Below are 288358 nucleotides of genomic sequence, written 5' to 3'. Positions count from 1 at the left end.
AGTGTCTTGGTCACTGTTCTATGGCTATGAAGAGACACCATGATGAAGACAACTCTTTTTTATAACTTCCATTTTTATTTATTCTTTCTGTCTTTCATATCATGCATCCCCATCTTATTCATTTCCCCGTCCTTCCGTATCTGCCCTCTGCCCTTGCAACCCAACCCCCAAAATAAAATAAAATTTAAGAGAAAAAAAAAGGAAAAGGAAAATGTCAGTGTGAAAGCTGTAGGGTGGCACAGTGTAGTATAATGCCACACAGTATATCTTTCGTCCATGTATCTTTACTTGCAAGTGTTCATTGCAAAGAGTCATTGGCCTGGTGCAAGACCTCTGATTTCTTCTACACTATCGATGCTGGGGCCCTCACTGGGATTCCTCTTGGGTATCCTGTTGTTGTCCTGTGCCCTGAAGATCCTGCAACTTTAGATCTGCAGGGTAAGCCCATCCACCTCCTCCAGCAGCTCATAGATGAGGTGGATGTTGGGGCGGGGCAACTCATAACCCTTATTCTGGGCCTGGGCAGAACTGGTCAGCCCACCAGCTCTCCCTCATCCTCACTACCAGCATGAGCTCTCCAGCATTGCCATAGCTAGTTTGCCCTTGCAGCAAAGAGCAAGAGACAGGGTCAGTTCTCCTGTTTCCATGTCCTCAGGGTCAACGCTCCCACACCTGGGTTGTCAAGGCCAGTTCTACTCTGTTGCCCAGATGAAATACAGGGCCACTCTCTAGAGAGCTGCAGCTGGGGAGGGACAGGGACAGTTCTTCTATTCTTAGGACCTCATGACCAGCTCTCCCACCGATCTCAGGCAGAAAAGGGTGGGGGAGGAAGAGGAGGAGGGTATCTCTCTCCTACCCATACCACCATATGACAGATGAGGGGTGGGACAGGATCTCCCACGGACCAGTTCACTTGCACCCCTGCCAACAGGGTCAGCTTGGCTGTGCTGCCCAGGAGAAATGTAGGGCCTGCTTTCCGGAGTGCTACAGCTGGTAAAAGGAGAGTCAGCCCCCTTGACCACCACAGGTGGCAGGTACAAGCAGGGAGGGCATCTTTCCCTTTCCCTCACCACCACATGGCAGACAAGGGGTGCTGTGACCAGCTATCCCACTCTCAACCTTCAGGGTTATCTTTTCATGACCTCTGCCAATAGAGTCAGCTCTGCTGTGCTACCCAGGTCAGGAACAGGCCCTGCTCTTTCCCGAGTGTTGCAGCTGGTAAAGGGGAGGGTCAGTTTCTTTGTCAGTGGGAAGCAGTAGGGGAAAGGAGGCAGATCTTTCCCTAGTCCCCACCACCGCACTGCAAATGAAGGAGGCAGTAGCAGGTTTGCCCACCTCACACCCTAATATCGGGCTCACCTACTCCACTGTCCACAGGGTCAGCTCTACTGTGCTGACCATGTTAGGTGCCGGGTCCATTCTCCAGAGTGCTGCAGTTGGTGATGGGTTGGGTCAGGTCCCTCAGCTGCTGCAGGTGAAGAGAGGCAGAAAGGCATCTTTCCCACACCACATGGTAGGCACAACCTGTTCTCCCATGGACCAGCTCGCCTGTGCCCCTCCAAACAGGGTCAGCTCTATTGTGTTGCCCAGATGAGGTATAGGACCTCCTTTCTGAGAGCTTTAGCCTATGAGGAGCAGGACCAGATCTTCCTAGTGTTGTGGGGGCGGGACCAACTCTGTACAGTTCTTTCATCTTTGCCTTCTGTGGTATGAGGAGCCACTGACATCAAAACAGACTGGAGTTGCTTTAAGACCTTGAACCCAGACCTGGGCCCATGTGTGGCCCAGGCTCAGACATCACCATGACCCTGGGTGGTAATCACACCAATCCAAGTCAGCCGGCTCCTCACTGCTTCCACCTCCTCAGAGATGCCTCTATCCATAGGCCATGGACCATTCTGTCTCTCTCTCTCTCTCTCTTCTCTCTCTCTCTCTCTCTCTCTCTCTCTCTCTCTCTCTCTCTCTCTCTCTCTCTCCCATACTACACCATATATAGTAGTGCCTATCTACCTGCATTGCATGAGGGCCTCTGTCTGCCCAGTCTGTCATGGCGTTGAGCAGTTCCCTGCTACCAAGAATTATAATGGTACCAGACACCAGAGCAGTAGGCATCTGGGTAAACTTCTACCTGCTCCAAGTCTAGTGACCTAGGGCGAAGCTTGTCTGCTCTCCAGGAGTCTGCCAGGGCAACTCTTATAAACGAATGCATTTAATTGGGAGCTTGCTTACAGTTTCAGAGGTTAGTCCATTTTCATCACAGCAGAAAGCATAGTGGGACACATGGCACTGATGGAGTAGCTGAGAGAGACATCTGATCTTCAGAGAGAGAGAGAGAGAGAGAGTACAGCATGGGCTTATGGGTCATTGTAATCCTTTCTAATAGTCCCACTCCCTGGTAACTAAGTATTCAAATATATGGTTTATGGGATTCATTCTTAACCACTTCCACATCAAAATAACAAAATGGGGGAATCTCTTCTACACACCTCAGATGCTATCTGATGACATTCTTTACTCTTGGTTTGTGGGAGCTAGTGGTTTGCTAAGTTAGTAGATTCCAAAAGGTTTTTTATCTGTTGGTAATGACATATTAGGTTCAACACAAGGAATGGCTAACCCAAGATAAGGTCTAACTGGGCTCTGGACCTGCACCATTCCAACCTTCCAATGCTCTAACCAATCTGCGAGTCTCGGAAAACACAGCTTCTTTCCACGAATTTTTATTCTCATGCTTTGTTTTTCATTTTGCAGTGATGGTACTTGAACCAAGGACTTTGCACGTGTGCAGTAAGTTCTGAGCTATACCCCAGACCCTGTGTTCTATAATAAATGTCATTACGTGATGAGTTATCCTCCTAGCACCACCATGTAATAAGGTCTTCTAAGCCAGTTCTTCTTAGTTAAGTACATTCATAGTTAGAAGGCCTCTTTGCATACAAAATACAGATTTTGGTCATGCACTTCTCATGACACAGCAGCTGAAATAGTGTCCCCACCCTGGAAACACCATCCTGTTCGCTCTAAACCGTGCATCTCTGTTTCCTCCTGGTCCTTCTCCACCCACAAGATTCATAAACACACTTTTCCAAGACTCTCCAGCAAAGTCTCTTCGTGCTAAAGTGAGAAAGGTAAGAGACGAAAGGGCCATGGTGTCACAGAGTCAAGAAGAATCTGCCGTCACCCTGCAGGTAAGGAGTAACAGGCAAAATTTCAAAAACAGCATATGGATGAGTTGGATGTTCGTGACTTCATGATTTTTCTCGAAGGCTATCTTTGGAAATGACAAGCGGGTTCCACTGCCAGGAGAGGATGTGCTTGCCAAAATTGAAACAAAATAAGATAAAAGTATTTCAGCACCTATCTCTCCCTGCGAGAGGTACTACGCATAACGTCCCCCCAAAACCTGCAATCACTCCAGAAAACAAATGAGCAGAGCTTCCCCCTGTATTCATCCCAGAAAGCTTATCACACAACTCCTGGTGCCTGCTATTCCTCTCTTAGAGGGACATTTTCTGTTTTTAAGGAGTTGGAGGGCTGGCTCAGTGGGTAAAGTGGTTGCCTTGTATGTGTGAGAATGCGACAGTTTAAACTCAGCCCAGGAAGTAGTACATACGACATTTTCTGTTTTTAAGGAGTTGGAGGGCTGGCTCAGTGGGTAAAGTGGTTGCCTTGTATGTGTGAGAATGTGACAGTTTAAACTCAGCCCAGGAAGTAGTACATACTTTTTGTAAGAAGAGTGGAGTCCCTTGTTCCGGCCGCCCGACTAGCTTATACCCGAAATAATCACACAGAAATTGTATTAATTAAATCACTGCCTGGTCCATTATGTCTAGCCTCTTATTGACTAAATCTCACATCCTGATTTAACTCATTTGTGTTAATCTGTATATTAACACATGGCAGTGACCTACTGGGAAAGATTCAGCATGTCTGACTCTGGTGGCTCCATGGTGGCTCTCCGTCTCACTCTGCTTTCTTTCTCTCAGAATTCAGTTCTGTCTCCCCACCTACCTAAGTGCTGCCCTATCAAAAGGCCAAGGCAGTTTCTTTATTCAACCAATGAAAGCAACACATAGACAGAAGAACCTCCTACACCACACACTTTCAGCACAGCCATGGTAAGACATGAAGCAGACAAGACAGCACCTGGAGGTCCTGCTTGGTGGAGTTCTAGGCCAGTAACAGACCTGCCTTGAACAAGTGATGCAAGGTTCCTAAGATAAAATACGAGAGACTGTCGTCTGATCTCACAAGTAGGCACACATTTTCACATGCACCTGCATACATGTATGCTCAACACATACACACACACACACACACTGAAGCGACACCTGTACTCACTTGCATACCCACACACAGATTCACACATATAAACACAACTAAAAGTAAATCTTTAAGGTATGTGCTATTTTATCACAAATATAACTTTTGCACAAATCAACAGAAATTAAGGAAAAGGGTAAATTACATCAGAAAGCAGGTCAAACTTACCCATGCTCATAGGCACAGTCTGCCAGTGTGTTGATGAAATCCATGATTGATTGGCCTAGTCAAACTCAAATCATACACTGGCTCTTTAATTTTGTTCTATCTTCACATAAAAATTTCTTGTGTGTGTATATATTCAGTGTATACACATACACACATTTTTTTAGAAAGGGTTTTATGTAGCCCAGGCTGACCTCCAATTCACTACGCAGCTAAGGGTGAACTTGAATTTCTTTCCCGATTTCCTGAGAGTTGATTTTGTAGATACAGAAACCCCCAGCCCATCTATTTTATTCATAACTCTGTGTACCTATCAGTCATTTCTGTAGTTCTACTCTATGAATTGTATCCTTAGATATGACCTAGCTGGAACCTTCTATAATCCATGATATTTTCTATGTAGGATATTGTAGAATATAATATATTGAGGCCAATAAAAGAGTTTGAGCTAATTAGATAAAAGCTGTCACTTTCTTTCAACTCAAAAAGAATTCATAATACCCACATCAAAGATTTCCATTCAGTATGAAAGAATAATTATAATTATCGAACCATAAAATGTTTTCATTATGTATTTATTTTTTCATTACATGTATTTATTTACTCATGAGAGGTCATATGCATGCCACAGTGTGTGTGTGTGCGTGTGCATTTGTGTGTCTGTGTGTGCTTGTGTGTAACTTTAGACAGATATATCATTCTTCTACTATGTGAATCCTGGGATTGAACTCTTAGCAGCCCATGTCTTTATCTACTGAGCCATCTTGCCAACCATCACAAAAGAACAGGATCTAAATTCATAAGAATTTTTTCTAATTTTTATTAGCATATAGTAGTTACACTTAGTAATCAGCTTCATTGCCATCTGTGTATATGATGTGCTATGATTGTGTTCACCCTGTTACCCTCTTTTGTATCTCTTTCACTTCTGTTGAGGCCCTCCTTCCCAAAAAAATCCCCTTCTACAGTCATGATGTGTGTGTGTGCGTGCGCACACACACACACACACACACACACACACACACGTGCTGGGAGAGTGACCCAGTGACTTCCTTCCAACCTCAAACTTTCTTGCTTTATACTTTAAAAAATTGCTCCCAAGATTTAAGGTAACTTAGATTTGGGAATCACTCTTTCTTTAGAATAGTCACAAAAGGTGTTTTTAAAATCATTACTATGAATTTTCAAGGACAAATAAGTGGGTAAAAAAAATTTGGTAGATTGAGAGGTCCTAACCTTGCCTAAGGATCTGAAGACAGTTAATGGCTATTGGGAAAAGAGGAAACATTTTCTTAGTGGTCTAGCCTCTAGTAAGATGTCCACACATCTGCCAATGACCTCTTATCCATGGCCCTGTAAGCAACCATAATGAAACTCATGGGTTATGAAAAAAAAAAATGAAAGTAGATGGGAACTAATTAGGAAGGAGAAGTAGTTCAGCAGAAATGAGATGGGATGAAAGAGGTTAACAAGGGGTTAAAAGATCAAAATACACTATATAGATGCATGAAAATATCATCATGAAGTCGATTGTTATATAGAATTAATGTGTGCTAATAATAAACTTTAAAATGATCAAGAAAATTGCTTGCAGGATTTAGAAGTAGATCTACATCCAATTCCAAAAGATGTTCCCTGGTCTTTTCATTTGGAAGTAGTATTTCTCTTAATCCCCAGATCCAAAAACAAAATGAAAAAGAACCCAGCTTGGCTTTGCAAGGCTGGCTGGGAGTAGATGGTGCCCTGAGCAAACAAGGAAGTTGTTTAAACGTGGGAACCACAAGAGATTAAAGTGATAATGGTAACAGTTAATTACTTTTGACCTGTTTACAGCTCAGTTTGAGGTGCACTAGAAGTTATCACAAAATATATAGATAATTAATGAAAAAATAAGGAAGGAGAAATGATTTTCATTAGTCAAAGTTCAAAGCACACTTTATGTGTGTTGTTGCATGAATAAAATAATGAATGAATGATATTTTTATCTTTCAAGTTCATTGAAAAATGTACTTTCCCACAGTTAGAAACCAGCTAATTAGCTCAATTTTTCTTTAGTCAATCAAAAAAAAAAGGACAAAACTGCCAATGGTTATGTGATTCCAGAGAAGGGACAGGTGGCTCAGATAGGGCAGGTGCACATCACTCCAGGAGACTGGTGGGTACCTCAAGGAGAAGTGGACACAGGCTCTGGTTCCCAGCAGAGATGGGTCTCACCTCAGTTCTGCCACTGGCTGATTGCAAGGTCGTTAAACTTCTAGTTGGGGTTACATTCTTTTGATATCCTGATATGCACTTGCAGTGTGGCTGTAACTCCCAACCCCAGGATACTGAGATCAGAATGAGTAAAGTAATAGATTAATAAGATAATAAATTATTGGGGCAGGAGAGCTTGCTCAGCAGTTAAAAATGTTTGCTGCTGTTGCAGAGGACCATAATTTGGCTACCAACATGCATATTGCATAGCCCCCAACAACCTGTAACTTCAGCTCCATTGCCTTTGACACATGTCTTTCAAGTGTACCTGTACATACATGGTTCATATGCATATACTCAGACACACATAAGTACACATAGAAATAAATAAATAAATAATATTTTAAAAGAAATGTCTAAAAGGTAAGATGATGAACTGGCATGCTATGAATTAAATATTTCAATTGATCATTTCACAGTGGGAATTATGAATATAAAACTACAGGCATTTATTCATCACACTTCAGTGCATTCTGCATAAGAAGCTCCCTTATTTCTTACAACAGTTAATTAGGACAAATGAATGTAAGCGCACCCAAGAAAGCTCTTTCTCTGTCTTTCTCGAGTGTGTGTGCACACGCGCATGTGTGCATATGCTATGTCCATAAAGAGACCAGAAGTCACTATTGGTGTTCTTCTCCATTATCCTCTATCTTAGTTTTTGAGAAAGTGTCTCTCATTAAATCTAATCTCACTAATTTCTGTAGACTGACTGTCTGGAGAGTCCCAGAGATCTGTCAGTCTCTATCTCTCTGGGCCTGGGATTACAGACATGAAGCCCCATATTGTATTTTGTGTTGGTGCTGGAATCTGAGCTTATGTCTTCATACTTGTACTGACAGGACTTTACAGACTTGGAAATATCAATTTTTAAAGGTATCCCTAAGATTTCTTCTATACTGTCTCCTAAGTTTGTGATCAACTTCCCCCCGCTCAACTTCTCAACTCCAGAATTAAAACAGTCTACTCCTATCTTCTAAAATCACCCCATCTCTGTGCAGTACCTGTCTCTCTTGTATTATAGCCTACTTGTGTTGGGTTGTTTGTTTGATGGAGGGTCTCAGGTTATCCTGGAACTTGCTACATAGTCCAGACATCCTTAAATGCCTCATCCTCTTGTCTGGGGAAGGTACATTTTATTTGCAGACCGTCAGTACTGTTTGACTCAATAAGAAGCTGGCCATGAAAGTAGGGCTGCCCTTTTCCATTTCAAATTCAAACATGTTTGTCTCAAAGTGATGTGATGCACAATGCCCCTTGTCTTTGCAAACACAGGGCAAACTACTCTAAATAGAGGTTACTACTGTTAATTCCCTGATATATAAATACACACAGTGGGAAAGAGGAGCCAGAATGTCAGCCACGTGAAGTTCAGCTATAGAGAACTCAGTTGGGAACTCCACTTAAAGCATCAGATTTCCCCGCTGGGTATTTTTTTTTTTTGTGGCATTTTAGTTGAAGATGTGTTACGTTTGTTTATGCTGTGGAATATTTGTTTAATGATGCAAAGGCGTGCTGCATTCTTTTATGTTATGTTTGTTTAATTCTGTGAAGCTGTGATACTTTGCCTGCCTAAAACACTTGACTAGTCTAATAAAGAGCTGAACAACCAATAGCTAGACAGGGAAAAAATAGGTGGGCTTTGCATGCAGAAAGGATAAACAGGAGGAGAAGAAAGAAGTGAGGAGATTGAGAAAAGGAGGAAAGATGACACAAGAGGCCAGCATCCGGCCACACAGACAGACATGGAGTAGGTAGAAAAGAAAAGATAAACAGAAATAGACAAAGGTAAAATCCCAGAGGCAAAAGGTAGATGAAATAATTTAAGGAAAGGTGGCTAGAAATAAGTCAAGCTAAGATCAGGCATTCGTAAGTAAGAATAAGTCTCTGTGTATTTATTTGGGAACTGGGGGATGAGCCCCCAAAGAGCAAAGAGTGAAGAATAAAAAATAACCAACTACAGGTTTCTACTGAAGGTTTTGAGTGTCCCATTTAGTAATCTTCTGCTATGTCTATTGCTTAAGATTTGTTTTTCTCCTTTAGCTTTAATACATTCATTCTTTCAAAGCTAAAAGCTTGCTATCATAGATTCTTCTCTAAACCACACTTCACACTCTGTCTCCCAGATGCTATGATAACTCACATGTGTCACCACACAAAGCTGTTTATTTAAATTTATCATTTACCCATTGCTCCATAATGCAATCTTTATGGGAGACACAGTTGTCATTAAATTCTTTGTAACCTGAATCATTAATGTTAGAAGGATAGAAAATCCACTCCAAAGAACCAAAGAGCACTGTGGAAGGAAGGCAGATGATATTTGGAACGTATCTCTAAGTTTTAAAGAAAGTATCACAACCCTTATTTCCCTGGCTACAAGGTAGTGGCCAATCTTGGGTAATGTAAAAGAATGAACATTATTTCTTATAGTTCAGGAGACCGACAAGGCAGAGGTGCAGCTACTCAAGCTGGCATTTGTCTTCTTGCTGCATTATTCCACAATAGAAGACAGAGTAGCAACATGTTCGGTGCAGGTCCAGGGGTCAAGGAAAAGAGGAAGTGAAGTCATCCTTTTTCCGGAAACCTAAACCCAGTCCTGTGATAAAGGCAGAAGGGCGTCAATTTGTTTACAAGGGCAGAGGCCTGGTGACCTAACCAACTTCTTAAAGTCAACATGATTGTTTCTGTGTCAAGTTCCCAACAAAGGACTCTTTGCAAGACATAGAAGCAAAGCACCTTAAACAGGAAAGTCCTCTCTAAAAGTAATAATAACCTCTAACGAGGTCCTATCACACCAGTAATTAGCTAAGTGCACTGAGAATTCCTCCTGGTCCTAATTTACTGAGTATAGGAAATAAAGAGCTTGGGTTGGGTAGACCACTAGATCTTGAGACACTTCCCACCCAGCACACATGTTTTACCGCTCCCAATACTGTCCTGCCATACTAGCCTCAAACTCCAAAGAGTGCCTGCCTCGGACCTTCTAGGTGCCAGATTAAAGAAATGTGCCATCCTGCCCAGGCTTAGCTGTCTTCTCTTGCTGTCAAAGGGACTCCACAGGGCAGGTAAGAAGGAAGGGATGACAGACATCTACAGCCCACAGAAGGTGGGGAGGAACAATATGGTTACCAAACAGGGGAACATGTTGGTCCCCTCTGGAATTTTTCAGAAAAGCTCAGGGTGTGCACATTGTCTTCCACAGAAAGAACGTCTCCGAGTGCCAGAATCCTTGTATTAATCTACTTATCATTTGAACTTCTGGACTTAGCTCTGCTGCTATTTCTTAGACCTTTGCTATAGCCATAGCATCTTGCACCTTTGCAAGCTGAATCCTACGCTCTGCTATCTCTTCTTGTGTTAAGTAGCAAACGAATGTTAAATTATAGCCCCCCCAGCCTAGATTTCAGTTCTTCGGTGTCTCTCGTGTATTTTATGATCAACATTTTCATTAAGTGTTCTCAAACAACTTCATTAACTCTCCCTCTCACCTTCCAGAATCTTCTCATCGCCTTCTTTTACCAAACTCATTTTCATATCTGTGCCCTGGACTCTGAAATTGGAACCAAATGTGTTTCATTTGTTTCTTACTAAAATGCATGCATTTCCCCATGGCTTTTGTCACCTCTTAATATGGGCTCATTTCTTTCCTTCATCACCTTCCTCTTCCTATATGCACCTTCCTCCACTTTAATTTGTCTCCCATGGAGCTCACTGATTAGCTGATGAGGCTCCGGGTTCCACTGCTGGGTGTAACTTATTCATTCCACAGCTGCCTGGCAGGGAATTACTCTCGCGATCAGAGCAGTTGTGCACTCAACGAGCCACAGACAGTGGAAGACTCTGGCAGGCAGTCAACAGCTCATGCCTGCTGTCAAATTAATGTGGCTTGAACAAGTGCTGAAAGCCAAGTATTGCCTCTCCTGGTGGTGGTATTCTAATACAGATGTAATACGCTGTGTCCAGGTCTTTCTAATTTTACCTGAAGGACATTTGCGAAGCTCACCAGAGAATTTCTGAACACTAACTAAAGTTTTTCTCAGACAACTCTCCAATCATTTCTCAACCTCTAAAACTCCAAGATCAGTTTCTATTATTAATCTTTTTAATTAATGTAATTTGAATTTATTATTTGAGAATTTCATATATGTTTGCAATATTTTTTTTCATATCCACCCCTCATCCTGCCTCTGACTCGTCCCATATCTCCCCAAGTCCTTCTCACAAGTTAATGCCCCTCTTTTTAATTTTATAACCCACTCGGTCTAATTGGTACTGCCTGCACATACACAGAGGTGAAACCATTCACCAGAACATGGTCAACCTGCTAAGGACTGCGTGTCTAAGGAAAATGCAATCTCCCTCTCACGACAGCCATCACTTTCCGTATCTCCTGGGCTACGAGTAGCCCTCGGTTCTCCCCACTCCGTATTGGTGTGTCAATTGGCTTGATCTTGTGCAGGTCGTAAACAGTTAGTCACAGCTGCTCTGAGTTCATGGATACAGCTGTCCTGCGTGTCCAGAAGATACTGTTTCATCCCAGTTCTCTCTGACCTTGGCTTTCACAATCTTTCTTCCCCCTTGCCCAAGATGTTCCCCGAGTCTTGAAGGGAGACTGTGGTATAGGCCTCCCATTCATGGCCTAGAACTACGCAGACACTTTCTCTGTACTTTGACCAGTTGGGAGGAAGTTGGCATACAAAGGTTTTATCATGACATTTTGATACATACATGCCACAGTACTTCAATCTTACCCCTCTACCTCTCTTGTGACCTTGTATTGCTGGTCCCCCTTCCCTCCCCTCCAAATAGTTCTGCTTTCTGCCTCCTTCATGCTATATGTATTCCACTATGCAAAACAGAGCCAGAAGTCATGGGATGAAGAAACTGACAGAGACTGAAAAAAGTCTCCTTGCCTAAGTGTCGTTTGTCAAAAAGGGAAGGTGAAGCCCACCTGCTTACTGAGCCACAGAAGCCTTTGGAAACAGCAGCTTGGGTTCTGTGGAGATAGCTCAGTAGGTAAAGTCCTTGCTTCACGACCATGGGGATCTGAGTTTGAGCCCCAGAACCCATGCACTAATAACCAGACACAGGAATGTTCTAAGCTTAGCACCAGGACATAGAGATAGGAGAGTCCCTGCGGTCTTCTGGCCAGACACCCTAGAAAAAATGGTGAGTTTCAGGTCACCGAGAGATTTTATCTCAATAAACAAAAGCAAAAAAAGACAGACAGTCCTGAGAAATGATTCTATACACTCTACACACAAGAACACAAACAAGTGTGCATACACCACAGACACGCACACACACACAATGAGGAGCCTAGCCAGGGAGCTCTTGCTTTTGCTTCTGATTCTAATTCACACTCAATGCCCTCCTCATCTCAAAATTACTATGTTCACATTTTTTCAAAGTTTATAACATTAATATTTTCCTGGGAGACTATAATTTAATCTCTTATTCTATGTATTTAGGATATGGATAAAGCTCATAAATAAGCCAAATAAATCAACACTTCCATTATTACAACTTTGCAATTTTGTGTCATAGCAGTTTATTGGTTTAAGGAGATTTTCCTAAGTGTGTATTTCTTTTCTCATTTCTTTGGCCTCCTCTGGGACACAGTTAACTACCATCGTTCTAGTAGCTAATGTCATTCTTTCACAATATTAGCTCTCCGTTTTTCCCCGAAGCAGGAACTAAAGTGTGCGTTTTTACCCAGGACATGGAAGAGAAAAACTCTGCATTCGTACGTGCCCAAATGTCTTGGGTATTTGCTTTTCATCTCATTTGAGAACTTTCCTAGCAATAAAATTCTGGGAGCTAATGTTTTCTTAGGCCTTAAAATATTGGGATATTGCATTCTGATATTCAATCTATTATCAAACTGATTCTTAATCCTGTGTCATTTTGTTTTCTCTTTGTACTTCACTTTTTGAAATTACAAATAGTGAAACTTTATATAATTGCTTGATTAGAATTAAAATCAAGTTAAATTCATTTTCTCTTTTCACTTAACTATTTATTTTTTAAAAAAATTATCATCAGTAAATAAGCTGCAGTCCAAGACTATAACATCATAAGCATATCCTGCTTTTCAATAGCATTTTATCATTGCTGACCTGAACCTGAGGCAATTTTCATATTTGAAGGAACTACAAAGTAACAATTTTTATTCTAAATGGTCCATTTAGTCTGTTAAAACTTGTTTGTAAACATCTTTTACTTCTCTGTTTATCTCACACACAAGTTCATACGCATCCATATGCATGTTATATAAAAATACGCATTTTTCTCAATTTAATTATTTTCACTTAACATGGCCGTGTGACCTCTGATTTCAGCCAAGGAGAATTCATTTTGGATTTATTTTTCCATGGACAGCAGTGATAAACATGACAAAATAAACCAGCATTCCCATAGGCAGAAACTGTAGGGCGTCTGACCTACCTAAAGCAAGAATACCACAGAGACCCATTTTTCCCCCACTTTTTCCTGAATGCCCCTCTACACAGGGTTTTGGACAACTACAGTCCAATTAGAGCTGCAGTCCACACCTTAAAGGTAGGAGGGAAGTTTGGGACTGGTAGAGTCACACAAAGTTGTAGAGTAAAATAATTTAGAGAGAAAGAGAACTCAATGACCCCATTCTTCTCAGACTGTACAAACTCTGTGACTCCTTGTCCATGTTGAGAATGTAGGTTCTCATGGAGGCCAGAGGCAATAGAGTTACCAGTAGTTGTGAACCAGCAGAAGTCAGTGCTGGGAAACAAATTTAGGTCCTCTGCAAGAGCCCTGTGTGCCCTTACCTGCTGACCCATATTTCTAGCTCTAGTGGCATGCCTTTGTAATCCTACCACTGGGGGGAGGGGTGCAAAACAGGAGGATCCTTAGTGCTTAGACGTCAGTCAGCCTGGCCAGTGTCAGGTTCCAGGTCAATGAGAAACCCTATCTTGAAAACAATATAAATAGCTTCTGAAAGATAAGGCGTTCCTCTGGCCCCCCCCCCCACACACACACACACACACACACACACGGGGGGGGGGAGGACCTGGATATACTGATACACAAAGAACAGGCATAGGCAGGTGGTTTAGTAAAAGAGCTATTTCATTTCTTCCCAGAGTTTTGTTTTCATCTTACTCTGTGCCTCGTATAAGGGTGTTCTTTGCTAAGGAACCATATGGGCATAAGAAGTATTTCCCATTACAGAACATATATATATATATATAATATATATATATTCGTTGGTTATATGTATATATGTATGTATGTATATGTATATGTGTGTATATATATATATATATATATATTCATTGGTAAGTTAGTAAACTGGCTCTTAAAAAAAGAATAAAACTTCCTCATACCATTTGCCAATTCCTGTGTCATAGACGTCACAACCACATCCTGCTTGAGCTCATTTGTGTGATTGCTAACCATGGATTTGGGGAGAGACAGAATCCGTCCTTTCTCACCACATTATATGAGCCAGGTTGGCACAGTAGGTGGGGTTCATCCACCAAACTGACTACCATGTCTATGAGAGAATTTCTAGAATAGGTTAATTGAGTCAAGAGGCCTGTCCTTAAACGTGGATGGTACCATCCCATAGGCTGGGGTCCCAGACTGAATGAAAAAGAGAAAGTGAGCTGAGTACCAGCATCCATCTCTACTTCTTGATAGTGTATGTGATGTGAGCAGCTGCCTCATGCTCCTTCTGCCGTGTCTTCGCTGCCTCGATGGACTGTCCCTTCAAGCCATGAGCCAAAACAAGCTCGGCCTGTCAGGTATTTTGTCATGGCAAGAGGAAAAGTAATAATTGCTCTTGAGCAGCCTTGCAAGGCTCCGACAGCTCTGTCTTACTGTTCTCTTTGACCTGTCATGAATTTGCAATGATTTCAGGAAGCTTCGGTTTCTGTCAGTGCCAACTAGTGCAGGTCCCGGAGTTTCTGCTTTCCAGAGGTAAACCCCACATTAAATGGCCATGAATATTGCTGCATCATGTTTAGTCTCACTCCTTAGTAATATAAACGCACTCTTTTCTATTGTTGGGTCTGATTTTTCCATCCTCAGGACTGTAGTCCCTGCTCATTATTTCCACTTGCCTAACACTTCTCTGTGCATGTCTGAATTGTTGAGCTACAGAGATGTTTTTATTTATAGCACCAAAATGGGTACACAACTGTTTGTTTTAGTGAAGTGATTGCAGCAGAATGCTGGAAGTCAGCGGAAAGAAAATGGAAACGTTGCAAGATTCAGAGACTTCTGGCAACAGCTTCATAAGAGAAAGCAAGCATCCTGGCAGCTGCTGGCTCAGCTCCCATTCCAGGGTGGGATTGTCCCCCCTCTGCAAGAATAGTGGTAAATGTTGATGGCACAGATTCTGGCAATCTTAGTTCTTAGAAAGTTTCATAACCTTTGAAGGTTTGCTGAATAGAAAGGCAACCTGAAGCCTCACAGTGGTTGCCTGGCTTTGGAAAAGAAATCCACATAATCTCCTCAGTGGAAGCCACAGCAAGAAGGGAGCTATTGCCTGGATTCCTACTTTTCTGGGGCTGATCTCTGGTGTCAAGGACATTCCTCTGCTCTGTTTCAGGAGGTCACTGTAGACAAATCAAACATGACTAAGGAGGATGCCTGACTTAAACCCTCTGGTATCCTATAAGAAGCTGGTATAAGGATATCCTCACAAATCTGGAGATCTTCATCTCCTCCTGTCTTTGACCAGAGTATGATGAAAAAATAACATGAAAAACATGGATTTCATCAAGACTAAAGACAACTACCCATATGGTTCTGTCCACTGCCATCAGCCCCTCCACTCATAGAACATCGTAGTTCCAATGTTATCCACCATACTTCTCTGGGGTGAGAAGTGGGACGGTACCCTAGCTCCAGCTGTTGCTGTACCCCTGGCATGGATAGTCTCAGAACATTCAGAAAGAAACTATCCAGAGCCTGACATACTCCATTATTCCCTGCTCCTGCTAGCATTTCTTCAGGAGACCAGAAGAGAGAACCCCAACTCAAAAGAGAAATATACACAAGGTGTTCTCTATTTATGATTTTGCTGTCTAAACTACATTTCCCTGTAACACTAGAATGTCCCTATTCTTGCATAACTCACAGAGAGAGCAGGTCGCTCTATGTCCAACATATTATGAACATATCCAAACTCACTAGTCATAGCTAGAAAAGCTACTGGTAGAAAAAACATAGTGTCCAGGCATAAATAGAGCCAATATCATACTATAAATCAGTACTTCAAGATGTTTTATTAAGAGAAATTCACCTAAAAAGACTAATCGATACAATTGGTAAGTGTCTACATCACCAGATGTATAAAGCTCAATATAGACACAAGGTAATAGAAAGCTTCCTCAAGATCCCAGCTCTCTCCTTACAGATTCTAAAGTAATTGAAAGGGATGGGAAGCCTGATGAAGATGATGGACTAGTGGCACTCACCAACATCTAACACCACCTACAGGAGAAACTGGAGCAACTGAAGGGCAGCCACCCCTTGAGCTGTGTCACTCTGGAAGGACTCTGGAGTTTAAGGTTTACTCTTAGCTAAGTGGGCCTTTAAAAGAAGGGGAGAAGAAGAGAAAGGGGAGGAGAAAGAAAAGGAGAGGGAGATGGAGAAGAGGAGGAGTAGGAAGGAGGTAAAAGAGGATGAGAAAAGTGATTTGGAGAGAAAAAAGAGAGGAAAAGACTACTACAAGCCATGAGGCCATAGTAGCTTGGCAAAGGCAGGATCTGAGTGGGAGTGGGAAGAGGAAAGGTCCAGAAAACTCATGCTAAACGTATAGTTGCAGAGAGAAGAAAAAAGAAAAGCCAGGAAATTTAGAGACCAGATGCAAGGAGAGAAACGGAGCTTCAGCAGGTGAAACTCACGGAAGTAGCATGGCAGAAGGCATGGACAGAGACACTCAGAAGCCACGCAAACTGGTCTCAGAACCAAGCAGATTTTCAGTCTAACCAGACTAACCAGAGAGGCATGCTGGCATCTACACTGACTGCCGATGTCCTCACTGTGTGCTGGTGTCCTCACTGCGCACTCACCAGGATTGGACTTTTCTTCTCCACTCTCCTTTCCCATCCACCTTCACTTCCCTGCTTCTTCACCATCTTTCTCTGTTTTTAAGTTTCCCTTTGTCTGTCTTAGGTTTTGCTTGTTTCTCTATAGTTTGTAGCAGCAGGCCGCTTGTTCATCCCAGCTGCCCTGAACCAAAATAAGCACACAGAAACTATATTAATTAAAATATTGCTTGGCCCATTAGCTCTAGCTTCCTATTGGATAACTCTTACACCTTAATCTAACCCATTTCTAGTAATCTGTGTATTACCACGAGGTCGTGGCCTACCTGCAAAGTTTCAGCATGTCTATCTCAGAAGGTGGCTCCATTGCATCTCCCCGACTCTGCCCTTCTTTCTCTTAGCATTCAGTTCTGTCTTCCCTGTCTACCTAAGTTCTGCCCTATCAACAGGCCAAGGCAGTTTATCTATTCATTAATGGTAATCACAGCACACAGAGGGGACTCCCACATCAGTAGTTGGATCTTTTCTATCTTTCTTATATTCCCCTCCCCTCTTGTGTTCATTTACCCCCTCCCTGCTTTTCTCTTCATCCAGTACTATTCCCTCACATCACGTTTCTGTTTTCCCATCCCTGTCTGCAGCAGTCACCACCTTCTTAGTGTGTGCCTTCCCTTGCACTGTTATTGAAGCCATTGGCATTCACAAGTTTTTTCTGTACAAAATAGAAAAGAAGTTTCAGCTAAACAATTGTCATTAATATCATTTGATGCTGTGATTTGTTTAGTTACGGGATTAGCAAATCAGTATCTCTATCAGTATTAGTTAAATATAAAGGTCTTGTATAATTAGAATTAGCTAGCTATCAATATCACAATATCCTAAATTACTGAATGACTCACATAGTCATCTACACTTTTAAAGCAGTTACAACATTAAGTTATTTGGAGAATGGATATATACATATATAGATAGATTGAAAAATATAAAATATATATGAATCCAATACAGAAAAATCAGGCAAAGGTATCCTGTTGTAAGAAAGATGTTGGAGAAGGAGGAGGCAGTAGAAGAGGAGGAGGTGAGGAAGGAAAAAGGGGAGGAAGGGCAGGAAAAGGAGAGGGGAGAAGAGGATGGGGAATATGAACAAATAAAAACATATGGAAGGAATGGGGTGGAATCAGAGAAGGAAATACACACAGAAACTTATTCCAGTAAGACACCGTTATCCCCAGAGGAAAAGGATAAAATTCTGAGACTTGTTAAAGCTATGTAGAAGGGGACCTGGCTTAGCTTTATTCATGCCCATGCTTCGTACATCATGGCTGTTATATTTCAAAATACCTTTAGTCTGAAAAGCTAAATGAAGCTGTGTTATGAAGGAAAAATATATGCTAACAAATTTCAGGAGTAATAGCTTCTCTACAGATGGGCACATTTCAGTTAGGGCTCTCTGTGTGGCTGTGTTTTCACAGTGACAATCTGCAGCTCAGCTAATGGCATAAACTGCAGAGGTGTCCATGGGTTTGCTAGTCATTCCTCTTCTCAAACCTTAGGAGAAGCTCTTGGGTCAGCGCACCTGCCAGAACAGGCAAGTGCTTCTGTGTCCCCATGGTCCCTCTCCCATTGGGCATGGCTTAGTGCTTATCTCTTTCTCCAGAGGGGAAGAATAGATCAATAGATACTTTGGTAGATGGAGACAAACGACTTCAATGCTTAAAAAGCAAATGGCTCGTACCAAAAATCCTTGCTGTTCTCGCTTAGCTGTCATTCTTCTGCCCCCAGAATTCATCTGTGTCATTCAGCACCGAGTTTCTGATAGTTTAGAGAAGATGAATCATGTGTCCCTTGGCTCCCACTGTTTAATAGAAACACTATAGACAAATCCATTCTGTGTCTACTGTGATCCATCATGGGGACACAGCGGTCACCACTCCAAAATCTTTCCTATGTGACTTCTTATTCATAAAAGAGATACCTATCACTAAAGTGTTAGATAATCCAAACAAGACCCCAAACACAAACAGCAGGCAGTATGTGGTAGTGTTCTGAAGAATGCTCAAATACACTGACTGAATAGAACAAGGGAGGCAGAAAGATTAGAGGGGTTTGATTCGGGAAACTGTAGTGACTGAGATGCAAGATTTCAAGACCCTCAGAGCAGGACTCTAATCAAAATGATGAATGTGTGATCAACAGCAACAATTCTCTTCTTATTTGTGTTATAATTGTTTACAGAAAATACCTCTGGGGCAGTCTTCAAATTAATGTATCATTGTAGCTTTCCAGGTAAATGCTAAAAATAATTTCAGCTCTGGACTGAGGTAGGGGGGGGTTCTGTCACTGAAACACTTTCTTTCAAGTGTGAGGGTACCCCTTTAATCCCACCACTCATGAGGCAGAGGCAAGTGAGTCTCTGTGAGTTCAAGCCCAGGCTGGTCTACGGAGTGTGATTCCATTTTCATCCTTAGAATCCATTTAGGTAACCTACATGGATCCTTAGAATCCATGTAGGTAGCCATGTAGGCTACCATGAGGTAGCCTGTGCTTGTGATCCCAGCACTGGAGAGGCAGATGTCAAGCAGAAACCTGGAGCTCAATGGCCATGAGCCTAAACACTTGGCAAAATTCCAGGCCACTGAGAGATCTGGTGTCTTAGTTATGGTTTCTATTGCTGTGAAGAGACACCATGACCACAGCAACTCTGACAGAGGAAAACACTGAATTGGCATGACTTACAGTTTCAGAGGTTTGGTCCATTATCATCATGGCAGGACATGGTGGCATGCATGCAGACATGGTACTGGAAAAGGAACTGAGAGTTCTACATGTTGATCCACAGGCAACTGGAATTGAACTGTCTGACACACTGAATGCGGCTTGAGCAAAGGAGACATCAAAGCCTACCCCCACAGTGACATACTTCTTCCACCAAGCCCACACCTACTCCAACAAAGCCATACCTCCTAATAGTGGTTTTCATAAAAAGTTGAGGACAACTGAATGTTTACCTTATCTTTTCCCCAATGTACATACATGCATGGTCATACACACACACACACACCCCACAATTGGATCTCTGCTATGCTATAGGTCCTCCATCTTGGTTCATGCAGACAGATGGGATGGGAATGTCTATAGTACTCAGAATATGGCTTCATCAGCATTCCTTATTCCACTTGGATTCTTTTCCTGGAGACTTTCAGTCTCTTGAACTTTGAAACTCTGGGATGATTCAGAGGTAGTGTTGCAATGATTCTCCTGATGACTATAGACCAGCTCATGCACTTTTGTTTGTTTTTTTTTTCATTCTGTTACATCATGTGCCATTTTATTTCCCATTATAAACACTAAAACTCCAGACTTCTTCTACTCCTGGGAAAAACCCTTCAGCTTTCCCACATGAACATCTCATACCCATTCCTCTTTCTTTCTCACCATGGGTCTCCAAAACATGAATGGAGATGCTTCTTATAGAAGCCCAGAAACTTTAGGGTTGATCCTGTAATAGGGAAAGAAAGTGGTTAGAAGAACAAATGGTGGTTATGTGTGTTTCTGGTATGTCTGGGATACCTGAAAAAAATCAAAGGCTTTGACTAAATCAGTGGTTTGTAAATGCCAATCTTTGAAACCCTGGCACTTATTAGAGAGCCTTACAGCTGTCTCTTTAATCAATACACAGCATAGTGGTTATGAAGACAGGGCCTCCCCTCCTCTCTTACTTCCAGGCTATCCCTTAAGCCAGAAAAGTTTTGTTTCATCTACCTAATTGTGATAATTAGCTTTATCTGTCAACTTGGCACAACCTACAATCACCTGGACAGAGTTTCATGAAGGATTGGGGTGGCCCTTGGACATGTCTGTGGAGGATTGCTTTGATTACAAATATTAGTTTATGTGGGAAGACCCACCCCACTGTGATTGCCACCATCCCTAGGCAGGGGCCTAGATGTGTAAGAGTAAATTCTAGAGCTTAGCCCAAGCAAGCATCTGGGTGGTAATGAATGCATTTGTTTCTCTTTGCTCTTAGTGTTGATTGGTTTGTGACTAGCTGGTTCAAGTTTCTACCACCTTAATATTCCTCCTATGACTGAATGTAACCTAGACCCATGAACTAAAATTAACCCTTTCTTCCATAAGTTGCTGTTGCCAGGACATTTTATCACAGCAACAGAAATGGAACTAGGGCAAAAATATAACTAAATTTGGTCAAGGGAATGGAGTGTATCTCTCTTAGCTCAACTTGTTTAATAAATGAACTAGACTTATAGACTTCCTAAAGTAATTAATTTCTATGTATAGTTGAACTTTCCTTTAAACCATCAGCTCACAAATAATGATGCAGAGACTTACTACTTAGCTTTGACTTGTCCCACTAGCTCTTATAACTTAAATTAACCCAGTTTTATTAATCTACTTTCTACCATGTGGCATTAATTCTCTTTCATCTTGCACCTCCTGTTTCCTCTCCATGTCTCCTGGAATCTCCTGAGCACCTCAATTCCTTTTCTTCCTTTCCATCCCCAGAAATCCCACCTATACTTCTTGCCTAGCTGTTGATCATTCAGCTTTTTATTACACCAATCACAGCAATACACAGTGTACCAGTATCTCACAAAATCCATGTACTCCAAATAGCTATTTGTCCCTAAAATAATTTAGACAGCATAAAGTCCTTGAATCTAAAGGATATTTGAGCTTGTAAGACACCTCCAGACTCCTGGGAAAGTTCCAGAGAGTGAAGCCTTTACAACTCTAATGCTTTCTCTGGATCCATAATGCCAAAATAATTTGAACGGAAATTTTCATTCTTAATTTGAAATACTTTTAAATAGAGAATTGAGGGTTTGTTGCTGTTGTTTGTTTGCTTGTTTTATTGTATTTATTTATTTCTATTTGGTTTGAGGTTTTGTGCTTGTATGTGTTCGTGCTTACATACAGTTGTACATGTTTGTGAGCATATATGCACAGGTGAGGGCATGTCCACATGTGCATGTGGAAGTCAGAAGTCAACACTATGTATCTTGTTTAGTCACTCTTCATCTTTGCTTTTTGGGGGGAACAGATATCTCACTGAGCCTAAAGCTTGTCAATATGGCTAGGCTAGCTGTCTATCAGGCTCCAGGAATTGCATTTCAGAGATTGTAGGACTATACTACCATGTCCGCAAGTTATGTGGGCATAGAAATTGTTCCTTACACTTTCATAGCAAGCCCTTTATCAACTAAGCCATTTCCAGCCTCGTGTGTATGTGAGTGTGTGCATGTGTGTGTGTGTGTGTGTGTGTGTGTGTGTGTGTGTGTGTGTTTAAGGTCTGTGTGTAGCTCAAGTTAAAATAGCACACTAACCAGAAGCCAAACATCAATGTGGGTGGTGTTAGCCCTAAGAAGACATGGCATCTAATACAACAAATGAAGCCACAAGAACATAGTTAGAACCTTGCACATTTGATGGCTTTGATCTGTTTTAACATGACTCTTCACTAGATACCTGTGTTCTATGAGCCCACATGAAGATGAAAATGATCCCAGGGAAGCCTCCAGCAGAACTGCATAAGTTCAAGCACAAGCATCCTGGTTTTCACAGACACTGCAAAGAGAAGAAGGCTTCCTCTCTATGATCCTTCTGTCGGCCTTCTACCATGGATGCCAGAAGTTGATTCTTGTACATTTACACTAAGAATCACTTTGTAGACTACAACATGGAAAATCCTTTGGATAACTCCTAATAAAGGTAGTGTACCACATATTTAGACTAAAATATCAGATATTTTAATTTATTGCTATCTCTGTGCCCCTAGAGAGAGCCAAAGAACACTAAGGAAAGATCTCGAAATGAATGCCAGAGGATAACACAAATTACAGCTTCTGAGCATCAGGAGACAAAAGTGTAAGGAAGTTAATTTTCATATGGTACCAATCTGATTTGTATGGATATCTGGTTTATCTCCCATTGGAAAGAACAGCTCTCTGGCTTTGTGGCATCAAAGTTGACATGCCCCATGTACTGGGTAATGAAGGAAGATGAGACAATTTGGGGTGGTTCTAAACTGCTGCCTCAAGGCCATTTACTTTTTCTGCTTTTAAAGCTATAGCTCCTTTGCAGAATGCAGAAAACAAGACATATTTATCTGGGCATCTTAAGATCTTTTCAAGTTCTCCTCCCCTTCCACCTTCCCTTCTCCCATCAACCCCCATGCTCCCAATTTTTTCAGGAGATCTTGTCTATTTCCCCTTTCCAGGAGGCTCTATATGTGTTGTTCTTAGGGTTCTCCTTGTTATTTAGCTTCTGTAGGGTTAGGGACTATATGCTCATTATCCTTTGTTCTATAGCTAGTATCCACTTATGACTGAGTTCATACCATGTTCATCTTTCTGGGTCTGGGTTACCTGACTCAGGATGTTTTTCTTCCTCTAGTTCCATCCATTTGCATACAAATTTAAGATATCATTGTGTTTTACTGTTGAGTAGTATTCCATTGTGTAAATGCACCACATTTTCTTTATTCATTCTTTGGTTGAGGAGCATTGTCAAGATGGGGGAAGGACAGAGACACAAAAAAGGAAAGAGATATTTTGATTAAGGGATCCATTATGGGGCTAGCAAGAAACCTGGCACTAGAGAAATTTCCAGGAATCCACAAGGATGATGCTAGCTAAGACCTTAAGCAATAAAAAAGAGGGTGTCTGAACTGGCCTTGCCCTGTATTCAGATTGGTGACAATCTTAAATGTCACCATAGAATCTTTATCTAACAATTGATGAAGACAGGAGAAAGACCCATGCTGAAGCACTGGCCTGAACTCCCAAAGTCCAGTTGAAGAGTGGAAGAAATAAGAATAAAGACCATGATGTGGACACCCACTATAACAGTCTACCTGAGCTAATGGGAGGTCACCAACTCCATCCAGACAAGGAAGGAACCAGCATAGAACCAAGTTAAACCCTTTGAATGTGGGTGACAGTTGTATGACTGTGGCAGACGGCAGGGCCACTGGAAGTGGTACCATGATTTATCCCTACTGTTTGTACTGGCTTTTTGAAACCCATTCTCTTTGGTTGGATACATTGCTCAGCCTGGATATAGTGGGGAAAGCCTTGGTTCTTCCTTGGAATAATGTGCCTTGCCCTTGCTTGGGAATGGATGAGGGGTGGGGTGGGAAGGTTAGATAGAAGAAATAGGAAGAGGGGAGGGAGTGGGAACTGAGATTGGAATGTAAAATGAGAAAAGATCTGCTAACATGGGGCGATTTTCAATTCTCACTTTGAACACAACCTTTTTTCTGTCCTTCCTAATTTCTAATAGAGATCATTTCAGAACAGCGTGAGAAGGATAGTAGCTGAGAAATGGGGGCTAGGGATAGTGAGAGGCTTGCTACACCGTATGAAGACCTGAATTTGAACACACACACACACACACACACACACACACACACTGTGAGGATAGTGCTGACTGCTTATAATCCAAGTGCCAGAGAGGCAGACAGGTGGATGCCTGAGGCTCTCTGGACATCCAGTCCAGCTGAATCAATGCATTCCAAGCCAATTTGAGACTCCAGCTCAATAAAAGTAAGGTGGATGGTGCACCCAAGTTTGACCTCTGACCTCCACACACAGTACACATCGGTGCACACAATATGTGTATACACACACACACACACACACACACACACATTCATACACAACCTCCAAGGAATATCTAAGATGAAAATTCTAGAAAACACCTTTGCTGGGCTCAGATCTGACATGACTTCATGTGTTCAGAAGTTAGAAACTCAAGAGGAGACAAGAGCTGAACATAGTCTCGTTTTCATTTTCTTTGATTCTATCTAAAGCCTCTGAAGTTACATGCTGTGTGTGAGAGTCCTCTTCCATGATCGGGCTTTTAACCCAAGGAATTATACATTTTATCAACTGATTTGTGAACTGTGACCCTCCCTGAATCCTTGACTTAGTTACGAGTAATTACTTTGAAGCAGTGCAGAATGGACTTCATTCAGAAAGCAGCCCTTTGCCTCCCAGTTAGCTTCTAGCAGAAGGCACGTTAAGCGACCGTGCCTGGAAAAGGCCAAGACCACAATTTAAGCTCCTGTCACTTCTTCATAGAAGCTCAAAGCAGAGCTTATAATGGCTTGCATTTGAGACTCTGTCTGCATGTTATGGGTCTGCAAGTTAATTTAGACTGCAGGCCGTGGGCAGAGAACACTGTCCAATCCCTTGATGAAACTATAGTCGCTTCATGTTAAAAAAACAAACAAACAAACAAAAGAACCTTTTGCAATGGTTGGAGAGATGGCTTGTGGGTTAAGAGTGCAAACTGCTGAAGCAAAGGACCCCAGTTTGATCCCTGACACCCACATCAGGGTGCTCACAAGCTCCAGGAGAATCCAGTGCCTCTGGCTTTTGTGAACGCACATGCATGCACACAACTAAGACAAAAATAAATATTAAAAATAAATGTTCTGCATAAAAGGGACACCTCCTGATATTTGGGTGCTCACTGCCAAAAGCCTACATCCTCCTCGATCAATTGTATAAACAGTATCCCATAATCGACTGACCCCTACTGAATGTCTAAACTCTGTGTTGTTTAAAATGCATGTGCTTTGAGGTAACCAAGTGAGAATAGAACCCACGGCTGTTAATACTATTTGTCAACGTGGTAAGGTCAGAAACCACTTAGGAGACAAACCTTTGCTTGTGTCTGTGAGAAAGCTTCCACGTTGCATTAACAGAGGTGGATAACCACACCGTAAACATGGGCAACACCATCCCATGGGCTGGAGTCCTGGACTGAATAAAAAGGAGAAAGTGAGCTCAGTACGGGCATTCATCTCTGTTCCCTGACTGCAGATGAAACTCGATCCTTTGCCCCATGCCCCTGCCCCCATGCCTTCCTCACCACGATGGACTGTATCCCTTCAAACTGTTAGCCAAAATAAACCCTTTCTTCAATAAATTAGATCTGTTGGGTGTTTTGTTTCAGCAGCAAGCTGGTAACTAATTCAGCGACATATTCAAATCAATTCTGATAACACAAAGGGGCACAGTGTCTCATCTAAGTTCCGACTTTTTCCCTTGCTCTGTTCAGCCATTTTCAGCAGGTGGTTTTCATTTTTCTCATCAAAAGTTGGCTGTTTCACAGAACTTAATTTCAAGGGAGTCGGGGAGCTATTTTTAACTTGGTACATTGCTTTTACCAAACAATGTTGGAGTTTTCTTAGTAAGTAAGAATAAAGAATCAATATCAGACTGACTGCAGAATTTGCCCTACACCCAAGCTGGAGCAACACATTCGAGGTGGATAAAAATGGGTCTTACAAACCATAGCCAAGACCTCTGCAGACTTTTGAATTCAAGAGAAGAGTGCCTGAAGAGGTTTGATAAGCCCTTTTATTGGGTATTTTAGGATGTATAGAACCATAATGATGTTCAATTTATTTTCTCAATATCTTAATAAGGTTGTTATTGCCTTACTAGTTCTGTATAGCAAACATCTGTGGGACGAAACAGTCCATCCAGATTGTATGTCAGCACATTTTCTGGGACTTGAAGGATGGTGTAGCTTGGCTTACTCAGTTGTGACTCAGTGCCAAAACATCCATGGCCATACATTCATTGTCTTTCTGGAACCAACAGATTAGCCAATGCTGAAGAGACAGAAATGCAAAGGCCATGGCTGTCCAACCATGGATCCTGAATCCCCAGCTTCTACTATTGTCACATCTACTACAATCTATTAATTAAATCAATACCCTTGGATAAGCCCCAACTCACCCTATTTCCTTAAGACATTTTTGGAGAAAAGTATCTCCAAAGATATCTTTCAAACCATGTAGATACTGAAAGAAAGCTGTAACAAATTAAGGCAACATTAAATCTACCAAGAGATTATCCAAGATGGTGTCTGATCATAGCACTCATTTCCCATAAAAGTGGGGTGGAGGAAAGTCACAGTGTTATATATTCTGTAACAGAAACTCATAAAATAACAAAACTCATAATTTCTAGACAAAAACATCTTTTATAAGATATGATGGTATTTTCACTTACTGCAAGAAAAGCTTCTATTCACAGAGGGCTGCTTTTAGTTTTTCTTCATGGTAGCTGAATGTAAGCCGGGGCTTAATCCTCGGTATCATTCAGCAAGATAACCACCCATTTTATTGTTTTGGGAACAAGGTCTCTCTCTCACTTTTGCCTGGAACTTACCAGTTGGTTAAGCTGGCTGGCCATGAGCCTCGACTTCTCCAGTGCTTGGACTCCAATCCTCACTATCCTTGATCTTTTTTATATGGATGATGACAATGGAAGCTAGGGCCTTGCTTTACTCCGTCAAACATTTTGCTGACAGCCCAGAGTGGGCTAATTTTAATGATGCCTATGAGAAAGGAAAAACATTTTATGTTTCAAAGGCATCTAATCAAAGTTTTGGTTATTCTGTGACACTTTAGTGAAAGCACAATTTACATATTTATTGCTTTGTTTATTTAAAATATATAAATTGTGAATGTGTAAGACACACACACACACACAGACTCTAGGGTCAGATGACAACTTGTAAGACTTGTTTTCTGCCTTCCTGCTATGTTGGTCGCAGGAATCAAACTCATGTCACCAAGCCTGGTGGTAAATGCCTTTACCCACTGAGCCATCTTACTGTCTTTATTGTGTATATACTTTAGAGCTAAGCGTGCAGATTATTCTTTACTTGTTACACAGAATATTAATGCTAGAAGTGTTCTGTGAGAGCACTGACTACAAAATCCAAGAAAGTCTTGAAATTACTTTTTACCACAGAATAGGCCCTTCTACAGTTCCAGTGAACTGCTGGGCATGTGGGCAGACAGCACCTCATTCCCCAGCCCTTCAGATATTGTCCAAATTCAAGTAGTTCTTTCACCTCTTGCCTTAGAAACTATAGAAACTATAGAAACCTAGAAAAATTTCAGCCAGCTCTACTACAAAAGTAAACCAATAGAGGCAGAGAGATGGCTAGGCACTTGAAGGCACATTCTGCTCTTGCAGAGGACCTGTGTTCAGTTCCCTCATTAAGCAGCTCACAACTTCCTCTAACTCCAACTCAAGGGGATCTACTGCCCTCTTCTGGCTTCTGCAGGCACTACACTCACATATACAAACATAAACATAAGACAATCAAATCTTTAAATAAAATTCACTTGCTAAGGACTTCAAAACAATCATAAACTAGAAAGTTCATGGCAGAAGAAGTTGCCTAGCTCAATTATTCCACCCATGAGCCATGGAAACAAGGTGCTTATTGAAGGCTCTAAGAGAGAGCTCTTCATGCCTCTCCCTAGCTTCTCACAGCCCTGGCCATCTGTGCCATTCCCTGCCTATCTGGATCATGCCAAGCAATGTTTCTGTACTCATCTTCCTGGTTTCCTAAATCTGTCTCTCCGTATCTGTCCTCTTCTTATAAAGACTCTGTTTGAATTGAGCTCTCAGTTTAATCCAAGTTGATCTCATCCCAGCTAATTTACATCTTCAAAGATTATTTCAGATGGAATCTGAAAAGACGCCTCAGAAGTAAAGTCTTTACTAGGACCTGAGTTCAATTCCTAGAATCCACATAAGGAATACCAGGTGTGAAATGGTGCACTAGTAATGCCAGAGCTGAGAAGGCATGACAGGTTGATCATGGGCTCACTGGCCAGACAACCCAACCTACTGGTGAGCTCTAAGCAGTAGGAGGCCCTATATCAAAAGTCAAGCTGAAGAAACCCTGAGGAATAACACCCAGAACTGACCTTTAGTCGAGAGAGAGAGTGAGAGAAAGACAGACAGATAGAGAGAGAGAGAGAGAGAGAGAGAGAGAGAGAGAGAGAGAGAGAAAGAGAGACAGACAGAGAGAGAAATAGAGAGAGAGAGAATAGAGAGAATTGTTTTAAAATATATTCAGTTCTTGGGGCTTTAAGTATATGTTACTTTTGGGGGGGGAGGATAATCACCCCATCTTAGCCTACTAAGAACATTGATTCAAATATCTGGAGAAGAATTCCCTGCCTCTATTATGCTCTTTTCTGTTGCAACTAATTTTTTCCCTGCATTTATTGTGTAGGGGTGAGGTTGTCACAAGCATTCCACAGCATGCATGTAACTGTCAGTGGACAACATATAGGAGATCAATTCTCTCCTTCCACCATGTGGTTCTCATGCATAGGACTAGGGTCATCAGATTTAGCAGCTGAGTCATCTTGCTGGCCTCTCCGTTATCCTTCTCTTCTTTAGCCTAACACCTTGAGTACAGATATGCCTATGATGTTTTGTTCCGAGGTCTTCACCTTCTAAGTCAGCCGTTGTTTTTTTTTCCCAAAGTCCTCCTCAAACTGTTGATAATACAAATCAGAAATATTATTACATATTTTAAGCATCACATCCCCCAAACCAAACTTTATAAAAAGAATTATTTGTGTGCTTCCATATCTAGGAAACAGAATCAGGTTTTGTCTAACTCATAATTTAGTCCAGTGAGCAAATGCCTTGCCCCTTTGATCTTGTACCTAGTGATCCAAGATGGGAAAGATATGACATTGGAAATCATCCCCTCTGTCCTGGTGCTGACTTTTATACTCCACTGGGTGCTTTTTAGATTGTATTTTACTACCTGTGTCAAAGACCAATACTGGTCAAGACTTATTACCCACCAATGAGCTGTAAAGAGACTGTTGAAAAGGGCATCAGAGGCTCCTGGAAATATGGATCATGCTCTACTAGGGCAAAATGCCCCTGGCCCAGACTTTATTAGCATCCGAGTTTCATGACTGCCCTTTCAGCTCTGCTGCGGAGCCTCCCAAAGCAGCCCAAGCTTTCAAGTGTCAAGGATTGCAGAAGGATGACAGTATTGAGAGCATCCTCATCCCATCTTCAGACACCAGAAAAAGAACCAAATCTCTATTCACTCCACCTTGTGATTTTTTGCTGGCTCCCACGGGATTTCTTCCTTCTATTGTTTGTTCCTCCATCTTTCCTTTCCTTTTACCTATCTTTAATTTCAATTTGTCTCTATAAGAGAACCAATTATTTCTATTAAATTGATCTATTTTGTGTGTAGATGCATGTGTGCATGTGTTAATGTGTGCATATGCCACTGCACTAGCTTTGGACAGTCATTTTCCATTCACCATGTGGGTCCCAGCAATCAAACTCAAATCCTCGGGGTTGGTGGCAAGCACTGTAATTTATGGAAATGACTTGCTCTGCTCTTTTTGAAGCAGAGTGTCATGTAACCCAAGCTGCCTTCCAACTCACTCTTTACTTAGTTGAAGATAATATTGACCAAGGAAGACTTTTAGCTTTGCCTTCACATTCCAAGTGCTGGGATCACAGGTGTCCACAACCGTGTTTGGTTTAAGCAGTGCTGTGGATCAATTCCAGAGTTTTCTGCATGGTAGAAAAAACTCTATCAACTGGTTGCATTGATCCAAAGAAGACAAGATGCTACATCCTAGTTCAGAATCTGACAGCAGATAAAAATAAAATAAATGCCAAGAAGTACATGGGTGCTTGATGCCTAGACATGTTCATGTAGCATCTGCATTCAGAGTGAACTTATTACTTATCAAGTGAAAATGACTTTGGTCAACCTAAGGATCTCTCTAAGCCTTGAACATTTCACCTAGCTAATAAAAATAATAGACCTATGTGCTTCCTAAGGTTGTTGTAAGATGTTAATGAGAAAATCCCTTCAAAGTAAATGGCTAGGTGCATGGCAGACTGTAAGTATTGGTTAGTTTTATTTCAATGGTATTAAGAGAAATGAAATGTCCTAGTGATTGTGAATTTGACACACTCTAGAATCACCTGAAAAGAGGGTCTTAGTTGAGCAATTGTCTTTCTAATGATGGTGTATGCTATAATCATGACCATGGGAGATTTCCTTGACTGTTAACTGGAGTAAGAGGGTCTCTGGCTGTATAAAAAAGCTAACTAACAACAGCTACTGGAAGAAGATTCTATGATGCCAATTAGGGTAGTCACCAATCTGGTTACAGGAGAAGGCTGGTTCAGGCACCCTCTCCACTATTGCTAGATGTCTTAGCTGGGGTTTTCCTTGTGGATTCCTGAGAATTTCCCTGGCACCAGGGTTTTTCCTAACCCCATTATGACCCTTTCTATCAAGATGTCTCTTTCATTGCTATCCCTGTCTGTCCCTGTCCCAATTCGACCATCCTGTTCCCTCATGTTCTCATCCCTCATCCTCTCTCCTGTTCCACTCCCCACTCCCAGTTTACCCAGGAGATCTTATCTATTTCCTCTTCCTAGGGAGATCCATGCATGTCCCTCTTAGGATCCTTTTTGTTACCTAGCTTCTTTAGGGCTGTGGTTTGTAGTTTGGTTATCCTTTGCTTTATATCTAATATCCACTTATGAGTGAGTACATACCATGTTTATCTTTCTGGTTCTGGGTTACCTCACTCAGGATAATTTTTTCTAGTTTCATTCATTTGCCTGCAAATTTCATGATGTCAGTTTTTTTTCTGCTGAATAACACTCCATTGGGTAAGTGTACGACATTTTCTTTATCCATTCTTCAGTTGAGGGAAATCTAGGTTTCTAGGTTCTGGCTATTATAAATAATGCTCCTATGAACATAGTTAAGGAAGCACATGGAGACATCCACAGCAAGGTACTGGGTCAAGTTCCTGGAATTCAATGAAAGAGAGCGAGGTGGAATTATACGAATAGGAGGGTGGGGACAAAATCATGAAGGAGAAACTCACAGAGAGCCAGCTGACCTGAGTTAGTGAAAGCACAGAGACTCTGAACTGTCAACTGTGGAGCCTGCATGGGAATGAACTAGGCCCTCTGAATTTGGGTGACAGTTTTATGGCTTGGGCAGTGGGACCAGGATTTATCCCAAGTGCATGAACTTACTTTTTGGAGCGCATTCCCCATTGTAGGATTCCTTGCTCAGCCTTGATAGAGTGGAGAGGGACTTAGTCCTGCCTCAGCTGGATATGACAGGCTTTGTTGATTTTCCATGGAATGCTTTAGCCTCTCTGAGTAGTAGATGCTAGGGTAGGGGGTACATGGGGTAAGAAGGAGGAGGGGAGGGAGGGGAAACTGTGGCTGGTATGCAAAATGAATAATAAAAATGAACAAAAGAAAAATACAAGCAATATTCTCAGTGATACTCTGTATGTATATAGATGTTTACTTTGAACTTTATGAAGGTGGATTATCAGATGTCTACTTATATGAAAAGTTAGTCTCATAGATGATAAAGGAGTGCATATTGACTACACACATTTTTATACTCCAAACAATTAAGTACATTTTTTAACCCTACGGGTCCAAAAATGCAACTCAAGATTAAAATCTACTTCACTTATTTCAATGATTAATATGAATATTTTTAATAGACTGTGAATTCCTTTTTACAGGCCATACATTCAACTCATCACAAACACCCCATCATTCTCTATTGTCTGAGATCTTTATGGTATCTGCAAGTATTCACATATTATTCCAATGCCTATAATGACACCACAAATCATTATCCAAAGTAGAGCACATCAAAAAGCTATGCAGTACAACACAGTGACAGAAAGGCATGTGGGGCACGTTTTCAAACTGGAAATGTGTTCACATGGTTAAATGGTCTGTCTTACCGTCCAATCCCACCTCTTTGAATGCCGGTGATACTTATCTACACATGGGTATGCAATTTATGTATCATCTTATGTGTCTGTTTCATGTTTGTTTCTAATTGAAAACTTGGGTATACTTCAATGAAGTCTGACTTATTGTCTCTCAAAAATAAAAATAAACTAGCTAAGCACAAGCCAAAGCACCATTGTTCAGTAGTTTCTGCTTCTGTTGCTGCTTGAGTCCTATTCTGATTTCTCTCAGTGATGAACTGTGACCTGGAAGTATATGCCAAATGACCTCTTTCATCCCCCCAGATTGCTTTTGGTCATTGTGCTTGACACGTTTCCTATGAGGCTACATTAACCTCAAGCTGGAATCTCTACACAAATGCTTAGGAAGGTCAATAGTACAAGGTAGAGAACACACTTGAATATAAGATCAGTTCTCTCTCTCTCTCTCTCTCTCTCTCTCTCTCTCTCTCTCCCCCTCCCTCTCCCTCTCCCTCTCTCAGAAAGGATCTTGCTATTTAGTCTCGACCACCATCAAACATGTGATCTTCTTGCCTCAATCTCCTTAGTAATGGTATAATTCCATTACTAGGTAAGTGCCTCCATACTCACCTAGGTCAGATTATTTTTTGGTACTATATTTAAACTCCAGTAGAGAAAAGAATATTTTCAATGAATGGTGCTAAGCAGTTACATATACATAAGTGGAAATGAAACAATCAACATAGAACTAATTTTTGAGCCAGTGGGTAAAGATATTTCACCAAGCCTGATGAGCAGAGTTTGATCCCTGGAATCTGCATGGTAGAAAGAGAGATCTGATTTCCCCAAGCTCTTCTCTGACCTCCAAACTTGAACTGTAGTGTGTGCAGCTCCACATACCTAAACCTTCACATGCTTGAAAAAGAGATGAAATAAAAAACATTTTCAAAAATCAACAGATTCCACATTACATGTACAAACCTAACTTAATAGGCATGTTAGCTCTACACAGAAGAGCCAAAATGGTAAATGACAAAACCAAGTCACAGGGGAAAAAATGTCTATGACCTTGAATTGACCGAAAATCCTGCAGACAAAAAGACATCAAAGAAACTGAATTTTACCACAGTGGTACCTTTGTCCCTTCGGAGAACACTGTCACACACAAAAAAAGTGAACTACAAACCACAAATGGGAGTGCTCATAAACCATACATCTGATAAAGGACTTGTGTCCAGCATGTATTTTCAGCTCAATAATAAGATAAACACATTGATTTTTAAAATAATGAGCACATTATTTGAAGGCTTTGCCAAAGATATGTCACAGCAAATATTTGCATGAAAAGGAGACACATGGCAGAGATAATTAAAGGAAGACTTATCAAAACATCAAGAAGATAGCATCACATTGCCACTAGAGTCTAAATTTCAGAAGACTGACAGTACAGAGAGTGGAATGTGTGTTCTTTCAATTTTTGGACAGAATGCACAACCAAAATAACTTAACGTTCTGAGGCTATAGCTCAGTTGATAAAATTCTTGCTTATATGCATGAAGTCCTGGGTTCTCTCTCCACAACAGCATAAAATGGGCATGATGACACACACCTGAGGCAGGAGGAGCAGGATCTTAAAGCTGTCAACTACATAGCAATTTGATGCTAGCCTGTGCTATATGAGATCCTATGATGGTTAGTTTTAATTGTCAATTTGACACAATCTAGAATAACTTAGAGAGTGTGACTGAGGGGCATACCTGTGGGTATGTCCATCGAAAATTACCTTAATTAATTGAGATGAAAAGACCAGTTTACTGTGGCTGGCATCAATTCCAACAAGTCTAGAAAGAGGTCTAAACATGAGTCAGCATGCATGATTCATTTCTCCCTTCTCTTGACTGTGGATGTGATGAACTGCTTCAGTTTCCTGCCTTGAATTTCCCAGACTGTAACATGGAACTGTAAGCCCAAGAATCCTTTTCCTCCTTCAAGCTGCTTTTGTCAGGGCATTTCCCTACAGCAACAGAAATGAAGCTAGCACAGACTGTATCTCAGAAGGGATGAGCAAACAAGAATTACTAAAGAAAAGAACAGAGAGACAGGACTTTCTCACAGATTCAGAGTGTTCATCCTGGAAAGCTCGCTCCCTCACTTTATGCCTGAGGTGACAATGAACATCACAGCAACACCAGCATGTGATAGAGGAGACTCTTCAACTTGTGGTGCACAAGAAGCAGAGAGAAGGGAAGAGTTAGCTTTGTGGAAAGGCATAGTCCCAGGGAGAAGCTTCCATCAGCTAGCCCCAACCTCCTAAAGTTTCCAGAACTTTTCTAAATACCACCCTCCTGGGAGCCAGATGTTCAACACTTGTGCCTGTGGTGGAGATTTCATATTCAAACCATCATAACAAGAATATGCAGTGACTTTCAACTATACTATGTCACTGTTAGAATGTCAAATGGTGCAATCACTCTGGAAGAGAATTTGGCAGTTTCTTACTAAGTTAAATGTACATCTGTCATGTATCCTAGTATTACATTACTAAATATTTACCCACAAGAAATAAAATTCTATCCATAGACGAATGTAAATGTTGTTTTGCTTATCCTCACTCAAATCAGTAAACAAATGTCGTCAGTTTATGAACAGATAAAAATTTGCAATTATCCATAAAATGGATTCTTACTTCTTGTTATGGTTAGCTTGAATTGTCAATTTGGCAACGTAGAATAACCTGGAAAGAGCCTTGGTGAGAAGCTGTCTACAGTTGGTTAACCTGGGTCATATTCTCTTTTGTTTTATTTATGTGTACTTGTCTGTGTGAGTGTATGTAACATGTGCATGGATGCCCTGGGAGGCCAGAAGAGGGCATCAGATGCTTGGAGCTGAAGTTATAGGAAGTTGTGAGCCACGAGACATGGGTGCTGGGAAGTGAACTCAGGTACTCTGCAAGAGCTTCAGTCACTCAAAAAAATAATGACACCTTGAACCTTGGGGCAAATGAATGGATCTAAAAAAGATCATATTGAGTGAGGTAACCCAGAAAGACAAATGTCATATGTACTCACTCATAAGTGGCTTTTAGACAGAACACACACAAAAAAATCTCCTGAGTAAACTGGAAGCATGTGGACCATGGAAGAGCATGGTAGAGGGTAGAAGGGGAGGGAAAGAAGAGGGAGAGAAGTGGAGAAATATATATAGCTCAATAAGAACAATTTTAAAAATATACAAAAAATAAAACACTTTTCCCACTATACTATGACAATTTGTTTTAAAAAGGGTAATCAAACCCATATAGTAGATTATTAACTGTATAGACATAAATTGGCCTTAGTTGTTAGGAAAAGTTCTAAAACTAACAGAAATTAGCAAAATGAATATAATGTGTATAGAGCTCTCTTTTTGCCCTATAAAGTACTTAGTGTGTTTTAAGTTAACAATGAAATATGGAGGAGACAACAGAGGTGAGACAAAAAAAAAAGAAAGTTCTGCTTAGTTTCAGGATACATCCTTTGCCGATGAATATCAGGGGCTACATTTGAGGAGACAACACTGACTTTGAAGATCCACCATGCCAAATGGCTGTGTAAGCCCTGCAAGAAGGAACACATGAAGATGAAGTTCACTGAGATGTTTGAATGATGTAAGCACCCTCTGGGAACAAGGCTGTGTGGACCTTGCATGTCTGCTGTTTCCGTGGAAAAGTGCTTTGTCGATTTTATCACCATTTTCCCTCTCCTAAGAAGCTTGAAACCTGTTATTTGCTGGCCTATAACAGGGACCCACATGATGGAGTACTTACTTTACGGGAAAAATTGGAGTAATTCTTTTTGGCTGCTGAGAGTACGTACCAAACTCTCTGAGTGGGTGGTTGAAGTGTAAATATCAAAGAGACTCTAAACCTGGTCTGTCCATTTCATCTGTATGAACCAGGAACCTCATACTTTGTTTTTCCAGGTTTTGTCAGTGTGCATTCATTGCATGCATTGTTGGGTTTTGTTGAGACTTTGTCAACATGTTCTTTTAGCATGTTCACACTCTCTCACTTGCTCTTCCTTTAGACTCATCCCTCCTCTAATCTCTCTTTCATCTTCATCTATACATATAAACAAATAGTTAATATATCTACAAAGTAATATGGAAATATCAATTTAATACAAATGTGACATTTGTCTATCTTTATCTAGATTCCTTCAGTTATCATGATGATCTCAGTTACATACTTTTTGAAGTAAAACACATGACTTGATTCTTCTTTATGATTAAATGAAACTTTATGACTAAATTGTGGAAATTCTGTCCCATAAGCCAATGGTAAATGGGCATAGTCTTCTCTGGGTATATGACTAGAAAAGAACTGAGGACAAGGCTTGTGTTTTCTCTCTCTCTCTCTCTCTCTCTCTCTCTCTCTCTCTCTCTCTCTCCCACTTTGGAAAGCTGAGTAAACTGGCAGAGCTATGCCTTAGAGTTCCCTTTGGCCCTTGAGAAACGAGGTTACCGTGCAGTGGCCGTAAGCTGGTTCTCCAGGTAGGTGGGTAGAGCAGCTGTGGTGTGACCTGAACTCTCACTTCTATCTTGTAATCACTGTGCATGGATTTGATTTAATAAAAGGTAAAACAGTCTTCGGCATTCCCACTATAGTAAATGACACATTGTCTTTGTCCATTCAACTACTGAGTGACTCGTAAGCTGATTTCCATAGCTTAGCTGTTAGTCAAAGTCACAGTAATAAATGTGGGCATGTAGGTATCTTTGTGGAATGTTGATTTAGAGAATGAATCAAATATTTTAATGAACAGTTAAATTTCTGAAATGTTTAGAGACAAATATCACCCAGGTCTAAGAATAGGCAAGAACATTCTGGAAATTATTTCAATAGTTCAGTAAATAATACTGAGAACTAGGAAGTGAGATTGCATGAAAATAAAAAGCATAAGTACATCAGAGGAAATAAGTATGGAGATAGTCTAGAGAATTGGAAAAATATTTATTCACTATATACCTGATACAGAGTTAATATAGAAATATATAAAATATTCAAAGAACTAGACAACAAAAATAAACAACTCAGTAGATAAATGAGCTAATGAAATTAATAGACAGTTCTTAAAAAACGGCATGCAGATGAACAATAAACATTGAAAAAAATCTTAAACATCTTTCATCATCATAAAATGCAGCTTAAAACTACATTAATATTCTGTCCCGTGTTAGTTAGAATGGATATCATCAAGAAAACAAGGATCAGCAAATCCTCATATGTAGGAGAGTGCTTCAATTACTGTTCTATTGCTGTGAAGAGACACCAAGGAAATTATAAAAGAAAGCACTTAATTGAGGACTTCCATATAGTTTCAGAGGGTTAGTCAGTGATTATCATGGTAGGAAGAATGGTAGCAGGCAGGCAGGCATGAGACCTTATATCCTGACCCACTTATATCCTGACCCACAGAGAAGCAAGCAAGAGAGAAAATGAGACATAGACTAGGCTTCTGAAACCACAAAGCCTAAATCCAGTGACACACCTCCTCCAAGGTCACACCTCCTAATCCTTTCCAAACAGTTTCCCTAACTACAAACCAAGAATTCAAGCTTATGAGTCTGTGGAGCCAGTCTCATTTAAAGCATCAAAGAGCAGGACCTTTATATACTGCTGATGGGGACATAACTTGGTCCAGCCACTAATGAAGAAAATATGGAGATGTCTATAGAACCTAAAAGTATAATTACCACAGCATTTAGCTGTCCCACTTCTGGGCATATGCCTGAAGTTCATCTGAATTATTCAGTAGTTGAAAAGTAAATCAAGAAAATGGAAAATTCTATGAACTCATATAATATTTGGTGACATAATTATGAGTCTTGTATAAATGGAAAATTGATTGATAGTGATGGGTTATGCATGTCTATATAAATACTTATAACTTATTCTCTTTTGAAAAGGCTATCATATATCCAAAGAGAGTTCATCCTTAAGTTAAATTCAATATAAAAATTAGCTCAATATAAAAATAAAGACCTCCAATAGTCCACCAAAAATTATGTATGTGTCCCCACAAAATTCTTTAATGAGAACTAACATTAGGAATAATAAGTGTTCAAAAGAAACAATAAAGTTGCATAACCAAAGACTCATAAATATAGCCTTTAATAGGTAAACCCAAATTGAGCAAAGGTTAAAGCTTGCAAAATGCCCTTTTAGCCAAACTCATAGCAAATTAAAGATCAAAGAAATAAAAAATGGGAATAAGTAGATGTTTCAGTCGATAAAAGCTTGCCTTGCAGACACAATGACTGGCCTGAGAGGTTTGACCCCAGAATCCAGGTTAAAAAAATATCCAGGCATGATGGTGTGTTCTTGCAATCCTAGTACTAGAGAGGCAGATAAAAAGAATCCTTGTGACTTACTGGTCAGGCAGCCTAGCCTACTTGGAGAGTTCCAGGCCAACAAGAGATTCTTTATCAATGGATAGAAGATAGACAACACCTAAGAAAGGGCAACCAAGGTTGTCTCTGACCTCCTTGTGTGCATATGGAATGAGAACCAGAGAGCACAGGATTCCAGGAGTGAGAGGGTGTGCAGACAGATGTGCGTGGGAGGGGAATGACGATCTGCCCATGATACTGAGACATGCCACTGAAGAAGAGTGGGAGGGATGGAGTAAGCATGGTGCCACCTGAAACAAGGCTTAGAGACTCGGATAACAGGGAAGCAGAGCTGCAAGTTAGGTGGGTCAGATTAGAGCTAGCTTAGATTAGCCTCCACCATGGAAGGGACTGGGGGAGAACTCTACAGGATGATGGATCAGGGGATCTCTGTATCATGATCCTGTAGGAACTCAGAGAAAAGAATGGGATGAAGAGAAAGATTGGCTACCAACTGAATTATTCTTCATCACAGGAGCAGACATCAAGCTATGAGGACCTGAGGTGAGTCTCTCAGGGGACTTGAACCTACCAACAAGAAATAAGGCACTCCTCTGAGGGACAAGAAACCTTGTCTAACTAGGTCCTAATCAGGTTTAAGCCCTGGTTCCATTTTTTGCCTTTACCATACCATCATGGAGACAGGCTGGCCAAGATCTTAAAGGTTCACAATAGTTCCAGGTGGGGTTTGAGCAATATGGATAAAGCCATGAGTCAGAGTTTGGTGGGGATGCTCTGTCTGAACCTTTCTCCTGCAGGGGTGCTCTCTGCAGGAGTGGTCAGAGTCTAATCAGTAGGGGCTGACAACATGTCACAGTTACATCAAGGTCATAGTGGCTTCTTCTGTGTCCCACAGGATCGTTCTGGGAGAAGGCCCAGTTGAGGCACATATGGGTCACAGACAAATCCAGGCCTCAGCAGCTAAATATTTCTTGAATGAAGATGCTGCCTGGCATTTGTGAGTGAAGTACACATTGCAGACCAGGGTATGCGCCTCTCCTGCAGCTCAGCTCACAATTCTTCCAGGGTACACAGCTTGAGTACTGATTGTGGCTGACCCTGCAGTGCCAGTCCCAGGTGTCCAACCTCATCTCCCAAAACATCCAGGCTAATTGCTGCTCCTCTTCCTTGTGCTGCTGCATCTGGTGGCTGCAGTACTCCAGGACCAAGTGCCCTTTGCCCATGATAAAGATGGTGATCTCACCTAGTAGCTCAACACCCAGATCAGACACCTCCTGGTCCAGAGGCTTAATGGCTGTGTCCCAGAAGCCTGTGATGCATATCTTGGTGATGGAGAAGGGTCATCTTTCTATCTGTTGTTTCATTGGTTAAATAAAGAGACTGCCTTGGCCCTTTAATAGGACATAAAATTGGGGAGGCGGAGTAAACAGAACAGAATGCTGTGAGAAAGAAGCTGAGTCAAGGAGTCGCCATGATTCTCCTACCAGACACAGACGCAGGTTAAGATCTTCCCTAGTAAGACACCTTGTGGTGTTACAGGAATATTAGAAATGGGTTAGATCGATATGTAAGAGCTAGCCAATAAGAGGCTGGAACTAATGGGCCAGGCAGTGTTTACAAGAATACAGTTTCCGTGTTATTATTTCGGGGCATAAGCTAGCCATGTGGGCGGCCAGGTGCAGAGGACGTAGCCCCGCCGCTCCTATTACAACATCTTGGTCTACATCTCCACCCAGTGGTACAGGTGGGCAGGTGACAGACAGACATAGAAGAACTCACTGTAGGGATACGTGGCCTCCTTGATGCAGTTGACCAGCTGCTTGCTGACCTACTAGGTGCCCAGGTAGAACAGCTTCACTTTGGGTAAAGCACGTGCTGCCATCTTGGTGATTGTACCAGGCACGTGCAACATTGCTGACTTCTGTGGGAGTTTTGATCTAATGCTAGCAGATGCTATAGACAAGATTGAGCTCCTCGTTCTCAGTAGTTTCTGACAAAGGAATGAAAATCTCGCAGGTCCAGAGAAGGGAAAGTAAGGTGAGCATCCAAACTGCCTAGGCTCCCACAAAGCCAATATGTGCAGTAGGATCAAAAACCCATTGCCATTGTTCTTGGGTTCTCAGTAGTCCTCACTGACCGCTATGTTCAGAGAGTCAGGTTTTATCCCAGGCTTTTTCAGACTCAGGCCAGCTGGCCTTGGTGAGTTCCCGATAGAACATCTCCATTGTCTCAGTGTGTGGGTGCACCCCTCGCGGTCCTGAGTTCCTTGTTCGTGCTCTCTTTCCTTCTGCTCCTGATTTGGACCTTGAGATTTCTGTCCGGTGCTCCAATGTGGGTCTCTGTCTCTGTCACCTTTCATCGCCTGATGAAGGTTAATATTTAGGAGGATGCCTATGTGTCTTTCTTTAAGTTCTCCTTCTTATTTAGCTTCTCTAGGATCTTTAATTATAGGCTCAATGTCCTTTATTTATGGCTAGAAACCAAATATGAGTGAGTACATCCCATGTTTCTCTTGGGTGGTCCTTGGACTTCTCATAGGGCAGGGAACCCTGATTGCTCTTTGAGCTGACGAGGGAGGGGGACTTGATTGGGGGAGGGGGATGGAAATGGGAGGCGGCGGCGGGGAAGAGACAGAAATCTTTAAGAAAGAAAGAAAGAAAGAAAGAAAGAAAGAAAGAAAGAAAGAAAGAAAGAAAGAAAGAAAGAAAGAAAGAAAAAACAAAGAAGCGCAAGGTGATGAAGGAATCCTGGTCCATACAACCCTACAAATTGTAAGAAGCAGCATTTTCATCATTGGGAACTAAAAGCCAAAATGAACACCAAATGCAGAAAAATAGCACCTGCCAAACTTCTTGTGTTGGTTACTTTTCTCCTCGTGATAAAATGCCTTTAAAAAAAGCAACTTAAAAGATAGGGATTTAGGGTATCTCACAGTTCAAGGGGATACAGTCCATCATGGCAGGAAAGCATGGTGACAGGAGTGTGCAGCATCTGTTCAACCGCATCTGAAGTCTTGGTGTCCAGAGTAAACAGGAAGTGGTGCGAGACTCTAAAATCTCAAGGCCCACCTCCAGTGATCCACTTTCTACAGCAAGACTCCATCTCCTAAAGGTCCCAAACATTCCCACTAGCTGGGAGATCAAGTATCCAAGGCATGAGCTTTAATCTTACCTTTCTGATTCAAATTGCAACAGCACTACAGCAGGCCACACACATAGAATGGCATGCAGATGCAGGGTCACCTTTGGCTGTTTGCATTAATTTTGCTAATACTTCATGAGTGTGACCAAATAACCTGAGTTATATATCCAATTTTAAAATTTTTAGCACTGAAGAAAAGATGAATAATTACCTCTCTAATTTGATTATTAAAAATAATCATAGTTATTTGCATAAAAACAGGTGAGATCCTTCCCCAGAGTAATTTGTCTCTCTAAATGACCTGTAAACAAATTACAGTTTCTCCTAAAATCCATCAGGACAATGCTAATCTAAAATTACATCAGAACCTGACACATATGGACAAACATCATCTTTTTCATATTATTCCCAAACAATTTGCCTTTGAAACACCTGAGTATGAACTATTAAATTATTATACTCTTTTGCTTATAAATAATAAAAAAAACAAAGGACAGTGTGCATGACTGACTTCTTCCTCAATGTGTGGGTGGAGACAAGCAGAAGTAAGCACTGATAAATTCATCAACTCTCTTATGTGGTATAAACGTAAGGGATCCTCCAGTATCAGCCTCGGCAGTGCTAGGATCACAGACACATTCCCCTGCATCTTGTTATGGAAGTGTGGGTTTTTGGAATCAAGACAAGGCCCACATTCTTGTACAGCCACCATATCTGCTTGTTATGTAGGCCACACAGCTCAAACTCAGGTCCATTTGCTTGAATGATAAGCATGTAACCAAGTGAACCATCTCTTGGGGTCATTCTACTTCTCTTTCTATATAGTGACTTTCTCTGCTCCTCTGAGAACATACTGGAATACAGATCCACAGTTCATAGATGTTTATCAAGCGCTGTTCAAAGTAACTCCTTTAACAATAGACCAAAACCTTTCAGCTATTTTGCCAAGTTTGATCATCCATCGGAGTCATTCTTAGCTTCAACTGTCAATTTGACATAACCTGGAGTCGTCAGAGGGAGAGCCTGTCTCAAAATAAGGTGGATGACTTTCTTCAGGAAAGACCCACTCAAGGTTGTCACTGGCTCTCACACGAAATCACACATTTGTGTTTGCACACTCTAACACTCTTGTTATCTACACGTACATGAATATTATGTACGCTCATATATTTAAAACAGGAACAGAACACTACATCACCATGTGAGTATCTTTCACCCTAAAAAAATTGTTTACTTTGTTGCATTTCATTATTAATTGGTGAATGTCCTATCTTGCTTTTAATTTCTTAAAGTTTTAAATATGTGCAAATATGGTGCTGAAAATGGGGTTCTATACTTAGACTATATTTTTGACCGAGACACAAGGAAACAGAATTTCTGGCCTAGCTTATATAAATCATTTGTACTCTACATATCACAAATTAGACTATAGAATCTGTCGTAAGACATACTTCCAGCCAGCATAGTGTAACAACTTTACTCATTTTGGTTATTTTAGGGATGAGAAATGATGCAGATGGGCTCCGAAGTCCAGTGTTAAGGTTGCCATCCCTTTATGGACAGTTCAGGGTGACTTTCAGAATGTACCAAAAGAGTTGCTTTCAGTATTATAGATAAACATACAGCACATGGATCAGAGGCACAGTCAGAGTTTCAAACAAGTTCTTTGTGAATTTTAACCAAAGAGCATTTCTCATGCAAGCGTCTTTTGCTTCCTCCCACAAGCCCTTCTTGACAACACAACAAACGATAATCTGAAATCAAACACAACACTACCTGCAGGACTCAACTCCAGCAGATGGAGCAGGGTGTAAATAGCTTCAGTTGCCAGTTACAATAAACTCAAAGTACACAAAGGGCCAAAACTAAGTGAAGGGTGCTTGGAGTTTGAAAGAGAAACAGAAAAGCACAAGGTATAAAAATTACTAAAGTTCCTATCAGCATGGAGCCACATTCCCTCAAAGGCTGGCTGGGAAGTCATAGATGTGGCTGGTGCCCAATGCAACATGAGCAGGAAGAATAAGGTTTGGGGTTAAGGCATTTCCACTCAGTCTACAAAGAACAGAAGAGAAAGATGCCAATTTCTGATCCGTGTTGGGATGGTGAGGGTACAACAGCTGCTTTTGCTATCTGAAAATGAGGCATCCTGGATATGTGGGATTGCTCTAGGCCTAATGACTTGGGAGATGGTAAAATGAAGTCAATCAAATGGCATTTCAGTAACAACCCTTACCATGAATTTTAGGTTCTGTTTCAGTATCAAACTGAACAACCTAGAAAATACTTAGCAGTTTGTTTTGTGTGTGTGTATGGAGTCTTTTGTCCTCAACGTGATTTGAATTTGTTCCAACACCATCTGGATAGAGTATTAAATTTGTTCTCTTTGATCATATGTAACAAAGAACCTTGCTTTACAGCCTATGGTATTTATAGCACTCTTCCTTGGGGAACTGGTCATAATTTCTGAGAACTATGGCCAGCTCCAACTCTGCAGCAACATCCTGGTGTTTTGTTTTGTAGTTGGTATCACCCTAGGGTAACTTTGATCATGTTATTGAGTTTTGTAGACTAGGAACTGAAGAGATGGCTCGGTTGATAAAATGCTTGCTATACAAACATCTAGACCTGAGTTCAATCATCATAATCCATGGAAAAGTGCCAGGCATGGTGGCACTTGCTTATATACACCGCACAGGGGAAGCAGGGACAGACATATCCCTGGTACTCACTGCTCAGCCTACCTAACTGAACAGTGAAGATCGGGACAATGAGAACTCCTGTCTCTTAAAAACAAAGCGGGTAGCTCCCGAAGACTAGTTGATCTTTTATACACATGGGCACACACATGCACACATACCCACAAATGTGTAACAGACACAAACACATGCAGTATACATAGATTGAGAGTCCTGTGGAAACAAAAACACAATAACAAGCAACAACCTCCAAAGCTGTTTGAAGCGTTTGCCATTGCCCTAGAGTCTAGTAGGCTTGGCTCTGTGCCTGCCAGGACAATCTGGTACAAATGTATGGGAGCACTATATATCCTGAGCTTAAGTAACTGAAAGAGCAATAGCACTTAAGGACTAAAGCGATAATGGGTAAGATAACACGTTTTCTTGCAGAAGACTAGAGTAGGTACCAGTACCCATCACAGAGGGGATGTTACATCATAATGTAATATATTAATGTAGCATCATTATGTTAGCTCAGAAATGCCTGTAACTTCAGCTCCAGAGGATCCAATGACTTCTTCTGGTCTTCCTGGGCACCTGCATACACATGGAAACACAAACATACACACTGAAAGTAAAAAAGAAAGAAAGAAAAAGAAAGAAAGAAAGAAAGAAAGAAGGAAGGAAGGAAGGAAGGAAGGAAGGAAAGGAAGGAAGGAAGGAAGGAAGGAAGGAAGGAAGGAAGGAAGGAAGGAAGGAAGGAAGGAAGAAAGAAAGGAAGAAAAGAGAAAGAGGACGGACAAAGAAAGTTTGGAATATATATGCACTAGAGTACTACTCAGCAGTAAAAAACAATGACATCTTGAATTTTTCAAGCAAATGGATAGAAATATAAAACACTATCCTGAGTGAGGTAACCCAGACCCAAAAAGATGAATATGGTATGTACTCACTCATAACTGAATTCTAGCCATTAATAAAGGTCATTGAGCCTATAATTCACGATCCTAGAGAAGCTAAATAAGAAGGTGAACCCGAATAAAAACATAGTTATCCTCCTGGATAATGGAAGTAGACATGATTGTCAGGCAAATATTGGAAGCACGCGGGTGGGGGTGGGGTGGGGGTAAGGAGAGATGGGGAGAGAAAAGTGAGAAGGGGAGGATGGGGAGAGCTTGGGAGAATGGGATGGTTGGGATGGAGGAAGGGTGGATATGGGAGCAGGGAAGTATATATCTTAATTAAGGGAGCCATTTTAGGGTTGGCAAAAGACTTGTCTCTAGAGGGGCTCACAGGTGTCCAGGGAGATGTTTCCAGATAGTACCTTGGGGAACTGAGGAGAGGGAACCTGAAATGAACCTATCCTATAGCCATACTGATGAATATCTTGCATATCACCTTAGAACCTTCATCTGGCGAAGGATCGAGATAGAGACAGAGACCCAAATAGGAGCACAGGACTGAGCTCTTAAGATCCAAATGAGGAGCAGAAGGAGGGAGAACATGAGCAAGGAAGTCAGGACCACGAGGGGTGCACCCACCCACTGTGACAGTGGAACTGATCTATTGGGAGCTCACCAAGGCCAGCGGGACTGGGACTCAATAAGCATGGGATGAAACCGGACTCTTTGAACATGGCGGACAATGAGGGCTGATGAGAAGCCAAGGACAATGGCACTAGGTTTCGATCATAATACATGAACTGGCTTTGTGGGAGCCTAGCCTGTTTGGATGCTCACCTTCCTGGACATGGATAGAAGTGGGAGGACCTTGGACTTCCCGCAGGGCAGGGAATCTGGACTGCTCTTCATTCTCAAGAGGGAATGGAGTGGGGGGGTAATGGGAAATGGGGAGGAGGTGGAAATTTTTTTCAACAACTAAAAAAAAATAAAAATGTAAAAAAAAAACTTGAAATGGATATTATAACACACATTTTCCTGGCAGCCAGGTGTTAGGAAGATAGAAACAATACACTGTGATTTGCCAAGCCTGAGATCATATTTATTATTTCCTGATAAACAGAAATTAGCCCCTGCCTACCTTTAATCTTCATTACTGCCTATGTGACTTTAAAATTTTGACTGTACGGACGCATGTGTCACTTTCAGAAACTGTCACATACGTGTACATTGACCATTGAGCATATTTCCATGCTTACACACACACTCCTTACCCTTACCTCCTAGTTTCCTTCTGCTACTGTGATAAACATCATGGCAAGAGACAAATTAGGGGAGGAAAAGATTTCTTTGGCTTACACTTCCAGGTCCTAGTCCATCATTGAAGGAATTCAGAGCAGGAACTCAAGCAGAGACCATGGAGGAACATGGCTTATTAAGTTACTTTTTGACTCGCTCAGCTAGCTTTCTTATACAGATCAGGCTCCATTGCCTAGGGATGGAGATGCCTATGGGTACTTCTGTGCTGAGAATCAAGATAGCCCTTCACAGACATGGCCACAGATGGGTGTGATCTGGACAATTCTTCAGCTGAAGCTCCTACAGATTACTGCTTTAGGCTGTGCCATGTTGGCAGCTAAAGCTAATAAGGATGCCTTCCTTTTTCATTCCTCCTACCCTTATCAGTCCCCTTTCTTCCTTAGACAGTTTCATGGTCACTTCCATATTTTATATACATATATAATTTTATATATCTACATAAGATCTATGAGCAACATGAGAGAAAGCAGACAGCATGTCTCAGACTGGTTTAGTTTACTTATGATTGTTTTCAGTTGTATGACTTTTCTTTAATTTGAAAGAATTTTTGACAAAATGCCATAAAAGAAAACAAATAAGAACATATCTTAGTCTACTGGTTATTCGAGTCTAATGATTTTAACTAAAAGTCATCAATTTTTGATTTTTTTTAAAGCTTTTGTGTTGAAATATGTATAACATGAAATTTACTATTATTATATATAGTGGTTTGAAACAAAATGGCCCCAGAAGGACTGGCACTATTAGGAGATGTGGTACTTGTCTGAGTAGGTGTGGTACTGTTGGAGGAAGTGTGTCACTGTGGAGGCAGACTTTAAGGTCTCATATATGCACAAGCCACCCACAGTGACACAATTCACTTCCTGTTGCCAGCATATCAAGATGTAAAACTTTCAGCTCCAGCACCCTCTCTACCTGCATGCTACTCTGGTTCACCATGATGATAATGGACTAAACCTCTGAAATTGTAAGCCATCCAATGAAATTCTTTCCTTTGTAAAAGTTGCCATGGTCATAGTGTCTCTTCATAGCAATAGAAACTCTAAGACAGAAGTTGTTACCAGGGACTGAGGCATTGCTGTGAGGAGCCCGAGCACATTTTTGTTTAGAGGAATTTGGAATTTGGTACTTGAGTTACTAAAGCAGTACAATGCTTTAAGCACAGTATAATGGGTCATACTAGTATAATCCTGGAAGACAGTGGTACTAAGAGTGATTTGAACTGCGGGGGCCTGCCTCGAGAGATTTCAGAGGAGACAAATTTGGGTATGCTGCCTAGAAATTGTTCTTGGGTTATTTTGGTTAATCATGTGACTGTTTCTTGCCCTTGTCCAAAAAGTTTTCCTGAGACTAAAGTGAAGAGTTTTGTACTAATTTCTTTGGCAAAGGAAATCTCAAAATAACCGAGTATAGACTCTGATGTGTGGTTACTAGTGTTAACTCTAAGGAAGATATATACTGCGAAAAAAGGCAAGCTGAGCAAGGAGAATGTCTGAGGAGAAAAGGAGGACCAGAAAGTGGAATGGCTATAGCCTGTGTTCAAGGAGATAAACAGATAAAGAAATGGAATAAAAAAGTGGTCACCTCAAGGCTACATCCCACCCAGCTAAATTTCCAATTTATGAAAAGGGATTAAATAAAAGCTTAGAGCCTGGTAGTGGTGCATGCCTTTAATCCCAGGGGAGGGAAAGGCTGCTAGATCTCTGAATTTGAGGCCAGATCTACAGAGCAAGTTTCAGGACTGGCAAGCTTAAGGCAGTGAAAGCAACTATTGAAAACAGAAAGCTGGTAAAGCTACAATTGAAAAAAGGGACCATGATCCAACCCCAGAAAGCAGCAGAACTTGGTGACTTCAACCACATGGTTCTGGTTTAATAGTTAGGGACAAAAGAAATGAGTTATGGAATTTTCGTACATGACAAAGGAAAGTTGCTGAGGCCAGGTATGTGTCACCAGTGTCCCTGGATGAAGGCCTAGAGAAGATATTGCATGAAGCTCTGAAGCTGAGACCTGGATTGCCTTGGAAACCCCAAAATATTGAAGATGCCAGAGCCATGGGACACCTACTGAAGAAAGCTGTTAACAGGGATTGGAACAAGCCCAAGTGTGTTTCAGTCACTGAAAAGCTGAAAGGAATTGGAGATCTGAAGAGTACTTTGACATCAGACAAGGAAATGCAGAGTTTATAGTGTGCCCAACGGGTTTTCAGTCTTGCTTTGGTCCAGTATTTCCTCACTATGCTCCCTTCCCTGGGTTTTGGAACAGTAATGTATATCTTATGCCATTGTATGTTGATAGAATGTGATCTGCTTTTTTATTTTGATGTTACAGGGAATTACAGTTAAGAGATTGTGCGAATCTCAGAAGAAATTTTGAACTTTGGACTTTTAAATAAGTTTGAAATTGCAATGAACTATGGGGACTTTTGAAGCTGGACAGAATACATTTTTGCTTTACAATATGGCTACGAGCCTTTGAGGGACAGGGTATGGAATAGCATGCTTTGAAATAAGGTGATCCTTGAAGGCAGTTGTACTACTAGGAGGTGTGACCTTATTGGAATAGGCATTGTCTTGTTGGAGCAAGTGTGTCACTGTGGAGGTGGCCTTTTGGGGTTTCATGTTCAAGACATTTCCAATGATACAGTTTACTTCCTGTTGCCTGCAATATCAAGACACCATATCTCTCAGCTCCAACACCATATCTGCCTGCATACCACCATGTCCCACCATAATGGTAATAGACTAAATCTCTGAAACTCTAAGCCACCCAAAGAAATTACTTTCTTTGTAAGAGTTGTGTGGTCATTGTGTCTTTTCACAAATATAGAAACCCTAACAAAAACATCTTTACTCAAACCTAAGTCACTTAGGAAAACAAGGAATCTCAACTGAAGGACTCTCTCTATTAGACTGGCCCACGTGCATGTGCGTGTGCAGCACTTTTTGATATAGGAGAGCCCATGCCACCATGAAGAGTGTTATCCCTGGGCTGGTAGGTCTGGGATGTATAAGAAAGATAGCTGAAAAAGACAGGGGCAGCGAATCAATGAACAGTGTGCCTCTATGTCTGCTTGTTATGTGAGTGACACAGCTCAAACTGAGTAATTGTCTATGTAAGGAGACAGTCCCTGGTATTTCATACTTTTCTATCTTCAGGAATGAATCTCCTTGGATAGGCATCTATTTATTTATATATTTGAGACAATGTCTTATTATGTAGTCCAGACTCCCCTGAAACCCACGCTGTAACACAAGCTGGCATTGAACCTACAGTGACCCTACTGCCTCAGAAGGATCCAAATGCTGGGGTTACAGGCATAAACAATCATTGTCTTCTGAAATACTTCATAAGTTAATGATAATTATTTCTTTTTACCGATATTTTGGGTATGTATGGGCGTATTTGGTAGCCATATTAAATAATGTCACATTCACTACCTTTTAGTTAAATTTGAAATTGAAACAAGTAGTCCTGGGCATTCTAACTGGAGGTGGGATAGCTATCATACCAGTCCCATGTCCTTATTAAATGCCTCCATTTTCACAAAGGACTGGCAGTCCTAATGCATCTCAGCTGACTAGGAAAACACAACATGTTATTGTTAATTGGTATGAAATTGTTTAATGACCAAATGAACCTACTACAATGTTCCCCACATGCATTTCTGTCCAGTGGGTCCAGTGAGGTCAAGACTTTGGCTCTATGATAAGCTCCCAGACATAAACTTGATTCTTCACAACACTGAGCATTAAGACTAGAGAGTCCATGTGATATAAGACTGGCTTTGGGGGAACTTTGGTTCTGGTGTTTTTATTAATGTTTTACTAATAATGGTGTTTTTGCAAATATTTTAGTGTGTGTGGCACTGCTAACATATGTGTTCAGAAATAGCCTGCTGGCCTCAGTTAGTGTTGCTTGTATGTTCATGTTTTCAGAGCTGACTACTTATTTTTGTTTTTTAAAGACTTTATTGTATTATTCTGAACTTTGTCTGGATGGGGGGGAGTCGGCATGTAGGTTTGAACATGTCAGTGGCCATGGCCCTTGTAGGTTAGAAGCATCAGATCTCCTGGAGCTGGAGTTACAGTCTGTTCTTGGCTGCCTGGTGTGGTAGCTAACTGATGAACTCAAATATTCTCTTAGAGTAGTGTGTACCCTGAAAAGCCAAGACGTCTCTCCAGTTCATGTTTTGAGACTTTTTAGCCTGGTCACACTTCTGTTCTTACTCTCTACTTCCTGAGTGTCAATGGAATGAAAAGTGATCAGTTTATTTCCTGACCATCAGGCCTGCTACAACTCCCCATCACCATGGACTGTACCCTCTGGCTCTGTCAATTTTTATTAATGAAACATTTCTTCTCTAAGTTGTTTTTTCTGTCAGAGCATTCTATCAAAGCAAGAGCAGACTAACGAACACACTTTTTTAAAAAAAAATAAGAAAAAGATCTCCATTCTGTGGATAGGGTCAATGTCTCAAAAAAGTTATGATTGTAGTTTCTGGTATCTCAGTTCTTGCCCTAGGCTGTGGTTATAGCTGTGTCTAAGGTACCTGTGTTTTCTCTGCCTTCATTACTTGTTATTACAATTGTCTTCCCAATGACTCCGTCCCAGTCTCCCCATATAAATAGTTTAAAAGATTCTATATTTCTTAATAAGCTTCCTTGGTGTAAGACATAGCTTTGACAAGACCTCCTGACCCTGGGTTTCCTATCTTCTTTATTTTATGCTGATACTTTCTCAGGAACATGTCACTGAAGAACAGTCTGTTGATCAAGGTCAGTATGGTTTTCTTTTCTTTTTTTTTTTTTTTTTTTTTTTTGGTTTTTCGAGACAGGGTTTCTCCGTAGCTTTGGAGCCTGTCCTGGAACTCCCTTGGTAGACCAGGCTGGCCTCGAACTCACAGAGATTCGCTTGTCTCTGCCTCCCAAGTGCTGGGATTACAGGAGTGCGCCACCACCGCCCGGCTCGGTCAGTAGGTTAATCCCATAACAATTGCTCCACTATTATTCCAGTGGATGTATCTTGTCAGATCAATCATTATTGTAGCTCCAAGAGCTCAGAGATGCCTGGCCTTGATGATAGGACTTCTCCTCCAATAGTGAGGAGGAGAACTTATAAAAGTTGGTCAGTGTGGATGAAGATTCCAGATGAGCATGGGATTGATTTTCCGTATTCTGTGATTCAATTATATGGTGTCTTTAGCAATATGGTCTTCCAGTAAGTTTCTGAAAGGTAACCAAGAGTATTAGTGATAGCCTGTAATGCACGGGAATCTATAGCAACCCACAAGCTAACAATTCAAAAAGAGGTAACCAATTCCTAGTACTGGAAAGTTTCTTCTGGATAGCATGTGGTATCTAGTTACGAGTAAAGAAAGGAGTAATGGGAGAGATAACTACTACTAAAATCCTCTTGAAAAAACCATATGGAAGCCTATGCCCTAGAAACTTCCTAAAATGTACACACTACTTTAAGATTCTTTGTGAGAAAATAACTGAAGTACAAAGAATTGAACACGGAACAAAACACAATTAAGAAAACATCTACATACTTCAAATCCCAGGACTCAGAAGTCCTGGAGAGCTAGGTAATTTGTTTTTCTGACATGCCCCTGTATGCTAATGCTAACTTTCTTCTTAAAGCAAGGAAATATGATTTAGTGTGTTTGTTTTTATAATTGCCTTTTTTCATTTAACCATATATTTTAATCATCTAGCCATAGTAATGAGTATATTTCCAGAATGTTATTCTCAGTGAGTATAAGACACTGGTTTAAATGGAGCGTGCCTAACTCATTTGACCTGTCTCTTATTCTTGGGTGTATTCTTTGAATCACTTTCTGAGTTTTAATTGTTATTTTGTACTTTTTTTTGGTTTTTTTTTTTTAAATTTATTTATTTATTAAGGATTTCTGCCTCCTCCCCGCAACCGCCTCCCATTTCCCTACCCCTCCCCCAATCAAGTCACCCTCCCTCATCTGCTCAAAGAGCAATCAGGGTTCCCTGACCTGTGGGAAGCCCAAGGACCGCCCACCTCTATCCAGGTCTAGTAAGGTGAGCATCCAAACTGCCTAGGCTCCCCCAAAGGCAGTAAGTGCAGTAGGATAAAAAACCCACTGCGATTGTTCTTGAGTTCTCAGTATTCCTCATTGTCCGCTATGTTCAGCTTGTCCGGATTTATCCCATGCTTTTTCAGACCTGGGCCAGCTGGCCTTGGTGAGTTCCTGATAGAACATCCCTTAAATTGTATCATATCCAACAACACGTAGATCTGCGTTTGGTTTGATTTGATTTTTAACTGCTAACATTTCAAAACATCTTATAAGAGCGGAGGAGGTGGCTCAATGGCTAATATGTCATACAAACATGAGGACTTGATTTCAATCCTTAAAACCTACATAAAGGTCAGGTCACAGCACAAGCCTATAATATGCGTGTTAAGAGGACAAAGCCCAAAGGATCTCAGGGGTCACTATCCACGTATTCTAGCCAAATGCATGAGCTTGGGATTCATGAGAGACACTGCCTCAAACAGTAGAGTGAGGTTTAAGAGTTGGCTTCTTTACTGATGGAGTGCTTCTTGTGCAAGCTTGAGAACATGAATTCAGATCCTCAGGCCCATGCAAGAGTCAGGCACAGTAGCACACAGCTGTAACACCAGTGCTGGGAGGCAGGGGCAAGTGGAACTCTCTAGCAGCTAGTCTAGCTGAATTGGGAAATCCTGGAGTCAGTGAAAGACTTTATTTCAACAAGAAGAGTAGAGAGAAAGAGAGAAAGATATTCAAGGTTGACCTCTTGTTTCCACATGCATGTGCTCATTCTAGCATACCTACACACATGTATGTACACACATGCCACACACACACAACACACATACACACATACACATGCACATTCCTCCTGTAATTATTCACTAAGCAAATAAAAAGAACATATATTACCTTTACGTTCTAAGTAACTTATGTCTCTTACCCTTAACAAGTGCCTTTGCCAAGAAAGAATGTGTTACTTTAATTATGTCAAAATTATCAGTTTTTATTTTATGAGTTATAATTTTGATGGTTTTATCTCAGAACTCCTTCCCTAACCTAAGTTCACAATGATTTTTCTCTTATGTTTTATTCAAACGGTTTTACAGTTTTATACTTTCATTTATACTTATAATCCATTTTGAATTAATTTTGCACAGGTCTGAATTATAGCCTTAGGGCTTTTTCTCTATATCTGCTTCCCTAGTTGTTCCAATATAATTTCCTGGGAAGGGAAAAAAGAAAAACACCTTTCTCCCTTGAATTTCCTTTAAACCTTTGTCAAAAATCAATGTGACCCTATTTCTAAGTGTCTATTTCTGCACTTTCTATTCAGTTCATTTTTGTTTCTGTCCAGTCTTTCTACCCCACTTCCCTGTCTTGAGTCCTGCAGTTATATAACAGTAGAAAGCCCCCCACCCAAGTCTTAGACTCAAGGATATGTGTCTTTTAACTTTATTTCTTCTCAACATCACTTTAATTATCAATGGATCTTTCTCTTTTCATATGAATTTTTAAAATATCTTACTAATATCAGGAACAATTATAATGGGTTTTAACTGAAATAGCATTGAATCAGTTTGTGAGAACTTGCATCTCAAACATATTGTATTTTTCACTATATATACACAGTATTTTTCTTCTTATTTATATCTTCATTGATAATCCCCTGTCTTTTATACTTTTCAGCATAGGTATGTCTCAGATATTATTAGATTTTTACCCAAGGATTTCATTTTATTTTGTGCTTTTTTCTACTTTTGAGTCACAGGTATATGTTTTAGCTATAGCCTTACTGAATGTATCTGTGGAGCAGGTGAGGGAGCTGAAACTTGGGAATGGTTCCCTATTCAATCGAGAGAGAGAAGAAAGCCAGGGACAGACTAGAAAGAATCAGAGATTCAGAGAAGATTCTTAGAGAATTAGGGACACTGAGAAGAAAAGAATGAGAATAGAAAAAAGAAGAGATAGATTAGATAGATAGATAGATAGATAGATAGATAGATAGATAGATAGATAGATGATAGATAGATGATAGATAGATAGATAGATAGATAGATAGATAGATGATAGATAGATAGATACATACATACATACATATATATATACATACATATGCGTATAAACACATACCTATATATACACATAATATATACACATATACATATGTGCATACATATATGCATACTTATATAAATACATACGTAATAATACATAGATATGTACACACATACATACATATATATATACATACATGCATACACATATACATAAACACATGCATACATATATAAACATGTACATACATACAATATGCCCCACTCTGGGAGCCTGTCTTCAGAGTCATACAGTTTGGGATTTGCTGTGTAGAGCACTAGTTGGTGTGGGAGAATTGTCTGTAATCTGTCAATCATGTTATTAATAAACACTGATTGGCCAGGCAGGAAGTATAGGCAGGAAAACCAGACAGGAAGTAAAAATGATGTAATGAGAACAGGAGAATTCTGGGAAGGAGGAAGTTGATTCCTCCCACTCCTGCCCAGACCACCAAAGCAGCAGTATGTGATCTGCCCCACTGAAAAAAGGTACTGAGCCACATGGCTAACACAGAACAGAAAAATGGGTTAATCTAATCAAGATGTAGAAGTTAGCCAGTGAGAGGCTAGAGCTAATGGGCCAATCAGCTTATAATTTATGGAGACCTATGTGTGATTTTCTTTGGGGCTAAACAGCTGTGGGGTACTGGGCAGGACAAAAACCCCAACAACAAACAAGCAGGGCCTGGCGTCCATGTTACAACTAGTAGCTAAAACTTCATTTTTTTTCACATTTTTTATAGTAACTTTAAATTTTGCTTTACACTTGCCTCCTCCAAAATTCTTGGTTATATTTGGGATACTAAAATTTTAGGGACAAAATCCCAATTCAAGAGTTTCAGGAGGAGCTGGAGAGTGGTAAAGGACTCAGTAGTAAAGAGCATTTACTGTTCTTGCAAAGTTCCCTAGTTTGGTTCTCAACATACCCAGTGAATGGTTCACAATACCTGGGACTCAAACTCTAAGGAATTCAAAGCCCTCTTCTGTTTTTTACAGGCATGTGCATGCACATACGAATGCACGCATGCATGTGCACACACACACAACTAAATATTTTAAAAAGAAAGAATTTCAAAGGACTAGGCTCAGGCATCTGTCAACCAGAGACCAAACAGTAGTAAAGGGCAGAAAAGGAGAACAGGGTGACCATCAGGTTGGCCACATGAAGAAAATATAAAAAGGCTCAGTGACTCCAGCCCTGTCTTTTAGGGACTGACAGGAATTTTGATATTTTGTAAATAGCAGAGCAAAGACAAGGCATGGGGTATGTAGCTGGTATGGCAAACTGCTGTGATTAGGCTTTAGTCTGGGAAGCCATGTGTCACTTAATCCACTGGATAACTGGTGTGATTACTGATCCTACCAAGAAAAAATATTACTCTTGGGATCCAAAGAAATGGAAGAAGAGAGTATTCAAGACCTTCGTGGATATCTTGGTGGTAATGTGTCTGCCTTGCAAGCATAAGGAACTGAAGTCAATCCCCAACCTTAGATTAAAAAGCCAGGCATGAAAGCAAGTGTTTGTGATCTCAGTGCTGTGGAGGTGTAGATAGTCAGGTCCCTAGGCCTTGCTGGTTAACCCGATTAGCCTTCTTGGCAATGTTCCAAGACTATAAGTGACCCTATCTCCAAAAACAGTGGATGGCCTCTGAAGAATGAAAACTGAGATTGACCTCTGGACTCCAAATATACATAAACACATATATGCACCCCCACCACATACCCAAATGCATACATGCCCAAAATAAAGTAGCTCAGAGAAAAAATAATTTAAAATGTACAATCACTTCAGAGAGAGACATGGATGGGGTTAGGGTAGTGATGAGTCTTCACTGTGAAGTCAGGGCTGATGCATAGAGCAACAGCATGTCCTTCACTGACGTTCTTCTACCCCAAGTCCTTTGCTCTAAACGTGGCACAATTGGAGCTGAGTTCTTCCCTTAATAGTTACTCATCATGGCATGTAAGACTCTACATAGAGCACTTGAGAGGCAAAAGAAGGCTTGTGACTTATCTAGGTTTAACTGACAACTTGACATGGCCTCGTGTCACCTGAACGATGAGTCTCAGTTAAGGGACAACCAAGATCAGACTGTGGTTGTGTTTGTAGGAGACTGCCTTCAAATTGGTGTTACAAATTGGTATGAGATAGCTCAATCTACCATTCCCTGGAAGGGCAAACCTGAACTATATTAAAAGATACTTAAATGTGAGCCAGAAAGTCAGAATGTAGCATTCTTTCATGGTTTCTGATCAAGTTAATTCTTGAATTCCCTACTTCCCAAATAATAGATTGAGACCTGGAAGTGGAAGCCAACTAATTTCTTCCCTCCCCAATGTTGCTTTTAGATCAGAGGGTTTTATCATAGCCACAGATATCAAATTGGACCAGGAAAGAAACTGAATATTTAATGAACTGGGCAGGGTAGGCTGTAGCAAAGTCATAGTTTAAAAACGGAGACCTTGCTATGCCAAGTAATGACTTTCAGTCAAGGCATGTCCTAGAGGAAGAAACAAGAGGCCTGGGTAGGAAGTTCCCTGCAGATGGTTTGGGTACTGGGCATTAACTAAGTGTTACAGGGATACCTCACTATTATAGTATTTGGCATGTCACTACCATGGTGAGCCCAGGAACTACACAGTTTATAGCAGTTACAGAAGACAAGATATGAAGCAGTAAGCTCAGGGATAAACCAGAGTGTAAGTATTTTACAAGGCCTGGGAGACCTCCATGGTAGAACCCTACTCAGGTTTTTATTATTTCAAGATTTTATTCTATTATTGAGCATACAAATACATTTGCACATGTATGCAGGTACTTGATTGTGGAAGCCAGAACAGGGTGTCAGATCCCCTGGGTCTGAAGTTACAGGTACGTGTGAGTTGCCCTACATGGGTTGGTCCTGTCAAGTCCTCTGTAAGAACAGCAAACACTCTTAAATGCTGAGCCATTGCTGGGTAGTGATGGTGCACACCTTTAATCCCAGTACTCTGGAGGCAGAGGCAGGTGGATCTCTATGAGTTTGAGGCTAATATGGTAGACAAAGTGAGTTTCAAGACAACCAGAACTGTTACACAAAGAAACCCTATCTCAAAAAACAAAAACAAAAGCTGCTGAGTTATCATTCCAGGACCAACTCAGGGATTTTTTAAATTAAGATAAATAAATGCTTGTGAGCAGCAGCCACTGTTGTGGAGAAGACATTGACTGCTTCCTTCCCCAGAAGGTTGATTTCTTGTCTTTCTTCCTAAGAATGCATTCAGTTTGGAATGATTGCCACTTCTCGCCTGCTCTTTGGGTAAACTGAGGACTGCTAGTTCTAACTTACCATAACCTAACTGTACTCTTCATGACATGCTGCCACTTCTTAAATATGGCTTCACAGTAATAGTATGAAATCAATCCAGCTAGGAAGAAGGGGTCTCTGTATTCCATCTCCCACCAGCAGCAGCTGCACCTGGGCTGGCATGAATGCACTGTCTCACATGCCATTCATCCGGTGCAGAGTTCAGCTGGTCCTCACACCCTGTCCCATCTCAGCAAAGCCAACAACTCTTTCCTCCTTCATCTCTAGAATGTAAAACTGTCCCCCTTCCTACCCGTTCTGTTTTTAATCTGCCTATGTTTAATCCTCCAATTTCCTTTCCTTTTCTTTCTTTTCTCTAGTGTATAGCTTGCCTTACCATGAGTGCATTTGTTATTTACACCATTGAATTTCTGCCTATGGTCAGTTCTGTTAACAGTTCAGATTTCTTTCTCAATAAACCATCTTCTAATTACAGAGTCCTTTTAATTAGAACTTCCTTAATCACCCTGGTAAGTGATTATGTCTTCTCTACTTACTCTTCTGAGTCCTCCCTTTCTATTTTTATACAAATCTCTCCAGCTTTTCCCGTTAGTTCATCCTTCAGTGCCTGCTCCGGGTCCAGGGTGTAGACCCTGGCAACCTCAATCCTGCCTCTCTTCCAGACATGTGGGACACTATTATCACTATTACAGCTCAGTTTTCTGGTTCATTTTTATAAATTACCAGTGCATAAGCCCTCAGATTCCCGAAAGTTCCATATTGAGAGACTTCCGTGAATGGGAAGATGGCTCCATGGGTAGATCACTTTCCTTGAATGTGTGAGAGCCCAATTGTGGATCACTGGAACCTACACAAAGCCAAGCACAGTAGCACATACCGGTAATCCAGTGTTCTTACAGGAAGATGGGAGGCAGGGAAAGGGAGTCTCTGGAAGTTTGTGATCTCACTCGCCTTACCAAAGCAGTGACAGAGACAAGACTCTGTCTGAAACGAAGTGCAATGCTGCCACTGACACATAAGGTTGTCCTCTGCCCTTCACCACATGTACCACCCCCCCCCGCACCATGCACAATACACACACACATGTGTACATATGTATATGTGTATCTCCATAGACATGTGACATTCATAACTCTTTACTGGCTTGTGTCGCCCTATTGAACATAGCCCTTCTTCCTGCTGCCCTGCAGTCTGCTTTCTTCTCTTCCCGTTTCTTAGGAAGCAGCAAACATCTGTTCCATTTGGTGCCGTAGGCACTGGCACTGCAGGGTGACTTTCTCCAGCTGTCAACATGCCCTGGCTGAGCTCATTCTGTCTCTTCTGCTTGTGCCTTTGAACATCCTGGGTGAACTGCTCTGTGTTATTGCAGAGTGATGAAGACTCCTCCACTCTGTCCCATGTTTAGGTAAGGACACACCATTGAAATGTTGCTTTGAATGTCACACTAGCCAGCTAAGAATTACATAACAAAACCACAAAATAGATGACTTCAACATTGAATACTTTTTTAAAAAATTGTTTTTGTCTGTTTGTATCCTGGCTTCCTTTTTTCTTTCTGTGAAGAACACCCTGACCAAAAGTAACTTGAAGAAGAAGGGGTTTCTTTCATCTTATGGTTAATCATGAAAGGAAGCCAGGGCAGAAACCCAAGGCAGGAGCTGAGACAGAGAACATGAATGATCACTGCTTATTGTCTTGCTTCCCATGGCTTCTTTGGTCTGCTTTCTTGTATAACCCAATATTACCAGCCCAGGAGGGGTACCACCAAAGTAGTATGGGTCCTCCCATATCAAACAAGAAAATCCCCACTTCCCTCAGACTTGCCTATGGGCTAATTGGATGGAGATATTTTCTCAGGTGGGATTCCCTCTTCCAAGTTGACCCTAGCTTGCATCAAGCTTGCAAAAACATAACCAGCATGATTTATGTCTGTGAGCGTGTGTTCACATGAGAGCAGATACCCAAAGAGGCCAGAAGAAGGTGTCAGATCCCCTGTAATAGTCGTACTTAGTTTTAAGTCACTTGCTGGAATCCAATCTCCAGTCTTCTGTAAGGGCATCTAGTGTTCTTAACTGCTGAGACATCTCTCCATCCTCAATAGCAGATATTGTAGCCTCACAGATGTGAAATGAAAATATTGGTCAAAACATGAACATCTTTGATTCTTTCTGAAGCTTCTTTTTGTGCCAACAGCTGCCTTCTTTCTCTGTGCTGTGGATTTTTCTCTGAATGTGTGAATCTGGAACACTCCAGTTGCTTTCTTAGGAAAATACCGCACTCCACCACACTGCTTAGATTACTGTTCACTATAAATTCCTCCTTTTTAATTGCTCTACCTTTATTAAATCCATATGTCCAAACAGTTACTGACTAAAATTCCAAGACATAAAGCACTGTGAGTTCTCTCTCTCTCTCTCTCTCTCTCTCTCTCTCTCTCTCTCTCTCTCTCTCTCTCTTCCTCTCTTCCCTCTTTCCTTCGCTTTCTCTCTCTTCTTATCTCTTTCCCATTCTTACTTTCTCCCCTTATCTTCCCCATTATCTCTCATCTTTTTGTCTCTCTTCCACTTTCTCTCTCTTCATCTTTTTATGACTTTCTGCTGCTCCTCTCTTCCTGTTTTTCTCTCATCAATTTCTCTTCCCTTTAGTCTCTTTCCTTGTCTTCCTCCCTTACCTCTCTGCATGTGTCATCTCTCTTCTTGTTTATTTTTCTTCTTTCTCTTTTTTCTCTCTTCTTTCTTTCCTTTTCTCTCAGTTATAGTTTCTCATTTATTCTCCCTCTCTTCACATCATTTTTCTCTTTCTGTCTATTCTTCTATTTTTTTCTCCCTTTCACTTTATTCCTTCTGTCTCTTTCTCTCTCTCCTCTATCCATTTCTCTCTGGCATAAACACCAATTCTTAAGTCATGTATCTAGTAATTTTCCCACACATTACTAAGAATTCCCCCACACTGCTGAAATATGATCCTGGATTACTTCTGTTATTGTCACGGCTTTGTTTGGCCAGAGAGTTCCCAATAGATTGAGACTAATAGTGTACATAGAGCCCCATAAGCTCATCATACATTACCAGGAACACCAGAACCTTCCATGAGCATGGCACATGCATTTCAAGTGAATCATTGTTGATCTTTCTCAGGGTCTTTGCTTAATGGGGTTCTGAGGACTGTGATATCTACAGCCAAATTTCATGAGGGCATCGTCCTGGGACTGACGTTAGCTGTGTGACTTTGGTAACCCACATCACCACCCTTAGGCCTCTAAAGTTCCCTGATAGCAACAGAGAACCATGCTTTCTTGACTTCTTTGCCCCTTGGTTTCCATCTGTCTGTCATATCAAGCTCTAATTCTGAAGTGAGAGAGAGCATAAATGTTTCACGATGATCAGTTTAAAGATGGTGCACTAGATTATACAGTTAATAAATCACTCTACAGAATGAATACAACATGAAGGCTTATCCAGCTACACTGCTATTAACCAGCCAAGTATTCTTGAGTAAGAAAGGTATCACTCCACTGAACAGATCTTAAATTTCTAGGGGATCTTAAAAGCCAGTCAGTGGTCTTGCTTACACCCACCACTTTCAATGGACTAGTTAAAGAAATAAAGCATGATGAAGCCTGCAGGGATGATGTCTAGTTTCCATGGTGCCATGCCTGCCAGGTCTTAATGACAGGATGGAGAAGAAAGGCTGGGATGTTAAGTGGACTGATCAATGTGGGCAGTGTGGACTACCAACAGTATCATTCTCTTATACATAAGAAAATGTTCAAAGCTACTCTGATACATGCTTTTATTCTCAAAAGTCAAGTAAAGATTATCCACATCACAGTTACAGTGGCTGAAATAGGGCTGTTTATTCCCTGAGAATCTGGAGTCTTGGGTTTTACCCAAGTGTTCATAGATTTAACACCCCAGACTTTCAACAACAGAAACAAATTTTTACAAAAGAAAGCTCACTGGGTGGTTGGTTTCTATTCTCCTTGGTGTGGGTCTTGCCAGAATTTTGCTCCAGAGTTTGAACTCCTGGCTAGAATGATCAAACAGAAAGAGAAACATGGGGAAATACACTGCCAGGCTTCTCCCCAAGCGTGTCAGAAAGTTGGTATAAAAACCTACCCAAGTGTTAAATTTTGTTACTATGAAAGAACAAACAAAAAATCAAATTTGGAAAAAGCAAATGAATTTCGATGGTGCAAAAATTAGTGCTGCCTTAATTGAAAATTCTTCTAATCAGTGGAAAGAAAAACAAGAAGGAGCTTTTATGATGGTGAAGAAATAAACTGGAAAGAAAAGAATCTGGAAAATAGCATCAGAGGGTCTCTTTTCCAGAAGTTGAGGTTGCTTGTGGAAAAATCAGATGCACAGGATCTTGGTCCAACAGCCACCAGACTCAGCACCATTGGGTGAAGCAAAGTCTGCATACATTTTCTGAGAAAAGGCAAAGCAGCATGGCTGGAACTTTAGAGGCCACAGATGGTTCTTTCCTGTCCCTTTGTGGTTGTCAAGCTTCAGAAAACCACAAACAACGGTCTTAGCTCAGGGCCACATAGAAATATTTTCCAAGCCAAATCCAATTTGTACAGGGACTAGTTTGTTCTCTCTCTTTCTCATGTGTGTGTATTTATGTAAATGTGTATGCATGTTCAAGTGTGTGCACTTGTGTGTTGGATTATGCATGCATGGGTGTGTATACTCATATGCATGTGTGTGTAGAGGCAAAAGGACAACCTTGCTGTCATTCCTCAAATATATGCATGTTGCATTTAGAGAAAGTGTGTTTCAGTTGCCAGAAGCTTGTCAATGGGGCTAGGCTAGGGGGATAGCAAGCCTCAGGTATCCGCTTGTCTCTGGGATCAACATGTCTGATTTTTATCTTAATATGGATTCTGGGGATGGAACTTGGGTCTTTGTATATACATTATGGTCACTTTACTACTTGAGTCCTCTCCAAGCCCCATTACCATGTCTTAAGGCTTGAGCACGGTCTCACTGAAGGACAGAGTAACAGCCTGCAAGCCTACAGGCAGGCAAGGAAATCTGTGAGAATATCAGTCCTGGGAATCTTTTTTATTAATTTATGTGTGTTTGTAGACATACAAGTATGCATGCAAGGGTGTGGGCCAGAAGAGGATGTTGGCTCCCCTCCAGCTGGCATTACAGGCAGTTATGAGCCACCATACATGGGTTCTGGGAACTAAACTGAGGTCCTCCAGAAAGCAGGAAATGTTCATCAGCCATCTCTCCAACCCCATCCTGGAAGCTTGTTGCATTGCAGTCTTGCATCTGGGTTTCTCAATCTCTTTTCCATGCTGCCTGCATCCTAAATAACCACTCTTTCTGTTGCATTCAAATCTCGGTGACAGACAATGTGATCTGCCTGTCAATCTCTCGGCACTTTCGAGCAGCTGATGACAGTGATGTTATTATTTACTGTCACTTGTTAGACTTACAACTTCAGCACTTAAGAAGCTGTTTATAGCATCCTAAGTACTTTAACTGATGGCAAGGGCAGATCCACAGGATACAGGGAATTTTACTGTCACTTTCATGGCTTACAGTTAAGACAATTGGAGGGAAGGAGCCCTGTTCTTGTTTGGTTTCCATGAAACAGAGGTGCACTCACTTTTCAGAATTGTGGGGAACAAAAACAAAGACTTAATATATTTAGAGAGGGCTGAAAGATGTCTCAGCGGAAAAGAACGCTTGCTGTGCCGACACAAGAATGAGTTCAAATCCCCATCACCCATATGAAAATTAGTTATGCATGGTTAAGAGCATCCATCTGTAATCCCAGCACTCTGAGAGGTAGATACAGAAGGATTATTGGGGTTTACTGGTCATCAACTGGGATCCAGGCACAGTGAGAGATTTTGTCTGAAGAGAATATGCTAAAGAGCAATGGAACAGGATTTGGATGCCCTGCTGTGGCCTCCACACATGAATATATCAAACATACACACATACACACACGCACACAAACACATGCACTTGCACACACATGCACATGCACACACACACAGAAACCACAAATCAATCACCCTATAAATATGGTCTATAAAGCACACACCCATACTCACCCACATGCTTCAGTTATTTTCTTCTTGGAGTCCAGCCCCCTTGTCACTCTTCATAGTGTCTGGCTGGTACCCACTGGTCCTTCCTGGCATGCCAGCACAGCTCAGTTTCTCAACTCAGTGCTATTAAAGGACTAGGCTGCATGTTCTGTGGTGGAGGTTGATCAGTGCACATAGTCAGCAGCATCTATGGACACTATCCACCTGACTTCAGTAGTATCTTTTCAGCAGTGACAAGAAATAGTGTCTGGCTGTCATACTTCTCCTGGGGAAGTGGAACTGTCTGTGATCAATACAGTGAGCTCAGCTCTCCAGGAGTCCCTTTTCCTCAGTACTCTGGCACCCAAGAAGGGATGCCTAGCCTCAGCTGACTTCCCTGCCCAAGGAGGACTATCAGGAAAGAGAACCCAGCTCAAGCCATTTATATTTTGAGAATAGAAAATTCAAACTGACTTAATGATTTTATTTCTAGGATTCTTCCCCCGTGGAAGATCATTTGGGTTGCAGGACAGAATCTTAAAGAGGCTTGCACGGAAACAGAGACTATCAGTTTGTAAAAGAGAATAAACCTCTAAGAAATAGGCAAGATGCCCACAGCACCCCACATGCTATCCCAGCTCCAGCAATCACTTTTCTGGCTGTTGTGACAACATTCTTAAGAAAGCAAATTCAAGAAGAAAGAAATTAGTTTTGTCTGACAGGTCAAAGGTACAGTGTATTATAACAGGAAAGACATAGAATAAGGCAGTTGGCCCTGATTTGCACACACGGGAAGCAGAAAGAGTTGAATGCTGGTGCTTGGCTCCCTTTCTCATTCTTATCCAGTACTGGACCCCAGAACATGGGATGCTGCCACCCACATTGAGGATGAGTATTTCCACTTCAGTTAACCCAACCTAGAAGCTCCCTCATGCATACATCCAAGTTTTGTCTTCTAGATGATTTCATGTCCTGTTAAGTTGACAATCATTACACTCACTGTTTTCACTTCCACGTTCCCTTACCCTGTGCCCCAGAGTCCCCATGCTGAGCCTGTGCTCCTCCTGATGCATCCTCCACACCCCATCCCATTTTGACCCTTGAATTCTACTGTTTAGATTTCTCCTGGTTTCCGATAAAGGCGTCTTAACTGGGACACTCTCAGATGGTTTTGAAGAAGACAGAGACATAATAGCTCTTTTCTGCGCTCTTGAACTTAAAATTGTGTCAGTAAAAACCAATTGAGGAAGAAAAAGAAACACTCTAGCAACTTCAAATAGAGAGTTTAATCCAATAACTGGTTTGCTGAAGTAATGGAAAAATTGAAAACCCATGAAGAAATAAGTCAGGAAATGCTGGTTACTCTGACATTCACTGAGTGATCTCAAACCCCTCCCCATGCCCACTTCTCACCTAAAGCTGTGTACTAGGAGAGGTGTGCATTTCACCCTTTGGCTTGAGATTGACCATTTGAATTGCCAATGGTAAGTGGCTGGACAACAATTAGAAGTCATTGAAGATGAAGTCTCCCCACAGTCAGCTTTTGGTCCCACCTCCCATTTCCCTGGTAATACTAAGAAGGAAAACATCACATTTGTCCTTCCTTGGTACTGCTGGTCCAAAAATTGACTCTATCTCCGACCCTAGAAAAAAACAGCATTCTGATCTGCTCCAAACACTAGAACATTACATATTATTGTCCCCACCCTAAGGAGTTAATCAATTCTAGCCTGTCAGTCAGTTAGCCATGAGTCTCTCCCCTTATTCATTTGAAGATATGGTAAGGCAGTGGGAGGAATAATTATCCTCTTAGTGAGCTAATGTGCTTATAAGTCCTAGAAGGGCATCCATTGGTGTAGCTGCTTATAGACTGTCAATGCTTAATCCTGTCTGCTTTTCTGAATTCTAATTTATGAAGTGCAAATTTTCTTCCTCTAACTGTGTCTTTTTTTTCTTTTTTTCAGATACTATCTGGAACCTGGGTATATTTTCCCTGATGCTCTGAGCTTTCTCACCCTTTCCCTGAAGGACCATTCCCCTTCCACTAAGTAGCTTGCCAACCTCCATTGCAAAAGGCATGTTCTTCTCTCCTCTCCATTTCTCTTCTCCCTGTTGGTAATTTTTCACCTTCCCATTCTGTTTTAACTCTCAAAAATAATAAAATTGTCATCAAGTTTTTTTCTAAGTCTGTTTCTATGCTTTTAATTTCATTTTTTGAGAACATCAAGATTATATACAGTGAAATCTGGCTGCATTTCCTCCTCTTTGCTCTCTCCCACTCCCTCTGTATCTTCCCCACCTTGACTTTCTCCCAATTTCATGTCTTTCTTTTTTTCATAACACACTAAGTCAAATTAGTGCATTTGTGAATGTGTTGGGAGTCAGGAAGGATCACCCACAGAAACATGGAAAACCTACAAGTGGCCATAGCCTCAAAAAAGACTGATGCTTCCTCCCCTAGCAGCTACCCACTGTCAGGAGCTCTTCTGTTGGGGTAGGACCTGGAGACGCCCTCTCCACTTCCGCTGCAATGTTTTCTGGCTTGATCACTACTAGGTCTTATGCAGGTGATCACTGCTCTGAGTCATGATTGCATTAACCATGTCATGTCCAGATTCTCTGACTCTCCTAGTTTCTCTGCCTCTTGTTCCTCGATGATTCTTGGGCCTTGGTGATAATGAGATTAATACACATGTCCCATGATGGCTGAGCACAATTTCTGTTATTATGAATACTTTGACCACTTAAATGTCCCCCCATTGATTGCTGCCCACTATAAAAGAGACTCCTCTGACCAAGGCTGAGAATACCCCAGGTCTATGGTTGGGTGCATAACATGGAACACAGGAGCAAGCCAGTGGGCTACAAAGAGGCCTCTGGGGAATGGGCATGCTAATAGAAGAAGGAATACATTGTAGGTAACATAAAAGTAATGAGGTAAAGTATGGGGATTGAAAGGCCTAAGCAGGGAGGGATATGGGAGTGGGGGAAAAGTCAGGGTCTAAACTCAAAAGAAGAGGGTTTAAAAAGTCTACTGTCTTACAATCCAGCATTAAAACAATTGAAATAATTGTAGGACACATGTGACATGACAACAGAGTGGGGAATACTGGAGGTAAAAGGAGGTAAAAGGATTAAGAAGGGATGGGATAGGAGGACAAGCTACAGAGGGAGTGTGGTGGGTGGGCTAACCAAAACAAAGGCTCTGTGAAAGCTTTATGGAAATCCACAGGCTAAAAAAGCTAGTTTCAAAATACAATCTCAAAAAAAGTGTTAGAACAAAATTAATGCCTTTGATTCCAAAGATTTGAGGCTTGTTCCATCGGAGGGAATTTCATGACTGGTACTACTATACTCCTGGTCAAAAGTCCATGGCTTTGAAGGTCATAAACTCCAAGGCAGAACCTGCTGTTATTTTGCTAGTGGTCATGCTGCCTAAATGCTTTTACTAATGGGGGTGCCACAGTTTCTACAGTAACACTTAGACCATAATATGTGGATAAAAGTAAAAGTTGACCTGTTTTAAGCCTAGGCACTAAAGATTTCATGAAACTTCTACCTTTAGGAATAAGATACAGACTCTCCATTTCACAGGAGGCCCCAGGAAGACTGAACATCAATGACTTTCTTGAACCAACTAGAAACTTGGAGGCTTAAAGGAAAAGTGCTAACCCCAAATCGGCAGACTGAGACATGTGCAGAACACAGCTGAACTGGGTAACTCTGAGCAGAAACCACCAGAACTCATAAACTACAAAGAGCAGTTTGATGGCAACTGAGGAAGTGTTGGAGATTGAAGTGGCCTAGATTTAGAGTAAGACTCTCCTGATATTGGGTGGTTGTGGAATCCCCACACTTCTATACATTCCAGCTTCAAGGGCTCTCTCAAGTTCTCAAGGCAGAGAATCAGAGAAAATATTCCTTGGGAGTAGAGCACTGATTAATAAATGCGTAGAATTTATCCAGAACCTCGTCTATACTAAAAACCAGAAGCTTGCCTACCAAGAGAGAATCTGTCCCCACTTCAGGTCCCTCCAGGGCTCCTCTCTCAGCTAAGGGAGGAAATAGTCTCAGTAGAGGTCATGGAGTACATCAGGAGTCAGGCAGCCTGGGAAAGGAAGAGAAGGAGAGATAGAAAACATAGCTAAACAAACTCTTGTGAAGTTCCCAGCTCTAAAATATAGGACCCTTAAGAGACTGCAACTTAAGAAAAAGGCTACATGATTCTCTTCCTCCTTTAAACCATAGCACAACTCTGACAGGCATCCACACAATAAAGGAAATTATAACTGAAGGATTGCCGAACACAGCTTCTCTCTGAGAACATGCCTTGCTATGGGAATGGCAATGATGCTCTCTGTAAAAGCGTATCTTCTCATTACTCCCCACACATTCTCTCTCTCCTTATGTGCAGCTTTCAACACTTGACGTAGAAATATAGTGTTTATTTAGTCTATGTCCTGTTGTAGATCATCCATCATCAACTCAACAACTCTGATCTGATAAGGATTTTTTTAATTTTATGTTAATTCTTCATAATAATGTATTTCAGTACAACATTTTCATTCATGTATACAATGCATTTGAACCATTTGATCCCGTGTCAGAATCTTTCTGTTGTTGTTCTCTTCCCACTCCTGCTGATCCCCTTCTTTTTCTTAACTAACCTCTTCTATATTTCCATGTCTTTGGATTTTGGTTACCCAGTAAATTTCATTACAGTTTCTTTCATGAGCATGGGTGAGGGTTTGTTTACTGGAACATAGGCAACTTACAAGTGGCTACATTCACTACATGAAAAGTCATTATCTACTTAGATATTCTCATAACAGAGGGGTGGGGCCTCATTTGCCTTTCTCCCAAAGCTATTCTACCTAGAAATACTAAGGTAAAATAGCTGCCTTAAAGGAGCTCTCCCCAAGAACTCTTTAACCTATGCATGGATTTCTATCTGCTTTGTTTGAAGAACTCTGAAAATAATACCTGGCTCAACTATATTGTCGAATGAAGGCAAAAATTTCTTTTTTAAAAATTTATTTATTTATTAAAGTTTTCCACTCCTCCCCTCCTCCTATTTCCCTTCCACTCCCCCTACTCCCCCAACCCCTCCCTCTCTAGTCCTAAGAGAAGTCAGGGTGCCCTGCCTTGTGGGAAGTCCAAGGCCCTCCCCCCTCCATTCAGGTCTAGTAAGGTGTGTATCCAAACAGACTAGGCTCCCAAAAAGCCAGTACATGAAGTACAATCAAAACCCAGTCCCATTATCACTGGCTTCTCAGTCAGCCCTCATTGTCAGCCACATTCAGAGAGTTTGGTTTGATCACATGCTTGTTCAGTCCCAGCCCAGCTGGCCTTGGTGAGCTCCCATTAGATCAGTCCCACAGTCTCCCCTGTAGAGCCAAGTCTCTCGCCAATCCTAAAATGGCTCCCTTAATTAAGATATCTTCTTCCCTGCACCCATATCCACCCTTCCTCCATCTCAACCATCCCATTCCCCCAAGCTCTTTCCAATCCTCCCCTTCTCTCTTCTCTCTCCCCATCTCCCCTTCCCCCCATCCTACCCCACTCCCATGCTCCCAACTTTTGCCCAGCGATCTTATCTACTTCCAATATCCAGGAGGATAAACATATGTTTTTCCTTAGGTTCATCTTCTTATTTAGCTTCTCTAGGATCACGAATTATAGGTTCAATGCCCTTTGTTTATGGCTAGAATCCACTAATGAGTGAGTACTTACCATATTCATCTTTTTGTGTCTGGGTTATCTCACTCAGCATGGTCACAGGAGACCACTTCCTATGTATAACCCCAGCAGCACAGACAATAAGAGCAACAATGAATAAATGGGACCTCCTGAAACTGAGACGCTTCCGTAATGCACAGGACACAGTCACTAAGACAAAAAGGCAACCCACTGACTGGGAGAAAATCTTCACCAACCCCGCATCAGACAAAGTTCTGATCTCCAAAATATATAGAGAACTCAAGAAACTAGACATTAAAATTCTAATTAACCCAATTAAAAAATGGGGCACTGAACTGAACAGAGAATTCTCAACAGAAGAAGTTCAAATGGCCAAAAGTCACTTAAGGTCATGTTCAACCTCCTTAGTGATCAGGGAAATACAAATCAAAACAACTTTGAGATACCATCTTACACCTGTCAGAATGGCTAAAATCAAAAACACCAATGATAGTCTATGCTGGAGAAGATGTGGAGTAAGGGGAACACTTATCCATTGTTGGTGGGAATGCACTTGTGCAACCACTTTGGAAATCAATGTGGTGGTTTTTCAGGAAACTGGGAGTCAAACTACCTCAGGATCCAGCAATTCCACTCTTAAGAATATACCCAAGAGGCACCCAATCATATTACAAAAGCATTTGTTCAACTATGTTCATAGCAGCACTATTTATAATAGCCAGAACCTGGGAACAACCTAGGTGCCCCCCAATGAAAGAATAGATAAAGAAAGTGTGGCCCATCTACACTTTAGAGTTCTACTCAGCAGTAAAAAACAATGACATCTTGAATTTTGCATGCATATGGATGGAAATAGAAGGCAGGGATTTCTAACAATATCTTTGGGCTTCTCCTCATGTCTAAGACACCTGTCCTGACACATACAGTTTTCTGAGAATGTGTCATCCAAAGAACACAATTCTATAAATAAAAGCAAAGGGAACAAAGCTGAGGCATTGCCTGTTGCTGTAATAATAAAATGTTGCTGGAACTTGACCATATTAATTGCATACTTACTGTCTATAGGTACTATTAATAACAAAGTCAATTGAACTGGAAGCCCACCAAATTGGTTAGGAATGCTACTCCTTCCCCCCCCCTTGGTTTTTTGAGACAGGGTTTTTCTGTGAAACATTCCTGGCTGTTTTGGAACTCAATCTGAATACCAGGCTGGCCCCAAACTCATAGAGATCTGCCTGTCTTTGCTTCTTAAGTGCTGGGATTAAAGGTGTGTGCCACCACCACCTGACAGGGATGTATACTACTCTTACAGAGGATTTAGGATTGATTCCCAGCACACATATCAAGTAATTTACAATTGTCCTTCATTCCAACTTTAGGTAGTCTCTTCTGGCCTCTATGGTCACCTATACTCTGGAGTACTCACCTACACATCCACACATACATATACACATAATTAAAGTTAAACTAAATCAGAAAGAAACAGAGAGGGGGCAGGTGAAGGAAGAAATGAAGGAAGGAAGGAAGGAAGGAAGGAAGGAAGGAAGGAAGGAATGAAGGAAGGAAGGAAAGGAGGAAGGAAAGAAGGAAGGAAAGAAGGAAGGAAAGAAAGAAGGAAAGAAAGAAGGAAGGAAGGAAGTTGAGTAGTGGCAAAAGAATTTTGGGTGCCTAAATTCTAAAATGGTTATGATCTTGCCCTTTACAGAAAATAATTCTATCCCTAATATAGATCACAGCATTTGCTCCATTAACTTTTTTTAACACTTTTTTTCGTTAATGATTTATGTCTCTTTACCACAAATGATCAATATAATTGGGAAACTCAAAACCCAACATTCTTTTAAAAAAAGAAAGAAAGAAACAAACAAACAAAAAAAGAAAGAAAGAAAGAGGTAACCACCCCTCCCTCCCTCCCTGCCCCCCTCCAGGTGGAGGAAGGACAACTCAGCCTGGATAGAAGGAATTTTCCCTCTGCCCAACACTGACCAAGGAGACTTTAGTGTTTAATCTGAGTGGAAGTATCAGAACTGATTAATTGAACAATTATAGGAACTTAATGTTGGGCCAGTCCAGGGGAGGGGGTTGGTTTCTGCCCACACCCCTGGGAATCTTTGTTGTAAGGCTGAGAGATAGTACAAGGGTATATTTTGATTCAGCTCGACAATATTCCTCTGACAGAGGGCAAGACACTAAAATTGGGCTGTGTATTTGTAACATTAACCTTTTTTAAGGAACAAACAAAACATAAGATTTTGAGGCTGTCTGCCTTGCTTTCTGTCTGACTTATGGACTTGTTGCTTTAGAAGTTATAGTTCAGAGTTCTATTTCCATATATTAAGCCTGATGGGAAATGGAAATCACTTTTGTAGAGATCCTTTTACTAGATGCAAAAAAGTGAAAAGGTGATGAAGAAGACGAAGAATGGATGATGATTGAGGCCACTGAATGAAGGAGAATGTTCTAGAGGAAGAATGGATGACGATTGAGAACACTGAATGAAAGAGAATGCTCTGTATCTGATTAGATATTTAGCAGTCACCATTTAGATGGAGTAAAAAGTAGAACCAAAATCTAAAATAAAAAGTTTGGGTTTTGTGAAGAGGGATACTTTGGTAATGTGCTTCTACAAAAGCCTGACCACTGGAACTGGTATCACCAGCACCTATGTAAAAAAAAAAAAAAAATCAGGGCACAATGGTTTACATTTGTAATTCCTGGATTGTGGAGACAGAGATGGGAAGATCTCTGAGGCTCACTGGTCAGCTAGTCTAGCTACATCAGTCATCTCTATGTTCAAACAGAGACAATATTTTAAAAAAGTAGATAGAAAAGGGAGTCAGTGTAGTAATAAGGGCGGCGGGGCTGCGTCCCCAGCACCCCGGCTGCCTGATCGGCTAGCTTTACCCGAAATAACAACACACAAACTGTATTCATTCAATCACTGCTTGGCCCATTAGCTCTAGCCCTTACTGGCTAATTCTGATATCCCGATCAACCCATTTCTACTAAACTGTAGCACCGGTCTTACTGGGAAGATTCTAGCCTAAGTCCATCCTGGGTCGGAGCTTCATGCGTGCATCTTCCCTGGAGCGGGGAGCATGGCGTCTCTCTGAGGCATCTGCTCCCGAGAGGAGAGCTGTCGAGTCTGAGCTCACTTCCTCTTCCTCCCAGCGTTCTATTCTGTTTACTCCACCTACCTATGTTCTAACCAATAAAATGGGCCAAGGCAGTTCCTTTATTAGCCAATGACCTTCCTCCATCATTTCCCCTTTTTCTGTTTAAACAAAAAAAAAAGCCTTTAACTTTAACATAGCAAAATTATATATAACGAAACAGTTATCAAGTAAAAGTTATAATAATCTTTATCATAACTAAGGAAAACTATAACTATAACTAACTATTCTTAATTCCATCAAAGACTCCAGAAAGATACAATATTACCTAAGCAAACAAGAAAAAAGCAACTTTTAAAACTTTAGAAACTACAGAGACATCTCGCTGCCTGAACAGTCACCCAAAGTTCCTCTGTACCGTTGGGGCATCCATCTTCAGCCTTCAGGCCCATGGTATCCAACAGACATTTCCATAAAGCAGGAAAATTCAAAGTCAGTTCAGTCACTATCTGTTGTGTCCTGCAGAATGTCTCGCAGACTCTTTCATGAATCAGGAACCCCGAAAGATCATCTCACCTTAGGCAAGTTCAGTAGTCCTCTCTCTGTGGGTTTTCCGTGTCCAGTTTATGCAATAGTCCAGGCAAGAGCAGTTTCTTGCCCAAATGGCTATCAAACTCCATAAAGATCCTCTTCAATGCCCATCTTCTTCCTGAAGTAGATTGGTGCTGCCAGGAGCAGAGTGTCTCATTGTCATGAAAAACCCTAAGTTATTAAAACTTTTAAAATGCTATATTCTATAATTTTTGAACGATATGAAGAATGCCTATCTAAAATATATCTATGCACATCTAGAAAATCTTAACATGACTACAAACTTGACTATTATGATTATCTATTAACTACCTATATACATTACATTTTTAAATGAACTACACAATCACAATACCTTAATAAAGATCAGAAATACATATACATATAACAAAATTGACCTTAAATCTCTATCAATAAAGCAAAATCTATACTAATGCAAATTATTCATATCTCTATCATATCCCCCTTTAAATGTAAAAGAACATTTATAAACAATATTTTGGGAACACGGGCGCAGTTTTTTCTCTCCAAACTGCTTCCTGCTGAATGGGGGGGCGTCGTTAATTAGGTCTTTCATGGTATAACCTGTGTGCTAGTTTCATCTCAGTTGGCAGTTGAGCGAAGCAATTTTCTGAAGATGTTCACAACAACCATTCAGGAGGGCGTGGTCCATCATACCAAATCGGAATAGATGCAATCCACAGGGTCTAGTCCTCTGTGAAAACAAAAGAAGACCCTCTCCAAAGCATCATATCCTTAGACCCAAATTCTAAAATCATACCCTCATGATATCCGTTCTGGTTCTACTTGGCAGCCCATATAATGAAATGTCTCTCTGTACTTAGCTCCTTCACAGTCAAAAATTTAAAGAAAACACAATGTACATAATCCAGACTCTCTGTGAATTTTCCATTTTTACGTGGCTTATTTTTCTTTATTTCTTTTAATCGATTAACTATCTGTACTCTGTCTCTTTAAAGACTTTACCTTTTTTGAACATTAACTTTATTTTCTATATTCTTTTTCTTCTCTCTCCCAAGCCTATGTACATTCATCCAACACTGTGACTCATTTAGTGGTCTGAATCTGTCCTATTGTGAATCTGCAATTTTTTACTATCCAGGAGCACTTTTGATTTGTGCCTTTAAATCACTAGGCGCTTAAGAATCTAAGCTGTGACATTCCTAGGTTAACTTTTTGCTTTTTGAGCATATATCTTTGACCTGGAATAATTCTGTAGACCAGGCTGTCTTTGAACTCTCAGAGATCCACCTGTCTCTGCCTCCCAGGCATTGGGATTAAAGGTGTTTGCTACTACACCTTGAACTCACAGAGATCTGTTTGTCTCTGCCTTCTAGGCACTGGGATTAAAGGTGTGTGCTACCACACCTTGAAGTCACAGAGGTCTATCTCCCTCTGCCTCCCAAGTGTTGGGATTAAAGGTGTGTACTACCACACACAACAACTCTCTTCCTTTTTTTTTTTTTACTTTAAGAGCTTCAACTTTTAGCTTGCATATATTTTTAACACACTTTAAACCATTCAGAAATTTTCTGTCTTTGAATCTCTCTTTACTGTATATCTCTCTTTTTCTGACCACATGAGTCTTTAAATTACTGAGCAATATCAGTAGGACTAAAGGCGTGGCTTTGCCGGCTAGATCCAGTCCATTCCTTAGCTTTCTGCCATTCCAACCTTGTGGCCGCGTTCAGTGCCACAAGTCTACAGTGTTTCAATGTCCCTGCCAGCAAGTGAGCTTCAGCAGCCTGTGCTTGCAAACCGCATGAACCGCCTGCGTAAAAGAGTCAGAGTCTGCCCTGGCAGGACAGCCCAGAAAGCTGGCATTTTAAACGGCGCAGCTTTTTTCCTGCTACGGCTGAACACCGAAAAGCATGTGTTCAGCTTTTCTTCAACACCATTTAAGTGTTTTGTGGCAGGACCTCTTAATGAGCTGCAGGGTTTTCAGCTAAAGCTGAGTCAGAAAGCCTCTCCCAGATCGCTGCTATCAAGAAAACACGCTTTACTCTTTCCCAAGCCTTTTCAGGCTTTCTGTGGATTCAGTTGTCCACACGTATAGGCGCCATTTGTAGTAATATGAAGCGGCAGGGCTGCGTCCCCAACACCCCAGCCACCTGCTCGGCTAGCTTTTGCCCCGAAATAACAACACACAAACTGTATTCATTCAATCACTGCTTGGCCCATTAGCTCTAGCCCTTACTGGCTAATTCTGATATCCCGATCAACCCATTTCTACTAAACTGTAGCACCGGTCTTACTGGGAAGATTCTAGCCTTCCTGGGTCGGAGCTTCATGCGTGCATCTTCCCTGGAGCGGGGAGCATGGCGTCTCTCTGAGGCATCTGCTCCCGAGAGGAGAGCTGTCGAGTCTGAGCTCACTTCCTCTTCCTCCCAGCGTTCTATTCTGTTTACTCCACCTACCTATGTTCTAACCAATAAAATGGGCCAAGGCAGTTCCTTTATTAGCCAATGACCTTCCTCCATCAAGTCAGTAAGATACCTGACATCACAATCAGACATTTACACACATGCACACACATGTGCCTAAGTTCTCACACAGACATAAACACATAAAACTTTAATGTTTCATTTCCACAACCTCAGATGAGTCTTTGCCCTAAGTCAACCATACATCTTTTCACAACCTGTAACAAATTCAGAAGACTGAAGGCACCAGCAAGCAAGTGGGTAGGCAGATTTGACTGGCAAGCACTGCCTTCTAAGAACTTTCACATCATCTCTTTGCATGCTCTCCCTCCTAAGGGTCCCTTATCATCTCTTTATCCACCTTGTTGGTCTAATCTATGATAACAGTAACTTTCAGCCACACAATATTTTCACTGTAGTGCATTAGTCTTGTACCACTAGTAAAAGAGAGCATAAATTACCTTGCCATTTCTGAAATTTAGATAAATTAGATTCTGATTGGTCTGGATCCTTTTTACTTGCATCTCAGCTGTTAATCATAAATAATGCATGTAAGATAAAGTTACAGAAATTAAAATAAAGTCTGAGTTTAAAGTAGACTCCTTTTTGGCTCTCTACCTATAAAATTGTTTCATATCTATCAATTTTTGACTTATGAAAAATACCTTTTAAAGACCAACTTGTGTCTGAAGCAGAACATTCAGAGAATGAATCACAATTTATAAAAACTCAGGGTCAGAAATTGGGGTTCAACCTGAAGATCCAAAAAGCAAAGCAGACAGTTACTGACTCTCACCTTGACTTCAGTCTGAAACGATGATCTTGCCTCCAGGGATCTCAGAATGAGATTGTATGTTAAGAACTATTTTCTCCCATTTTATAATCCTCTCTAGGGCTCAGATTAAAGGCATGCTCCAGCGTGATTAAAGGCATGTACTGCCTAGTTTCTATGACAACTAATGTGGCTATCAGGATTAAAGTCGCACTTCATTATGGCTACTGGGATTAAAGGTGTGTGCTACCATAACATGGTCTGTAAGGCTGACTGTTGGGACTATTTTACTCTCAGATATTCAAGCAGTCTTTATTTATTAAAGTACAATTGAAATGCCATTACAACAGAATAGGCATTTTTCATGAATATGGCACTGAATTTGTAAATGTTGATTAGGACTTTGTTTTCCACCTGCTTGTGAAAATGAATCTATTGCAAATTACATATGTTTTATTCCTTATTATCCTCTGGTGGTTAAATCCTAAAAATAAACATAAAGCCAACTGTAATATGGAAATCTTAGGTGCTACATAAATGAATGTGTGTTGAGTAGGCATATCCTGTCAACGTTTGAGTATTTGTAAGAGCTCATCTTTTCATTTGTTGTGATTCTGACTCTCTGAAGTGTCTATTGTAAGCATAGACACTTCCTTACCTTAGATCAACCAAACAACAATAAGAACACTATTTCCTTAACTACTGACATATGTCATTAGAGAAACAGTCCTGAACTCAGAGTCAGGAAGCCAGTTTAGCTGATCTTCCCTACTTCTAACAGACATCTGACCATCGGCTATCCCTGACCTTTTTAACTGTAATTCACCCATCTGTTAAATGAGGGATCTGAATTAGATAACCCTAGAGGACCTTTTATGATGGCATCTCACAACTATAGAAAAAAAATTTAACTGTTGGAAAAGGGGGCTACTCATTGGTCCCGCCTGCCCAGCCACAAAATAATCACACAGAAACTGTATTATTTGCAATACTGTTTGGCCAATAGTTTAAGCATAAATCTCGCTAATTCTTATCCTAAACTAACCCATCTCTATTAATCTGTGTATCTCCACGTGGCAGTGGCTTACTGAATAATGTTCCCAACATCTGTCTCAGGTGGAGGATCCATGGCTTATCTCTGACTCTGCCCTTCTTTCTCCCAGCATACAGCCTAGCTTTCCTGGCCTAGTTCTGTTCTTCCCTCCCATAGGCTCAAAGCAGTTCTTTATTCATTAACCAATAAAAGCATCACACAGACAGAAGGAACTCGCACATCACTTAACCCATGAATAACTAACCAGAGGTTGGCATTTCCCAGGCTTTATGTTGCCTCAGGACAGAGTTGCCAGGATACTGGCCTTTCTGTCCTCTGAAAAAAAGCACAGCTGAACAGTTTTAATCTTATACTCTGTGGTGTTATCAAGGTGTTCTCACATAGTGGTTCAGAAAGTATCCACACTCTGTAAAATAAATACATGGGGAAAACACACCAGCTGTTTCCAGAACACTCAGGAAATGGAGAGAGGTGAGCAGAAAACAGAGCAATAATTCCTATTTGTTTATAGAATTTCTACCTACGTTACCATTACAGGAAGTTGGGCTGACAACAGATTAAAGGAATTATCTATTTCTTTTCCAACAAATATTTATGTTTGTACTTCTATTCATTCAATACTTTGACGGAATATGTATTAGTCAAGGTTCTCTTAAAAAAAACAGAACCAATAGAATGTATATATTTTATGATTGGGGATTTATTAAATTGACTTACACAATAGGGGCCGAGGAGTCTAGCAACAGCCATCTGTATTAGAGAAGCTGAGAACACACTGTATGCTCCATGTATGAAGCTGATACTCTCAGATGTCCAGCCAGCACTGAAGGTGTGGAGGATTCTAGGAGAGTTTCTGCATTCAGAGTTGGAAAGCTAAGCATCTGGGTCCTGCTGTCAAAGAATGGCAGCAGGAGCAGCAGCAGCAGCACAAGGGTGCACGCATGGGCAGAAATGGAGGGCCATCAGAAAACATACCTTTTTCCCTGGATTGCTTCACATCTGAGCTGCCAGTACTTATTGTCCATTCTGGGGGAAGGTCTTCCCCCTTCAGTAAATCCTACCTGGGAATTCCTAGAAGCCTGTCTCTTGGTTGATTCCAGAGCCAGTTAATTTTGGTGATCAAGATTAGCCCTCCCACAGTGCTGAAGAGATGGCTCAACAGGGAACCAAGAGCACTTGCTGCTCTTCCAGAGGACCCGAGCTTAGTTCCCAGCATACACACAAGGCAGAGAGAGTTACAACTGCCTGTAACCCCAGCTCCAGGGAATCTGAAGCCTTTCTTTTGCCAATTTTGGCATCTATCCATATATGACAGATATTAACACAGATGCACAGGTACATAAGTAAAATTAAAATAGATAGTTTTTTTTAAATAACAATTACAGCATAACATGTGCTGAGCACTCTTCCAGACACTGGAGACAAATAATCTAGGCAAGGTCTCAGTATAAATGGCATTTGCTTGTTAATGTGGGACTGATAATAATCAGGGGACATTGAACAAAAATAATTTGGGTTCAGGAAGTGAACGTAGCATGAAGGATACAAACAAAACACTGAATATGCTTATAGCATGGTGGAGCAGTCAACATAGTGGTTAGGAAAGGGGGTAATCATTGAAAGTCAAGAGGAAGATCGCTCCATGCAAATGTATTAACAAAGCTAGGGCCTGAGGCTGGAGAATGATTAGAATTTCCAGGGAAAAGCAGAGAGGTCATGGTGGCCAAAGTGGACTGATACTGAGGTGTCTGAGGTGAGGTCAGAAAAAGAGCCAGAGATTGATCACATAGGAATTTGCAGATAATAAGTGTCTAGATTTTTCTTAATCTCTGAAGTTACTATTATCTATCAGCCATTCTGTTATCTATTATTCTAGCACCCAGTTTATACCCTTGTGGTTCCTAGAAAAGAAAGTAATATTTGCCTAAAGGACTCCATGTCAACAAAAGACGGATATTTGCACATTCATTTTTCTTTCAACTTGTACCCTTGCAGTTTCTGGTAAAGTAAATAATAAATACCCAAAGGATTCCGTGTACACATATCACACAGATATTTTCACATTTGTGTTTATTTTAGTTCTGCTCAGAATAGCTAAATTATAGGACCAGCCTCCGTGTCCAAAACCAGAAGCACGCATAGATAAAGAATGAGTGTGCACATGGCCCCTCATTGTAACAGGACTGGGCCCAGATAAATAAGGTTGGTGACCCTGGCTTTGGTGCCAAAGAAGGGTGAGAAGTAGGGGTCTTGGGAAAAAAGGAAAAGATTAAGGATATGGGACTTACTAGAGGTGTGGCTAAAGATAAAAATAACAAGGGTAGGGGGAGGATTACAAAAAAGTAGCATCCAGAAAAAACAGAGAACAGGTGAGTAGCCCAGAACTGAGCACAGATCAAACTGGATGTGTAAATAAGGTAATCACAGGGTCATCCAGTAATGGTTGGTTAAATTAGCACCTGATACACCTAAAAGAGCATCTCAATGGGCTGTTGTTAAAACACACTGACACAACTGCTCACTATGCACAGCCTTAATACACAGGGAGGTAATTAGTCTTACTGCAAGTTGATATGTCATATTTTATTGATAATCACAGAAGATCTGCCCTTTCCTAGATGGAGACAAAAGAGGAAAGGATTAGGGGTGGGAGTAAAAGAAATGGGGGAGAGAAACTGGGAGGGGAGGATGGGAGGAAGCTGCAGCCAGGATGTAAAATAATAGAAGTATAAAAAAATATGTTGACCCGTTGATATATCTGGGGAGATATCTTAATTAAGCTAACTGATGGGGGAAGAACCAACCCATAGTGGGTGTTACTATTCCCTAGGCACTGGTCCTGACCTGTGTAGCAATAGAGAACTCCAGCTGAGCATGAACATGCATTCATGAATTCATTGTTCTCTACTTTTGTCTGTGGATATGGTGTGACTCACGGCTTCAAATTCCTGCCTGACTTCCCAGAAGTGATGGGCTGGAACTGGGATTGTGAGCTACATAAGCCCTTCCTTCTTTACAGTTGCTTGTCTCAGGATGTTCTATCACAGCAGCTAGAAATAAAACTAAAAAAGCCAACCTACAGACAATAGGAATCTGATGAAGCAGTAGGGGCTTCTGATGTCAGGAACAATCAGCCTGGACAAATCAAGGTTGGCAGGGTGCTCTTCCATGTTAGTTGCCCTAAGAACAGAAGCAGAAACTGAACAACACGTGATGAGGTAAGAATAGATACGGTTCCCCAGCTAAGACGCATCCTTGAGGACCACGCCCGATACCACAAGGGACCCTCTCCTGCCTTCCTCTGCAGTCTCATCACTTCCACTCTATCCAGCATAGTTAGTTGGAATCCCCACAGCCTGAAATGCCTTCGGTTAGCACCATCGTTCTTTTCAAGGATCAGTCATAATATTGGGATACTAGTATTACTAAATCTAAATTGAATTCTCTCTTCATGTACCTTTAACATGATTATAAGGCATCCATTGGCCAGGACTTGAATTTCCCGTTTAGTCTCCTCAGGAGCTCTGCTTAGCTGTCTTCTGCTAGCTTTTTGCTGGCATACATACCCTCTTGTGTGTTTTGGGCCCCACACCATGAATGCAGTCATTCAAAAGGGACTCCATAGAACCATAAATCTCTGTGATTTATGTATAGGTCTATATGTGCATTTCATTGGCTTCTTAGAGAGGTCTATAACTCCAAGAAAAGTTAGGAAATGGGACTGAGCAGATGACTCAGAGAGTAAGAATACTGGCTATGAAAGTGTGAGGATTGAATTTAGACTCCCAGTAGCCACATAAGAAGTTAGATGTGTCCACATGTACGGTGTTTTTAGGGGTGTGGATAGGTGAATCACTAGGACTTGCTGGCCAGTCAGGGGAGCTGAAAAACAGCAAGCACCAAGTTCAATGAGAGACTCTATCTCAGGGAGTAAGAAAGAGGGTATAGAGTAGTACAACAGGCATCCTCCTCTTACCTCTGCTACGAGCAAGTACACCAGACACACACCAGATACATATCACACACACACACACACACACACACAACACACACACACACCAGAAAGAGTGAGGAAGAAGGAGAGAGCCTTGTGTGTGCCATCCTCTCCCCATTGTTAGGGGCATGCTGCAGTGTTACTCTTTAAGGCCTAGCTGATAACATCTACTCAATAAAGATGTTCAAGTCAAAATCAAGTCATCTTTTCGCCTTGCGTCGTGGTCTCTAATCACAGCACACTTCAGCTTCCCTTGCAAAAAGGTCAGTAATTAGATATCTACCCGTCCTTGTGGATTGACAACTCCTTGAGGAGCAGAAGCCACACATTGTGGGCATCTGTGCAGACTAGCTGCAGCAATACATTACAAAGAGCAAATACACAGGACAAGACATCTATATTGAACTGAGGGAGAGGCTGTTCAATTTATCAGACTGAAGAAACTCTGGAAGGGTCCCAGTCCAGTCTATGGACTTCCGATTTCTTTCTGTCCTTTACCTCTTTCTACCTGAATCACACCGCTTTAACTGTCCTAGTTCCCTTTCGTTTGCTGTGGTAAATACCCCGACTGAAGCAACTTGACCCGGAAAGGTTTATTTGACTAAAACTTCAGTGTCACAGTCTGTCACAGGGGAAGTACTGGCAGGAACCTGAAGATGGGTTTGTTTCCTGTTCCACAAAGGATTACCTACAATGAGGGAACTCACTCACAACCAAGGAAGTACAACAGAAACCATAGAGCAGTGTTCCTTACTGACTCCATCTGGCTAGTGCTTAACCTGCCCAGGAATGTGCCACCCACAGTGGCCTGAATCTTCTTCCATCAACTAACAATCAAGACAATCCCCCATAAAATAATCTGATGTAGGCTACTCCTCTTGTGGTACTCCCTTCTCAGGTGTCTCTAGGCTGTGTCCAGGAGATTGTGAAGCTAACCGTGTCAGCATTTACCATGCCAGAGCAGTCCTGGTTCATATACCCTGTTGCCCCTCTTGGCATTGTTTGTAGCCTGAAGCAGAGTTCTCTACCCAACAGTTGCCTTCAAGTGAAAAGCTCACCTTCTCAGCATCCATTGAACAGGACTATAGAAATGGGTGAAGTTTGCTTTTTTATTTGTGTGTGTGTGTGTGTGTGTGTGTGTGTATGTGTGTGTGTTTGGGGGTGTGTTTGTACATGCATTTAGGTGTCCTCAGATGCCAGAAGACAGCATTGGATGCTCTGAAGACAGCTATCCAGGCTGATTTCTGGGAATCAAACTCAGATCCTCTGGAAAAACAACAAGCACTTTTGTTTTTTAATTGATTTTTATTGATCTCTACACTTTTCTCTGCTGCCTTCCCTGACTCTTCCCATCCCCCTTCAACCTTCCCCAAGGTCCCCATGCTCCCAATTTACTCAGGAGATCTTGTCTTTCTACTTCCTATGTAGATTAGATCTATGTAAGTCTCTCTTTTTAACCACTGAATCACCTAAACAGTCCAGAAATGGATGTTTATGCCACAACCTGAAATGAATACTGGGAACCCGACACCTGAATACACACACACACACACACACACACACACACACACACACACACACACAACGCTTTGTTCTCATTTCCATAATTTTTACAGGCAAAGCAAAATGTTACAGCCATACCTGTTTTCTTCCTTGCTTGCTTTGCTGGTTTTGTATTGCTGCCATCCATGGACCATTTTTTCCTAAAACAGAAGAATCCATATTCAGATGAGAGATGTTCCCTCTGTGTATGGAATAGTTAAAAAGCAATCATATAATGAAATGCATCGTGGGCATAATGTGCCGGTGTTTTCTTATGATGGTGTATTTTGCTGTGATGTTCCTGTGTTGATGTGCCTCTTATATACATTAAAAATGATGTAAGTGACCATTCAGGGCGATCATCTTTCTCCCATAATGATACAGAGAAGTGTTTTCTGTTAGAAAGGGTGCTATCATCTGTGTGCTGAATTTTTAAGTGGACCTTCTATTTCGGTGTGTAATGAAGGGGAGTTGACGGAACCCTTCCTTCGCAGTCCTCTTTCTCCCTTGCAAATTCTCATTTGTTTGGATAACTTGGAGACTCCCAAGTATTTGAGGATCATTTCCACAGCGAGAGGGATCTGATTAGCCACTGCAATTTTTAACAAAGGCCTCCATAAACCACAGACTCATTTCGGACACACTTGAGAGAAAGAGCCTTGATTTTGTACTATACAGAGATGAGTGGTGGAGAAATGAGACTCAGAGAATCTCCTGGAAGATTGTGGCCATCTAGCCAGAAGTATGTGGTACAGGGGCAGAAACATTAGAGATCCTACTTTAATATATATATATATTTCATATATATATATGTAAATATATACATATATATATATGCACAGACACACTCAAGCGCACATGAAAACACACACACACAAACACTCAGAAACTTACTGTAACATCCACATCCTCACTCAGTGGTCCACCCTCACACACTGTCAGACGTAATTCCACGTTCATTTCTTTTCCTTGTCTGCTCCTCTGAGACTGTTTTATGGCCATCACATCTAATCACAAAGCCTGGCTGTGGCCATGAGAATGACTTTCACATTGGGCCACAGTTCACACCATACCACCATTTACAATGAAGCGTGGACATAAAACCCTACTAAAACTCATGAAGATGTATGGTCCCATGAGACCGGCTCTCCTTGGCAGTCTCCCCTGGGCTCCCACCCTCCACCCTTTCCAGCACCTCTCCTCAGAGTTATGGACCTCACGAAACAGCGTCTCACTAGGTACAACAAATTTGATTGACTAAGTGGCATGTGGTGAAATACAGAGTGGCAATTTTTCTGATGGAATGGTTTCACATTCCTATCTTCCATCGTGTAGGGATTTCGTTAGGTTTTATTCACACATGGTAAATGACCAAACAATACTAATTAAAACTGTAAAAGTTGTGTTTGCTTTTCTTATATGCATAATGTATATTACACACTTAAGCTGAGAAGCTGCAAAGAAGAAAGGCTACTCTCGTGTCAGGAATCTTTAAATGTTTGAAATGTCTTACAGACATCAAACAAATTCATTCTTTAGTTAAGGAAAAGGTAAATAATTTAAAAACGTATTTGTTAGGCATCATCTGAAAAATGTCACTGACCAAGACTGTGTTATTCTTCTCTGCTTTTATTTTTCTTGCTGCAATATGAATTAAGTCTAAGGTCCTGAAAATTCTAGGCAAATGCCCTACACTGAGCTGTATGCCAAGCCCCATCTCCCCCTGCACCTATTGATTGATTTTTATTGAACTCTGCTCCCCTCCCTTACTCTCCCCTCCTCTTCTACCTTCTCCCATGGTCCCCATGCTCCCAGTTTACTCAGGAGATCTTGTCTTTTTATACTTCCTATGTAGATTAGATCTGGGTATACCTCTCGTAGGATCCTCTGTTGTCTGGGTTCTCTGGGATTGTGAATTGTAGGCTGGTTTTTTGTTTGTTTGTTTGTTAGATTTTTTTTGTTTATGTCTAAAAGCCACTTATGAATAAGTACATATGGTATTTGCCTTTCTGGGTCTGGGTTACCTCACTCAATATGATGTTTTCTAGATCCACCCTTTTGCCACAAATTTCAAGTTGTTATGGCCATACCACCCTGAACCCACCTGATCTTGTCTGATCTCAGAAGCTAAGCAGAGTTGGGCCTGGTTAGTACTTGGATGGGAGACCCCTGGCACCTTTTTTCACTTTTTGTCTTGAGACATGGTCTTGATAAGTTGCTCAGAATGCCTTGGATGTTCCTTGTGCAGGCATGAATATGATCTTCCTGTTTCAGCCTTCACAGTAGCTAAGAATATACATATATACCACCACATCCATCTACTTTGTTTTCTATTGACTCCATAGTAAATCACACAAATTTAGTGACTTCAACCAGCGTAAACACATTGTCTTCTTTTATAAAATGTGAGAGAGTGTAAATAACTTTGTAAATGATTACTTTGGCAGAGCTTTGTTCCTTCTAGGAGATGTCGAAGATCGCTCATTTGCTCTATCCTGATACTACAGTTTAAGTATAACAATGGCCCACACATGATCATGTTTGTGAATATTTGAGCTCCAGATGGTGTCACTGTTTCAGGCAGTTTTAGAACCTTGAGAGTGTGGCTTAGCTAGCACAAGCGGGTCACCTGGGAAAGCCTTGTAGGTGACATCTACCTCTGCATCTGATCTGATTCCTGACCTACCAACATGTAAATAAATCACACCATAAGCTCCCACTGCTGTTGGAAGATTTTGGTCTAACAAGCCAATGGTATTGGGGTGACTAAACTCTATGGGCATGGTCTTCTCTGAGTACTGATGATATAAGAACTGAGGGTGAAGGTCGAGCCTTCTTTGGGATGGTGAGGAAACCAGCAGATCCAAGGTTTGGAGTTCCCTTCAGCCCTTTGGGAAGGGGTTAAGGTGCAGCAGCGGAGAGCTGATTCCCTGGTGGGATGCTGGAGAGGTGGCCCGATTCCTGCTTCTGTCTTGTAATCGTTGTGCTTGGGTTTGATTTAATAAAAGTCTAAACAGTCCTCAGAGTTCCCACTTTATGCCATATCGACAGAACTGCAGTCAGTGCCGTGTTTTCTTTCCTACCATACACCATGTGTCCTTAAACTGTAAACCAATATTATTTTCCTACAACTAAGTTAATTCTGGAAGGCATTTAGTTACATCGAATAAAAAGCTAACGAATATGCTGCATCCTCACATGACTCTTCTAAAATTTTTCTTCCTGTCTTCCTCACATGATGACCACTTAATTCAGTTAAACCTACTGTGATAATCTGCCATCAATTCCGAATTTCTGGCCTCTTAACTTAATTACATGTGAAAAATGCATTTTACTCAATTTTTGGTAACTAGGGTAACTCACTGGGAAGTTAGGCTTCTGCCTACAATTAGCAATAACCAATAATTGATTTATTTTCTTTCTCTTGTCAAGAAGCTTCGACTCAAATCCGAAAGCAATACAAGGGCCTTAGCAAGTTGTCAGGGCTGCCTAGAATGCACATAGCCTTTGGTTAAATCTCCAGTGTTGCATGAGCAGGGCCTCGTGTACACACCTACAGTTCTAGCTCTTGGGAGGTAAAAACAGGAGGTTCAGAAGTTCAAGGTCATCCTCATCTACATAGGGAGTTTGAGACCAGTCTGTGCTATATGACATCTTGTCTAAAAGAAATAATTATGAAGTTTATATGGATCCAAAGAAATAACATACTGCTGGGTTATGGTCCCTGTATCAAACACATGACAAGGGAAATCAATAAAAGTGAAGCACAGCAGAGCAGTAAGCCTTGCTGCTGGTGCAGGCATGAGTGGGCAGGCTCTTAACAACCCTTTAAAGGAATTCAAAGTACCAATGGGGTGATATTAGGAGACCTCTTGGGCCTAGTTTCATATTTTCATGATTCCTACTGCTGGGTAAATTAAGGTTTTTGTCCCCTGTTGACTTCATTAAGGACTTGTGACAGTCTGTAGACTAGAGCTCAGCACAAGACTATTTGAGGATAAGAAGTGGATCTTTTCTGCCTCTGAAATAGGTGTGTTGAAAACCATGGGTTATAAATGTGTCTTTAATGTTTTTATTATGGATAATTAAAAAATTCATTGAGGCAGCCTATGGGGGAAGAAAAAAGGTAATCTGGCACTTACTATTCAAATTATATTTTATAATCTAAAGATTTTTTTAAATTATTTATATGCATAAATACATGTGTAAATGTATGCATCTGTACATGAGTACAGGTACTTGTGGAGGCTAGAAAAGTGTGTCAAATCCATTAGAACTTTAATTACAGATGTAAGCTGTCCACTGTGGGTTCAGAAAACTGAACTTGAATCCTCTAAAAGAGCAGTAGAACTCTTACCTCTGAGCCATCTCTCCAGCCTCCTATCCAAATTTTGAATAAACTGTAACAGAATGCTGGGAAGAAGACAATGAGGCAGTTGCCATGATTCTTTGACCCGAGATGGATGTAGGCTAGAATCTTTCCCAGTAAGCCACCATCTCGTGGTGCTACACAGATTACTAAATATGGGTTAAAGCAAGATGTGAGAATTAGCCAATAAGACGCTGAAACTAATGGGCAGTGTTTAAATGAATACAGTTTCCGTGTAATTATTTTGGGTAAAACTAGCTGGCAGCCAGGAGCCAGGTAGCAGGCAGCAGCCAACTGCTTCTTCAACATAACAGGAAAATAGTAGCTAATAGCTTTAGCCATGCTTTTCTGAAGGGCAGAGATTTTCAATAGTGATGTTTGCAACACAAACTCTGGTGAAAATACCTTGACAATACGTCTTTGTTCAGATTCACTTCCTCTAAGGACTTACTTCTATGGGTCACCTGCTCTTACCTTGAATGTTTCAGCAGCTATTCATCTTTTTAAGTGTGTTGTTTTTATTTATGTCTATATTTAGGTAGGCACTCTTATCTGCGGGTACCCAGATGGGTCAGAAAAGGGCACTAGATCTCCTGGAGCTGAGGTTATAGGCCGTTGTGAGCTACCCATGGGCACTGAGAACTGAATTCTGGTCCTCTGAAAAAGCAATATGCACTTCTAACCACTGAACTCTCTCTCTTTTAAAGAATGTCTTATTAAAAATAATTTAATGTCAATGTATGATTTAATATGATTATGTGAACATAAAACTATAGATATTACCGATGCCAAACACTGACACAACAGGTTTTATTTATTGTTTTTGTTGAGCTATACATTTTGCTCTGCTCCTCTGCCTTTCTTCTCCCTCCACTTCTACCCTCTCCCAAGGTCCCCATGCTCTCAATTTACTGAGGAAATCTTGTCTTTTTCTACTTCCCATGAAGATTAGATCCATGTATGTCTCTCTTAGGGTCCTCTTTGCTGTCTAGGTTCTCTGGGGTTGTGAATTGTATGCCAGTTTTTCTTTGCTTTATGTCTAAAAGCCACTTAGGAGTGAGTATATATTATCTTTTGGGGTCTGGGTTACCTCACTCAATATGATGTTTACTAGATCCATCCATTTACCTGCAGATTTCAAGATGTCATTTTTTTTTTCCACTGAGTAGTACTCCATTGTGTAAATGTATCACATTTTCCTTATCCAGTCTTTGGTCAAGGGGCATTTAGGTTGTTTCCAGGTTCTGGCTATGATAGATAATGCTGCCATGAACATAGTTGAGCACATGTCCTTGTGGTATGATTGAGCATCCTTTGAGTATATGTCCAAGAGTGGCATTGCTGTATCTTGAGGTAGGCTGTTTCCTAATTTTCTGAGAAATTGTCATACTGATTTCCAAAGTTGCTATAGCAGTTTGCACTCCCATCAGCAATGCAGAAGTGTTCCCCTTGCTCTCCGTCCTCTCCAGCATAAGCTATCATCAGTGTTTTTGATGCTGGCCATTCTGACAGGTGTAAGATGGAATCTTAGAGTCATTTTCATTTGCATTTCCCTGATGGCTACAGATATTGATCATTTTTAAAGGATTTCATTGGGAGATAATTTATCTTTGCACTAATCTCTTAGGATCTTCCTGGACCAATTCAAACAGTTCAGACCACAGGAGAGAAATGCAAGTTTGGGGGCTGGAGAGATGGCTCAGAGGTTAAGAGCATTGCCTGCTCTTCCAAAGGTCCTGAGTTCAATTCCCAGCAAGCACGTGGTGGCTCACAGCCATCTGTAATGAGGTCTGGTGCCCTCTTCTGGCCTGCAGGCATACACACAAACAGAATATTTTTTAAAAAAAGAAATGCAAGTTTTCAGCTAAGAAAGAAATCTAGATAGTCACTTGGAAACCGAATACCAAGAAAGTATTTCTGAGAGTAGATATATGTGAGTGTCCAACCTCACTAGATCTAACGGACTGCCCTTGTTGCAAGCTCTGTGAACCCAGTAAAAGTTTTGAAAGGCTTGCTCGGGTAGGAAAATAGCTTTACCTAGAAGAAACAAAAATTACAGTAAATTTTGTGCTGTGTTCTTTTCAGCATTGTCACATTTTATTCTCTTTATTGCTAAGACAATAATTACAGAGAAAGTTCCCTGCAGGACTGTAAATTAGGGGGCATGCTTTCTCTGAATGGGTTTCTTGTGCTTTAGTCACATGAAGAGGCAATTACTTTTCGTGCACACTTAATTCCACCAGTTAAATGGGGCATATAAAATATGCCTCGCAACTTGTCCTTTACTAATCTTAAGCTTGCTGAAAATTGGGAGTCATCTGCCATTGGTATTCTTAAAAAATAAAGCATGCCTTTCAGTAACTCAACCTTTGCTTAACTCTATAAAAGCAGAACTTTCCGAAGTGCTGGGAAGATGGCAAGTACTGGCTGTACTTGTTCTGATTCTCGGGATCCACATAAAGAGTTAGACTTGGTAACCCCAGTGCTGTGGAAGATGGAGATAGGAGGATTGCTTAAGCTTGCTGGGTTTAGCTCCATGTTCTGTGATAGACTCTGTTTCAAAGGAATAAGGTAGAGTATTATTGAACAGGATATTCAATGCTCTTCTCTGGCCTTCCTGTAAGCACATAGGCACAAATACCTTCACATAGAGACACATATACCCACATGCTTGCCAGTGCTAGGTTACTCTCAGAGGAGACACCCCTAATCTCTAACAGAAACCAAGGAAGAGCTGGATATTGGATGTTAAGTGGTGCTGAGATGCCTTTTACATTGCACTGAAGCATGAAAAGAGGAGTTTTCCCATCTGTAGTGGGGACAGACATAGCAAGCTTGAGTCTTGAGAATGTATCCCTGCTTTAGCCTGGACACCAGCTCAACCACTTACCCATGCTCCGATGGTATGACATCACATAAACTAATATATCTTCAGCCTTTGCCTCTGTATGACAGAAAGATGCATCCAATGCACAGAAAAGTGACTGAAATCTAAAACAGTCTACATGGCACTTTTGTGATGCTCTCAGAGGAAGCCATAATGAAGTTATCATATTCTTCACACAATGAATATTAACATCATCACCTAGTACCCAACTAGCAGCACTCAGCTTTATTAATTAATAGAAAACAAAAAAGACTTTGAAATTTAAATAAATAATTCCAAAGTAAAAAATAAATGAGATGCTATCATAAGGTTATAAGGAAGATACTTGGAGGGTAGAATCTTACCTAGCCTCCCTAACTTTCATGGCACAGTCTCTCAATGGCGACTGCGAAAAAACATCCTTTTTGTGATGTAGGTGGGTCTTCTTTCTATGTGTTGCTTTCATTGGTTAATTAATAAAGAAACTGCTTGACCTGATAGATCAGAACATAGATGGGTGGAGTAGACAGAACAGAATGCTGGGAAAAAGAAGCAGAGTCAGGCAGACACCATGGGGCCAGCCACCAGGTTAGACATGCTGAATCTTTCCTGGTAAGCCACCACCTCGTGGTGCTACACAGATTATTAGAAAAGGGTTAAGCAAGATGTGATAATTAGCCAATAAGAGGCTGAAATTAATGGACCAGGCAGTGTTTAAATGAATACAGTTTCTGTGTAATTATTTTGGGTAAAGCTAGCCGGTGGCCACGAACTGGGTGGCGGGAAGCGGCCTGCAGTTCTTCAACACTTTTGCAAAATGTTTCTTCTTGCTTCATGCCTGAATTTTGTTTGAATCTGTTTACATCATGTTTTGTTTCTTCTCATGATCCCAAGTGTTTTCAGTTGTCTTAACAAGTCATAGTAAAATGGCTCTGAGGTAGCTTTATAGCTTGAATTTGCCCTATGTTCTAACTTGTGGTTGATATGAATATGCTGCCTTTGATTCATAAAGAGATGTCACACTGAGTTACTGATCATTTCCAGGGAAGTCCTAGTCGCTTGTTTCAGGAATATCATCTTGTAGTCAAAGGAACTGTTGGAGTAGGGAGGATCGCTGACCTGGTTTCAATGTAAACTCCATCTTGGAAATTGATCTTAGATAACGGTCAGTTCCTTTTCTCCTTATGGTTCTTGGTTTATACAGATTAGGAGTTGTGGTCAAGGCTCAGGTAGTAAGTAATATGCTTGCTGCGCAAGCTTGAGGACCTGAGTAGAGAGCCACAGCAAGTGTAACAAAGTCAAGCATGGTGGTGCTACTGCCCTAGTGCTGGAAAACAGAGGCAGGGGAATCTCAGAACTGGTCAGCAAGTCTAGTGAATTGGTGAACCCCAAAATCAATGAGAGGCTCTATCTCAAAAAATCTGGAAAACACCCAACATCAACCTCTGACCTCTTCATGCACACACATGCACATAAAAAAGATTCCTGACATGTATGGGTTGGATATGTGAAGAACGTGAAAAGATGCTTTCATTGCTTAAGGGGCCAAGAGATTTTCTGAAGGTATGAAACATAGACGTCTAGAGCAGTCCCCAAAGACAAGGCGCCTTCAACTAATGTTCCATCTCAAGGCTAATTCAAAGACACTTTGGGGTTTAGGAAATGGCTCAATCAGTCAGCTACCTGCCGCACACTTATGAGGACATGAGCTTGATTCACAGCATCCACATAAAAAGTTGCATAAGGTGGGTGTCACACGCTGTGCTCCCAGCGCTGAAAGGGGGAAGAAAGAAATATCCATGATGTTTTCTGGCCACCAAGTCTAGCTGAATCAGTGAGCTCCATGTCCAGTAATACAGTTTTTCTCAAAAAGGTAGAGAGTAATGGAAGGAGACACCAAACTTTGATCTGTGCCTTCTACATGCAGACACAAATACAGAAAGGAGTGGGATGTAGAAATGGCTCAGTGTTTAAGAATTCATGGTGGTCTTTTTTTTTTTTAGCTTTTAATGGTTTATTTTTTTTTTATTGATTGATTTTATTTTTTTTTAATTTATTTATTTATTGAGCAGTGTACAATGCAAATAACAAAGTGTGTGGTAATAAATTAAAAAAAACAGAACTAATAAAGTTTTAAAGCATAAATATGAAAAAAAAAAAGAATTCATGGTGGTGCACACTGTTAATCCCAGCACTCAGGGACAGAAGCAGGCAGATCTCAGTGAGTTCAAGGCCAGCCTGGTCTAAAAGAGCTAGTTCCAGGACAGGTTCCAAGCTACAAAGAAACCCTGTCTCAAGAAGAAGAAAAAAAGATTGTATATTGCTCCTGCAGAGGGACTGAGTACCGAACTTTCAGGATTCACATTAGGCAGTTCATAAGTTTACAATTGTCCATAATTCTAGCTTTTCGGGGAATCGGATGCCTTTTCTGCTAGCTTCTGTGGGCACATTTACAAACATGTGCACATGCACGCACACACGTGTGCACACACACAGAGAGAAAGTTTAAAAGTAAACTAAAAAATTTCAAATGATTAAAGAAGCCAGTGGTTCAGGTACCTTCAACAAGAACTTCAAACTTTTAGCAACATAAAAGTTCTGTTGCTGAAATCATAATCTTTGATAGTTTTTTCATGCAATATAATTTCATTATATTCCTCCCTCTCCCAACTCCATATTCACCCAACTTCCCAACTTCTCCCTATCTCTATCTCTGTATTGATCTATCTATCTATCTATCTATCTATCTATCTATCTATCTATCTATCTATCTATCTATCTATCTATCTATCTATCTATCTATCTATCTCAATCTCCCTCCCTCCTAGTGATATTTTCTGTTTATCGCCGAAACCCTAAGAGACTGAAGAAGAGTTAATTAAGTTTGGTATCAACTTCCAGCATTCTTAACATGCTGATTCTGACTGAGTGTACACTCAAGCAAACACCAAAGAGACCCTGCCCCAAGCTGGATGTGAGCACCAACACTTGAGCTATCTTCTGATCTCCACATACACACACATCACACATACACAAAGACACACACATCACATCACACAGAGACATGCACATATACAGACATCACACACACACCTCTCTTTCAAACACACCTCTCTCTATCACACACACAAACACACACACACACACACCTCTCTTTCAAACACACCTCTCTCTATCACACACACACAAACACACACACACACACACCTCTCTTTCAAACACACCTCTCTCTATCACACACACACAAACACACACACACACACACCTCTCTTTCAAACACACCTCTCTCTATCACACACACACACCTCTCTTTCAAACACACCTCTCTCTATCACACACACACACACACACACACACCTCTCTTTCAAACACACCTCTCTCTATCACACACACACACACACACACACCTCTCTTTCAAACACACCTCTCTCTATCACACACACACACACACACACACACACACTAGTTTATTTTTTAATGTGTTCATGCAACAAAGCTCCAGGCTTCCTAAGGTGTGGAAAAGTACATGTTTTTATAAGGAAATACTGACAGTCAAAAAGACTGGTGAATTCTCTGAAAATGACCAATATTTCCCACTCCCTACAGAACTAGAGAGAACATCTGGCTTATTGGCCCTTCCAGATTCTAGAACATTTCTAATCAGACCTATATTCCAGAGGACCACTCAGAAAGGTCAAGCATGCCTTTCTGGATGCTGACTGACAGGTGAGGATCCTCTATACCCTCACCCCAGGCAACATCTGTCACCATGACTTCCTTTGCTCCCCTCTTCTCAGTCTCCTAATTTGATCCTCACAATTCCCTCACGAAGAATCAAGATAAAATTTGCCCTAAAATCCTGAGGATCTAAGTTTGATCTCCCACAACCCACATTAAAAACACAGTGGCACATGCCTGTAATTAAAGCACTTGGAAGGCAGAAGTAGGAGGACTTACTGCTCAGCTGCTCTAGCTAAAATGCCCAGCTTCAGATTCAGTGAGACCTTTTCCCAAAAACAAAGTGGAAAACCATAGAGGAAGACACCCAACATTTGCATCTATACCTCACATGCAGACACAAACATGTCCATACACATATGAGAGTGGCCAGATACAAGACGATTAATCTGAGAGAGAATCAAGCTCTTAGAAGAAAATCTCTCATGCCTACAGATCAATGCTGGCCTTCTTCCACTGTTTCTGACTTGATTTTCTTCTTTATATTGAAAATACTGTACTTTTTAGCAATGCAATTTTCTAGACTTTCAGAAACATGGAGGATACACATTCTTCCCTCTTTGCATTGGGCATGGACCATACGACCAGTTCTGGGTGGTGGGGTGTAGGAAAAAAAGAGGTTTTTTTTTTCGTTTTTCAGCTGCGAGCCTTCTTCTCTGCTGTTGATATTCCAGGGTGAAGGGTGAGTGGACTCCTGCGTCACCCTGGAAGGAGTTCCTCCAGAGAAGCCCCTCTCTAAGTCTATTGACATTGGAATCCCTGAAAGGGTAGATCGGTGAGTACATTGTTGGGACTTTTAACCTGTGGAATAGAATACCTAGTTGATACTTTTACCCCAAGCAGTGCAAAAGAATTTTTTTTATTTATATAGGTGTGGCAATGGCCCTCTAAGCCTGAGAACCTGTGAAGGAAAGAACCTATTATAAAGATGATTTCAATTACACAGCAGCTTAAGAAATACTAAGTTGGGTCAATCGTATAATCCTTGAAATCCAATCCTTTTCTTATCCTGCCTCCTTTAGCCTCCAAATCCAATCAGCAGTGGAAAGAGTAGTTTCTGATTAGTCTTCTGCACCTGTCTCGACCATGGCTAAGAGGGGCAGATTAGTGCAAGAGGCACCCTGCCCTGGCAGCTGTGAGGTGGCAAAAGGCCCAGGTCTTCCACCAACAATGTCCAGGTCTAAAACCAGGTATTTATCTTCCCATAACAACAAGGAGGCCCCTGTCTTATCAAGGGTTTGAACGACAGTGCATCCCCCTCCCTCATGACACTGTTTAGTCATGAATTGCTAAGTGAAGAGCTCTGACCCTGCCAACCTATAAATATGCAAATGTAGGAGGTGTTGGATTATATTTTGACTTAAAGCTCAGGAAAATTCATACTTAAACCCAGTTTTTGAGGCTTATGCTTCCCTGGTGACAGTGCTTTCTTGTATAATAACAAAGGGTTGGAAGGTGAGCGGGCAGCTGTCCAAGCACACACAGTATGTATTTTCTGTTATTCACAGTCTACCCCACTGCTTTTTGGTGTATGTGTATATATGTATGTGTGTGTGAGTTCATACATGTGCAGGTGTACATACATGTGTGTATACATGACTGGACATCCTCAGGTACTGTTATTCAGGTGCCACTCCCCTGACTCTTCTTTGAGACACACTTCCTCCCTGACCTGGAACTCACCAAGTAGTCTGGGATAGCTCCCCAGTGAGCTCCCCAGGCATCCACCTAACTTTAGTTCCCCTGTGTTGAGACTATACCAAAAATGTTTGCCTGTGTTCTGTGGGTTGAATTAAGGTCCTCCCAGTACCTCACTGGCGGAGCTATCACTTCATCCCTCCTCCTTCTTAATCGCCACTTTTTAACATCAGTCTAATCCTATTTACCTGGTCATTGGAGATATTGGGGTTTGCAATAAGCTTGGAGTTAACTTTAATCCTTCTTAAGGCTGCCAGTGTTTGGGGGCATAGGCTGAGAGCGGCTTCCAAGCAAGACTACAAAGTTGGCAAAGTGCAATGCTGGGAGCTAAGGGTGGAAGTTCACCTTGAAGGCACGCGATTCCGAACCCAGACACCAGCATAAAACAAGATGAAAATCTGAAGCAAAATGACTGGGATAAGTCCCAGGCCATTTACCTAAGACCTGGGGTGAGGCATTCATAAAAACGTAAGTATCTTAAACTTCCCCTCTCATATTTTTTATCTATAAAAACAGAAGAAAACAAAACCATGAAGACAATTTTAACGGGTTTTCGGAGTTTTCCGATGGGCAGAGGGAGGGATAGTGGAAGAGGGGTTTGCCAGAGCAGTGAAAAGTGCTGCATGATGCTGCCATGGTGAGGTCACACCACCTTTCGCTGGCTAAAATCCAAAGTGAGCACACACCGAGTAGGAACTGCAGTGTGAGCTGCGAGCTTCAGGAGGTCGTGACCTATCAGCGGGGCTCATCTGTTGTAACAGGTGAGCCACGCTAGTGGGGATGTTGATCCAGGGGCAGTCTGTGCATGTCAGGGGAGGAGCAGGGGCCACGTTGTAGTAAATGGTAGTTGCAGAGCCCAGGCACAGGCTGTTCTGCTCTCCCAGGTGCTCAGGAATTAATTTCAATCCACAAAACTTGTTCTTATTCTCTACTTTCAGCAAAGTCACACATTGTTTCCAAAGAAAATGCTAAAAACAGGAGCTCTCTCCTCGGGCCCAGGAGCCTGGCTGATGTCAGATCACGACCCTGCTCTGGTCTGACCTGCGCAGGCATCACTGCTTTCACAGAGGCTCTCCCCATCTCCGCTCATCCAGCCAGCTCCTCTCCACACCACCCAAGCCATTATTATCACAACACTGTAAAAGGAAGGAAACCGATATCTCCAGCTACAACAGAAGAGCATTTAAGGGCTGCAGAGATGGCTGGGTCATTAACAAATTCTTTGCACAAATGTGAGCACCAGAGGTCAAATCCCCAGATCTTACATAAAAGCCAGGCTGGCATTCTGACTCATCTGTAGTTCCACACAGTGAGAGGAGGCGAGAGGACTCCAGAGCAAGCTGGCAAGCTAGACTAGCCAAATTAATGAGCTCTGAGTTCAGCTGAGGTGGAGACCTCAATCAACAAAGTGAGGAATTGTCAAGAATGACACTGGATGTCATTCCATGCCTATACACACAGACACACACACACACATGCACACATATACTAATACTTGAACATATATATTCCACACATATGTAAGCATGCATGCTGTACATAAAAATAACAAGAGATAGTGTGAGCTCTGTGCCTAAGATGGCTAGGGCACTAGTCTGGCAAAATAACAAATAACTAAAGAAGAGATTAAGTACAGAGTGAAGGATATTACTCCTCGGAGTGGAGAGAGCTGGCCAGAGAATATCTTGAGATATTCCCCTTTAAAGTTATCAGAGATGGATTTTCAGAGTAGATAAGTAACTGCTTCCACCCCTAAGATGATGCCAGAAGTGAGTAGCATGCCCCTTTGTTAAACAGCATTTGGGATAGATATTTGCTACACTTAGTGTGTGTTAGGGTTGGTTGTCCTGAAACTCCATTTGAGCTACAAAAACGAAGTTCCATAGACTGGGTGTTTTGTGAACGAAATAATTTATCCTCACATTCTGGAGACTGGGATGGAATAATAATCTAATCATTTCCCATTAATATCAGATTTTAGTACTGTCACATTAGGGGGGGATTCAATCTCAACTTACAAATTCTGGAGAGAATAGACTTAAATGGGTTACAGTAGAAATAAATCCTTGCTTTGTGCGATGTCGTTTGGTCTTTATGATTCTATAAGATAATTTCCAGTTTACATCCTATCTGTCCCCTGAGCTCCACATGTTAAAGGTTCAGACTTCACAGTGAGGCTGTTTGATGATGATGAAGTTTTTTAGAAGGTGGGGCCTAATGGGAGGACTAGGACATTGGGAATTTGTCCCTGAAGGGGACATTGGCACCTTTGACACTTCTCATTTCTCTAAAGCTTCTTGACTACTATGAAGTGAACAGGCCTCTTTTCCAACCAACTACCACCAAAGTAGGTTATTACCACAGAACCAAAGCCACACCACGCAAACATGGACTAGAACTTCCAAAACCATGAGCCAAAGTAAACCTTTCTTCCTACGAGCTGATTTTCACATGGTCTGCCATATCAATGGGAAAATTGAATAATACAGTGGTGTGGGAGGTCCTGTCTATGTGTTGCTTTATTGGTTAATGAATAAAGAATCTGCCTTAGGTCTACAAAATGTAGAACTTAGGTAGGCGGGAAAAACTAAACTGAATGCTGGGAGAAAGAAGGCAGGGTCAGAGAGAAGTCATGTAGCTCTGCCAGAGCCAGATGGAACTTTACCCAGTAAGCCACAGTCTCGTGGCAATACACAAATTAATGGAGTTTGTTTAGGATATGAGTTAGCCAGAAATATGCTTAAGCTATTGGCCAAACTGTAGTGCAAATAATATAGTTTCTGTGTGGTTATTTTGGATATGAGCATCTGGGAACAAACAAGCAGCCTTCTTACAACAACACAGTAATAAAACTAATGTCTATTTTATGTAATAATAATAGTGATAATAGTGACTTAAGGGGCAGCAAGATGGTTCAGCAGGTAAAGGCACTTGCCACCAAGCTGATAAATGAGCTCAATACCTCAGAAGCACATAGTTGAAGGAAAGAACCAATTCCTACAAGCCCTCTGGCCGCCATATGTATGACACGGCACACAGCCACACATCCCACATGCAAAATAAGTAAATATAATTCAACAACAAAAAAATTAAAAAGAAAACTTTTTTCAGGTCATATGAAGATATTTTGCCTCAGGTCATCACTTCATAAAAGACAGAAAGAGAAATTAAATCCAGACTGGCTGTCATATGTACCCTGGTCTCTCACCATGGGTCTGTGAGCCTACTGTCTGAAAGGGTGAAAATGTAATCCTTGTTACTTCTAGTTACTAGTTACTTCTAGTGCTTGGTGGCCTTTGAAAACAGTATTGGTTTACACTATAGTTCCTATAGTTAACTGAAATGTTCTTCCTGTCATCAGAATGGCACCTGTCTGCAGCAGAACTCAGAATGGGCCCTAGAAGAAAACTAAGTCTACAGATCTCCTATGTCTCATCTGCTGGCCCATTGCTCCATGTGAGCATTGCCTTAGTTAACTCTCTCTGTGGGCTTTTCTCCTTCCCCAGCAGCAGGAATGATAGCCCCAATATGCCTTTAATCACTTCTGAAGTTATGTAGACACAGCTTCTGCAGCAAATCATCATGGGGCAACACACCAGAACTGTTCTCACACAGAAGAATAGTGCAGACTTCCAAAGGGGGACTAGCTACCTCCTCCTAGTGAGAACCAGGCTCCACTGTTTATATCCAGCCATTTCTTTCACAGGGGTAGAAAAGTACAGTTGAGAGCTAACAACAATTTTGAGGTAGGACTGGTAACAACTTAGCATATTCATCCTTTTGAAAAGGATATTGGGGGTGAAGAGATGATTCCACTGTGTGGAGTACTCACCACTCACACAGAGGACCTGAGCTTGGTTCTTAGAACCTGTGTCAGGTAACTACCAACTGCTTGTAACTCCGGCTGGAAGGCATCTGGCTCCCTCTCTGGCTTCCATAGACACCTGTACCTATAGGTGCTCGTAGACATACACATATACACAAAATTAAAAATAAAAAAATGGATTTTTTTCATAAAGGGTATCAGAAGCAAACATTTCAATATGCAGTAAAAAAAAGGAAAATAACAAAACTCTATTGGCAGCTGGCTGAAAATTCATTGCTCTGCTCTGAGTTGGTTAGAAAACTGGGTAAAGGGGAAAGTTTGTAGAGAAGCCAGGCCTCAGAAAACAATCCTGTGAAGATAACCTTTCAGAGAAAAAAGGGGCTTTTACAGAAAGAGGTATTTTGATATTCCAGAAACACTCAATGGCACATAATTGCCTCTTTTCCGAGCACACTTTTGTGAAGATGAAAGATGGAGAGACACAGGAGAGGAACCACAAAGCAGCCCGTTAGTTCAGATCCCAGGGACTGACATTTATAGACCTAGATGAAGGGCAGAGCTAGAGCTGAGGGCTCTTGCCTTCACAGGATTGAAGGAAAAAGTGGTTTTGGGGTACATTTGTCTGCATATTATACCTAGAAGGCCATTGTTTCCCTTCTATTTTGTCTAAAATGGTGATATAGTTCAACAATATAATTGTACTTGCAAGTATGCTTTAAGTTAAATATAATAAATAATTTGATCCATTCATATTTTACTTCAATTTTTAAACTATCATTGTATATATTTATTGTACATGATATTGTTTCCACACAAAAACATTTTTTATTAATTTATTTATTTGTTAAAGATTTCTGTCTCTTCCCCGCCACAGCTTCCCATTTCCCTCCCTCTCCTCAATCAAGTCCCCCTCCCTCACAAAAACATTTTTATACAAGTATATATTGTACACCGATCATATAGCCTCCATAACCCTCTGTCTTTCTATTTCTAATCCCATCCTCTCTCGTTTATCCCTTTTTGATCCCTTAGACTTTTTCATTTTTACTTTCATGTCATATACACATTCATAATTTTATGTATATAAAGAAATCTAGAGATGGTGATGAGAGGGTCTCTCTATAGTCATTGTTAATAGTGAACTATGGGATACAGAATCAAAGGAGCTGTCATCTCTGACCTGGGCAGGTTCCATCTCATAGATTTGTCACTAGAAGGTTCTACATTGTGCACTATGGCATTGTAAGCTAAAGAAATTGCCTGGAACTCACTAAAGAGATTGCTTTTAATTGGTCCTCATTGTTGATTCTAGATCTTGGTCATAGCTTTCCCTTCTAAGACAATGTTTGAAGCAATAATTTCAAGATGCCCATTTACTGGCTGTGTTCACTTCCATGAGGAAGATACCTATTATAGTCCCCGTTTTCATCCTGATCCCCATTCCATTTTGTTGAACTCCATTTTAAAAGTCCCACAAAGATCCTCTTGACAAAGGATTAGTGTGATTGTTATTTGTGAATGTCAGCTTGACCACATCTGGAATTAACTAAAACCCGAGTGGCTGAGTACAAGTGTGAGGAATTTTTCTTAAGTAAATCCTTTAAAGTCCACCTTTAATCTGAATCTTTTAAGGTAGCAGCCGACATAAATGGCGAGTCTGTTCCTTCACTGGAATTAGAGACTACTTCTTTAGGATTCCAACACATACTGAAGACCAACAGAAACATCGAGTTTTGTGGACTGGACAATTACTGGATTCTTAGACTTTCGGAGGGTAGGCAGCCATTGTTGGACTAGCTGGACCAAAGAAAGTAAGTCACTCACTAGATCCCCGCCAGTTATGCTCCTCTAGAGAAGCCTGACTAATACAGTGTTGTAGGGGCCGCTTATTTGTTTCCCGGCTGCCTGGCAGCGCAGACCTGAAATAACCACACAGAAACTTAATTAATTAAATCACTACTTGGACTATAAGCTCTAACTTCTTATTGACTAGCCCTTACATCTTAATTTAACCCATTTCTATTATTTTGTGTATCACCACAAGGCTGTGGCTTACTGGGTCAAGTTCTGGGGTCTGTCTCCGGTGGGGCTACATGGTTTCTCTCTGACTCGGCCTCCTTTCTCCCAGCATTCAGTTTAGTTTTGTCTGCCCACCCTACCCTATCATAGGCCCAAAACAGCTACTTTATTAACCAATGGTATTCACAGCATACAGAGGGGAATCCCACATCAAGTCAGTTAGGAACTAAATAATACTAGCTGCCTTGTTGACTTGATACAACATAGAAATCACCTAAGAGGAGAATCTTCACTGAGGCATCTTCTAGATCAAACTGGTCTGCACACGTATCTGTGAGGAAAGATCTTGATTGTTAATTGACATGGGAGGGGAAAATCCACTATAAGCAGGACTGTTCCCTATGCAAGTGGTATTGAGATGTAAGAGAAAGCTAGCTAAATGTAAGTCTCCATGCACTATGAAGAAGCATCCTTGTAGTAATATGAGCGTCCCCAACACCCCAGTCGCCTGCCCGGCTAGCTTATGCCCTGAAATAATTACACAGACACTGTATTCATTTAAACACATTTCTACCTAGCCTCTTCTAGGCTAACTCTCGCACCTGGACTAGCCCATTTCTTATCATCTGTATAGCACCGGTCTTACTGGGAAGATTCTAGGTCGGAGCTTCATTGCGTGTGTCTGCCCAGGAGCGGGGCATGGCGTCTCTCTGAGGCGTCTGCTCCCGAGAGGAGAGCTGTTGAGTCTGACCTCACTTCCTCTTCCTCCCAGCGTTCTGTTCTGTTTACTCCACCCACCTAAGGGTGGGCCTATCAAATGGGCCTAGCAGTTTCTTTATTGCTTAGCCAATGAAATCAACAGATTGATATATGACACTCCCACATCACATCCTCCATAGTTTCTGCTCTATTATCTCATCTGTGAGTTAGTTCTTTGGTTAGAGGGAGAGGTGTGTGAAATAACAAGCAGGCCTGCCTTCAAGTTCCTGCTTAATTTTCAGTCCCAGTGTCCTTGCCTGCTGGGCTGTGAGCTGGAAGTATAAGGCAAAGAGATCCTTTCTTTCCTTAGGTTGTTTTGTCTGTCATATTTATCACAGCAACAGAAATGAAGCTAGAACACTAACCAAAAGTAGATTTCATCAAATGAAATATACTCAGAGACAGGATAGAGCATCTAGAGTACTTAGAATCATGATGGCAAGAAGGGTGAATTACAGTTGATAAAATACAGTAATAAGTGTATTAGTGTTAGGGGCACAAAAGAGAAGCAGAGCTAGCAGGACTGGAAAGAACCAAACTGCACTCACAGCAATGACAAGTTGCAAGCATGGGTGCACTATCTTCACTCAAGCTGCATGCAGGGGTGCACTGTCTTCACTGTGGCATGGTAAAACTTGGACCACACAGACACAACCTTCCATTCTGGAGACACTGAAAAGACTTGTGGCTTGTAGGCAGTTATAGTGTAATGGCTAAAGAAATTCCATTTTATGCTAATCATCCATCTTAGTACCTAATAACCATTTGTCTCTCATTCCAGTCTCTGGAAGATCAGTTGTTGGTAATACTGACTCAGTGACCTCCACCCAGAAAATGTACAACCATGACCATCTACTTTCTTATATGACTATTTTGTTTGTTTTTTGTTTGGCTTTATACTATGCTTATGCAGCTATTCAAAGACTATTTTGAGGTCACACTGACAACCTAATCTTGGCATAGCAGATTAGCTCTCAGTTTGTTATGCAGATACTCAAGATCTTCTGGTAGTTATCAGCTTTAAAAATCCTTCCCTCACCATCTTTTGGGCTAAGAGACTGCTCTCCTGCTGGCAGCCTCAATAAATTTAACTAATTATGTTCCAGATTGAGTCTGTGACTTTTTCCTGGGTTGTCTTGAACTCCATAACAATAGAAACTCATAGGGACAGTTTCTAGGACTAGAATTTAGTTTTCTTACTTTTGATTCAAATATAAAACAGTCAAAAATTGAAGTATAACAATGTTTGTCTAATGCTAACGAACTGGCCCTCAAAACATACATCAAATAACATTATATAGACTCAACAGGTTATACTTAGGAATATATATGTTTGTACATCAATAACGATTAATTAAAATGAGGCTATGAAGGTGGGGGGGGATTTGGAGAGAGAAAACGGAAAGGAGAAATGCAATTAAACTGCAATCTCAAAATAGCAAAAATAATTGGTGTAAAAGAGAAAAAATTATTTCATTGGTAGGGCACTTTCCTAACAAGCACAAGGCCTAAGATTCTATTCTCAGCTCTAAGAAAAATAACTAATGATCAAACACACTATTTAAAATCTGTACTGCTGCTAGATTGGAAATGTGAAACACTCAGAAAAGCCAATGGAGGAGGATGGAGGACAGGAGGAAAGGGAGAGAAGGGAAGAGAACAGAAGGGGATATGGAGAGTGGAGATCTGGTGGGGGGAAGAAAAGAAAGGGAACGGTAAGAGATTGGAGGGGGGACATATGGGGAAAGGAAAGGAAGAACAATGGGAAGGCAAACAAAGGGGGAAAAGATGATAAAGAGAATATGGGGGAGGGGATGGTAGGGAAGAGGTGGGGAAGGAAGAGAGAACAGTAAATAAGGTCAAGCAGAAGCTCCAATAACCCTGTAGATATTTGTCCTGTGTGGTAGTTTAAAAGAAAATGCTCCCCAAAGGGAGTGACATTATTAGGAAGTATGGCCACGTTAGAGTGGGTGTGGTCTAATTAGAGGAAGTGTGGCACTGTGGAGACAGACTTTAAGGTTTCTTTTTCTCAAGCTTTCCTTGGTGTTATAGTCAGTTGACTTCCTGTTGCATGTGAATCAAGATATAAGGATTCTCATCTCCAGCACCACATCTGCCTGCATGCTGCCATGTTCCCTCCCCTTCATGATCACAAGGGACTTAACTTTGGAAACTATAAGTTTTCTTTCTAAGAGTTGCCAATGTCATGGTGTCTCTCCACGGGGGTGTGGGGGTAACTAAGACAGAAATTGGTACCAGGGACTGAGGTACTGGTGTGACAGGCCTGATCATGCTTTTGTTTGGAATAATAGGGACTTTAGTAATTAGGATTAGGAAAGCAGTGGGATGCTTTAAGCACTGCTTAATGGTGCATACTAGTAGGAGCAAGGAAGACAATGAGTTGATAATGATTTGAAATGTCAGGAACTGGCTCACAAGGTTTCAGAGAAGAATTTTATTATGTTGCTTGGAAATTATTCTTGTGATACTTTGGTGAAGGAAGTGGCTGCCTTTAGCTCTTCTCTGAAGAGTCTGCCTGAGGCTAATGTGAAGAATTTTGGATAAATTTTGTTGGCAATAGAAATCTCTGAACAGCCTAGTTAGTGCAGACTCCGTTGTGTGGATATTAGTACTAACTATAGTGAAGATTTATAATGAAAAGTAGCAAACTGAGTATGGTAAATTACAAAAAGCACATTTTGAGGAGAAAAAGCAACAGGAAGTGGAATTGAGCTAAATCCTCTGTTCAAGGAAATAAACAGTTCAAGAAATGGAATAAAGGGAATGGTGACCTCAGGGCAAGATCTCACCCAGCTAAATTTTCAGCTTGTGGAAAGGAATTAGGAAAATATAGAGCAGGGTGTGATGGTGCGTCATTCTAACACCAGCACTAGGAAGGCAGAAGCTGGCAGATCTGAGTTTGAGGCCAGACTAGTCTAAAGATCAAGGACAGCAGAGCTTAGGCAATAAAGGAAAACAAAGCTGGTGGAGATGCAATTAAACAAGAGGGCTGTGTCCAAGCCCCAGTGAGCAGCAGAACTTGGCAGCTTTGGCCACATGGTTGTGGCTTTAGAGTTCAGAATAGAAGAAAACAGGTTTTAAAAGTTGCCTCTGCCCCTAAGGACAGTCTCTGTGGCAGGGTACATGTCAAGGGTGTCCTTGAATGGAGGTCTAGAGAGGCCATTGTATGAAGCCAGAGCCTGGATTGCCTTGGAGACCCCAGATGTTAGAGATGCCAGAGTCATAAGGTGTCTGCCAAGGAGCGCTGCTAACAGGGAATGGAACCAGACCAAGAGAAAGAAGTGTGCTACAGTCAACAAAGGTGAACAGAATTGGAGATGTGGAAAGCATTTTGGCCTCAGGCATGGAGATGCAGAATTTGGAGTTAGCCCAGCTGGTTTTCAGCCCCGCCTTGGTCCAGCATTTCCTCACTATGCTCCCTTCCCTGTGTTGTGGATTGTACCATTATAATTTCTCAAGATGTAAGTGAGCAACCTTAATTAAATGTTTCTATTTATAAGAGTTTCCATGGTTATGGTGTCTCTTCACAGCAATAATAAACTGCAAAATTTATTTTGATGTTTCTTTTAAAATATCAAAAATTTTATAATTGTTTTCATAATCTGTATTTCCTTTCACGAATTCAATAATCTTAGGTTGTTCCTATTGGAATCAGGTTTTTTGAATTCATGAGAGGAAACAGATTATGAAAATAATTGTAAAACTTTTTGGTATTTCAAAAAAACTGGTTTATTAAGGCCATATTATAAAGTAGAAGTAGCATTATCATGAAAGGTACAAAAGTGATTCTATTTATTTATTTAAGATTTCTGCCTCCTCCCTGCCACCGCCTCCCATTTCCCTCCCCCTTCCCCAATCAAGTCCCCCTCCCTCGTCAGCCCAAAGAGCAGTCAGGGTTCCCTGCCCTGTGGGGAGTCCAAGGACCTCCCTCCTCCATCCAGGTCTAGTAAGGTAAGCATCCAAACTGCCTAGGCTCCCACAAAGCCAGTACGTGCAGTAGGATCAAAAACCCACTGCCATTGTTCTTGACTTCTCAGTAGTCCTCATTGTCCGCTATGTTCAGAGTCCGGTTTTATCCCAGGCTTTTTCAGACCCAGGCCAGCTGGCATTGGTGAGTTTTAAACCGATAGTCAATGTCACTTCTAACAAGCCAAAAGCTACACAGATTGGAATTCCCTCAGGAAATTATCTGCCCCTGAGGAGCCACAGTCGCACCACAGCTAGGCTTCTCCTGGCCCCATCCCCACTAAACCTGCGTTCCAGATAAGTTTCAGTACCCTGTTTGGTCTCAGCTTCAGTTTCCGTTCCGATACCCTGTTAAAACATGAAGAGGAGCCCCCAGTCAATCAGGGTCAGGATGACCTAATCCCCTCCTGACTGCCAATAAAGAAGGATGCCAGCTCCATTTTGTTGTCTGACTGACTGACCTTAACATACTGGAATAAACAACACTCCTGCTGATTGCATATGTGAGTGGTGGTCTTTGTTTTGTGGGGTGAGCCAAGGACCCTAATATCCCAACCCATCCAAGACTGTCTCACTGTGTAGCTCTAGCTGGTATGGAACTCACTATATAGACCAGGCTGGCATTGAGCTCAAGGGATCCGCCTGCCTCTGCCTCCCAAGTGCTGGGATTAAAGGTGTATGCCATCACACCCAGTAGGAAATTGTCCGTGTGGCATAGTTATAATTCAATAGATTTCTGGATCAGATAATAGAGTCACAATGAAACAAAGGGAAACTTATTGAAAAGACAAAGCCAGGTTGGGAAGAAGTGTAAATGTTACAACAGAACTCTAACGCAGAACTTAACTGTGTAGTACGTGGACAGAAGAGATTGAAGTGGACCACAGTGGACGATTAGCGCATGTGCGGTCAGACTATGGAAAAACGACAGACTGTCCCTTCAAAACATTTGTCAAGTCTGGTAAGTAGTTGTGTGAACTTTTTCTCAGAGATATGAGCAGAGTCTACTCACCACAGATAGGGCGCCAAAGACAGAAATAAAGAAACTTCCACACAACAGTAGCTCAGAGAACTAGTACATGCAGTTGGAGTCAGCTTTAGGAGCAGAGGAAACACGGTAGCTACGGCACTGGAAAAAAAAAATCTCTCTCCCAGCAACATCCTCGCATTATCTAATGAGCCCTTCCCACAACCATCATAGGTCATAGGGTACCAACAGGTCCAGTCCTAAGGTCTCATTCAGGTACAAATTGATGCTGAGAGTTCAAGAAGGCAATGGCCGTGACAGGCCTGAAGGAGGACATTTCGCAGCGCTCCACCCGGTCAGGCATTGTGATGGGCGCTGAGGCTGAATCTACAGACTTCATGTTACATGCAAGGAGCTTGTTCTGTTATGAGACACAACAAAGAGCAGCTAGGACTATAGCCAACTTCAACTGCAGGAACAGGCTGAGTAAAGGTCTATCCCAGTGTTCCTAGCCTTCCTAATGCTGTAACCCTTTAAAATAGTTAGTTCCTCATGCTGTAGTGACCCCCCCCCAACTAACGAAAATTATTTCATTGCTACTTAATAACAAATTTTTCCACTATGCGATGAATAGTAAGGTAAATAGCTGATGTGATCCCCAAAGGGGTCGTGACCCACACACAGGTTGAGAAACACTGGTCTACCCCATTCTGAGAACCTTTCTTTCTGGAAGTCTTTATGGAAGATGTGCTGTCCCTGGATGCCAGAGAAGGCTGAAAGGTAGAGAGAAATATCCACTGCTAACTGAAGGCCAGGCAGGAGTTAGCTCCGAGAGTAGGAGGCAGAGCGCGGAGGCACACAAATCTGTCAGAGTGAGTCCTTCTGTGCCCAGTGATGCAATGCCTCCGGAAGTGCTTGTGACATGGCCCATAGTACAGCCACCTTCCACCATGTCTCAGCATAATTGTGTCTTAATGGAGCCCACATCGGTCCTATTCGAAGAGTGGGCCATATATTCGCATGGTCTCCTTGGTGATGGCTTCATGTTTTAATCACATACCGTAATAAAACACACACCTTTTAAAGATTTGGGGTAAGGCAAGCCCTTTACCAACTAAGCTGCAAACCTAATCCTCCTCCCTTTATTCTAACGTGACATTAAAAACAAGAAAAGGTAGATTAATACCATTTACCCCACTGCAAGCATACTCTTTTTTCCCCCTTTTCTTTCTTTCGCAGTTGTAGCAAAAGTCAGACTCTACTCACTGGACAGAGTGGGGTGTTAGCGGAAACCTTGCCTCTCCTCTAACACTCTCCCTACAACCGTGAGTTCCTTGACCGGGCTGTGACCTCAATATGCTCAATATCTTTAGAGAAATTTAAATAAACATTCTCACTTTGAATACATCATTTACATTTTTTGTGACTTAATGTAATGTTCAGAACCAAAGTTTATCCTGAGATGTTCCCCCAAAATTATGCTTTAAATATTAATTGTCCCCCCCCATAGTTTAATTTAGGCTACAAATGAAGAGAACCTTACACCTGGGAGGTTAAGCTACAGATGCAATCTTCTGTAATTTAAGAATATTACTGTCTCAGCATGTCATGTGAACCCCAGATATTTAGCTCAGAGGTAGCCTTTCTTTTCCCAGATATCTCCCATAAAACCCTGGGCACATGTGACTTTTTATCCAAGAGCATCAAGTACTTTTAATTGCTGAATCACCTCTCTAGCCTACAACTGGTCCCTGTAGAGATAATCATTGTTGTTTTGCACTTAAGTAGAATGACTAGATGTGATAGTACAAACTAAAGTAAATGAAAAGTTCTGAAAGGAAAAATTAAATGTGAGACAATATTAACACCATCATATGGTAACAGTCTAATTAGTCTTTTTCTTTTAGTGTTTTATTGATTTTTATTGAGCTCTACATTTTTCTCTGCTCCCCTCCCTGCCTCTCCCCTCCTCCCTTCAACCTTTTGCCAAGGTTTCCATGTTCCCAATTTACTCGGGAGATCTTGTCTTTTTCTACTTTCTACTTCCCATGTAGATTAGATCTATGTAAGTCTCTCTTAATGTCCTTATTGTTGTCTAAGTTCTCTGGGATTGTGGTTTGTAGCCTGGCTTTCTTTGCTTTATGTTTAAAAACCACCTATGAGGGAGTACATGTGATAATTGTCTATGTCTGGGTTACCTCACTCAAAATGTTTTCTAGCTCCAATCATTTTTCTGCAAAATTCTAGATGTCATTATTTTTTTCTCCTGTGTAGAACTCCATTGTGTAAATTACATTTTCCTTATCCATTCTTCAGTCAAGAGGCATTTAGGTTTTTTCCAGGTTCTGGTTATGACAAACAAAGCTGCTATGAACATAATTGAGCACAGTCTTATTGTTAAAAGGCAATAGCTTAAAAGTCCTAAATCTGTTGGTTTAATTTCTCAAATTCACTGGACATTTGGCATAGGCATGAAACATTGTGCTAGTTGGGTTTCTATCACCATGATAAAACACCATGACCAAAGACAACATACTGAACAAAGGGTTTACTCTACCTTAACAGTTCACAGTCCATTTTTAAGTGAAGTCAAGGCAGACCTGGAGGCAGGAACTGACATAGAGACCCTGGACTTGGACCCTGCTTACTGGTTTGCTCCTCATGGCTTGCTTAGCTTGCTTTCTTGCTATTTAATTGTTATTAAAATTTTTCCACAAAATATATTTTTATATTTTTTCCTCTCCCCCAACTCCTCCAAGATCATACCCTCCTCCCTACCCACACATAGCTTCATTCTCTTTTTCCATCCCCCCTTTTCTCTCTCTCTCACATAAACATACGCAAGAAAAACAATAGCATATAAAAAAATGAAAATCAAAAAAGACAAACTAAAAGAATCAGTAAGACAAAAACCAAACACGTGCATGCATACACACACACACACAGACACACACACACACACCAAAAACAAAAAAGCATGGAGTTCATTTTGCATTGGCCAACTATTCCTGGGCATGGAGCCTTCCCTGGAGTGTGTGTGAGAGATCTCCTCATACTCAGGGAACACTTCCCTGGTGAAAAGGGAAATATTTTCCCTCTCCCACCAAGTACAAATTGCAAATTATCTTGCTTTCTTGGCCAGGATTACCTGGCCAAGGGTGGCCAATCACATTGCACTGGGCCCTTCTAGATCAAACATTAATCAAAAAAATTCCCCAATATATTTGACTCAAACTGATGGAGGCATTTCTTTCTCAATTGAGGTTCCCTCTACTTGAATGACCTGAATTTGTGTCAAGTTGACCAAAATCTAGCCAGCATCATCTGCATAGCCCAATTATACAGGTGCTTAGTATCATGCCAGCACAGAGAGATAAAAAAAAAAAAACTCAGAAATTAATGGTTCTTACTTTCATCTAGGATTTTTTTTACCAGAGAACAAAGGATTTATTTAATTGAACGTAGTTAAAATATTGTCACATTCCTTTAACTCCTGACCCAACTGATTAATATTTTGACACAAGCTAAAGTCATCTTAGAGGAAGAAATTTCAATAAGAAAGTATCTTTCTAAGATGTGGCTTGTACACTTAAAACACTGAAGATGTGTGAATAGGGATTTGCTAAGATGCCCATTCACCCTTCAACTCCATCTGCAACATGAGAAGACCCGAACATGAGACCCTCCTGCTCAGCGTGAAGATTATGGGAGCACACCAATATGCCAACCTACTTCATAGATTTCCCATTTACACTGAAATAAATAGGGCAAATTCAGTGAGTTCTTGCTACACTGCAAGTTGGATCTCCAAACGAACAGCTTTGAGTGGTGATAAGCTCCTTCTGGAAGATGCAGAAAGGTTTTAATTTTCTTGCTATGTCTGGTTTCCAAGATATTCTGCTTTCCTTCCAAAACTGGGGTCGCAGAACTTCTAACTCCTGTTTCACTGACCTCTGCCTACATGTCATGCTTTGTATATGAAACCTATGAACATTTGGCACATGGATGCTGGCTAGTCTGTTTGTTAACTTAATACAAGCTAAGGTTATTTGGGAAGAAGGATGCTCTACTGAGAAAATGCCTCCATAAGATTATCCTGTAGGCAAGTCTGTGGGGTATCATCTTGATTAGTGATTGATTACTGATGTGGGCTGTCCCAGTTCACTTGGGGTGGTACCACCCTGAGCAGATAGTCTTGGATTGTACAAGAAAACAGCCTGAGAAAGCCATGAGGAACAAACCAGTGAGCAACACCCTACTTATGGCTTCCTGCCTTCAATTTCTTGCCTTTACTTTCTGCCCTGACTTCTCTGGATGGTGGACTTTAAGTCATAAAATGAAATAAACCTTCTTTTTTAAGTTGCTTTCAGTCATGGTGCTTTATCACAGCAATAGAAACCCTAATTAAGCCGAAACTGGTATCAAAATCCTTCCACATTCCTTCTCAAAACTATACAGTTCTGTCACAGCAATGATCTGGTACCAGTTTCTAGAATTATCACTAAACATAATAGATATTATAGAGTGGAGCAAGACTAAGCATAGGAGACAAGCTCCTATGTGCTGTGGATGGCAGAGCCTGAGAAGAGTCACTGCCAAGGCCATTTGGGACAAGATTACAATGAGTGGGTCCCAGACATCAAGCACTAAACTATTTACACATTGAATTTTGTTATTGTTTTGTGCAGACTGAGCTGTACCCTGAATCTTCCTTCTTGGAGTGAGAAAGAATTTAACTATTTTTTTACATGAGCCTACTATTAAGAAACTTTTTTATTTTAGAAAGACTTTATTTAGAATTTTAGTGATACTTTTGGGCTTTTGAAAGACTTTGGATATTTCAAAGAAACCTTGGATATCTTAAAGAAACTGAATTTACAAAAGACTTTTAAACAGAAAAAAAAATGTTTAAAGCATTTGAATCTTTAAGGACCATGGTATGTTTAAAAGTTAGAATGGTTTCTATTTTGATATTTATGCTAACATGCAATCTTGGGGATAAACGAGAAAGGAAAGTTTCAAGTTGAATAGTGATGTGTCTGTGTGTCAAGTTGACAAGAAGTCAAGTATGTTGGATAGTTTTTGTAAATTTGATACAAGCTACAGTTATTTTGGAATAAGAACTCTTGAGAAAATATCTCCATAATATTGCCTAAAGACAAGTCTGTAGAGTACTTTCTTAGCGATTGATGTGGAAGGGCCTAGCTCACTGAAGGCAGCACTACCTCTGGGTAGGTAGTTTTGAATTATATACAAGTGTAGATAAAAAAGGTCAAGGGGAGCAAAGCCAGTAAATACCACTCCTCAATGGCCTTTATATCAGTTCCTGCTTCCAGAGTCTTACCTTGAGTTCTTGACTTCAATTCCCTGGGTGATGGACTACAAGGTATAAGATGACATAAACCCTTTCTTCCCTGAGCTGATATTGTTCATGATGTTTCACAGCAACAGAAACCCTAATTAAGAGAGAATAATTTTGGAGCTTGTGATATTGTGGCCTAGGTAGCAGAAAGAAGTCACTGGAGCAGGCCTTGAATGTTACATCTATCTCTATTCTTCCCTGAGATCTCTGCTTCCTGATACTTCAAGATATGAATAAAACACATCATAAATTCCCATAGCAAAGGAAGTACTACCCTTACTACCAAGCCTTCCCTCCCATCATGGACTGTGTGCACTAAGACTGTGAGCCAAAATAACTCTCTCATCTTTATAAAGTATTTCATAGAAACAACAAAATGGTAACAATAAAACTTTATTACTTCCTCATACAGTGTGATAATCTATTATAATCTCTCAATCTCTTAGATTATTGACCCCAAGTTACAGCCCATTTTATCATGTACATGGTATCTTGGTATTTCTAGCTTTTGATGACTGGGGAGCTAGAATTCTGGCCACCACAATCATCAGTAGTAAATAAGTCAACTGATGCTTCACAAGTCATGACACTTCATGAGTCACATGACACTTCATGTGACATGACATTTGACTCAAATCCAAAACTACTTACTAAAGATGGGCTTCAATTGATCAGGTACTTTCTTAGCATTAACCAGGCATTGAGTTTGAGCCTAAGTATTATATAAAACCAAGCATAGTGACCAATGCCTGTAATCCCAGCACTTAGGAGGGGAGGTAAGACAATCAGAAGTTTAATGTCGTCCTTGGTTTATCATGCCACGACCTGCTTAAAGCAGAAGGTGTGGGTTTACAATATCTATGAAGAGATCTATGCAATCCCAGAGTGATTATTAGAAATGTGCATGGAACATAAAATTGATTCCGTTTGGAAATATATGCTTTGGAGATCCAAGCTTTATAAGAATGAGTGAGAACACATTATATCAAATAATGATAAAACAGCTCACAAAGCATCATAGAAACTTGAGACTTAAAAAGGTAATTTTAATCAGCATCATTCTGTATGTTTTAAATAAATATTATTTAAAAATAAATTTAAAAATAAAACAAATTTTATTCAGCGATTGTGATATGAGTCATGTTGATCTAATCCACTGGTCATAAATAACAAGAATAATAAATTCTTCCTTAGGAAATTATATATGTGGTTGTTTTTCATGGCCATAACATACATTCTTCTCACTTAGTTCACACTTAGTTCACACTATACACTTAGTTCCCCAGTATATAGAGTATTCATTGATTTGATGTTGTTTGGGAAGTGTCATTAATAATTGGATCAATAGGGCTGGGGAAACAGCTCAGTGGGTAGTGTGAGGTCCTCTACAAGTGTGAGGACCTGAATTTAGAAACCTAAAACCAATATAAAAAGAGTGGCTATGTCCATCTGTAATCTCACTGCCATGGATATGAGACAGGTGGATTCTTGGGGTTCATCCGACAGCCAGCCTCACCTGCTTGACAAGCCCTGGGTTCCAAGTGAGAGATTTTATCTCTAAATAAAAGTAGTCAGTTCCTGAGGAGCAACACCTGCCTGAAGTGGTTCTCTGACCTCCACATACACATGCACACACTGGGCATGCAGAGAGTGAGACTCATGCATACATGCACAAGATATAAGTAGTGGAAGATGGATTTGAAAATTTATATTCTATAAACAAATTCCACAAAATTTTTGTTAAAATCATTATGTGCTTGTAGCAAATAATATATATTAGAAATTATCTTAACATTATGGGCTATTAATTTAATGGTACTGACTTGATTTAAATATGCCAATTTAATTTAAATCTATTAAATCTAGTGTGCTACTTGAGTACCTTTTATGAACAAAACCTTGAATATATGCAGAAATGTTATGTAAGCACAATCCCTCAATAGGTTGATAATTTAATGTAGAGGAGAGAAAAATTACCTATAGTGTAGGCACACTGAGTTAAGCGGTACTACAGAGACGTAAATAAAGTCTTACTTGGATAAGAAGGGAGATGTTTTTAATAAAATTTGGCATTTAGACAACCACTGCAGCAAAAATAATATGTAAAATAATATGTAAAAATCATGATTTTTATGTATGAGTATTTTGAGGGCTATGGCTTAGTGATGTAACTTGGCTTATAAAGAAAGTCTAAAGAGAATATCTTCAGATTGAAAATGTGAATAGGAATTCTACCTCTATTTATTGAAGACCAGATAAGTATAAACCTGTTTCAACTGAGGTGAAAATTGTTTTTTTAATGTTAAAACTTATCTATCTACCCATCTATCTACCTATTTATCTATCCATCTACCTACCTACATACATACATACCTATCTGTCTACCTGTTTATTTATTTGGGGTTATATGCAGATGTACCAAGATACATGGCATAGAAGTCAGATGACAACCCTTGGAAACCATTCTCCCATCTATCGTGTGGGTTCCCAGGATATAATCCTTTTCCCACTGACCAGGGTGTTGTACAGACACGAGATGGAAAATTTTTGATAGATAGAAGAAAAGGCTTCCTGATGTGTACATGTAACTTTGGGGTGTGGGGGAGAATTACTATTAGAATATGATATATAAATAGGATATTAGAATGATAATAGAATATGATATTACTATTAGAATATAACAATATGTTGTTCTCAATGTGTAAAGTGAATTTATGTAAGCTACTGCCCACTAGTGTTTCTTAATGTTTTAAGAAGGTAGGGAAAGTACTTTTCATTTTTAAAAACTAATGTAAGAAGAAAGCTATTTATCAGAGTTTAGACAGCCAGTGTATGAATAAATAAAAGCTAAAATCTAAGTGTTCTTAGTTTGTGAATTTTCTTTTCTTTTTTTTTTTTTTTACTGTAAGGTTTTATTTTTTATTTTTTTAACGAGGTTGCATTTTTTTTATTTTTTTTTATTGAAAAAAAATTTCCACCTCCTCCCAGCCTCCCATTTCCCTCCCCCTCCTCCCACTCCTCTCCCTCTCCCCCCACTCCCGTCCCCCTCCCTCTCCAGTCTGAAGAACAGTCAGGGTTCCCTGCCCTGTGGAAAGTCCAAAGTCCTCCTTCCTCCATCCAGGTCTAGGAAGGTGAACATCCAAACTGGCTAGGCTTCCACAAAGCCAGAACATGAAGTAGGATCAAAACCCAGTGCCATTGCCCTTGGCTTCTCATCAGCCCTCATTGTCTGCCATATTCAGAGAGTCCGGTTTTATCCCATGCTTTTTCAGTCACAGTCCCGCTGGCCTTGGTGAGCTCCCAATAGATCAGTCCCACTGTCTCAGTGGGTGGGTGCACCCCCTTGTGGTCCTGACTTCTTTGCTCATGTTCTCCCTCCTTCTGCTCCTCATTGGGACATTGGGAGCTCAGTCCAGTGCTCCAGTGTGGGTCTCTGTCTCTATCTCCATCCATCGCCAGATGAAGGTTCTATGGTGATATGCAAGATATTCATCAGTGTGGCTATAGGATAGGGTCATTTCAGGTTCCCTATCCTCAGCTGCCCCAGGAACTAACTGGAGACATTGCCCTGGGCATCTGGGAGCTCCTCTAGGTCCAAGTCTCTTGCTAACCCTAAGGTGGCTCCCTTAATTAAGATATGTGCTTCCCTGCTCCCCTATCCAACCTTCCTTTATCCCAATCATCCCATTTCCCAAAGTTCCCCCCCATCAATTATTATTTCTTAGAGTAAGGAAAACTGGTGAGACACAGAATTTTAGACCTGGACATTTAGATGTTGTGTTTGAGACTTAAAAACTAACTGCACTAGAGAACAAAATAATAATATAAGTAATTTGAACACTGAAGCAACTGGTGTGTGAGTGCATGTTTATACATGTATGCATGTGCATGCCTGTGTGTGTATGTGAATGCTTGTATGTGTATGTGTGTGCCTGTGTGTGTATCATGATTCATATTCTATATCTGTGAAGCCTGTGTGTGTGTGTGTGTGTGTGTGTGTGTGTGTGTGTGTCACAATACACATTCTATATCTGTGAAGCACTCAGCAATCTGGGTTTATCCTTCAGTAACAAACATCTCCTAAATCTTAGTGACTCAGAATATGGCCTACTGCAAATCAGCAGGAACTGTGGTACATGTCTCCTCTCTCCATAATCCAGGCTGATTCTAAGTGTTTTTTCTTGTGAAGAGAGAAGAGAAAATATGCCACATCAAAACCTTGCTCTCGGGGCCACTACTCAGGGCTGAAGCATATGCCAGGCATGTTTTCTGAACCAAAGTGATGCTCATGGCTACATTTACCATTAAGTAGATGCAATAAAGAAGAGTCAGCTATGGAGCAGAAGATGAAGAGATAAGAAAGATGGAGATGAGAAGCTAAAAAACATTCACAGATTCCTCCCATTCTTGTCACAAAATATTTGGTTTACTGCGTTCTCTTCTTACATATATCAAGCTATGAGCACTCTCTGGGTATTATGTCAGTGAATCTAAACCTCAAGTCAATGCACAGCTGCTGTTGATCTGGAGGTATCTGAGCTAAAATCACATCTGTTGATGCCATTTCACACCCATTGGTGTAATATGAACAGGCATCTGCTGCAAACAGAATGAAGGGTGGACTGGAGAGTGCACACCAGCTTACAAACACTCGTCCTTCTGTGATTGTTAACACAGGCTGTGAATTTGACATCACCCATGAGACAAGCCTCTAGGCATACCTGTGAAAGATCCTCTTGACTGGTTAATTGAAGGGGAAAGAGTAAGGGTGGGCAGAAGCATCCATCCACAGCCCAGATAAGGGAAATCTGAGGGGAAGGTTTTTGTTTTGTCTGCTTGTCTTGCAAGTGAGTGCATCTGCTCTTTTGCTGCTGCTGCTCCTGCTGCAGCTGCTGCTGCTGCTGCCACTGTTACTGCCCCCACTGCTGTTTCCATTCTTCAGATTCTTCAGGATTCCAAGTGGACTGAGGAATCCCCCAGTTCTCCAGGACTAGAGTGAGACTGCTGAGGCGCGGGTCTCACGAACTAGGTTCTCAGCCCTCTCCAGTGTGCAAACAGCCATTGCTGGACTATTCATAGTGTGTCTATATCATGTAAGGCAGACTTATAAATCACACACACACACACACACACACAGAGAGAGAGAGAGAGAGAGAGAGAGAGAGAGAGAGAGAGAGAGAGAGGGAGAGAGAGAGATTTTGCCTCATTGCCCTCATTCGTGATAGCAAACTAATCTTTCCTGTTGCAGCAGCAATAGGAGATATCACTGATACTAGAGCCTAAATTCTTTAGGCTTCACTGTAGACTGAAGACCAGTATCAGTCCTGTAATCCTACATATCTTAGGGCCAGGTTGGAGCTGGTGAGACGGCCAGCTTCATGGACTGAGCAGCTACCAGAGTCTCAGCCTCTCCAGTGTTGGATTACCCAGGTAATATGGTATAAACCAATCTTAAACATCCTCTTTTGGTACAATACCTATCAATTATGTTTGTTGAGAAACCCTGACTAATCCAGTGGATCTCCACATCAAAAGGGACCATATCTGTACCTCAGTGCAGACTCCACGTATGACCTAGAGAATAGAGAGTCATAGAATGGCACTCCTCCCAGACAGGAGTCTATACCTGAACACTGATCAGAGCACAGACCTTAGAAAGGCCATGGGAAGACGTCCATTAAAGAGTTTGCTTCATAAGCACAAGGACCTGAGTTTGATTTCCAGAATCATTCTTTTAAAAACATATCCAGATGTAGTAAGGCACACTTATAACCCCAGAGGCTAAGATGGGGAGCTAGGACTAACCCTGTGGTTCACTGGTCAGCCAATCAAGACTTGCTGGCAAGTCCCAGGTTAGTGAGAGACCATATCTCAGAACATAAGTGTGACCAAATGTGTAGGTAATCCAGAAACCAGTCAGGTTGGCACATAGAATTAGCCATATTAATAGATCATTATATTCTAATAAGTATTTGACATTTCTTTGTATGATGTGAATACCATCGGTTAATAAAGAATATGCTTTGGGCCTATTGCAGCACAGAATAGGGCAAGGCAGAATTCTAAGCAGATAGAGGAGGAGAGAGTAGGCTGAGCCAAAGAGAAGCCATGTAGCCGCTGCAGGAGACAGAGGCAGGACACCGGATAGAACCTTATCGGTAGGCCACACTCACATGGTGATACACAAATTAATAGAAATGGGTTAATTAATGATATAAGAGCTAGCCAATGAAGTGTGAGCTAATAGGCCAAGCAATGTTGTAATAATATAGTTTCTGTGTGATTATTTCAGGTCTGGCAGTTGAGAAACAAATGATCAACCTCAGACATCATTTGTGTGTGTGTGTGTGTGTGTGCGCGCACACACACACACACACACACACACACAGTCAGGAAGCAAAGAGAGAAGAATGCTGGTACTCTCTCACTTTCTTCTTCTCATTCAGTGTAGATCCCAGTCAACAAAATAGTGTTTCCCACATTTAGGATCAATTAATCTAATCTAGAAAATTCCTCTAGAGATGTAGAGGTGATTCTGGTAGTTCTAGATTGTGTCAAGTTGACAAGCAATGTTAACTGCCATGGTTACTGTCAGTGTTGGCAGTAGTCACTTCTCGGGACCAATTTCTCAAGGAGTGCTGATAGACTATGTTCAGTGTCAACAGTTGTAACATTGTAACTATAATCATTCATTTTCTGAGACAGCTGCACATTTGTTCTTGATTGACTGTGGGCTCCGGTCCATGCTCCTTTCTGGAACACTGCCTCAAAAGGAAGTCACATTGTGGATAATACCACTGGCCATCAAGGAAGGAAAGCAGTGTCAGCTTCAGCATTTGCTCTCAGACTTCTTTGGTGGGCTTAAGTGGCCAAAGCAACTCAAGAAAATACAAATATATGCAAGGAGGTATAAAATAAAATCTACATACTTAGTTATATTCTGAATCACAAAATAAAACTGTTTGGCTAATAAATGCATATGTAATCTTGGGTCTTTTAATAAAACTACCTTTCTAAAATTTTTATTTGATTGTGTGGTATGTCTCTCTCTCTCTGTCTCTCTCAGTCTCTCTCTCTCTCTCTCTCTCTCTCTCTCTCTCTCTCTCTCTGTCTCTCTCTCTGTCTCTCTCTGTCTCTGTCTCTCTCTGTCTCTGTCTCTCTCTCTGTCTGTCTCTCTCTCTGCTATGCACAAACGTGGGAGGTACATGTGCTTGTACACATATGTGATGAGACCAAAGTAAGATATATGGTATCATGTACACTCTCTTGTTAAAAGATCTCTCACTGAATCTTAGCCTACCCTGGTAACCAGCACGCTTCAGACATTTTCTTGTCCCCAACCCCACAGTGTTAGAACTCTACAGGTGTTGGCATCGCCCGTCTTTTTACATGAGTGCTGAGGACTCAGACCCCAGTCCTCATGCTTGTGTGGCAACCACCCCTGCCCACGGAGCATCTCCCCAGCTCTAAAAGTGACTTCCCAACTTGAATGATTCTGTGAGAGGTTTTTTTTCTGATGTTTGCTCCAGACACATGTTTCTCTTTTTACAGATGAATGAAACTGTTTGAAGATTTGTACAAAGAAACTTGGTGGGTCCTGGGACCTGAGCCTCATTCAAATAATACAGAAAAGAATGCTGATGCAGAGAGAGCCCTGGCTTTATTCTCACTTGGGAGCTGAGTTCAAATCTCAACTATATGATTCTATGTCAGAGATAATGAGCATCAGTTATCTTATCCCTCTGAAGGTCACGGTCCTCGCTTGTCAAGTTTAAATGATGAGTTGTTATCTTGCATGACTTAGAAAGGTCAAAGTCTTTGGAGAAAGTGCTTCAGCAATTCCTTTAAGCAGACATGGATGGGGTTTGCACCAAGCTCCTCAGCAACTCTATTTTAAGGGTGAAGCCTGCTGCTGCAGGGCCTTACTCTGGCAGCAACTTCTCTGCGCTTCAGCCACACTTGCAGGAACACCCAAGGAAAAGGCAGTGCTGTTGTCAGGGGTCTCAGAAGCCTCTCTATTTGGACTGTTTAAGAGTAGAGCTCAAGCCGGGCGGTGGTGGCGCACGCCTTTAATCCCAGCACTCGGGAGGCAGAGGCAGGCGGATCTCTGAGTTCAAGACCAGCCTGATCTACAAGAGCTAGTTCCAGGACAGGCTCCAAAACCACAGAGAAACCCTGTCTCGAAAAACCAAAAAAAAAAAAAAGAGTAGAGCTCAATTAGGTAGCCAAGTAGCCAGCCCGAGTTTTGCTTCATCAACACTGAAAGCTCATTGTGAAGTCAGACATTCACTGGAGAGAAATTAGAGAACAGGATGCCAATTGGAGGCAGAGCCCTTTACTGCGGCCAAGCTGAGGGATCTCTAAAGATAGACACTCTGAGGATCACCTTCGATTATCCTGGGGTTACTGACTATGCCCAAAAAGAGTTACAACACTCTCATGACATGGTGGGTGGGAAGCAGATGAAGCAACATCAGGTTTCAAACTGAAAACAATCCTTTGAAAACTCTGTCTATCAACTTTTAAAGTTCAAAATAAGTCCTTCTGGACTTAACCGGATGATTCCACACAGTGAAGGCATGGCTCCAAGTCCATCAGATTTGCTGCTTTGAGTATCAGACCTGAAAAGCTACGTGCAAGTAAACCGTGATTTGAGACAGTCAAGTTGGTGTACACTTGTTGTAGGCAGCAGGTCACATGGTTTCCCCAGTTGGGAAGCAAAGGGAGATGATGCTGTTGCTCAGTTCAGCTTCTCCTTTCTGTTCAGTCCAGGACCCCCAGCCATGGATGGTGTTGCCCATAGCTGGGATGTGTCTTCCCACCTCAATTTACCCTGTCTAGAACTCCCTGGCAGATAGACCCAGAGAGTTGTCACCTTGGCCATTTCTAGACCTTCTCAAGAAGATAGTATTAACTATCACAGTCCCTGATTTCTAGGACAAGTTACTTAATGTATTTTGTGATGATTCTATTACTTTGTTAATATCTTTAATGAAGTTAAAATTCAATGGCAGGAGTGATATCAGAGGCCCAATCCCAGATGCCTCCCCAAAAATTTAAATCATATGATTAAAATCCTTTAAAAAATAATGCATTAAAACAGCCAAATATGCTAGTAGCATCCACATTCTTTTCTCTGTAAGTTCATACACAGGTAATAGGAGTTACCAAGGCTGGTTCAGTCTAGGAAAAATAACTGACTATATATTCTCTCTCTGCCATCCTCTCTTCATCTCCCTTTGTCTCCCCTCTCTCCTTCCCTTTCACTCTTCCCCTCTCTCCCCATGATTCTCATACTATATATCACCCTTTTCTTCCATCCTCTTCTTCCCCCTCTCCCTCCCTCCCTCCCTCCCTCCCTCCCTCCATCCATCCTTCCCTTACTCCCCAGCTCCATAGCTAGTGAACATGCTCAGCAAGCAGCTGTTCTTCTCAACATATTTATATGGTAACAGCTGGCTTTGACTTCTGAGTGTTGATCTTCCTCTCAGAAACAGACATGTGTTCTTCTTTAGAGCAAACTTAGATGCCATGCACTGTTAGCAGCTGCTGGGGTTCCTGCTCATTTTCTAGAAGAGCACATACTCACTCCCTCCCCCAACTCAGCTTTTGACTCACTCCCAACAGGTCTTATTATTCAGAAATTCATAGTATTTTTTTACACCTCCAGGAACATATTTGGAGAAAAATAGGTGTCTTTAACTTGCTAGTTCCCCACTGAGCCATGTGGCTTTCTCCATATGTGCCCGCTGAGGCTCTGTGGGGCTCCCAAGGCCCAACCTATTCACATCAGTTTTGAGGTTCTCTGCTCACCTGCAGCCTTATGTGCCTGCTGAAACACTAGGAGGGGAACTGATAACAATGCCATGTCAACAGTCAGCCTTCTTTCATTAAGGAGCTGGATGCCATGGGATTCGTGTTGCTTCATAAAAGTCAACAACATGAGACTGTACAGGCTGGGAAAGCAGTTTTACCAGAAGGAAAATTCTGAGTATAGACAGGTACAAAGTGCACAGATGTTAGAAACTCTCTCTCTCTCTCTCTCTCTCTCTCTCTCTCTCTCTCTCTCTCTCTCTCTTCCTCTCTCTTTCCCCCTACCTCCCTCTCTTCCTCTTCATATCATGCATCTTTCGTTTCCCTTCACTCTAGTTGTCCTTGGGGATGCCAATAACACAGCAGAGCACTAATTAAGTGATTTTGAATTCTCCTTTCCAATGCAAGAGGTAAATCAGCAATCCTTTCTTTGTGGGTATTTGTGTGTATGTATGTGTACATGTCCCCAAGTTTGCAGATGCATACATGCTTTGTGCATGAGGCATGTGCTTGTGGAGACTAGAAATAACTTCTTTGGGGTGTTTTCCTTGGGATCTTCTCATCTTGTTTCCTGATAGAGTCTCTCACTATGCTGAACTGATCAGTCAGCAAGTTCCATGAACCTACCCATCCCTGCCTCCCCAGTGTTTTTGACATGACATGGGGGATAAATCCAGGTCCTCTTGCTGGTGTGGCAATCACTTCATTTCTCTAGGCCATGTTTGACACTCTATATGAATCTGAGTTCCTCTAGATCTCAGACCCAGAAGTTTTCATAAGCTTCTCCCACTCTTTCACTGACTGTACCTCGTCTTTCTGACCCTATCCTTGGCCAAACTTCTCCTGTGACTAAATCAATTAAAACCTGCCAACCCCAACATCTCAAGCTATGTGTTTCTGTTGTTTGGGTATGAGAGGGGGGGCTATAGATTGATTGATTCCAGTTAATGTTTCTCTAGAGAACCCCTACCAACAGTTTGGAAACACCTACTTTCTTACATCCTCTAATACTATCCCCTGACACCTTCATTTTTTGACTTTCAATACTGAAGGCATACAATCATAGAATACTTGTTCCCTCATTGGATCCCTCAAAATAAAAGAGAAAAAAAAAGAGGATTAAAAACAAAGAAATCAGCCAGACCTCCTGAATTTTTTCTAGAGAACTGTAGGATAAGTTTGTGCTGTTATGAGATGCAGTGGTATTTAGACTTGGTGGTTGTTTGAATAGTTGTGACCCCTATAGACGTATGTGTCTGAATTCTTAGCCTATAGGAAGTGGCACTATTAGAAATGTGGCCCTGTTGGAGTAGGTGTGGCATTGTTAGAGGAAGTGTGTCACTGTGGGGACAGGTTTTGAGGTCTCATGTGCTAATTGTTGCCTGCAGATCAGAATGTAGAACTCTCAGCTCCTTCTCAAGCACCATGTCTTCCCACCATGCTTCCCTCCATGCTGATGATGAACTAAACCTGTAAAACTGTAAGCCAGCCCCAATTAAATGTTTTCCTTTATAAGAGTTGCTATGGTCATGATGTCTCTTCACAGCAACAGAAACCTTAACTAAGACAGAGCTCTTCATGGATGGCAAAGCAAACTAATATTGTAGTATGGAGTGAGCTGCTTGTTGGTTCACACTGCCCAGAACAGAAATAATCACACAAAACTACAGTATTTAAATCACTGCTTGGCACATTAGCTCTAGCTTCTTATTGGCTAGCTCTTACATATTAATTTAACCCATCTCCATTAATGTGTGCATCACCATAAAGTCATGGCATACCAGCAAAGTTTTAGCACATTTGTCTCCAGCAGCAACTCCATGGCTTCTCTCTAACTCTTCCCCCTTTCTTCTAGCATTCTGTTTAGTTTTCCTCACCTAGCTCTGTTCCCTATAGCTCTGCTATAGGCCCAAAGCAGTTCCTTTGTTAACCAATGATATTCACAGCATACAGAGGGAAATTCCACATCACCGCCCCTTTCCTGTTTAAATAAAAGGAAATGTTTCAACTTTAACATAGTAAAATTACATATAACAAAGCATATATCAAGCAAGAATTACAGTTACAATATTTATTTCTACTTTATCTTTTATCATAACTAAGGAAAACTATAACTATAAATTCTTCAACTCCATCAAAGACTCCTGAAGTATATAATGTTACCTACTAAATAGGAAGTGCATTGTAAGCAACTTTCAAAACTCTAGAATTGACAGAAACATCTCACTTCCTGTATATTCACCCAAAGTTCTTCTGTACCTTTGGGGTATCCATCCACCTTCAGCCTACAGGCCCATAGTATCCAGCAGACTTTTCCATGAAGCAGGAAATTTCAAAGACAGTTCCACCTATATTGGCAGTTTGTCAGTCACTTTCTTCTGTATCCTGCAGAATGTCTAGCCAACTCTTTCATGAAGCAGGATCCCTGAAGGATCGTCTTACCTTTCAGCAAGTTCAGCAGTCATTTCTCTGCAGATCCTGCATGTCCAGTTCATGAAGCAGTCCAGGCAAGAGTAGTTTCTTACCAAAATGGGTAACACATTCCATGGGGAGCCTCTTCAATGGCCAGCTTGAAGTAACTTGGTACTGCCAGGAGCAGATGTGTCTCACTGTCATGAAAAGTAATAAATTCTTAAACATTTTAAATGCCATATTCTGTAGTCTTTAAAAGATCTGAAAAATGCCTATCCACCTGAAATATATCTCTGCACATCTAGAAAATCTAACTAATATGACTACAAGCTTGACTATTATAGATGATTATCTATTAACCTATATTTCTTAATTACATTACATTTCTAAATGAGATGCACAAACACCTTAATTAAGATTAGAAATACATATAAACAGGATAACAAAATTCACCTTAAATTTTGTATCAATAAACCAAGATCCATATCAATGCAAATCTCTATAGCATATCCCCCTTTAAATGTAAACAAACATTTATAAACAATATTTGTGAATTTGGGAGTAGTTTTTTAGACTACTTCCTGCTGATTGGGGGTGCTGTTAATCAGGTCTTTTATGGTGTATCCTGTATGTTAGGTTTATCTCAGTCAGCAGTTGGGCAAAGTAATTTTTGAGGGACGTTCAAGGTGACCTTTCAGGAGGTCTTGGTCCATCAAACCACATTAGTCTGGAAGCAATTCACAGGTTCTCAACCTTTGTGGAAATGAAAGAACATCTTTTGCAAAGCAATATATCCTTAGACTCATACTTTGAAGTCAAGATACCTTTATGTTGGTTTAACTTAGCAGTATATACAATGAAATGTCTCTCTGTACTTAGCCTCTTTGCAGTCAAAGGATTCAAAGAAAACACAATAATATGCATAATTCAGACTTTTTGTGTAATTGTCATCTTTACATGACTTGTTTTTACTCTATTACTTTTTAATATTATTTTATTATTTTTACTCCTTTAATCTATGACTGCTTTACTCTCTTTAAAGACTTTGTTTTATTTTTTAAAAAAAACCATTTACTTCTTTTTATAACTCTCTGTACTCTTTCTTATCTCTCCCAAGCCTACGTACATTTATCCAACACTGTGACCCATTTAGAGGTCTTTTATATCTGAATCTCTCCTATTGTGTATTTGTAATTCTTTTCTGTCCAAGAGCGCTTCTTAAAATGCCAAGCACTTCTTTAAGCTGTACCATTGCTAGGGTAAATAAAGCACTGTCTGCTTGCCCCACCTAGCCCAGCATGGCAGAGTTGCTTGCCTCTGAAAGCCATGCACAATGCCCATCTCTAGACACACACCCGATCCATGTTGCAACCAAGCAAGCCATAGCACATTGCTCACAAGCCTCATTCAAATACTCGGTCTCCTGAAAGAGCCCGAGGTTGCACTGACAGCATGGCCCAGAAAGCCAGCATTTTAAAACCTTGGCTTTTTTCCTGCTACCACTGAATCAGGAAAGTCTCTCTCTCTTTTTTTTTTATCCTATAAAAGATGGAATTTATTTTACTTTTTCTAAGTTCAAACTGATTATAGAATTATTATAAAATAATACTTTTTTGTTACCAGTTGATAACCGTAGTTACTGTGAATCATAGTTTTATATTATTTCAAACACATATTATTTCCCTTTTATCTGTCTATCACATATATCTCCAGGAATGATAAATTAATTCTTATGGATTAAAATATATTTTACTATCTGGTAGGATGCATTAATTTTATTTAATCTTTTTTGGATATGTCCTCATTTTTTTAAAAAGAATATCTTAGCACCCTATTTAAAAGTTTAAAAATCATCATATATCATTATTTTGAGTTTAAAATATAAAAATGATGTTATTCAGATTACAATGTTTTATTTATTTATTTTTTTCCCAAATATTATTTATTTATTTATTTATTAAAGATTTCTGTCTCTTCCCCGCCGCCGCCTCCCATTTCCCTCCCCCTCCCCCAATTGGTTCCTTGGACTTCCCACAGGACAGGGAACCCTGATTGCTTTTCGGGCTGGGAGGAAAGTCTCTCTTAAAGGAGCCATGCCTCTGCTTGCTTCTAGCAAAAAAAAAAAAAAAAACCCACCCATGAAAATGCCACTACCAAAGCATGCTTAACTCTATTCTTTTGTGTCTAAAATTTCTTTTCAAGCCCTCTCAGGTTTTAAGTGAATTTTAGTCAACCACACTGTCACCAGTTTGTAGTATGGAGTTAGCCACTTGTTGGTTCCCACTGCCCAGAACCAAAATAATCACACAGAAACTACATTATTTAAATCACTGCTTGGCACATTAGCTCTAGCTTCTTATTGGCTAATTCTTAAATATTAATTTAACCCATCTCCATTAATCTGTGCATCATGACGAGGTCATGGCCTACCAGCAAACTTTCAGCACATCTGTCTCTGGTGGTGGATCCATGGCTTCTCTAAAACTCCTCCTCCTTTCTCCCAGCATTCCGTTTAGCTTTCTTGGTCTAGCTCTGTTCCCCTATAGCTCTGCTATAGGCCTAAAGCAGTTCCTTTATTAACCAATGATATTCACAGCATACAGAGGGGACTCCCACATCATAATTCACACACACACATTACCTCTCATGGTACTTGATATTTCACTGGGTCAGATAGCAGCCAAAAAAGCCTGCAAATAAGCAAAATTGATGCAAAATATGAAGTGATTTAAGGGAAATAAGCATAAGAATGACATAGGAGACCTAGATCTTAAGAATTGTTGGTCAGAGTGATATTTAAGCTGAGCAAAATGAGGGGAAGGATCTGACTGCTCCAAGATGCAAGATAAGCACTTCTATGCAAAGGAACACACCAATGAGGGCTCTGAGCAGAGGAACAGCCCTGGGGTGTTCAAGAAACTTAAAAAGGACTAGCAGTATTGGGCATTGCAAAGGACAGAATTTAGAAGAATCAGTTTTGAAAGGGAAGCAGAATGCGCTGTGCTTCATAAAGCATGATTAGGAATTCAGGTTTTGCTCCAAGAACCACAGGAAAGGCTTGTACACTTTTGCTACTATAAGGAAGAGATACTGAAACAAAAAAAAAGCTTTAGGAAAAAACCTGGAGACGATAAAAAATGTCCTTAGTTTAATTAATCATATTATACCAGCATTAACGTCTGAGTGTTGTTGATTGACCAGGGTTAAGGTAAGGTGCTGACCCTACAGGTGACTAAGAGGATGTCTACAGGAATTCTACAGCATCTCTTCTTCACTCTTCTGTAAGCCTGAAATAATTTCAAAGTAAGAAGTTCAGGGGGAAAATATCATGACCCACTTTTTAATTTAAGACGATTATTATTCTCCACAGTTGGAAGGCACACATGTGAGGGTGTGCACAGCAGTTAAGAACCTGACTCAGAAACCTATGTGAAGGCCAGTGGAACAAAGAACCTGCTAAAGGGCAAGTTCAAAGTCCGAGTCTGAATTAGAATCTGCAGGACTTGGCAATGCACCTGCACAGGTGTGTGTGCACATGTTCATGGCTGAGAGTCAATATGGGGAAATAGCGAGTGGAAAAAAATGATAAAAATCAAATTCTAGGCCACTGACCAGAGAACTTAGGGAGTGGGCTCACTTACGGACACTTACTAATGGGAAGGTGGCAGGAGGAGCTCAAGAGATGACTCCGAAGTTAGAGCAGTGCTCTTGCAAGGAAACAAAGTTTGGTTCACAGAATCTACACTGGGCAGCTCACTACTACCTACAAAGCCCTCTTCTAGCCTTCAATAGTACCAGCAAGTATGTACACATACATACATAAATACACACACACACACACACACACACCCTTAATAAATTATTCTTAAAAGTACAGCAGTGCAGTGAAAAGCAAAAGCTAAATGAGGATGAAGATGAGTGGATCATTAAATGAAGATATGTCACGCCCTAAAATTCAAGGTCAAGGTCTAGGATGGAGGATGTTGTTAGGAAGCCACGAGCAGAAACATGGTGTTGAAACACTGCTACCTTGATGAGGCGTACAAGACATCTACTAATTCTAAAAGCACGAAGGGACTGGTAATGTCCAGAAAAGAATCAGCAGGTTAGTGAGCCCAAAGGCAAAGGGATGCCCACAAGAGACAGAGACTTCCAAGCATTCACTCTGCTTCTAAAATGTTCTCTAGTAAGGTGAACCGAGAATGAAAACTTCTGTTTGTGCTTCAGTGTGGAATGAGAGAAGGAATAGCAGGTGAAATGAGACTGTGCACAATTTGTAGAAAGGAAATTTTGCACAGCCCTGGACTGAGGGACCGCTGTCTGCAGTGATGACTTCTAAGATGTGCATCTAGTGAAGAACATGCATCTTATCACATACACACGTATTTGCTTTTGTACCTATGTAAACATATCACCTATTTCTTCACATAAGAAACACCTGAAAATCAGTGCTGAATTTTTATACTAATATATTTGTTAAAGAATTTCCATACATGAATTTAGAACTCAGAAGTTTGGGACCTACAAAATGGTTTATTGGGTAAAGGTGCCTGCTGCCAAGCCTGATGGCTAAGTTCATTCCCTTGAACCCACGTGGTGGAAGAGGACAACTGAGTCCCAAAAGTTGTCCTCTGATCTCCACATTTGTGCCATTGTATGCTTCTGCCCAAAACACTCAGGAGAGAGAGAGAGAGAGAGAGAGAGAGAGAGAGAGAGAGAGAGAGAGAGAGAGAGAGACTATATTATATATTATTTGGGATACTGAAATCAGATATTATTTCCTATGAATCATTAATATGCTATCAAATACAAAATAACATTAGAAGAAATTTCTAATTCTTACAGATTTATAAAGTACCTGTTCCAGAAGTGATGGAGTGTAGAATCTCTCTCTATTTTTATATACCATGGGAAAGGCTACTAATCAGTGTTTAATCTAGAGTCCAAAGATAAGATACGGACTCCTGTCTCATTGTCAACATGAGTCATGCAACAAAAAAGGGAATCAGGCCTTCTTGGTCATTATATTCAATTGAAGTAACAAAAACACACAGCCCTATCAAGTTATTTCAAAACTATCTCTGAGCTTCAATGTAACTCAGCATAGCATTCACCTGTACTTATAAAGCTGCAGATTTATAGCAGAGAGTGGGGGGAAAGGGGGATGGAGAGAAAGAAGTGGAGGGAAGGTCTGCTAGGCTCCAGATGTGTTGTGAGCCTTAAAATACAATACATAATACCTTTTTAAAACAAAACCTGCTACTGCAAAGAGACGAATAACTTGACTTTGTTGGAATAATCTCAGTTTTGTTTTTCAATTTGGAATTGTTTCAAATTTTATATAAGATTAATTTTAAGTGGTAGTATCTATAAATCTCACCACCATTCAAATCATTTTTTATACAAGCAAATGGAGCACATTGTGTTGTTCCCCTAATGCATCTGCCCTAGCCTCCCCTCCCGTTAGGCGGGTTCCTTTGTCCTCTAAACAGTTTTCCTTCTACATTCCTGTCATGCAGATACAAAGGACTGTAGGGTTCTGTGTAAAGTCTAGGGACCACATGCTGAGAGAAAACATGAGGTGCTGGTTTTGTTGTGATTGTCTCCAGTTACATTTATTGTCCTGCAAACAACTAACCATCATTCTTTATGGTTGAAATAAAAACACAGTGTATCTACACCACTCTTTCTTTATCCATCCTTCTGTTGTTGAGTGTCTAGGTCAATTCATGATACTTTTTCCAAGTAAGTTTCTATTTCTTTATTTGACCAAGGACTAGAAGATGGGTTGTCCCTTTTTCATGAATGGTCCTTCATTCTTGTATCTGCTGAATAAAATGGGGCCAAGGAATGGTAGGCAAGACTCCAGGAGGTTGACCTGGACCTCACAGTGCCCTCATGATAGAGCACAGGGTTCTGTTGTGAGCGAAGTAGACAGGCTTGCGTTTTCTTAGTCCCCTTTGCTATTGGTGTTGTTCTGCCCTGTAGACCAAATGCTCTTCGCCTGAACATATTCCAGCTCTGCATTGCTGGGCAATGAGCCCAGCCCCAACCATTTTCTACTCCAGACATAAATATCTTTGCTTTTAACCCCAGTGGCATGGGCAGATCAGACCACTGTACCCAGGTATAGACTGACTTTCATAAAGTAGTTACTCTAGTGTTACAGCCCTAGTAGGGAAAAAAAGCATAAAGAAAGAAAAGGGACTTTTTATTAGCTAGGGAGTTGTTGGCACTACCTGCTGAGCCAATTGAGAGGCTTTCCTGGAGGAGTTGACCGTTCAAGGAAGGCGCCAAGGTATCCCATGAAGTGATTGTTCCCACCGTTTAGTGGAACTTCGTTTTGAAGGGGAATCACCTGGTGGCTGACATCACTTCCTTCCTTAAAAGCACTCCCGTTTTCTGTGCTTCAGCTCACTTATCTTTTTGTAGGCTGTACCCCCTGCTGAACCCTTCAGTCATAGACCACTCACCCCAGCCCACCCTCTCTGGCAGTGGGTAAATGATAAATGAAAAGCTTCTCTCCATCGAGTCAATTGGAGAGGGCAGGTGGCAGGGTACCCAAGGATGCTGCGGCTCTCCATGCAGTTTTGTGTCTCCAAGATCAAACGCAGAGATCACGGGAAGAACAGGTGATCAGCGGGCGACAATAGATGACTGCACTAGGTTCCGGATGAGTTGTACAACTCAGACGAAATAGATGGCCCCATTTAAAATGACTTCAGAAGTATCAAAGAAGGCCTCTGTAGTTCCCGTTCGAGCCTTCAGACTCGAACATTATTTTCCAGTCCTGCTGGCGTTACTGTTGAGAGTGGGAAGGAAATGTGAAAAGGGCTCTCATCACTCAGCTTTCTTCCCCATATGCCTTTTCCAAAGGGAAACCAAAACTCGATGTGTGGGTTTTAGAATGAGGCTGAAATCAGCCACTACTGACCCCCAACCCTGTCACAGATATGTCCATGGACCACAAGAAAATGGGAGTGTTGAATGGAAAATACATCACATTATGTTTCCATTTCTTACCAGGAGATTACAACCCACCATCACACCATACCCCCAAACAAGTAGTCATTTCCATTCTGTTACTGTCTGTCAACTCATTTTTATTCAGCAATGGAAAATGAACAGCTCACTAAACAAATAAATGACTTTTAGGACAGCCAATATAAAACCAACTGTCTCCTCAATTTTACAAGGTAAATATATGGCCAGCTTCCAAATGCAAGATTAGGTTACTTAAGTATTGGTGCCTTAAATTGATATTATGAAGACTCAGTGCAGGGGCCAACAAGTGAAAGTCTGTCTCTCTCCCACCCTAAGTCTATACTTTCCCATGGACTCTCTCTTGGACTTTCAACAGGAAAACCTGCACATAGAGCCATGTGTATGTGTGAGTGTTCACATACTTATCCGTTTACACATTTACATAGCTAAGAGTCTACTCCCTGTGCTGTTTTATGCCTTGGTATCTTGCTGCTTCTCAGAAATCTTTATACTAAGTCATATGTGTTAATGGTTATACTTCTTTCCTTCTCTCACTCCCCATATGATTGATGGATTGATAGTCAAATGGATGATAGATGGATAGAGAGCAGATAAAAGAGATAATACTCAGGCAGATGGGTAGATGATAGACAGAAGAATGGAATTTATTTATCTTACCTCCCACTGGTTGACACATGTATGATTTTTGTCTTTACTGCCTTTGTAAACAGCAGAACAATTGATAGTCCCATAGAGAACTTTCGCATGTGTGTTTCAATGATTCTTTCAAATGGAAACTTTGGGGAAGATGGCTGTGGGTATTTGGCCAGGTATTGCTGAATACGTATCCCAATACTTTATACAAATCTAAGCAATCACCAATATTATATGACCTTGTCCCATATAGTTGTGAAAGTATGTCCATCTAAACTTTGGTCTTTTCTATTATAAAAGATAAGTTAAGGTGCTCTTGGTCTTTGCATAGACCTTATATTAATTATGAACATACTGAAGTGCCTCCTATGCTTACCAACATGTTTTGTAAATATTTTCAAATGACTTGATAATCAATCCACTTATCATAGTTAATCACAGGAATTGCCATTTTACAGATCAGGGAGAGCTGAAATTCAGGAATTTCATATACTGTAACTAGATAAACAAAAAGATGATAGTTTATGATAGATATATAGATAGATGATATATAGATATATAGATGATAAAAATTTATGTAAAGTAGTTTAAATGCAATTAAGATTTCTTCTTTTCATAAATGTCTTTGTTCTTCTTACATTTTCTTTTTCTCTATGAACATGTTACAATGCAATCTTTTCTGGAACAAATTAGTATGGTCATTTAAAATCATGGAATAACTCATATTTACAATTTAACTTGGAAATGACCAGTAAGATTAAATTTTCTGACCTTGATTTTTAGTCTTGTGAAAATATGAAGTCCTGAGACCATTCAGTGACAATTATTTCCCATTTCATAATGCTCTTATGTATTTCTATTAAACTTGTTCCTAGACATTAGTTATTAACATCATTGTGAGATTTTCTTCTATGATATATTCTGATTTTAAGTCTTAAAGAAAAAATCATCTTTTGAATGTTAACTTTATAATCTAATACATAATTAACAGTTTCTTAATAACATTTATTTCCCTAAGCTCCTGAATATATGATTGTGTTACATATACATAAATATACCTTCTTATGCCCAATCATATCAGCTTCTATTTGCAAGCCTGATGCTCTGTTCTTAGGCAAACTTCTGGCTTCCGATGTGAAAGTGACAGCAAACAGATGGAATATTCACTAGTTTCCACTCAGTGGGATTAACAATCTTTCTAGAATGTGCCTACTAAATTTTATCAGACCCCACATCAGTAAGAAGATAAAATGTCATATTTTTAACCTTTATTAAAACTCGTTTTATTAATAGGCTTACTAAAATGTAATTAATCAAAATTGAACCGTCCTTGCACTCTCATTTTCATTGCATTTGATCATTAACTTCTTTTTCATTTTATTCTTTCTTATTTGTGTATTTCTCTCTCATATATTATATCCCAACAGCATTTTCCTTTCCCTCCACTCCTCCTTTCACCATCTCTCCTCTTCCCCACTCCGCCTGTGTTTCCCATCAGGCCTCCCAAAGAGAGCAACTGAACCTGGCAAGACAAGGCATAATTCCTAAACTCATTCTTAATGAAACATTTTCATTCAGGTTTTTACACTACTAGTCAAATAGTATTTATTTTTAACTTTGTAGTCAACGGCTATCAGTGTAACGCATACCTTTGAGAAAGGAAATTGAAATTTTTTATTTTATTTTATTGAGCTATACATTTTTCTCTGCTCCCCTCCTTGCCTTTCCTGTCCCCTTCTCCCCTCTCCCATGGTCTCCGTGCACCCAATTTACTCAGGAGATCTTGTTCTTTTCTAATTTGATGTAGATTAGATTCATTTGTGTCTCTCTCAGGGTCCTCATTGTTGTCTAGGTTCTCTGGGATTGTGATTTGTAGGCTGATTTTCTTTGCTTTATGTGTAAAAATCATTTATGAGTGAGTACATATGGTAATTGTCTTTCTGGGTCTTCGTTACCTCACCCAATATGATATTTTCTAGCTCCATCCATTTGTCTACAAATTTTCTGCTGTGTAATTGAAATTTTCCTTCTTTCTCAGTAGCCTGGAAAGACATGGAATCTCCTGGACAACATGAGTACTTCGATCTTTGAAGATAAGTAAAATCTCCCCTGATGTTGTCAGAAGGGCATGTTTAACGTTGAGGGAAATAGGTCTTTAACAAAAAATTTTAATTTTTCTGTAATTAAAATATTTAGTTATTCTTAAACATTTCACATACTTATAAACATTCTATGAAATGTGAAATATTTTATTTTTTCATAGTTTTTCAAAAACTATGTCATTGTGTCTACAGTAGAGTAATAGTGTGATAATAGACTGATGAGTGGTTTTTTAAAAGCTTAAAATAGGGACTAGAGAAATAGCTCAGTGTTTTAGAATACTGGCTGCTCTTCCAGAAAAATCCATGTTTGGTTCTGAGCATCCACATTGTGGCTTCCAACCTGTAACTCTAGTTCTGAGGTAGCTGATACCCTCATCTGGCCTTCATAGGCACTATGAGCATGGGGCACAGATATTACATGTGGACAAAACACATACACATAAAATAAAAATAATAAACTTTTAAAGCCAGTCATTAGTTTTTGATGTATGTTTGACTTTAAAATTCTCTACTTCCTAGAAATTAATACTGGGCAGAACAAGAAGGAAAAGAAAGTAAATTGTGCACTTATGCATGTTTGTGCCTGTGCGTACACATATGTATACATGTTGTATATGGATGTGTGTATGTATATGTGTTTGTGTATTCATGCAGTGTGCATGTGTGTACTTATATTCATGAGTGCCTTGCATTATGTGGATGGAAATGAGTATTTTATGTGTGTGTATGTATGTATATGTATGATTGCATGTTTACATATGTGATCAAGTGTTCTTGGATGTGTGCCTGTGTGTATGCATGTATATGTGTTTACATTTTCCTATGTGTATTTGTATTCCTGTGAGTACTCATTTATATATGTTTACATTTTCCTGTGTGTATTTGTGTGCATGTATACTTGTGAATGTTTACATATTGTGTTCTTTGTGTGAACATCCATTGTACGAATGTAACTGAGGGTCTTGTGTGTATATATATTTGTATCATATGTATGCATATGTGATTTCATGTGTGTCTGTGTGTTTGCCCATGTGTGTGTGCATGTATGTGCATATGCTGTTTTATATTAAATATCTAAGGACCAAACAACTAGTACTAAATTTTATTAATGTAATTACATTATTACAGATTGACCTGGAGTATTGAAATTTGTTACTTTTATTGTTTGCAGAAATCTTGAAAAGAAAATAATTGTTTGATTTTCAAAGCTATATAAAGATTTGGTTGGGACCTAAGGCCATGGGCTGGAATGCTACAGTTATTGCTGCTCTATGATAGCTGTTTCTTTTCCTAAAATAGTATGAAGAATGTGAAGGACTACTTGAAGCTCTATAATACATAGTTTAAATGTATGAAACATTTAAGGTTTTAGTCAGTACACAATCTTTAAATAAAATATACTATAAGTAAGCCTGAACTTGTTTCATTTTGCTCTTTTAATTTCTCTTCTGGATCTGGAGAGATGGCCCCAGTGACCAATAACACATTCTGTTCTTCAAGAGGGGCTGGGTTCAATTCACAGCTCTCTGAATAAATGGCTCATATGTAACTAACTTCAGTTCCAGAAGATCTGATGTGCTATTTTGGCCTCTGAGGACAATTTTATACATATGGGGAACACACACACAAATAAATATATAAATATTTAAAAATAACTAAAAATTCTTTTCAGTATTGTATCTAATCATGTATTTTTTTAGAACATAAATAACTACTTGAAAATTAAGCCTGGGCATAGTGGCAGATGCCTATAATCCTAGAAATAAAGGCTGATGCAGGAGGCCAGCAAATTTGAAGCAAGTTGGGGTTGTGTATCAAAACCTTGTCTCAAAACACAAAACAAAACAAAATTCATGTAAATACAGATAATATAGGAGTCATCGAAAGTGATCCTGGTCTCTATGTTATGCAGAAGAAATGCATACTGACCACAGTCTGAGCCTACCAGCACCAGCTATTCAGTCCTCATGGCCCTAAAGGATTTAAGATTGAAAATCAAGGTAGTTTTGATGTCCAGTAAAAGTCTGTTTTCTGGCCCATGGCACTCCTTTCTGAGTCTTCATAGGATGAAAGTGGTGGAAAATATCCCATGCCTCATTTAAAAGGCCTAAGCCGGGCGGTGGTGGCGCACGCCTTTAATCCCAGCACTCGGGAGGCAGAGGCAGGTGGATCTCTGTGAGTTCGAGACCAGCCTGGTCTACAAGAGCTAGTTCCAGGACAGGAACCAAAAGCTACAGAGAAACCCTGTCTCGAAAAATCAAAAAAAAAAAAAAAAAAAGGCCTGAATCCCATCCTTGAGTATCCACCATCATGACTATATAGCCTCTACACTCACAAGGCTGAGTGAGATTCAAATCCTATGACTTTGGGATATGAGGCAGACATACTCGGAAGCTACTAAAAGGATAATGTGTGACTACAGAAAAATGATAAAATTAACAAGGGGCATATTAACAGGGACACGAGTGGTTCTGGTGTATGCATAAAGAACAGAAGTCAAGAACCCTCCTTAAATATAGTAAGTACTGATGAAAACCAAGTAGATTTAGATCAAGTAGATTAATTATCAGCTTCCAAAGCAACTATGAGTGTATAGACATAAAATGCTATTTAAATGGTATAACAGTAGGATAAATTTTCTGTTAAATTACTTGGAATTCTAAACATTCTGTGCTACAGATAACACATTATGAATATAACCACTTAAGTAGGACATCATATTCTCTGAAACAGAAACAATGCATGTGTGAATTTTTCCAACAAGGTCCAGTCTCTTTCAAAGTCATTATAATCAGTATGAGCAGTTAGTGTTGAGTTGGGAGAATGAGAACACATCTTCCTATTATTCTGGAGACAGTGAGCCTAGAATTAGAGGAGATTTGGCAATGAGAGATCAAGCCTGGCATAGTTTGAGATAATCATAAAGCATTGACCAGTCATCACTTACCACCATCCTCCTGAGTCACTAACCACACTTTCCTAAAACTAGAGAATGCAAAGGAGAGAGAGAAAACAATGCAGAAAATTAACTTAAGAAGAACACAATCGTAGGTTTCCAGATAATGGGTATTTCTAATATTCCGACCACACCATAGACAGATGTTTCTATACTCCTCTTCAGACTTCAAAATCTAGAATGCTCAGGCTAAGAAAGAGGGACCAGAAGCCTTCTGTACTGGCTTCCTTTCAGTCACGCTCATCTAACATAAGCAGAATGCTGCCAAGCAGACTCCCATCTGTGACAAGCAATGTAAGGGTCTGTAATACGCAGGAAAAGCTGTAGTAGGGGGCTGCAGGCATGACTTGGGTGGTGAAGCACTTGCTGCACAAGTGAGATGACTTGAGTTCTACCTCCTAACACCGTGTAAAAAGTCATGTGCAGTTCTACATGCCTAGAACATCTGGCCTCAGTGAGCACCTGATTCATGAATATATCCACACATGATTGATTAAAAATAAATCTTTAAAAAGTGGAGATCAATAGAGGAAGACAGTTGATCTCAGACAAACACACACACACACAAACACACACCTGCACATACATAAACACAAAAATAAAATAAAATAAATTTTGATAATAAGTAACTCCAATCAGTAGGGAAGACATACTTAGTTACTTACTTTCTCTGCTTACAAATGAGGTTCACCATTTTTAAATTAATACAAATTCTCTCCTGATAATACTATCAAGATTAATTTTTATTAAATTTTTCCATTTATTTTACATACTAACCACAGTTTCCCCTCCTTCTCTTCCTGTTCCCTCCCCCTATATCCCACTTATCCCACAAATCCACTCCTCATCAGTTCAGACAAAAGGAGGCCTCCCATGGGAGTCAATAAAGCATGTAATATCAAGTTGAGGCAAAGCCTATATTTGTGACTAGCAAATGCCACATGTTTGTTGTAAGATATAAAATCCTATGCTAAATGCAGATTCATTGCAATGGTAAGAGATCAGCTGGAAAAGTCTACTTCGGTGACAAAGAATCTTCTAGATTATATTGTATTGAATAGCAGTGAGGATGATCTTTGCACTTGCTCTACAGTGTTAACTGTTCTCTATCCATTAATCAGTTGGAAAGTGAATGCTAATGAGAGAAGAAAAGAGAAGTCAATATTCATGACACTGTGGGAATCACAGATGTTTGGAATGTGGTTTATGCTGCTGTCTGGTGGGAGCTATAAGAAGCAGTGTACCAGGGAAGGACAGCTTGTTTCCAAATATGAGCATAGTGACAAGTTCTGTGAGAAGATAGAGCTCCCAGAATTTCATGGTTGTTAACTCTTCCAGCCCTCAAGTGTCACTCTCTGTGACTCGGCCATGAAAGATGAGAGCTTGCCTTTGTCCAGTTGTCATCGGGAGTGTGGAAAGACACACTGCCTACCATTCACAGGATTCAACCTCAGACAGGCATGCAGGCAGACAACCACTGCTGGAGTCAAGGAATCATTGCCAGCTGCTGTTGTTTGTGTCAAATTTCAATTGCCTTATTCAATGAGATGGAAAACAACTCCATGTTCACACTGCACAGTTTTGAAGATACTCTGAGAGAAAATGTTCTGTGCACCCTGGTTAAATGTGGCTAAGAGGCACCTCAGTTGTCAGCTTGATGAGATCTACAATAACCTGGGAGATTGACCCCTCAGCATGTCGCTAAGGATTATCTTGATAGGGCTAACAGGGTAGAAAGACTGAATGCAGGTGGCACCATCCCACAGGCTGTGGTCCTACGTTGGAGCCCATGTGGGTCCAACACAGATTCCCTAACTGGACTGGGACGGAGTCGTGAGGAATAATCAGACGCAGCTTACATGGTCATCATGGAAGGGCAAGGTCTAATCTCCAAAGATCTCCTCGTTTATTATCCAAACACCTTATATATCATCACATCAATTGAGCGGGAAAACACATTAGGCTGTCTCCTAGGCAACCAGGTGAATGGGCTTTAGTCACATCCGCATCTACCTGTATGCTAGCAGTCCCATAGGCCATGAATTAGCATCTCTACAAGGCTTTCTCCAAATTACGGAGAAATAAGCACCAAACATCCTGACCAGTTTCAGCCAACACCTTTCCTCAGGAGATCTTATCTAACAAGTACATCCTTGCTATTGTTACGCAGAGACAGCTTGTCTGTAGAGCTACGTGATCAGCTCAGACTGGGCCTATGGCTTTTGTGCCATACAGAAATATGGGCCTACAGTCCTAACTGAATAAAGAGGAGAAAGTGAGCTGAACACCAGCGCTCATCTCTCTCTGCTTCTCAGATACAGACACAATATGGCAACTGCCTCAGGCTGTTGAGACTCCATCTTCAACTGTAAGCCAAAACAAACCCCTTCTCCCTTAAGTTGCTTTTGTCAGAGTGTCTTACTATAACAAAGAGAAAAGTAACTGGGATGGCATCTAGTTGCACCCACAACCAGAAGTAAGATAATGGGGTAAAATATTTGTACATTCCGTCCTCATGGTAGGACAGAAAGACCATCCCCAGACCATGCTCTAGAGAAGAGGATATGGTATTATGCCTGATATACTCCTTAGTGCCTCAACCTTGTAATGGTTTGCATTTTTGTAACACTGCTTCCTTTTGTTCCCTTTAAAAGGGAATTGTAATCAGACACTTTATTTGGAGAATCTTATCCATTAAACACAATAATCATAGTGGGAAAAATGTGAACCAACATTTTGGAACATTTTGTGTACAAGGTGATCTGGTGCCTCTCATTAAATTGCAGTCTCTTTTGATGTCTGGCTCTTAGTGACAAATATGAGAATTGAACTTGAATGGGAAACTTAGTACCTAGTCTTCCTCTGTGAGCTGTGTGGTCCTGGGCAGGTGCTCGTGCCTTGAAACCCTTCATATTATCTGGTAGATGGACATGTTCATCTCTTTTCACTATCTACCTCAGGATAAGTGTGAAGAATAGAGAGGTAATTGCTGCCAGTGAATTCTGATTAAAATCAACCATACTAAGCAGAATGTAGATCGAGTGTGCATTTATTTTGTGAATATTTACAAAGTACCTAGACTGTAGCTTTTATTCAAAATATTCTGTGATTAATTCATTCCTTCTCAGAGTCATAACCTTACATCTACATGGAGAGAAAACATAGATAAATTATAATATATATACATATATATATATACACATATCAGATAGTGATAAATAAGAAAAACAGTAGGCAGAAAAAGGAAATAGACCATGCTGTGCTCTTCTGTGTAAATTACCAATGGAGACATACCTGGTGAGTTCCTGGCTTAGTAGCGAGGACTTCTGAAACTACACTTGAAAATTCCTCATGTTTATGGAATATGCAAATACACACTAGGTAATACTCAATCCAAGGAAAACATGAGGAAATGCCTCAGTTGGTAAATATGAGGATCTAAGTTTCTCCTCCCCAGTACCCTTCTAAGAATGACAGGTGTGACCATACAAACCTGGAATCCTAGTGCTGAGAAGGCTGAGATCAGGGATCACTGGGGCTTCTCAGCCAGTCAATTTGCTCAAATTTATAAGGTACAGGGAAAGACACTGCTTTAAAAACAAATAAAGCAAAGAGTCATTAAAGACAAAAGACATCAGTGTCTACCCTTTGCACACAGGTGCATAAACAAACAAAAACCTATACACACCAAAATACTAATTTCCTCTAAATCCTTATCCTTTCTTAATAGTGAAAAGACCACAAATCCTCCCTTTTACATTTTGTAAAACAAACAATGTATTATCATTATCTACAGTCACCCTACTATAAAATGGCATTCAGTAAGTTCTGTGTCTGCATAAAATTTGGTCCTGAGTTGTGTGCTTCTGGTGCAAAGTACACAGTCAAGATGGTGCCCCTGGTGCAGGTCTCTCTTTGCTCATCAAGTTCTGTTTCACACCTTTCCTGATACTATGCCATGCTTTTCTACATGACCTATAGTGCCAGGCACTACAGTTACCTAAAACTGTGAGCAGAGGAAAGGATGGTAGCAAAGGGAAAGATGAGGCTGGATGAGCTGAAGCTGATGAGAGAGAATGCCAGAAGCTCAAGATGGCTGCATGTCAAAGCAAGGTGCCAGTGAGCTTGTCTATAGTCCCTGAGATCAATAAAGCTTTGTGGTTGTATAAAAAGGATTGGTCCCCATTAACCAGCTCTACTCCATTCCTCCCCCCTCCGCTTATTCTCTCTAAGCACTGATGTATTGATGTATACTTAAGAGATGGGGTATGTGGAGTATCTTTCTCGGGAAATTGATGATTAAAGCAGCATTAAGAGTGGAAACTTGACTTTTCCTGGTCTTAAAGCTGCAAGATCATAGTGAATCCACAGAGCAGAGAGTAGAGAAATCGCAGCACAACACTGGAAAGGCTGCCACGGTCGAGCATGCATGGAGCCATCATGGCATACAAGTGTGATGTGAAAGAAACCATTAGAAGACTGTGAGCAACAGTGAGCCTCATTTTCCTTTTTTTTATTAAAGATTCCTTTGACTCACACCATAGCAAGCAAGAATGAAAAGGAAGACATGACTGACACTCAGTTAAGTGAGATGGAAGTTCAGACTCCATGAGATGAAGGTAAGGTCTAATGGCATCATTTTGGGTAGACCTTTGGCTGCTGGAGTGACTGATCTACCAATTAATAGTATGAAGGATGGGCTAACTAGAGGCTCAGTTGCTAAAGTGACCAACTATGTGAACTTGAGTTTAGATCCCAGGTACCCACAAAAAGATCAGGGAATGAAGGCATATACCTATAATCCCAATGTTGGGAAGGAAAAATAGGAGAATTCCATAGGCTCTAAGGCCAGTCATTCTAGTGAAATGGGAGACTTCCAGGTTCAAGAAAGCTTGTCTCAAGAAAAGGGGTAGAGAAATCAAGGAAGACATTCAACTTTGACCCCTAGTCTCCACACACATGTACACATGTATGTGCATGTATACCTTCAACACAACATGTATCCACAAATACACATAAAAATATTAAAGTTAGTGAGCTTCTCAGTTACTGTGTTCTTCCAGCCTGGTAGATGCTTCAATCTACACTGAGGATTTTGAACTAAACTAAGGCATCTCTGGGGAGGACCAGAGAAGACATGGACAACATAGCTAATCACCTGTAACCTTGACCTTGACTTCCCTCTTCATGGATTGTTTGCTACTTGGTAATAAGTGAAGTGAAAGCAATATGACCTTTAATTCAACAAGAAGTTTACTGAAAGATAGTTTCTTGGTAAAAAGCACTAATGAAGAAATCAGAATAATTTAAGATGCTAAAAAGCACACTTTGGACATTGATGTGTGGAGGGACATAAAATAGATATTGCATGGTAGAAAAGGAAATTGACCAGAGAAGTGTAATTAGGCTCATTAGCATAATAATGACCAGACTGGCATTGAAAGTAATTATTTAACAATGGATCAGTTAGGATAATGATACATTGTTCATACACTTCTACACAGGGTCACAGTGGTTAAAGAGCTGGGTTTAACCACACTATGTTATTCTAGGAACTGTATTGTAAGATAGAGTTGAAGATACTTGGATTTTAAATTAGATGTGGAGACATCAGAGATACTGGAAAGATGGCTCATTGGGTAAAGGAATCTGCTGCCAAGCCTGACCACCTGAGTTCAATTCCAGGGACCCAAGTAGTAGAAAAAGAAAATCAACACCTGAAAGTTTTTCTGTAACCTCCACACATGCACTCTATGACACACACACACAAAAACAATAATTAATTATTAATTTAATTTTTTAAAGTTCTCTTACTGTGGGAAAAGGTAGCTATGTTAACAGATTAAATGAACATTGGCATTTACAGAGCAAAGGGAATGTTCTGGAAAGATAGAGTGTCCAAAGAGATAATATTTGACATTAATGGCATTATTTTTGGTAATTGGCCAGGCTCTGGAGATGGCCCTGAAGATGAATGTCTATATATGGACCCTAGAGTTAAAAAGGAAAACATTCAGCAAGTATTTGAAGTCAGTCATTGACTCCAAAGGGGAAATTCATGGAAACTCTGAAACAGTTGTTTGTAAAGTTTCCTTCACTGACTGTGAGTTAAGGTAGAGGTGTTTAAAATGTTTTCTTAGAAATACAGTATGGACCAAATTAATTTTCTGTGGTATTCATTCATAGATGCTCTGGGTTGTCTGGAATCTATCTGAAAACTTAGCCTTCAAATGTGAAAATATTCTTTTTTAGAGTCAAAATTACAGATTCTGAGATGTGATGTCCCTTGCAGATGTTAAATGTACTCATCTGTTTCCTTTTCCTCCTTATGCTTATCTTCCTTTCATAATCTCTATTTCTCTGTTTTCAGACAGAAAGAAGAATGATAGAAAGATGGTACATAAGTAGTCAGGTTCATGATAAATGATAGATAGATAGATAGATAGATAGATAGATAGATAGATAGATAGATAGATGATAAACAGATACTGAGAACTAAATGTATAGAATAAAATACCTCTGGAGCAGACTTTATTCTGTGTACTCAAATTTATTTGAAATTTACTCTGTATCAAATGGCATCCCAGCTGTTTTTAAGCACCAAAATGAATCATGCAACCCTAAAAACCCACAATCCTGAAGCATGTGTGTCATTGTGATACATAGGAAACTAACTCTCAGGAGTTTAAGGAATACACGTGGGGAACAGGGAGATGGACGACAGTGTAGTTGGTGAAGTGTCACTCCCGGCTGTGATGCCACACTCCTGTAACCCCAGCACTGGGACAAACACAGATAAGAGGAGCTCAACAAGGTCAACAAACATCACAAAATCAATAAAGCTTCAGGTTGAAAGGGAAGCCTTGTTTCAAATAAAGCTGGAGAGTAGTTGCAACCTTCGGTCTCTACATATGCACATGTATGTGCATACACACACTAATACATACACCATACACACAACATACCCCATACATTTTTAAAAAATAAATATGCATAGAAGTCTGCCCATAGCCTTATTTGTAATGCCCAGAACCTGGAAATGACCTAGATGTCCCTCAACTGGGGAATGGAGAAAGAAAGTGTGTTACACAATGGTATATTTATTACTTACTCAGAAAATTTGAAAGCAACTGGATGGAACTAAAAAAAATTAACCTGAGTGAGGTAACCCAGACCCAGAGATATAAACATGGTATCTACTCACTCATTAGTGGATATTAACTGTGAAATAAAGAGTAATTATACTATAATCCACAGACCCAGAGAGACTTGTTACCCAGAGGTATCAAGGCGTGTTCAAGGGAGGACTCCTGGATCTCCCTGAAAAGGGGAAATAGAAGAGCTTCTATAATGGACTGTGGGTGGTGAGTACTGAACCATCAGTTTGCGGGAAGGATGGAAGGAAAGAGTATTGAAAGGGACTACATTTCAGGTGAGGTAAAAACGTGATACAAGGGAATCTCCTAGGAATCTACAAGGATGACCCCAGCTAAGATTACTGGCAATAGCAGATACTTAGCCTGAACTGGACATCTCCTGTTGCCAGGCAGATTTCAAGTGGAGGGAGTGGGAAACCAACCCAGCCATACAACCTTTAACCTACAGCTGTCCTGCATATGGGATGTGACAGAGAGTGACATAGAGATTAAGGGAGTATCTGATCAATGACTGGTCTAGCCTAAAACCCATGCCAGGAGAGTGAGCCCACCCCTGACACTGCCAGGAGCACCAGAACCCACAGGCTGGAAGACCCAGAGACCTAAGATGATAGAACCAAACACAACTGGAGGGAAACATGTCAATGTAATGATGCCTGGTGACATTCTGCTATGCTCATGGATTGATACCTAGCCTAACTGTCATCAGAGAGGCTCCATTCAGCAACTGATAGAAACAGACGCAGACCCACCCACAGCCAAACATTAGGCTAAGGTTGAGAAATCTTGCAGAAGAAGGGGAGAAAGAATTGTAGGAACCAAAGGGGTCAAGGACATCACAAGAAAACCCACAGAATCGACTAACCTGGGTTCACAGAGGCTCTCAGAGACTGAACTGACAACCAGAGAGCGCCAGCATGGGACTGACCTAGGCTCTCATGTAAGTTATAGTTGTGTAGCTTGGTCCTCTTATGGGACTCCTGACAGCAGGAGCAAAGGCTCTCTCTGACTCTTTTACTGGCTTTTGGAATTTTACTCCTTATACTGTGCTGCCTTTCCCAGCCTTAATACGTGGGAGGTGCTTACTGCAACTTAATATGCTATGTTTTGTTAATATCCACGGGAGACCTGCCCCTTTCCTGAACAGCAACAGAGAAGTGAATTGGGGTTGGGGTAGAAACAGGGGGATGGGAGGATGAGCTAGGAGGGGAGGAGGGAGGGGGAACTATGGCTGGGATGTAAATTAATTAATAAATAATTAATTCTGCCTAAAAATAAGCAATTTCATATTGTAGACAAAAATAAGTCAGCCTATAATTAGTGATCCTAGAGAAGCTAAATAAGGAGAACCCAAAGAAAAACATATAGGCATCCTCCTGATATTAACCTTCATCAGGCGATGAAAGGAGACAGAGACAGAGACCCACATTGGAGCACCGGACAGAAATCTCAAGGACCAAATCAGGAGCAGAAGGAGAGAGAGCATGAGCAAGGAACTCAGGACCGCGAGGGGTGCACCCACACACTGAGACAATGGGAATGTTCTATCGGGAACTCACCAAGGCCAGCTGGCCTGGGTCTGAAAAAAACCTGGGATAAAACCGGACTCGCTGAACATAGCGGACAATGAGGACTACTGAGAACTCAAGAACAATGGCAGTGGGTTTTTGATCCTACTGCACGTACTGGCTTTGTGGGAGCCTAGGCAGTTTGGATGCTCACCTTACTAGACCTGGATGGAGGTGGGTGGTCCTTGAACTTCCCACAGGGCAGGGAACCCTGATTGCTCTTAGGGCTGACGAGGAAGGGGAACTTGATTGGGGGAGGGGGAGGGAACTGGGAGGTGGTGGCGGGGAAGAGACAGAAATCTTTAATAAATAAATAAACGGAGAAAAAAAAAGTCAGCACAGAAGAAAGGAATCTGTGATTATATGATTTAATATTCTTTAGTCATACCTTCCAGAACCCACCATTCTGTCAGCAATGAGACTCACTCCCTTCATATCATCACCTTGGCAAGTATTCAATATGTTATAATTCTATCACTTATTTATTTAATATATATTATGATATATTTATTCCTAAGCCGTTGACACTGCTGTAGATGTTCTATGAGTTACTTTTGAGGCTTGCTTATCTTTAAATTTTTTTCCCTGAGCACTTTTTTTTTATTGAGCTATACATTTTTCTCCACTCCCATCCCTTACTTGCCCCTTGCATCTACCCTCTCCGGTGACCCCCCCCCCATGCTCCCAATTTAATCAGAATATCTTGTCTTTTTCTCTTTCCTATGGAAATTCATGTATGTCTCTCTTAGGGTCCTCTTTGTTGTCTAGGTTGTCTGAGGTTGTGGACTGTAGGTTGATTTTTCTTTGTTTTGTGTCTAGAAGCCAGTTATGAGTGAGTACATATTATATTTGTCTTTCTTGGTCTAGGTTACCTCACTCAATATGTTTTTTTCTAGACCCATCCATGTGCCTGTAAATTTCAAGATGTCATTATTTTTTACTACTGGGTAGTATTCCATTGTGTAAATGTAGCACCTTTTCTTTATCCATTCTTCAGTTGAGAGGGATCTAGTTTGTTTCCAGGTTCTACCCCACATCAGACAGAAGACTAATCTCCAAAATATACAAAGAATTCAAGAAACTTGACATCAAAAGAACAAATAATCCAAACCAAAAAAAAAAAATGGAGTACAGACCTAAACAGAGAACTCTCAGCAGACGAATCTCAAATGGCTGAAAGACACTTAAGGAAATGTTCAACATCCTTAGCCATCAGAGAAATGCAAATCAAAACAACTCTGATATTCCATCTTACACCTGTCAGAATGGCCAAGATCAAAAACACTGATGAAAACTTATACTGGAGAGGATGTGGGATAAAGGGAACACTTCTGCATTGCTGGTGGGAATGCAAATTTGAACAGCAGCTGCTTTGGAAATCGGTATGGTGATTTCTCAGAAAATTAGGAAATAATCTACCTCAAGACATAGCAATACTGCTATTGAGTATATACCCAAAAAAATGTTCAATCATACCACAAGGACATTTTCTCAACTATGTTCCTGAGCATTTTTAGTGAAGTTGAATCACATGTTTAAAGTAAGATTTGTCTAGCAGAGCCAACCTGAAACACAGTGGGAGTGGCCAAGTCAGTAGTGATACCTTTAAGAGATGTGAACCTTCAAAAAGGAATAGCTTTTTTTATATAAAAAAAATACATAGCCTGGTTGAATTGCAAGTGTTGTGGTCTAATTCTTAAGGCAATTTGCAAAGCAATAAGACTCCTGTTTTGAACAATATCTTCAATAAGGTGTCTGAAGAATTACTATCCACTTTGCCATGGAGAGTTTGACTTCAGAATGTTTGCTTCTGAACTCAAAAAGGAACAGGGAGTATGAATTCCTGTTGATCAACATTTAATTCCCCTACCTCATGATTCTACAGTCTTTCCCCACACATTTTAAAGCATTTTATTCTTCAACCAAATTAAAATAGTATGGTTGATACAGTGATGAAGCAATGGCCAAATTTCCTAGAGAAATCCCTGTGACTTAGGTTTATTGTGTGGCATGCCGAAAACAGCAGAGCAATCACAATGTGGTAGAAGCATCTGTCCAGCTCCTTTCTTCCTTAAAATAAGACATTTCAAAGGCATCTCCCACCAACTACGTTTGGTTCATTTTATGACCCTCTGTTCTTACAAACACAGAGGCTCAAAGATGGCCACCTTTGTGATCTGTGTAGCAGGAGCCCTGGATTTATTACTGATCAAAACACACCCAGGGAGGGTCCTGATGTTATTTTTAACATCCTGCACTCCTGTACCGGTGGTTCTCAGCAAAACCATTATCCAAAATGTTTTTAGAAGTTATCTTACTGAAAGTTTGGCCTCTATCAGGTGTTCTTGCTCTTTGCTCTCCCACAGGTCATCAAGCAAACACTCCTTTGCGACTCCTCCTATGTGTGGCTTCTATCAGGCAAGCAAGACTGTCCCCCTCCTTGGTTTTCCTGCCCGTCATGCTTCTCTTTAAAAGAGATGAAAGCACCCCAAATGTATTATGTCTGTCTAAAGTAAGATGGTCCTGTTATTAATACAAAAATCACACATACACAGTCAAGAGAGGCTATTTTTTTCTAAAAGTCCTATTACTTTTCCCTGTACCCACATCCATGAAATCCTAGGAATCAACTCTTATCTACTAGGGATTTGTTTTACATTCTTGTACCAGTTACTTGTCCTAGCAAAGATCTCTATTTTATTTAGCCAGCTGGAAAGTTGGTAACCTGGATATGGCATAATTGTGGCACTAGCAGTGGTGACAGCCTAGGCAGATCAAGGCAGATGAGCCCTATTTACACAGGGATTCTATAAAATGCTCCCAAGACCAAGGATTTATTGTGTCCACATGCAGTAGTTACAGTAGCTATAACAAGACTGGGGACATAGCTCAGTCAATAAAGTACTTGTCTTGAGAGCATGAAGACCTAAGTTTGAGACCCAGAATCTACACTTAAAAAGAAGTCAGGTGTGGTGACAGGTTCCTGTAATCCTAGCACTGGAAGATGGATAGAGGAGGATCCCTGGATCTTCTGACCAACCAGCCAAGACTATTAGCAAGTTGCAGGCCAGAGATCCTGTCTCAAAAAGCAAGGTGGACAGACAGCACTTCCTAAGAACTGATGTGGGAGATTGACTGCGGTCCAAGCACATGCAAGCATCCACATCCTCGTGTAGTCTCAGATAAAAGCTGACCTACTATAGTGAGAGTACTTTTTAATCTATTTTCCCACTTGGCACTCACACCATGAAGTACAACCAACAGTATTGTACAAACAAGAGAAACAGGGAACAGAGGAGTTAAGTAATTGTCCAGTGAAACACCAAGAACAAGATAGTGTTGGGAATGGACCTAGCTAGTCAATCTCCACAGCCCAAGACATTCCCTTCTACTATTCTGTCTCTTCAATATACACAATTAACAATGTTATTAATTAATTTATGATTAATGTGCTTAATGTAATCTATGAGTACAGAAATGCCATTCTAAAGATGATGATAAAAACAGGGGCAAGCACGAATAGAGTCAAGGTTTTATCAAGTCTACCCCAGATTCTATAACCCAGATAGACAATTTATAAATAGATCATAGATAGATGGATGGATGGATAGACTTATTGTAGGCAGTGTCGTTGTGGTATGATTGAGCATCCTTTGGGTATATGCCTGAGTGGTATCACTGAGTCTCAAGATACATTGATTCCCAATTTCCTGAAAAACTACCATGATGATCAGATTGGTAACTACCCTAGTTGTCATTGGAGAACCTTCATCCAGTGACTGATGGAAGCAGATTCAGAAACTCAGGACCAAACGTTGGGCAGAACTCAAGGAGTTCTACTGAGGAGAGGGAGGAGGGATTATAGAAGCCCTGACAATCAGGGACATCACAGAAAACCCCACAGAAATGGCTAGCTAGGCTCATGGAAACTCACAGAATCTGAACCAGTAATCAGGGAGACTGCATGGAACTTACCTAGGCCTTGCAAATATGAGACAGTTGTGTAGCTTGGTCCATTTGTGGGACAGGATCAGGGGCTGTCCCCAGTGCTTTGACCGGCTCTTGGGAATCTATTCCTCATGCTTGATTGCTTTTCCCAGCCTGAAGAGAGGGGCAGGTGCTTTATTTTATAGCAGCTTGACAGGCCTTGTTTTCTAATGCCCAAGGGAAGCTTGCCTCTTTCTGAGAGAATACAGAAGAGGAATGGGTGGGGGTGGGCAGGAGGAGAAGATGGAGGGGAGGCTACAGTTGGGAGGTAAAATAAACAAATAAATTGAATTTTTAAAAATATGAAAAAAGGAGAGAGTGCCCTGAGCAGCAGCATTTGCCTCGTCCTGCTTCCTGGCAGTGGACGCCATGTGGCCAGCTGTCTCACACTCCTGCTACCATGCTTTCCCACCATGATGAAATGATACCCTCAAACTGTGAGCCAAATAAATTCCTCCTCATCCTTAAAGTGCTTCTTGCCCAGCCTTTGACCACAGCAGTGAGAAAAAAGCTGCTATAGAAAGATAGTTATGGAGATGTATGTATATGCATGAAAGATAGGCAGGTGTGTATGCAAGTGTATATGTGTATGCATAGATACAAGTACATATGCATGTCTGCAGTGTGTGTCCTCAACACTTCAAAAATTGTTTTGTTTTGTCTCTGTTAATAGTCATGCTGCACCAGCTAGTAATATAACTTGATCTTTGGCTGAAAGAAGGCTCAATTAGATTAACCTGATCACAAAAATTTTAATTTTCCAATCCCTGCTATGAGACTCTATGAAAATATGAGGATAACTGTGGGCGTCAGGGCCCCCTCCAATGGACTGAGTTGCAAGAGGCTGGCAGCATCCTTGGGGCATCAGGTTCCCCCATGCTCCGGGTCAATTTGTACAGCTTCAGATGGTCAGTGCTTATCCCTTTGATCAGCAGGAAAATTACTTCCTCCTCATTTTGGTTCTTGTACCTGCCTGCTGTCAAGAGTTCTAATCTTCCCCTCATCCACATGCCTTTGATTTTTCAGCCCTGTTTCTGAATGTGGCCACGTGTGGCTCGGTACCCACATCTCTTGCAGAATGCTGTCATTCTTTTCTGGCCTCTGTGATGGGCCACCTTCCCAGTCCTTTGTATACTCTGTGTGATTTCACCTGAGCATTTTGTCTTAGGCCTGATCCATTTGTACATGCATGCGTGTATACATGCATTGTATGTGTGTACTATGAACGCACGTGTGTGTGTGTGTGTGTGGTGCACACATGTTGTTCATGCCAGAGCTTGATGCTGGGTGTCTCCCTCAATCACTCCACACCTTAAACACTGAGGCAGGGTCTTCCACTGAACCCCGAGCTCACTGATCACTCTAGTCTAGTTAGCCAGTTTTCCCCAGGAATCCTCCTGATCCACCTCCCTCCCAAACGCTGGGATTTCAGGTGAATGGCCCACTCATCTGACTCTTCACATGGATACTGGGGACCCAAACTCCAATCCTTGCATTCACAGAAAGCACTTTGCCCACTAAGCCATTTTCTCAGCCCTGTGCCCTGTTTTGTGACCTGACTCCATCTCTGTTTAGTGAGGCTGGACTTTCTGTACCCTAAAAGCCTGTAATTTGGTCATCTAGCCAGTTGGTCCTCCTCCCTCCTCCCTCCTCTCTCCTCCCTCCTCCCTCTTCCCCGAGTCCACCAACACTGCTGGCATCTGGCTCATCTGACCTCTCAGAGCTGGTGTTGCTCTAGCTCCCCACAGACCTGCTCATCTCAGTCAAGTCTCCAGATACCAACTCCATCCCCTCCAAAGGAACAGCTTCCTTTTGTCTCTGTGATTTCATATTCTATTTCAAAAGCCAGATTTTCCTCACTCAGAGCTCCCTTCCCTTTATTCTTCCCTCTCTGTTCAGGCAGAATCAGCCTCAAGCCACACTTGGGGCATCTGAACTGAGGAAACATGTTGCTTCCGAAATAACTATTCCTTCATATGTGGCCTTTTCCCAACTATCCAAGCCCTGGGGCAACAATCAATAAAGTATGGTACTGGAGCCAGCAGCAGATGGATCCCCTGGACATACGTTACCAATTTAATTTCTCGTGCTTTACTTTAGATCCGCTGAACCAGAAACCATGACGATGGGGCTCAGACAGAAGCATGCTATTAAGCCTGCAGTACCTGAAAATATTCAGCCCTAAAAGCTATTGCCCTAGACAAATGTCCTCTACACCCTGACGTACAATAGTTATTCTTCCTGTTACATTTGTGTGTGTGCGTGTGTGTACACACCCGCACACACCTGCATGCATGCACATGTATGTGTTGTATGGGTGGATGTGTATATACATGTATTCATGCAGAGCCCAGAGGTCGACCTCAACTGTCATTCTTTAAGTACTACATACCTTGTTCTTTGAGACTGGGTCTCTCACTAGCTTAGAGTCCAACAATTAGGCTAGGCTAGCTTGCTAGTGAGCCCCGGGGACCTGCCCATCTCTGCCTTCCCAGAACTGAATAAAAAAAGAAAAACAAGCAAGCACCACCATGTCTGTCTCTTTCACCTGGGTTTTAAGGACCCAACTCAGGTCTGTATGCTAGCAAGGCAAGCACTTAACTGGCTGAGCAGTGGCCCTACCTCTTCCTCAAGTCCCTACTTGAGTTTAGGGAAGACAGAGTTAAATTATAGCTGGTTTTACTTCTTCGTTCTTGTGTAATAATCTAGACTTGTTAACCAGACCCTTAATAAAAACAATTTCTGTTTGAATAAACTCGTCTGGCCAGCCTTTGTATGCCTAAGTCCAACGAGCCCACAGAGAATCCAGTGTTAACACTAGGTGAGACACAACCTGCTAAGAATCACCACTGCCACACACACACACACACACACACACACACACACATACACACATGCCCTAACCCTTGTGTCATGACTAATATCTGGACAGAATCTCTGGGCAGAATATTCCTAAAAGGCAAATGCTGAGCTCCCATGGCCATGTGAGTCTTGTCATCCTCTGAGCAATGGCATCCAGGAGGTTAGATATTTAAGAAGTACAGAGGCAGGTGAAGGCTCTGCTTATTACATCTTTAATCATGCCTATGTTCCCCCAAAGAATCTTAAGCAATTGAGAAGCAACTTCAAAAGTAAATCAGAACACTTTTCTGGTAAATCAATACTCAGGGAATTTTGAGACCCAGTGTCCTACTGAATATAAACCACCTCATCATCCTGGTGGTAGATGCTTAGTGAGAGCCAGCAAGAGGTCTATAAAACCTAATGGCACCCCAGATATCAACACACAGCACAGCTCTAGTCATTCTGCAGTTATGGCCCTGCATATGAAAGACCAAGGCAAATGGTGTCCTTGGGCCTGCAGGAAGTGCCTGGTAGATAATGGAAAGAATACAGTGCCCTGCGGATCACATACCAAAATAACACTAGACTCTGGGAAAATGCTGGCTCTGATGTCAAAGTCAATGGTTAGGTTGCGTGTGTGCATGTGAGGGTTAATGTCAGCTGTCATCCTCAATCTTTCTCCACCTTACTTTCACTGAACTTGGAGTGTACCCATGCCAATAGACTAGCCATCCAGCAAGGCCTAACAATCTTTGGGTCTCTGCCTCCTCTGCATTGTGATTACAGCCAGGCTCTTTGACATGCATCCTGAGGACCAACCTCAGGCCCCCATGCTTGTGCAGCAAACAGTTTACCGACTAAGTCATCTCCCCATCCCTTAGCAGTCTTGATAGGAAAAACTCCATTATAGATCCAAATGTATCCTCGTGTGTTTTTCTCCATGTTTCTCATTTCTCTTTGGTATTTCTCTTTCCAATTACCCAAGAATTTATTAATCTGCAGTTTATTGAAAACCACCAGTTAGAGAAACGGTTGAGATGATGTTGCCAGGGCAAACCGTCTAAGTAGGGGGCTGACTCGAAAGTGTGTCTGGAGGAATCTGCTCAAGGTACAATTAGATGTAGGTACTTTTGTGGTGCTGAAAATTGGAACAAGGAAACCAACGTCCCCCACGTCCACCCAGAAGGCTCTGGTTCAGAAGCAGAGGGAATGAAGACCTGTGTCTGCCACAGCAGAACCAGCTTAGGCATCATCCTGTTGGCAGACAAAGTACCTTTAGTCCTGCCTCCTTACCCAACAGGATACATTAGTCTCTGTCTAGGGAGATTCTGTAAACACCTAGATCTGGGCACATTTGATGGCCAGCTCAGTGGAGCTGCCAGGAGCCAGCTTGTTTCCCCAAAAGGTTTTTATTTGTTTCCCCAAAGGGTTCTTAGAAATCACCAGGAAGAGTAAATACTGCTTAGTTCAGATACTCAGTTTAGGCCTGGATTCAGTCACATGTCTAAGAGATAGGATTAGAAGCTGAAAGTCTTGTTTCACAAAATGTTCAGTAAGGAGCAGACTCCAGGAGAAAAGAGGGTTCAGTGAGGGGAGGTATCCTCCTGCTTCTGTTGGGGAGTAGCTCTGATATTCAATAACTACAGTGCTAGGGACTAGAGAAAGAGCTCAGTTGGTAGGGTGCTTGCCTGGCATGCACGATGCCTTGACTTCAGTCTTTAGCATGCTGTAGACTAGCATGGGGGCATAAGTCTAATCCCAGTCCTGAGAAGATAGAAGCAGAGGATAAGAAGCCCAAGGTCATTTTTTTACTATACAGTGAGTTTGACATCATCCTGTGATATTTAAGACTCTGCTTTAGAGGAAAGGGGAGTGCCTCAACAGCTCTATACAGTGTGTGGGAAACACAGACATCAGATGTATCAGGGTTATGACAATTATGGTAGCAAAACAAGTCATGACAGAGAAACCCTGTCTCAAAAAAAAAAAAAACAAGTCATGAAATTTGTCTCTTTTGTAGCCACCAAGCATTAGGAGAAAAGCAGAGCAAATCACCATGGGTCCAAGGTGCTCCCAGATCTGCTATAAAGCAATGAAGTTCTGCTGGGAAAAGCTAGCAGAGGGACCGTACTGATCAACTTAACCGCATACTTCCTCCTGGTATCACTGGTAACCTTCAGTCACAAGTGAGCTCTGTCAACTCAGTCACTAGAGTCCACCTTTCCTTTCTTTCCTCTAGCCATCCTTTTCCTCAGTCATTCTGCAAGCTCCACTCCTCCAGGACAGCTGCAGACCTCTCGGATGACAGATCTCCGCAGCCGTCTCCAGCTAAGACCTTCACTCTGCTCTCCAAGCAGCACTTGGACCATGCACTGATCTCGAACATCTCCACTGATGCTCTTCCTCCCCACTCTGAATGATCATTATTGCCACGATCCCATCAAGCTTAGCCACTTCCTCAGGCTTTCTCTAACCATCTAGACCATTGACAATCTTCCACATTTAAATTCTTCTTTAGTCTTCTCTTTCTTTCCTTCATTATTCGCCTGGCACTAAGCATGCATTGCCCTCCTTAGTATTTCCTTGTATATATTAGTTCTTCTGCACCAGTGTATAGCATGCCCATTTATTTGGCCTAGAGCCAAGTTCATTGCCATGCCTAGAAGTGGGAAGGATTATCATGTGACTAGGTTGCTGCTGGCCTGACGTCAGCATTTTGATGTGAGTTCTTCAAGCTGTATTTCTGTTGAGACCAAGAGCAGAAGCAGAAAGCTTCACAAAGGGTCTTCCAGCATCTGATGTACTCATCAGCATGTTGCCCCTCACTGATCCTAGACCCTCCACTATACACCCCCTGGCTAGATTTTCAGCCTAACCCAGGCAATGGATGGTGAGAACAACTTAACAGCTTTCTAAGTGAAGGTGTAGTATCCTGGAGCAAGGGTAATATCATCAGGTTCATTCTTACTTCTCAAAGTAAGTTTTCTGAAACCTAGATTCATGATGAAGATGGTAGATCATATATATAAGCACAAAGCTTCAAATAAGTTACATCACATTATTATTATCATAGTGTGTGTGTGTGTGTGTGTGTGTGTGTGTGTGTGTGTGTGTGTGTTTGTGGAGGGGTACACATGTCTATACTGGTAACGTGTGTGTATAGAAACCAGAGGACAGCTCATGCCATTCCTCAGATGCCTTCTAACTTTTTTCATAATTTGTTTTTGTTTTTTCATTTTTGAGCCTAGAACTCTCACTGACCTAGAACTCACAAAGTAGCTAATCTGGTTGCTCAGTGGGCCCCAAGGATCCATCTGTCTCTGTATCCTCAGGGCTGGGATTACAAGAATGGCCTACCATGCCTGCTACTTTCCTCTAAGCCATCTACGGATGGAAGTCAGGTCCTCATACTGCAAAGCAAGCACTTTCCCTACCGAACGACCTTCCTGGCCCCTCATCTATATCAGGGGCCAGGTTGATTTGGGTTTGTTCCTGTGCTCTCCCCATTTATCCCCATTGTAACTGTGCACACATTGGTAGCTTTCCTAGGTTTCTGTTCATCTGCAAACCATTGCTAGAAATTCCTACTTAGAAAGTTGTTAGGGGAAACTGAATGAGTCTGTATTGATTCAGGATGAGGCACCCAGTGTATAAGCCAGGAAGCAGATCTATTGTGCAGCATAGAGTCAGCAGACTCTTGTCTTAACGGGTGAGCCTCTAGTTCAATCAAGCATTGTTTTGGTTTATGTCATTTTACTTCCCCATCCCATACACAGTCAAGTACAGCAACACAGAGTAATCCTGCACTTTGACTGACTAGTTAATGGAATCTGCTGTGTATGCTGGAATGTTTTATCAGTCACAGAATTTGACACAAATACAGAAAAGAGAGAAAAGCCTAGGCAGGTGTAATGGTGAGAAGTGGGAAGATGTGGGCTGCCACTGACGAGACTGGCAGTGAGTCCCTACAGTGAGCGATGCTGTGCCTGTAGCTTAGGAAAACTCCTAAAGCCAGGAGTTGACCAACGGCTGCAAGGTTTTCAGCAGAGGTTGGTAGCCCACCAGGGTGGCTCTTTAAAGTCCAGCATTACAGAGCCACAGTATGCAGAGTATTAAAAGACATGACTGACCACAGAGCAGTCAGTCACAAGTGGACTGCTATATCATATACCCTTCCCCCAAGGCTCAGGGACCAACACAAAAGAGAGGCAGAAACACTGTAAGAGACAGAAGCCAAACAGGATCTCCTGGACATGACCAGATTGCTGCATTCATGATCGTATAGTGACTGCAGCTGACTGCACAAAGCATGCACGAGACCAAGTTAGTCAACATTGCAACATAGGAGGGAGATGATAGTAGGGGCCACTACTCTTGACTATGGACAGTTGATGGCTTCTGGGGAAAGAAGAGTCTGTTTTCTTTAAGGGTGTGGCCCTGGTACGTTGACCAGGTGAATGACCCCACACCAGTATGTGTATGGGCAGCACAAAGTGAACTCTGTGGGAAGCATGGGATAAAACCGGACTCTCTGAACATGGCGGACAATGAGGGCTGATGAGAAGCCAAGGACAATGGCACTGGGTTTTGATCCTACTGCATGAACTGTGGGAGCCTAGCCTGTTTGAATGCTCACCTTCCTAGACCTGGATGGAGGGGGAGGACCTTGGACTTCCCACAGGGCAGGGAATCAGAACTGCTCTTCAGACTGGAGACGGAGGGGGAATGGAGTGAGGGGAGGGAGAGAGAAGTGGGGGAAGGGGAAAGGAGTGGGAGGAGGGGGAGGGAAATGGGAAGCAGGGAGGAGGCCTGCTCTTCCAAAGGTCCTGAGTTCAATTCTCGGCAACCACATGGTGGCTCACAACCATCTTTAATGAGGTCTGGTGCCCTCTTCTGGCCTGCAGGCATACACACTGACAGAATATTGTATACATAATAAATAAATAAATAAATATTTTAAAAATAAAATAAATAAAAAATAAAAAAGTTTAAAGAAAGGAAAACACAAATTTGGAATGGATAGGGGAGTGGAAGTGGTCTGGAAGGAGTTATGGAGAGGAATGGGTAATTGGGTAAATGTGACCTAATACACTGGGTGGATGGATGAACTTCTCAACAGATTAATAAAAACATAAAAATACATTTTAAAATTTCATGGCATGCATGGTAAGTGCTTAATACATAAAAGCTATAAAAGCAGTTACTCTCATCAATTGCAATGGTTAATTTTGGTTGTCAACTTTATCAGATTGAGAAGTATCCAGAGTATTAGTAAAGTACCTGTAGGTGTGTAGGGCATTGCCAGAGATCATAAACGAAACAGGAAAACTTGTCATGAATTCAGGCAGCGCCAGTCAATAGACTGGAGCAATGGATGGTTAAAAGACAAAGACAGTGCCCACTAGCTCAAGCGTTCATAGACCACCACTTTCTCTCACCCCTTTCTGGTCACTTTGATGAGAGCTCTGCCTTCATGGACTGAAACCTCAAAAGCTGTGATCAAAATAAGCCATTGTTCCTTTGACTTATTTCTCTCCATCATTTCGTCATGATAATAAAGACAGACACTAACACTAACCAACTAAACATGTCGAGGGTGCCCTTCGTAATAGACACCAGAAATATAAAAGGGTTGTCTTTTCCTCAAATATTTTTGTGTAAAATTAGAAGATTGGAACATAACATCAAAGATAATTAAATTTCAGCTTAATTTAAATTATTTAATCCTTTTTGCATACTATATATTAAGACAGATCCAAGCTACACAATTAAGACCCATATTATGGCTGCCCAAAGAGGTGTCACTGCTACCAGAACCCATACACAATTTTCAGAGATGAATAGGAGATAGATCTATGGGTATTTATGTTATTTGGATCTCAAAGTCCTCTTGTCTATAAGTATTTTTAATTGAGCTAAATCGAGCATTAATGGTTGTGTTTTCTTTTTAATATCTGTAAGTTCAGACCACCAATAGCATATGTCTTGGTTTCCTGTCTTGATGCTATGCTAACAAGCACCCCGAGGAGAAATGGTTTGTTTGACTTATAGTTTCAAATTTCAGCCAACACAGTGATAAAGTCACAGTGGCAGAAGCTTGAGGGAGCCAGTGACACTGATCCACCACCAACAGCAGGAAGAGAAGGAACACATATATGCCTACACTCTGCTCATCTTGTCCAACTCTTATAAGGTCCAGAAATCAAACAGAGGGAACGGTTCTACTCAGTGTAAGCTGAGACTTCCTACCAATTAACAGAATCTAGGCAATCCCCACAGACAAGCCCACAGGCCAACCTGATCTAAACATTTCCTCCTTGAGACCTCTTCCCAGGTGATTCTAGATTACGATAAATTGTCAACTAAAACTAATCAATAAGGCAACTTAATTTATGTTGACCCACCATAAATGTATCATATGTATATCTCTATTTAATGAATCTCCCTGTGGTAATACACTGGTGGGTTAGTTCTACAATGCCATCAAAAGCCCAGACTCAGTTCCGTCTTTTTAAAATTTTCTTTATACTTTCAGCTTCAATCCTGGTATTGCAGTTTGAGTCATGCTGGTCATTAAAACTCTGTTTCATTTTTGTGTCAAAGAGATTAGATAAACAGGAGTTGGAATAAGTAAGGGTACAGGGAATTGAAGTTTTTTAGTCTATTGTGCCTTTGTATTGACATACTAAAGGATTATATGGCCTCTAGACACAAATAAGAGAGGGTAGCCTACATCTTTAAAGGTCCAACAACATCCAGATCTTAGCCTGTGTACAATGCAGGAAAAATTGACCTCATGAATTTATCCATACATTGTTTCAATTTACAATAATCTTTACCCTCAATTCTCAAGTGATAATGTTCAGAAATTATCATCTATTTGCTGGGCAGTGGTGGCACACGCCTTTAATCCCAGCACTTAGAGGCAAAGGCAGGTGGATCTCTGTGAGTTTGAGGCCAGCCTGGTCTACAAGAGCTAGTTCTAGGACAACTAGGACTTTTAAGACAGAGAAACTCAGTCTCTAAACACACACACACAAATTATCATCTATGTAATTGCAGTACCTCTGTTTTATAAATGCCCCAGGAGGAAACCAATCAGTATCAGTTACGAAATGATGGACCAGGGTTGGTGATACTGGTCTACTAACTAAAGGATATTATTTTTTCTTGTTTTTAATCTAAAAGTTTTTTCATTTATAGGTACCAACCCCAGTTCCCATCTCTCCCCTTTGCTTGGCCCCTAATCTCTCCCCATCCCACTCCCCATCTACTCCTCAATAGGGATTATGGCCTCCCTTGGGGAATCAACAAAGCCTGCATACCAATTTGAGGCAGGACCAAGCCCCCCCCCCCCATGTCAAGACTGAGCAAGGAATTTCACCATAGGAAATGGGCTCCACAACTCCGATTCATGCACCCGGTATAAATCCTGGTTCCAGTCAGTGCCCCCCTAACACGCACACACACACACCAGATCAAACCACATAACTTTCACTGACATGCAGAGGGCCGAGTTTGCCCCAGTTGTCAATCCATAGTCCATGAGCTCCCACTAGCTCATATCAGCTGTTTTGTGGCTTTCCGCATCATGATCTAGATCCCTCTCTTGCTCATATGACCCCTCCTCCCTCTCCTCAACTGAATTCCAGAAACTTAGTCCAGTGCTTGGCTATGGATCCCTGTATCTGCTTCCATCAGTTACTGGATGTAAGTTTTATGATGACAATTTGAGTATAATCACTAATTTGATTATAGGGGAAGGCCAGTTCGGGCACCCTCTCCACTATTGCTTGGAGTCCTGGCTGGGTTCACCCTTGTGGATTCCTGGGAATTTCTCTTGTACCAGGTTTCTTCCTAACCTCATAATTACTCCCTCTATCAAGATATCTTTTTCATTGCTCTCCCTCTCTGTCCCTCCCCCAACCCAACCATTTTGATGCCTCATGTTCCCATTCCCAATCCCCTCATTCTACCTCACTTCCAGTTTACCCAGGAGATCTTAACTATTTCACCTTCCTAGGGTCCTCCATGTCTACCCCTCTTAGGATCTTCCTTTTTACCTTTCTCTGGGGTGGTGGATTGTAGCCTGTATCCTATGCTTTTCATCTAATATCCGCTTATGAGTGAATACATACTGTGTTTGTCTTTCTGAGTCTGGGTTACCTCACTCAAGATGGTTTTTTTTCCTAGTTGCCTGCAAATTTAAAGATGTCATTATTTTTTTTACTGCTAAGTAATAGTCCATTGTTTAAATGTATCACATTTTCTTTATGCATTCTTTGGTTGAAGGGCTTCTAGGTTGTTTCTAGATTCTGGTTATTACAAATAATACTGCTTTAAACATAGTTGAACAGATAGTAAACAAAAACAATTTGGCATTGGCATAAAAATAGAAACATGGATCACTGGAATTGGATCAAAGACCCTGACATAAATCCCCATACCTGTGGACACTGGATCTTTGACAAAGAAGCCAAAAATATACAATAGAAAAAAGAAAGCACCTTCAAAAAGTGGTGCTGGCATAACTGGGTGGCAGCGGGTAGAAGAATACAAATAGATCCATGTCTATTGCCCTGCACAAAACTCAACTCTGAGTGGGTCAAAGACCTAAAAACATAAACCCAGTTACACTGAAGCTTATAGAAGAGAAAGTGGGAGTAGCCTTGAACACATTGGCACAGGAGACCACTTCCTGAATATAACACCAGTAGTACAGACACCAAGATCGACAATTAATAAATGGGATCTTTTTGAAACTGAAAAGCTTCTGTAAGGCAAAGAACACTGTCAACAAGACAAAATGGCAGTCTGTAGAATAAGAAAGGATTTTCATCAACTCCATATCTGACAGAGGTATGACCTCCAAAATATATAAAGAACTCAAAAAAACTAGACATCAAAATACCAAATAATCCAATCAAAAATGGGATACCAATCTACATAGAGAATTCTCAATAGAAGAATTTCAAATGACTGAAAGACATTTAAGGAACTGCTCAACATGCTTAACCATCAGGGAAATTCAAATAAAATGATTCTGAGATGCCATCTTAAACTTGTCAGAATGGCTAAGATCAAAAACATTCATGACAGGTTATGCTGAAGAGGATATGGAGTAAGGGGAACACTCCTCCATTGCTGGTGGAAGTGCAAACCTGCACAGTCACTTTTTTTTTTATTTGTGAGGTGGTTATTACTGTGGGATTGCTGTGACATCATTAGATTCATATGAGAAGAAAGTTTGATTAAAAGGTGAACCTAGAAGGGGGATTAGGACCTCACTGGTCAGTTTCTTAGTGATAAGCAAGAGAAACTAAGTGACTGAATTTTGCTAAAAAACAAAGGATGAATGAATGGAAATAGATCAGAAGTATATGACATAATTGCTAAATGCCTGGGAAACTGAACACTAGGTGTTCAGGTGAAAAATAGATAAACTAAGCTGCCAAGGCCACAGTTGTAATCAGCACCACACAGGTCCAGGGGTGATACCATTGTCCACACAGATACACCATTAGTGGACACTAGTACGTATATGAGTCATTGCTCCTACAGTTCCAAGAAATAAACTATCCAGCTGCCAACATCCCTTACTGCTCTTCATCATCATTTCTAATTCAAAGTCAACATCTTTCCATAGGCAAGATACTAGATACCAAGAAACTGGAAAACAGGACCATCTATCAAGAAGGATCCTTCCCCAACTATCAAAAACATTTGAAATTAACTATGTTTTTGTAATGTATAATTCTTTATTAATCTACTTCACACTAGTCATTGAATGAAGAAACAGATTTTACTATACATTTATAGTGCCTGCTATAAGCAAATATATTTTATTTTTAATGTTTATAATTGAAATAAAATTACATCACTTTCCCCCATCGCTTTTCTCCCTCCAGTCTCCCACACTCCCTCTTCTTATTCTCAAGTCCATAGTCTCTTTTTTGACATACCATTCCACAGATGACTGCTCAGCAGTGTTCATAGCTGTCCTAGTCACAATAGCTAGGAAGTGGAAACAACATAAATGCCCTTCAACAGATGAATAGATAATGAAAATGTAGTACATATACATGGTGGAATATTACTTAGCTGTAAAGAAAAAGTGGAATCATGAAATCTGCAGGTAAATAAGTGGACCTAGAAAAGATTATTATACTGAGTCATATAATTAATTCATTAGTCAATAGAGGAACAACAAAATTGAAGTTATTGGCTTGATGAGAAGAGAGGACCAGGGAGAAATGATCATGACCTTTAATGAGTACACTTACTCTCAACTTCACAAGGATGGGAAGAGAGTGCTCACTGTTTCTATTTAACAGACAAGGGAACTGTAGGGATGTGAGCAGGTAAGTAGTTCTCTCAAGAGCCTGTCCCTGCATGGAAGATAGTCAAAAGTGTGAATAGTATAAGACAAGAGACAACAAAGAAGATGGAAGCCTAAACGAAGATGGGAGGGACTATCTGAGCATTTTTGTTAAAAAATCATTTTTAGCCCTTTGAGAATATCCCGTGTATACATTGTGAAGATTTTGTAGTTTTTTAAAGTTTGTCTTATTTATTCTTTGAGATTTTCATATGTGTATAAAAAGTTCATATATGTATAAAATGTATGTATAAAAAGTATCTTGATTATATCCACCCCTCACTTCCAACTTTACACAAGACTCCCTGATCATATCTCCTCCACAACTTCATGTCCCTTTTTTATAATTTTATTTACTTTTTTAACCCCCTGAGTCCAGTTAGTGCAGCGCATGTGCATATATATATATATGTCTGCAGTCATCCACTACAGTATAGGGAACCAATCTATGGCCACACTACTAAAGAAAAGTGGCTCTCCCTCCCCACAACAGCCATCTACTGCCTAAAGGCTGAACCTTGGGACTGTTCCTCCCAGCACATGATGGAACTTTTAACTGGCCTTTTCTTGTGTAAGTTTTGTGTAAATAGCCACAGCCAGTGAGTTCAATGTGCAAGAACCATGTCACATAGGGGACATAATTTATAGCTCTCCTCCCCATCTTCGGGCTCAAGCATTCTTTGCACCCCTTCTGCTATATTGTGTTTTGATCCTAACCTCATTTCTCCAAATCCTTCCAGATCCTCCTGCCACATCTCTCTCCCAACAGCATACACTGTTTTTGTTCTTTAAGCCACTACATCTAACCACTAGTGTATGTGTGTAAGTTAGCATGTAGACCATGTTTTTGAGCTTTGACTTGCACCAGAGTGAGCACGAGTCCATCAAATTTCATATCACTCGGGTCCACTTCAGCACTGCTGATTGGGCAGGCCTGGCTAGACACTGGGAACCTACAGCTTTAACAAGTTCTAAGTTGATGCTGTGCTTTAAATGAAATGGATTCAAGTAAAATTCTCAGAACTCAATAAGATATGAAGCACTTTTAATGAAATACATTACTAAGGTCACCAATCTTTCTCTTCTATTATTATAACAGCACTTTAAAATATACACACATAAAATGAAGTATAAACTCCAAATGCTTCCAGCTCATATGCAATAACAAAGCCTAAACCATATTTAAATTTGGTACATTTGGAGCTGTGGAATTAATACAATTCAACTTAGCATTAATTTTTAATGTGACAGATTATATTGCTCTGCTGAAATTAAATGACTATTGTTACATTTAAGAGGCAGAAAAAACACATAACCTCAAAACCAATTCTATTTTTAATCTGTTTGTAATATTTGTGTGCATAATGATTATTTGTATAAATGTATTCCCCAAATGATATTGATGACTTCCGAGGTTTAATTCCAACCTTATAGTTAAGCAAAACTCCACCATTGTGTGTTTTTCATAATAATCTCTATAAGAGTTTCTAATGCAGCCTAAGAAACTCATGACATTATTACAATCTATATTAAATGGTTATTTTCAAAACATTTTATTTTGTTTATATTTATGTGCCTTATGCAAATATATTATTAAAATATATATTAAATGGTTACTTTCAAAATATTGTGTTTATATTTATGTGCCTTATGCAAATGGGTACGTGGGGTACCCACAGAGGCCAAAGAGGGTGCTGGTCACCAAGGAGCTAGAGTTACAAGTGGCTGTAACAATACTCAAACCCTCCTAATCAGCAGCAAGTATTTTCGAGTCCTTGGATGTACCGACTGCTGAACGGGGTGCCAGCCTGCAGAGATTCCTTCAGGCACCCAGCAAAACGCACTCACAGACCAGTTTATGCACACTCACTCCTTTCAGGAAGTTTCTCAGCCATAAAGATCCTTTCTACAAACTCTTTGCCCTCCAGCAAGTCTCCTTGGTACCACGTGTCCTACTACATGAATCTATGACACCTACAGTCTACAGCCAAACTTGAGCTTTAACTACGCAATAGTTCCTTTTTAAGCTTTTATTTTACTTTTAGTTTTGTGTATATGGTGGGTTTGTATGCACACGAGCACAGGGCTGGCTGAAGCTGGAAGAGGGCACCAGATTCCCAGGAGCTGGAGTCTGATGGCTGTAAGACAGTGTGAACCCACCACAAGAGCAGCCTTAACCACTAAGCCGTCTCTCCAGCCCTGAATGAGCTCTTTTAAGTATTGATTTTCATTCCCTCGGTTCTATGGGTCACTGCTTCCTCTTTCCTTGTTATTTCTGTGTCCGTTCAAATCTTCTTTTGCTCCTTTGAAAGGTGTGGAGATTAATGGTAATTATCAATGTATATGAATCTGGAATCATCTGGAAAGATGAAATTCTTGGAAAGTCTGGTAAATTGCCTTGATTATGCTGAGGTGGGAACACTTGCCCACTGTGGGTGGTGTCATTTCCCTGCTCTGGCATGCTGGCTGTGTAAAATGGAGAGAAGAAGCTGAGCACACATTTGTTACCTTCTGTTTCTTGATTTTGGATGCATAGTCACCAGTCGCTTCAAGCTCCTTAGCTTCCCCCGCCATGATGGAGCATATACTGAACCATGAGCCAAAATCAACCCTTTCTCCCTTGAGTTTGTCAGAGCATTTTCCACAGCAACAAAAGAGTAAGCAAGAAAAAGAGAACTGCTTTTTAGTAGTTAACAATTCCTTCTGTGTTTCCCCTCTTTAAACTATTATTGTGGTTTTGTCTTCTGGTTGACTGCTAATTAGTTTATGAGGGGTCATTAAAATAATACACTGCTCAATTATGATGTTGTATCAATATAAAATATACATTTTTAAATGAAAAGCATTTGTGGAATCTCCAAGTACATGGCAGATCACTTTGAAAGCCACAAAACTGAAGGGATTTTTTCATGACAAATTGATGTCTTAACCAATTGAATGCTGACATTTTAGGAAAGACTAAAAAGAAAGAATATGATATTTTGCTTTGAAAGAGGTGGCAGTTGGTGATTGTGTCCAGTGGATATGACAAGCAGATATGGACATGTGAGGAGAATTTAGGAGTAAGAGGGAGGAGGTTCAAATCAGGATATACATCCACACTTAAGGAAAATGTGAAGAAGAGAAAGGAAAGATAAAGGCAAGACAGGCATGGTAGAGCAGAATTCAGCTGGAAAGAGCTCAGTCACTAAAGTGCATTCCACACAAATTTGAACTGGATCTGGGACATACCTAAAAGCTGACCATAGTTGTGGGTACATATAATCTCAGCGCTGAGGATGTAGAGATAAGCAAATCTCTGGAGGCCACTGGCCAGCCAACCAAAGAAAATCCTTGAGAGAGAGAGAGAGAGAGAGAGAGAGAGAGAGAGAGAGAGAGAGAGAGAGAGAGAGAGATTTCTGTTGCAAAGTGAAACCTGAGATAAGTAAGCCTTTCCATGACCTACTGGGAAATCAGGTCACATGTGATTTTGAAAATCTTGGTAAAAGATGATACTGACTTGGCCCATAATAGTGCCAGGAAGAAAAGAAACATGAAGAGATGAGAGAGATTTAAGAGGTGAAATCAATAGTGAGATACTGGAGAAGGAAGGACAAAGGAAAGGAGATCAGATAAGACAATAGATTGGTATAGACAGAAATTTCTAGAAATAATGAGATTGCACATCAATGATCACTCCTAACCAGAGTTTAAAATTGAGACATCAAGGAGGCTGATGGGGATTAATGTCTGAAGCTCAGAGGAAGAATCTAAGCCAATGAAACAAGTGTATAAGCCATCTGCATGGAGCTAGTTACTGATGCCTTAAGAACTGCTGGGGGAGACAGCACAGAATAAGAGAAAAGACTAATGAGCCTTGCAGAATTCCAATATTTAATAACTAAGGAAAGAATTTCGATCATTGAAAGGAGACAAAGGGAGGCTCAGCAAATAAGAGAAAAACCAAGATTAGGATGTCATTACATCCAGGGAAGTAAAAATGAGAGTGTTCAATTCTACTAAAATATTAAAGAAAATCTGGTTGTATTTAGCAATATAGAAGTCACTAGAGACTTGGTGAAATAGTTGATGGGGTAATGAGACTGAACAAGGCTTGAAGTGAGTTTAAGAAGAAGTAGGAAGAAAATGAAATTAACAAAGAAAGACATTCCTTCCAAGAGATTTGGAATGTCTGATAACAGACAAAACATCCTAGCATATTCAAACCTAACTCTCCTACTAACTACAATTTAATACACATAAAGCAGAGCTGGAAATAACGCTGGAATCAGTCCCCAGCACTGCAAAAGTCCTGGGGTTCATTGGTCAGTCATACCAGTCTACTTAATGAGTTCCAGGCCAGAAAGAGAATAATAATGACAGTGATAATAACAATAACAGTAATAATAATAATAAAATGGATGATACCTGAGGAATGACACCTGAGGATATGCTCTAGCCTCTACATGCACGCACACACACACATGCACCTGTACAAAAGTGTACCTACACACACCCTCACACACATACACACAAGTGAATGCATGTATGCACACATGCACATTTATATCCACTGGAAAGCCTATGTGTATAGGCACAAACTGGAAGCAACTCAAATGTTTCTGAGCTGGTGAGCGAATCAGCATCCACACAGTGGTCTGGTGTTCAGCTACTTCCCCACAGTACAGCAGAGCTGTTGTGAGCTGCTCTGCATTGGCGGCACTTTAAGCACCTGCCAGATTGCGGCTGCTACCATTCCAGTTAGCCGTGCAAATAACTTTGCCCTATACCATAAGGCGGGAAAGGCTATTCAAGTGTTTTGTGGGGCGAAGTCTTCTGTTTGCTTGTTCATATTTTCTGTTTGATTCAAACAAATTACGTGATGACAATCAACCATTTTTGAAACACTGTAACTGAATCTGTTCAGTTGTTAAAATACATCAAAGCAAATTTATCAGAAAATTATATTTGGTGTACAGAGTGCTACTATTAGTGTAGATATGAATAGTGTCAGCTTTATTCCTGGACCAGCAGCCCAGTGCAGAGCATGTGACCAGCTCTGTATCCTGTATGTAGACAGCACAATTGGTCTCATCTAATATAGTTCCTCCTTGTTCCATCTGCCTCAAGTTCTTTCTTGGTGTTTTCCTCTCATCTCAGACCTATTGCAAGACCAGGCTACACTTCTAAAAACTCTGCAACTCCACCTCCCCTGGTGTAGCTTAGTTTACCATTTACTTCCAGCCCTGTCTATATGACTTACTGAGCTTCCTACTGGACCTGAATTCTAGCAACAAAGTCACATCATCTAGCTGCAGGAAGCAACCTTGGTATGGGACCTAAAGAGAGGAAAAAGGGCCTTCCTGCACACCAGAATAAAAGGTCATACTGCTGGGGAGCCAGCTCAGCATTTAATGCACTTGCCTCACAAGACTGAAGATGGGAGTTTAAGTCTCTAAAAACCAACTAAAAAGTTGGGTGAGCATGGCAGCTCACCTGTAATTCCAGTCTCTGAAGGTGGAGACTGGAAAATTCCCAGAACAAGCTGGATAATGAGACTACACAAATAGTCAAGCTCTGACTCAATGAATGAGTTAGAGGAGAGATGGAGGATGATCCCAGATATCAAACTTGGCTTCCACATGCATGCAAACATGTGACCCACACACATGCAAAAACAAGTATACGAACAAGTATGTATGTCCCACCACACATACACATACACATACACACACGGGGGGTGTGCAAACCTTTAACCCCAGCACTCAGGAGGCAGAGGCAGAAGGATCTCTGTAAATTTAAGGACAGCATGGTCTACAGAGTGAGTTCCAGGACAACCAGGGCTACACAGAATAACCCTGTCTAGGAAAAAGAAAAAAAGAAAAGAAAAGTAAGGAAATTTAGAGTCATGGGCAAAGACTCCAGGGAGCATCAGAAAAGAGAGTGAAGAAATCTGTGCAGCCTGAACCTCACAGCACAGCAAGCATGTGTAGGAATACACTGCACATAAAAAAGAAAAAAACAAGTACAAAATGTTCAGATTCATGCTCCGACCTCTGCTTCAGTGAGAACATCTAATATTTCAAAGTTCAGCCTTCTTGTGCACAGACATCAGTTAAATAATGAACTTTCAATAACAGCACGAAATGTCATCAGGTTAACACACACTTCTGCCGTTTTCTCCTGTGCGTGCTAAATAAATCCATTCAGTATCGATCTCTCCAGCTAAGTTTGGCCTTAATGTAATTCTTGCCACCGAAGCAGAGTAAACAGATAGTTCCTGGAAGAACCTAAACATGTTATTTTTTACTCATCAGATGAGTCCTGTATGGATTACTAGGAAAGCTGATCCGTTGGGTGTTTTACTGAGAAAGGTACCAGCTTGGAGGCTTACCGCGGCCAGCTGGGGCTGAGATATGGGGACGGAATAACAAAGACAAGTAAGAAACTCTAAGGAAAGAAAAATGTGTCTTTGATACAGTCTAAATTGTAACTGATTTTGTCGTGTGCTTTTAAAATCTATTCTTTGAGAATTTCATACAAATATACAATGAGAGATGATTCTATCTACTCATTTCCTCTCTTCATTCAAATCCTCCAAGAGCCTCTCCAGATTTTTCGGACACACCCCGCTCCCGACTCCACGTCATTTTTGAAAAATAACCCGCTAAATCCAATTGCTCCATTCCATAGGTGTACGGGATGGGGCCATGTACTGAAACATGGGCAAGCTACCAGTGGCCACATCCTCAAAAACTGGTACTTCCTCTCAGCAGCTGTCAACTGACTATGGCTCCTTGGTAAGGGATGGGCCTAAAGAGCTCCTCTCCCACCTACGCTGGAGTGTCGGCTGGTTTTCCTCTGCAGACTACCACAGCCTTGTGCTGTCCAGTTTAGATCAATGACCGATTCTGCAGATGATAACATGAAAGGAAGATTTCTCACTCTAGAGTCTGGAATGTAACCCTATTGGCTGCAAAGACAAGAGGCCATGTGGGAAAATCACCATTATGACCAACTCACTGAGCAGACAGGCCAGTTTCACAGTGACTTCCGGAAGTTCAGAGCTTGAGAAGTATGACCTCATTTCTACGGGATAAGTGTGGGGTCAACCGCAGGTGCATGTGATGGCCACACTGGCCCCGAGGGCCCTCCTGCCTCAGGTGCACTTCCACAGACGGTATGTTCTTCACCTGCAGACCTAAGCCAGGACCCTCTTCTGGACCCGTGCTTAGAGGAATGCCTTCTACAAGCTCTCAAAGAGCTAGAGAGATTGATCAATGGGTAAACATGCCAGCCATGCAAGTATGAAGTCCCCAAGACCCACATAAAAGCTAGATAATACATGGCAGTGTCATTAACTCCAGTATTCTTAGAGACCCATGGACTACAGAACCAAAAAATAAATAAATAAAATTCCTGGGAACTCCCTGCCCATCTAGCCCTGTGTACTCAGAGGTAAAAATGAGGTAGAGGGTAAGGACCAACTCCTGAGGTTGTCTGCTCACCTACACATGTGCACTGAAACACACACACATATTTACACACATGAATGTGCATGCACACAAACACACACACACACACTCACTACAATTAGTTAAAATCCCAGAGGAGGATCATCAGCATTATCTAAAGACCTGCTAAAAATGTGTGAGTGTTTCATATGTATATGCATGTTTGTGTATATGTGGGGTGCATGCATATGTGTGCTGGTGCATGTGGAAGTTAGAGATTGACAGCAGGTATCTTTCTCAATCTCTTTCCTTATTTGTGTGGATATGTGTGTGCACTTCTTTTCCATTTTATTTTGGTCAACCTACTGCAAGGCCTCTAGTTGCCTAATTATAAATTCATTGGCTGCCTATGAATGGTTGAGCTCATGTTTCACTTTTTACTGATATCACCATTTTAAAAAAAATGGCTCCTTTCACATGGTTTCATAAATCAAACAAGGTAGAGAGGCTTTCCGAGTGGCCTAGCTTTGTTTTTCCAGGATATCTTGGCCTTGGTCTCAATTTTCATTTACTTTCACAAGTAGGATTCTTGGTCTACTTCTCCTATACCCTGAGAAAGTCAGAAGTGGTCCTGCAGGTTTCTAATATTTACTAATATTTTAATTTAATTTTGGAAGGAATTTAATCTTGCAGGAATCTTATTTCATCCTCTAATTTATTCTCTTATTAAAAACCCCTGGTCTCTCAAACTCTTCCCCTATAATCTTTTTTTTCTTTTTTTTTTTTATTGAGAAAAGGAAGAAAAAAAACAAGTTTCCACCTCCTCCCAGCCTCCCATTTCCCTCCCCCTCCTCTCACCCTTCTTCCCCTCCTCCCACTCCTTTCCCCCTCCCTCTCCAGTCCAAAGAGCAGTCAGGGTTCCCTGCCCTGTGGTAAGTCCTAGGTCCTTCCCCCTCTGTCCATATCTAGGAAGGTGAACATCCAGACTGGCTAGGCTCCCACCAAGCCAGCACATTGCATAGGATCAAAACCCCGTGCCATTGTCCTTGGCTTCTCATCAGCCCTCATTGTTCGCCATGTTCAGATAATCTATAAATTCTGCTATCATCTTTATTTTATAATTTCTTCTTTCCATTGATGTAAGACTTGAAACTCTAAAGCCATTAAAGAAACCTATTTCACAGAATACCCACAAAAGTCAGCACACTGTGGATGCCTGCATACCCATGTTCACTGCAACACCACTTACAATAGCTAAGGAACAGAATCAGTCTCTCCACCTGAGGATCAAGAGGTAAGACAATTATGGTATGTAATACAAGTCACCCATAAAGAAGAATGGAAGCATGTTATTTATTGGGAAATGGATACCACTGAAGACCAGTATACTAAGTGAAAGAACCTCTACTAGGAAAGACTAATGCCGTGATTTCCTTTCTCTCATCTGTGGATTCTTATTTGTATGTTTACAGATATCATTTATATATAACCATTTATATACAAAATTAAAGTTGACACAAGATTATCTGAAACAGAAAAATAATTGGGATGAGGAGAGGGACAAAGGAGAGGTTGCAGGAGGTGATTATGGCCGAAGTACATGGTATACTTGAAGAAAAATGTTTCTGTAAAATCTATCAGGTACACAACTAAAGTGAATAAATACTTGGAGACTTATTCTTCCTTATGAATGCCCTTGGTTTAGCTCATTTCTAGTCGGCTTTTCTTAAATTATCCCATCTACCCTTTGCCTCTGGGCTTTTACCTTCCTCTAGTCTATGTACTTTCCTCCCTTCTTACTCTGTGACTGGTTGTGTGCCTGGGTGGCCCCTGGCATCCTCCTCTTCTCGCAGGTGTCCAGGGAGATGTCCCCAGATAGTACCTTGGGCAACTGAGGATAGGGAACTTGAAATGACCCTATCCTATAGCAATACTTACGAATATCTTGCATATCACCATAGAACCTTCATCTGGTGATGGATAGAGATAGAGACAGAGACCCACACTGGAGCACCGGACTGAGCTCCGAAGGTCCCAATGAGGAGCAGAAGGAGGGAGAACATGAGCAAGGAAGTCAGGACCACGAGGGGTGCACCCACCCACTGAGACAGTGGGACTGATCTATTGGGAGCTCACCAAGGCCAGCTGGACTGTGCCTGAAAAAGCATGGGATAAAACCGGACTCTCTGAACATGGCGGACAAGGAGGGCTGATGAGAAGCCAAGGACAATAACACTGGGTTTTGATCCTACTTCATGTTCTGGCTTTGCGGGAGCCTAGCCAGTTTGGATTTTCACCTTCCTAGACATGGACGAAGGCGGGGAGGACCTTGGACTTTCCACAGGGCAGGGAACCCTGACTGCTCTTTGGACTGGAGAGGGAGGGGGAGAGGAGTGGGGGGAGGAGGAGAAGAGTGGGAGGAGGGGGAGGGAAATGGGAGGCTGGGAGGAGGCAGAAACTTTTTTTTCTCAATAAAAAATTAAAAAAAAAACAATCTTTAGGTTTTCCTTTAGTCTGGATTCTTAATAGTAAAGTCAAACTTAAGTCCATGTTCCTACACAATACTGCCTAACAAATGAGTAACGCTAAGGCACTGTTCTTTAACAACCAGCTTAATCTGTCTAAATCTTAGTTCATTTACATGTGTAATAAATATAAATCAAAACTACTCCATAAATTAATAAGAATACTTAAGAAGCTAATTAATATATGACTACATCACATCATTTGATGCATAACAATTAATTATTAGAGCATTAGTAATTTTTACTACACTTAGGCATATCATCCCTGTTGATGAGTCTTTGGCATATATATATAAGGCATATATGTGTATATAATTATATATGTACTGCTTATTTACTCATGCATTTACAATTTATACATGTGATATGTAAATCCTAAATATTTATAATAACTTAAGTCTTATAACAATATAATAAAAAGGAATTAAAACATGATCATGGTGGTTGAAATTCATAAGATATAATCTTGAAGTGAATTAACTAACCTCATAGTTACATCTTGTAGGTATAAATCCTGTACACACCTATGAAGAAAACCTACCTTAAGCCAATTCACACGTATCAAGTACCATAAATTCTGAAAGGTTATTCACAGGCACAGCTATATTTAAGCAGAATGAGCACCTTGTGCAGAGGACAAGAAAATCCTCCCCTTCTCTTCCAAAAGGAACTTGGGCTCTTTAACAGAGAAGCAGCTGAAAGCACCCACGACGTCAAGCAGATGGCCCGAGATGGACACAAATGGTTCATATTTCACCTGCTCTGTACACCAGGCAGCAATTCTGAAATTTAAGAGATCATTGCTGACCTGTTTGCAGCAAGGAATGTAAAACAAACATCTGTATTAGGAAGGTCAAAGGTGATTGAATTTACCCAGGTCAACTTGGGATACACTTAACAGGCAGGTCAAAATGTTCTAAATAACTTTTGCTTTCACCCTTGTTGTGTTGAAGCTTACTCCCTGGTTAAACCTTTCATCTTGGAGAGAAGCTCATTAAGACACAAGAAGGGAGGTAATAGGATGTTCTAAGAAGGGGAAAAACAAACAGTTCCTCCTGCAGGGAAACTCATTAAGACAGAAAGTAAACATCTCAAGATAGCTTCAGGAAGTCCCTAAAACTCACTAGATTCACTCTGATCCCTCCCAAATGTATATAAGCAATAAGAACTGGTGGGACACTTTCAGGCCAGCCCTGTGCCTGGAAGAAGCAGAGACTGGCTAACCTGGAAGAGGTTCAGAGCAACTGAGCTATCCAAAAAGGACAGCCTGCAAATTGCTGTGCTACCTATAGATATGGTATAGTGCATTCTAGCTTTCCAGCTTTCGTGAGCTGTCACCCATGCTGTGGTAGGCTTTGAGTCATTTCTGCTCCTGTAAGTAACCCTGCACCTATAGTCCAACAAGAAACTCCAATAAAATGCATTGGGTCTCCACACTGGATATTGGCAGTACCCTATTTTACTCTGTCATAGCTCTCTACCTGGGCTGAGTAGATGTCTCTTCATTTTCCCCAAGAATAGTGTCACAAAACAGCAAGTATCACTCTAACATAAAGCATGCTTCACTTACAAGCAGTTGCCCCGGCTGCCCTTGGCAGAGCCAAGAGCAATAGAATGCCAATAAGAACTTCAAGGACTGTGTGCCCAATATTACATAGCACAATGAAAAAGCATTTCTTTTTCTGTGAGAGGGGAAAAAACATGACTCTTGCCTTCTAAAACAGTAATGGCACCCCACCCAGCTCCTCCCACTAACAGAACATTTGCTTATCAGTTGTAAATATTCAGAAACTGGGCCTGCAATGATGAAAGCTCTCTAAGGCAGTCAATGGGGTGGATGTGGAGGTGAAGGCACACACAAAAGCAGAGAATTAAAAATCCTTCACACACTCCACATTCACAGGCAAGTCCTACTAGTATGGTCAAGATAATTTGCTAAGGGATACAGAAAGCTCAATTGTCATGATCACATTAAGGTTGTTCAGGTACTTCTTTACCTGAGCATAATAACCAAAGCAGAAGAGTCCTATAGAAAACCGATTATTGTGAAGAATTCAATTTGGTCAATATAATTTCTTTAGAGTTTTGTCATAAATTATGTTTTAGCACAAATAACAGGAATTTCTTCATCCTAACAGCAAATGATTTCTCTTTTCTCAGGCTCTCTTGTGGTCCGTTCAATCCGTGTGTATGATTTTACAAGGCTGTAGAGCTTTCTGCTTTTGACTCATCAAATTATTACTATAGATGACAAGGGCTTGAGACTTGGGAGATGGCTCAGCTAGTAAAGTAGAGATTGGCATGTAATCATGGGGGCCAGACTTCAATCTTCAGAACCCACGACACAAAAAGAGTCAATTATAATGGTATTCTTATAATTCCAGTGCTTAAGAAGTGGAAAAGGACCACCTGAGGTCACTGAACAGACGACAGAACCTGCTTGAGGAATTCCAGCAAGTGGGAGTCTCTCTCTCAAAAGGACAAGGTGCATTCCACCCTGAGGAAAGACACCTGTGCTAAATAGTGTTTTCTACTCTTGACACAAGCTAAAGTCATCTGGAATGAGAGAGTCTTGACTAAGAAAATATCAGATTAGCTTATAGGTAAGCCTATGGGGCATTTTCTTGATTAATGATTGATGTGGGAAGGCACAGGAGACTGTGGGTGATGCAACCTCTGTTCAACTGGTCCTGGATCATATGAGAACGTAGGAGGAGCAAACCAGTAAGCACCCTTCCTCCATGGGCTCTACATCAGTTGCTACCTCTACCTTGAATTCCTATCCTGACTTCCCTTCAGGAAGGACAGTTTTCAGGAACGTAAGCAAAATAAGCCCTTTTCTACTCAAGTTCCCCTGTGGTCATGGTGCTTATCACAACAACAGAAAGAAAACGAAGACAATGTCTAAAGTTCACCTCTGGTCTCCACATCTACATGCGCACACACACACATGCACTAGTACACACTCACACATTCACACGCATACACCCACAAAAGGAGGGTAAAACGGTCATCTTTGTGAAACTTCATGATTTCTCCTTAATAACTTAATCGAGCTTTCTTTGGGGTACAGAATTTTGCAAGCATATTCGAGGTGCCTCAGCTAGAGAGCACAAGGATGCATTTTCTGCTGCACATTGGGTCCAATCTCAATGCCCATCACAGTCAGGTAATCCGCCTCTTCCAGTCCTCCCTCCTGCATTGTGACTTTATAACATTCAGTGTCGTCCTATGCTGTTTGATCGCCATTATTTTTAGCATGTGATTCATGTTTGTGTTTATTGTCCCAGATGTCTCATATTTATCCACAAGTGCAAAACAGGGAATTGAAAACGGCTATGTACATGCATGCCCAGAATCCGAAAGAGCAAAGAGGGAAGGGTGTTTGGAGACCTCTCCTAGAGCTGAAACAAGCACGGGGAGCAGCCGCACTGTGTGCTCTGGCAGAGGCTCACTGACTGAACAAATCAAGCATGGGCAGGTGAGGAAAACAGCAAAGGATGCCCAGGCTAACTGAAAGTGAAAGAAACATTCACCTAGAGATTTTTAATTCCTAGGACTTATCTGAACTGTATTAAGATGTGCTGAAATCAGAGCTTATAATATTAATGTGAACCCTTTGCCTAGGCGTGAAAGGAAAACAAATTCTGACAGATGCTGAAACTACATGAAACTACATTCTGGAAGCAAAACAAGTTGTGATCATTACTGTCGTCATTAACAGGTTCTAAAATCATCTTTGGGAAATCCTGTATGGGATCATCTAGATCAGGTTAGCTGAGAGAGAGCCACCTCCAGGTGAGGGCGACACCATTCCCTGGGCTGGAGTCCTGCACTAAGTAAAAAGGGGAAGTTGAGCTGAGCACCAGCATCCATCTTTCTCTGCTTCCTGACTGTGATTACAATGTGATCATCCTCCACACATTCCTGCCATCATGCCTTCCATACTATGGAGAACATACCCTTGAACTGTGAGCCAAAGCCAACCCTTCCTTCTTCCTTCCTCCTCCCTCCCTTTCTTCCTCCCTTCATTCCTTCCTTTCTTCTAAATTCCTTCTATGTTTCTTTTCCTGGTCCTTCTCAGGCACAGTATAATCAACCTCTTTTGAATATCATTTTCAAGGATGCACTGTAATGCAAAAAAAAAGTGATCATGTGCTATAGCAACAACGAGCATTGGCTGCTTCTCGTCTTATTGAGGCAGCATCCTCGGAGTGGCTGTTCCTGCATGCAAACAGATGCAAAAACAGTTCTATCATGCCCTGACCACAATCTCTGAAGGGCATAAGACTTCTATGCTCCTCCAGTCAGATAGATTACTTGGAAATTATAAATTGCAAATGGATTTATTGTAAATCACAAATATGAACAGGAAAAAGAAGGTAGAGACCCCAGTTAAGAAGACAGCTATGTGCAGAGGTCTGGCTGTTTCTTATAATGTGCCATTCTGAAGTATTTATGGTTTCTTTTTTCTTGTTACTTAGCAATAAGTGCTTTGAACAATGTAATTAAAAGTGCAAGTGACTTTTAAGAATTTGACCAACTTCAGAAGTTGATAAAGAATGTGTAGCTTCTGGATAACATTTCATGTTTTTCTTAGCATATATTATAATATAACATGCATTAGCATGTATAGATACATAGTAATTGGTTTCATTATAACTTTTTCTGGCTTGTGTGTAATGTATTGTAATCCTATCCAACCATTTCCACCTTGGCGCCCCGCCTGCTGACTCCTCCCTTCTTCCCAGACAGTATCCTTCCTATCTCTGTCTCTTTTCAAGATAGGGTCCTTTCAATATCATCCTGGAGCTTGCAGGAGCATGTGTGAGGAGTTATGTACAGCAATATGGACATCCTACCAAACACCGTACCACTGAAGAAATGTCACTCTGTCCCCCATCAGCTATCACCTGTCTCTAAATCCCATGATGCATTGCTGATTGGACTAATCATGCCCTTTCTAATGTAGTTAAATTTACAGTAGTAAAGAACTATTTGGCTGATAATTAGAAACTCAAATCTGTGAAAATCAGCAGCAGCTACCAAAAAAAAAAAATAAGAAAGGAAGAGAGAAAAAAGAAGGAGGAGGAGGAAAAAGAACATTGCATTCTAAGACAGCAGATTAATATATGCAGAAGAAGCAGACATGTATTTACATATTACTCTATGAAGCATGAGTTTTCATTTAGGTCAGTTAATTGCTCTTCTAAATTAATTGTGTTGATTTCTTATTTCAAATTTTCTTGTTTATATAAGAAGAAATAACAATATTAGTGAAATAATTACTCAGTTCCATAATTGACCTATTTTAATTCATATTTTGGAAGGAAAGTCTTGAGAAGTTCTTTCTGTTGAAGGAGTTAGGCCTATTTCAGGGGCTACTGCAATCTGAGTTAAAGTGTTTATTTGACCTTGAAGGTGAAATCACATATTTTGTGGCTATAATAAAAATGTAGACTTTAGTTACTTTGCCGTTACTATGATAAAATTTCATAACCAAATCCAACTTAAGGAAGAAAAGGTTAATTCTGCCTTATAGTTCTAAAGGGGGAGTCAGTCTTGACAGGAAAGGTATGGTGACAGGCACGGCTAGGTGTGGCCGCAGGAGCAGGACACTGCTGGGTCTTCCTCACAGGAAGCAGAAAGCAGGACAGAGCTGTCACCCCTAGATGCTCACCCCCAGTGATGTATTTTGTCCAGCAAGTTTCCACCTCCTAAAGGTTCCATAACCTCTCCAAACAGCACAGCCAACTGGAAACCAAGTGTCACATGAATCTATGAGGGGCATTGCTCACTCAAATCACTATAACCCTGTTATGGTGACAAAGCACATTGGCACTCGAAGAAATCCATAGAACAAAATTCATAAGGACAAAACACAAATATAACAAAGCGGGGTACACAAATAATTCATATTCCTCTGAAAACCATACTGCTCTACTAATTTATTGATAGGCTCTGCTAGACAAACTAAATTGTGAAACGTCTGTGAATAAACACTGAGTAACCTACAATGGTTCAGTCCCTGCTTCTTCCCTGTCATCTAACACCTGGCAGCCTAGAAACATTTGCCCTTCTGAAAGTCTGCTCTATAAATGAACACTCACATCCTACTACAGGATGGATTTCTTGTTAAGAAATGTTCTACATCTTTGTCGCATGTTATTAAGAACCAAGTGAAGATCTTTAGTTAAATTATTCAACAAATAAAACATCTCTAAATCTGCAGTTTTTAAAAGGTTCTTCTGATTTGAAGTTATCTTGAAAAGGCTGAGACAGAAGACATTAAAATTTGCTCCCTACTGTTAAAATAACAGGACTCAACAAATGACTGATGAATGCTAAGAAGTAAACAAGATTTCATCTTGAAGACGTGCAATTGAAGTCGGGCATATTTCCATGCGTGACAAGGAACTATTGGCGTGACTTTTCCTTTTTAGTTGAAAGGAATGGAATTTTTGCAACATGAAAAAATTGTGATAATGTAATTGATGGGTTTTTCTTATTAAAATGATTTCCATGAAGAATCTGAGTTGAAAGAAGACTCTATCTTTAACTGCATCTGAGCTAAAATGCATACACATTTCAAAACAAATATATGGACTACAGAATATTTTTCCATTTTAGCATTTTTTACCAAGTCTAATGACTACATTAGCACTTTAGGAAAAGTAATTTCTCAATTAGAATATTATGGGCTGACAAAAAGTGAATAAATTAGCATCAATTTCAAATTAATTAACTATGTAACTTTGAATAAGACAACGGAAAATATATAAAGAAATGTTGGAATAATCAAAATAAACATAGCCAGCAAGATGGTTTCCTAGTTAGTGTTCCTGTCAACACAGCCAAAAATCGCCAGAGAAGAGAGTCTCAGTTGAGGGGTTAGCCATCTCAGTTTGCCTTGTGGGAAGTTATCTTGACTGCCAGTTGATGTAGGAGGGCCCAGCCCACTGGGCTGACACTGTTGCCTGACAGTTGGTTCTGTGCTGTGTAAGGAACCAGCTGAGCAAGGCACTGTGAGTGAGCCAGCATGCAGTATCCTTCTAGTTTCTCCTCTACTTCTTTGGTTATGAGGGGGTTCCCTCGCAGGAAAAAGTGCAGGGTGGAATAGCAATCAGGCCTGCCTTCAATTTCATGCTTGAGTCCCTGCCTTGATTTCCCTCAGTGATGAACTGTAAAGTGACCCCAAAGTATACGATAAATAAATCCTCTCCTCCCCTAAGCTGCTTCTGGTCAGAGTGTTTTATTACATCAATGAAAAAGAAACCAGAACAGATGGCTCAGCAGTTAAAGGTGTTCACAGCCACAATGGATGACCTGAGTTCATTCCCCAGGGCCACATGGAAGAATGAGCAAACCAGCTTCAAGCTGTCCTTTGACTTCTATGTGAATGCCATAGCACAAGAAGCCTACACATATACACACACATGTATGAATATAAAGAAATGTCAATAAATAAAATGTTCCAAAAAACATGTAGAGAAATAGTCTTTAGAAGTATAATATCATCATGTGGAGCTAAAATAGCTGTGAAAATATGCAACAAGGGTAATAATCAAGGTGCTCAGTATGCCAGCTGTACATTTCTTCTAGAGACCAGGAAAGCTCTTTTCTGGTAGGAGTGTCCTTGCTATGTCTGGGGTGACTTCCCTACGTAAGCATTACAACTCACGTTGTTGTTGAATCCTGTGTTGATTCTGTTCAGGTTTTTTTTTCTGGTTACTTGATATTACTACTATCTTAGGTCATGTAGAACCATTTTTACTGTACTTTTGTTATTCTACGCTTCTAGAGAGTTCTTCCTTTATATTTCTTTCTATATGTGCATTGTGATAGGCATGTGAGGGGAGGTCACGTGTGTCTGTATGTGTGTGTATGTGTGTGTGTTTGCGTGCATGTATGTGTGCGTGCATGCAGAGGCCAGAGGATGACATCAGGAATCATTCTCCTTCATTCTTCCCCTTACTCATAGAGATGGTGTCTCTCAACAAATGTCTCAGAGCCAAACCCAGAGCTCACACATAGGACTGTTCTTGCTAGCAGTGTTCTCTGGAGATGCCCCACCCCTACCGGGCAATGCTGTAATTATAGATCATTCGTTCATCTACTCAGCATTGGCATGGTTTCTGGGGATTTGAACTCTGGTCCTCACATTTGCACAGCAAGCACTTCAACCACTGAGTTTCTTTCTTCTGTTTCTTATCCCCACTTCCAACCTCTCCACATGTTTCAACCCATTATATTCCCTATGAGTCATTTAATATATTGCTTTTGGACTTGTATGAAGAGATGCATGATCCTATTTTACATACTATAGATCTGACTTGGTTTATTAATTTCCCTGCTCAATACTACTTTAGATGTATTAATATTGATATCTGTACACACAGCTCTTAAAATTCTCCTGTAAAATAATCTGTAATTAGTATCCATCGTGCTTTACAAGTCTGTTCTATTAACAATGAACACCAGCAGGCCACCAAGTCCATGGTTGCACCAGGAATGTTGCAATGAGCATCTTCCAACACATCCTTCCTGTGTGTATTTCTCTGAGAGTAAAGCCCTGTGTGAGTTTCTCTGAATGAAGTTTCTAAATTATAGACCATCTTCTACTTTTGTATGTGTGAATGTATGCATTGACATGCATGCTCTTGTATGAGCATGTGCATGTGAAACACAGAGGTGAATGTTGGGTGCCTTCTTCAATCATTTCCCACCTTACTTTACTCTTTTCCTTCTTTCCATGCGTATGTGTATCATATGAGTGTGTTTGTGTTCATGTTTACATGTGTCTGGATACACATGTGTGTGCGTGCGTATGGAAGCCCCAGGTTGATGTCAGAAGTTTTCCTTGTTCACTCTTTTACCTTATTTTGAGGCAGGCTTTCTCAGTCAATCCCAGAGCTTCAGCAATCATGGTAGTCTCCTAGCCAGCGTGCTTAAGTACTCCTTTCTCAACCTTCTTAGGCTGGAGTTACAGGTGCGCTGTCACACCTCCCTAATCACAAGCTTAGATTCTGGGGATCCCTATCTAATCCTTACTTACTTGTATGGTAAGTGCTGTATCCATTGAGCCATCTCCCAGTCCTCCTTCATTTTGCCTTAGAGTCTCTCACCAAACCTGTAGCTCAAGTGAGCCACTTCCCACACCTACCATCTTCTATTTTATGGTCACTGTGCACCCCACAACTACTGCACTGTTTCACAGTGCCATCAGCTGTGTGGGGTAGGGTCTACCACTTTTCCACTCCTCCATGGTGAATTTGTGATGGAGGAAGGTCATTGGCTAATAAAGGAACTGCCTTGGCCCATTTCATTGGTTAGAAGATAGGTGGGAGGAGTAAACAGAACAAAATGCTGGGAGGAAGAGGAAGTGAGGTCAGACTCGACAGCTCTCCTTTTAGGAGCAGACGCCTCAGAGAGACGCCATGCTCCCGGCTCCTGGGCAGACACACGCAATGAAGCTCTGAAGCTCCGACCCAGGATGGACTTAGGCTAGAATCTTCCCAGTAAGACTGGTGCTACACAGATGATAAGAAATGGGCTAGTCCAGGTGCGAGAGTTAGCCTAGAAGAGGCCAGGTAGAAATGAGCCAAGCAGTGATTAAATGAATACAGTGTCTGTGTAATTATTTCGGGGCATAAGCTAGCCGAGCAGGTGGCTGGGGTGTTGGGGACGCAGCCCCGCCGCCGCCCCTATTTCTACAAATTTGGAATGTTGTTCTTGATTTTCAGCAATCTGATGAACGTAAAATGTAATTGTGTTTTTGTTTTGATTTGCATTTCTTTGATTACTAATGTGGTTAAGCATCTGTGTACATGTTATCATTCTAGATTTCTCCCACCAGTAATTCATGACTCAGAGCCTGTACCTTCTTGTTCGGGTACTTTCACATCTTCTTGTTAATTCTCTGGCATTCCCTGTATTTTCTAGGTTTAATTCTATGTTTTTATAGAATGAAGATGCCGTTTTACAGATTCTTATCCATCTGTTAACAATATATCTGTGTTTTCTTCTGTCAAACAGAAATCATTATTGATATGGTCATACATATAAACCTTCTGCTTTAAGATATCTGCTCTAACAATGTTTTCAATGTCACTGAAATCACCCCACATCTCCTCTATGTTCTACCTGTCATATAAAGGCTTTGTTTAGCTTCTGTACAGTTCATCTTCAATATAGTCAGAGTACTGATCAAATAATGTGTCCACATGTGTAAGCACATTTGGCCCAACCTAACTACTTGGGAACTTACTCTTCCATGAAACATTAGAACGTGTATGGGTTACTCAAAAATCCCTCCTGGGAACACTGAGGAGGGGAGGGCAGAAAGGATAAAAGGGCCAGAGAACCAGAAGATGTGCTGAAAAAAATGAAGAGAGTCTCCTGTACATGAGACAGCCATTACACTCATGAATTCATTGCAACCATGGCTGCCTGCACCACACATGCACAAGATTGGGCCCATTAGCATTTCTTCACAGAAGGAGGAGGGGCTCATGAGGTCTCACCTCTCCCAGAGGAGCTATTAGCAATTAATGGTTGCTGGACGAGGGGTTGCCGTTGCCATTTTCATTAGCCAAGTAGTCACTGAAATACAGACCATGCTCCAGTAAATGAACTCATTGGAACCCATGCCCATGCAAACAACCATCCGTAAACTCAATGAGTCACACAAGCCTAAAAAGGACAAAAAAAAAAAAATGAAGGGGAACTTCATGTGAAAAAAGAAAAGTTCTGCAAAAGAGGAAGACAGAGTGAGAAAGGGAAAAGGAACAGAAGTTGCTAAAACTCACTCTATATCTATAAGGCATTGTCAAAGAATAATTTTTTTTTCTTTTAATTTATTTATTTATTAAAGATTTCTGTCTCTTCCCCGCCACCGCCTCCCATTTCCCTCCCCCTCCCCCAATTAAGTCTCCCCCCAGCCCGAAAAGCAATCAGGGTTCCCTGTCCTGTGGGAAGTCCAAGGAACCCCCACCTCCATCCAGGTCTAGTAAGTTGAGCATCCAAACTGCCTAGGCTCCCACAAAGCCAGTGCGTGCAGTAGGATCAGAAACCCATTGCCATTGTTCTTGAGTTCTCAGTAGTCCTCATTGTCCGCTATGTTCAGAGAGTCTGGTTTTATCCCAGGCTTTTCTAGACCCAGGCCAGCTGGCCTTGGTGAGTTCCCGATAGAACATCCCCATTGTCTCACTTCCTTAGCGATCAGGGAAATGCAAATCAAGACAACTTTAAGATACCATCTTACACCGGTCAGAATGGCTAAAATCAAAAATACCAATGATAGCCTTTGTTGGAGAGGTTGTGGAGAAAGGGGTACACTCATCCATTGCTGGTGGGAATGCAAACTTGTGCAACCACTTTGGAAGGCAGTGTGGCGGTTTCTCAGGAAATTCGGGATCAACTTACCCCTGGACCCAGCAATACCACTCTTGGGAATATACCCAAGAGAGGCCTTATCATACAACAAAAGTATATGCTCTACAATGTTCATAGCAGCATTGTTTGTGATAGCCAGAACCTGGAAACAACCTAGATGCCCTTCAATGGAAGAATGGATGAAGAAAGTATGGAATTTATACATATTAGAGTACTACTCAGCAATAAAAAACAAGGACTTCATGAATTTTGCATACAAATGGATGGAAACAAAGAATAATTTTTTAAAAAAGAAATTGCTTATGGGGTATTTACTGCAATTGCATTGAATTTATACATGAATTCTGGAAAATGCTATCTTTATGTTAGGTCATTCCATTCCAAATCCAATATAAATCTCTTTTTTCAGGTCCTGCTGTCATCCTCTGGCCCCTCTCTTCAAAGAGAATTTTGAATACATAGGTTTGCTGTTTGCATTTTTTCTTAAGAATGCTATTTGGTTATCACTGTTTTGTGAAAGTAGAGTTTGCTGGGGTAAAGAGGAGACACTGACATTTTTCATTTTTATTTTTTAGCTTTAACTATTTGTACATGTATGAGGCCTGTGATACCTGTGGAAGACAGAAGAGGGCATTGGATTCCCTGGAGCTGGAGTTACAAATGGTTGTGAGACACCCAGTGTGAGTTCTAGAAGCTGAACGAAGGTCTTCTGCAAGACCTGTAAGCAGTCTTAACCACGGAGCATCTCTCCAGCCCTCACACTGTTTTTAATAGCCTTAAATTTAGCCGCCATTCAGAACCATCCTCTCTGTTCTCTGTAGAAGCTATTGAGTTAGTCAATGTAGATGTGTGTGTGTATGTGTGTATGTGTCTTCATGTGTTTGTGTGCCCACACTATGGCATACACATAGAGGCCAGAGGAGAACTTGACAAGTGAGTTCTCTGCTTCCACCATGTAGATACTAGAGATTCATCTCTGATCATCAGACTTGGCAGCAAATGCCTTCACTAACCAAGCCATCTTGCCAACCTCACTGTGGTTTTTAAACCATTAAATTGGTCTTTTCTCTTTGGACCTTTAACCTTTTATCTCTTCATCTTGTGTTTGTATATCTGGGACTGTTCACATGGTTATTACCCATGGTGACAGCATTCTTAGCTTTTCTCCAGCTAATCTTAAAACCAAGTAAAGTTCTTTGTCATAAAATATTAATGTGAAGATTTTGTTACCTTAAGGAAATGACTTTCTAGTCAGTTTTCTGTGTTTTTATGATGAAAAGCTGATCAAAGGCTGTTGTATTTAACATCTCATTATATAGCCATACTTCCGTTCTCTAGCCCATGAACAATGTGAGACTGTTACTAGCTTACCCTAAAGTTCAAGCATTTTTACAATCCTAAGATCAACCTTGGATATTTTTAATATGATATTAAATCCAATCGGTTAATATTTCCCATTGCACTCATATCATTTATATATTTTAGTTATGGTCATCTATTTACATATGTGTGTGTTCATGTGTTTGTATGTACATGGGCACTCATGTGGCCAGAAGACAGCTTTTTGGAGTTGCCACTGTGTTGGTCTTGACAATCAAACTAGGTTCATCAAAATTAGTAACAAGCACCTTTATACGCTAAACCATCTTGCTGGTTTTGTGTGTGTGTTTGTGTGTGTGTGTGTGTTCCCCAACATACTAACAACAAAAGTAAATACAAAATTCAAGTAAATGTGTCTAAGATAGAAGCTAACCAGATAGAGGCAGGAGAAAGAAGTAGGAAAAAAAATCTAGTCTCCTTCCTTCTGTTTCTTCTGTTGCATATGCTAGATTCCACCGTGATACTGCATCCAAGGAAATGGTTCCCAGCGGACCTAACAAGAGACTATTGAAAAGATTAGGGAATTATCATCTGCTCTGAAATAACAGAATGATTCTAACTCTCCATTGCTTCACTCTTTCGGAGATTTTTAGACATTCTCACTCTACAAGCATGTTTGACTTCATGCTGTGCCTTTTGTGAGCAGTCTGATCACTGATGGGTGTTGAACTGTTTCCATGCCTAAGGATTTACTAGCTGGTGGATGGTGTATGCCGGATACAGGACACAGACAAATGAAAAGAATGGGGGAGAGAGCTAAGTTGGTAAAATGGTTGCCATGCATAAGGTTGCCATACATAAGGGCCTGAGTTTGATCCCCAGAGACCAGATAAGATGTGGTGTTGTGTGCTTATGATCCCAGTACTGAGAAAAGACACATGGGTTCCCAGGGCTCTCTGGCCAGCCAGTCCAGCCTGCTTGGTAAAGTTGCAGGCCAGTGAGAGACCATGTCTCAAACAATTAAGTTTTAAAAACAAAAGTACCTGAGAAATGACATCTGAGACTGATCTCTAGACTTTATATGCATGCACACATATGTATCCATACACAGAATAACATACAACACAAGAGTTAGAAGACATGTCTGTAAGAAACCCTTTGCACCCTGCCTCACTGTCTTCCTCCTCAATAAGAGGTTTGGAGGGGTCCATCCACCTTTGAAAATCAAAGCATTTTCATCAGTTGCTAGGAAACAAAGTCAGCAAATAGATATTGAAGGACTGTTGTGTGAAGACACCAGTATAGATGTAATGTCTGTGCTATTAAAAAAAAGTCAACAATGAACAATGAGGGGGAAAAAATCAATATTGGAGCTGCCCAGGTATTTGAGTCAGAAGAATTCAGCTCAGTCCTGAACCCACCCTCATTCTCTTTCTGCAAGTTTTCCATGGCATCCTGGGGCGAAGATCAGTGTGAAAGGAGAACTCCAAGCAAGAAGCAATTAATGGTTCAATCAATCTACTTGTATTTATTGAGCCCCTGCTAAGTGCTCATCGTGGTGACTGTAAAGATGATGACATGAATTTCTAAATCTCTGCTCTTAAGAAATGAACAGGAGAGAGAGAACTTCCATGAAAAGTTAATTATAGCAAAGAGGTCCATAGCAAGGAACAATAATCTGGAAAGGCACAGAGCCTAGAGTTAAGTCAGCGATGCTTCCCAAAGGAAAAGGTGCAGGAGCTGATGCCTAAGAGAAAAGCCAGTTATCTAAATGGAGACTGCTTAAAAACAATCCTGACTCACTGAAGAAATGCTGAACAAATGAGCAAAGCTGGAGCCATCACACACCAACTTCAAGATCTGCTACAGGGCCACAAGGGCAGCAGAAAGCTCAGCAGGCAAATGCATGTGCTGTCAAGTTTGATGGCCTGAGTTCTGTCCCCTGAGTCCTGCAAGACATCCTCTGGCCTCTACATGTATTCTGTAGTGTGTGTGTGTGTCATTCTTTACAAACTAGAGAAATGTAATTTTTTAATTAAAAATGTTTATTCTATTCACTCCTCAGTCCTCTTTGGGGGTGGGGAAGACTTAAGTATCTTTACTTTGAGCTTAAAATACATATATAAAAATGGGAAGGGATGAGGTGAACTATAATCACTCTGTGCAGACAGAAAGACTTGAAATTCTAGTCAGTGTTCGGCCTGATATTAAAGGGTCAACTGACATTTGAAGGGAATCACGCAAGAAGCCTGAATGAGGCATGAATGCGATGAATCTCATTATTAAACTCAAAATTTTGTATGAAAACTTTTCCAACAAAACTCACATCTACAATTGCCAAATACGTTGCTGCATGTGAGCAAGCAAGTCTACAGAGAGGGTTCTCTCCAAGCCTGGTGAGATGCAGAGGGAAGCTGTGTTGCAACTCAAATACAGTGTATTAAACCCTCAGGAACTAATCCAACTATATTAAGTTTACACATTAAAATTAAATAAAAGACTTTTTAATCTACTATGAAGTCATAGCAATCAAGACGACAATCATGCAAGTGATGCACATCTGTAAGCCTCGCCTTTGGAGACTGAGGCAGGGGGATGGTGAGTTCGAGGCCAATGTGAGTGGCATAGTGACCTCAAGGCTAGTTTGGACTATGTAGTAAGACATTCTCTTGTCTCCTTCTCCTCCACAAGACAGCACATTGCTGCATTAAAATATACATATGGACTAATGGAAGGAAATGCAGGTCCCAGAAATAAATTAATGTGCTGATGATGTACAATTGATCTCTGTAAAAAGATGCCAAGAACAACAACAAAAAAAAAAGATGGAACAAGAGCCTCTGCAGTGAATTCTGTTGAGGTAACTGGATTTCTACACCAAATGCAGCTCAACTCAAAAAAGATAAACTAATTTAAACATGAGTCCTGAAACTAGAAAAATAACATATCCTAAAAGCATTGCTGTGAGCAGTGACTTTTTTATGTATTATCCCCCAAAGTATAAACAATAGAAGACCAGAACTACATCCGATTGCAAAGCTGCTGTACAACAGAGGAGACGAGGAACACAGTGAATGAACGACCTACAGAATAAGAGTGTTTGCACACAGACATCAGATAAGGGCCTGTTATCCAAGGTACATAAGAAGCTCACACAACACAACAGCAAGAGAACAACTTGATTGAAGAAGAATGATAAAAGACCCAGATAGACACTTCTCAAAGAAGACACATATGTCCAACTGTTGTGATTACAATGTGAAATCTTCCCCATAGAGTCATGCGTTAGACCCAGCTCGTAGTGCTGTTTGGAAAGGTTGTGGAAGCCTTATGGGGGGAAGGAAGTCGCTGGGGGTAAGGCTTATGGATCTATAGCCAGCATAACTTCCTGTTCAAGATCTACTCCTGCTCCTGACTGGATACCACGTGACCAGATGACCCCTGCTCCCGACTGGATACCACGTGACCAGATGACTCCTGCTCCTGGCTGTGGTTGCCACGCGGCCAGATGATGCTCCTGTCACCATGTCTTCCCAGCCTGCTGCCTTGTCCTCTCTACTGTAATGAATTGTACTCTGGACCCACAAGACAGAATAAACGCTGTCTGCTTTCAGTTGCTTTTGCGGGGTATTTTATCACAGCAACTGGAAAAGACAGTAGGACAAACAAGCACATGAAAAGATGCCTAATGTTCGGACACTGATCATGAGAGAACCGGAACTAAAGCAGCAATACAACGTAGCCTTACATGTGGGGTTACATGATCAAGAAGAGCATTAGGTTTTGCAGTCGTGGAGGAAAGAGAACTCCCACAGTGCCCTAGGAATGTAAAATAGTAGGTCCATTAAGTAAAACAGCACAGATTTTGCTTCTAAAATTAAAATTGGAACTACTATATGAACCAGGATTTCCACTCTAGACATCTATCTGAGGAAAACTAAATCAGCAGGTCACAGAGATAGCTTCACACCCAGATCCATGGCAGCATTATCGGTGACAGCCAGGATGTGAGCTCTACTTACATGTTCATCTGTGAATGAAGGAACTATTTTTCTACATGCTTTAGAATGCTCTGCGTATTCTAATAAAAAAAAAACTGCAAACCCTATCCTTACTCACATGGAGGAATCTGGAAGCTATTCCCTTAAGTAAAATAAGCCAGGCGCAGAAAGTAATATCAGAGGATCTCATGTAAATGTGAAATCTTGAAAAGCTGAACTCATAGAAACTTAGGGTGAACAGTGATTGCCCTGGCTGGGGAGAGATGAGTGGAAGATGTCAGGATATAAAATTCCAATAAAACTGAGTAAATACCTCCACACCACTACCATGACATGATGGATGAAACAAATGGGAATATCTTGTCACTGTGTATGGTAATAACTGTACAATAGATTGTGAATAAATGAAGTACTGCAAACTTGAAATCTTCTAGAGTCGACATGAAGTATTCTTACCACAAATGAATAAATATCTAGGGTGAGAGATACATTACCAGCTTTACTCAGCCCTTTGACCACAGATACCTATCAGAATGCTGTATTATATACCAAAAATAAAGGCAGAGTCTGGGGCTATACTTCAGTGGGTACATTGATTACCTAGCATGTACAAAGTCTTAGGCTCACATAAACCCAATATGGTAATGCATAATTATAATCTGAGCACTAGGAAGGCTGAGGCAGAAGGATCAGGAATTCAAGATCATTCTTAGGTAGTAGCGAGTCTACATGGTTGAGACCAGCTTTGGCTATATGACACCCTATTTCAAAAAATAAATGTAACTTTTAAAGATTTATTTTATTAATTTTAATTGTGTGTGTAGGCCAGAAGATGGTCTTGAATGCCCAGAATTGGAGTTACTGATGGCTGTGAGCCACCTGATGTGGGTACTGGGACTCAAACTTGGATCATCTGCAAGAGCAGTATGTATTCTTAACCACTAAGCCATCTGCCTAGCCACCACGAAATGCAATTTTTATTTCTCAATTATGACTTATTAAATCTGGGGAGAAAGAGAGAGAGAGAGAGAGAGAGAGAGAGAGAGAGAGAGAGAGAGAGAGAGAGAGATTGTATATATGTGCTAACAAAATAGTAAAAAGACAAGAAAGGACCAGGTAGAAAAAAAATACAATGAAAAAAATAGTAAAGTCCCAGGAGAAAGAGAACTTACATGTTTGGGACAACCACAAATATGTCTGAGGAGCATCATTCTTTATAAGACTTGAGAATTAAGAATGGTCTCTACCACACAGTTCAGACATTGGTCTTCTGTTAAACGGGAGCCCTTGAAGAATATTAAGCAGAAGATTGACATTAGCAGAAAGAAACTGCCTGCAGAGTTGCTTCTTATGGAGACAAAGACCCTGAAAATCCCTACCGATTCTTTCTAAATGCCAAATTCTATCCACCGAGAACCACCCATCCATGAATCCATTATTTTAAATGGCTGCAAATTAATAGGAGGGAGAGATGCCTTAGTCAGTAAAACTGATTTACAATTTTCCTTCCAAATATGAGGGTCTGAGTTTGGATAGATAGGACCCGCATAAGAAACCAGGCACAGTGGCAGGCACCTGTAATCCCAGCAATAGTAAGAGAGAAGATAAACACAGGTAGATTTAGAGAAGCTCATTCACCAGTTAACAAGCTGTGCATAGCAATGTTCCGAACCAAGGACAGACCTTGACTCAAAGAAAACAATAAAATGGATATAGATAAAACACCCAAGTTTCTTCTCTGACCACCATGTGTAAACCAGGAATACACCTTCACATGCATGCGCGCGCACACACACACACATACACACACACACACATACACACACACACATCTCCAAAGTGCTCATCTTTACAGGACAACAGGGATTGAACAAAGCCCTACAAACCAAGCCTGGCCATTTCTGAAACTTTCTGTCTCAGTAGAGAGCTTGCCAGCCACATTCTCCTTTTCTACTACAGAACAGATTCTCCTTTCTGTGACTTTGAAACTCTGATAAATGAAGGGGGATAACAGATGGGTCCCCTGACTTCTAGGGTATGAATAAACAGATGTTACTAATTTTGTCTAGGGCCTAGAATTGTCTGTGACATTAGAGAAACCATGGGACCTAAAGTAGCCTGGGGAGGAAGAGGTGGTTAGACTGGATATGAGAAGACAAGTGAGAACAGCGGTTCTCCAGTCCAGAAGAGAAATGGGGTAAAAAGAGTGGAGAGAATGGAGAGGGTGGGGAGGGCAGAAAGGACCAAGAGAGCAGAAGGGACAGAGCGGACAGAGAGGGCAGAGAGGGAAGAAGCCAAAATAACTGCTAAGGTATCGAAATTGAAAGGTACAAATGGATCTAGAAAGGAACAGAGGAAGGAATCAGCCCAGTGTCTGATATCCAGGTGGTAAGGCTCACAAACTCTGAGTGAATTCAGTCAAGCCATTGTGGGTCAATCTGACAATGATGCTGGGAGCCAAACACAGATCCTACAGGAGAGCATCAGGTAATCTTAACCTCTGAGTCATCCCTCTAACGTTTAGTTGCCACATCCAAATTTTCTGCTACTGGGGATTGAACCTAGGACCTCATGCATTTTGGTCAAGTACACTGCCACTGAGCAACATCCAGCCAAGTTTAGCTTCTTAAAATGTATAAGGAAAAAGTTACACATTTAACTACAACAACATGGATTACACTTATACAAAATAAAAACGCATGATTTTCTCAAGTAAGCCTCTCAAATTTAGAGCTAAAGTTTAAAAAAATGAAAAGCAAAGGCTGAGTTCAGGCTCTGGTCCCAACATGCACGGAGCCGGTCACCCATGATGAAGCCTCAGCATGAAGGTCCTGCAGCAGAAGTTTGAAGAAGCGTAACCCTCCTCAGCCAGCCAGAACAGGGCACCTTCACTGGGACACGTGCTGTTTAGCTACTTAGCCTTTCTTTTCTTGCCATTTCTGCAGTTCACCATACCACTGGGCTCACTGAATTCTCTTCTTCTGGTCACCAGCTGACATTTTCAGTCTTCGACAGAAGCCCTGTAGAACGAGGAATGGCGTCTGCATTTTCTCTCCCTTGGCTCCCTTTTCTTATGTTATCTGTCTCTGTTGCTGTCTCTTTGTCTTGCTGTTTTTCTTTTGTGTGTGCATGAGAGTGTGTTGTGAGTTCATATATGTATACATACATGTGTCTGAATGCCTGTCAACCTTGTTGTCTTTCCTCAAGAAGCATCCATATTGATATTGTTTTGGTTTTTTTTTTTTTTTGCAACAGGGTCTCTCATGGGGCTAGAACATCCTAGATAGACCACCTACCTCCCCTCCCCATCACTGGAATTGCAAGTGTGCATCTCAATGCCTGAGATTTTGCTTGGGTTCTAGGGATTGAACTCTCAAGTCCTAACACTTGAGCAGTAGGCATGTACCCAATGAGCTTCTCTTCAGGCTCCTCTAGTTCTAATTCAGCCTCTGCATTCTCACCTTGTCAACCCTAAAACGCCTTCACCAGCTCTCTCTTCAAGAGCTATGCAAATGAAACCAATACCCAAAGGGCTCTCTTTGTTCTTTCCCATGACAATAAGTGTGTTCTTATTATCCAGATTAGGCTTTTCCTGAATTGCAGGCATAGAATTATACATGCACACAAATACACACACACACACTCATAAACACACACATACTTATGTAATATAAATACACATGTACACTCACACATCACACACACATATATATACACATTCAGACATGCACACTTTCATATACTCCATTTACACACACATACATTTATACATACATACACATATATGCATATAAACACATATAATCATACATACACATACATATTATCACACACACACATATATATATGACTCATGCATGGGGAATCTCTCTCTCTCACACACACACACACATACCTACAACATACACTTATACACCCACAGATACACACACACATACTCATGATCTCCTATTTATTCATTCAGCTCTTTAAAGAAAATCTTTTATTTTTGTTTTTTAATTAATTAAGTTTTTCATTTAGTTTTCTTTAAAGAAAACCTTAAGGACAAGAACATATGATAGCCCTAAGCATCCAGCACCTGTCTATAAAGTCCTTAGCCAATTTATCTGAATGAATGCTTAATAAATGCTTCTTCTAGAGAATTTTAAGCTAGCAAAGACAGATACAGGCCGGCATCCCTGACACAAGTAGAATAATTAAAAGCAACATTGTAAAGATGATTAGAGGAGGCTATCAACTACAGTATGTATGTATTGCTGTTTTACCTCGTTACAATGACTGTGCTTTAAACTGCTGGCGGATCCGTCGTAGTCTGTGGGGAGTTCTCTTCCCCAGACAACATATCTGTTGCTGCCACTGGCAGTAGATCTAACTAATTCTCTATCATTCTAATAAAACTCAAGATTCTAGGGCTAGGATGAAAACCTGAAGGCTGAGAGCGAATAGAATAGCAACTAGCTAACTTTCTTTCCTTGCTGGTGCCCCGGGAAGCCACACCCTTCCACATCACCCCAACTAAATGAATCCATGCTATGCTCCTCTCCACTACTTCCTGTCAACTAATTGCTAACGCTGCCTCTCTGAACCCAGATGAATTTTATTTAATTAACACAATACAACACATCTTTACATAGTTAAAAATGCAGCAGAAACAAATGCAATACATCTTTGCCCAGTTAAAATAGATTTCCGTAACAATGTACCACAAGTTGCAAATCACATTGAGCATGTGCCATCAGGGAATTTCCATTTTTGAAGAGGCATACTCTAACAGAGTGCCTCTTCCTTGTATGTAATATATGACCCTCAAACACAAAAATTATCAGCCCATTTAAAATTCTCCGCCCAGCTGCAGTGCACTCAGAGACTAAGACAGATGCAGCCAGCATGGACTACCACTTGTCCATGCTGGACCAATACTCTGCGTGAGGGAAGAACTAGGATTTGGAAGTTCAGTCATTCCAGCAGCCACTGCATGTGCAGCCTCCCTGGGGCAACCGGGGTTTCTCGCATAAGCAGGAATGAACTCTCTCACATGTGCCAAAAGTGTTCATTCCGGCCGCAGCCATTCTCATCTAGGGAAAACTCCACAGACATATTGTAGAGGTTCCCTCATGATCCATTCCCTCAAGGAGTTAGTTCTTTGAACAATTTGAGAGCATAGTGCAAACTGGAAGCAGCTGATGGATGAGGATGTAAACATGAAACTTTAATGAGCGTTCTTCCTTCTCACCTAAAAGGAAACGGTAAATATTTCATGCCCTGCTCTGCAGGGATTTAAGCGTCTGGTACCATTAGTTCCATTCCTCATCTTCTCCAAACAGCCAAGACCCATCTGCGCTGTTTGTGATAACCAAATTTAGCCCAGCTTCTCCACTTTATACATGAATATTGGATCATCACAAGAAGACTCCAGTTCATCTCATTCTTGGGTCTGAGATGCTTCCAAATGTTAATAAAACAAAGAAGTGCAACAGTCAGACAATTAAGTCACTTTTGGTGAAGCAGATTGCAAAGTAACTGATTGTATGTAACTGATCTCGGAAATCTGTTTTCTGAACACCTTTAGGGAATGGATCACGAAAGAGCCTCTATAGTGTGTCTTCAGACTTCCCTGTGTTGGGCATAGCTGGATAAAGATGTGGTCGTTCATGGTACACGAGAAACCGTTCACTCCTGCTTGTGTAAGAAAGCTCATATACTTCAAGGGAGCTAGACACATATTGGCTACTCAAATTGCTGAACTTCAAAATCAGAGCGCTGCTTAGGATTGAGAGACTCTTTTAAGTACAGGTTGTAGCTGGTACAACTGAGGAAGAAGGGGACTTATCAGGCAGTTAAAACAGGCAAACATCTGGAACTTAGAGTGTATCCCATAGGAACACATGCTAGATTTTTATCTACTTGACTATGTCAGGCAGGTAACTTGGAGAAAACAAAGCCAGCACAGTGGGAGTGCAAGAGACTGAGTCAGGCCACTTAAGAATACCATTCTTCTCACTCCACATCCACAGTCGGAGGCTGCTTGTTCATTTCCTGGCCACCCAGACTCCTGAAATAATCACATAGAAAACCAGATTATTAAGTCACTGCTTGGCCAGTCACTTAAGTGTATTGCTAGCTAGCTTTTACATCTATAACAAATCCATTTTCATTATTTTATATTTTACCATGAGGCTCAGAGACTACTGACAAGCTTCCAACTGGCACTCTGTGTGTGAATATATATATATATATATATATATATATATATATATATATATATATATATATTCCAGCCTGGCTATATTCCTATATTCTGTTAAGCCATTGGCCAAAAGCAGCTTCTTTATTAACCAATAAAAGCAACACACATACAGAAGGATTTCCCACACCATTTTCCCTTTTCTGTTTAAATAAAATAAAAAGAAAGATTTTAGCTCTAGCATAGTAAAATTACATAAATGAGCTGCACAAACACAATACCTTAATCAAGAGCAAAAATATACATATAACAAAACTGACCTTAAATTTTTATCATTAAACCAAGATCCATACCAATGCAAATCTCTATAGTATATCCCCTTTTAAATGTAAACAAACATTTATAGACAATATTTGGGAATTTGGGCATAGTTCTCTCCAAACTGCTTCCTGCTTTTTGTTGGGCAAAATAATTTGGGGGGGGGGGGGTGTTTGATCTCTTGGGGGGTCTTGGTCCATCAAACCACATTAGTCTGAAATTAATCCACAGGTTCTCATTTTCTGTGGAAACAAAAGTAGAATTTCTTTTCCAAAGCAACAAATCCTTAGACCCAAAATTTGGAATCAAGATACCTTTAAAACATAGAGGTTGGTTTTGCTTAGCAGCCCATAGAATGAAACGCCTCTCTATACTTAGCTCTTTCATAGTCAAAAAATTCAAAGAAAATGCAATAATATACATAATCCAGACTATGTATATTACATCTTTGTGTGGCTTATTTTTCTTAACTCTTTTACTTTTTCTACAAGTTTAATATTTATTTTATTATCTTTATTCCTTTAACCCATGACTGTCTGTACTCTTTTATATTACTTTTACTATCTCTTTACTCTTTTTCTCCTCTCTCCCAAGCCTATGTACATTTTTTAAACACACTGTGTCTTATTTAGAGGTCTTTTATGACTGAATCTGTCCTATTGTGTATTTGAAATTTTTTTCCGTTCAGGAACGCTTCTTAAAGTGTTAAGCAGCTAAGCATCGTTCAATAAGACTAAGGCTGCTTTGCCTTTTGGCTCCACCCAGTCCAACATGGCAGGGTGGAGGTCTGTTTAGCACAAGCCATGGGCAGCCGATTTTCAGGTACACAGTGGGTCTATGTTGCCATTAAGCAAGTTGTAGCATTCTTCTCACAGACCCCATTTAAATGTTCCAGAGCCAGACCTCCCAAAAGAGTCAGAGTTCATGCTAGCCACATGGCCCAGGAAGCCACCATTTCAAAACTGCATATTTTTGTTTTTGTTTTCAACTACCACTGAGTCAGGAAGACTTCTCTTAAGGGAATCATGCCTTTGCTTGCTTCTAGCAAACAGAGCAAGAAGCTGTGTTAAACTCTAGTTTTATGTGTCTAAAATCCCTTTTCTAGCTCTCCCAGGTTTTTATGTGGGTGTAGTTATCCATGTTGGTGCCCCAAGCAAGTAGCCTCCCACTACACACATCTTCTCCAGCATAGGCTGTCATTGGTGTTTTTGACCTTGGTCATTCTAACTGGTGTAAGATGGTGTCCCAGGGTTTTTTTGAATTGCATTTCCCTGATAGTTAAGGATGTTGAACACTTCTTTTAGGCCCTCTGCATCTGGGTGACAGTTGTGTAATTTGATCTTTTGTGGGGCCTCTAGCAGTGGGACATGAAGCATGAGATGGCTCTTTGAAACCTGTTCCCTAAGATGGGATGCCTTGCTCAGTCTCGATGCAGTGAGGAGGAGCTTGGTCCTGCCTCAACTTGATATGCCATGCTTTGTTGATTCCCAAGGGAGACCTTACCCCATCTGAATGGAAATGAAGGAGGAGTGAATGGGGGCAGGATAGAAAGGAGGTGGGGAGAGGCAATGGGAGGAGAGAAGAGAGAGAAAACTGTGGTTGGTATGTAAAATAAAATAAAGGGGGAAAAAAAGAATCCTTTTCTCCCCAGCAAAAGCCAAGAAAGCAGTGAAAAAGAACCCTGCTTCATCCAGCCACTGGGAGGTTAGGCAGATTCCATTCCTACACACCTGAAGCCAAGGGGAAAACAAATGCCCTGAGTGATGAGTACTCAGGGTCAAGTGCCCTGTGTCACCCACAAGTGGACTGCAAAGAGTCTTAGGAGCCTGGGAGTCAGCAATATGATTTCAGGTGTCTAGCTCTGTGCCCTTAGAGAATTATCTACCCCCTACCCACTTTAGATCTCACACATCTGGATTAACAGTACCAATAATACCAATTCCCTATGGTTATCCGAGGACCAGGGCTGTGGTTCAGTTAGTATAGCATTTATTTAGAATGCACAAGGCCCTAGGTCCAACCACAGCATCTTATAAACCACAACTGGTCTCAGTGATGCAAGAAGTTCACATGCCCTATAGCATGCTTTACTACATTAGTTTGAGGGTAGCCTGGTTTACATGACAGTCTGTGTCAATAAGTTAATTAACTAAACCGCCTCCTAAAGTCATTCAATGTATTTGACACAATGTTACTTTTAAATCACTTGTGGTTTCAACTCCTGACTCATCCATCCTCCTCAATTAAAAAGACCTGAGTCATTTTACTGTATTCATCAGTATTCTCTGTGTACAATGTTTGTGAGAATGCACACATAACTGCATTTAAGTTAGAAAGAATAAGTTTGTGAGATCTGTTTTACAGAAGAATAACCATCCCTAACAATGATATATATTTGAAAATCGTCCAGAGTAAGTTTCAGTATCTCAACACCACAAATAAAAGGTGACGTAGTAAGTATGACCATTTTCTGGATTTAACCATGCCACATTACATACTAATATAAAATGCTACTTTTTCCCCAAATATATGCATAATTAGTATCTTTCAGTTAATATTTATGTTAATTTTTTTTGATATTTATTTTCAATACAGGGTTTCTCCATAGCTTTTTGGTTCCTGTCCTGGAACTAGCTCTTCTAGACCAGGCTGGCCTCAAACTCACAGAGATCCGCCTGCCTCTGCCTCTCGAGTGCTAGGATTAAAGGCGTGAGCCACCACCGCCCGGCTTACGTTAATTTTTAAATAAATCTCATTTTCAAATAAAATAACAGAAAGAAGAGCACCCAGAGCTGGACTGCCCACTTTCTGCAGCACCTGTCACCCTCTTCATCCTCCCACATCTCCCCTACCAGGTGTGCAGTAGCTTTTCTAAACCTCACCTTGCCCAAAACACTAGGAAAATGTCACATATTTCTCACAGAATTTGCGTTCTAGGGTTCTTTCAAAGTGTATTTTATTTGTGTATGTGTGTGTGTTTATACACACATGAACGCAATGCCCTCTGAAGCTAGAAAAAGGTGTCAGACTCCCTCAAGCAGTGTTACAGTCTGCTTTGGATGGCCTGATGTGCTGGTCCAAACTCGGGTTCTCGGAAACAGTTGCAAGCATTCCTAATGGCTAAGTCATACATCCAGTCCCCTAAGTCGTATCTCTGATGATGAAACACGTGACTCACCCAGTAAAGGGACTTCAGCCATAGAGGAAACTAATAAGAGGGACACGGCAAAGGCTGCCAGAAGCTAATGAGTGTTCAGCCTTTAGCTAATACTGGTCCCAACTCAACCTGTGGAAAATAATCCAGTTATCATTCAGGATCATTGATAACCTCAACATGATCACTTAGAACATGATACATCATTATAGGCAGATGTGGAAGCTATGTTCTAACTGCATCACAGCCTTGAAGTTGCTCTTCAGAGGAAAAATAATGCAGTATTAAACTGTAATAATCTCACTTGATCATTTATTCTGCAGCTGAAACAAAACACCTCCAGTCAGCTGGGGAATCCAGCTATATGTGCTTCCTCTGACCTGGGCCCTTTGGGTGAAGCAAAGTTTAAGAGGTCTCCATCTAGTTCTAATTTACAGCACTCATTACCCAGCAAACCAATAAGAGGTCTCTGTCTAGTTCTAATTTACAGCACTCATTACCCAGCAAACCAATGGTGGCCTCACAGGCAAGCTGACCCTGAAGCACTCCTGATTTCAACCTGACAAGAAACATTGAATTAATTAAATCCAAGAATCTTGAGTTTAAGACTATGGTTGACTGCCTCAGTGAGAATTATACACATAGCTGAAAAACCTTTAGCAGCAAGACAGATCAGTGTAGAGAACTGCTCAGATTTCTCTCTGTCTCTGTCTCTCTCTGTCTCTGTCTCTCTCTGTGTGTGTGTGTGTGTGTGTGTGTGTGTGTGTGTGTAGCGTACATATGTGAGGATGTATTCATATTCATGTGTGTACAAATATATGACTGCACAGACCAGAAGTTGATTTGGGCTGTTTTCTTCAACTGCTTTTTTCTCCTAATATTTTTGAAACATGGCCTCTCAGTGAACCTGTAGCTCACCAATTTAGCTACACTGGCTGTCCAGCCCCAGGGATTCTCCTATATCTACCTCCCAGAGCTTTGTGCTGGGGTTCGAAACTTGGGTCCTCGTACTATGTGCAAGCACTTTCCTGGCAGAGCCATCTCACAGTCCATTGCTTGCTTTTTCAATCTTTCTAATGTTGGGGAAGGTGGGGACTGCTGACTCACAGAAGTTCAAGATGCACATGTTCCTCTGGTGATGTGTTAAGTAAGCAAAGGGCCACTGCTAAGTAGCTGGATCCACATCAGGCCATTAAAGAAAGAGATTAAATACTTGATCTCCTTCCCTTCCACCTTGATGTTTCCCACATTCAGCCTTCTAGAAGGCACGGGAGACAGGTAAAGTGAGAAATTGGGCTGAGCCTTGTGTGGTTTTGCTCTGCAGATTTGAAAAATATTGTCCTATGTCCTATTTGTCCTACAAGGTAGTCTTGGCACCCATGACATGAAGAGGTAAAGTGGATGAAACCCAGTGACCCAGGTGTGTTCACCCTTTGGACAGAGAATTGCTATTGTCAAAACTGGAGAACTGCCTCAGCAGCTAAGAGAGCATATTGTTCTTGCAGAGAACCTGAGTTCACTGGTTTCAGGGACCTCTTTCAGGAAGCTTACAACCATCTATAAAGCCAGATCATCTGGTGCCACTCATCTCCATGGGCACCTGAACTCAAATATAATACCTACACACACCAAAACACATCAAGTTAATAATAAAGAATAGATCTTATATTCTGCTATACTCATAGACCGATGTCTAGCCCAGTCATCATCAGTGAGGCTCCCTCTGATGGCTAGCTGGTGGAAGCAGATGCAGACCCAAACATTAGGTGGAGCTCAAGTTCTGAGAACCCCGAGGAAGAAGGGAGAAAGGATTGTAGGAGCCAGAGGAGTTGGTTGAGGATACCAGGAGAACATAGCCAGCATAGTCAACTAAGTAGGACTCATAGGGGTTCACAGAGACTGAAACAACAAGAGCTTGCATAAGTCTGTGTATACATTCTGTGGTTGTTTAGCTTGGCGTGTTTGTGGGACTCCCAACAGTGGGACTGAGGGGAATCTGACTCTTGCTTTCTCATGAGACCCTTTCCTCCTACTAGGGTGCTGCATCCAACTTTGGTAAGAGGCTATATGCCTCATCTTATTACATCTTGTAATGCCATGCTTGGTTGATATCATTGGGAGACCTGCTTTTTTTTGAAGGCAGATAGTGGAGTAGTGGGGGAGAGGAAAGATGGGGGGCTGGGAGGAGTGGAGAGAGGGAAGAATATGGTCAGAATATATTGTATAATAGAAAACTAAAAAAATTGTTTTAAAAGATAAATCTTAAAAATAAAAGAAATGTTTTTGCTGTATAAGAAGTTCAGACAAGAGAACTATGCAAGAAAAAATAAAATAAAATTTAAAAAGCTCATGCTGATTTAAATACATTTACTATTTTGTACTGAGCCACATTCCAAACTGCCACATGCTTTGATAAAAGCAGCCCTTTTCATCCCACAGTTCAGAAGCTGGATAACAAGTTGGAAAGGGAGCAACAGGCTGAAAGTATCTGTTCCAAGTTAGAGCCTTCAAGCCAGGCTGAGGGCCAAGAAAGGCAGGCGTGGGTCTCAGTGACAAAGGCTGCATCCCTGAATCTCTGCAAGGCTACCAGACAGTTTGGTGTATCCGAAGGCCTTCTCTTCCCAGAAATTGTCACTTTTTATATAACTTTAGGGAGAGACTTTATAAATCTTGTACACTACAGGAACTTTCTGAGACTTGTGAGTTGTTGACTTCCTGGGCCTTCTAAGATTTGTTTACTTCCTGAGTCTTAATAAAGATGTTTCTAGGAGACAATGTTTCAATGTTAAGGAAATTGCTACACAACATTGCCTTAAATGAGCACCAACATCGTACTTCTTGACAAAGCCAAAGCGTGGGCATGTGAGGGTCTGTGGACCCTGCCTTCACCCAGTGATCTTACTACCTCAGCCTCCTGGAAGTTTCACTTTAGGAGATGTACTTTTAAAGTGAAAATCAGATCTAAACAGATGATGGCAGGCCAAGAAAACATACTCTCTTCTGGGCCTAATTGCAATTAGCACATAAACTCAGCCTCAAATTATGATGTATTTAGCACTGGAAATTAAGTTCATTAATTATTGTGCAGCCGCCTCTGAAATCTTGCAGCTAGTCCATCCTCTGAATAAAATATTTTCAAATTAATGGCATACTTATTCCTGCTTATTAACAATTTAATAGCTATGTGTTAAGCATTTTGAATTAAGGGGGAAAGAGTGGTAGGCGAGTGGAAGATGAACAGGACAGCAGCGCCCTCGTCTGGAAAGCGAGAGAAGTGAGGCTGGAGAAAGAATTCTGTCCTGTGGGAGGGAGTTCCAGCAGGGGACAGCCAAGCCCTTGGTTCACTCAGTGCGCGGAGTTCAAGGTTCCCTTAAAGTTTTGAGTTATCCCGGTATTTGTCTGTCTATACTCTCATCCACTAACATCATCTTTCAATGACACGTATCTAACGTGCCAGCAACTGTGTCCCACTCTGCAGACTCAAGGTAGATCAAGACAGTGTTTGTCCCCAGAACATCTCGGGCCACTTGGATAACAAACACAAAGGTATAAAGTAGATCGATTTTGTGGTTAGGGTCAAGCATAGGAGAGTGGAAATTGTAAGTGCTAAAGAGGAGGATTTGGGGGACAAGGCTGAGAGAAACAAGCCACACATTCAGAAGGATGGCTAGTCAGAACCAGAAGGAGAAACCTCTCACGTTCGCCTTCTCATTCATACCCATGCTGTTTCTTCTAGCTGGGCACTTCTTTACCTTCCCACTATTCCACAGGCACAAGTGCAAACACACAACGAAACCATCTCTCGGATTTACTATGGCATGATTTATTAATGAAAATTACTGGTCGGGCGGTGGTGGCGCACGCCTTTAATCCCAGCACTTGGAAGGCAGAGGCAGGTGGATCTCAGTGAGTTCGAGACCAGCCTGGTCAACAAGAACTAGCTCCAGGACAGGCTTCAAAGCTACAGAGAAACCTGTCTCGAAAAAGCCAAAAAAAAAAAAAAAAAAGAAAAAAAAGAAAGAAAATCACATTCCCCTTTGGAGGCAGAGTCTCATGCAGCCCAGCTGGCCTCAAACTTACTACATAGCTAAGTGCAAAAGTTAATCCGGGTTGCCAACTTCACAGGATTCAGAGTCACCATGGAAACAACTCTCTCGGCTTGTCTGTGAGGCAATCTCTAGATGAGGTTCACTGAGGTGTGGGACCACTCTGAGTAGAGGAGGTAATGTCATCCTGATACTAATTCCCAAGCTGTATAAAAAGGAGAAAACTGAATAAAAAATGAGCTGAGCACCATCCTTCATTCCTCTGCTTCCTGACTGCAGATGTCATGTGACCAGCTGCCTCACACTCCTGCAGCCCTGCTTTCCCCACCATGATGAGATGCTCAAACTGTAAGTCAAAATAAACCCTCCCTTAAGTCACTTCTTGCCAGTGTTTCATTACAGAATAAAGAAAATAATGAATACAATGGGCTAAAGAATTAAGAAAGAAAATCAAGGTGGAGCTTAGTGATGACTCAAGGTTGAGAACATTGGCTGTTCCTCAAGAGGACCCAGCTCAGTTCCAAGAACCCACTGGCAGCTCATAATTATCTGTAACACCAGTTATAGGACATCAGATACCTTCTTCTGGCCTCTGTGGGCTCCAGACATGCTAAGGGCATATAGACATACGTGTGGGCAAAACACCCATAGTCATAAAATAAAAAACAAATAAATAAATATTTGAACAAGAAAGCAAGTCAAAGAGAAGAAATGTCATTACATAAATTTAAAGTGGATAAGAGTCAAGGTGCATTCACATGTTGCTAAAAACAGGCCAAGGAGAGGACTCAAAATAAAATACAGATGGGGGAGATAAAAATGCAGACTTGATATATGGTTAAAGATCATAGACTAAAACTGAACAAAACAAGCAGAAAGACACAATCCTAGCCTGGAAGGGGAGGAGGACACACCAAGCTATTGATAATTGATAACTGTCCGGAGATTGATAACTGTCCGGAGATGGTACGTGTGCTTTCTTTAAGGTTGCGCCCCTAGTAGGTTCACCATACTCTCCACGGGATGGCCATACAACTCTGAGTACATTGGCAGTACTTCTGGGACTCAATGAGGTTTTTAAAAAATAAAGAGACAAGGTTGGGTGGATATGGAATGGGGAGCGGATTGAAGGGTATGGGTGAGGGGGATCAAAATGTTTAAATTATAAGCATGAGAGTCTCAAAGAAATAGTAAAATGCTTTTAAATATAAAAATCAAAAAGTTAAGGCTTTTTATCACTAGCTAGTAGAATTTTGTGATTTACTTTCTCCTTTTTCGTACTTGATATTCTTTCTACACAAGGACTCCCTATTGTCATAAGACGCAATGAGACCTGCTCCTTGAAGACTCGGCATGCTCACCCAGGGTGCTCTGAAGACTCTGTCAAGAGCGGAGCACACCATTGTGAGATGAAAGTCTTGTCTCTCTGCATTGCCTTTGTGCACTTCTGAGCTCACTTTCTTAGCTCAGCCTTGGGGACGTCTTTGAAATCCCAAAAAGTTTAAAATGTTATCATCAAGGTCAATTTTTCTCCCCAGATTAGAGCACCTGAAGGCTCCTGACTGTCATTCATGACAAGGAGATCTCACCAAAAGTTTTACAAACTTCAGGTTACTTTAGCATGCACTGCACACATTCCTACTACTGTTTGTCTAAAACCAGAGTTCAAGGACATTGTTGCAAAGTTCTTTTCCCTTATTTAGGGAGCTTTACAAAATTTACGGAGGACGGATGCTCCTCCAAACTTTTCTCTTCTGGGTGTGTCTACACGTATGTGAGGTGTGAGCATAGTTTTGTCCATACACATGTGAGGGTGCATGGCTCATCTGCACAAGTATGCAAATGTGTGTGGAGATAAGAGATGTCCACCTTCAAAAGCCATCCAACTTGGTTTTGTTAGCTCATTTTTTTGTGACACAGCTTCTTGTGAGTTTACAGCTCACTGAGTAAGCTTGGCTGCCTAGTTAGTGAGCCCTGGGATCCACCTGTCTTCGCCTCCCTGGCCCTGGGAGCTATCATGCACAGATTTATTTTGACATGGGTTCTGGGCTTGAACTTGTGTCCTCATGCTTGTGCAACGAACACTTTACTGACTAAACCATTAGCCCAGCCTTCTCCAAACCCTCTGAAACAGACACTAAGTCAGTCTGGGTCCACAAGCAATATTCAGTCAGTCACAAGCATCTTCGCTTCGTATTTGGGCCTAGACACTAAACATAGGATAGCATGGTTCTTTCTCCATTGTGATACAAGAGAAGTCGACAGCCATATTTTCTTCCAGTCTGAAATCAAGCAATAATACAGGAAAAGGAATATTCTGTGATCTCAGTCTGAGCCTTTGTGAGCTACAACAAGCCAAAAATCTGTAGCTACAGAGGAAACTTGTTCTGTGAGGTGTTTGATGGAACACAGCGACTCTGTTAGGTGAGATCATTAAGTTTCGTTCTCACAGAAGGCCCATCTCTATCATCCTTCTTAAAAGGAGTTTGGGGGTAATTTGATATCTTTTCTTTTTCAATTACAGATAGGTGAGAGTTGGTGGGCTTCATTTGTCAGGAAACGTGTTAAACTTCTATCCAAAGAAGAAAGCAATTCATTGTTTCAAGAGATAACCCCACATGAAATTCATCCAGTTGTCCAAGGTAGGGGTGAAAGTTCTTATCCATACTGAGGAGCAGGAATAAAGATGAAATAAGCTGATGTACACGCTAGAAATAAATTAAACAGACCTAAGGCTGCATGGTGGGTGACAGCACTCACTACACAAGCACAAGGATCAGCACCCACATGCACCTGGGACCACAAGGCAACGAGGGGACCAGAAGACTGCTGGGGCTTGCTCGTTGACGGTCTGACTCTAGGTTCTGTATGGAAAGAATAAGCAGAAGGGTGTGCCCTCCTCCACAGACACGTGCATGGGCACATGAGCTTACATACACACATAGATACACAATACATATGCACAAATAAGAAAAAGCTTAAAATCTATAAATTAGTCACAAGTCTTAAACATCTGTTCCCCAAAAAAGGATAGAAAAATACACTAAGTAATAAAATTAATCCCTTTCATGCACCTCTCCCCACCCAAAAGAGACAGGAGATTAATACATGCCATATACGTATCTTGGAAAATAAATTAATATTTCTCTGTGAGAAAAGCAGAGCTCCCTTCATTTCAGCATTTGCTGAGGGAATATCTTATGTGCTTATAGCACATAGCTTATGGTTCTGGGGGACTCCAGGCCCCACACCAGAAGGAATAGAGAGAGCACTCCTGTGTACATGAATAACTATAACCTCAGTTCTAGTAGAGAGAGCCCTCCTGTGTGCACAAATAACTACAACCTTAGTTCTAGTAGAGAGAGCCCTCCTGTGTGCACAAACAAGTGTAACCTTAGTTCAACAGTTCTTTTTTTTATACATGTCTGTCTTATATAAATCACATAATTAGTTACCTTCTTTTACATTTCAATCTGAGTCTTCTATATCCCCTCTCAAATTGGGAACACCTCCAGTTGCTCAGATACACAAAAATGAGTTCTATGTTTCTACAACGTCTTATGTCGTCTGATGAAAGCATCCCCTTCAGTTCTGCTGGCTATAACTATGTTCTTTCGAGCAGGCAGCAGAAGCACGAGGCCTGTTCTCTCCTGTACCTGGAGACTGGAATTTTAATTAAGATGTTCAAGATCGCCAGATTCTGGTGATAGAAAGTCTTCAGGGCAGCTGCTTTCTGCTGGAAAATGTGTGACATACCATTTTCCCACATGAGTGGATGCATATGAGCGTTCAGGTATGTATGCACATATGTGTATCTGCATATGTGGGGAGGAAACTGAGGTTGACTTTGGATGTCTATTTCAGTGACTCTCTACCTTATATATTGAGACGCTGCCTCTCACTTGAAGTCAGATCTCACCAATTTGGCGGGTCTAGATGGCCTGATTGCTCCAGGGGTTGCTATCTCTGTCTGCCTTCTGTGCACTGAGATTACAGCAGGGCCACCAGGATTTGTATGAGTGGTGAGACCTAAATTCTGATCCCCACACTTGTGCAGCAAGTACTTTACTTGCTGAGCCATCCTCAACTCCATCAGGGGCATAGTTCTTAAACTCAGAGAGTTGACTGACAATTCTAGGAATATAAGAAGGAAAAAAAAACACAGACAAAGTTTGAGGAAAGAGTAAGGTGAGTTCTTGTGGAGCACCAGAGAAGCACTCAGTAGGGGTGCTGTGGGATAATGCTTTTGCACACTGTAAAGATTTGTCACTCATATTGGTTTAATAAAATGCAGATTGGCTAGTAGCCAGGCAGCAAGTATAGATGGGGCCACAGGACCAACAGAATTCTGGGAAGAGGAAAGGCCAGATACAGTCACCACCCTGATGCAGAGGAAGCAAGATGAGAATGCTGCACTGATAAAAGGTACCAAGCCACGTGGCTAAACGTAGACAAGAATCATGGGTTAGTTTAAGTTGTAAGAGCTAGTTAGGGATACACTGAATCATTGGCCAATGTCATAATTAATATAGTTGCTGTTTGATTATTCGGGTCTGAGAAGCCAGGAAACAGAAAGCACAGTCTCCATTTACAAGGGGATTCAAAATAATCAGATTCATCTCTTTATAATGTTAACTAAAATTATATCATTTCCCTTTCCTCCTCTCACTGCCCATGTACCACCACTCCTCAAATTTACGACCTTGTTTTTAGTGTCTTTCCCACTCTCAGAATACCTCAATTGCCTATAGTTCTTTGTCTATGGGTTGAGCCCAGTGAGATTTCCTTCTTCCATGGCAGCATGCCTATTGGAGTTGTATTTCTTTGAGTTTTGTTTAGGCAGCCAGGTTTTTGAAGTTATCATGGGTGAAGAAACTTCCCTGTCATTTCTTGGAGAAATCATCTCACAGCAGATTTCCTGGTCCTCTGGTTCTTAACAGTCTTTCTGTCCTGTCTTCTGAAATATGGCCTGGGGTTGTGTGATCTATCAATTGGAGTTGGGCACCAATTTTAAAGATTTCTTAATCAGTTTCTTGAAATAACACTAGAGGTCTCAGGAGATGGCTTAGTCAATAAAACACTTGCCATACTTGCATGAGGACATGAGTTATGAATCTCAGCTCCCTGATAAAAAGCCAGTGTGGTAGTGACCAACTGTAACCCCAGTGCTGGGGTGAAGACAGGAGGATCTTTTGGTTTTAGTGGCCAGCCAATCTAGCTAAACTAACACGTTCCAGACCAGTGAGAGACCTGCCTTCAAAAAATAAATAAATAAGGTGAAGAGGAATGGGAGCAATAGCTCAGTGGTTCAATTTCTAGCACTCACATGGTATCTCACAACCATCTACAACTTCAGTTCCAGATGATCTGATGCTTTCTCCTGGCATCTGTGGGCATTGAATGCACATGGTATACAGACATACATGCAGGCAAAACACCAGTAAACATAAAATAAAAATGAAATAAAAATTAACGTGGAAAGCAATTGAAGAAGACACCCAACATCAACCTATGACCTATATGTGCACACAGAGGCACATGTTTACCTGTATACACACACACACACACACACACACACACATATACACAATAACACTAGGTTTTAACCACATAAGTGTAAGAAAAACTTTAGGACAAGTTGGCTGTTTCCTATTCACTATGCAAACATAAGCCAAGCTTAAGTCTTGAGCAGATGTCTTTATCTTTGTTGGCTACATTTTCCTAAGTATGCTGGCTTACTTCCTGCAGCAGTCTCTAAAGTCCTCTGGTCCAATCCTCTGAAATATTTATCAAAGTATTTCCATAAGCATAGATCCTCCTGGGGGATTTTCAATATCAGGAGATTTGATCAAATTATCAATTATAACCAAAAGTTGTAAATCTGTGTTTGGCAGAGTCTCAAACTACATATCTACTGTACTAACACAGCTACATGCCCAGTAAGATATTGCTTTTATGCACTGGTGAATCTCCAAGCAGAAATGGAATTCACTCAACCTTCCACCAAAGTTGAACATGGATCTGGAAGAAAGTAGAAAAATGGTAAAGTTTCTTTTCCAGGGCTGCAGAAATGTTTCAACGGATAAATCAGTTGCCAAACAAATGCAAACACTGGAGTTCAGATCCCAGAAACCCATGCAAATGACAGATGGGTGTGATTGGTTGCCTGTAATTACAGCCCCCAAGGTACAAAGAGGAAATCCCAGAGCAAGCTGGCTGTTGAGATTAACTATATCAGCAGGTTCTGGGCTTAACTGAAACAGCCTGCCGCAGTGAATAAGGTGGAAGAGTAATTGGTGATGATTCCATGAACCTTGGGCCTCTGCACGCATGCACATACGTGCATACAAGCAATACACAACATATACATTAAAGAAAATGGTGATGGAGAGGTTTACCCACAAAATGCCTCAGCAACATTAATATCTATAGGCAAGGTGAACCCAAAGAACAACATATAGTTATCCTCCTGGATATTAGAAGTAGACAAGATTGCTGGGCAAAAATTGGAAACTGAGGGGTGGGGTGGGATGGGGGAAAGGGGAGATGGGGAGAGAAAAGTGAGAAGGGAAGGATGGGGAGAGCTTAGGGGAATGGGATGGTTGGGATAATGGAAGGATGGATATGGGAGCAGGGAAGTATATATCTTAATTAAGGGAGCCATTCTAGGGTTGTCAAGAGACTTGACTCTAGAGGGGTTCCCATGGGTCCAGAGAGATGTCCCCAACTAGGTCCTTGGGCAGCTCAGAAGAGAGAGCCTGAAATGGTCTGATCCTATAGCCATACTAATGAATATCTTGCATATCACCATAGAACCTTCATCTGGTGATGAATGGAGATAGAGACAGAGACCCACATTGGAGCAATGGACTGAGCTCCCAAGGTCTAAATGAGGAGGAGAAGGAGGGAGAACATGAGCAAGGAAGTCAGGACCGTGAGGGGTGCGTCTACCCACTGAGATGGTGGGACTGATCTAATGGGAGCTCACCAAGGCCAGCTGGACTGGGACTGAAGCATGTGATCAAACCGAACTCTGTGAACATGGCGGACAAGGAGGACTGACTAAGAAGCCAAGGACAATGGGACTGGGTTTTGATCCTACTGCATGTACTGGCTTTGTGGGAGCTTAGGCAGTTTGGATGCTCACCTTCCTAGACCTGGATGGAGGGGGGAGGACCTTGGACTGCCCACAGGGCAGGGAACCCTGACTGCTCTTTGGACTGGAGAGGGAGGGGGAGGGGAGGGGGCATGGGGAGTGGGAGGAGGGGGAGAGAAAAGGGAGGAGGGGAGGAGGTGGAAATTTTTAATAAAAAAAATAAATAAATAAAGGGGGGAATTAAATGTAAAATTTTCTTGATAAAACCAGAGGCCATCCATGAAGTCCAATATAATGCAAGTAAAACATAAGAACCCTGAGCAGAAGCCAACAAGCTCCCCTCTGAAGGACAGTATCTTTGGTTTTGGGCTTTATGATTCCCACACATCAAGATAAAGCTCAAAATTCTCAAATATCACAAAGCAGACAAGAAAGCAATACATTTTGAGCAGCACAGGGCAGGAATAATTAATTATGAACATATGTCTTGAAGGACTTTTGAATTTATTTATTGTATTTATGTGTGGGCACACATGTGTGGTGCATTGCAGTGTCTGCAACGCCTGTGTGTGTAGTGTAGTACATGTTCAGTATTGCAATGTGCATGTGTGCAGTGCCCATGGAAGCTAACAGGGGCATTGGAGCCCCTGCGAATGGAGTTACAGGCCATTGTGAACTGCCATGTGTGTGCTGGAAACACAGGTCCTGTGTGAGAGCAGCCAGCACTCTTCACCACTGAGTCAGCTCTCTAGCTCACTCTAAGGGGCTGGAATACTGAAAGAATTATGGATCCAAATGCAGTTATCAATATGAAAGTTAGAGAAATAAAAAAAAAGTACTGTAACTGGACTGGAAAGCTGATTAGGTGCTTAAGAGCACTTGCTGCTCTTGCAGAGGTTCAGGTTAAAGCACCAACATGGTGGCTGACAATTCTCATAATTCCAGTTCTAGAAGATCTGATAAATGTCCTCCTCCAGTCTCTGTAAACACTATATTCGAACACATAAAAAACAAAAATAAAAATAAATCTTTTTAAGTACTATTGTCATGTAAAAGAACAGTATATATGAAAGAATGCATTAAAAGAGTTTGTACTTTTGTAATTGCTTCTAGAGGCCAAAGTGGTTGCTTGGAAAAGAATCAAAATTTGGTTTAAAACTCAGATTATATATCATTAAAAATAAAGTAATAGAATTACTAAAGAATACTGCAAATTTAGATAGAAATAAGAATTTGAGATTAGCATACATGAAAAACAGAATGAGAGGCCTGTAGCAGTCTGAATGAAAATGACTGTCATAGGCTCATATTTGAACACTTGGTCCCCAGTTGGTGGAACTGTTTGGGAGGGATTAGGAGGCATGGCAGTGTTGGAGGAGGTGTGTCACTGGATCTGTTTTTTGTTTGGGTTTGGTTTGGTTTGGTTTTTTGAAACAGAGTTTCTCTGTCTAACTTTAAAGCCAGTCCTGGCACTTGTCCTGTAGACCAGGCTGGCCTCGAACTCACAGATATCTGCCTGCCTCTGCCTCCTGAATGCTAGGATTAAAGGTGTGCACCACCACTGCCTGGCGCGGATATGTTTTGAGGTTGCAAAAGTTTGATCTGTTCCTAGTTAGCACTTTCTGCCTTGTAGTTACATATCAAGATGTATTCTCTCACCACTACCCCAGCATCATGTCTCCCTGCTGCCATGCTCCCCACTAAGACAATCATTAACTCACCCTCTGAAATTGTAAGCCCCCAATAAATGCTTTCTTTTACAATTTACCTTGGTCATGGTGTCTCATCACAGCAATTGAAAAGTAACTAAGGCAGGGCCTGTCAAGCAAATCATCCAATTCCCCAAAGGACAGACTACAAACTGGGTTTGATACAGCATTTTGGAAGGGTAATGGGTTATAACACTGAGCATAAGTTCTCTATGTGGGATGGTGAGGGAGAAAGGCAGGATGGTGCAGAGCTCAGTAAAATGCTTGTCTTGTAAACACAAGGCCTTCAATATCTAAAACTCATGTACAAAAAGAAAAAAAAAACGTCCTGGTGTGGTGGTGCGCTTGTAGCCCCAGTGCAGGGGAGGCAGACACAAGGTGATTACTGGAGTCTGCCGGGCAGCAAGTCTCAACTAAAGCAGTGAGCTCCAGGTTCTGAGAGAGCCTACCTCCAAAAGCAAAGTGGACAGCACCTAAGGGACCACATTCAAGTTTGTCCTTCACTCTCCAAATGCACATGCACCCGCATGAACACAACACCATTACACACACACACACACACACACACACACAAAACTTCTCTAGCATTGTGCTTCTTGACGCATAACATAAAGAATAAAGAAGCCCATGTGCTACCCCTGAATTCTCCATTCTGTGTTCTTCTGTATGCCTCCACTGACTGTTTGCCTAGAAGGATGAGTTAACCCCATGCACGAAAACAAGGGAGACTGATTTAGTCACACTATTGCTTTCTTACTTAATAACACCATCCCCTAGATTCGCAGGGATCAAGTGAGATTAGTGTTTGTGAAACAGAAAGTTAGCTACCTGGAGCTCATTTATAAACTTCAGCATTTCCAAGCTGGGATACTTTCATAGGCCTGGTGCCTATTGCACCCTCTCTGGAGGAAGGGGCAGGGCAGCATCTGTCTGTGCACCAACTCATGCATGTGGTGGGTGTAAGGCAGGTTGTGACATGTGCATAGAGAACCACAGAGGTCACAGATCTTGAAAATCTCAAAAGAACATTCGCATACAGAAGTGAGTGTGCGTTTAATAAAATGCTATGTTATATAAACCATGTGGCTAGGAAACTCTACATTTGGTAGAGTGTTTGCCTAGTTTGCACAATGCCCTGGCTTCCAGCCCCACCACAGAATAAACTAGATATTGTGGTGCAAACCAATAGTGCCCATTTGGAAGCTAAAGACAAGAGAATCAGAAGTTCAAGGTCATCTTCAACTTCATAGCAAGTTCAAGACTATACTGAGCTACACGAGACCTTGCCTCAAAAGAAAAACTAATCTTTTTTCTGTTTACTTTTCCTTTTAAATAGAATGGAATTTTCCAAGAAGATTCATAGAAAAACTATTAAGAAATATAAATTTTCCTTATTATGTTTTGTGGCTGTCATAATGCCACATTCAACACAGGTGATAAACTCTACTATTTTCATTGGGGTTCACTCAGTGTTGTCTCCTGTAGATTTGGACAAAGACAATAAACAATTTCCTAGCCTTTCAGAAGCATACTAAACAGCTTCGTTGCCTTGATCTTCTGTGTTTTATCCCTTTTTCTTTGCCCCAACATCCAACAAGCACTGATCTTCTCACCATCTCTGCAGTTCTGTATTTTCTCCAGTGTTATATGACTGGAATTATACTGTATGGTTGGCTATCCATGTTGACTCCTTTCATTGAGTAGCAGGTACTAGGGCTTCCCATGGTATGCATGGCTTGGCCCGGTTATATTCCATTATTGTAGTGATATTTTATTTGTATTTTATTAAATAAAGCTTGCTTGAAGACCAGAGAGTAAAACAACTGCCCTAGTCAGCCTAATAGACCAGGCAGTGGTGACACACACCTTTAATCCCAATAGCCACACTAGTTTGCATAGAAACTGGGTAGTAATTGTGAACACCTTTAATCCCTGCCCTAGAAAGGGATATAAAACTGGAGGAGACAGCTGGCAGGCTTAGTCTCATTCTGAGAATTCCTGGAGGCAGAATCGCCATTTTGGACTAGCTGTTTGCTTTTCTGGCCTTCAGGTTGAACCCCAGTATTTGTCTCTGGGTTTTTATTAATTGTGGGGTACATTAGCTAGATGTTCTGGGTCAATACTTTAACTTTTAGAAAATGGTTGAGATGCCTCCATGCCTTTACATGTACAGATAAATCTACTATAAATATCTGTGTGCAGTGTTTTCTGTGGGCCTGAGTTACTAACTCAGTCCTATAAGCACTAAGGACTAAGATTTCTGGGTTTTGTTGCAAGAATATGTTTTGGTTGGTAAGAAATTGCTTTCAAAAATGACTATATCATTTTTTCATTCCCACAATAAATGAGGATTCTTGTTGTGTGTGTTGTCAGCACTTGGTATTGTCAATGTTGATTTAAATCATTTCATTAACTAAGTTGTAGTAGCTCACTGTTTTTTATTATTTGAATTTCCCCAAAGACGCACACAAAAACATGTCTCCTTTGCTTATTTGACTTCTGTGTGCCTTCAGTGAGGTAGATGTTTAGAATTTTTGTCAAATCTTCTATCTGATTGTTTTCCTATTGCTGAGATTGGGGATGTTAGTCAGTTCTTTGGGAGTTTCAAGTTTCATTCCTGTATTGATTATATTCACACACAAACCCCAACTCTTCACAGATCCACCCCCTTTTCCCTGTCCACCCAACTTTGTTTATTTTATTTTTTAAGAAAATATAATTTAAAAGAAGAAAAACATAATTAAATGTACAAGTAAATGTGTTTAAATATGGTAGCTGTGAGGAAATGTCTCTTCATCCACTGTACTTGTTTGGACTGTTTGTAGGCAGGAGAGGAGACTTTGCTGTGCTAAAGATAACCGTTATGTGGAGCTGCGTGTGTCCTGAAGTGTGAAAAGGTAGAGTTCCGTTTATATGGAAAACCAGAGTGTTTGCATGCAGCAGAGGTCCGACACACCTTGTTTCTTCTACATCATTTTAAAAGATTTATCTTAATTTATCTTAATCTTAATTGTGTATCTGAGTGTACATATGTGCATGTGTGCAATGCCAGTGAAGTCCTGAATCGGGTATTGGACCTGGGAGCTGTAGTAATAGGAGCGGCGGGGCTGTGTCCCACCACCCAGCAGCCCGCACGGCTAGCTTTATACCCGAAATAATTACACGGACACTGTATTCTTTTAAACACTGCTTGGCCCATTTCTATCTAGCCTCTTCTAGGCTAATTCTTGCACCTGGACCAGCCCATTTCTTATAATCTGTGTAGCCCACGAGGTGGCTTACCAGGGAGTTTCTAGCCTATGTCCATCCTGGGTCGGAGCTTCATCGCATGTGCCTCAGAGAGAGGGGAGCATGGCGTCTCTGCTCCAGAGAGCAGAGCTGTCAGTCTGAGCTCACTTCCTCTTCCTCCCAGCATTCTGCTCTGTTTACTCCTCCCACCTATGTTTTAACCTATGAGGGCCAAGCAGTTTCTTTATTGCTTAACCAATGAAATCAACAGATTTATATATGACACTCCCACATCAGGGAGCTGGAGTATAAGCAGTTATAAGCTGCCGAATGTGGGTGCTGGGGCCAAAAGGGCCCTCTAGAGCAATGCTTCACACTCATACCTGCTGAGACATCTCCTCAGCCCCTCCTACTCTGTTTTTAATCAGTCAAATTACTTATAATCTGGAAGTTTGCTGCAGTCAGCATTTATTCTCAAATAGAAAGAAAAGAAAGAGCTAGGTAGTGGTGGCGCACACCTTTAATCCCAGCACTTTGGAAGCAGAGACAAGCGGATCTCTGCAAGTTCGAGGTCAGCCTGGTCTACAGAGGGAGTTCCAGGACAGGTTCTTAAAGTTACAGAGAGAAACCCTGTCTCAAAACCCCACGCCCCTCAAAATTAAAAGAAAAAAAGGAGAGAGACAAGAAAGGCCCTTGTTTGGAATGATAAGAATGATAAGCATGATAAAACCTTTATTGCTTGAATAATAATTAAAAAGTAATGATAACCTCCTTCATTTGCTTAATATGCTGCACAACTGCCTTGCCTTAGATACATTTGTACAAGCAACCAAATCTTCTTGGTTTTTACTGCTATTGTTTGTTAATGTTGTTGCTGTTTTCCATCACTTCAGTAAGGAGAATATCCAAAGGCCAGCTGTCTGCCCAAGACAGCCTGACATGCCAGTGAATTTCCTATCACAAAGCTGACTTTTATTTATATGTGATAAAGAACAAATGTTCAATTCTGTAGAGAATAGATAATATTTTGTTTTAAATTAATCTGGTTTTAAAAATGGCGCTTTAGTCTTCCCCAGGCCAGGAGATTACTACACACTAGTCATTACCCATGAAGATAGCATCTGGTCCCAACCAACCCTGCTGAGCAGCAATTCCACCAAGTCTCAGTGCTCTGCTAAGCAAGGAGGCAAAGCTTCATAGATTTAGCATATCTGTGAAACACAGCCTCTGAGTGTGCCTGCTTACTGTGGCCAAGCAGCAGTCTCAGAGAAAGCACCCAGCCCTGGAGCCCAGCACAGCTTTGCCCATCTTTACATCCTTAGCAACAGTCCAGCCAGAAGATAACTCGCAGCATTGCCTGATCAGACACAGTCACACCACCCAGGAGCCACTCCGCCTAAAGGCAGAGGCCAGCCAGATCACAGTGCATGTCAGCGCACAGCCAACAGCAGCACTGTACCTCAGAGCACAGTGACCTAGCTCAACTGCAGAACATGACCCCAATACCTACTTGTCTAGGTTTGCTGCTAGGTGGCCCATTCAGAATTCCAGGTTAGACTTCCTATCAAAGGCCAGCCATCACTAACGAACAGCTGCACAGACGAAAGCAAATGTTCATTTCATCACATGTGCTTGTCAATCTAAGAGCACGGGACTATGAAAACCAGAGAAATGTAAAACCACCAGAGAAACTGAGGATGCTCCAGAAATGGACCAAAGGCAGTGCAGCCTACAGTGTGATTAACTGAAAACTCTAAATGAACTTCCTGTAGCCTTCTGACGCTCATGCAGCTCCAAGATTAAGATTAAGCTCCAAATTAGAAAGATTAAGACATTGTGTGAGGGGCTGGAGAGATAATGCAAAGGGTGAGCTTGCTATTTTCCTAAAGGAGTCCAGTTCAATTCCAGCACCCGTGTCAGGTAGGTCGCAACTGCCTGGAGTTACAGCTGCAGGAAGTCCCATGCCCTCTTCTGACCCCTGCAAGCATATGTGTGTAAGTGACATACACTCGCAGAAACACATACGTTCATCAAAACTAACACAAATCTTTTTTAAAACTAAGCAGAATTTGGCAAATGATTTGTCAACAGATTGAAAACAAAGAAACAGAAACTATCAGAATAAATAAACTCTATCAATAAGAATACAGAGGCCAGCAAGATGGCTCAGCAGGTAAAAGTGCCTGCCACCAACCCTAACGACCTGAGTTGAATCCCTAGGAACCATGTGGTGGAAGAAGAGAATCAACTCTTAAAAATATCCTCTGGCCCCTCTCTCCCCCCCTTCCTCTCTCCATATACATATATATGCCCATGGCATGTGCGCACACACACAGTCCAGATAAATAATGTAATTTAAATTGTTTAAAAGAATGTAAACAAGAGGACCAATGGAATAGAATTGAAGACCCAAATATCAATCCACACACCTACAAATACCTGATTTTTGACAAAGAAGCGGGTGGTGGTGGTGCATGCCTTTAATCCTAGCACTCGAGAGGCAGAGGCAGGCAGATCTCTGTGAGTTTGAGGCCAGCCTGGTCTACAAGAGCTAGTTCCAGGACAGGCTCCAAAGATACAGAGAAACCCTGTCCCAAAAAAAAATGAAAAAACAAAACATAAAAATATAAAATGAAAAAAGGAGAGCATATTCAACAAATGGTGCTGGCATAACTGGATATCAACATGTAGAAAAATGCAAATAGATCCATATCTCTCCCCATGAACAAAACTCAATTCCAAATGGATCAAAGACCTTAACATAAAACCAAACACACTGAACCTCATAGAAGAGAAAGTGGGAAGTACACTTGAATGCATTGACACAGGAAACCACTTCCTAAATATAACCCCAGCAGCACAGACACTGAGAGAAACAATTAATAAAGGGACCTCCTGAGACTGAGAAACTTCTGTGAAGCAAAGAACACAGTCAACAAGACAAAATGGCAGCCTGTTGAACCAAAGTTGCCATCAGTCCAGAGGTCAAATGCCTTTAACAACTGAAACACTTTGCAGATCATTCCACTGTCTTTACCATCCACACCTTCCTCATAAACATTAGGTACTCGTTAGTTTAATCAGCATATATATCCTGAGCATAGAGAATGATGAAAAGAATGACACAGACTGAAACGTAAAGTGATTCAACACTGTGAAGACTGAGTTAACGTAACATTATAAAGACATACTGCCATACACAGCTGTGCATGCTGGCTCTTCCTGCTCTGTAATGAGAAAAGAAAGTTCAGTACTTTCAGTGTTGTTCAGAGCAGCTTAATGAAGGAGAGTTTGCTGGGAGGGAGGAGGAAAGCCTGTGTGACTGTACCCTGTTCACACTGTCCAGCTATGTGTTTTTAACAAGATTTTCCATCTATCCAGTTCTTTATTCTCATTTCTGAGAAAGAAGAGAGACTCATATGGTTTGCACATCCCCAACATCATTGTCAACATTGACAAAAAGTATGCAAAAGCTGGAAAGATGGCTTAGCAGAAAAAGGGACTTGCCACCAAGTCTGATGACCTTAGTTCAATTCCTGGAAAGCACATGGTGGAAAGAGAGGACCTGCACCAGCAGTTTGTCTTCTGATTCCACTTGTACCAGCACGTGAATATAAGTGCAATCAAGCATACTGACATGCACACAAACACACACACACACACACACAAATAAATGTGAAAAAAATCAAAATTTTAAATAGTCAGTCATGGTAACACACATCTTTAATCCTAGCACTCAGAAGGCAGAGACAAGCAGATTCTTATGAACTTGAGGTCAATCTGGTCTACACAGAGCTCTAGGCCAGCTAGGGCTATATAGTGAAACCCTGTCTCATCAAGAAATAACAATTAAAAATATTGTCAAGGGTACATAAGCAGACTGTAAAAGAATGACATCTGTGGTGTGGGATGAAGAGGGGTTTGAACTAGGCTAAGAACAAAAGAAGCCGATGAGTTAATAGAAAAGGTATTCTGGAAGGTGCACAAGATTGAGAGCATACATGGTAGCTGGGAGCTGTTGGCCAAGTCCGTGTGCGTGAATACCTAATCTCCTGCCATGGTGCTGGGTGAAAACTTTAGAAGGTGGAGTCTCACTGGAAGAAGTGAGTCATTGGAGGTGGAGTGTCACTGGAGGAACTGAGGCATAGGTGGTGGAGTCTCACTGGAGGAACTGAGGCATTGGGGGTGGAGTGTCACTGGAGGAACTGAGTCATAGGTGGTGGAGTCTCACTGGAGGAACTGAGTCATTGGGGGTGGAGTGTCACTGGAGGAACTGAGTCATAGGTGGTGGAGTCTCACTGGAGGAACTTAGTCATTGGGGGTGGAATCTCACTGGAGGAACTGAGGCATTGGGGGTGGAGTGTCACTGGAGGAACTGAGTCATAGGTGGTGGAGTCTCACTGGAGGAACTTAGTCATTGGGGGTGGAATCTCACTGGAGGAACTGAGGCATTGGGGGTGAGCCTTGGGTTCTATGGCCTGCCTCTGTTTCCTGGCTGCAGATTCAAAATGACAGCAGGCCTCTCCTCCTGCACCTTGTCTTTCCTGCCATGATGGACTGTATCCCTTCCAAGACCCTTCTTCCATTAAATTGTTTCTTGTTAGGTGTTTAGTCACCGAAAAGGAACTAATACTAATTAGAAACACCCAAAACTTGCACCACCCTTCACCCCAACTACTCTATTCCTATCAGAACCTCTTTACCCGATGCTCCTAACCAGATCCCGTGGAGACCTCACTTACTCTGAGACTCTCTCCTCAGGGATTGGGGCCACCCTGACTGCAACAGCAACAGCTTTGGTTGCATCGCTCCCCACTGCACACACACATATACACACACATGCAGGGGAATCCAGAAGCATGTGATGGCTACTGCTAACAAATCACGAGATGCTCAGAAGCACAAAGAGACAAGGGGGGACAACGCGGTCACAGGGCCTTGTGGGAAACACCAGGCACGTTGCTTCCATACCCCAGGAAGGCAGTCAGCCTGCACCTGGAGCTCAGTGGAGGTTGTTTAATAAGACCTTTGTTTACTTCCTTCCCGCTGCCTCTGACAGGGTCATCCTTTCCATGATTTGACTCTAAATGAAAGGTAAGATCTTGCAGGTAGGGGGAGGATGGGCCTGTAACAGCCCTGGTAATCCACCAGTGTCAGTATTTGGTCCATGGGGATGGAATAGAGGTGGAAAATAAGTTCTTGGCAAAAATTACCATTCCTTAGCTTAAGATAATTTAAAGTACCCTCCTTTGTTTCAGAATAGTTATGTGTTTGTGTGTACATGCATGTGTGTGAATTTATGTGTGTGTGCATGCGTGTGTGTATTTATGCATATGCATGAGCATGTGTGTGTATGTGTGTGCATTTATGTGTGTGTGCATGTGTACACGTGTGTGTACCACATGTGTGTTGGTGCCCTTGGAAGCCCGAGTGTGATAAGTCTACCCGCCCCATTCTCGTCAAGGGCTGAAAAGAACAACAGAAAACAGCCAGACAGTATCCTTCAGTGTATGTATAACTTCACCAATCTCTGCTGCAATCCCCCTTCCCTGTCCTTTCCCTCATTTCAGCTTTCCTAGCCCCACTGCTCAACAATTTAAAGTACCCAATTGGACTAGAAGTCCCCTATATGAGGGACAAAAAAAAATCGAAGTGTAGTAAAAAGTCTATTCGTGGATATTTATCTCTGTCTTTAAGGGAAATCCCACAGAGGTTTTCTAGAATGAAATAAACTGCTTCCTGCAAAAGAGCCCTGGTGCTCCTTTTATCTAATCAGGAGACCTATAAAAAAGAAGGCACCAGATCCCCTGGAATTGGAATTAAAGCTGGCTAGAGCCGCCTGATGTGGGTGCCGGGAAGCGAACTCAGATCCTCTGGAAGAGCAGCACACACTCTTACCTGCTAAGCCACCTCTCTAGCTGCAAGCATCTTTTTTCTTGTCTTTACAATTAATGCGCAGCCCTGTACTACACTGAGCCAACGAAATTACGTATAATTGTGAGCTTAGAGCACACATGCAGTGTTGAACATAAGCAAAGAAAACGTGTGAGAATCCAGAGGATGAAGAAGACAAGATTAGAAGAAACAGAATTCTTTAGAAGATTGTTCATTCAGGGTCCCTGATTTCCTGGACCTCTGTAAAGATGGAGAAAAGAAAGGTATAAGTACCAGATGGCCTTACACCTGCACCTAGTTATTTGTATTTTCTCTTTAGAATCTTGTGGGTACTCTCTCCTTGTTAAACTAAAGCTCGTTTATTTCAATGCCTCGTGGTCCAAAGACTGAAAGCAGTTCAAGGAATGACACACCCAGCAGGTCCTAAATTATTCCAGGGTCTTGAAGAGGCACTATCTGAAAGACATGGGGGGGGGGAACGGACGCCAAGCAGTATTCCTTTTCAAGGCATCCTGTTTATTGAAGCAAGTTTTACATCTTATATACTCCTCAGTGAGGAGCTTGGGCGGGGGGGGGGGGACTGAGGAAGGGAAAAAGGGGGGAAGGAAAGGAGGGGCTAAGTGGGGCAGTTGCAAGGTCCCTGGCTAGAGCACCTGCTGTTAGTGATAAGCAGCAAACAAAGAAGACACTCTGAGGTGCCTCTGAAGCTTGAATCTCCAAGGTCAGTATACAATGTCTTAGTTAACTTTAAGTTTTTCTGTCTCAAGATTTCCACCTCAAGGCCCTGTGAGATGTGAGAAAGGAGAAGCCAGAAATGGCTCCTGACAAAGGAAGAAGGGGAAGGGATCAGAAACCTACTTACCACAGTTGTTTACCATGGGCCTCGCTCCTCTCATTATGGGGACAGCATGGAAACAGGAGAAGCACCCTTGCCTTCGCAGACTGCCATTCAAGCAGGAGAAGGCAGTTAAGAAGGAAACAATGGAGTATGAGGAAAAAAAACATTATGGACAAGGCAGTGTTAAGGCTTCAGAAGAGTTCCCAGATGAGAAACTGATTGCAGACCAAAGTAAGGATGCTGCCCAAGTGCAACTCAGTGAACCAGCAAGTTTAGCAGGGTTACTTACAAGGGCCCAGGTAACTCAAAGGCAGATACATACCCAAAACCCACCCATCCCTTGGTGATGGCTCACTAAAGCTGCAAGCCAGGAACTGACTGAGTAACTTACAGGCAGCTCAACAGGTGAAGGGCATCTCCTCCAGTCATCTCAGCAGGTCTAAGCATCTCCTCAGCAGTCCTTTACTGGAGGAAGTCGGAGCCTGTGTATCTTCTAAGTTTCAGGGAGTTGCAGAAATATGTAAGTCGCTTATTTCATGAGTCTTAAGGAGTTTCTCTTAGAATGGAATGTATCAAGTCGGAGGAAATTTTTTCACAACTGCATCTTAACTGAACTTCTCAGATCAGTTTAAAGTTTATATGCTCAAGTGTGAGATGGAACTAAAGCAAAATCATACTCTCTTGTTCCTTGAATAACATTAGATAAATAATTTAGTCTTTCTGGCTGTATACTTCACATGGATAAACAAAAAAAAAGACAAACATGTCACTATCTTCAATGAATCACACCTTCCTTTCAATCCTTATCGCTTCCACATCTGATCCTATAAGAAGTGACCTTCTCCAGCCTTCCAAGTCTTGTGAGGAAAAACATAAGACAAAACCAGCTTCTGATGGACAGAAATAAACCCCTCCAGCCCACCAGCACTGCCTTCACATGATAAACTACTTAATCATGTCCTAATGATGAACAGTCGAATTTCCTGGTGCCAGACGTTGGAGGCGAAGGGTGCCCTCTGTGCCCCAGTGTTAATTACTTCCTTCACTAACTCCAAGAGACACTTATTAAATTTTGAGACTCTGGCTCTCAGAGGGCACACACAAGTAAAACCGATGTCTCTGCTGCCTTCTGAATTAAAGAGCAAGCATGATGTTAGCAAAGGCAGAAAGGAAAAGTCTGGCTGAGGTAAGGACAAGCGCCTGGAAGTAGTCTGCGCTTGGACCCACTGCCCAGGAAGTAGCAGTGTTCATAATATAGCAAGAGACCAGCACACATGAATTCTAGTGAAACCTCACTCTGGTCCATGTTATCATGATTGTATTGGGCCACTTGGCATGCCTTAGTCTGGGTTCCTTCTGTAAAATATCTCTGAGTATACCTACTTTGCTGTTGTCTAGGACAGTAAGTAATCTGATTAGTGCTCATGTACCAAGTATGACTAATCAATGCCAGCAACCACCACTAGTGACAGTATCACCCCACAGTCATTACTCAGGCTAAGGCTGTCAGCCTGCTTTGATGACAGCTCGTTTCTTACCAATAACAACATCAGGCAATCTGAAACCAAGGCAAATGGCATAATAGAAGGAGATGCCCTCTAATTTTGTTGAGTGATGCCATTGGTAATGTTGAAGACTTCCTGTCCATATGCCTTGCCCTCTGTGTGTCCTTCAAAAGCTTTGTCACCTAAGAAGTTTTCCAAATAAGGGCTCCTCTGATAGAACACTTGCCTTGCATGCATTAAGTCCTGAATTTGATTCCCAGTACTTCATAAATGCCTGCAGTGGTTGAAAACTACAATCCAACCACCTTAGAAGTGGAGACAGAAAGATGAAGGATTCCAAGGCCAGCCTGGGCTATATGAGACCACGTTTCTGAAGAACCAAAATCTCCACCGGAAAGGTCCTTCAATTCAAAATGCAAGAACTAAACTTGAATCCCAGCTCCACTACTTCTACCTCTTATGCATCCTATGTCAGAAAAAAAAAAGGAAAATTCTCTTTTAACTTCTTGTACTATACCTCATGCTTGCTTAAGACATTGCCTGCAGCATCCTTAGATTTCATAGCCTGTAAGAGGGGCAGCACGTATTCTAAGATACATTATCTTGTTGAACCCAGATACTATTCAAACTACTAGAATATATAGCAGAAATATACCCTTAATTTTTCACTTTCCTCAAACATTGCTGTTGTTCATGCCCCCATACACGTTCATGCATGCATACATGCACACATTATCACAAACACCACATAAACATGTTGGCCCCATAGACGGCATATGCATATAATTGCCATGTAACTACTTTGCACATTGTTGTGGCAAAGTAAGTAGCAGAAACTTAAGGAAGAAGGGCTTGATTTTGGCTCAGAGTTTACAGGAGTAGTCCATCATAGCAGGAAGTCATAGCAGCCAGGGTGTGAGGTGACTGGTCACATTGCACCTGCTTCCTAACAAAGAGATGGATGGATGCTGATGCTCAGCTCACTTTCTCCTTTTTACTTAGTCCAGGACCCCAGCCCATGGAGAAGTGCTGTTGAGAACAGGGCTCCTCATCACAGCCACACACAGAGGTCTGTCTCCAAGGTGATTCTAGATCATGCAGCCACATAGACATGATCTCTAAAAGGACGGATAACTCAGCCCCCTATCTCTTAGCTGGTCCTGTCTTAGAGGAGAAGAAATCAGCGTGTACCTAGAAGAGAATGGAGGCAGATAGTCTGCTGTTTTGACTGGGCTGCATTCTCACTACAGGGCTATTGTTCCACCGATGGAATCCCAAACCCATGTTGATGTTCACCATCAGACACTTCCCTGAGAAGCTGGGACCTACTGCGGGTCAGCCTCCTGTCTCTGCCTCACCAGTGCTGGCATTGCATGCCCACGCCACTGGTACTTGCTTGTGTGATGAGAAAGAACAGCCAAGAGACTGTCGGAGGACAGCTCATTTATTAGAAGGGGTAAGGGGACAGTTATACCCCAGAAGAATGGCCGGTTGGATTCATGTGGTGGTATGTCATTGGTTGGGGTAAGAGCTTTGAGGGTGCTTCATTTGCATACTCAGGAGCAGCAAGGATCAGGAGGAATGAACCTTATAAGGTCATATAGAGAAGAAACAAAGTTGAGCCTGGGATGTTTCATCAGTCATATAAACAGTAACACATGAGGTTATCAGTTGCTATATGCACTGGGGAAGGCTCTTTGCTGGGGTCTGTTAGCTCCTGAGCAAGGGGGGGCAGCCAAACTCCTGCCGCTCTCAGGATGAGAAGGTCTGAGATTTTAGGTTTGCTTTGACCCCTTCTCAGCATCAAGCCAGTCCCGCGGTACATGAGCAGGCAGGATCTGAACTCAGGTCCTCATGCTTGACCTTTCACATCTGAGTCATCTCCCCAGCCCTGCACTTACTATGAAATACTGCATTATCTTTATAATAGATCACCATATTGAGCCTCCAATAATTCAAATGAGTTCTTTTTTATGGCAGTGTTCTCAACCTGTGTCACAACTCCTTTGGGGGCCAAATGACTCTTTCACAGGGGTCATATACAGACATCCTGCATATCAGATACTTACATTATGATTTATAACAGTAGCAAAATTATAGTTATGAAGTAGCAATAAAAACAATTTTAGAATTGGGGGTCACCACAATATGAAGGACTATATTAAACAGTACAGGTGTCTGTCACCTTAGCAAAGGATTTGGCTGACAATAGGCACGATGTTTTGAGAAAGGCCTTCTCCTCATTGCTTTTTGGAACTTCTGAAGAAGCCAGAGGCCCCTCCACTGAGCTGGCTCCTTCCTTTCTAATGCTTCTCAACTCTTAGGACTTTTGAATAGCCATGGTTCTGCTCTTTACCCACGGTAATGGCTACCTTGCCATGATGAAATCCATGATGTTCTAGAAACATCTTGTTGAGACTCTAGGATGATTTGTTTCTTGACCTCCTTCACTTGTCTGGCCACCCAGAGGCAGAGAACAGGAAAAGGAAATAACATTGACCTTTCCATACCAGTATGAGAAGTGAATCTCTGATTACTTAAGTCCGAAGGCTTAAAAGTGATCCTTTTCCAAAACTGTGATAAGAAAACTAAGAGCTAAAGCTTGGATGACAGCTCAGTCATAAAACATGACACAAGCATGAAGGCCTGAGTTCAAATCCCCAGAACCCACATTAAAAAGCATGTAGTCTAACCTCTCGGGTGGCAGAGAAGGGAGGATTCCTGAGGTGTGTCTGCCAAGGAACCTAACTAATCATTGAGCTCTAAGTACAATGAGGGTTACCCTGTCCTTAAAAACAAAGCGGAGAGGTATTGAGGAAGACATCTGACTTTACCTCTACCCTATACACATGCACATGTCCCTGTACACATGTGCATACACATAGACACACACACACATGAACATGTGCACACAAAAGAAAGAGAGGGAAAGATGGGGGAGGGAAGGAAGGAGGAGAAGAGAAAGTGACAAAGGGACGGGCGAGGGAAAGAGAACACTGAAAGTTGCATGGTTGGTCTGCAGCTGATGCACTGTCCTATATGATAACATTTTGATGTTGTTCTGATTTCTGTGTCTGTTTTATTTCCCTACCCTTGCTTTACTGTTTTTCTTATTTCTAGTATGTATTATTTTGCTGCATTTTAAGCTTCCTTGGATCCTTTCTGGAATAAGAAGCAACACAACGAAGTATAAACAGCTTCCCCCTTCGTTAGCAGAGGAGCGCTTCCACGTTTATGTCACATAGAAGCACATAAAATGATGGATAGCCAGAAATAAAAGATTTAGGCCCCGTGCTCCATCCGTCACTGTGAGGCATTTATTGCTCACTTCTTCTCTAGCAGGGACTTCTCTGGGACTACAAATAAGTGTCACCAGAAGCTCCTCGTAGAGTCCAGAGACAGAGAATGGCACAGAAAGAATATATCCAGGAATGCAGGATCATAGGTAGAAACGACCTTATGCAACAGACTGGTCATTAATGCCATGTCAAAGTGTGAAGGTTTAAGCAGATTGAGAGGAATGTCAGGAAGTCTAATAAATGCGAGAAAGGTGGGGGAAAAGATATAACAGAGAGTACAAGGAAATAATTAGTCCCAGAAGAGATGCTCTCATGGGCTTTCAGTTTTGAGCCTTATAATCATCCACAGTGGGGTGGAGAAGATGGCTCAGAGGGGGAGAGGGCTTGCTGCATAAACTTGAAGACCTAAGTTCAAATCCCCAGAACCCAAATAAAAAGCATTGGCCTAAATACAGAGAGTTCTCTGTACAACATTTTATAATGTCTTATCCAGATGAGATGAAAGTTCCTGCTGTCATGGGAGGTGACATGGAAAAATGTCTACTTTGTCAACTACCTCATCAGCACTGACAGCCAGTGCTGTTCAGAACCACCTCTCCCATGATGCTCTCTGTATCCTTACATGATTTACTGGAGTGACGTCAAACCTTTTCTTTCCAAGATTTGGCCTCAACGGAAGTATCAGCTTCAAGCCCAAACCAACCTCTTCTGACTACTTTACTAGTGCAGAAGGTGGCCTACATGTGTGCATGTGAGGGTAGAGTCAGACCACAGCCTTGGGTGTCGTCCATCGGGGGAAGGTCTCTCACTGACTGTGGAGCTGGAGCCTGCCAAGTAAGCTGGGCTCTCCAGCTGGTAAGGCCCAAGATTCTCCTTGTCTCCTTGTACCCCAGTGCTGGGATAGCAAGGGTATACCACCACACACAGCTTTTCCTATATAGGTTCTGGCGATGGAACTTAGGCCCTCAAGTGTGCTGGGCAAGAACTTTAAAGACTAAGCCATCTGCACTTGTATCAGTCCCTTCTGATGGCTCAGAAAATGATTATGACCTTGAGCCAGATGATGTCAACAAGACCTTTTTCGATATGCAAGGGCTATCAGCCATGTGTCTTCTCACTATTGTAGAGATGATTCTTATTCTTTGAGGGTACACAGCATCCCTGCTTACATTAGATGCACGACAGTGCTGCATCTTAAAATAGGGAGTGTGAACTGCAGGGTGTTCTAGCTTCCTTTCCATTGCTGTGATAAAAAAAAAAAAACTACTCTGCCCAAATCAACTTGCAGAGAAAAGGGTTTATTTGACGTACACTTCCAAATCATTGTTCATCATTGGAGAAAGTCAGTATAGGAATTCAAACAGGGCAGGAACATGGAGACAAGAGCTGGTGCAGAGGCCGTGGAGGGATGCTGCTTACTGGCTTGTTCCACATGGCTTGCTCAACCTGTTCTCTTATAGATCTTAGGACCACCAGCCCAGGGATGGCACCTCCCACAATGGACTGGGTCCTCCCACATCAACCACTAATTTAAAGAATGCCCTATAGGTTTGGCTGCAGGCTGACCTTATGGAGGCATTTTCTCAGTTGAGACTCAGCTGTCATTTACTCAGATGACTTTAACTTGTGTCAAGTTGACATGAAACTATCCAGCACAGGGAGCTAATGTTTTCTCTGGCATACAATTCCAGATCACAGTCCAGCATCAAGGGAAGTCAAGTAAGGAACTCAAGGTAGGAATTTGAAGGAAGCCCTGCTTGCTAGTCCACATTGCATTACCTCCGACCAAGGAACTCGCTTCATGGCCAAAGAAATATAGGAGGAACTATAAATGATACTGCCTGCTAGCTGGCTCACAGACTGACCTAAACCCATCTACCTTTCTTATACAGTTTAAAACTGTCTGTCTAGGGATGGTGCCACCCACATTATGCTGGGCCTTTCTACATCAATTAGAAATCAAGACAATCTCCCACAGGCAAACTTACAGGCAAATCTGAGTTAAGTTATTCCTGAGCTGAGGTTTTCCTCTCAGATGACTCTAGGCTGTATCATGATGACAAACCTTCTCTAGGACACAAAGGCAGAGGTAGCAAGTAAAGGATGCTGCCTGGGAGAACAAAGGGAGTAAGAGCATTAGCAGCAGGTGCTCCATTGAGCCAGAACCCTTTGCTCTGGTAAAATAGGAAGCCTGTGTAATTGAGGAAGAACTGGGAAAAGCAGGGTGTTGGCAGAGACACATGGACAAAGAAAAAAAGAAAAGAATAAAATATGCCTTATATAATACCCCAAGGGAAGTTAGTCAAGGCTTGTCATTAAAGTGACATGTCTGTGATTCATCACTGCCTCTTCTGCACCTGGCACTGTGCTTCCATAAATAAACATGGAGCCCATGACAGCTCACTGAGAGTTGTACCATTCTGCCCAGAAGGAATGTTGTTGGAGTAGTGACAATACGGACCATAAAGAGTCTGCTGGATGTAATGGCACATGCAGAAGCAGGAGAATCCGTGTGAATCTGAGGCTGGTCTGATCTACATAGCAGGTTCCCCACCAGGCAGGGCTACATAGTGAGACCTGTCTAACACAGGAAAGGGATGGAGAGATGGAGGGAGGAAGGGAGGGAGGGAGGGAGGGAGGGAGGGAGGGAGGGAGGGAAGGAAGGAAGGAAGGAAGGAAGGAAGGAAGGAAGGAAGGAAGGAAGGAAGGAAATACATTGGATGGATTTCAGTGATCAGGCACACTCTAAACCAGGGGAACTGAGAAAGAGATCCAACAACAACCCACAGAACAAAGAAACTTCTTTACACTTACTGGCCTAAGAGGGAGAGACATTTGAGTTTAGCAGATTAGTGAAGGTTCTAGATAGTATGCACAGCAGTAAGTTAGGAAGTTGGCCCTCCTGTATCAGCTGTCCTTGGAGCTGTTTGTTACTTGCTAGGAGTTTAGCAGTTGAGGGAAAGTTAATGGTAGGATGTGAGGTAGGACTGAGCCTTCTACAAGAACAACATCTGTGATCTAATGGCAGTAAGGCTTGGGCTTCTTTCTAGATGTGATGACAACTTACTGGAGGGTTCTAGGCAAGCAAGATAGAACAGAAAGACAGGAAAATTGTGGGGATAGTGGGAAAGAAAAGGAGTCCCCACTCCAGAGTCTGGTAGAAGCTGTTTACCATCTGAGCATCAAGAATTCCAGCATAGCTAACTGTTGGGATGAAGGCTGTTGACAAAGAGAAGATAATCCTTCTACATAGAGAATGTTACAATAGCAGTGAAACTTGTTTGAAGTCTAAACTCTGTGATCTTCAGGTTTGGCCTTATTCCTTCCCAAATATCTTCTGGGAATCTTACAAACAGGAACTAGAATAACAGCTCAGTGGTAAGATCAAGAACTGCCATTGCAGAGGCTCCAAGTTCAGTTCCCAGTATCCTCACTGGGTGGTTCACATCCACCTATAACTCCAGCTTCAGGGGTTCCAACTCCCACTTTCAGCTTCCACAGAAACTGCAGTTATATTCACATGCAAACACACAACACACACACACACATACTTATTTAATTTTTTTTTTTAAAATTTTCAAATGCTTCTACAAACATGATTAGATGAAAGGAGGAAAATAAATATCGACTCTAGGAGTTGGTGAGTATTGGTGACCTTGATGAGAGCTTTCAGGTGTGATCTCAAAAACCTGCTAGGAGTTATTTGGTGGGGAAAAAAGGAGGTGTAATATGAGCTACACTTGAAAAAGTTTTTGCTAAAAGCAAAACAGAGTGGAAACTGAGAGAGACTGAAAACAAGAAGCGTTATTGAAGGAGACAATAGGGCATACTGTAGGCCTGAGGGGATGATCCGGGAGAGAAAGAGCACAGTGGCTGAGGGATGGGTCTTTGGGTAGAAGAGAATGGGTCAGGTTGGAGTGCCAGGAGGGCACTAGAGGATCCATCTGCAGAAGAGGAAGACTCAGCACAGTGCCTAGGTACAGTGAGATGTAAATATGGGTTGGGCTTTTTCTAACAAATTCCCTCTTCTCATAAGGGAAATAAGACCAATAGGCAAGTATAGAGAAACCATACAACCTATGACTGTTCTTGGCTTGAACTATGCACACACATGATGTGGGAGTGTCATATATCAATCTGTTGATTTCATTGGTTAAGCAATAAAGAAACTGCTTGGCTGGCCCTCATAGGTTAAAACATAGGTGGGAGGAGTAAACAGAACAGAATGCTGGGAGGAAGAGGAAGTGAGCTCAGACTCGACAGCTCTCCTCTCAGGAGAAGATGCCTCAGACAGAGACGCCATGCTCCTGGCTCCTGGGCAGACACACGTGATGAAGCTCCGACCCAGGATGGACGTAGGCTAGAATCTTCCCGGTAAGCGCACCTAGCTGTGCTACATAGAATATTAGAAATGGGCTAGTCCAGGTGCGAGAGTTAGCCTAGAAGAGGCTAGATAGAAATGGGCCAAGCAGTGATTAAAAGAATACAGTGTCTGTGTAATTATTTCGGGGCATAAGCTAGCCAGGCGGCAGGGGTGCTGGGAACGCAGCCCCGCCGCTCCTATTACTACACACACACACACACACACACACACAGAAGAGAGAGAGAGAGAGAGAGAGAGAGAGAGAGAGAGAGAGAGAGAGAGAGACTTTCCCAACAGCACACTCAGCAACATGGAACCCCAACTAAACAAGCTCCCTAGCGGCCTATTAGTAGCTCTCCATTAGTAGCTAGATGCACCCTGGAACATACCTACAGGCAGCAAGCCAATCCAGCTGGACTGGTTTTAGAAACATTCAGAGTAAGGCAACCTATAGCCTCAGAATGAACATTTCAATAAAATTCCCTGCTCACCATCTTATGCCTTTGGAAATTGGGCATGCATGATTAAAATCAGATGCATCATGGGGAAGGATGTGTACAGTGAATAAAGGCTGATTTATCGCAAGCATAATCAAAGCAGAAAGCCACTGCGGCTGGAAAGATAGCTCAGCTGTTAAGAGCACATATAGTTCTCTTGCAGAGGACCTGAGTTCAGTCCCCAGCATGTTCTGCAGGCAGTGGCTCACAATCACCTACAACTCTAGCTCCAGGGGATCTGATGCCCTCTGCTGGCCTCCTCTGTCATCTGCATTCAGGTGCACATATGTGCTGTGGCATAATGCCCTTGTACACTGTCAAGTTTACTCATGTCGGTTTAATAAAACGCTGATTGGCCAGTATGCTTCCAGGCAGGAAGCATACTCGGGGTGACCATACTAAGGGAATTCTAGTCAGTCACCAGTCAGATGCAGAGTAAGCAAGATGAAAATGCCTTACTGAGAAAAGGTATGAAGCCATGTGGCTAAACATAGATAAGAATTATGGGTTAATTTAAGTCATAAGAGCTAGTTAGTAATAAGCCTGAGCAATAGGCCAAACAGTTTATAATTAATATAAGCCTCTGTGTATTTTGGGGGGACTGAATGGCTGCAGGACTAGGTGGGACAGAAACTTCTGTCTGCACATACCCCTATACACCTACACATAATTAAAAATATTTTTACAAATATGGGGAACCACCAGCAACCTACTCCTTGGCAGTTTCCCTTTCCTCCTCAGTCCTTAAAAGGATGCTCAGAGTGTCTCCAGAAGCTCCTGAGCTGCAGGCTTGCTCAGAACCCCTGTCCTCTTGCAATGTACCTACTCTGTTCTTTAGCACTGCTTCTGAATAAAACCCCTTGCTGGTTTACTATTTATGTGCACCTCTTTGATTCTTCAAGCAAGATGCCAAGAACCTGGAAACACCTGGTCCACACAGACCCCAGGCGACACAAGTAATCGACCACACATTAAGGGAGTTTGTAGATCACACATCTGGTTAACAGCCACTTGACTTTTTGTGAAATGACAGCACATCTTCCCATTGTAAAGAAGTGTGTGACTCTTTTTGCTCCCTGTTTGATTGTCCCATACTGATACCTGATTTATTTCATTCCGTTTAGCTCTTGATGCTCCTGTATTTTCGCTTGCTTTTTGTTTGCTTGTTTTGGTGTTTGGGTTTTGTTTTTTGCTTGGTGAAGGTTGTTTTCTTTTTCTTTCTTTTTTCTCTTCTCCTTTTTGGCCTACTGCCAGGCAATAATGTAATGAGAGGGTTGGAACTATTCCCTGAATTTCCACTTACAGAGATTTTAAAATCCCCCACTGACCATTTGAGAGGAAGAAGTACATAAATCTATAAAACATAATGCTGTGGCAAAGCTGGCATTTCTTCAGGATGGAGCCAGATAAGCCCTGACTTGGGGCTGCGGTACCACGCACAGTATCCTACCACTGTGTTTGTTGAAATCTGTGGGATGAAGCAACAGTGATTTATATTATACTGCAGCTGTTAGAACTTCTGGAACCAAGCCAGCTCTGTCCCCAGCCTGATACTTATTCCAGGGTTCCCACTACAAGCCCCAGGTACCTGAGAGGTACCCCTCTGTAGCTGATCACTGTGCAACAGTTTGCAGTCATCCAGAGATCCACCGGGTAAATTACTTAAACTCAATTATTGCCTTCCACCCTAGGAATGGGGATTAACTACTATATTACCAGCAGAAAGCAACCCATTTAACAATAGGATAGCTAGCTGGAGCATCATAAAGACCATGGGTCAGAAGTCTATGGTGTGAAAACTGTACAATGGCACTTGGGAGATTTCTTGGCACAAAGGACATTAGCTTGATTGAGAAATTACCAGGTGTATTCCAGTAGCCCTCTCACTTGGCTACCTACAAGTCCTTGCTGTTAGTTTTTATTGTTAGTAAACAATAGTAACAAAACTTGTTAGTATTAGTATTAGCATTATTTTATTGTTGTTGTTGTATATGAAACTGTGAGTGTGTGTGTGTGTGTGTGTGTGTGTGTGTGTGTGTGTGTGTGTGTGTGCAACCATGCATGTGGAAGCCAGAGGACATCTTTGGTTATTGTGCCTCAAATGCAGTCCATTTGGTTTTTGAGACCTAGGGTTCATCGACTAGGCTAGGCTGGCTAGCCAACAAGTCCCAGCAGTCCTCCTTCCTCTAGCCCCCCAGCACTGGGGTTACAAATGTGTGCCACCATTGGTGCTGGACTCAAACTCAGATCCCCATGCTTGTAGTGAAAGCACTTGACCAGCTGAGCCACCTGCTGCTGTCGGAACTGATGGTCAAGCTGTGGGTTCTCTGCCAGCCTTCTAGATAGTTTCAAGTCCCAGAGCAAGAAAGATGGTCATGTCTACTGCTAAGAGAAGATCTAAACAGACTTAATGAATCATTTGTCTGTGTTTTCTCTCCCTCTCTTTCTCTCCCCCCCCCCACAACACAACACATGTGGAGGAGGGAGGACAACTTGTGACCACTGGTTCTTTCCTTCCATGTGGAGCCCCAGGTTCCAACTCAAGAGGCCAAGCTTGGCAGCATGCCCATTTCCCTGCTGGGCCCTCTCACCAGCCCCTCATCCCTTTAATTCTGTATCTGATGTTTCTGTGTGCAGGATAAGATAATAGAAATAGCTGGCTGCCCTGTGCAGAACAGTTGAGGAATGTCACGTTTTATGTTTAACTGCTGCAGAGAAAAAAATATTTTAGGCATATCGTACTTCCCCCTCACTGAGGCATTGAGTGAAATCAGTGGGGCAGATGTCAGTGCTCTGGGAATCAGCACCAATTTAAAATGGAAAGAAGCAGAAGGAACGGGTGATGTGTAACATTTGGATCTGGTAAAAAAAAAAAATCAAATCTGACTGTTTGCATTGTCAACCCTTAGGGCAGGAGTGATACCGTTTTGAATCTGAACAGTCCCAGGATACCATTGCTGCTCCACACATATGAAACAAAACAGCAAGATTTACAGTTTCTATGTCTATATTGTCAAACAAAGTCTTAAGTCTGATCTGTCCATTTGGGATTATTCCTAGCCAAACTAATTTCTAAGATGACATAAAGTTCTTTAACTGTCTGTCTTTCCTTCCCTCTTTCTGTTTTTCTTTCTTTGTTTTGTTTTGGTTTGGTGGGTTTTTTGTTTGTTTGTTTGTTCGTTCCTTCCTTTTAATTTTGTTTAATGTGTATGGGTGTTTGCCTGCATGTAGGTCAGTGTACCATGTACATGCAGTGCCCACAGAAGCCAGAAGAGGGCATTGGATCCCGTCTGGAATTATTTATAGTTTTGAGCCCCCTCCACACCTCTCTCCCTCTCTCTCTCTCTCTCTCTCTCTCTCTCACACACACACACACACACACACACACACACACACTCACTCACTCCCACACACATTCACATACACAAATGCTACGAACTGGACTCAGGTCCTCTGAAAAAGAATCAGTCCTCTTAACCACCATCTCTCCAGTCCCTTGTTTTTTTTTTTTTTGTTGTTGTTGTTGTTGTTTTGAGATAGGGTCTCATATAGAACAGTCTAGCTTTGAACTTGCTACAAGTCCGAATCTGGCAGTGAACTCTTCATCTACCGCCTCTATCTCCCTGGGGTTACAGGTGTGTACCTCCACACCCAGCTCAGTTGCTTCCTTCCTTCCTCCCTCCCTCTCTCCCCTATCAGCCCCTCCCTCATTTCTCTTTCTCTCTTGCCACTGTGGCTATCTCCAGAAATAAAAATATTAGTCCTCACACAGGAAACCTTACTGTACTGATGGGAGGTGCTTCTGATACTCCTGGCACCACTTCCTCTAGCCATAAATCAGTTAGCCTTGGCTGTTCTTCCAGAGTTGCCCACACCGCCACCCCCCCACCGTAATGCAGGTCTGTCATCCCTGTAAATCCCAAAAAGTGAATTTTCATAAAGTATAATTAACATTTAATATCCAATTACTTCATCCTGTGTGGCCTTCATCAAACTAGCCAGGGTTCAAACCCAAGCTCTGTTTTTTATTAGCTGTGGGACATTAGCCGAATCTTCTAATACACCATGCCTCATTTGTGTAGGGATAAAATTGGGATGGAACCATTATCTACCTGACCAAAAACAAAAAAAAGATGTGTGAATTTGTGCAGAGTATTCTGGAAGCATGTCTGCCACAGAGAAAGCTCTGTAGAAACGTTGGTTACTTTCTGTCAGCCACAAGAGGCTGGCTGATGGCTACCGTTTAGCTCAAACACTATGACCCATTTGTGATGGAGTTGTGTTACTCAACTCATTCTAGAAAACCCAACATACAATCTTTCTGTTTGACTTTCTCATCGGCCAAGAGAAATAAGTCATCAAAACCTTTACTGTCTAATAAGACCTTAATGGTACTTGTCCACTCTAACATAGCTTGTCTACTCACAAGCCTGCCTCGTTCTATGTTGAAGGATGAACAGGGGTAAACACTTCACCTTGGCTGGTGAAGTGTTTGCTGTGCAAGCAGGAGTGCCTAGGTTCAATCCCCAGCACTTGTGTAAAGGCTGAGCATGACGACAGATCCCTGTAATCCTAACATCAGGGAGACAGAAACAGGTGAGTCCCTGGGGCTCAGTGGCCAGCCCACCTAGGTGAATCAATGAGTTCTAGGTTCACTGAGAGAACCTGGAAAGTGACAAAGAATGACACTTGATGTCAACTTTTAGCCTCCATAGACAGGTACACACACATGTATGTGCATCTCTAAACATGCAAACACACATGCATGCACAGTCATGAATAATGAAACAGCATAAAAAAGAAGACAAGCTCTGTTTATGAGGGAAGTCTGTGGTCAGTGTAATTGGCTAAAGCATAGTGAGGTTCTGAAGTCATCCTGAAGAGGGGTCACCATGGAAACACTGCCTCCTTATGCCCATCCTTATTCTAGTCTTTAGGAATATCTAGCTTCCCAGAATTCCAGACATTCCTGGTGCTTTGCATCTGTTTCTCTGTATATTATTTCCCACATGCCCGAAATGGGCCAATCACTCCACAAGCCTGTCCTTAGAGTAAATGCTATTGAACTTGGCTGGATAAACTTGTCCCTAAAACATTCTATGATCCCCGAGAAAATGTGGAAAGCCTGATCTTTACAGGCTTAACTCCCCTACAGTTCACCACTGCTCTCCCAATGCTACTGTTTCTCTAGGTTCTTAACATCTGGAGAAATGAAATGTGTGTAATACAAAAGGAATAATCTATCACATTTATTAGGTTAATTAAAATATTAGTGAAAGAATATTTCACTAATAGAAAATTTGAAGCACATTCAAATATATCAAAGAGAAAATTAGAAGTACATTCAAATATATCAAAGAATTATCCCTACTGCAAGATTTCCAAAAGCACTAAAAAAAAAGGAAGAAGAAAGAAAAGAAAAGATAAAGATAAAAGGAGAATTCTTGAAAAATCAGAGTTTCAGGATCCCAATATTTAAATATAGCCTGTCTCTAGCGTGACTTCCTTTTTAGAAGTCAGACCTAGAAGTTGTTTGTTGTTTTGGTTCCTGAGTTGTGGTCCTTACAAATGGGACCCACTACCTAACCAGAAATCCCCACATAGGAGGCTTCACACAACCCGAAATTCCGGATGGCTTGTGTCAATCATAGGAAAAGAAACAAAGGAAGACAGGGAAATACTAGTTCTCCAAATTACCAGTCTAAGACTGCCAAGACAAAACTTAAGATGTAGGTTCTGTGTTACTCCACCTGATCCTGTGTTGTTGTCTAGTCAATCCTCAATCTATAAAGCAGTCAATATTAGTGGTTTTAACTATGCCTGGAAATCGGATTGAAGCACTACACTCATGTCAGTGTGTGTGTGTGTGTGTTCAAAAACACCCAGTCTAACTAGCCCAGCAGTCCTTCTCAGAGTCAAATCCGGGTAGTGCTTTTTTCCAAGAGCATGTCTCAACAGTGACACCTAGAGATGCATCAGAAAATAACCTTGTGAAGTAAACCCATGTTTTTCAATCTCCCCCCAAAAGTGTTGATAATGAATTTTAATTATTTAAAATTTAAAGTGTTTATCATTCATTTGTCCTTACTAACATTTTGCCCTCATGTCTGACAGTGACATTGAAAATGTCCCAGGTAGAGAAAGAAACATACTGTATCTACATGTAGGTCAGATTCGTTTTCCTATTGAAAACAAGGAGCAGAGAATGAATTACTATTTTTCCACTGAAACAATCAATCCATCTATACACAGTTATGATGCGCCAGTGACAACAGAAGATAGCAAACAGGAAGGAGGGGTGGCTCAGTGGTTACGAGCATGAACTGCTCTTGCATAGGACCTGTGTTCAGTTCCCAGCACCTACATAAGGGTTCCAGTTCCAGGAGATCCACTGCCCTCTTTGGCTTCCAAGGACACCTGGGGATACACACATTATTAATCTTTTATAATTTAAAACCAAACTAAAACTAATTAATTAACCCAGTCACAGCTGTGAGTGCTGGTGAAAGTAAGATGCCTGATGGGTACTCTTCCCAAGATTCGCATCATTGATAAGCACAAAGACACATGAAGTTTGTGATCTTAGCTGCCTGTTGTGTGTCACCCAAACCACAAAGGCCCATTCAGTAGAATTACAGAACTCTTTGAAAGGAAGAATTAAATGGGAAGTGGATGTTTTCAGGATACATGTAGAGTAGACACGTATGAAATGGTCAAACACTAAGTAGAAGATAGTCTAACATGAAGACTGGGAAGAGGAAGTTGGTTCACTTGTGACATGCTCTTCAACGGATACAGCCTCAGACAGACTGTGTAAGTCAGGGTTCTAGAGTCACAGAACTTATGGAATGAATACATATGTATATTTGTGTATATATTTATATATCAACTTGTGTTTATATACAAAGTTATTGGAATGACTTAAAGGTTACAATACATCAATGCCTAGTTGTGAATGGAAAGTCCAAGAATCTAGTAGCTGCTCATTCCCACTAGGCTGGGTGTCCCAGCCAGGCTTCTGTAGATGCTGGAATCCTGAAGAAGTGGGTTTCAATGCCAGTGAAGACATGGATGGGCTGGCAAGGCGAGGGCAAACAGGCAAAGGATGAACCCTCCCTTCTTCCCTTGTCCTTATACAGGCTTCCAGCAGAAGGTGTGGCCCAGGCTAAAGTAGTGTCTTGCCAGGCGGTGGTGGCACACGCCTTTAATCCCAGCATTTTGGAGGCAAAGGCAGGCGGATCTCTGTGAGTTCGAGGTCAACCTTGTCTACAAGAGCTAGTTCCAGGACAGGCTCCAAAGCCACAGAGAAATCACATCTTGAAAAAATCAAACAAACAAAAAAGGTGTGTCTTGCCGCCTCAAGAGCTGGATTAAAAGTATGTGTCGTTCAGCCTCAAGATCAAGATCACACATGTGTCCTTCAATTCTGGATTCCAAATATAACAAGTTGACAACCAAGAGCACCCATCACACAGACCCATCTCTCACTCCTTACCTCCTGGCTACCACGCAGTGAACAGCTACACTCTGCCACACACTGCTTACTGTGCTATTCTGTCTCACAACAGGACTAGAAGCAGTGAGCTAATGTGCAAGGACTGAAGCCTCTGGAACAAGGAGCCAGTGAACCGTCCTCTGACAGGTGGTTTATCTCAGGTATTCCATGAAAGTATAAATAAATAAATACATACATACATACATACATACGTAAATCTAGCCCAGAATCTTCCCTGTATGTTCCACAAATACTTCAGAAATCAGAATTGGAAACAAATGACGTTTGGGTACTTCATGGTTATGTTATAGCCATTAACAAATTAAACACAAATTGTACACAATTACTGAAAACATGTTGGGCCTTCAAAGAAGCACTGAAAGGTAAACCAAGCAACTCCCCTGCAGATTTCCTGGCCTGCCTGGCCTTCCCCAAGGACCAGATGCCATCATACATTCCTCCAGGCTCCCTGTTAGCTGCTCTCCGGACTTCACTGTTGTCCTACTCAGGGTCCAGCCAGAACATCAGTCCTGTTCAGTACTGTAGAAGAAGCACCTTCTCTTCCTAGTGAAGATCACTGTAACTGGCCTCAATACCCATGCCAGCTCAGTTTGGTACCCAAAACCTCAGATCCTCGAGGACCGAGTTAGAGACAGTAGTGAGCTGCCATGTGGGTGGGTGCAGGGAATAAAGTCCAGGTCCTCTGGGAGAATAGCCAGTGCTCTTAAAGGATGGGCTATCTCTCCAGCTCCCCCAAGAACCATGTTTTTAAGGAAAATAAAAGCCAGGTGAATTATGTCTCCATTGGTAAAATGCTTGCCTTGCAAACATAAGACCTGAGTTTGACATCCTGAACCATGGTGTTATGTTAGTTGGTTTTTTTCTTTCTATCTTGAGATCTTATTTATTTTTATTTTATGTGTATGAGCTCCTTAGTTTTGTCTCTTATTGTTGTGAAGAGACACCATGAATACGGCAACTCTTATAAAAATGTTTAATTGAGGGAGCTCACAGGTTCATTGGTTCAGTCAGTTATCGTCATGACAGGGAGCATGGCGGCAGACAGGCAGACAAGACGCTGGAGCTGAGAGTGCTACATCTTACAAGCAAAAAGAAGTTGACTGACTCACCAGAAAGTATTCTGAACATAAAAAACCACTTCGCAGCCCACCCCACAGTGACACATTCCCTCCAACAAGACCATACCCATCCCAACAAAGCCACACCTCCTAATAGAGCCACTCCCTATGAGATTATGGGATTATGGGGGCCAGTTACATTCAGATTACCAAAATGAGTGTTTACATGCATGCATGTCTGTGTTCCACATGCCTATGGAGGCCAGAGGAGGACCTATAATCTTATATTTTTGGTTGTGAGCCACCCTCCAATGGCTGAGCCATCTCTCCAGCCCAGGCCTGTAATCTGTAGTCACAGCACTGGGATAGCAGAGACAGGTAGATCCCTGGGTTTCACTCTTTGCCCATCCAGCCTACTTGGAGAGCTCCAGGCTAGTTAGAGAGCCTGTCTGAAAAATACGAGGTGGGTGGTACCCGAAGAAGGACAGCTGAGGCTGTCCCCTACATTCTACATGCACATGCGTGTGCACCCACACATCAGCATGCAGAGAGAGGGGGTGAGGGGAGCTGCTCTCCTCCCCATTCCACATGAACAAGCCTGAGCAAGGTCCGTCCAAGCCTGGTAGTCTCTCTTTCTTGAAAGCAGGCTTGAGGGAAGACTATAAATACTTAAACATTAATATTGTTATCCTTGTCACATGAAGAAATGAATTAACAATTTCCTGGATGCTCTCTGGGAATGACCTCGGTGGCTCCATCCTGTGTTCTGTTCCTCTTATTACCAATTCTTCCCTGAAGTCTTCCCTCCTTAGAGTCAGGATCTGTCATCTGTAAGTAATGGGCCATGCACACAGATCCTGCTCCTGCAACGAGTGTGGCTAGGGTAATCTCCCCACCCCCTCTCCGGGTCTCCACAGGGTACCCAGAGCCTGCTTGTCATCCCTGAGCAATTTTCATCAACTCTCTCAGAGCTCGCCTGAGGAGAGGAGGGGGGCTGGAGCGGAACTGTCTCTTTAATGGGATTTTAATGTGATCTTCAGCAAACTAATCTTATTTAGATATCATAGGAAGCCGTGTAATCTCATCTGGGCACTCTTATTTCCTACAGAAGAAGGGAAAGCTTTGTAATTCATTCTCAGCAACAGGAACACTTTAATAAAATCGGCTTCCGAAGGTTAAATGATCAGACAAGCAGCTGCAGCCCCCAGACCCTCTATCCATCTCTGTGATTGGGGCAACCATGACAACAAAATGACCACTCCTAAGGGTGTTTAAATACAGCCCGTGCTAAACTTAGCTCATCCGCTGCCATATGTCTTTTCCTTGGCAATGCATTAGAGTCCCATACTTGGCTGCTGAGAGTGTACAAAATGAGCGGAAGACTAGGGGTCTGTGTCTCTGACATAGTTCTAGAAATAAGCCAAGCACACACACACACAAAAAAAAATAACATATGACAAAATTCCTGTTGATGTTGAAAGGAGAGAGTAGAATGAAAGTCATCAACAGCCAGGCTGGGGAAGAGGGATCAGGTGGTGGGTCTTCATCAAAGTTAGGTAAGAGGGAGAGACCGGGGGACAGAATTCTGCAAAGTACTTGTTCTGAAATCATGAGGACCTGGGTTGGATCCTTGAAACCTACATTAAAGCAAAACAAAACAAAACAAAAAAACAGGCTTGGTGACACATGCTTGTAATTCTTGTTCTGGGGAGGCAAAGACAGGGGATCTCTGGGGCTTACCTGGCCTGCCAGCCTTGCGTACTTGTCAAGCTCCAGGTTCAGAGAGCCCGTCTCAACAACAACAAGGTGGATGACATTCTGAAAAATGTCCTCTGGCTTCTGCATGTGCATGCATACACATACACATGTGCACATGCAACACACCTGTACCTGAACATGTATGCACACATACACACATGCAAAAAAAGAGCAATTTCAAGAGATCTATGATACAATATAGGGAGTACAGTTACTTATTTATGCTATATTCAGGAAAAAAACGTCAAGAAAGTAGATAGTAAGGGTTCCCAACGTGAAAGCCGTAATTATGTAAAGGGATGTGTGTTAATTCAATAGATTTAACCTCCCATAATGTATATAGACTTCAAGACATTATATTGTCCAGAATATACACATATAATTTAAATGTCACTTGAGAATAAATAATGATAGTGTAATTTTTGAATCATTCTAAAACTTTTGTTTCTTTACCGAAAATAGGGAAACAATGAATTAGTTAAGTCATATAGTCATTTGGGCTGGGAAAAAGGCTTTGTGGGTAAAGCGCTCATCACACAAGCATGAGGAACTGGGTTCAAATCCCCAGAATTGAATGTAATTGGCCCCTATAATCTCATAGGGAGTGGCACTGTTAAATGCAGCTTTGTTGGAGTGCTTGTGACCTTGTTGAAGGAAGTGTGTCATTGTGGGGTGGATGTCAACTTCCTGTTGCTTGCAAGATGTAGGACTCTCAGCTATTCCTCCAGCACCATGTATGCCTGCATGCTGCTGTGCACCTTGTCATGGGGATAATTGAGTGAACCTCTGAAACTGTAAGCAAGCCCCCTCAATTAAACGTTTTCTTTGTAAGAGTTGCCATGGGCATTGGGTCTCTTCATAGCGATAAAAATCCTAACCAAGATACCTAGCATGATGTTAGGTGCCTGTAGCCTCAGCACTGTGGCTGGCTGGCCAGCTAGTCTCACTGAGTTGTTGAGTTCCAAGTTCAACAATGACCATACATTCTAGTTTGCTTCCTGTACCGATGATAAACCACACTGACCAAAAGCAACTTAGGGCAGGAATTGTTTTATTTGACTAACACTTCCAGTTCACCGTCCATCACGAGGAAAACCGTGACAGGAACTGTGGAGGAACACTGCATTGTTTCACTCGCATGCTCAGCTAGCTTTCTTGTGTAGCCCAGATCGATCCACCTGCCCAACCATGGTGGCCCTCATAGCAGTCTATGCCCTGCCACAGGAGTCGTGAATCAAGACACTCCCACAGACATGAGCACAGATCCCTTAATCTAATTGAGGCAATACTTCAGTTGACATTCCCTTTTCCCAAATGATTCTAGGTGGTGTCAAGATGACGGTAAAAACTAAGAGCATGCCTTGCCTCCAAAAATAAGGTGGGCTGAGATAGAAGACACCAAATACCAAGCTCTGGTCTACCCACATTCATATACAGGTACACACACACACACACACACGTGTACTCAAGCTTATCCCACAAAGATTAAGAAGTAGCTTTCTTTGCTTCTCACCTCTTTCCCCTGGGACTGGCTGTTCTGTCAATCATCTCCACGGCTTTCTCTGGGTCATGCCCCTTCACTGCCATCCCAACCTTGCCTCTCATTTCACCCACTTGCTTCTGATTAAGTGCCATCTCCCAATCTCTATTATTTTGGGATTTGATCATCCCCATTGTAATCAAGCAGCTTGACTCTGTCACAGCGTCTCCTCTCATCAGCCCTGACTGCAAAGGACAGCCACCACTTCCCTGGGTTTGCCGACCATCCTGTTCACGCTACACTCGGTGCCTTGTGTCCAACAGGCACTCCTAAATAACCAAGTGAGCTCCTCTGCTTCCCACAGGCCACCTACTCTAACACAACCTCGTTCCCTGAGCCCTTTGCTCCTTTCTTCCATTGTCTGACACAGGTCTGGCATCTCTACTTCCCACTGCGATAGATGTCACCCCACATCTCATTAGCACAGTACCCTGAGGTTCTTTTCTACATCATGGGAGAGTTAAAGCCAGTGTGGAGACAGTGCTCTTATTCTGATCCATTCTCTTTATTCAACACTGTGTTTCTCAGCTTTGATTCAGCAGGATCCAGCCCCATGTATGTATCCCGTCCTATCACTGCAGGAGTGCACAGCTGGCCAGCTCCTGCAGCTCTTTCAGTCTAGAGTTTGTTTTAGTTCTCTTTATCCTTCCACCAGCCTGGTTTCTCCTGGCTAGTGTGTGTGTGTGTGTGTGTGTGTGTGTGTGTGTGTCCCAGAAGACAACCTCGAGTGTCATCCTTGGGAAGGCTGTCCACCTCCCTTGAGCCTTGAGACAAAGTATCTCATTGATCTGAGGCTCATCAGATCCTAGGTTGGACTAAACCAGCTGGCCTCAGGAATCCTTCTGTCTCTGCCTCCCCCTGTGCTTGAGTTACAAGCACACACTAACACACTTGGCTTTTAAACTCAGGTCTTCATGCATGCTTACACAGTAAGCAGCTTGGCCTCTGTGCCGCCTCCCAGGACCCCATGTCATGTTTAGATTTGTCAGCATTTATTGGTCTGATGAGAAGAGAGGAAGCAGAGTTTCACCTTGAGACCTGCACATCACAGTTCACAGGAAGAAGCCTCTGTGTTTTCTTCTAGGCAGGAAGAAACATAAACTTACAGTACAAAGGAGGATGGTGAAGGATGGAGAAAAATGTTTTGTGTGAGTGTATATGTGTGTATGTGTGTGTTTGTGTACAAAAGTCAATATCATAAGTCTCAATCTCACTGTACTAGTCAGGTTTCCCTAGAAGAACAGAATCAACAGAATGAATAAATGGGAATTTAGCTGATTGGCTTATATGATAACATCTGGGTAGCCCAACAGGTACTGTCTGTAAAGTGGAAACACTAAGACCCAAGTAGCTAGCTGCTCAGCCCATGAGGCTGGATGCCTCCGCAGTCCTGATCTGGTCCTGGCAGCCTGGAGAGCTCTATAGGGCAGCTGGTCTTCAGTCTGTATTGGAAGGCTGACGAAGCTGGGTTTGACTGACAGCCGATAAAGACAACACAGCAAGAAGATGCACAAGAAGCAGAGATCCGCAGGCAAGCAGCCCTCTCTACATCTGGGCCACCACTGCAAGGTGCTGACCACATGGGGGCGGAGTCTTCTCTCTGCTGTCAACCCTCCCTGGAAATTCCCTCACAGGAGCACCCAGAAGCTTCTATTATCCAAACAAATCGCCAGTCCACATTATCCCTCACAGCCCCCCAGTCCAAGCTGAGGGCTTGACCGGCTTTGTTTTTAGCCTTCTGTGGATTTCTACACCAGGCCTGCTCCCCACTCAGCTCTCGGAATGCAGACCACTTCTTATGCTGCCAAGGACGCCTTCTCTTTACTGTGCTAACCCATCAACTCCAGCTTTTCTTTGTCTTTTTCCAATGCACCATTGATAACTCTTGGCAACAGTAACATAATTCCCAAAGCAGAATTCCATGTAAGGTCACGGGGAAGAATTGGAATCTGCGATCACTAATGACTCAAAAAGTAATATGGATATTTGGATATCAAAGCTTTACATTGAGAAAACCCAAGGAAGAATAAGAAGATTTAAGAGTATCAGACATACTTTGCATGGATGAAGTTAAGTCATATAACATGAAGGTGAAATTTTAGTGAATATGCATTGAACTGTGGTCATTTAAGATGTTTGATTTTTTAATTTTTTACATTTATTCATTTATTGTTGGGGTGGGTGGGGTAGGTGTGGGTCATGGTGTGGGTATGGAGGTCAGAAGACAACCTGCAGGAGTTGTTTCTTTCCTTCCAATTCAGTCCTGGAGATCAAATTCAAGTCCTCAGACTTAACAACAAGGTCTCTTACCCACTGAGCCATCTCAACAGCCTCAAACAGGGTGTTTAAATAAAGTTCAAAAACATCTCCCATGTCAGACATTCAAAGAAGAGAACACACGTGGGACCACAGAAGTTGACACTGCAGAGCAGGGACCATGGATCTCCTGTGCACTATCACCTTCTGACACCGTTAGAATCCCTAGCAGCTGAGAGACACATACCCTTTCAAGGCCATTCTTAAAAGGAGCAACAAGACCAACCAGGAAGATGTAATAAACAAGCCAGCTGACCCATGCTGAGCCAAGTACTTCTCTCTGACCCATACACACTTCTTATAATCCTAGGGCAGCCTTGGACTATCTCACACTTTCTAGGTACCAAAATGATGTAGAATAGTCAGCCCTGAACTGTTCATCCTGCCCTGCCATGCCTTTCTCAGGAGATGCCAAGGAAGCTCATGCCTGTTGTCTGACCCTCCGCTCACTCCAGTCTTCTCTCGCTCACTCCAGTCTTCTCTCGCTGGCCCCACAGCTGTCTACCCATGCAGTCCTGAGTGCTGCTGTTGTGCCTCTTGTCTCTGGATCCTGAGACTTCTTATCCTCCCAAGTGTGGGCACCATGCCTTTGTTTATGCAGGGATGGGATCTAACACAGGGTTACCTGTGTGGTAGGGAAGCACCCTACCAAACTGAGCTCCATCCCCAGTCTGCCATCTCCTTAATTAAGAGTATTAGAACTTGAGGCCAGTGGAAAAAATCCAGTCATACCTAATAAAGATTGTTCCAGAATCGTGATTAATCACCCCTCTGCTGGGCCTCCCTATTAGCTACCTTCTTTCGAATAGGAAACTTGTTGATATAAGCCAAAGGCTGAAGGAGTGTTATGGACAGATGGACCCATCATACAGGTGCAAAAAGTATCCTGATACAGGTTTTGTAAATAATTTGCAATTGAAAATCCATTAACAGGGTAAATGCAGATGAATAATGCTGGAACGGACTTGGTAGGTGCGCCAGAAAGGAATATAAAATGCTTTAGTTTACAGAAAAGCAATACATGTGCTGTAAAGCAATCCAATTTTCCCCTCCCTCTTCCTGTACTAAAAGACACTGAAGATCATTTCAATTGGTCTGGGGAGAATCTGTTGAGAGGGCTACTAACCAGATGAATAAAAGCAGAGAGAGGAGCATTTGGCATAATAGCCCAAGCTCTCTAAATGGAACTGTGAATGTGTAGGTAGTAAGTAAACACCCAATACATTTTGGAGGCTTGTTTCAGTCCAGGATGAGGAGAAGCAGAAACAAATGAATCGCTGATGTTGCAAAAAGCCAGCTAAGCCAGAAGAAGAGACAAGAATAATAACATCACATTACAGGATTAAACTCCACTGGGAAAGATGCTGTGCTAAAATGTGTCCTCTCTCTGAAGTGCCCCATATAATCAGGATGAAGGCATGTTTTCTGTGTCTGTAAGAAGGACTTTTATCTAGTGGCTGATCTATCTGGGAGGAAGGATGCTAGGCAGAACCGCAGCAGTGTACACTAGGGAGGTGACATTTGTACTGCTGTCTTCATTGCAATGCATGTCGTGGAACTCATAGTTCTGGGGATCTGATTTTCACATCATAATATGAATATTCAAAGTGCTACTTTACATATCACATATGGTTTGGATTTGAGTGATTTCCTCCCAGGCCGGAGGGATTTCTCTCAAGCAAATCTGTATGTATTCTTTTAGATAGTTTTACCTTTAAAAAAGAAAGAGAAGGGGGAAAAGGAAAAAAGTCTTTTCTAAATAACCTAAAAGTCTCAATTAGATATGAACATTTTCTCACTTTGATTTTTTAATAAGCCAATCTAATGTTTTTCTTCACTAAATTCACTTAAATGCAAAAGTCATTACAAGAAAAGTAAAACACAAATGCAGAAATCAAGGGCTGGGGTGGGGCTCAGTTAAGTGCTTGCCTAGAATGCACAAGGCCCTGAGCTCAATCCTCAGCACCACATAAATCCAGTGCTGTGGCACATGTTTATAATTCCAGCAGAGAAGTTGGTGGCAGGAAGATCGGGAATGTGAAGTCATCCTCAGCTACATAGTGTGTTCAGAATGGTACAGCTGTAGACAGAGACAGCTCCTGAGAAATGACAAATGGAGATGGTCCTCTGGCCTCCAAGAATGCATACACACACAAAAATCTGCATACACACACACAAAAATACATACATACATATGTATGTACATTTAAAAGTCCATAGAGGGTTCATGGCAAGGACTCAGATATCACATAGGAAGAAATCAGAGAACTCTGAGCAGAGAGAACACAAGCTCTCGCTCCATCCTAAAAGTTTTGCAATGACTGTTGAATAGACAATGGTCTAAGCAGAGCAGAGTTGAAACAGGGATCATCTTTAGGAGCTGTCCCACAATCCAGGCCAGATGTAACTGGGTCACAGATTGGGAATAGCAACCAAAGGGGTGAGAAGTGGTTGGATTTTGGACGTATTTCCTTAATCTGTCTCTGCACTCCAGGTGGGAGACAAAGAAAATAGCAAAGCACACACACATGCATAAGCACACGCACACACACACACACACACACACACACACACACACGCCTAAGCACACGCACACCTGTCTCAGAACCTGATGGAGCTGGTATTTATTACGATCAGGTGAAGGTGGAAGAAAGCAGTTTAAAACTGAGAGTCTTTGGAGTTGAGAGGATAGGTAAGGAGACTATCTCTCAGAGCAGGGGCGATTTGGGAAGCAGAGTTAGATCAGAAAACTAGAAGATAAGAAACATTAGGAAGCTGATACATTAGGAAGTATAGTGGTCATTACAACTTCTTGGACTTTCCAATATTGACTTCTTTTTCCTGGTAAAAGAACTTATTACTAAAATTCCAGGGATTGGGGAGATGGCTCTGTAAGTGACGTGCTTGTTACACTAGCTTGCAGACCTAAATTCAGATCCCCAGTGCCCATGTCAAAAAAAAAAAAAGTCAGATGAGGTAGCATGGGCCTGTACTCTTATCACTGCACAAAGGGAGAGAGAGGATCTAGATCCTAGATCTAGATTCTAGGAGCTCAATGGCCAGCTAATGTAACCAATCAGTGAACTCCAGATTCAGCAAAAGATCTTCCCCCTAAACGAAATAATAGTAAGGGATAAGGTAGAGAATGATGAAGGGTGATGCCTTATGCAACCCTCTGGTCTCTACATGCCCACGCACACATGTGCACATAGCCCCAAATCAACAATAACATCCTAGATTCCTGCAGCTCAGCAGAGGAAAATATTGCAGTCTCCAGCCAAAGAGACATGGGGTCAAATCCCAGCTCTACTCTCTGGCTGTGACTGTCTTGTGAGTTCCTTGGCCCCTCCTGGCCTTCTCCACTGTGACTCTGCTCAGCCAAGTGCTCTTACGCAGAAGCACACGAGAAGTGATCCCTCAGGATCGTCCACTGGAGTCATTAATTACTCTTTCGCACACAAAGTTTTAACAAGGAGTCTGGTAGGTGTAGGGTGCAAGAGGCTGGAGCAAAAGTGGGGAGATATATGACTGTGTGGAGAATGTGAAATTTCCATATGACAAAAATTATTTTTAAAGGTTCATTGTTCTTTTAGCTCATCTGGCCAGATAAAGATAACGTCAGTTCTTTCTCTATTCATCTTTGGAGGAGACTAGGGCAGAGACATTGCCCTTTTCAATGTTTTATTAAGCAAGACATGTGCCTGACCCACACAACCTCTGTAGTGACGGCCATGACACTCGGAATGGGGACTCTTTTCTCCTACCTGAGCACCCTTGAATCCACACTCTTTCTCCAGGAGAAGACCTGCCTGGTGCATTCATCACCCACACCTGTTGCGAGTCATTCGCTCCTCTTTGTCATGTCACCTTGCGGCCCTGCGCCGGCATATGGTCTATTATGTGCAAATGATTGAACAGATTTTCTGCCATGGGTAAAAAATATATTTCCCACTGGATACATCTAAGCCAGTGTAACTTTCTCCCCGAAGCACAAGCCTAGAATTCTAAGTGACTCTCTGGGACAGGTAGAAGAGGAAACTGTCCTACGGATGGGCCCATAACTCGTGTCTTCTACTGGAGTAAAGGACAATATATCTAGTGTGAAATTTGTCTGGGGTGATCAGAGTGCCGCACGCTGAAACAATCTTCCTGGTCCTTGGAGGCTTATGTGTGCATGCAGCCATACCTGGGATGACCTCTCCTGCCTCCCCCTTCACCTGTGTATTTCCCTTGCTGAAATACTCAACACAGGTGCTTCTGTTCCAGGTCATCGGGCCATATGCTTCACTCTCTCCCTTGGCTGAATGCCTCCCATGATCTCCAAAACTCCCAGGACTGATTGTTATTAAAACATTCATTACACTGCATTCTTGTTTTATAATTGTCCACTTTGCACACTCATCCATGCACACACATATGAACATCATGTTTTTTTCAGGAGGTTATTTTAAATCTTACTGCCTAGCAAAGACTGTGAATTTATCTGCATCTGCACTTGCTAAAATTTTTGCTTAAGTAGGCTCTCAACGTGGCATGGCCAACATTTATGAGTCTTTCAATTATTCAAATTTAAAAATTTGTGTGTGTGCCACATGATATACATGTATGGGATTGTGCTCTACCATACCCCTGGTGGAAATCCTCAGGTGTGAAATGGACCCCTGGTGGAACTGCTCAGGTGTGAAGTGGAGGCCAAAGGTCAACATGAATTGCTCTCTATGTTTTTTGAGATACGATCTCTGAACCAGGAGCGTCCTGTGTCTGCTACACTGAGTGGCCATGGAGCCCTTGTAATTTCCATATTTCAGCCTTTACTCCCCAGGACTGTGGTCACAGACACACACTGCTGAACTCAGATCTTAAGCAGGTTACTTGGGATCAAAATTCATGGTCTCATGCTTGTGGGGGCTAATAAATATTACTAAATATTTCTGGTGTGCTTACTTCATGTATAACACATACAAAACAAACTAGAGAAAGTACAGAAAAATGGTATGCTATCTATTGGAAATGGGTTCTTTCTTTGGTTTTACTAAATTTATACTGTTTTCAAATATTTCAGCTGTAATAAACTTATAAAAAGGGACTAACTGACCACTACTGGAATACTTGCTTTTTATCTAATGGCTTTAAGCAATTTTCTCAGCCTCTCAGAAATTATTTCAGGTAAATGTGTGGATTAAGTGAGCTATTGTGTAGATTAAACAAAACCAAACAGATAAGATATAGATAAAACGTGATTTGCAATAGCTGAGATATAGCATAACTTTCAGTTTATGGGTGGGGGTTGCACATGAGTTTTGTGTGGACACATATACATCTGGAGGCCAGAAAAGGACCCCTGGTATAATTCCTTAGGTGTGGAGTGAATTCCTGGTGGAACTCCTCAGGTGTGAAGTAGACCCCTGGTAGAACTCCTCAGGTGTGAAATGGACCTCTGGTGGAACTGCTCAGGTGTGAAATGGACCTCTGGTAGAACTCCTCAGGTGTGAAGTGGAGCCCTGGTGGAACTGCTCAGGTATGAAGTGGACCCATGGTGGAACTCCTCAGGTGTGAGATGGACCCCTGGTAGAACTCCTCAGGTGTGAAATGGACCTCTGGTGCAACTGCTCAGGTATGAAGTGGACCCATGGTGGAACTCCTCAGGTGTGAAGTGGACCCCTGGTGGAACTCCTCAGGTGTGAAGTGGACCTCTGGTGGAACTGCTCAGCTGTGAAGTGGACCTCTGGTGGAACTCCTCAGGTGTGAAATGGACCTCTGGTGCAACTGCTCAGGTGTGAAGTGGACCTCTGGTGGAACTGCTCAGGTGTGAAGTGGACCTCTGGTGGAACTCCTCAGGTGTGAAATGGACCTCTGGTGGAACTCCTCAGCTGTGAAGTGGACCTCTGGTGGAACTCCTCAGGTGTGAAGTGGACCTCTGGTGGAACTCCTCAGGTGTGAAATGGACCCCTGGTGGAACTCCTCAGGTGTGAAGTGGACCTCTGGTAGAACTGCTCAGGTATGAAGTGGACCTCTGGTGGAACTCCTCAGGTGTGAAATGGACCCCTGGTGGAACTCCTCAGGTGTCAAGTAGACCCCTGGTGGAACTCCTCAGGTGTGAAGTGGACCTCTGGTAGAACTCCTCAGGTGTGAAATGGACCTCTGGTGCAACTGCTCAGGTATGAAGTGGACCCCTGGTGGAACTGCTCAGGTGTGAAGTGGACCTCTGGTGGAACTCCTCAGGTGTGAAGTGGACCTCTGGTGGAACTCCTTAGGTGTGAAATGGACCTCTGGTGGAACTCCTCAGGTGTCAAATGGACCTCTGGTGGAACTCCTCAGGTGTGAAGTGGACCTCTGGTGGAACTCCTCAGGTGTGAAGTGGACCTCTGGTGGAACTCCTCAGGTGTGAAGTGGACCCCTGGTGGAACTCCTCAGGTGTGAAGTGGATCTCTGGTGGAACTCCTCAGGTATGGATGGGGGATTTTAGACAGGGAGGTTTCAATGCTAGGAGGAAAAACAACCTTTATTTTGCCCCTGAGCTAGAGCCTTTTATACCTTTAGTCAGATGGCTAGAGACATTCTGAGCAGCCAGAGGTCAAGATCAGGGTATCGTGTACTGGGAAGCTTCTGGGGAAAACCACTCCCCAGAATGAACACAAACATCCTTGCTGAATACAAGGAAGTTTAGCTGCCAGTCAGGGGGAGTGAGAGCAGCCAGATCACAACACTCCTGTGACTGGATTGGTGCCTGGCCCAATTGTCATCAGAGAGGCACCATTGAGCAACTGATGGAAGCAGATGCACACTCACAGTCTCTTCGGCTTCTTAATGAAAGTACTTGAGTTCATGTTTCCTGACTGCTCTTCTTGGAGGGGAGCTCATAAAGACACTGGATGTTTACAGGGAGGTAAAACAACATGATTTTCTAAGCCTTGAAATCTAAGGGGAAGTGGGATGTCCTATCCTGCAAGGAAGCTCCTTAAGCTCAGGAAGCAAATATCTCAAAATAGCTTCAGGAAGTCCCTGAAACTGATCAGACTCACTCCTCCACAAGCATATGTAAGCTGCAAGGAAAGCTTAGATGCCTAGAAGATTCTCAGACCGTGGAGACATCTGAAGAAGAAGAGACTAGTAGAGCTTGGATGAAGGAGGGAGAAACTGAGATGCCTGGAAGAGGCTCAGACAAATTGGACTATCTTCAAAAGACTCTCCCTAGCCAGCTGATGTCCAGTTAGTTGAACTATCGTAAGTTGTGCAGTACATTCTAGGTTTCCCAGTTTCCAATATTGATGAACATTCAGTCAAGCCTTAGCATCTTTGGGAGGGGATATAGTACACAGACTAAGGAGGCTATGGGAGAAAGAGGACTCCAAATATGTGCCTATGAATATGTTATGTATGAATCCATAATACATGATGGGAGAAGACTTTGCAGTGTGTCTGCTTTGGGGACACTCACACCACTATCAGTGACTACCCACCCATGCTCTGTGAGTAACCCCAGTAAACACATTGGTTTCCTCACTGGAATGAAACTTGGGTTTGTTATTTGGAACCTAATAAGGAGGGGGTAGACATTGCCCATCTCTCCACAGAGAAAATTCTCCAAATGGGCATAGACACAAAGCACAAGGCAGTGTATATAGGTATTGCATAGTAACTATTAATATCACTTCATCCTAGTCACAATGCAGTCAACAAAACAAGCAGAACTTGAAGCACATGAGTGATTGATGCTCCTCAAAAAAAAAAAAATGTCCACACATGACTCCAGCAAGGTAACCAAGAGAGCAAAGCAGAAAAAGCAGCTTCCCAGAGGAAAGATCAGACATATTTATAGTCACTGTCTCAGTTTTGATTAACTTGGTTTTTGCTTTTTCCACTATTCATCTAGGGGGTGCACGTGTGTATTCATGTTTGTTTGTATATGAGCTGACATAGGAGGTGTGTGTGTGTGTGTGTGTAACCCCAATCGATCATCTTTAATTGTTCTTTCCCTCTATTGTTTGAGGCAGGTTTGTCAATCAAACCAAGAACTCCAAATACAGCTAGTCTTGCTAGCCAGAGTGCTCTGGGTATTCCCAGTCTTTACCTTCCTAGATTGGAATAAAGGTGGGCCACTATATCAAATTCAGGATTTATGTGGGTTCTGGGGATTGAACTCAGGTCCTCATGCTTGCAAAGACAGCACCTTCCTTATTGAGCCATCTCTTCAGATTGCAAACAAATCTGTGTGTATAAGATCTGGTTTGTGTACCCTCAGATCAAGGGCTCTGATTTCATGATCTGGGGGAATTTAAATGGAACTGCATTCTACAATAAAAAAAAAATAGACCCTTTGAAATAGTTCTGATTGGCTATATTGTTCACATCTGCTCATTCCACTTCATCTTAAACTCCCTTAGACTCCACATGGAAACAGAAAGAAAAGAGAACCATCTAATGCCTTTCCTTCTTAGGATGGGACAGAAGTGGCCACTACACCAGCTATTTCTGGCAGCCATGAAGGACTAAAATCCTTTGAAATGATATCCTTCATATTGAAATCAACGTTTCCAGTAATGGCAGTACTTTTTAATAGCTGGGAAGTTTTTGTAAAACGTATTTCCCCTAGATTTTCCTAAAACCAGTTTAATGAGACTATCTTGGTATAAACACATCAGGTTGCTATTATAGAAATCCCTCTGTTGGTACAAATTCCTAGCAAAAGTAAAAATGACCATAATTATAACAATGATGATAATAACGATAGTGACAATGATGATGATGGTGGTGGTGGTAATATGCTATTACTGGTGGGGAGAACTAATTGATTTATAGGATGACTTTGAACCTAGCAAGTCAGGTAGCATGCGTGTGATGTTCTCTGGATACTCAGAACACCAAAGTACATAGAAGACAAGAGACTAGGAGAGAGAGGCAAGATGCTAGGACCAGGTAGGGAATGAAGGGCTCATAGGAACACAGGCTTACTCATCTATACTCACACTTGAGTTAGTTCCCTTCTCTCTTAGGAAGCACTGTCTCCTGGGGTAAAGGAGAAATCTCCTATCTACCTACTTCCTAACACATGGAAAACTAGAATCTTCAAGTAGCACTATTATAGAGAAATGTAAAGGTGACCAATACTTCAAGTTCAAATTTATAGGAGCAAGAAAGATAAAATCAAGGGAAGGCCAAGCAACACCGCTATCTCAAAATAAAGTAGAAAGGACTAGGAAGTGAGAGTGTAAGTCAGTAGTAAAGCTGACATGCACAAGAGCACAGATCCAGTCTTCATACTGCCCCTAAATGAAAAGACAAACAATGCATGATCTCACTCATATTTGAAAATAATAACAGAAGCAGAAAATAGAACAGTAGTTGCCAGGAGCTGCAGGGATGTGGGGGGGGGGGGGGTATCTTTTTTAAAAAAAAAAAGTTACAAGTATATAGACTAAGTAAACCCTAGGAATCTAAGAAGCATGTGACCATGGTAACAAATACAATACTGCAGGCTTGATATTTACCAATAATGCAGCTCTAAGGAGAGAGAGAGAGAGAGAGAGAGAGAGAGAGAGAGAGAGAGAGAGAAGTAGGAGGAGGAAAATAAGGAGGAGGAGGAGGAAAAGAAAGAGGGAGAAAAGGAAAGGGGGAAATAAGAGAGAAAAATATCAATCATGAGTTATAGGTATGTTAATTAGCTTGATTGCAGTAATCATTTTAGAATGTACACAAAAGATAAAGTTGTATGCTTTAAATATGTACACAATTTTACTTGACGGTTATGTTCATTAAGCTGGGGAGGTGGTGATGTGGCCCCGCCTGGTAGGAAAGTGAGGCCTGGCTTCTGAGACAATGCAGAACTCGGCGGCAAAGCAGAGATGGGGCTTCCTGAGCAGCGGCATCTCCAGTTCAGAGTCCCGGGGTGTTCAAATGAACTAAGAGGTTGAATCTTCCAGCAAAACATGTGTCAAAATGGAGGGCTGACTGAGAAGCCAAGGACAATGGCACTGGGTTTTGATCCTACTGCACATACTGGCTTTGTGGGAGCCTAGGCCGTTTGGATGCTCACCTTCCTAGACCTGGATGGAGTGGGGGAGGACCTTGAACTTGCCACAGGGCATGGAACCCTGACTGCTCTTCAGATTGGAGAGGGAGGGGAAGAGGAGTGGGGGAAGGGGAGGGAAATGGGAGAAGGGGAGGAGGTGGAAATTTGTAATAATAATAGTAATAATAATAATAATAACATGTGTCCAAATATTACACAGGTGTTGTCAAAAGATCAGAAGGAGGAAGGAGAGATAAAGGAAGGAAAAAGGAGGGAGGGAGGGAGGAGTGGAAATGGGAAAAGAAAGAAACTTAACATTCCGACATGTCCTACAGCCAGAGGACACCATTGTCCTTTGAGGAATTTGCTCCGTAGTGATTTTTTTTAAGGAGCCACAACCATTAATATGGACCAGAGTGAGAGACAATATTAAAAACTGTTTGTTCCGAATTTCCCAACTGGGAACTCTCTGCTTTTATAAACAAATGCCATTTCAAAGTTCCAGGCTCTTCCATTCTGCCCTATTTTGCATTCCAAATCTCTGAAGCACCCACCTGGCCGTGCAGGCTGGTTCATGGAGAAGTGGGTGAAGCACCCCTCATCAACAGATAAACAGGGAGCAGTCAACAACTACCAGGTTACCTCAGGAGACAGTGCGGAGGTCAGACATAAGCCAGCACTTCAAATGGCGAAGGGAATTAATTCCCAGGGAAGCAGAGCCTCATATGAGGAACCAGAACCATGGCTGGCACTGAGGCATTGGGGATTCTAGATAAGGGAACAAGTGGCCCTGGGGTCCACTCGGGAAATGGGAACACAGGTGTGACCACGAACAATGCATCTCTGAAGTGCCAGGTGTCATTTGCTGTGAGACCGGTTCCCTGCAATTAAGAGTCCTTGAAGAGGCCTGCAGCCGTGAATCGTGAATCGGAGAACAATGAGAACCTGAGCTTGAATCCCCAGCACCCACCTAAAGTATAGGCCAAGGTTATACACAGGTGACTGTGACCCCAGGGCTGGGGGTGGGAACAGAAACAGGATGGTTCTGGGCTTGTTGGGTGCTGGTCTAGCTCCAGTCTCAGTGAAGACTGTGTCCTCACAACAAGGAAGGGAAGAACAGAGCAGAACCCGTGATGTTTTCCTGTGAGTCTATTGACATGTACACACACACTCAGAGAAAGAGAGACAGACAAACAGAGACCGAGAGACAAACAGAGTAGCCCTTGATGGACCAGGAGGCACCAATGACCAACAGTCTTCAATAAAAGCAAAGAAAACTTCTTTTCTTCTTTGAAAATCTTTATTAAATCAAAGAAGCTTGGGTCCGCGGCTGTGATTTATTGCACTGGGAAGCTCCAGAACAACCAAACGGCACATTTTCTCTCACTCCTGGCGAGTAATTAGCCTCTGTACTGCTAAAGGGCCTGTCAGCAGCCCTGTCAAGAGAAAAGAAAAGCCAGCTACTCCGAAGCCCTGGGCCCTCGGCGTTACTCATCATCTCCCGGGCGCCGGAAGGCATCGCTCTTTCCATCTGCTCTACAGTTTCTTCCTAAGGAAGGCAGAACAGAGAGGCAAGAGCAGGGTCATCACCGCAAGCAAGCCAGGAGCTGACGTGTTAGGGGAAAAAGAAAAGGCAGCCCCCACCAAGGGCCAAGCACTACAGAAGAATCACGGTCATGTGTGCCGTCAATCACCTCCGCCGGCCCTTGCAGCCACAGTGAAAGGTTAGCTCCAGTTTACACGGGTAGAGAAACATAAATTTACAGAGATTCAATAATTCTCCCAAGCCAGGCAGGCCTGGGACCAGGACTGAATCCAGCTCTGCCAGCCCCCCACAGACCATCAAGTGCCATCACAGGTTATTCAGGCGGGTATGGAAGCATGAGGTTGGCAAGGTGTGTGGCGCCATGCCAGGAGAGAGCAGATGTGTTGCAAATGTAATTCTCTCCCACTCTCTCCAGTGACCTCAGCGTTTTTTCTATTATCGCATGGGCACATAGTTAATGCATAAGTTTGTGTTATTAAATGGGAATATGTAATAAATAAAACACTAAAGGACAGACCACTGGTATTACCAGTGCTCAGAAATAGCCACAGTTATGAGGTTAATCTGTTCTCTTTGGACTAGGATGCACTAATATTCCCATAAGAAACAAATAAGGAGCTCTGGGGAGGATTCAGGGAAAGGGAAACCTTTATACACTGATGGGGATGTAAATTAATTCATTTACTACGGAAATCAGTATAGAGGTTCTTCAGATAAGTAAACCAGAACTACCAAAGGACCATCTACACCACACCAGAGCATATACCTTGTGATGGGAAGAGAGTCTAAGTGGAAAATTGTTCAGGTCAGGTTGTCCCTGGGGTGTCTGGGGGGTTATCCTAATTAAAGTAGTTGAGGTAGGAAGACCCAGCCACTGTGGGTGGTCCATTTCCTGGACAGAGGATCCTAAAGTTGACAATGGAGAAGGCAACTTGAGTCTGTGAGTACTCAATGCATGGTGTTCAGCTCTTGACTTCGAATATGACAATACCAGTTGCGCCAAGTTCCCGCCTTGACTTCCCTACAATGTGGATGGTGACCTGGAAACATGAGCCAAATAAGGACTTTCTCCAGTAAGTTGCTTTTGACAGGTTCTTTTATCGGAGCCATGAGAAATGAAATGAAGAAGTATCTGGAAAGGCCCTAAGTCAACATGCCACAGAGGAGCCTGCACTTCAACGCTATTGCTGCACTATTGACGGTAGCTAAGTTAGGGAACTAGGTGTCTATCATCTATAATGTGCTATAAGGACACAATAGAGTTTCATTTGGTTATGAAAATAATGAAATGCCGTTGCCTAGAAAATGGATGCAACTAGAAACTGTCATATTAAGTGAAATGAGACTAACTCAGAAAGAGAAATGCTGTGTGCTCTAATTTCTCATTTGTGAATCCTAGACTTTTATAGATACAGTAAATAGGTACATATCTATTTATGTCATATGTTATAAACATGATACATATGACTAACCGGAATGAGATGTGCAGAAGGGATACAAAAGGAAGTATGGGGCTGGGTATGATCAAAATGCACAATATACTTAAATTGTCTTTATGAAACCCAACAATTTGTACAATGAATATACACCAATAAAACATGAAATGATTGGTATTTGAGATGACAGATCTGCTAACTAGTGTGATTTGATCATTCCATAATATGTATCTGTCTCAAAATGCTGCATTGTGCCTTAAAAATGTATACCAGTATTTCCTGTCAATTGATTTTTTTAAATAAATTGAATAAATATTAAAAACTAGAGTCAGACTGTGAAATACACCTTTTACAAAATGTAACAATCTACTGAGACTGTTCTGATACGTGTTTGCACATCCTCTGAAGTGGATGAATGTAGGTGTGCCATGATGTCAGCTTGGCGTTTTCTTCTTTACAACCTGTGACAAGTTTGAAGAGATGGCTCAGAGAGGAACGTCTTTGTGACTAAAACATGAAGGCCCACATTTGGAGCCACAACACCCACATAAAAAGTTGAATGTAGTGGCCTGTGCCTGAATATTCCAGTGCCTGGGAAGAGAAGATGGCTAAGTAGAAGGTTTTGAGACTTCATCTCAAATAACTAAGGTACAGAGTGACTGAGGAAGACATCCAGCGTTGACCTCTATTCTCCACATACAAATGCATGCCTGCCCACATGCATGTGTACATGCACACACAAACATATATACGCACATAGACCATACATAATACATCCAAACATGTCTTTAATAAATGCTCTTACATATGAAAATTAATATGCATGTATATTGAATATATCAGTGATTCACGCATGCCCAGTCACATCTCCACCTCATCTGGCAACACTTTTTTTTTTACATTTTTGGATGGTAAAGCAATCCTCCTACCACCCGATGAGCAATGACCAGGGATGTAGCTTGGTATCTCATGTACCCAGGACAACTCCTTACCCAGCAAGCAGTTCCACCATGAAAATGTAAGTAATACATGCCACCAAAGGTATGGCAACATTAAAGGCAAGGGGAGAATACTTACAATGCATGTTATTCCTCAAGAGCATGCTTATTTTCAGTTAGATTCATAGTCTTCCTCCTTTGTTCCACAATGCAGAAGTTTCTCTTGTCATTTAGCTGGAAGTCATTGCCCAGAGAGAACCCATCACTAGTTTCTGGTTGGAATATCTGAAGAGATATAGAATTCACAACTTTGCATATGCAAACTATAAATCCTTATTTCCCTAGCCTTCTCCAGAAACAAGGCTTCCATTTTTCAGATCGCTGCTCTCCCAGCTCTACCCTAATAGGTTAAAAACAATTCCCAAGACTAGAAAGATGAATCAGTTGATAAAGCATTTACCTTACAAGCATCAATACCTGAGTTCACATCTCTAGAACCCACCTAAACAGTAAAGCACAGTGACACACACCAGTAATTCCAGCATCTGGGAGATGGGAAGTCAAGAAAGGGAGGTCCCTGGAAGCTCATTGGTTCACTAACTTAATCTGAATGGGGATGTTCCTGGCTAGAGAGATCTAGTCTCAAACAAAAGGTGTAAGGCTGTCCTCACACATATCTGCAGTCAGCACACAAACACAAGCATATATATATTGAGTGTTTCATATCCACCTATAACTCCAGTTCTGGGGAATCTGATGTCTTCTTATGGCCTCTGAGAGCACCAGGCACATATGAGATAAGAACACACACATGCACATAATTAAAAATAAAAATAAATATTTTTAAAGGGGACATGAAGTTGGAATGTGGACACAGAAGGTGACCTGGGGGAGTTGGAGTGGGCAAATGGGTAGCGTGATATTTTACTATGTACATGCATGAAATTCTCAAATAATTTCTTAAATTTACACAGTGAGGCATTGTGAACCACACTAAACGTCAAGTCACAGTCCAGAACAGGCGTTGTGAATTCTTGATAACAAAGTACTAAAAAAACACTACAAATTAATTTTAAAAAATATAAATAACCCAAGAGAAAAAACGTAGACAAAAGCTATAAAAACACACCACACAAACGAGAGAACCCAGAGGACCAATAAACATAAAAGACTGTCAATTTCATGAATAGTCAGGAAGACACAGACAAACCTCCAGTGAAATGTCATTTCACATCCACCCAGCTAGCAATGAACCTGAAGACAAACAAGACTCAGTGCCAGTGGGGATCCAGAGATCTGGAAGCTGCGTTCTCTGCCAGTCTGCAGGGCACTCAAGCATTGCCTCGTGGAGAAAAGTTTGACAGCAGTTGGTAGAAGAGCAATATCCACTTGCAGGTGTCTGTCCTAACATCCCTCACACAAGGACATGGGAGACTCCACAAGAAGATTAGCACTGTCAGCAGTTATGAGGACTTTCTAACCACTATCCAGTGTAAGCCCCTGACAGTCATAAACTGATGACACACTCCTGCAATGGAAGACCCTAGGGCAGTACAAATGACCGAAGAAACACCAGGCACCAGAGTGCACAGAAACAGAAACAAACAAGCAAACAAAGGATATGATTGTGATGGTTAAAACTGACTGTCAAGTTGACAGGACCTGGGGTGGACAAAGAGACAAGTTGGTAGACTTTAACTACCAACTTGACACAGTTCAGGGTCAACTGAGAAAGAGTTCTCAAGTGAGAGCTTACCCAGATCAGACAGACCTGTGGGCATGTCTGGGGGATTGTCTAGACCGGTTAGTTCAGATGGGAAGAGCCACTTTAACTTCCTTCCATGGGCTGGTGTCCTGGGCCGAATGAAGAGGGGAGACTGAGAGCTGAGCACCAGCGTCATATCTCTCTACTTCCAGACTGTGGTTGCCATGTGAGCAGCTGCCTCACGCTCCTGCCACCAAGCCTTCCCCACCACCATGAAGTGTGCTCACAAACTGTGAGCCAGAATAAGCTCTTCTTCCTCGAGCTGCCCCTTGTTAGACATTTTGTCACAGCAATGGGAAATCCTAATTCAATGGGGTTGAAGGAGAGGAAAGTTATACCATGATAATAAGAGTATACATTATATATAGCACAAATTGTAATATATGTGTACATTACAGTTACCTGTAGCAAGTATATAAATGTTGGCTTATACTCATGTAAACATTAATCGGAATTTAATTTTAAACTTTATTCAATATAAACAAAATTTTATAGACTTATCATATGCAAACCTTATGCTAACTCTAAAGATTAACTCACACATGATGGTGTTTCAAGTTTGTATTTCATGTGTATATTGTCAAACACAACAGTAACAAGATACCACAGTACTTGCCTCTGAAAGAAGGTTGGAACTAGGAAGCACACAAAAATAACTCTGCCTCATTTCTTTAAAAACATTTTTTGAGAGAATGCCTCAGGTAGCCCAGGATAGCTTTGGACTTCTGATCTTCCTGCCTCTTCCTCCACAGTTCTAGGTTTACAAGTACATGCTACCATACTCACGTGTGTATGTGTGCAGGTGTGTTGGGGCAGTGCACATGTGTGATTTTGCAGGTGGGTTGAGGCGGTACACCTGTATATATTTGTGCAGGTGTGTTGGGGAAGTGAACATGTGTGCTTTTGGAGGTGTGTTGGATGGTGCACATGTGTGTTTGTGCAGATGTTCTGGGCCAGTGCACATGTGTGTTTGTGCAGGTGTGTTGGCAGTGCACATGTGTAATTGTATAAGTGTATTGGGGCAGTGCACATATGTACTTATACAGGTATATGGGAGCAGTGCACATATGTGTTTGTGCAGGTATATTTGGGTGGTACACTTGTGTGATTGTGCAGGTGTGTTAGGGTGGTGCACATGCATGTTTGTGAAAATGAAAGCCAGAGGTCAACCATGGGTGTCTCCCTCAATCACACTCTCTAAACCTTATTTTCTGAAACAGAGACCCCTTGAGTTCAAGAGCTCAAAACCAGCCTGAACAACACAGTGATTTCATGTTTCAAAAGACAAGAAACACCATAATAGTGATCAACTGGACAGTCGGTAAATAGGTAGAAATTGTGATTTTTTTTTATTTCTTAACTTTTTACAAAATAAAAATGTATATTGATGCCTATAGGTTTCATCCTTTGAGAGAAGTGACGGCTGGGTGACTTATTTGTACCTTGGGGTCTGGTGAAGGGCCAGACAAAGGGAGAAAGAAATGAGTGCTTGATGGAGTATGCTATGGATCTGTCTGGTCAGGAAGGAAGGCCATCAGAGCATGCTCAAACACAGGTCTGTCTGGTCAGGAGGGAAGGCCTTCAGAGCATGCTCAAATACAGGTCTGTCTGGTCAGGAGGGAAGGTCTTCAGAGCATGCTCAAACACAGAAGTGACTCTGGCTTCTTGGAGAATGGAAGAGGTCAAAGCAAGTGATGCCTGGGGACCTTCCTAGACAATAAGAGATAATCCAAAATCCATTTCAATTTGGCTTAGGAAAATGTATCTATTTTCTCACTTCAAGGCAGAAGGTTCTGGTACTCTTAGAAGTCACACTGCTATCAAAGTCCCAGATTGAGAGCTGACTGAGGAAAAGGTATTGAGGTGCACAGTGCTCTGATCTTCATTTAGGATGCCCCAGGCTGGGCCGCAGAGAGAAGTTACATCTCTCAAGCAGAAACAAACCAGGGTCTTTCAACACCTCGTTCTGAGATCCTCAAGGAAGTCAGTTTTCTTTCTAAGCAGTGGTTTCCACATCTGTAAAGGAAAGATGATAGAATAAAAATTTGATTCTCTCTAAATCAGGGGAGCACCTGCACGTGGTAGTGGGCACGCACCCAGTTTGTGTGACCCAGTTTGTGCACACACATGCACAAGGCTCTCTGCAAGCCATCTGCCTCCCCAGTCCAGAAAATCGTGCTAGCAACTGTCCCTGTGGCTCTTTCCAATAATTTGCAGTTAATGAATTAAAAGGGACTAGCGAGATGACTCCATCAATATAGCATTTGCTGTGAAAGCGTGAAGACCTAAGTTTGGTTCCCCAGCATCCATGTTAAAACAAAACAAAACAATTACAAAAAACCCAAGCACTATAGTATGAACCCATGACCTCAGAATTGCAGAGGACAGAAACAAGGGGATCCCTGGGGTTCACTGGCCAGCTAGTGTCGTTCAATGCTTGAGCTCCAAGTTCAGTGACAGAGACCCTGTCATTAAAACATAAAGTGGAGAAATAATTGAAAAAGACACTCAACACTGACCTCTGGCTTCTGGAAACACACACACACACACACACACACACACACACACACACACAAAGGACCTGAACAGTAAGTGATAGCGGTAAAAGAAATTTGAATAAATTCACCTACCATAACTGTTTATAGAGGGAAAGGTAGGCTTCATTAAGCACAATTATATAGAAATATTACTCCTTTCTAGATATCATCCTCAAGTTCTTAAGCCACCTCTGCCTCAATTTTCTTCTGTGTAGATGTCTCAATTCCTTTCATGCAGATACAATATAATATAACCTTCCTTGTGGGTGCATAACTCTGTAAGTCCTATGGTCCTGAGTGCTGTCCTCAGAGTTCTTACATATATACAGATGAATAGATAGATGTAGATATAAATAACAGATAAAAAGTACATGATAGATAGATAGACAGACAGACAGAGAGACCATAGACAGATAGATAAACACACAGGCAGGTAGGCAGACAGATAGAAAGATAGATAGATAATAGATATGAATATAAATAAAAGATAAATAGTAAATGATGATAGAGATAGATAGATGATAGATAGATAGATAGATAGATAGATAGATAGATAGATAGATAGATAGTAGATAGATAGATAGATAGATGATAGATAGATAGATAGATAGATAGATAGATAGATAGATAAATAGACAGACAGATAGGTAGGTGGGCAAGCAGACAGACACAGAAATACAGACAGGCAGATATATATGAATATAGATAAAAGATAAATGTAAGTGATAGATAATAAATAAAATAGATAAATAAATGACAGAGAGAGATGAGTGAGAGACAGGACTCTGCTGTTGGCAGTGTTAACTTGTGTGTTTATGCCTGTATATAGGTGTTGGTCTGTATATATTGGCATCTATTTCTCCAAGTGCTCTTGAGTGTACCCAAGAGTACCCTGGGAAAAAACTAATGATTAGATTTATCAAGCAAAGTTTTTCAGCTGCCCACCTGACTCAAGGCAAGTAAGTGCTTGGCACAGTCTTCAGCTTTCGCAGCAATGACAGTTTCAATATCCCCACCGTGAGAGCAGCAAGGTAGGCCTCTTTGTCAGTGTGCTGACTGCTGTTGAAAATGCCTGGGTCTATGCTGTTATGTTTACAAGATGCTTGTAGGTGTGTATTTGGAGGTTTAAAAACCACAGGTGGCAAATCCACCTGCCCTGCTCAGTTTCTGTTGTTATTGGCTTTCAACACATACCACAGGAGCTAGACTTTGGCTTCCCTGAGTCCCGAGGTGCGCTAGACCCTATGCTGACTTTTAGCCTAAATTTCTAACACCTCTGTTATTGCTGACTGTAGTTTTGTTTGCCCAGGTTTCCCTGAGTTTGTGTGTTGGGAGTGGATGGGAAGAATGCATGTTTATGTAGAGAACAGAGAGTTATCTTCCTCAGTTGCTAGTCATCTCTTAAAAATTTTATTTCTAAAATAAAGAAAACAGAATGAAATAAAGTGTTCAATAAAAGATAAAAGCAGAACAGAGGTTCGGGGTGTCACTCTGTGGTAGACTGTGTGCTTAGTAAAAGGGAGGGCCTGTTCCGTCTCTAGCACATCCAGATGTTGAACATTTGGCCCAGCCAAAATCTCAGCACTAGGCAGGTAGAGGTAAAAGGATACTTACTGGTGAGTTCAGATGAGTCTACTCATCACTGGTCTCAGGGTCTCTTGGCATGATGTTACCTCCTTCAGGACAATCACAGCTAACACCCAGCAGCCTGAGGGCATCAGAGTTCCACCTTTCTGTGTGAGGTGGGGTCTTCTAGTGTACATTGATTTGGTCAACTGACTCCCATCAAGATCCAGGAATCGTCTTGCCTCTGCCACTCAAGTGCTGGGATTATAGATGCACACGATCATGTCCAGCCTTTTAGATGGGTGCTGGGGATGTGAACTTAGGTCCTCATGTTTATGCAGCAAGCACTTTGATGACTGAGCCATCTCAGTCTGGGTTTTCAGTTGTTTTGTTGTTGTTGTTGTTGTTGTTGTTTTTCAAAACAGGGTTTCTCTGTAGCTTTTGGTGCCTGTCGCGGAACTAGCTCTTGTAGACCAGGCTGGCCTCGAACTCCCAGAGATCCACCTGCCTCTGCCTCCAAGTGCTGGGATTAAAGGCATGCACCACCATCGGCCTGGCTGGGTTTTCAGTTTTTATAAGCAAAAACTCCCAGCCCAGAGTTAACCTGTATATTCAATATAACTTGAAGGATTTTTAAATATAAGTCAGCTTCATATTTTTGCCTCCTTATGCCACAAAATTAGATGAACAATCTTAATTTTGAGTTTTCTCTCATGAGAGGTAGCTTAGTAGTTAAGACAGAAGACGTTGAAGAGGAGCCAGGTTTTGTTCCCAGAACCCACCCACAACTGTCTATAACTCTAGTTTCAAGGGATCTGAGACCTCTTGCCGCCTCCTTAGGCACCAGCATGCACATGATGTGCAGAAATACATTCAGGCAAACATCCATATGCATAAAATAGAAAATATAATTTAAAAACTAGGTTGATAATACTCCTCAGACTTCAATCTACAAGCTCAGATGTGTTGTCATTTTATCCTGCTTCCTGGGTACCTTGTTTGTACTTAGAAGAAATCTCTTGCCTCCAGGCATGCCTAGCTCTGTAGTCCTGAATCCCCAGGTAGTATTTCCCATTGAGCCTCTGAAGACTCCTGCCTCTGGATATTGCCTCCTGCTAGAATATCTACCAGAAAAAAAGTAAGCAGTCTTCGCTGCCCTTGGAACTCATGTGTCTACCTTAGGCATGTCTTGGTCCCACCCCAAAATCTGTCATGTCCCAGAGACTGACTGTATTTCCATTTCTTATCCCCACCCTCTCTGCTTGATTTCTCACAGCTGAGGGTGGCATTGTTTCTTAAGTTTGGATATAAAAGAGAAAAACAACTGATTAATAATCTAGACATTGCATCACACCATGAGTGTTGCAAGTGTTATTCACAGATCTGCCTGGTGTAAGACCTGAGAGGAAATGGAAGAAAAGTGGTAGCCGTGTAATTACGCTTTCATCGAACATGTTGCTTGAGTTCCTCTTGGGGAGCGGACACCCCGAAGGCACCAAAGAGGTGAGTAAGAGTCTACTACCTAGACACTTGAAGATGGTAGGAATGGACAGCCAAAAAACCAAATGATCAGAATGCGGTGTGCTCAGTGTGGTAAAAAGAGACTGGCCAGTTGTGTAGATTTTTCTTCCAAATTGACACAGGAAATAAACACAACTTAAAGTCTCAGGAAGCTCCTGAAACTTAAAAGTCAAGAAACCCTGCCCTAAAGTTATACAATCAGTAATCATTGCCAGGGAGAAGAGACCCTTGGACAGGCTGAGCTCCATACAACCCATGGCAGGAGCCCCAGGTGTTCAGCTTTCATGGATAATCACCCAGGCTGCATGAGCTTTTGGTAATGGTAATGTCTTTGAGTCACCCAGGCTTCTGTTAAAAGAAGAATCCCTCATTCACAGTACTGTAAACAACTCCAATAGCCTCATTGATTCACTAAGCTAGGCTTGTATGGACCCCTTGCTTCAGTCTGTCATCAGGGCCCTCTCTGGGTGAGCAGATGTGTGTTTGGGTCTCCCCAGGAAGTCACAGGATATATATGAAGGAAGGACATCAAGGAGGGAGACATCAACTTCCTGATAGGTAAAGGTGGTAAGAAACGAGGTGATTCAGGAAAAAAAATGTTGAATCAATTAGTCTGTTTTCTGATGTACATAACAAAACATCGCAAACTGGATGTATCATGAAGAAAAGAGCTCTGTTTGGTTTGTTGTGATGGTCCAAGGCTAAGGATCATCTCTATGGATGACCTTCATGCTGACAGACTCCCAAGTCATTGCAGCATATCAACAAAATGTGCCCTTCCCTTTATAAGACTGCTAAGATTCTGTTAGGAGGCAGCTCTCGGATGACATTATGCACCCTCGTCACCTCCTAAAGGCCCCACTTCTACTCACCGCAGCTGGAGTATCTCCTCCCTCTTAATATACACATCAGTGAGCTGTAGAGAGGGCAGATGGCAGCTAACCCATAGCAGATGCTCAAGGCCCCCAAAGGGTCCCTTCCGTCTCTTCCTCGCAGATAACACCAGCCACACTCACAGCATCTCAATGGCATTTTCCTGTTAGTGTTGCTACTTAAGCAAGTCCCCAAAATATAATGAATGCTTAGTGAATCCAAGACTTCTATTATCAGGAAAGAGCAACACATTAGCCTACAAATAGACTCAGTGGATTTATTTATGATTAATTATTAACATGATCCGTTTTCAGCAGGTAGAACAGAAATCCTAAAGGAAGCTGCTTCCTAATTGAAAACAGGAAAGGCGTGAATATAGACACTGTCTTAGCTTTGCTTCCCTGGGACCTACAAACAGGATGCATGTCCCAGTAACTGTGGGAAGCAAGCTCTCGGCAGAGGAGCACAGGGAGCAGGACGGTGTGGAGAGCAGCAGAACTGTAGGGCAATTGGAGGCAGCTTCGGATTCTGCTGGAATTAGTCCCGTCTGGAAGCAGGAAGCTGAGAAACTGGGAAGATGGCTTGGTCCACTGTGCAAGCATAAGGACCTGACTGAGTTCAAGCCCCAGAATGCATAGTCCTTGCCTGTAATCCCAGCACTGGGAAACAGGCAGAGGAAGATCCTGGGGTCTTGCTGGCCATTCAGTATAATTGACAAGCTCCAGGCTCAATGAAATAACTTGTCTCAAAGACAAGATAAAGAGAGATCAATAGAGGCACCTGATATCAACTTCTGGCTGTCACACATGCGCACGCACACACACACACACACACACACTAGTGGTGTAGAGCAACCTCCCCATAATCAGGAGCCTGAGACTGAGGAAGAGACAGTGGGTAACATCAGGGCATAATGGATACAGATGGGTAGACATAGCCCCTAAGACCAGGAACCACAGCGAAGCCTGAGGTCATGCAGGAGAGTTCCAGGCAGGCAATGACTGTCATGTTTAGAAGCTAACGCTCTAAGGTATAATACTTGTCTAGAATGCACAAAGCTCTAAGTTTCATCCCAGCACTGCATAAACTGGATATAGTAGCGTCCACCTATAATCCAAGCACTTGGATGATAAAGGTAGGAGAATCAGAAGTTCAAGATCATCCTCTCCTACACAGTGAATGTGAAGCCGGTCTGGGCTACATGGTGAGACTCTGACTTAAAAGGAGAGAGGGAAGAGGGAAAGAGAAAGGAAAGAAGAGGAGCGGATAGACGAGGGGAAGCACATTAATTATACTAAACACCAAGTATGTAAATGCATGTGCACACATGTATGTGTGTGCAACCCTCCCATCAACCTGAAAGGTTCCTAAAGTCAGTTCCTAATAGACTCTATCTTTTCTCCTCTGGCAGCTTCTTCAAGAGAGTAGGCCTCCCTGCTTATTCCACAGCATCTTAATCCTAGCAGCAGAAAATAGAGACTTCCAAACCCTAATCTGCCTTCATCTGATGGTAACCTGCAAAGCCCAGTTCCTTGGCTCCAGTTACATGGCCCCACATCCTCCAATTGTCCCTGTGCAGCATCCCTGCTTCAACCTCTAGGGATGTCCCGGTGTCTAGAGCATCAAACTTATATGAAAGCTGTAGATAGGGCAGAGTCTCACCTCCAACTGCTGATAAATAGATCAGGCAGCCTATATTTGTGCTAAAGAAATCACCGCCTGTGCCAGGAGGCAGACCTCAGCCTTTGCCTTAGGGGAGGAGAAACTGAAACAAATGCACTGATCAACTTTTCAGAGCTGTCTGGGACAAACTCAAAAAAGAATCCCCTAAATCACTATGGCTCACAAAGTATGTGTTTATCTTTCATTTTAACTCTGAATTTAACACAGCCTACAGATCAAATTGGCCTGTAGCAATATCTGTGGGATTGTCTTGATGGTTAATTGACACTAATGTTAATTAGCTTCCAGCCCACAATGGGTGGAGCTACTCCCTGGTCAGATAAGCCCCTGCTGTGTAAGAAAGCACGAGAGGGCCAGCAAGCAGCATTTCTCCACGGTTTCCGCTTCAAGATCCTGATTAAGTTCCTGCCTTGACTTCCCTCGGTGGTGGACTATGACCTGCAACTGTAAGGCAAATTAATCATCTCTTCCCCTAAGCTACTTTTGGTCAGAGTGTTTTATTACCGCAACATAAAGCAAACTAGAGTATACCTCACCCATGGCTGTTCTCTGAGAGCAATGGCCTTGCTTCTAAATTAAGATATTTTCCAGTTCCCAATTTAAATACGTTGTCAAGTTCAAAAACACGATCAGACTGTTCTCTATTTACATCTGCTCTGCTTTATGTATTCTTACAACTCTGTTGGATGTTTGCTTGCTGGCTGGAGTTTCTAGAACACAAAAATCTATAAAACAGGTATCAATTAGATACGTACAGAAAACTGGAAAAGCCTAATTGCGTCTAGTTCCAGCCATAACCAAGCTCTGATCTTATATTCCTGACAGACAATATTATAATAGCCACCATCTATAGTCCTACTATGCTCTGAAGGCATGTCCTAGTCTTTTGACACTGCTACCCAATGTTGCCATTGACAAAGTTCACACTCAAGAACCACTCAGTTGAGTTATAAAAAACAAAGTCACCAGAGGCTCATAGATTGCTGCTTGCTGCTGTTGTTATTGTTTGTTGCTGCTGTTGTTTTTATTTTATGTGTATGGGTGTTTTGCTGTGTGTATGCATGTATGTATGTATGTGCATCATATGCATGCTTGGTGCCCACAGAATCCAGAAGAAGGTTTCAGGTCTGCTGAACCTGGAGTTACAGATAGTTGTGAGTTGCCATATAATACTCAGGATCAAATCGAAGTCCAATGACAAGTACCCAGTATTCTTAACCACTGAGCCATCTTTCCATCCAGAGTCTTATGTTATAAGAATTTTTAATATTTTATGTTTGGCTAAGGTCATAGTATGATACAGACCACAAGCTTCATTATAGTTTAATTAATGTTCTCTTGTATAGCTTTGATAGAGATGCTCTTGTTTTTGGAAATAAATATGTAAATAAGCTGCAGCAAGATGTTTACAGGAAAACAATTAAATATTTACGAACAAGAAAACATTCATTGTGATGAGTGCATATTGCACCAGGATTAGCCTTGATAGTAACGTAAATACAGGCTATTCACAAGAGAGAAATGATACTACTTCTGTGGCTTAGCAGTTTCCTCTGAACTGAAATAATCTTCCATCCCAGAGAAAGGATCCTTAAAATTCAGGAAGCAAACAATTCAGAAGTCTCAGGCATCCCATGGAAGACACAAGATCCAAACTGTCCCTCTTTTCTCAAGGTTATCTGAGCAGTTAGCACCACCGAGGAGAGGAAGCTCTGGCCCACTGAGGGGCTTGCACATTGGGCAGAGAGCTCTAGAGATGCAGCTTCTGTGAGCTGTCACTTGTGCTAGGGTGAACTTTCAGTGACGCAGTTGCCTGAACTCACCTGTGCTTCTGAAAGTTATACCAAGAATCTCATTGGTTCACCAAGTTGGAGTCATTTCTGTAGCCTGTTGTCGGGGACTCTATTTGTAGTAAATGTATGTTTGTTCATATCTCCCCATGAGAAGTTTCACATAAGACACAAACATTTACAGGCATCTCTCATAACAGCAAGAGTGCAGCCTTTCTCAATGTCTATCAACAGATGGACTGATTTTAAAAAATGTGTGTATATTGACACAATGAAATGAGTTTATTCCTTTCCTGAGATTTCTATTACTAGAGCCACTCCGAAGGTCAGCATTCTTTAAACTCAGTAAAAAGAGAGTTCCTGATCCTGTTGGCAAACACAGAGTAGTTCTTATATGTAAATTCAAATGCCTGGCCAAACCAATGTCCTTAATATCGTCAGCTTCCACGTTAGCCATTACTGCCACTGCTGCATTGGCTGAACTGAGCAGTCTAACCAGTACAACACCTGGAGCATCTGCCCCTTGCAAACAAACAACCACTCATATGCCTCACATCAGTAATAGTTTGCAATGTCCCCCTCCCTCCTCCTATTTACAACTTCCCCAACAGAATTTCTCAATGCGGATAATTAAAAACTGAATGACAAGCATAAGTCAACATGGCGAATTAGACATCAGAGAAAACCCACTTATTTTCATAACTCAACCTGCCGCCTCACTTTGAACTTCCCACCTCCCCTTCACCTTATACTAGGAAATAAAGGTTCATGCAACACAAAGTGAGAAAAGGTTTTGTTACTCTTAACAGTTATACAGCTATTAAATTAGTTTTGAAATGAATTCAAGTATAATCTTTTCTCAAATTGGATTAGTTTTTTTTTTTCTGAGAAAATAAAGTTGAGGCTGGGAACATCAATCCATTGGTAAGGTACCTGCCAAACAAGCATGAGAACCTGAGTTCAAACCATCAGCACTGACATCAAAGCCAGGCATGGTAGCACATATCTGTAACCTCAATGCTGGAGACAGGAACATCCATGGATCTCACTGGCTACCCTGTCAGTGAATGTCAGGTTTAGCGAAACACCTTATCTCACAAAGTAAAGTGGGAAGTGAACAGGGAAGACATCCCAGACTCTACACACACACTCATCCACATGCATGGGCACCCTCGTGGACACATATGTATACCACATACAAACAAAGAGAAGAAAGCTGAGCATCCAAACCGTAATGTGTGACTGGAGGCTGCATTTTTGTTTCCTGGCCACCCAGTCCCGAGTAATCACATAGAAATTTATATTAATTATAAATCATTTGGTCTATTAGCTCAGGCTTATTATTAAATAGCTCTTACAACTTTAATTAACCCATTTTTACTAGTCTGTGTGTCACCACATGGAGGCAGCTGACTGGTAATGTTCTGGCATCTTACTCCTTTGGAGGCCACGTGTCATCTCCTTGACTTTGCCTTCTTTTTCTCTGTATCTCTGTGTAGACTTCCCACCTAGCTATATTCCACCCTGCCATTAGGCAAGGCAGCTTTAGTATCAATCAATGGGAACAACATATATTCACAGTATACAGAAGGACATCCTACCTCAATAATGCCTAAGCCAAAATATGTCATTGAAATCTGAGGTTGTTGTTGTTGTTGTTGTTGTTGTTGTTGTTGTTGTTGGAGATTTTGGAAAGAATTCTTGGAAACTAAAATCACCAAGCATTTAAGGTGGTCTCAGCAGGACTCCAAGTGTCAGGTGTCTTCAGGTTTGATTCTTTTCTTTGCTAGTTTTGTCATCTTGAAAATATATTTTAAAAAATTTATAAACAATTATTTTGGGAATTTGGGCATAGTTTTCTCCAAGCTAATTTCTGCTGTTTATTGGGTGAAGTTAGTTGAGGGTTCATGGAGACATTTCAGGAAGTCTTGTTTTATCAAACAATATTAGCCTGTGGAAACAAAAGCAGAATCTCTTTTCCAAAGTAATCTTGAAGTCAAGATACCTTTAGAATATATATGTTAATTTAGCTTAACAGCTCTCAGAAACAAATGTCTCTCTGCAATCAAAAAATCCAAAGGAAACACAGAATATACATAATCCAGACTCTCTGTGTATAGCTCATCTTTATGTGGCTTATTTTTCTTTACTCCTTTAATCTATGACTGTCTATACTCTTCTATATTACTTTTACTGTCTCTTTAAAACTATTTACTTCTTTTTATAACTGTCTATACTCTTTTTCCTCTTTTTCCCAAGCCTACATATATTTTTAAACATTTTGTGACCCGTTCAGAGGTTTATTTTTGTCTGGATCTGTCTTTATTGCGTATCTGTAATCATTTTTTGACAAGGAGTGCCCTTTTTAAATACTAAATGGGCATGCCTAGGACCAACTCCTCTGCCCGGCCTGTCTATTCTGCCCAGTCCAACATAGTAGAGGTATTTTCACCGCCTCTGCAAGCCATGCACATTGCCCCAGTTCCAGAGACATAGTAGGTCTATGTTGCCATTAAGCAATTTGCAACATGATGCTCACAGACCCCATTTAAGTGCGGGACCTCCCAAAAGAGCCAGGATTCATTCTGCCAGCATGAACCAGGAAGTCAGATCTTAAAGAAGCCGTACAATTTTTGCCACTAACATTGAGACAGGAAGACTTCTCTTAAAGAAGCAGTACCTCTGCTTGCCGCCAGCAAACAGAGGCTATCTGAAAAAATGCAGCTACCAAGAAGCTGTGCTTAACTCTGTTCTTTTGTGTCTAGTATTCCTTCCCAAGTTCTCTCAGTTTTGATGCTCATGGAGTTACCCCACAATGGGCACCATTTGTAAGTGGAGCCTGCTCTTTTATTTCCTGACTGCTCAGACCCAAATAATCACACAGAAACTATATTAATTACAACATTATTCAGTCTATTAGCTCAGGCTTCTAATTAAGTAACTCGTAAGTCTTAAATCAACCCATTTCTATTAATCTATGTATCTGCATGAGGCTGTGGTTTACTGATAAGGATCAGACATCTGTCTCCTTTGACAGCTACATGGTGTAGCTTTTTACATCTTTATATCTCTTCTAGTGTGGTTTTACTCTGCTAAGCCTTTGGCCAGAACAGCTTTATTCAGTAACTAATAAAATCAGCACATATACAGAAGGACATCCCACATCAGGAAGAGATTTGTAGATGGAAGGGTTGACAGAGGAAGGAAATAAAAGTAATTAAATAAATTTTAAACATATAGAAAAATGTCCAAGAATGAATCTAATTAATTATTTTAAAAATAACTGGGGCAGTAAGATTACAAGATAAGACAAGCTTGGGCTGCATAGTTAAATGCACACACAATACCAACAACAACAACTTTGGGTAGCTTTCTTGTTTTGTAGATGCTTTAATAATGATTTCTGTCATACTTATCCATCTGCACATGTATATCTTAAGTGTGCATATGTATGCATTTTTCATCTTTACTGGCTGGTTTTAACTTGCAATTTACCATAACCTAAAAAAAAGAAAAAGAGAGTTTCAATTGAAGAACTATCTCTCTGGAGCAGGTCAACTGTGTGCGTGTCTGTAGGGAATTGTCTTGATTATTAGATGATGTAGGAAGACCTACCATGAATATGGATGGTACTGTTCCATGGTCTGGGCCTCAGAATACCTAAGAGTGAAGAGCGCTAGCTGGGTGCTAACAAACAATAATCAAGCAACAATGTACTTAATATTCTATGTGCTTAGTAGTCTATTCTTGGCAGAGTTTTTGATGTAACTAGACCCTTGAGTTCCTGTCTTGATTTATCCAAAATGATGGGAGTATGAGTCAAATAAGCTTTTTATTCTTCTATGTTGCTTTTTTTTGTCAGAGTATTTTATCACAACAACAGAAGTGGCATAAGAGCACCATCTAATATCAAATCTGAGTAACTTACTCTTGTTTTACAAATGAAGAAACTGGCCTCCAGGACACTTAAGTAAATCCACAAAGTTGCTTGTCTTATATGTGAAAACAGCTTGGTATTGGCATAAAAACAGACAGGAGGAACAATGGAATCGAATTGAAGACCCGGATATCAATCCACACACCTACAACACCTGATTTTTGACAAAGAAGCTAAAAATATAAAATAGAAAAAAGCATATTCAACAAGTGGTGCTGGCATAACTGGATGTCGACATGTAGAAAAATGCAAATAGATCCATATTTATCACCATGCACAAAAATTAAGTCCAAATGGATCAAAGACCTCAACATAAAACCAAACACAAGGAACCTCATAGAACAGAAGGTAGAATATACCTTTGAGGGCATTGGCATAGGAGACCAATTCCTAAATATAGCTCCAGTAGCATAGACACTGAGAGAAATAATTAATAAATGAGACCTCCTAAAACTGAGAAGCTTCTGTGAAGCAAAGGACACAGTCAACAAGACAAAACAGCATCCTACAGAATGGGAAAAGATCTTCACCAACCCCACATCTGACAGAGGACTGATCTCCAAATATACAAAGAATTCAAGAAACAGGGCACCAAAATACCAAATAACACAATTTAAAATGGGGTACAGATCTAAACAGAGAATTCTTAACAGAGGAATCTCAAATGACCAAAAGAAACTTAAGGAAATGCTCAGCTTCCTTAGCCATCAGAGAAATGCAAATCAAAACAACTTTGAGATACCATCGTATACCTATCAGAATGGCCAAGAACAAAAACACTGATGAAAGTTTATGCTGGAGAGGATGTGGGGTAAGGGGAACACTCCTTCATTGCTGGTGGGAGTGCAAACTTGTGCAGCCACTCTAGAAATCAGTATGGTGGTTTCTCAAAAAAATTGGAATCAATCTACCTTAAGATCCAGCAATACCACTTTTGGGCACATACCCAAAGGATACTCAATTATGCCACATGGACATTTCTCAATTATACTCATAGCAGCATTATTCATAATAACAAAACCCTGGAAACAACCTAGATGCCCCTTAACTAAAGAATGGATAAGGAAAATGTAGTACATTTATACAATGGAGTACTACTCAGCAAAAAAAAAAAAATGGCATCTTGAAATTTGCAAACAAATGGGTGGAACTAGAAAAAACATACTGGACTGAGGTACCTAGATCCAGAAAAACAAATACAATATGTACTTGCTCATAAGCAGATATTAGATATAAAGCAAAGGATAACCAGCCTACAATCCACAACTCCAGAGAACCTAGACAACAAAGAGGACCCTAAGAGAGACATACAAAAATCCACTTAGGAAGGAGAAAAAGACAAGATCTCCTGGGTAAATTGGGAGCATGGAGGAGGGTGGAAGGGGAGAGGGGAAGAAGGGTAATGGGGGGAAATGTAACTCAATAAAAGCAATTTAAAAGAAACTATGAAGACAAAGCAAAAAAAGGTTGTGAACTTTTGTAGGATGCAGTGTAATAAGAAGATCCCGTCAGGGAACACAGAGAAATCATTTCCCCAGTAAACTAAATAAACCTTTAAAATTACTATGAGTGACCAACATATGTTAGCCCAAACCTGCCCTATCTCTGCTAAAACAAGCACGAGAGTTTGTACTTCTTTTGAGGCTGTAGCAGAGTTGGCACTCAGAAAACATTCGGGGTTCTCTAGAGGAACAGAACTGATAGAATGAATATATATACATCAAATATATATCAAGGGAATTTATTAGATTGGCTTACACAGTAAAGGCTGGGTAGTTTGACAATGACTGCCTGCAAACAGCAGAGCCCAGTAGGTGCTAAGGCCACAGAGAGGATATGTTAAAATGTCAATCAGATACTGAAGGCCTAGAGGATTCCTGGAGAGCCGTAAGTCTTTAGTCCCTGTTGGAAGGCCAAAGAAGTTGAACTCTAATGTCAAGAATGGGCAGCAGTGGAGGCAGCTACAGCAATAGGATAGATGTACTCAAAAGCAAAATGGGGAGGCCGGCAGGAAAAGCAGCACTTATTTTCCCTAGGACCTCTTTATGTACGGGCTACCACAGGGATATGCCCCACACTCTAGGGAAGAGCTTCCTCTCTGTTAGTTTTCCCTCACATGCCCTCCCAAAGGGATGTCTCTTAGCTGGCTCCAGATCCAGCAACGTTGACAAGCAAGATTATCACAATAGGTGATGAGATAAAATGCTAGAACAAAATTATCTCTCGAATACTCCTTTTTCATTGCCCCTTGCCTTCATGGTGTACCACACTTAGTGCTTCGGAGTATGAAGGTCTGAGATTCTATTCTTGATCTCAGGAAGCATAATAATAGCTGTAGACATGGTTAAGAAAGGAAACCACTATTTATGGCTAGAAACCAAATATGTGTGAGTACATCCCATGTTCCTCTTTTTGGGTCTGGCTTACCTCACTCAGGATAGTGTTTTCTATTTCCATCCATTTGTATGCAAAATTCAAGAAGTCCTTGTTTTTTACTGCTGAGTAATACTCTAATATGTAAATATTCCATACTTTCTTCATCCATTCTTCCGTTGAAGGGCATCTAGGTTGTTTCCAGGTTCTGGCTATTACAAACAATGCTGCTATGAACATAGTTGAGCATATACTTTTGTTGTATGATAGGGCCTCTCTTGAGTATATTCCCAAGAGTGGTATTGCTGGATCCAGGGGTAGGTTGATCCCGAATTTCCTGAGAAACAGAAACACTGCTTTCCAGAGTGGTTGCACAGTTTGCATTCCCACCAGCAATGGGTGAGTGTACCCCTTTCTCCACAACCTCTTCAGCAAAGGCTATCATTGGTGTTTTTTATTTTAGCCATTCTGACAGGTGTAAGATGGTATCTTAAAGTTGTCTTGATTTGCATTTCCCTGATCGGTAAGGAAGTTGAGCATGACCTTAAATAAAGGACATTGAGCTTATAATTCATGTTCCTAGAGAAGCTAAATAAGAAGGTGAATCCAAAGACAAACACATAGGCATCCTCCTGAATATTAACCTTCATCAGGCGATGAAAGGAGACAGAGACAGAGACCCACATTGGAGCATGGGACAGAAATCTCAAGGTCCAAATCAGGAGCAGAAGGAGACGAAGCACGAACAAGGAACTCAGGACTGTGAGGAGTGCACCCACACACTGAGACAATGGGGATGTTCTTTCGGGAACTCACCAAGGCCAGCTGGCCTGGGTCTGAAAAGGCATGGGATAAATTTGGACTAGCTGAACATAGAGGACAATGAGGAAGAATGGAAACTCAAGAACAATCGCAGTGGGTTTTTGATCCTACTGCACGTACTGGCTTTGAGGGAGCCTAGGCAGTTTGGATGCTCACCTTACGAGACCTGGGCGGTCCTTGGGCTTCCCACAGGTCAGGGAACCCTGATTGCTCTTCGAGCAGATGAGGGAGGGTGACTTGATTGGGGGAGGGGGAGGGAAATGGTAGGCGGTGGCGGGGAGGAGGCAGAAATCCTTAATAAATAAATAAATTAAAAAAAGAAAGGAAACCACTAACTTTGCAAGTATGAGGAGCTAAGTTCATTCCTAAAATCTATGTTTAAAAAATAATAATATGCTAGATGTAATGTCTTGCATTTTCTATCCCAGCTTTGGGAGACAGAAGCAGATGGAGTCCTGTGTTGCTAGCTAGGGGACCTGGCTTCCTTGGTAAGTTCCAGGCCAGTGAGAGTCCCTGTCTCAGAAATGAAGATGGACGGACACTGAAACAGTGACAATTGAGTATGTCCTCTGGACTCCGTACTCTGAATACACATACACACAGACAGACCTGCATACACTCATGAATACAGAGAGAGAGAAAGACAAGGAGAGAGGAAGAGAAAGAGATGGGGGAGAGGGAGAAAGAGAGATACAGAGAGAGAGAGAGAGAGAGAGAGAGAGAGAGAGAGAGAGAGAGAGAGAGAATATGAGAGAAGGAAGAAGAGGAAGCATAAAGAGTATAATCCATGAGATTTGGTGGCAGAATGGAGACTGATAGACACACCAAAAGAGCACCACTATGATCTGAAAGCGGATATGACACAGTGACATAGTGGGGGAGAAACTGTAAGTTTGGATGGCCAACAAAGATGTCAAGGATTCCAGGCCACTCTCTGCATCCCGAGAGCCATACAGGCATCTGAGACACTGACGACAGAGTGATGGCAGAGGGTGTTCTTGAGGAATGGTGGGTTAAAAAAAGAAATATAATCTCATAAAGGAGACCTCCACTGCTGAAGCAAGAACTTGGAAGAAATGGAGTGAATGTTGTCAGCCATACTCTGGGAAACAGCCAATAACTGATAACCCTTCATGGACCTTGCTAGGATCCAAATTTACATCATGTCTTTGAAAAAAAATTTTGGCAGGGTAATAACTTCCTCACTTGGAAGAAAGTTTTCCTTGCAACTACTAAATTGTTTTCATAAAAACATGAGCTTTGACTTGGAAGATGGTTCAGCCAGTAAAGTGCTTGAATGGCAACCAAGAAAACATGAACCCCTGCAAAAAGACAAACATGATAGGGCACATTTATAATCCCAGATCTGGGGAGGCCTTGCCAAGTGGATCCCTCATGTTCATTGGCTGGCCAGCCTAACATGCTTGGAGAATCCAAAGTACCAGTGAGAAATCCTGTATCAAAAATCAAGGTGGTTGGTTCTTGAGGAATGACACCCAAGGTTGACCTCTGGCCCCTTTGCATTGCACACGCACCTGCACACGTGATGTGGGAAGGTCATATGTCAATCTGTTGATTTCGTTGGTTAATAAAGAAACTGCCATGTTCAACGAGTCCGGTTTTATCCCATGCTTTTTCAGACCCAGTCCAGCTGGCCTTGGTGAGTTCCCGATAGAACATCCCCATTGTCTCAGTGTGTGGGTGCACCCCTCGCAGTCCTGAGTTCCTTGCTCGTGCTCTCTCTCCTTCTGCTCCTGATTTGGACCTTGGGATTTCAGTCCAGTGCTCCAATGTGGGACTCTGTCTCTGTCTCCTTTCATTGCCTGATGAAGGTTAATATCCAGGAGGATGTCTATATGTTTTTCTTTGGGTTCACCTTCTTATTTAGCTTCTCTAGGATCATGAATTATAGGCTCAATGTCAGAGAAGTCAAGAACAATGGCACTGGCTTTTGATCCTACTGCATGTACTGGCTTTGTGGGAGCCTAGGCTGTTTGGATGCTCACCTTACTAGACCTGGAAAGAGGTGGGAGGTCCTTGGACTTCCTACAGGGCAGGGAACCCTGACTGCTCTTCGGGCTGATGAGGGAGGGGGAGTTGATTGGGGGAGGGAAATGGGAGGCAGTAACGGGGAGGAGGCAGAAATCTTTAATAAATAAATAAATATAAAAAAAAGAAACTTCCTTGGCCCATTTGATAGGCCAGCCCTTAGGTGGGTGGAGTAGACAGAACAGAATGCTGGGAAGAAGGGAAGTGAGCTCTCATCATGCCTCTCCTCTCCAGGGCAGATGCAATGAAGCTCCAGCCCAAGATGAACGTACACTAGAATCCTTTTTGGTAATCCACCACTTCATGGTGCTACACAGATCATTAGAAATGAGTTAGTCAAGATGTGAGAGTTAGCCAAGAAGAGGATGAAACTAGTGGGCCAGGCAGTGTTTAAATGAATACAGTTTGTGTGTTGTTGTTTCAGGACATAAGCTAGCCAGGTGGCCAGGAGCCATGCGGCAGGAATGCTGCCCGCAGCTCCTTCTACACACGAATGTGCATCTGTATACACATGAATACACATATACATGACCTTTGAACTCCAAAGAAGCAAGCTCAAAACTCTCCTTCTCTACCTACCAGTTGTCTCATTTTTCTATATCTCTGGTTTTCAAATGGAACGAATAAGTTTTCGTGGGACTGACAACAGCTAGGGATCAATAATTCTTAGTTCTTACACCGTTTTGCCAATAATTAATTTGTTTTCATTTCAAGCCAGTCAAAAGTTTTCCCCCAGGACCTGGTTTGGAGATCTATCAGTATTAGAGAGCTCATATCAACATGTCTGCCTGTTTTGTGGATTAAATAATGCCTGAGTTGAGGTGGTTTCATAAAGAATAGAGACATATTGTCATACCTTTGGCAACTGTGAAGTCCAAAGTCAAGGGCCTGTCTTTAATGAAGCCTTCTTGATCATCTTTCTGTAAATGAAAGAGTAGAGGGCCAGAGAGTGTTTACAAGAGAGCATGGAAGCAGAACCCATATCAGTTGTGAAAGGACCTCAGTTGTGAAAACAGTATTGAGCCACTGAGGTCTCTGCAGGGGTAAACTGGCATGTAGACATGCTACTTTCCACATCTTTGTTCTAAGTATTAATTGAGTTTAACATGAACGTCAGTGGCATGTGACATGTTCAAATCACAGCTCAATGCAGTAAAAGAAGATGGACCTGGACTCTCTGGTCTACACATTTTGCTGTAGCTACTCCATTTCTCTGGAACTGTAGATAACCACACGTGTAAAGCTAAGAGAAGAAAAATTACCCATGTATCTGTTTTGTGTGTTTAGAGAGAACCACATTTTTCTTCTCTAGTAATAATGCAAAAATTGGGACTGGGGAGATGGTTCAGTTTATGAAAGTCTTGCTTTAAAAGTACAAGGACCTGAGTTCTCTCCCCAGAACCCACGGTATGACACACATTTGTAATCCCAACTCTGGGGAAGCAGAGACAGGTGAATCCCTAAGCCTATCTGGCCTGATACTCCAGTCAAATCAGTGAGTTCCAGTCCAGTGAGATACCCTGTCAAGAAACAAAGTGGAGGACAACTAAGAAACAACATCCAAGGTCAGCCTCTAGCCTCTGCAAACATGTGTACAAATGTACTTGTACATACACACAAACACACACACATGCACACAGACATCCAAAATTAAATAAATAACATCAAATTTTTAATAAGCATTTTGTCCAAATACAATCAGCATTATTATTAAGAAGGTAACCATTCCATTAAACAAAGAAAAATATGTTGATAGGCTCATTTCAGTCAATTTCAATTGTTTAGATAGAGATTGGCAATCTTTTATAAAATAAACACCAAATAGTAACTATTGCAGTATTTACAAGCACAGCCTCTGTCACAAGCACTCAACTTGGTCACTATGATGTGAAAACCATTCTAAACAGGACCTAAACAAAGAGGTCAGCCTGTGCCGCACATGGCTCTTCACACACTGGCATTCCAATTTTGCATAGTGTGCATATCAAAAATATTCTGTCTTCATAGTCCCCTAGTACACATTTAAAGGATTTCAGAAAGCAGTTTTAGCTCTCGTGGCTGCACAAAATAGGTACTTAATAGGATTTGGATGTGGAGTTTTGTTTGTCAACCCTGACATAGTCAGAGGCTTTAACAGAATCTCGGGTAATATCTTCTCCAACAGCTACAAGGGGTGCACCTACAGAAGGAGTGTTCACTTGTCTATGATCTATGAGAATTCTCACGTCAACATCAAAGAGTGTGGCTATTGCTGACTCAGGAAAGAGAAAAGAAGAAAGAGAGAATGGAAGGGAGAGAAGAGGAGATGGGAAAGTGGAGGAAGGGAAGGAGAGGGGGAGGGAGAGAGGGGGAGGGAGGGAAAGAGAGGGAAAGAAGAAGGAGAGAGGGCAAGATAGTGCCTTACTTACTTTCTATTGCTGTGGCAAAGCAACTTATAAAAGAAACATGTGGAGACCAGAGGATGGGTTTCTTTCTCAGTGGTTCTCCACATAATACATTGTGGCAGGCAAATGAACACAGACCTGGCAGAATAGCCAGTCTAGTTAGTAACCTTTCTCTGGAATCCTACCTTTATCTTCTGAGTGCTTGCAATGCAGATGTTCCCCTATGGTCTCAGTGCTGGCATTGCAGATGTTCCCCTATGGTCTCAGTGCTGGCATTGCAGATGTTCCCCTATGGTCTCAGTGCTGGCATTGCAGATTTCCCCTATGGTCTCAGTGCTGGCATTGCAGATGTTCCCCTATGGTCTCAGTGCTGGCATTGCAGATGTTCCCCTATGGTCTCAGTGCTGGCATTGCAGATGTTCCCCTATGGTCTCAGTGCTGGCATTGCAGATGTTCCCCTATGGTCTCAGTGCTGGCATTGCAGATGTTCCCCCTATGGTCTCAGTGCTGGCATTGCAGATGTTCCCCCTATGGTCTCAGTGCTGGCATTGCAGATGTTCCCCTATGGTCTCAGTGCTGGCATTGCAGATGTTCCCCTATGGTCTCAGTGCTGGCATTGCGGATGTTCCCCTATGGTCTCAGTGCTGGCGTTGCAGATGTTCCCCTATGGTCTCAGTGCTGGCATTGCAGATGTTCCCCTATGGTCTCAGTACTGGCATTGCAGATGTTCCCCTATGGTCTCAGTGCTGGCATTGCAGATGTTCCCCCTATGGTCTCAGTGCTGGCATTGCAGATGTTCCCCTATGGTCTCAGTGCTGGCATTGCAGATGTTCCCCTATGGTCTCAGTGCTGGCATTGCAGATGTTCCCCCTATGGTCTCAGTGCTGGCATTGCAGATGTTCCCCTATGGTCTCAGTGCTGGCATTGCAGATGTTCCCCCTATGGTCTCAGTGCTGGCATTGCAGATGTTCCCCTATGGTCTCAGTGCTGGCATTGCAGATGTTCCCCTATGGTCTCAGTGCTGGCATTGCAGATGTTCCCCTATGGTCTCAGTGCTGGCATTGCAGATGTTCCCCTATGGTCTCAGTGTTGGCATTACAAATGGGCTCCTATGCTTCCCTGGCATTTATGTGAATTCTGACTCTTGTTCTCATGTTTGCATGGCAAGTGCTTTATCCTCTGACACATCTCAGTTCCACTGCTAGTGTTCAATAAAAATAAGTTAAGATAGTTCATTAAGGTAAAAAAAAAGAAAACATTTCATTGGGGGCTTGCTTACAGTTTCAGAAAGTTAGTCCATGATCATCATGGTGGGGAGCCTGGCATCAGGCAGACAGGCATGGCACTGGAGCAGCAGCTGAGAGCTTACATGTTGAAATAACACCACAGGAAGAGAGAGACACCATAACTGGGAATAACATGGGCTTTTTAAACCTCAAAGCCAGCCCCCAGTGACACACATCATCCAGCCCCCTACTTCTTCCAGGAAAATTCCACCAACTTAAGAACAAGCATTCAAATACACAAGCCTATAGGGGCCTGTCTCATTCAAACCACCACAGAAAGGGAGGGAGATAAAAAGAGAGGAAAAGAAGTGAGGAAGGAAGGAGGGAGGAAGGAAGGGAAGGGGGAGGGAGGGAGGGAGGAAGGAAGGGAGGGGGAGGGAGGGGGTTGGAGGGAGGGAGAGAGAAAGGAGGTATGGGAAAGAGGAGTGAAAAGAAAAGACCCTCTTTTTTTCAACTACCTTTTGTTTTATTCAATGCCAATGTCAAGAGGTTTGGGAAAATCCTCACCCTCTCCACATTTTAGTTTACTCAGTCACGAGTGTGCTGTGACAACACTTCCTAGAAGTGACAGCAGCCAGTCTCTCCCGGCCCCCGCATAGTGTGTTCTCCACGTACATGCTACAAGGAGCTGTGCAGAGGCCTAGAAACTGAAAGAAAGCACCGTCGTTTTCACCTTCACACAAAACCACCAAAGGAAATCGAGTCAGCAGGACGAAAAAGGCCACTCTCTCTTTTTTAAAATTGCTTTACATATTTTAATTCTTGTATTTCCCTTGGGGTTAGATATTTCGGTCACACGGTTATCCAATTAAAATGAAAACTCTCTGCTTTATTCTTTAGGCGAGGACAGCTGCCAGCTGCTAAGTTTTATAAAGTCTTTAATCTTGTCCATAAATATTTAACAAGAACTGGTTGGTACACAGACCAGAGCAAAGTAAGAAATCAAAAGGGAAATCCTAGGAATAACATCAATTCCATATGAAAGTCATATAAAACAAAAGCAGAACGACCACCTCCTCCTTTTACTAAAAGTATAAAATTTATCTGAGTATTTTGATCACTTTTAGCCTACTTGTCCTTGCAGATGTACTGGAATGGTCAGATTATAAAAAGATACTTAATGAGACTGTCTCTGCCCTTTTCTTCGGTTTCCTGCCATTTGTTTCAGAGCTGGCCTCTCTTGTTTCCATGGAAACCCAGCGGGAGGATCTCTAAGAACATTAGCAGCATTTGACCTTAGAGACCTGTGTGTGTGTGTGTGTGTGCGTGTGCTGTATTTTATGTGTGGCATATGTATGTGCTGGTATGTGCACCCATGCATATACACTGGAGGGAAGAGAGAAACATCAGGTACCCTGGTCTCATGCTGTCTTCCTTATTAACTTGAGACCAGGGTCTCTCACTGAACCAGAATCTAGCCTAGGAGCCAGCAAGCTCAGAAATCCTTTTGTCTTAGGACCCCACAGTCCTCACTCAGGTGGCAGGTGTGCCCATGGCCTTGATTGCTGGGATTCAAAGTCAGGTCCTCATGCTTGTACACAGAAAACACTTTTATACACTGAGCCATCTTCTCGGCCCAAACACTCTTTTTTAAAACTCTCACTTATATGCACACACAAGCACACACATACACGGACAAATACACACCCCACTATCCAGACCAGCACATCTCTATGATTCTGTCATCAAGTTCCATACTCACTAGAATTCACAATAAGCAATTAAATACCCACACACATGTACAACCAAAGAGAAAGAGAGAGAGAGAGAGAGAGAAGAAGAAGAAGAAGAAGAAGAAGAAGAAGAAGAAGAAGAAGAAGAAGAAGAAGAAGAAGAAGAAGAAGAAGAAGAAGCCAGAAATGCACACCTCCCTTCTTCTTCTACTCCAGAAGGGAAGCTCGGAGCTGCTTCTACTGGGTGTTTAGACTTGATTTGCTCTTTGATCACTTCTCAGATCTGTTCTGCAAGCCTTAACCCTTTAAATCAAACTTTACTTACATGTCTTCCCAAGAAATCTGGGTCCACATGGAATCCTAGAACATGCTAGAGAAGGCCCTGACAGCGATTTTTTTAGTCCCTTTCCCTATCTTGCTTTGGTAACTATCAGATCTGCGAACTGAATGATCGTATCTGGTCCGAATTCCCCAAGGCTAACAGAGTCCTTACCTGTACCCTAAGATCAGTGGATTACATTTTCACTCTTTCCACAATCGAGCAGAAATCAGGCAGCCATCATTTTCTGCACAGCTTTGTGGATGGGCCAAGTATCAGTCACCTTTCTCAGTACTGTGACACCTGAAAATGCCACACAGGAAAGGAAGGGTTGCTTCGGCTCACAGTTTGGGGGTACAGTCCAACATGAGTGGAGGCATGACAGCAGGGGTGTGAGGCAGTTGGTCACATGGCACCCACAGTCAGGAAAGAGAGACCGATGAATGCTGGAGCCTGTCCTGGAACTCGCTCTGTAGACCAGGCTGGCCTCGAACTCACAGAGATCCGCCTGCCTCTGCCTTCTAATTGCTGGGATTAAAGGCGTGCACCACCACCACCTGGCACACTTTTTCTTTTTTATTGAGTCCAGGACTCCAGCCTGTGACATGGTGCCACCCACATCCAGGGTGCATGAATCTTCTCCCTTCAGTTAACATGCTCTAGAAACATAGTCACAGGCACACCAAGAGGTTCATCTTCCAGGTAATTCTACATCCTGTCAAGCTGACAATATTAACCATCCCAGGGAGGCAAAGGGTAACTGGAATGAGGGAAACTTAAGACAGAATAACATGGAGTGCTGTTTATTCCTCAGTTTTTCTCGTTCTCACTCAATAATTCCAGGCCATCAAGGCATTCCTCATTTCCCCTTAGCGTTTTATCTGCCTTGAGTTTCTTCTATCAAG

The sequence above is a fragment of the Microtus pennsylvanicus genome, chromosome 10 (assembly GCF_037038515.1).
Source record: "Microtus pennsylvanicus isolate mMicPen1 chromosome 10, mMicPen1.hap1, whole genome shotgun sequence".
Lineage (NCBI taxonomy): Eukaryota > Metazoa > Chordata > Mammalia > Rodentia > Cricetidae > Microtus > Microtus pennsylvanicus.
Note: the sequence above shows the minus strand (reverse complement) of the source record.